Source organism: Phacochoerus africanus, chromosome 8, assembly GCF_016906955.1.
Source record: "Phacochoerus africanus isolate WHEZ1 chromosome 8, ROS_Pafr_v1, whole genome shotgun sequence".
Taxonomy (NCBI): domain Eukaryota; kingdom Metazoa; phylum Chordata; class Mammalia; order Artiodactyla; family Suidae; genus Phacochoerus; species Phacochoerus africanus.
In genome coordinates this window covers 14,448,865-14,687,100 of record NC_062551.1, presented here as the reverse complement: position 1 = coordinate 14,687,100, position 238,236 = coordinate 14,448,865, and the positions used below count along the sequence as shown (strand labels likewise).

General features: G+C 42.1%; 3 protein-coding genes and 2 non-coding genes across 7 annotated transcripts; 3 read left to right on the top strand and 2 right to left on the bottom strand.

Annotated features, from left to right (window-relative positions):
* Window positions 1-11,208: 11,208 nt before the first annotated feature.
* On the bottom strand, window positions 11,209-11,310 carry LOC125134719 (U6 spliceosomal RNA). Its single transcript, XR_007136731.1, has one exon. It is a non-coding gene; the product is annotated as a U6 spliceosomal RNA (small nuclear RNA).
* Window positions 11,311-25,430: 14,120 nt separating this feature from the next.
* Window positions 25,431-115,408, top strand: AP1G1 (adaptor related protein complex 1 subunit gamma 1). Of its 2 annotated transcripts, XM_047788945.1 has the most exons (24): window positions 25,431-25,846; window positions 52,303-52,506; window positions 66,445-66,569; window positions 72,916-73,057; window positions 75,331-75,427; window positions 76,599-76,675; window positions 77,501-77,509; window positions 79,819-79,914; window positions 80,609-80,689; window positions 80,880-80,978; window positions 84,795-84,850; window positions 86,143-86,256; window positions 89,246-89,386; window positions 90,116-90,170; window positions 94,643-94,765; window positions 94,927-95,016; window positions 95,866-95,993; window positions 97,086-97,190; window positions 98,651-98,792; window positions 98,983-99,109; window positions 105,495-105,602; window positions 105,723-105,883; window positions 109,646-109,744; window positions 111,256-115,408. In XM_047788945.1, exons 2-24 carry the CDS (start codon window positions 52,306-52,308, stop codon window positions 111,355-111,357), a joined length of 2,478 nt encoding a protein of 825 aa, XP_047644901.1. In that variant the 5' UTR covers window positions 25,431-25,846; window positions 52,303-52,305; the 3' UTR covers window positions 111,358-115,408. The 2 variants fall into 2 exon arrangements, with proteins under 2 accessions (XP_047644901.1, XP_047644902.1); XM_047788946.1 differs by lacking the exon at window positions 77,501-77,509 and having other exon boundaries at window positions 25,432-25,846.
* Window positions 86,531-86,616, top strand: LOC125134820 (small nucleolar RNA SNORD71). The gene has a single exon (XR_007136816.1). It is a non-coding gene; the product is annotated as a small nucleolar RNA SNORD71 (small nucleolar RNA).
* Window positions 115,409-119,463: 4,055 nt separating the features above from the next.
* Window positions 119,464-199,143, top strand: PHLPP2 (PH domain and leucine rich repeat protein phosphatase 2). Its single transcript, XM_047789785.1, has 19 exons — window positions 119,464-119,592; window positions 126,736-127,010; window positions 140,916-141,049; window positions 156,791-156,981; window positions 162,803-162,928; window positions 165,214-165,368; window positions 169,642-169,788; window positions 170,256-170,486; window positions 171,724-171,926; window positions 177,322-177,382; window positions 180,796-180,891; window positions 182,022-182,177; window positions 185,248-185,448; window positions 189,027-189,189; window positions 189,406-189,536; window positions 190,883-190,993; window positions 191,747-191,941; window positions 193,419-193,650; window positions 196,487-199,143. Exons 1-19 carry the CDS (start codon window positions 119,494-119,496, stop codon window positions 197,639-197,641), a joined length of 4,062 nt encoding a protein of 1,353 aa, XP_047645741.1. The 5' UTR covers window positions 119,464-119,493; the 3' UTR covers window positions 197,642-199,143.
* Window positions 199,144-204,136: 4,993 nt separating this feature from the next.
* On the bottom strand, window positions 204,137-218,482 carry MARVELD3 (MARVEL domain containing 3). 2 transcript variants are annotated; one of them, XM_047789787.1, is made up of 3 exons: window positions 217,998-218,482; window positions 215,454-215,581; window positions 204,137-205,685 (listed from the first exon to the last, which is right to left on the bottom strand). In XM_047789787.1, exons 1-3 carry the CDS (start codon window positions 218,402-218,404, stop codon window positions 205,048-205,050), a joined length of 1,173 nt encoding a protein of 390 aa, XP_047645743.1. In that variant the 5' UTR covers window positions 218,405-218,482; the 3' UTR covers window positions 204,137-205,047. The 2 variants fall into 2 exon arrangements, with proteins under 2 accessions (XP_047645743.1, XP_047645742.1); XM_047789786.1 differs by lacking the exon at window positions 204,137-205,685 and adding an exon at window positions 208,918-210,420 and having other exon boundaries at window positions 217,998-218,467.
* Window positions 218,483-238,236: the final 19,754 nt, after the last annotated feature.

The window sequence follows — 238,236 nt, the reverse complement described above, 5'->3', positions numbered from 1 at the left end:
ACAGCTCACGGCAATGCCAGGTTCCCGACCCACTGAGTGAAGCCAGGGATTGCACCGGAAACCTCATGGTTCTTAGCTGGATTCGTTTCTGCTACACCACGGCGGGAACTCCTCCACTTTTTCTAAATGAGGAGTTTGAACTGGATAGAGGGATTGGAGTAAAATGTAGATAGAAGAGCTTTCAAAACATTTTAAGTGAAAAAATAAGTGTGAGATATTGTATCTAATGATGTAAGACATAAGACATTATAGTTGCATATTTTTATGTATTTCTATGGAAAAGGAGTGAAAGGATATATAACACCTAGTTAATATTGGTTATCTCAGGAGAGGAAGCTGGAATTGGGTGGCGGCCAAAAGAAACAAAAAGGACTTATTGTTTGGATTTTTTATGAGAATGTTACCTTAGAAATATTAAAATGAGTAAGTTAAACTATAAAGTACGTGATCGCTAAGAATTTTTTTTTTTTTTTTTTTTAGGGCTGCACCTGTGGCATATGGTAGTTCCCAGGCCAGGGGTTGAATCAGAGCTGTAGCTGCTGGCCTACACCACAGCCACAACAATGTGGGATCTGAGCCACGTCTGCAACCTACACCACAGCTCGTGGCAATGCTGGATCCTTAACCCACTGAATGAGCCCAGGGATGGAACGCGAGTCCTCATAGATGCTAGTCGGGTTCGTTATCCGTAAGCCATTACAGGAACTCCTCTGAGATACTTTATAGAAGATCCTTAGACCTCAACTTTGATATTTTCTCACCTGGATGTACCAAAAGTTATCAAAATTATTGAACACCGGAGTTCCTGTTGTGGCAGCTGTAGCTCCAATTCGATCCCTAGCCCGGAAACTTCCATACGCCATGGGTGGTGCCCTAAAAAAAAAAAAAAAATATTGAACACTACACAGGCAAGCATGCAGGCGTGTGCCTTGCATGAGTGGGTAAAACACAGTGACACTCCTGATTTGTAGCCACCTAAATCAGCAAAGAGCTTTGCATTGTGAATATTAATGTTATTCATGACAGTTATTTTTTCTCTCAGTTTGGCCAAGAAGAAAGTCATATGATTGCTCAGTGATTCCATTTTACTGCTAACTGCCAGAATGATTTCTAGTTTGTTGCTTGGCTTGCTAAGCTGGCATTAAAACTGCCAAAATAGAAACCTTTGGACCATCCAGGTGTATTCAAGGATAACCAGTTTCTCCCAGATCAATATACGCACCCAGAAAGCTAGCTTTCAGGCAAAGTTGAAGGAGCAGACACTGGTAGATGCAAACAAAGAGTTTTTTGGCTACCAGATATTAACATGATGATGTGATGCAAGGGCCTATTTTTTTTTGATATTAAAAAGGATGTTTTGATTGGTGAAACACAGATGATTTCCTCGTTTTGTGCTGCATTCCCAGCAGGATGGGTCATATCTGCTGTATTCTCTTCTAGAACTTTTTCCTTCTTTTCCTTTTCTTTCTGTTCTTTTCTTTTCTTTTTTTTTTCTTTTCTTTTTTTGTCTTTTTAGAGTCACACCCACATTATATGGAAGTTCAAATCAGAGTTACAGCTCCTGACCCGCACCGTAGCCACAGCAACATGGGGAATAAGCCATGTCTGGGACCTACACCAAAGCTCACAGCAATGCTGGATCCTTAAACCATTGAGCAAGGCCAGGGATCGCACCCACGACAGGAACTCCCCTTCTTTTTCCTTTCATGACCGTACCTGTGGCACATGGAAGTTCTCAGGCCAGGGCCTGAATGGGAGATGCAGCTGTAGCCTATGCCACAGCCACAGTAACACCGGATCCAAGCCCCATCTTCAACCTACGCTGCAGCTTGTGGCAATGCCTAAGCCTTAACCTACTGAGCTAGGCCAGGGATGGAATCCACATGCTCACAGAGACAACGTTGGGTCCTTAACCCACAGAGCTACAACGGGAACTCCCTAGAACTCTTAATTCCAAGCAATCCTAGTTTCTTTGGTTGTGCATATTGATAGTAGAAAGTCCTATAGTGACAGTTTGACAGGAATATTAGTGATAAGTAAACTAATACTTTTTTAGATATAAGATACTGAAATAACCAAAAGTTCTTCATTTCTTTTTTTTTTTTTGTCTTTTTGCTATTTCTTTGGGCCGCTCCCGCGGCATATGGAGGTTCCCAGGCTAGGGGTTGAATCGGAGCTGTAGCCACCGGCCTCCGCCAGAGCCACAGCAACGCGGGATCCGAGCCGCCTCTGCAACCGACACCACAGCTCACGGCAACGCCAGATCCTTAACCCACTGAGCAAGGGCAGGGACCAAACCCACAACCTCATGGTTCCTAGTCGGATTCGTTAACCACTGCGCCACGACGGGAACTCCAAAAGTTACTTCATTTCTGTAAAAATCTGTATTATCCTCTGGAATCTAGATAATTCTCTTTTTCTGTAACTAGTTCAATAGTCATTGAATTTCACAAATTTACCCCCAAACGGGAGACTTTCCTTGTTAATTCTTTTGTTTCCCATCTCATCTCTTTTGCCTTTTTGTTAGATGTTTTCAATCTCATCTAAAAAGCCTTCATTTTTTTTCACTGAGTTTTTTTTTTTAAGTTTCCACATAGTTTTAAGAACTGATGGAAAGATTTTTTTTTTTTTTTTAATGGCTGCACCCACAGCATATGGAAGTTCCCAAACTAGGGGTCGAATCGGAACTGTAGCTGCAGCGCTCCACCACAGCCACAGCAATGCCAATCCCAGCTGCATCTGTGACCTACACCACAGCTTGTGGCACCGCTGGATCCTTAACGCACAGAGCGAGGCCAGGGATCGAACCTGCAACCTCATGATACTAGTCTGGTTCTAAACATGCTAAACCACAATGGGAACTGTGAAAAGAGATTTTTCTTTTAAAGGTATTGAGGGCTAAGTTAAACTTTAATGTCTTTTGTCCACTTCTGCCCTTTCCCTGGATTCACATTAAATTTCTTGGATGTGCGTAGACTAAATTTGTGGGATGAGAGAGCTTGAGTTACTCTGTTGGAAGAAAAACAATGACAAAAGCCCACCATATTGGTTTCTATCCCTAAAAGCAAGCAGGAGTTTCAGGACCCGCTCTCAACATTCGCTTAGTCCCTTGTTGGTGATTTTTTTTTCTAGGCCTGTAGTACAGGCAGGGTAAGTGCAAACAACTACCTCAACTCTTTTTGACGTTAAGGGAGCAAACCAGAGAGGAAAGTGCTGGTAATTTGGGAAACCATGTATGTCCTAACAGGAGTAGGTGGCTTTTTTCATATTGTCATTCTTCCTGCCATTATGCCTCAGCATGCCAGGATGTCATTTTAGGAAATGAAACTTTTCGCTTTGGATCCAATGGCAGAAACGACAACTAATCTCAGAGCTACATTGAAATGTTAGAAGTACATAGCAGATTTAGCTTTCCCTAGAAACGTGTTGGTTCCTGGTCTTGGATTGTTTTTCAAAAGTTTTCTAGGAGTTCCCATCATGGCTCAGCAGTAACGAAACCAACTAGGATCCATGAGGATGTAGGTTCGATCCCTGGTCTCGCTCAGTGGGTTAAGGATCCAGCATTGTCGTGCATTCTGGTGTAGGTCGAAGTCCTGGCTCAGATCTGGTGTTCCTGTGGCTGTGGCGTAGGCCGGGAGCTATAGCTCCAATTTGAACTCTTGCCTGAGAATTTCCATATGCCACAGGTGTGATCCTAGAAAGAAAAAAAAATTAATTAAAAAAATTTCTAGGAGTTCCCCTTGTGGCGCAGCGGAAACAAATCCGCCTAGGAACCAAGACGTTGTGGGTTCGATCCCTGGCCTCGCTCAGTGGGTTGGGGATCTGGCGTTGCCATGAGCTGAGCTGTGGTGTAGGTCACAGACGCGGCTCAGATCTGGTGTTGCTGTGGCTCTGGCGTAGGCCAGCGGCTACGGCCCTGATTATACCCCTAGCCTGGGAACCTCCATATACCGTGGGTGCAGCCGTCAAAAGACAAAAAAAAAAAGTTTTCTAGCTGTCCAAATGTAGGTATGCACAATTTTCAATCTTCTCATTCCCACATGCTTTTAATGTTATGCAACCTCTCCAGGTTCCACTGGCGATTTCCCTTTCAAATTCAAATATTAATACTTTATCTAGAAGGAGATCTTATAATTTCTCCGTAAGTGACTTCTATGTCCTTTGGGGAGGGGAATCTCCCTCTGTTGTCTACTTCCTCAGATACTTGCCAAAGACTTTCATTTTTGTCAGAAACTTCCTGCAGAACTCTCAAAAGTTGCAGTAAAAAAACAACGGACAATTGAAATAAACGGAAGATGATCTAACCCTTATTTGAATTGCAAGTTATATCTGGGGGGGGGTTCCCTTCATGGTTCAGTGGTTAACAAACCTGACTAGGATCCATGAGAATGTGGGTTCGATCCCTGGCCTCACTCAGTGGTTTAAGGATCTGGTGTTGCCGTGAGTTGGGGTGTAGGTCGAAGACACTGCTAGGATCTGGCGTTGCTGTGGTTGTGGTATAGGCCAGCAGCTGTAGCTCCAATTCAACTCCTAGCCTGGGAACTTCCATATGCCTGGGTGTGGCCCTAAAAAGTAGAAAAAAAAAAAGTTATATCGGGGATATGATCCACAGAGAGTCAAATGAATTCAGGCCAGTAGTGAGCAGCCAGGAATTCTTTATATGGGTTTGTTGAATGAATGAAGTGGATGTGGAAAAATTAGAAACTCTGATAACTCTCTCTTTAGCTGGGAAACTTGCTCAGCAATGGATTTGTGAGCTGCTGTGCCTTCAAACCTGATCCCCTTCGAGTCAACGTGCAACAGATGGTCAATCAGTTAAAATTCCTGGAAAAATGGAGTTTCCATTGTGGCTCAGCAGTATGAACCCGACTAGTATCCATAAGGACTTGGGTTCGATCCCTGGCCCACCTCAGTGGGTTAAGGCTCCAGCATTGCTGTGGCTGTGGGGTAGGCCGGCAGCTGTAGCTCCAATTCAACTGGGAACTTCCATGTGCTGTGGTTTAGGCCCAAAAACAAACAAACAAACAAAACAAAAACCTGGGGATAAAAAAAGAAAAAAAAGTGAGCTGCCTCTCAGATTCCTGTGCAATCGTCCACACTGCTACCTCCCACCCCATGACATATCTCTTGGGAACTTACTTAGCAACTCTGGAATTTAAAGGAATGTTTCCAACCTGTGGGAATGTGGGAATGATTATTACAGTGATCAAATCATTTAAAAGTTTCCAAACACTGCTCTGTATCTTGACTGTGTCAATACCAGTATCTTGGTTTTGCAAGATGTTACCATCAGGGAAAACTGGGTAAAGGGTCCCCTGGGTTGTTCTGTATTTCTTCTTACAAGCTGCATGTGAATCTACAATTAACTCAAAATAAAAAGTTTAAAAAGAAGTTCCCAATAGTTTAAAATGGAATATTATGTCCACGTTACTGGACTTCTCTCCACTAAAGCATACAGAACTTTATCTGGTCAAGCCTTCTCAGATGTACAGGAGCTATTAAGTTTGAGCTCCCAGGCAAATTTTTCTGGGAGGGCTTCCTGAGGTTTTTTCAAGCACACACACAAAATGCTATTTCTCTTATCAGGAGACAGCTCAAGTAGCAATACACCCATAAGTAGCCGATGGAGGCTGTGTTCTTTCTTTCTTTTCTTTTTTCTTTTTTCCTTTTCTAGGGCTGCTCCCGAGGCACATGGATGTTCCAAGGCTAGGGGTCCAATCGGAGCTGCAGCCACCGGCCTACGCCAGAGCCACAGCAACTCGGGATCCGAGCCGCATCTGCAACCTACACCACAGCTCTCAACAACGTCAGATCCTTAACCCACTTAGCAAGGCCAGGGATCGAACCCGAAACCTCATGGTTCCTAGTCGGATTCGTTAATCACTGAGCCACGAAGGGAACTCCCATTTCTTTTTTTTTTTTTAATTTTTAAATTTTTTATCTTTTTGCCTTTTCTTGGGCCGCTTCTGCAGCACATGGAGGTTCCCAGGCTAGGGGTCTAATCGGAGATGTTGCTGCCAGCCTGTGGGATCTGAGCCGCCTCTGCAACCTACACCACAGCTCATGCCAATGCCAGATCCTTAACCCACTGAGAAAGGCCAGGGACCAAACCCACAACCTCATGATTCCTAGTTGGATTTATTAACCACTGCGCCACGACGGAACTCCTGTCTTTCTTTAAGTCCAGCTTATTTTATGTTGCCTTTTGCTCTTTCCTTATTCCAGTGGGTCACATGTACCATTAGCCCCTCAGCAATGAGAACCTGTCAAATCTCTGATTATGAGGAGAGTTCAGGTGAAATAATTATCCCCTGTAAACCCAGCTTTCTGAGTGCTCCGTAAATTGCACTATTTGCTATTGAATTACTATAACCTCTCAGATGGTAGTTGTAGAAGCCAGATGTTACTCAAACTTCCAAATCGTTATTGAGACATTCATTAGCCAAATCTTTTTTTTTTTTTCCTGTCTTTTTAGGGCCTCACACTCAGCATTGGGAGGTTCCACAGCCACACCAGATCTGAGCCGCAACCAAGACCTACACGCCAGAACCTTACACCCGCTGAGTGAGGCCAGGGATCAAACCCTCTTCCTTATGGATACTAGTTGGGTTCTGAACCTGCCGAGCCACAGTGGGAGCTCCTCATTAGCCAAATCTTGCAGAGGGTATTTGGGCATTACTTAAATATCAGGACCTTAAGGGAAGTACCCAAAACAAAAGCAATTTAAGGTCCCCCTTCTTGTTACAAAGAGGATGACGTTGATGGTGTACACAGAACTTGTGAATTTTAAACTGTATGCCCATGTGTTCTTTTATTTGATTCTGATAAATTTATTATTCAGATAAATTTCTTTCTGGCTGCCCCCAAGGCATAAAAAAATTCCTAGGGAAGGATCTGAACCCATGTTGCAGCCCCGGCTGAGCCACAGCAGTGACAATGCCAGATTCTTAACCCCCTGCACCTGAAGAGAACTCCTTATTATGCAGATAAATTTAATTCTCTTCTTCTTCTTCTTTTTTTTTTGGCTTTTTGGCTTTTTGGCTTTTCTTGAGCTGCTCCCGAGGCATATGGGGAGGCTAGGGGTCTAATCGGAGCTGTAGCCACAGCAACGCAGGATCCGAGCCGAGTCTGCAACCTACGCCACAGCTCACGGCAATGCCGGATCCTTAACCCACTGAGCAAGGCCAGGGATCGAACCCACAACCTCATGGTTCGTAGTTGGATACGTTAAACACTGAGCCACGACAGAAATTCCCAAATTTATCCTCTTAAAAATGGAGTGATTGAGAAAAACCTGAGTGATTTGAGAAAAACAAAGGAAATGAGCCCTCTTACGGAAATATGTTCCTTTCTCAAGGGAGATAATAATGACCTTAGGTCACTCCGTATATCCTTTTTCACATCTTATGTTCTATTTGTAACACAGACTATAGCCTGGGCACCGAATAAATGTTTGCCAATGTTAGAATTGGTGCGACAGCACCTCAGCACTAATCTGAAACGGTCCACTTCTACTGAGACTTTTCTTCTCGGTGATGTCCAGGGCAAAGACCACTTTCCAACTTTGGACTTAGCTAAGCAAGTGTCTAAGCGCTGAACTTTGTATTTATTTCAGATTCAAACACAGTCTTATGTCAAGATGTTTTGCAGTGACAGAGTAACTGTCTATTGATGACTAGAAGATAAGCATCACTTTTAAGGTATGGCAGACAAAGTCTATGATTTGGAGGCTGGCTAAGATTTCCCTGATTTTCGAAAAGCCTGTTTCCCCAGGCTCAGTCATCAGTTGATAACCTAAGGTAGTCGTACTTTCCTTATCACAGTGGATTAGCCTGGGACAGGTTATATTTGCTGCATCTCCAACATGACCCTACTTGTTCATTATGTGGCATAGTATAGTGGAAAAGCATAGCAACTTGCAGTCTGAAGATCTGGCCTTGTGTTCCCATTTAATGAGTTACTCCTAGTCCTACGAATATGGGCAAGCCACTTAATCTCTCAGACTCTCCATTTTTTCAGATGTAAAATGCAAATAACGTACCAATCTTGCACAGGTGTTACTCAGATCAAATGAAACTTGACCAGAATATGTCAGTCTAAAAATCCATTTTAAAAAACAAATTGGGAGTTCCCGTCATGGCTCAGAGGTTAACGAACCCAATCCATTAGGACTTGGACTTGATCCCTGGCCTCACTCAGAGCTGTGGTGCAGGTCGAAGATGCGGCTGGGATCCCACATTGCTGTGGCTGTGGTGTAGGCCAGAGACTGCAGCTCCGATTTGACCCCTAGCCTGGGAACTTCCATATGCCCATGGGTACAGTCCTAAAAAACAAAAGAACACCACCACCTTACACCAGCCAGAATGGCCATCCTCAAAAAGTCTACAAACAATAAGTGCTGGAGAGGATGTGGAGAAAAAGGAACCCTATTACATCATTGGTGGGAATGTAAATTGGTGCAACCACTGTGGAAAACAGTACGGAGATTCCTCAGAAAACTAAAAATAGAACTACTATTTGATCCAGCAATCCCACTCCTGGGCATCTATCCAGAGAAAACCAAGACTTGAAAAAAACACATGCCAAGATATGGGAACAACCTAAATGTCCATCGACAGAGGAGTGGATCCAGAAGATGTGGTACATATACACAATGGAATATTACTCAGCCATGAAAAGGAAGGAAATAATGGCAATTGTAGCAATATGGATGGACCTAGAAATTACCGTGCTAAGTGAAGTCAGATAGATAATGAGACACCAACATCAAATGCTATCACTTACATGTGGAATCTAAAAAAAGGACATGATGAACTTCTTTGCAGAACAGATACTGAACTCACAGACTTTGAAAAACTTAATGGTTTCCAAATGAGACAGGTTGTGCGGTAGAGGGATGCACTGAGGGTTTGGGATGGAGATGCCTTAAAATTTGTTCATGGAGTTCCCGTTGTGGCTCAGTGGTTAACAAATCCGTCTAGGAACCATGAGGTTTTGGGTTCGATCTCTGGCTTTGCTCAGTGGGTTAAGGATCCAGTACTGCTGTGAGCTATGGTGTAGGTCGCAGACTCGGCTCAGATCCCGCATTGCTGTGGCTGTGGTGTAGGCCGGCAGCTACAACTCCGATTAGATCCCTAGCCTGGGAACTTCCATATGCTGCAGGTGCAGGCCTAGAAAAGACAAAAAAAAAAAAATTTTGTTTGTGATGATTGTTGTACACCTATAAATGTAATAAAAATTCATTAATTAAAAACAACAACAACAACAACAAAATTGTGTCTCTTCTCCCACCCCTGAACTATAAAGATATAGTATAGTATAAATGTCTAGTAGAAAATTTGTGAAATACAGGAATGCCCTTGTGGCCCATCTGGTTAAGGATCGGGCGTTGTCACTGCAGCAGCTCAGGATGCTGCTGCGGTTCAGGTTTGATCTCAGCCTGGGTACAGCCACATGCTGCAGGAGCATTCTCCCCCATTCGCCCAAGACATTGGGAAATACAGACAAAAAAAGAATCCATGATCACCAAAAATGGAGATAAGGATTTTGGTATCGGAGTTCCCGTCATGGCGCAGTGGTTAACGAATCCTACTGGGAACTATGAGGTTTCGGGTTCGATTCCTGGCCTTGCTCAGTGGGTTAAGGATCTGGTGTTGCCGTGAGCTGTGGTGTAGGTCACAGATGCAGCTTGGATCTGGTGTTGCTGTGGCTGTGGTGTGGGCTGGTAGCTATAGCTCCAATCTGACCCCCAGCCTGGGAACCTCCACATGCTGCAGGTGCAGCCCTAAAATGGAAAAAACATTAAAAAAATTTTTAAAGGACCATCGTAAAAAATAAATACATCTTACCCAAAGCCAAAGAAAACTTGAAATTGAGATTCTTTTCTGGGTGTAGAGGTGTTATCATTTTTAAGATGTTTAGAATTAGAGGTTTTAAGTTTCACATTTCTCAGACACTTCAAAGCATTGTTTTATTGTTCTTGTTGTTTTGAAGATAAAAGAACATGATTCCAATGCGGTGACATGAAAGCGATTTTTGCTCTTGTGGCGGTTCTTTGTCTAAAGCACGTTTGCCATTGATGAATTTCGCCTTTCTTTCTTTCTTGGTTATGGTTTGCTGCTGGTATCTATCTAGTCAGCTGTGTGAAAAGTGCAGCCAAGAATATGGTCAGCTGTTAAACCAATGAGATTGGAACTATCAGCTTTTGGGTAGTACCATTTCCAGAAACATTTTTCCAGGAAGTCCTGGAAAAGCAAATATGAGCAAAAGCAGAACATACAATTTTGTGCAGATGGAAAGACCTTTAGAAGTTAAGTTTTGCATTGGAGGCAGAACAACTTTGAATAAACGATTCTGTACTGGATAATTCAGATCTTTGTAAAAAAGTCAGCATCAAGAAAACTGAGTGGATTTTTGTTGTTGTTGTTGTTGTTAAGAAAGCATACGTTTTCCTAAGTGTAACTCTCTTAGTAATATGAAGGAGGCTCATCCAACCTAGAAGTTTCAATTTTTGAACATATTACATCATGGCCACATATATAATTCAAAGCTGATATTGAACTGGGACTTAGGGATGTGGCTGAAGTAGTTGTTTCAGGCTGGCAAACATTCTCATCTTTTAAGAGGTCCATTGCGATTGGATAGTGCCTTCTTGAATATGTTGACTACTACTTTGACATCATTGGAAATACTTATCAAAAAATCAGAATGCTTAATTCAAAATAGCTTTTCTTTTGTTTCTTTTTTCCCTCTTATTTTATTCTTTCACCCCAGGGAAAGGCTGTCTTATGGCACAAGCAGGGCCCTTCCTTTTTGCTAAATTATACATCTTCCTAAAAAATATTGGGAGTTCCCTCCATGGCTCAGCAGTTAACAAACCCGACTAGGATCCTGAGGATGCAGGTTCAATCCCTGGCCTTGCTCAGTGGGTTAAGGATCTGGCGTTGCCATGAACGGAGGTGTAGGTCGCAGACACAGCTTGGATCCTATGGCAGCTGTAGGCTGGCAGCTGTAGCTCCAATTCGACACCTAGCCTGGAAACTTCCATATGCTGTGGGTTCGGTCCTAGAAAGAAAAAAAAAAAAGTTACTGACCTATAATTGACTTACAATGTTGTGTTAATTTCCGCTGTTCAGCAAAATGATTCAGTTATATATATATATCTTCTTTTTCATAGTCTTTTCAATTATGGTTTATCAGAGGATATTGGAAAATTTGGAACGCTTCATGAATTTGCGTATCATCCTTGAGCAGGGGCCATGCTAATCTTCTTTGTACCAATTTCAGTATGTGTGCTGCTGAAGCAAGCACCATCTTTTAAAAAATTATATATCTTACATAACAGAGACTAGAAAAATGAACTATGATTCAAAAGTGAAATACCATTTAAACTCCTTTTGTTTCTTATTTCGTAGGTATGTGTGTGACCAGAGTTATGTTCATCATTCTGCGGCTAGCATGTAACTTGCCCACACTATGCCTCAGGTTCTAGTGGAACAGTACCTGATAGAAATGGCTAAGAACTATAATGCGCCAGAGGAATCCAAAGCAACCTCTCAAGAAGGGAGAATTGGAGTTCCCGTCATGACACAGTGGAAACAAATCCGACTAGGAACCGTGAGGTTTCAGGTTCAATCCCTGACCTCGCTCAGTGGGTTAAGGATCCGGCCTTGCCATGAGCTGTGGTGTAGGTTGCAGATGCGGCTCGGATCCCGAGTTGCCGTGGCTCTGATGTAGGCCAGCAGCTACAGCTCCGATTAGACCCGTAGCCTGGCAACCTCCATATGCTTCGGGTTTGGCCCTAAAAAAAAAAAAAAAGGGAGAATTGACCTAAAGGTGAGATTTTTACTATGCACCAGAAGATTTTTTTTCTAAACTTAGGAATGTTACTTCCAGAGCAGCTCTGGCGGGACAGGTAACATTTACACCTTTTCTCCGCCCACATACTTTCCCTTGCAGAGCCTGACTTCTGCTGTCAGGTGACCCTTGCAAACTGTTAGCGACAGTCAAAAGCAAAGAAAGTAACTCAAGTGTTACACACAGAAGTTTTTAGTTCTTAAGATCTCAGTTTTATCTGAGAGTTATTCTGCATTTTATTTTATTATTTTATTTTATCTCTTTAGGTCTGCACCTGTGGCATATGGAAGTTCCCAGGTTAGGTGTCAAATCGAAGCTGCAACTGCCAGCCTACAGTATAGCCACAGCAACGCCAGATCTCAGTTGCACCACAGTTCAACCTACACCACAGCTCGCAGCAATGCCAGATCCTCAACTCGCTGGTCAAGTCCAGGGATTGAACTCATGTCCTCATGGATAATAGTTGGGTTTGTTACTATTACTATTGTGGCTGGGCCACACTGGGAACTCCTATTTTGCATTTTAATAATGATCTCTTGGAAAAAGTCTACAAGATTCAAAGGCACAAGGCAAGATCATTTAGCCTTGGTGCAGAGTTTGAGTTCAGTAGTGAAACAACCCATATTTGGATCCTAGCTTCACCCTTTATTAAACTCGAGACTTCAGGCAAGAAACTTACCCACTCCAAGAGTCAGTTCTCTGTATTATAAGAAGCGGGATAATAATAGTTAAGCGTTATTAACAAATCTCATACCTTTGTTGAGATGATTAAATGAGCTCATACATATAAGGAACCTAAATGCAATGCCTGGCACATCGCAAAAATAATCAAGTTTTCCTTTTAATCCTCCTCCTCATAATCTCATAGGATGAATGAAGCGTCTAAAAGGTGGTCATGAACTCTTTCAGGGCAAGAGGAATCTCTCCCTAATGCCTCCAAATTGGAAGGATGTACCATTTCGGAGTGTGTTTAAGAGGCACATTTGTCCTCTCTGATGCTTTGCTTGTGATGGTTTCCTAAAAAGGACTCTTTTAGCCTTTTTTTCCTCTTCCATGACGGGAATCCAAGAGCCTACTCATTTTCCGGTTAACAGTAATTCTATGCTTGACTCTTCCCTTTATCCTAACCCCTAGCCCAACCCATCTTTAACAAATCCTGGTTCCTCTACCTTTGAGACTACTGCCACTTCTTGCCATCTTCACTGACAGCACCCTGATCTAACCCGCAAAAATATCTGGTCTGGATGATGGCAATACCTTCTTAGCTGATTTCCCTGCTTTTACACCTCTTCCCCATTAAATGATGTTCAGTGTAGCTGTCAGAGATCTGCTTAGTACCTAGGTCAGACCATGTAACTCCTTTGCTTTTAAAACCAAGGCTTTTTCTTTCACTTAGAATGACAGGCAATGGCTTTCCTAGGACTCGGGAGGCTACCCACACTCCCTCTCACTTCTTCTCACTGGCCTCCTTCCCTCTGCTCTCCCCTTGTTTACTCTGCCTCAGCCACACTGGCCTCCTTGGGCTTCTTCAAACACACACCTGCTCCCGCCTCAGGACCTTTGTCCTTCGGGACCCTGTGTTCTCTCGCTCTCTGCCTGGTCCCTCCCTCCCTTCTTCAGGTCTCTACTTGAATGTTCTTTTCTCTGCGAGGCCCTTCCCAGCAACCTTCTCTTCCCTTTCCTCTGCTTTATTCTATTTATTTATTTTTCTCTATTGCTCTTTTCTGTAACACACTGGTTCGTTCACCTAGAAATGTTTCCCTTTTTTTTTTGGCTGTGCCTGTGGCATGTGGAAGATGCCAGGCCAGCAATCGAACCCGAGCCACTGCAATGACAACACTGGATACTTAGCCCACTAAGCCAGTGGGAACTCCTTTGACCTCTAGCTCTTAATCACTGGTGTACCACAGAGTCTGACCTCATATGCACTTAAAACATAGCCATTGAAACAGAGAGAAAGAAGTATGTGGGCCAGAAAGCCTGAAGTTTGTTGCAACGACCACTGACTTAGACTGGACTCTAAGCTTCATGAGGGCAGAAACCACGTCTCCTTGCTTGCTTTTGCTTCCTCTGGGCTTCCAAGACTGCTTGGCATGCAGTAGGTATGCAGCAAACGGATGTGTAAGAACTTGAGAAGTCAGTGTGATCCTTGCCTCAGGTGGAAGCCCCAGCAGACCTGGTTCATGTGGGATTTCCTGAGGATGTCAAGAAAGGTGCTCTTGGCAGAGGAGGTGGACCTGTAACAGGAATTGGTGATCCACTTGGGGCGTTGCCAATATTAGCGCCAGGTCCCTCACCTGTACCATCTCCAGTCCCTGAAAGACAGGTCAGTATGGTTAAGAAAACTGAATCTGAAATATGACCGTAAATAGTGCTAGAATATGTTTCTAAATGGGCCTTTTGAATAATAAAGATCTTTGTGAAGCTTTTTTTTTTAAGACCAGGGGGCATATCTGCAATCATTTTAGCCAATATTTGATGTTTTTAATGACGAATTTATGAGAAAATAGGTCTGTGGTCTTTTGTTGTTGTTGTTGTTGTCTTTTAGGGCTGCATTCATGGCATATGGAGGTTCCCAGGCTAGGGTCCAATTGGAGCTGTAGCTGCCGGCCTACGCCACAAGCACCGCAATCCAGGATCCGAGCAGCGTTTGTGACCTACACCACAGCTCATGGCCAATGCCAGATCCTTAACCCACTGAGCGAGGCCAAGGATTGAACCCCCGTCCTCATGGATTCTAGTCAGGTTCATTAACCACTGAGCCACGACGGGAATTCCCATGGTGTTTTATCAATCGCTTGACAATACCGCGGTATGGTATAGACTGCAGAGAACTTTTTTTTTTTTAAACTTAAAGATTTTTTTTCTTTTTAGGGCAGCACTTACAGAATATGGACGTTCCCAGGCTAAGGGTCAAATTGGAGCTGCAGCTGCTGGCCTATACCAGAGCTACAGCCACAGCAATTTGGGATCCAAGCCACATCTGCGACCTACACCACAGCTTGCAGCAATGACGGATCCTTAACCCACTGATTGAGGCCAGGGATCAAACCAATATCCTTGTGGATACTAGTCAGGTTCTTAACCTGCGGAGCCACAACAGGAACTCAGCAAAGAACATTTTTAAGAGAGCTGGTCAAATTTTGAGTCTTTAACATAAACTGATTTAGATTAGATATATTTAATTTACACGTAATGAGGAGTTCCCGTCGTGGCGCAGGGGTTAACGAATCCGACTAGGAACCATGAAGTTGCGGGTTCGATCCCTGGCCTTGCTCAGGGGGTTGACGATCCGGCGTTGCCGTGAGCCGTGGTGTAGGTCGCAGACGCGGCTCGGATCCCGCGTTGCTGTGGCTCTGGCGTAGGCCGGTGGCTACAGCTCCGATTCGACCCCTAGCCTGGGAACCTCCATATGCTGTGGGAGCAGCCCAAGAATTAGCAAAAAGACAAAAAAAAAAATAATTTACACGTAATAACAATTTACTCTCATGTTGGAAATAGTATAAAAATCTCATAACTTTGTGTACATAAATCTGGAGAAGTCAAAAAAAACTAATGGAAACAGGCATTAATTTTTTTACCCTTTGTTCCTTCAACATGAAATAAAGAGAAATTGTTTTATTCTTTTCACCTTGCTAAGCATTCCTAACCCCATGAAACTCTTTTTTTTTTTTTTTTTCCTTTATGGCAGCACCTGTGGCATATGGGAATTTCCCGGCCAGGGCTTGAATCAGAGCCACAGTTGCTGGACTACACCACAGCCACCGCAACACTGGCTCTGAGCCACATCTGTGACCTATGTTGCAATTTGCAGCAATTCAGGATCCTTCACCCACTGTGCCAGGACAGAGATCGAACCCAAATCCTCACAGAGACAATGTTGGGTCCTTAACCTGCTGAGCCATGATGGGAAATCAATGAAACTCTTTTTAAAAAAGATTTTATATTTCAGACATAATTTAACTCTGATTTTCCTTATTGAAATTATTTGCCCGAACCACCCTTGTGTATTGCTCAGTTTTTATTCTTGGAATTTAAGTCCTTTGATTTAAAAATAAAACCAGGAAAACTTTGTTATGGAAAATTTAAACATGACAAAATCAGGGAGGATAATACAATGAACTTTTATGTAACCCTCCCTCAGTTTCATCAGTTACCAATATTCTGCTACTCTTATTTCATCTATCTCTTCCTAACACTCCTTTTTTTTTTGGCCATGCCAGCAGCACGTGGAAGTTCCTGGGCCAGGGATTAAACCCATTGCTCAGCAGTGACCTGAGCCATTGGAGTGACAATGTGAGATCCTTAACCCACTGCATCACAAGGGAACTCTAACACTTTTCTTTTTGAGAGAGAAGGAACTTAAAGTAAGTCTCAGGAGTTTCTGCTGTGGCCCAGCAGAAACGAACCCAACTAGTATCTGTGAGGATGTGGGTGAGATCTCTGGCCCTGCTCAGTGGGTGAAGGATCCGGCATTGCCGTGAGCTATGGTGTAGGTCACCAATGTGGCTCAGATCACAAGTTGCTGTGGCTGTGGTGTAGGCTGGCAGCTACAGCTCCAATTCGACCCCTGGCCTGGGAACTTCCATATGCCACAGGTCTGGCCATAAAAAAAAAAGTAAATCACAAACATTATAGGTATAACTTCATCTGTAAATACTTCAGTATATATCTCTAACACGTACCCTTTACTTTTATAATATAAAACAATGTCATTATGATGCCCAATATGATGAAAAATAATTCCTTAATGTCATGATACTCAATTCATATAACATTTCTCTGATTGTCTCAAAAATGCATTTTACAGTTATTTTGTTGAAATCAAGATCCAAAAAGATCCACATTATATTTGGTTGATATGTTTCTTTTTTTTTTGTCTTTTTTGTCTTTTTTGTTGTTGTTGTCGTTGCTATTTCTTGGGCCGCTCCCGCGGCATATGGAGGTTCCCAGGCTAGGGGTTGAATCGGAGCTGTAGCCACCGGCCTACGCCAGAGCCACAGCAACGCGGGATCCGAGCCGCGTCTGCGACCTACACCACGGCTCACGGCAACGCCGGATCGTCAACCCACTGAATAAGGGCAGGGACCGAACCCGCAACCTCATGGTTCCTAGTCGGATTCGTTAACCACTGCACCACGACAGGAACTCCTGGTTGATATGTTTCTTAAATCTTTTCATCTCCAATAGTTGCTTCTTCCCACCTCTTCTTTTGTTCTTGTCATTTATTTGTTGGAAAAAGAGTCCTCTGATTTTGTTAAACTAAATCATCTTTCACAAGTAGCACTTCCAGATTTAGCCTTTGAAGAAGGTTGCCACCCACATGTAACCACTCCCACCATTTCCATAATGGGGGAATGGCTCCATTTTCCAAGCATATTACATGCTACACTTTTGAAAGCAATTATGGTTTATTGTATTTGAGGCTGGATTTTTTTTTCTTTTTCTTTTTTTTGGTCTTTTTAGGGCCACACCCTTGGCATATAGAAGTTCCCAGGTTAGGGGCCGAATCAGAGCTGCAGCTGCTAGCCTACATCACAGCCATAGCAACACTAGATCTGAGCCACAGATGAGACCTACACCACAGCTCATAGCAACACCGGATCTTTAACCCACTGAGCGAGGTCAGGGGTTGAATCTGCCTTCTGATGAATACTAGTCAGATTCCTTTCCGATGAGCCACAAAAAGAGCTCCTGGAATTTCTTTCTGGGGGACTGCGTTGTAACTTTGTGTGTGTGTGTGTGTGTGTGTGTGTGTGTGTGTGTGCGCACACGTGCATGTGTGTGGCTGAGGCATGTAGCAGCTTAATGTGTAGGACTCAGCACCCAAACTTCTCCAAATCCAGAATCAAGAGCCAAGATTGGTTTACTGAGCCATAATGGGAACTCCCATAATCCCTTTCATCTCAAACTTTATGTTTCTCTTCTTCTCAGGATAAGGCGCCTCACGCTGGAACTGTTGGAGTCCCAGATCATCCTCTGGCACGTGAGTACCCTGACGGAGGAGTTTGGTGTTCCCCGAACTGAGGACCAGGAACCCACTGCCCCAGTGACTGTGGATGTCCCAACACCTCCTGGACTTCCCAGGTTAATTGTAAAGCAACTTGTAGTACTGACTGATATTAGAGGAACAAGGATGGGGCTACATACCCAAAGGGAAACAAACCATCTTGCCATGAATCCTTCTAGGCAAATGATGGTGCCCATATTCAGAAAATAAAATTGCTTGAGTAGGAAATGATGAGTCAGAAGCTCTGCTCTGATGGTGCCTCCTTCTCAGGTGGCCTCAGTTCTTTTTTTCCTTCTGGTTTCGCTGAGATATAGACAACAGATAGCACTGTGCAAGATGAAGGTATACAGCATAATGATGTGACTACACACATCGCAGAGTGTTGATCACAGTCCGTTTAGTGACTATCCATCATCTCATACAGGTACACAAAATTTTTTTCTTGTGATGAGAACGCTTAGGATTTATCCTCTTAGCAACTTTCATTACCATATTGTACGTAACATCCTTAGCATGTATTTATCTTAGAACTGGAAGTTTGTACCTTTTGACTGCCGGCGCCTCCCTCCTTTACTCTCCTGCCCCCCACCTCCCGCCCAGGGTTTATCTTCCCTAAACAGAAGAATGGCCCCATTTCCTCAAACTGGGGTTTGAGTTGGTTGCAGGCTCATAGTTGGTATGATTTTTCCCTCCAAAAGTGCCAATATAATACAGAATCATTTACAGACCAAGTATAACTACTCTAGAAAAAAGAAAATATTGTGACATGAAACACCTCAAGTGGCACTTTGGGTTGCCTCTTAAAAAAAAATTGCAAAGAGCTGAGAGGAAGCTTGGCTGAGCCTCCTATCCACTGTGCGTTGGTCTTTACTTTGAGGGAATGTATCATAGATTTGCTAATGCTCTTGGGAGGAAGTCAAAGAGGTATGGAATATTGGAGTTCCCGTCGTGGCGCAGTGGTTAACGAATCCGACTAGGAACCATGAGGTTGTGGGTTCGGTCCCTGCCCTTGCTCAGTGGGTTAACGATCCGGCGTTGCCATGAGCTGTGGTGTAGGTTGCAGATGCGGCTCGGATCCCGCGTTGCTGTGGCTCTGGTGTAGGCCGGTGGCTACAGCTCCAACTGGACCCCTAGCCTGGGAACCTCCATATGCCGTGGGAGCGGCCCAAGAAATAGCAACAACAACAACAACAAAGACAAAAGACCAAAAACAAAAAAAGAGGTATGGAATATTAATTTTTACATCATTGCTGGCTTTTGTCTTAACTGTAGGATTGATTCCTAAAACCTTTTCTCAGACCAGGATAAATTGTGATTGGGGACCATCCCTACCTGAAAAGAATTGTAAAAACGCTTTTCTTGAGAACATTACATAAAAAAGAGAGGGACTAATTTCACTCCGCCTTTCCAGCTTATTTATAGATTGGGGTGACTCAACCCACAACAAAACAGGCCAGTGGAGCTGCCTCTTTGATTCGAGTCAGTGTACTCCCCACAGGGTCTCGTCCCCTCCTCACTCGCCTTTCTAGCACGTGGAAAAGCAGGAAGAGTTCCTTGTGAAAAATGCTAACCACATTTCTGTTGAGAGAGCGTTCCCCCATCCGCTGCAAAGGTCATATGGCTTCAGCTGCTGATACTGAGTCATTTAAGAACCTTGCTGCATCTAAACCCAAGAGAACAGGTTCCCTTCTAGTAGCACTGATTCCAATGGACATACCATGTTTTCCAAAAGCCATCTTTCACTGCTCTGGTGCCCAGTGACCTCTGATTTTTCTTCTTCTTCTTTTTTTTGGAACCGGGACTTATCTGTTGATAAGTCATGGATATTATATATCACTGATGTTTTTCCTGGATTAAAAAAAAATCCAGTTTTCCTACTTGAGATTATAATTATCTGTAGGGTAAGGACTCTTTTGAAATGTCTGTTACAGATTCTGTGCATCCTGGAAAAACTCAGGCAGCACATTCATTGAATGATTACTTTATAGACTAAAGGATGCAGCCAAATTTGCAAGGTCTAAATTTTTTTTTTTGTCTTTTTGCCTTTTCTAGGGCCGCTCCCATGGCATATGGAGGTTCCCAGGCTAGGGGTTGAATTGGATTTGTAGCCACAGCAATGTGGGATCCCAGCCGCGTCTGCGACCTACACCACAGCTCACGGCAACGCCAGATCCTTAACCCACTGCACAAGGCCAGGGATCGAACCCGCAACCTCATGGTTCCTAGTCGGATTCGTTAACCACTGCGTCATGATGGGAACTCCGGCAAGGTCTGGATTTGAATCTGATCTCTGCTGTATGAAGATGTGACAAATCATGTAATTCCCCTGAGCTTCTTTTGTCTCATATCTAAAATAGGGATGTTAATATTTATCTTAATGAGAGCTAATATCTACTAAGTCCTTACTTTGTGCCAGCTGGTGTTTCTAAGTCCTTTAAATGTATCAGCTCATTTCATAATTAGATCAGCCTTAAGATGCTGATGCTACTATTAACTCCATTTTACAGACAGGTGCCCTGAGGTTCAGAAATGCTCAGAGGAGTGTCTGTCATGGCACAGCGGAAACGAATCTAACTAGGATCCATGAGGATGCAGGTTTGATCCCTTCCCTTTCCCCAAGAAAGAGAGGAAGAGTAAGTTTACATCTAAGAAGTCTAGCCCAGAACTACTATGCTGTAATGACCTGTATGGTTTATAAGCTCATGGTGGATCAGAAGTAAAAATGAATCAACATATATGGGAGTTCCTGTCGTGGCTCAGTGGTTAATGAATCTGACTAGGAACCATGGGGTTTCGGGTTCAATCCCTGGCCTCGCTCAGTGGGTTAAGGATCTGGCATTGCTGTGAGCTGTGGTGCAGGTCACAGATGCATCTCGGATCCTGCGTCGCTGTGGCTCTGGTGTAGGCCGGACGCTACAGCTCCAATTAGACCCCTTGCCTGGGACCTCCATGTGCCATGAGAGCGGCCCTAGAAAAGGCAAAAACACACACACACACACACAAAAATATATATATATACATATACATATATATGAAAATATCTTTGTAACTTGTAAGACACAACACTACTGCTACTTGTAGTAGGCAATCAATAAACCCTTTAGTTAAATTGTGAGGAAGCACAAAAGTATGTATTCTTACATTCTCATGATGCTGGATACCTTTCTAAGTCCTTTCACACATTTGATCCCTCTGAATAATCAGCCACTTAGAATCCATTTTGGAACAAAGCAAGTCATAAATAAATATTGGACAGCTGAGGAAACAGGTGCAGAGATATTAAACACCTTGCTCAGGGCAAAAGTTCAGTAAAACCTGGCCAGGACAAGCAAATGAGTAGTTTGCCTCTTGATGATGCCTCTTTAGTTTTGTTTTTGTTTTTACTGTTTGTTAAACTGAAGCATACAAGTTATCAATAATAAACAAAACTAGGAGTTTCTGTTGTGGCTCAGTGGGAAACCGATTAGTATCCATGAGGATGCAGGTTCCATCCCTGGCCTGGGTTAAGGATCCAGCGTTGCTGTGAGTTGAGGTGTAGGTCCTAGACACATCTCAGATCTGGCATTGCTGTGGCTGTGGCTGTGGCTGGTAGTTGTAGCTCCAATTCAACCCCCTTGTCTAGGAACTTCCATGTGCTGTCGGTGCAGCCCTAAAAAAAAAAAAAAAAAAAAAAAGCCAAGACTACAAAAATAATAATTTTTGGAGCTCCCATTGTGGAGCAGCAGAAATGAATCTGACTAGGAACCATGAAGGTGTGGGTTTGATCCCTGGCCTCACGCAGTGGGTTAAGGATCTAGTGTTGCTGTGAGCTGTGGCATGGGTTGCAGTTGCAGCTTGGATCTGGAGTTGCTATGGCTGTGGTGTAGGCCAGCAGCTGTAGCTCTGATTAGACACCTAGCCTGGGAAGCTCCATATGCCTCAGGTGTGGCCCTAAAAAAGCAAATAAATAAGTAAATAAAGTAAAAACAATATTTTTTTCTCTCAGCCATTTTCTATTCCTAGAAGTTTCTTGAACTTTTCCAATCTGTTGCTGTTTCAAAAACAAAAACCTCCTTTAGCATTTGGATCCATAAAACTTTTTACCCCAAATGTAAAAGTCTTTTTTTCCCAAATAAAATTATGCTTATTGCAAAAACAAAACATAATAACGGTTCTCTATAATCCCATCATCCAAAGATGATCATTTTTACATTTTAGTTTTATCCTTCAATTTTTTTTTTTTAATTAGGGCCACACCCTCAGCATATGGAATTCCCAGGCTAGGGGTTGAATTAGAGCTGCGGCTGCCAGCCTGCGCCACAGCCACAGTAACGAAGGATCTGAGCTGCATCTGCGCCCTACACCACAGCTCAAGGCAACTCAGGATCCTTAATCCACTGATCGAGGCCAGGGATAGAACCTGTGTCCTTAAAAATGCTAGTCAGATTCCTTTCCATTGAGCCATGACGGGAACTCCTTATCCTTCAATTTTATTTCTGTGTATATATACACTTTTTACAAGCTAATTTTATAATACTATTTTTAATATGTTTTAAAAAAATTTGCTGTTTCATACTAATTAAGATAGAAGTTGATATTTCTTTGGTGGTGTAATGGGCTAAGGATCCAGTGTTGTCACTGCAGTAGCTTGGGTCATTACTGTGGCACAGGTTTGATCCCTGGCCCAAGAACTTTCACATGCCCTGGGTGCAGCCAAAAAAAAAAAAAGATCGAGGTGTATTTTATTGACAGTATAGTATTCCACTTTACTGACATGCTGCAAAAAAAATTTTTTTTTTTGGCTTTTTAGGGCTGTACCGGTGGCGCATAGAAGTTCCCAGGCTACAGGTCCAATTGCAGCTGCAGCTTCTGGTCTACACCACAGCCAGAGCAACACGAAGTTCTACATGTCTTCCATCTACACCACAGTTCATGGTAACGCTGGATCCTTAACCCACTGAGTGAGGCCAGGGATCGAACCCATGTCCTCATGGATACCAGTTGGATTCCTTTCTGCTCAGCCATGACGGGAACTCCATGACATGCTGTAATTTATTTATCTGAAATTTGAGATTATGTTTGAGCAGACGGGGGATTAAGTCTTCCCAAGCTTTAATAGCTAGCCACAGAAACCAAAGATCCCAGGATAGTGATGATTGTGCTTTATATTGGGTCAATTGCTTTTAATTTTCAGTTGCATTAGTGGAGGAATTTGGTGATTATAAAGTAAAAAATATATGAAGGGGATTTACACTTTATGATGTTTGTCATCATTTTTTCTTTAATGTTCTGCCACTTGGCCTGGTAGAGTAGGAGTTCCTTCCCCTTTCTTAAGAGTATGGTTTAAATTTTGTGGTTTGCAATGGTAAACACAAATTCAACTTATAAGTAAATTGTGACTTGCAAACAGAACACTTTAGCTGACTGTTTTGCAACCGGCAAGTGCCCTACTTTTATAGGAACCTCATATTTTACTTTAGCATGCGTTCATGCTTAGCTATGCCTCAAAGAAAACTGTGTTGGCATTATCATGGTATTTTCGTTTTACACTTTTCTTTTTTCTTTTTGTCTTTTTGCCTTTTCTAGGGCCGCTCCCATGGCATATGGAGGTTCCCAGGCTAGGGGTCCAATCGGAGCTGTAGCCACCAGCCTATGCCAGAGCCACAGCAATGCAGGATCTGAGCCGAGTCTGCGACCTACATACACCACAGCTCACAGTAGCGCCGGATCGTTAACCCACTGAGCAAGGTCAGGGATCGAACCCGCAACCTCAGCGTTCCTAGTTGGATTCGTTAACCACTGGGCCATGATGGGAACTCCCATTTTACACTTTTCTTTAGTTGCCCTGTGATCCAGGGCTGCACTGTAGAGCAGTGCAGGAGGGGGTATGAGGTGACTGAATTCCTTAAGCATTCTCTCCAAATGATTTGCTCTCGGTTGATACCACCCTAAGTATGGGAGAGGGGTGGGTGGATGTATATTGTTTTCTAATTCATAAGGTAGCACCATGTAGAACCCCAATGGGTTAGGGAGTGGGAGAGTAGTTCAGCAAGTCACAGCTTTTCTGAGTCTGTCTCCTTATTTGTAAAACAAAGCTTTTTTTTTTTTAAAGCTGTACTGGTGGCATATGGAAGCTCCTAGGCTAGGGGTCAAATTAGAGCTGCAACTGCCGGTTTATACCTGGTCTGTGATCTACACCACAGCTTGGGCACTGCCTGATCCTTAACCCATTGAGTGGGGCCAGGGATTCAAGCTGCATCCCACGGATAGTAGGTTTGTAACCTGCTGAGCCACAATGGGAACTCCTAAAACTAAGCTAGTCCGACTCAGGAGGTGGTCATGTGGGTCAAATTAAATTATATATATGAAGAACTTATTATATACAATGCAATATCAATATTTAATAAAAATGATGTTACTATTATTACACTCTTGGTCTCCTTTCTTTCCAGCCTTGGCATGCCCCAATAGTTCAAGAGCAAAATTGTAAGGTGGCCCTACTCAATTTTTGTAGAATGCTTTGAAATCCCTGCCTGAAAATGGCTAAGGAAAAAAACCTCCTGTCTATGACAGGTCCTAAACTCAAGGTTTGTGGTTGATTCAGCTCTTTGTCATCTAGCTAGGTGCTGTGCTTTGTTCACTTTTGGGGATATTCTATTGCCATTCTACCTGAATGATTTTAGTTTAGATAGGTCACCTTTCCTTTAAACAGGCCAAGATATCATGGTAGTCTTTATGTGCACGTGGAAAATATTCGTGTAAGGTGTTAGTAATTATTTATCAAGCCAGGACCTGGCTGATGGCTCAGGTTGGCCTGTATGGTTGGCCTGTCTTTGGCGCAGGTCATCATGGCATGGAGTCAGTGAGAAGGCACACTCTAAAAGGTTTTAGCTATCAATAGTCCAAATCCTCTTTTTTTACATAAGAGAAAATTGAGTCCCAGAGACTTTAAATGTCTTGTTCAGTGCAGGAGGTTGAGAGATGATACTGGGGTTGGAATCTGTTCTTCTGTGTCTTCTGCTTTTTTTTTTGTTTTTTTGTTTTTTTGCTTTTTAGGGCCGCATGTGTGGCATATGGAAGTTCCAAGGCTAGGGGTCCAATCTGAGCTACTTGTCTAAGCCACAGCCACAGACAGCAAGGAAGGATCCCAGCCGCGTCTGCAGAGTACACCACAGTTCATGGCAACTCCGGATACTTAACCCACTGAGCGAGGCTCATATCCTCATGGACTCTAGTCAGGTTCACAACCCGCTGAGCCACAACGGGAACTCCTTCTAACTCTATTTTCACAAAATACGTTCCAAGGTACCATAAAACCTCAGAGTCCAAGATCACTTGGAGTATGTTTCTGAAATTAAACCTAAAGAGAATGCTAAGGTCTCAAAGAAGATAGGAAAAGAATCTAGGGTTCTCGTGGCATAGGACCCACTTAGCCTAGCTCAGAGTTCTCCGCCCCCACCTGCCTCGGCTCTCCCACTTCCTCCGCTACCTTGCAAGCCCCACCCTCTTCAGGTGGCCCCGCCACTTCCTGGTAGCCCGGCTTCCCCACCCCCTACCCCAAGCGGAACCAATGTCCCTGGGCCCCGGGGTCGACCGGATCTTTCTTGCTCCTACTCTTCGCAGCGGTGACTCGGCAGCAGCGTCTCGCGTCATCAGTGACAGCCCCGAACTTTGCTACGCTTTGCGTCGCTCTGCCAGAGCAGTCACCTCCTCCTTGGCAAATAGTCCTCGGCGGGGTCCGAGTTCCTGGATAATAAGAGGGGGGAGGCTCGAGAAGTTGCAGCCAGGGGACAAGGGATCAACAAGCAGAAGGAGCTAGGGACTGAAGATTCTGCGATAGAGTGCGAAGTTAGTTAAAAAAAACTCCCTCCCTCCTAAGAATCCTTCCGCCTGCAGTAGCGGTGGTGAGGCTGAGGGAGCCGCCATTTTGGATGTTCGGTTCCTGCTGCCACTGCTGCCGCCGCCCCCGAAGCTGCTGGTTTCATTCGAGGTTTCGGGCCGGTGAGTGTCACTCGTGGCGCTAAGAGCATACTGCTTTTTTTTGCCCAGTGCCTGTCAAGAGCGCTCGGCCGGAGACTTCCTGTCAATTCTAGGGGGTCCGGTCCCAGGCCGTGGGGGGTGAGAAGAGAGGACGGAGGCTGAGCCTGTAGGGGCCCGGAGCCCCAGGAGCTCCTCGACTTCTTGAGGGCCGACCCCGAGGCCTCGGACCGGGAGGCTCTGAGCGCGGCCGCCTTCCGTGCTGCGGCATTGCCCGGCTGGTGTGGGCCTTCTTGAACCCATTGACTTTCTCAGGCTGAGATCCTTCTTTGAGGGCTCATTCAGAAAGCCTAGGGTTAGCGGGGCGGGTCCCACCTCGGGCGGGTCCCACCCCCGCGTGTCTTCTCTGTGCCACGTATCAGCGTTCTTGTATCTTGTACCCTTGTCAGGTCTTTCGTAGAACTCTCATCGGCGTTTCCAAATGCTTCGTTAATCGCTGTCTGCACCTGCATTGCTGTTCTCTTAGAACCGGACATTGGCCTCGCCTCTCTCTAACCTTCCTACCAACTTCTTTCCCAGTTTTCCGGGCGTTTCTTCTTCATTTTCTTTTTTTCTTAAACTCACCTGCCAATACACTGCTTATCTTCTCTCAAACTCCTGATCCTGTAGGTGTCAACTACTAATAATTCTCCCGATCTTCTTAACTGTTGGGGAGAGTCAGGACGGTTGGTTGTGTTTCCCTGTTAGGGTTTGTTGTAGGAGACGGGTCGAACCACTCGCTCAGAGTGTAAATATTTGTAAAGCTAATGAAACGGCTTTGCGGAGAGGAGGTGGTAGGGAGAGGCTGTCAAATGTTTTCGCATTTGTGGGGTTCCCTTCCCATGCTGAACACTTAACTTTTGGGTACTTTTTGATATTTATGTATGGTGCATATCATTGCCTATGAAAATCTACCTGTGAAAAAGAATTTCAATCTGACATAGATAGAAAGGAAAGTAACTTTTTCGGCTGCTCTGGGCATTGCTTAACAGAAGAGAGGAGTGAATGAACATATCTTAGTGACCTTAACTTTCAGTTGGTTTGTACAGTAATGTTCTTTGTTGGCTGATTGTAAAAAAGTACTTGGATTAATTTCGTGTATTGTATTTTTCTGGGGATAGTTGGATTTTAAATATCCGCTTTCATTATTCCCCATAATACTTGTCAGACTGTATACACCTTAACTTTTTTGGTTTAAAAATATAGACTCCCCAGATACCCATAATCTTACTTTTATTTTACTCTTAACATGTTTATATTATAGCGTGCTTGAATAAAAGGCATTTCACAGTAATTCACTTGATTATTTCCTACATTTCAAGTTAGGTGAGTGTTATTGAGTCACTTGTATTTCATCTCAGCCTGGGTTTTTACATCTGCAAAAGAATAATAACTGACTTGAGATTGTAGCCTAGTGATTTAAACTTAGATTTATAACTTGAACTGGGTCAGATTTTTTAGTACTTCTAATCCATTTATAAGTGTATTATTCTTATCCTCAGGTTATTATCAGGTAGATAAATTCCGCTGCTAGTCATGTTTTCAGAAGAGTGAATGTTTTCATTGTAAATAGTGTTCTTGTTATTTGTTATAAGGAGACTTTACAAAAATACATTAGTTACTATTTGTGTACTTACTCTGAAGCTGTAGAGTTTCTCTTTTCCTTGAAAGAACTGTCAAACAGAACGTAGATGGAATCCTCACTCATTTACTAAGTATCCTCTTGTAGTTGCTACTGACATATTCCATTTTTGAGTTCCACTTTAAAAACAAGGTATTGGAAGAACTATCACATAGGTATTATTTACTCGGTTTATTTCATGGAATTGTGTACTGGTATTTAAATACCATTCATTCTTAGGTGGTTTGTGTTCAGTTGGAGAAAGTGTCCTTTTGCTTTGCAAATGATAAGCAAAACACCGTCGATTGATTAGCACAGACTTGAGTATCTACTTTGTCTAAAGAGGTTGAGATTGTACTTGAAATTAACATTTAGGAAACCTCAATTTATTTTCTTTTGGAAGCAATTGCTGTTCTTTAATCTGTTTCACTGACAGGAGTTCTAGATTTGGAGGTGTATTTTAGAGTGAAACTATAAAGTACAAAAATTGTCAGCAGTGCCTTTGTGATACTTAATTCCACTGTTTATTTTTAAAGTCTTGAAATCAATCATGTACAAACACTCACTTTTTTTGTGATTTGTAAGGACTATACAAATTGAAAAAGTTGAACGAATATTTTCCAAAATATTATTTTTTAATTAAAAAAATTGAATTGGAAAACTACATACCAGAACAGATTTCAGCGTGCTTAATCCCCGTATTTGCATTTGCTGAGGATTTAAAAATTTTATGTATATAGCAGGATTTAATTGATATCAAACTTTAAAACTCTTACTTGGATTTAGTTTCAGAAAATTTTAAACTAGTCTTATTTTTCTTTAAACTGCCCCAACTTGTTTAGCTGTTTTTGGCACTTGTCATTCAGTCTTTGCTTTATAAATTGTTTTCAGTTCTTGATTTTTGGCTTTCTTTCATCCCTTTGTTACTTTTATTCAGTTTCTTTCATGCAGGATATTTAAAGTAGCAAGCAATTTTAAAATTAAGAGAACATAAAGATTTATCTAAGTTCATGTTTCTTGGCTTAAGGTTTTTGAAAATCATCTTTGTCAACAAGTAAGTAATAGGATTTTTCTGTTTGTCTTTTTGTATAGAAAATTTTATTTCTGTAGAGGCACCATTTCTACCTTGAAAGTATATGTAAGATTTTTTTCTTCACTGGAGAAGTAACACAAAACACTTAATTTGCCTTGAGTTCTGTTATTAGAACAATCTCTTGTTAAAGTTCGAAGGGTCCCGAAGTGAGAGGGAAAAAAACCCCACACTTGCCAAACTTGTTGAGTCAGTATTAACTAACACTTTCAAATAAAAGGCAAGGGTTAGGATAATATGATTAGAACAAGAAATGCTTTTTTCATTACAGAGTTGAAAGTTTTGTCTTTTTTTGTTTGTTTGTTTGGTGCTTTGACCTACTAAGACCACTGGAGAGAGAAAATTAGTGAGTTCTAAACATCAGTGAAAAATAGACTTAGAAGAAAAAAAAATCATTGGTTATTTTAAAGATGGAGAAAACTTATGTGACCTTTGTACTTTATTAATAATTAAAGACATCCTAAAGGCAGGTGGTTTTTACCCCCCCTTTCTCTGTTATAGTGCAACAGTCACAGTGTAACCTGATCTGCAGGTTACTTTGCTCACTCCAGCTTGCATGTTGTAGCTGATTGTATTTGTGTTATGCTGAGCATCCTAGGCTTTCAGCTTGTCTGGCTTTGATATTAATACTTTGGATTCTTGGGAAGAGCAAATATAAGAAAGACATCAACTTAGGTCTTTGGAACTGTAAATCATTTTGCACTGCCTTCCTTATAGGACTTTGGGTTAAAATTAAGACTGTCATACCATAGATGATGTACACTATTTGGTTATAAGATTTAACTTCTGTAAATGATCACACAGCTGTACGACTCAAGTAAAGGAAGTTCCACTAGTGTTTTTACAGCTCATATTAGTGAAGCTCTTTATATTCGGCCTCACTGTTGGGAAATTGCTTAGTTTCAAGCTGAAGAAAAGGAAGGGAAGTTAATAAAACGTTCTTTTTTAGAGTCTTCACAAAAGATTCCTTTCTCACATTTTTGTTTGTATTTTGTTTTCCTTTATTTTTTTCAGGGCCACACATGCAACATATGGAAGTTCCCAGGCTAGGAGGTCAAATGGAGCTGCAGCTGCTGCCCTACACCACAGCCACAGTGACTCCAGATCAGAGCTGAGTCTGTGACACAGCTCACTGCAACGCCAGGATCCCTGACCCACTGAGTAAGGCCAGGGATAGAACCTGCATCCTCATGGATACTAGTCAGGTTGGTTACTGCTGAGCCATGATGGGAATGCCCACAGTTTGTTTTTTTTTGGGGGGGTGCTGTGCCCATGGCTTGTTGAAGTTCTCAGGCTAGGGGTTGAATCGGAGTTACAGCTGCTGGCCTATGCCACAACCACGGTAACACCAGATCCGAGCCACTTCTGCAACCTGCACCACAGCTCACAACAATGCAGGATCCTTAACCCACTGATGGAGACCAGAGATCGAACCTGTGACCTCATGGATACTAGTCAGATTCTTTTCCACAGGGCCACGATAGGAACTCCCGCCCCCCCCCCCCCTTTTTTTGTCTTTTTCTCCCTTTAGGACCAAACCCGTGGCATATGGAGGTTCCCAGGCTAGGGGTCGAATCAGAGCTGTAGCCACTGGCCTACGCCACAGCCACGCCAGATCCGAGCCTTGTCTGCGACCTACACCACAGCTCATGGCAACGCCGGATCCTCAATCCACTGAGCAAGGCCAGGGATCGAACCCAAACCTCATGGTTCCTAGTCGGATTCGTTTCTGCTACACCAGACCACTATGGGAACTCCATTTTTATAGTACTCATATATGTGATTTTTTTAAATGTATGTTTCTATCAGTGAAGGAACAGGCTCTGTATTTTCTTTAGAAAGTTTCTCAAGCTTAATAAATAGTATTGATTATTTAAGAAAGCAGAATGAGGAAGTAGCTTACAATTTGATTTTATTAGCATTTGGTTGTATTGTTTTTATTTACACAGATTGAACTTTTTGCTGTTCTTTGAATATTCCATGTGGTTTCATTCTTTTTTTTTTTTTTTGGTCCTTTTGCCATTTCTTGGGCCGCTCCCATGGCATATGGAGGGTCCCAGGCTAGGGGTCGAATAGGAGCCATAGACACCGGCCTACACCAGAGCCACAGCAACTCGGGATCAGAGCCGAGTTTGCAACCTACACCACAGCTCATAGCAACGCCGGATCCTTAACCCACTGAGCAAGGCCAGGGTTCAAACCTGTAACCTCATGGTTCCTAGTCAGATTCATTAACCACTGAGCCACAACAGGAACTCCCATGTTGTTTCATTCTTGTTGTACCTGTTCTGCTTATATCTGGAATGTTTTTCTTCTACCTAGTAAACTTTTTCCTTCCTCTCTACCCTAGGCAAAGGAGTGTAGTACCTTTTTTTTTTTTTTTTTAAAGTACTTGTTGAATTTTTTCTTGAGCATCAGAGGACAAGAACCATTTAATTTATGGCATCCCTAGTACATAGCACAGTGCTTGGCACTTAGTAGCTACTCTGCAAAACTGAATGAAAATAATAAGAAAAAATTGTTCATGCCCTCCCCTACCAAGCCAAAGCAGTCATGGTCCTGAGTGATTTATGGGAATCTACTGAAGATCATTTACTTGTGACTGATAGAGTTTAGTTTTTTCCTTTTCCTTTTTTACGGTCACACCTGCACCATAGGGAAGTTCCCAGGCGCAGGGTCAAAGCAGAGCTTCAGCTACCAGCCTACGCCACAGCCACAGTATGGCGGGATCTGAACTGTGTCTGTGGCCTGTACCGCAACTCATGGCAATGCCAGATCCCCTACCCACTAAGCAAGGCCAGGGAATGAATCTTCATCGTCATGAATACAAGTCAGGCCTGGTACTGCTGAGCCACAACAGGGACCTCCCCTATTATGTCTTATAGTATGGATGTACTCTACATAACTTATTCATTTTTTTCCTGTGGATATTTAGGCATTTTCTAGATTTTTTTCCCCTACAAACAGTGCTGTATATAGTAAAAGTCCCTGTGCATGTTACCTTCTTTGCTGATGCTTTTATTTTTCTACAGAGTAGAATCTCCAAGGTGGGATTTCTGAGTTAAAGGAATTATATTTTAAATGTTATTATTGCTGGATTACTCTCTAAGAAGGTTGTTGTAATTTCTACCTCCACTAGCAGTCGGATCTCCATAACATCACATCATTAGATGTAATTACTTAATTTAGTTTTTGCTGGTCTACTAGTTGATAAGTGGTTTCTCAGTTTTGTCTTAATTTTAATTTCCCTGAGTATTGCTGGAGCTAGCCTTTTTTGATATGTTTTTTGACCATTTGGATTTCCTTTCCTGAGAATTGTTCATGTTTTTGGTTCATTTTTCTTTTATGTTGTTTTTTTCCTTATTTTGTAGGAACATGTTATGGTATCTTACTTACACATGTGTTTTTTAATCTGGAATTTACTTTTATATGGGATGAAGTAGGGGTCTTAAATGGTTTTCCTTTGTGTAGAGAGCCAGCTATGTCCGGAGTAAATAAATGTCCTTTCCTCAATGAATTAAATGCTGCTTTATCATACGTTAAATTCATATATGTGTTCGCTCTATTTCTGGATGTTCTGTTTTACTCTCCCTGTATCATTATTTTACTGTTTTTTTTGAGTATAATAGCTTTATAGAAAGTTACACTCTGTTAAGAACAGATCCTGTCACTGTACTTTTCCATTTTTTTTGCCTTTTTTTTTTCTTTTTAGGTCCTCACCTGCGGCATATGGAGGTTACCAGGCTGTGGGTCAAATTGGAGCTGCAGCTGCTGGCCTATGCCTCAGTAACACCAGATTCACAACCCACTGAGTGAGGCCAGGGATGGAACCCTTATTCTCATGGATACCAGTTGGGTTCGTCACCACTGAGCCACAATGCGAACTCCTTGACTGTTCTTAAACATTCTTATATCTGTATTGTTTGAAAACAGTTCTGTTGACTTCAGAAAACCTCAAAGAAGCCCAATGTTTGGAATGGCACTATATTCATATGTTAATGTTGGCAGGCCTGACTTTCTTTCTTTCTTTTCTTTTTTTTTTTTTTTCGGTCTTTTTGCCATTTCTTGGGCCCCTCCCGCGGCATATGGAGGTTCCCAGGCTAGGGGTCCAATCGGAGCTGTAGCCTCCGGCCTATGCCAGAGCCACAGCAACACAGGATCCGAGCCGCGTCTGCAACCTACACCACAGCTCTTGGCCATGCCGGATCGTTAACCACAGAGCAAGGGCAGGGACCGAACCCGAAACCTCATGGTTCCTAGTTGGATTCGTTAAGCACTGTGCCACGGCGGGAACTCCCTGACTTTCTTAATGATGATAATTTTTTCCATATTATAATGAATTTCCATTTAGTGAGGTCTTGTTTTAGTTTTAGGTCCTTCGACATAGGTTTCGTAGATGTAGCATAGATGTAATAATTGTCTTCATCAAGTTCATACAATTGTCTTGCTAAATTTAGTAAGATAAATTTGTAAAATTCCTAGATGTTTTAGTTTTTGATCCTTGTCAGTGGGATTTCTCCCCTCCACCTTCCCACAATTCTAACTAATGTCAGTTAAAATGTAGGTTAAAAATGAGTCTTTAATTTCCTATGGACCAGTGTCCCTATCTCTGCCACCTTTTTGCTGTCCCAAATTAACACAGTTTGGATTCAAGAAGAATATGCTTGGGAAAATTTATCTTAGTATCGAATCACTGTTTCATAAATTTTTTGTTTGTTTGGCAGTGCCCCTGACATGCAGAATTTCCTGGGCAAAGGATCGAACCCAGGCCACAGAAGTGACAATGCCTGATCCTTAACTGCTAGGCTACCAGGGAACTCCTTTTCATAACTTTCTAATGTCATTCTGTGGAAAAATGCCATTAGGTTACTGTGACTCTGTCCTTTTAAGATAATGTCATTTTTTAATTTAAAAGTTTACAGTTCTGCTTTATTTATCCTTGTGGTTTTTGTTTATTTGGTTGAATCTTCAAGAATTATTTCTCAAATTATGCATGTTTGTTATATGAAAGATACCAGAAAATATACAGAAGTTAAAAAGACACCTATATTCACTAGGTATAGATAATCTCCCTTAACATTTATTATATCCTTTGGGGGCATATCTTTCTTAAAAAAGTAAGATTTTGTTTGGAGAATTTAATGACAATTTTTGATAATTGAGGGCCCTTTAGGCTAATTTTGCTAATATTAGGGTTTAGGAGAGTGAAAAAATTACTTTTTATTTTTATTTTATTGTTAAATTTGATGTTGATCATGTTCATCTGTCATTGTTTATTTGGCTTTTTTTTTTGCTTTTCATATGTTTTAATGCAGTTGAATTATTCAGGAGGCATATTGGCATTTACAGTCTATTTTTAAAATCTCAGTTTTGGTGAATTTTGGTTAGGGATAATTAAACATAAAAGAAGATTCCTGTAATGCCATGGCATTTTAGGAGAATTGAGCTTAAGCCCTCTTAAAGAGATGCCAGCTGGCTGCCTAGACAGGGTGTGGTAGTATCTTAATGTGGTCACACATTTCACAGCCTTAGAGCCTTGAAGATCCAGAAGTTCCATTTTAATATTTCACCTAGGAATAATTCATCCTGATCACACTCACTGATGTGTAATTTAGAATAACAGTGTTGTAATTGATAAGAGGCTATGCTTTTGTACTGAATTACCTGTATCTACTTTCCTGGGCTCTCTGTTGCTTTTACGGAGCTATTTGGGAGGCAAGGTACTTGAGAAAATGATTAATAATCACAAAGTTGGCATTGTGAGCATGAAACCAGAGCTTATAAAAAGTTGGATGGGGAGTTCTCGTCGTGGCGCAGTGGTTAACGAATCCGACTAGGAACCATGAGGTTGCGGGTTCGGTCCCTGCCCTTGCTCAGTGAGTTAACGACCCGGCGTTGCCGTGAGCTGCGGTGTAGGTTGCAGACGCGGTTCGGATCCCGCGTTGCTGTGGCTCTGGCGTAGGCCAGCGGCTACAGCTCCGATTCAACCCCTAGCCTGGGAACCTCCATATGCCGCGGGAGCGGCCCAAAGAAATAGCAAAAAAAAAAAAAAAAAAAGTTGGATGGGAGTTCGTTTCGTGGCTCAGTGGTTAACGAATCGGACTAGGAACCATGAGGCTGTGGTTTTGATCCCTGGCCTTGCTCAGCGAGTTAAGGATCATGCGTTGCCATGAGCTGTGGTGTAGGTCGCAGACATGGCTCAGATTCCGTGTTGCTGTGGCTGTGGCGTAGGCCAGTGGCTACAGCTCCAATTAGACAGACCCCTAGCCTGGGAACCCCCATATACCGTGGGTTCGGCCCTGGAAAAAGACACACACACTCACACACACACACACACACACACACACACACAAGTTGGATGGTCTTGAGTATTTCATCAATCTAGGCCTTGGTGAAACTTGATGAAAGAACTATTCCTGTCCCACAATGGTGTTTGCCTCTCCAGAGACCAAAATACTTATCCCCAGGTTTGATCTCTCTTATTCCAACAATGATGTACTAATGTTGGTCTCTCCTCTTTCTTCACTCTGTAGAACATTTCTCCTCTTTGAACGTATTTCTTCATACAGGAGAAATAGATGTGCACTGCCTCAGCCTCCCCCTCCCCACCCCTTTCCACCAAAATAAAGAAAACCACAAAAACACAATGGAAAAACTCAGATGTCAGATTAATCACAGGTGGTGCCTATAAGATATATTAGAGGAGTTCCCGTCGTGGCGCAGTGGTTAACGAATCCGACTAGGAACCATGAGGTTGTGGGTTTGATCCCTGCCCTTGCTCAGTGGGTTAAGGATACCGCGTTGCCGTGAGCTGTGGTGTAGGTCGCAGACGCGGCTCGGATCCTGCGTTGCTGTGGCACTGGCGTAAGCTGGCAGCTACAGCTCCGATTCAACCCCTAGCCTGGGAACCTCCATATGCCGCGAGGGAGTGGCCCAAGAAATGGCAAAAAGACAATAAAAAAAATGTTTAAAAAAATAAGATATATTAGAAAGTAATAGTTAGGAGTTCCCATTGTGGCTCATTGGGTTAAGGACCTGACGTTATCTTCTTGAGGATGTGGGTTTGATCCCTGGCCTTGCCCAGTGGCTTAAGGATCCAGTGTTGCCACAAGCTGAGGGATGGGTCGCAGATGCAGCTTGGATCTGCTGTTGCTGTGACTGTGGCATAGGCCTCAGCTGCAGCTCCAATTCGACCCCTAGCCGAGGAACTTCCATATGCTCTAGGTGGAGCCTGAAAAAGAAAAAGTCATTGAAGCATAATACTGTTAATCAATTTGGTTTAAGTTTCTTCCTATTAAGCTTTCTTATTATTTTGGTCATAGTATTTTTCAAGTGTTAAATGTACTAAGTTTCTGTAATGGGTTAAGAATCTGACTGCAGCAGCTGTGCAGTGGAGGCAGGAGTTCGCTTCCCAGCCTAGCTCAGTGGGTTAAAAGATATGGCATTGTCACAGTTGTGGATCAGATTCAGTCCCTGGCCTGGGAACTTCCAAATGCTTTGGATGTGGCCATAAACATTAAGAAGAAAAAAAAAAAAAAAAAGGAGTTCCTGTTGTGGCGCAGTGGTTAACAAATCCGACTAGGAACCATGAGGTTGCGGGTTCGGTCCCTGCCCTTGCTCAGTGGGTTAACGATCCGGCGTTGCCGTGAGCTGCGGTGTAGGTTGCAGATGCGGCTCGGATCCCGTGTTGCTGTGGCTCTGACGTAGGCCGATGGCTATGGCTCCGATTCGACCCCTAGCCTGGGAACCTCCATATGCTGCAGGGGTGGCCCAAGAAATAGCAAAAAGACAAAAAAAAAAAAAAAAAAGAAAGAATATAGGAGTGCCCTGGTGGCTCAGCAGGTTAAGGATTTGGTATTGTCACTACTGTGGCGCGGACTCAATCCCTGGCCCAGGAACTTCCGCTTGTCTCAGGTACGACAAAAAAAATAAATCAGTAAATTAATTTTGGTGTTCCCATTGTGGCTCAGCAGTTTAAGAACCTGACTAGCATCCATTATGATGTGGGTTTGATCCCTGGCCTCAAGCGGTGGATTAAGAATCCAGCATTGCCCAGAGCTGCTGGAGCGTGGGTCACAGATAAGGCTTGAATCTGGCGTTGATCTGGGTGTGGTGTAGGCTGGCAGCTGCAGTTCCAATTCAGCCCCCAGCCTGGGAGTTTGCATGTGCCGCAGGTGTGGTCCTAAAAGGAAAAAATAATTTAAAAAATGTACAAAGCAATTCAGATATACATGTGAGATAAAAATCTGAAATAGAGGTTCTATGTGGAGCATGATATGAAAGTATATGCCATATGGAGAATGTGAGAGAGAAAGTACAGTAACTTCTTTGGGAAGGTTTTGCCCACTGCTAACTTAGGTCGCTTGAGCAGTCTCAGCTATACCTAAAAAACTGTCATTAGATGTTACACAGTTATTAGTGGTAAAGTTAAATGAAATCTAATTTCTTATTGTTTAGCAAGAAAGACTTCAAGTAAGGTGTGTGGATAGAAAAGGAGATAATTTTAATATTGAAAATTGCTTTTAATGTAAGATTTATTTTTCAATGTAGAGCTCAAATACTTTTAAGTTTAGAAGAAGGACCGTATAGCAGCAGGAACCCCAACCTTTTGCTTCTGTGTTTTTTGTGGCTTGTCACCTCAGAGCTCACAAGTTAGTAAGAACGTGAACTGAGCCGAGTAGAATAGAGATCAGGTCTGAGTTCTGATACCTTTGCCGAAGCTGTTAGTGAGCAGCTGTGAACTTTATTTTGTATGCTTTGGAAAGGACAAGTATATTTTCTTTAGATAAGACTCTTCTAGCCTTTACAATTCAATAAGTACTGTATTTATTGAGTTCTTATTCTTTTCGGCAGGGGGAATACAAGGATGAATAAAACAAATAAGGATCAGGCTTTAGGGAGCTTATATTTGAGTGGGGAAAATAGGTATTTAAAAGAAAAAAAGATGATCGTGGCTTGGGGTGGTTTGATGTTGAGGAAAATCTTTGTCCCCCAAAGAGATTTGTAGAGATTTTTGGAAAATAACGATTTTCTCCACTTGGGGGAAAAATTTAGGAGAATTGGAACATACGCAGTCATTTTTTTTGTGTGTATGTCTCTTTTACTGTTTAAAATTTTTCTTTCCTGTAAGAAACATTTGTAATTTTGATTACTTTGGGTATGTAAAGTAATCTAACTTAGTTTAAGCTCCAAAACCTAATTTTGTTTAACCATGTTGGATAGAAATTTTTCTAAAATTAATTTCACACTTTTCCCCTCTGGATTTTCACTATTATTTCTCAAATAACAATTAATGAAATAGAATACATTTATCCACAGTCCCTGTACCTCAACAAGTCAGATTTTTAATTTTTCTGTGTTGCCTTTCCATTTTGTCCTAATAAGTGTCCTAAAAGATGCCAAAGAGGAACATTTTTGTTTTGATAAGCATGTACAAGAACATAAATAGAAAACACATGAACATGTAAGTGTTGAATAAAACCATTGAAATAGTAAATATAAGTGGTTAGATATAAAAGGAAAAATTGACAGAAACGAAATCATGATAATAGACTTACACATATCTGTCTGTCTTTAATAACTCAGGTAGTTAAATCAATAAGAATGGACAGTGTCTTAACTATATAATTTTTAGAAATTGGGGGAGTTCCCGTCGTGGCACAGTGGTTAACAAATCTGACTAGGAACCATGAGGTTGCGGGTTCAATCCCTGGCCTTGCTCAGTGGGTTAAGGATCTGGCGTTGCCGTGAGCCGTGGTGTAGGTCGCAGATGCAGCTCGGATCCCGCATTGCTGTGGCTGTGGTGTAGGCCGGCAGCTACAGCTCCAATTAGACCCCTATCCTGGGAACCTCCATATGCCGTGGAAGCGGCCCCCCAAAATGGCAAAAAGACAAAAAACAAAACAAAATAAAAAAAAAAATTGGGTGTTCCACAGGTACAGTTTTATTTTAATGGACTTTCTATCTTTATTTTTTAAGTAGCTTTATTGAGATATACCAAAAAATTGCACATATAGCACGTTTAATGTATATAATTTGAAGAGTTAGGATATAATTTTGTTTCGTTTTTTTCCTGCCTTCTGCCTTAAATGTAAAATGGTGATCTTTTTGAATCATTTCTTGATGAAGCAGGGTCTTATAAAAACTAAGTAAGGGGAGTTCCTGTCCTGGTGCAGCGGAAACGAATCCAACTAGGAACCATGAGGTGGTGGGTTCAATCCCTGGCCTTGCTCAGTGGGTCAAGGATCCAGCATTGCCGTGAGCTGTGGTGTAGGTCACAGATGTGGCTCGGATCTCCCTTGGCTGTGGCTGTCGTGTAGGCCGGCAGCTGTAGCTCCCATTAGTCCCTTAGTCTGGGAACCTCCATGTGCTGTGGATGCAGCCCTGAAAAAAAAAACAAACCAAACAACAAACTAATTTGGGTACTGTTTGTAATTTGTTAATATTCTTAGGACTTTGAGGGTATTGAATGCTTTTTGCTAGTACACTAAGTAGCCTCAGACTGCTATGCTCTGTGAGTGTGTAAGCTATATGTTTTAATTTTGGATTTTTTTTAAAGTTGTAAATTAAGGTAATTACTGTGGAAGTCTAAGGCAGATTTACTGGTGATTTGATCTTTTCCATTTTGAGTAATCATTTTAAAAGCTTTTTTTTTTTTTTTTTTTCGTCTTTTGTCTTTTTAGGGCCACACTTGTGGCATGTGGAGGTTCCCAGGCTAGGGGTCTAATCGGAGCTGTTGCTGCCAGCCTACATGGCAATGCTGGATCCTTGACCCCCAGATCCTCAACCTATTGAGCGAGGCCAGGGATCGAACCCGAAACCTCATGGTTCCTAGTTGGATTTGTTTCTGCTTCGCCATGATGGGAACTCCTTAAAAACTTTTAATAGTATAGAAATCTATAAAGTAAGAGCACAAACTTCATTTTTTATTTTTATTTTGATGATTTTTATTTTTTCCATTGTAGTCGGTTTACAGTGTTCTGTCAGTTTCTACTGTACAGCAGAGTGATCCAGTCACATACATATATACATTCTTTTCTGCACATTATCCTTCATCATGTTCCATCACAAGTGACTAGATGTAGTTTCCTGTGTGGTATAGCAGGATCTCATTGCTTATCTACTCCAAATGCAATAGTTTGCATCTATTAACCCCAGACTCCCATTCCATCCCACTCTCTCCCCCTCCTCCTTGGCAACCACAAGTCTGTTTTCCAAGTCCATGAGTTTCTTTTTTGTGGAAAGGTTCATTTGTGCCATATATTAGATTCCAGATATAAAAGATAGCATATGGTGTTTGTCTTTCTTTTTCTGGCTTATTTCACTTAGTATGAGAATCTCTAGTTCCATCCATGATGCTGCAGATGGCATTATTTTGTTCTTTTTTATGGCTGAGTAGTATTTCATTGTGTATGTATAACGCATCTTTTTAATCCATTCACCTGTTGATGGACAGTTAGGTTGTTTCCAAGTCTTGGCTATTGTGAATAGTGCTGCAGTGAGCATAGCAGTGCATGTATCTTTTTCAAGGAAAGTTTTGTCTGAATATATGCCCAAGAGTGGGATTGCGGGGTCATAAGGTAGTTCTTTATTTAGTTTTCTGAGATAATCCATACTGTTTTCCATAGTGATTGTACCAATTTACATTCCCACCAACACTGTAGGAGGGTTCCCTTTTTCCACACCCTCTCCAGCATATGTTATTTGTTGATTTGTTCATGATGGTCATTCTGACCAGTGTGAGGTGGTAGGTACCTCATAGAAATTTTGATTTGCATTTCTCTAATAATTAGTGATATTGAGCATTTTTTCATGTGCCTGTAGGTCATCTGTATATCTTCTTTGGAGAAAATGCCTATTCAGGTCTTCTGTCCATTTTTTAATTGGGCTGTTGGATTTTTTTGTTGTTGAGTTGTATAAGTTGTTTGTATATTTTAGAGATTAAGCCCTTGTCAGTTGCATTGTTTGAAACTATTTTCTCCCATTCCGTATTAGGTTGTCTTTTTTTTTTTTTAATGGTTTCAAGATCTGTTTTCTTGATAAATTTTCAGTTGCACTATAAAGTATTGTATAGAGACAGTGTTGTGATATCAGATCTCTAGAATTTATTAATCTTGCTACTGTTTTGAATGCTTGTTTTTGTTATGTACAGGTTTTATTTGTTTTACCACCATTTTTATTTCTTCCCTTGCCTTTAGGTGACATTTTAACTACCATCAGTATCCTTCCCTAAAACAGCTTCTCTATCCTAGCTTCTACCTTCTTCACTTTCCCCTTCAGTTTTTTAATTTGCTCTATTCTGGAACAAGCTGAATAAGAACGTACAAATAGAGTAAAGTAGATGTTCTGTGTAAGACGTGTGTTGATGTGAGATGCTTTCTTTTGGCTGCACAAGATTATAAAAATGTGTTTTGAACTCTCAGCTGTGTTCTGTATAACTGAGTCATTACTATACCTTATATTCTTACCAGTTTTTTTTTTAAGGGATAGAGTTTGTTATTGTTATTTATGTTAGGTGGTTATTTTAAGGAATCTTGTATTTTTTGGGTATTTTGAAAAGCATGTAAAAACTTTGAAAAAGTAGGGAAATCCTCAATATTGTAATACAAGCAAGTAGGTTTTGTAGTCTGACGTTCACTACATTGGTTAGATGTATTTGAATCTAATTTTTAGAAATATTTCAGATATAAAATATATGGAAAACAATAAGTATTTACTTACCTGCTACCTAGTCTAAGAAATAAAACATCAATATAGCTGACAGTTCCTGTGTCTCACTGTCCCCTGTCATATTCCACTCCCTCCCCAGTGTGTCGCTGTGTTGGATTTGACTGTTATCTTTCACATGCATGTTCTTATTCTCTTAGTACTTTTTTTTTTTGTCTTTTTGTCTTTTCAGGGCCACACTGCAGCATATGGAGTTTCCCAGAATAGGGGTCCAATCAGAGCCACAGCTGCCAGCCTACGCCAGAGCCTCAGCATCACCAGATCCGAGCCGCGTCTGTGACCTACACCACAGCTCATGGCAACGCCGGATCCTTAACCTACTGAGTGAGGCCAGGGATCAAACCTGCAACATCATGGTTCCTAGTCGGATTCGTTTCCGCTGCACCACGATGAGAGCTCTTCTTACTACATTTTTTAAATTGAAATATAGTGGATTTACAATATTTCAGGTGTACAGCAAAGTGATTCAGATACACATTTTTGTATCACATCTAAAGAATAGGTACTTTCAGGAGTTTCTGTTGTGGCTCAGCAGGTTAAGGACCTGGCCTTGTCTTTGTGAGGATAGGGTTTGGTCCCTGGCCTCACTCAGTGGGCTAAGGATCCGGTGTTGCCGCAAGCTGCAGCGTAGGTGGAGGATGCAGCTCAGATCCATTGTTGCAGTGGCTGTGGCATACGCCTCAGCTGCAGCTCCAATTCAACCCCTACGCCAGGAACTTCCATATGCTGCAGGTGTGGCTTTTTAAAAAAATAAGATACTTTCACATGTTTTAAATCTTTATAAATATTAATATTGTGTATCTTTCTGCAACTTGTTTTGGATCAGAATTAATTTATGCAAGGATAAGTTGTTCATATATTCAGCATTATGGCTAATGTTTGTTTAGTGCTTATGGTATGCCAGGCATTTTGCTAAGAATTTTACCTGTTCTTTTTTTTTTTTTTTTTGGTCTTTTGTCCTTTTAGGGCTGCACCCATGGCTTATGGAGGTTCCAGGACTAGGGGTCTAATCAGAGCTGTAGCTGCCAGCCTATGCCACAGCCACAGCAACACAGTATCCAAGCCGTGTCTGCAACCTACACCGCAGCTCATGGCAACACCGGATCCTTAACCCACTGAGCGGGGCCAGGGATTGAACCCGCAACCTCATGGTTCTTAGTTGGATTCATTTTTGCGGTGCCACAGTGAGAACTCCCATGTCTTCTAGTTCTAATTACCTTTCTAAAATTTAGTAATTGTGTATTGGTACTCTGCTACAATTCTTTTCCTGTATGGGATTTTGGAATTGTTGGGCTGATTCAGAAATCACTTAATTTCACAAAAGAAAAAACATAACTATATTGAGTTAGTTTGGCCATGACAAAATTTGGCTTACCATAAATATAATTTCCTGTTCTGTCATTGATTAGCAGTTTCTGCCTCATATTGTTATGTGGCTGGAATTAAAAAATCTGTTTTTCTTAATTGACTTTGGGTTCTCAAGGATAGAGACCATGTCCTTGCCAGTTCCCAGTACCTATTGCAATGTCTGGCATAGAGAATGCTCAGCAAATATTTGTCGAATGAATGATTAGTGCTTTCTGGTATAACGTGTTTCCTTGTAACAAGGAAACTTAGGTCATCAGTGGGGGTAGTGTGACTAATTGAACAAGGAGGAAAAAGAAGAGGTGCATGAAGCTAACTTCTCACTCCATATTTTTTAAATTCTCCCTTTCTGTTTTGAAATGGATTTAAACGATGCTTATGTTGATGCTTTTTGTAATTTGTATTTTCTGTTTTATAACTGTAGTCTGATGGGCTCTGAAGTGTTATAAAGTTTTTTTTCCCTCATTTTCTGATTAAAGACCTTGCTTCTGTTGCTTTCTGAATTCAGGATTCTCAAACTTAATGGCTGTATTTCAGTTAAGTACAGTGTATGATATGATATGTTTGCTCCTTATTGAAGGTTGGCATATTCATTTTTGTCCTTGAAAGTTGCTTTTGTTAGCTCAGTTGTAACCAACCCGACTGGTAGCCGTGAGGATGCTGGTTTGATCCCTGGCACCGCTCAGTGGGTTAAGGATCTGGCATTGCTGTGAGCTTCGGTATAGGTCGCACATGTGGCTCGGATCCAGCTGTTGCTGTGGCTGTGGTGTAGGCTGGCAGCTGGAGCTCCAATTCAACCCCTACCCTGGGAACGTCCATATGCCACAGGTGTGGCCCTAAAAAAGAAGAACGATAAAAATAAAAAAATTTTAAAAAATTATATCGTCCTTCTGTAGAACTACTTGACTGTACAAGCAGTCACGTGAAGGGACTACATATGATTTATAAAGAATGATACTTTTATTTATTTGTTGTTTCTTTTTTTTGCTGCCCCCGTGGCATATGGAGTTCCTGGGCGCAGGATCTGATCTGAGCCACAGTTTCTACCTAAGTGACAGCTGCGGCAACGCCGAATCCTGAACCTACCATCCCAGTGAAACTGCATCCAGCACTTCCAAGACACCACCAATCCCATTGCTCCACAGTGGGAACTCCAAAAGAATTATACTTTTATGGTAGGATGGTATGTAATGCGACCATCAAATATTTGTTCTCATAGATTTTTTTTTTTAAGCTGATTTTATACCCTCATTTTTCACTTAATGGAACAGAGACTTGGAGAAATCAGATGGCTTGTCCTCAGTTGCTTGGCTGACAGTAGTCATTGATTATTAGGATCTTTGATCATTTCAGCTCTAACGTTTCTCTTAAATATGTTCTGTTCTTTATAGAAACTGAGGAATATTTAGTATGTTTTTAAGAGTATATATTTGAAAGATTTAAGAACTTTGCCACTAAAATCTTTCAGAATGCAAAACCAGGAGTTCTCTTGTGGCTCAGTGGGTTAAGGCTCTGGCATGCTGTGGGCTTGGCCAAAAAAAAAAAAAAAAAAAGACTAGAAAGCCATGATCTCCAAGGTTTATTAATGTGAGAATACTTGGGGAGGAGGCAAGAGGAAACACTAGTTTACTCAACCCAATCCTGTACCCAAATAATTTTTCTTTCCACTTCTCTTTTATTTTAATTGCTACTACTCCCAAGGCATAGTTCCTGAGGTATGTCTCCTTCCTTTCAGTGCTTTGGGCAAAATATAGACACAGATTTTTTGTTTTTCTCTTTTTCATGATTTGAAATGACTGAAATTTTTTGAATACATTTTTCTTATATATGTAAGATAGAAATAAAGAGAAATACAAGTTCCCAAAGATTTGTTGTGTCCCCTCCACATATTTAAAGCATGCTTTCTTTCAGTCTCAGTTCCCCTGTTTAGAAGTCCAAAAGGGATGTAGCTTAACAGCAACCTTTCTGACCTGCCTGTGTTTGGAAGGCACTGTCTTTCAGCCTGCCACTCAGGAACTCCTTTCTGGACAGCATGATACCTTTATGGTTTAGCTCAATAGAGCCCTTTTTAGTTTCCTCTTCCCCAGAGGTCCCATCCCTACTTTATTAACAAAGAAAATGACTTCATCTCTCACGTGAGACCTTCTTTCAGCCATCCCTTAAATAAGGGTTCAGTGTTAACCTTTTTTGGATCTGAGGTGTATGGAAGTTCTCAGGCTAGAGGTCGAATCGGAGCTGTAGCTGCCAGCCTACACCATAGCCACAGCAACTTGGGATTTGAGCTGAGTCTTCGACCTACACCACAGCTAATGGCCACTCTGGATCCTCAACCCACTAAGGAAGGCCGGGGTTGAACCCGTGTCCTCATGGGTACTAATTGGGTTCGTTACTACTAAGCCATAACAGGAACCCCTTAATTGTTGTGTTTTGAGAGTTCTTTTTATGTTTGGGATACATGTCTTTTGTTGATATGTAATTTGCAAATAACCCAGTCTATAACTTGTCTTTTTAAATTTTACTGAAGTATAGTTGACTTACAATGTCATAATTATTTCTGCTATCCAACAATGTGATCCAGTTATACATATCCATTTTTTTCAGATTCTTTTCCCATATAGGTTATTACAGAATATTGAGTAGAATTTCCTGCGCTATTCAGCAGGTCCCCACTGACCATCCATTCCATGTACAATAGCATGATTGTGCCTGTCTTTTTGTTTTCTCCTTCCTTCCTTCCTCCCTTCCTTCCCCACACCTATGGCATGTGGAAATTCCTGGCTGGGGATTGAAATGGAGCTGTAGCTGCCAGCCTGTGCCACAGTCAGAGCAACACTGGATCTGAGCCGCATCTGCGACCTGCACTGCAGCTTGTGGCATTTCTGGATCCTTAAACCACTGTGCGAGGCCAGGTCACATCCTCACGGGCACTATATCAGTTCTTAATCTGCTGCGCCACAATGGAAACGTATTGTATTTTACATTTAGATCAATGGTCCATTTTTTGTTAATAAGATGTGAGATTTAGGTTGAATTTCAGTGTTTTTGTTTATTTTTGCTTGTGGATGTCCAATTGTGATGTGCATTGAGTTGTTTATAGTATTACCTAGTTATCCTTTTACTGTTTGTGGTGATATATCCCCTCTTTCATTCCTGGTATTGCTAATTTGTATTGTTTCTCTTTTATTGTCTGGCCAGAGGTATCAATTTCATTGATCTTTCTGAAGAACTAGTCTTGGGGGAGTTCCCGTCGTGGTGCAGTGGTTAACGAATCCGACTAGGAACCATGAGGTTGCGGGTTCAATCCCTGCCCTTGCTCAGTGGGTTAACGATCCGGCGTTGCTGTGAGCTGTGGTGTAGGTTGCAGACGCGGCTTGGATCCCGCGTTGCTGTGGCTCTGGTGTAGGCTGGTGGCTACAGCTCCGATTCAACCCCTAGCCTGGGAACCTCCATATGCCGCAGGAGCGGCCCAAGAAATAGCAAAAAAGACAAAAAAAAAAAAGAACTAGTCTTTGGTGTCATTGACTGGATCTGTTTTTTTGTTTTTAATTTCTTTCTTTTTTTAAAAACAATAATTGCTTGCTTTTTTCCTAGTTCTTTCGGGTTTATTTTGCTCTTTTTCTAGTGTTTTTCTTTTTTAACCCCTTTTTTGGCCTCCCCCGGGCCAGGAATCAGATCTGAGCCACAGTTGTGACTTAAGCTGCAGCTGCAGCAACAGTGGATCCTTAACCTGCTGTGCTGGGCTGGGGATTGAGCCTGCCTCCCAGTGCTTCTAAGACACTGCCGATCCTGTTGCCCACAGTGGGAACTCCTTTTTCTAGTTTCTTAAAGTAATAGCTTAGATTTTTAGATTGTTCAGATGTTCTTTTTGTTCTGGTACAAGCATTTAATGTTATACATTTCCTGCTACATGCTGCTTTAGTGTATACCTCTATTTTGTGTGTTTATATTTTTGTTCAGTATATTTACTGATTTCCCTTGATATTTCCTCTCTCACCCATGGAATCCATTGATTATTTGGCAGTCTGTTATTTAATTTCGAAGTACATGGAGAGTTTTCCAGTTAGTTTTCTGTTATTGATTTGTAGTTTAACTCCATTATGGACAGAGAGCATACTTTGTATGATTTCCATTCATTTAAGTTTATTAACTCTGTTTGTTTTGTTTTGGCTCAGGAAAATTTCTCTTGCTTGGGGTCTTCTGTAAACGTTGGTTAGATTCAGTTAGATGATGATGGCATTCAGATCTTTTATATTCTTGCTGATGCTCTCTATAGTTAAATCCTTTACTTAGAGAGCATGTTGAAGTCTCCAACTGTAATTGAGGGGTTTATTTTTCCTTTCGTATCTGTAATTTTTTTTTTTTTTTTTTTTTTTTTTGCTATTTCTTTGGGCCGCTCCCTCAGCATATGGAGGTTCCCAGGCTAGGGGTCGAATCAGAGCTGTAGCCCCTGGCCTATGCCAGAGCCACAGCAACGCAGGATCCGAGCCGCGTCTGCAACCTACACCACAGCTCACGGCAACGCCGGATCGTTAACCCACTGAGCAAGGGCAGGGACCGAACCCGCAACCTCATGGTTCCTAGTCGGATTCGTTAACCACTGCGCCATGACGGGAACTCCTGTAATTTTTTTTTTTTTTTTTTTTTGTCTTTTTAGAGCCTCACCCAGGGCATTCGGATGTTCCCAGGCCAGGGGTCGAATTGGAGCCATAGCTGTTGGCCTATAGTACAGCCACAACAATGCAGAATCAGAGCTGCAACTGGGACCTATACCACAGCTCACGGCAATGCCATATCTTCCAAGCACTGAGTGAGGTTCGAACTCTCATCCTCCTAGACACTAGTCTGGTTCGTTTCTCCTCAGCCACAACAGGAACTCCTGTATCTGTAATTTTTTCCTTATGTTTTTAGCGCTGTTGTCAGGTATGTTTGCAGTTAGGATTGTTGTATATTTGTGGTGAATTCACTCTTTTATCAAGCAGTGGGAGGGTAGAGAGTGTTTTACTCCATGCCTTTAGGATTACAGCTCCTCTGGTCAGAGAGGAGTTCGCCTTCCCCACTTTTTAAAAGTTTTTGTGTGTCTGTGTCTTTTTTTGGGGGGCCGCACCTGCGACATATGGAAGTTCCCAGGCTAGGGGTGGAATCGGAGCTGTAGCCGCCGGCCCACACCACAGCCATAGCAATGTGGGATCTGAGCCAGATGTGACCTACACCACAGCTCACAGCAACGCCGGATCCTCCACCCACCAAGAGAGGCCAGGGATCTAACCTGCGTGCCTTCTCCACTTTTTAGATGCCTGCCTTGCTCTTACTGCCATTGCTGCTGCCATTGCTCTTCTGCCACAGCCATCACCTTTGCAGTATTGCCTAGGGGCAGGGTAGAGGGAAGAAAAACAAAACAAAACAGAATTTCCTCCTTTGTCCTTTATCTTCCTCTTCCTTTTTTTGCTTTTTGAGCCAGAAATAGGTTTTTTCTTAAGAGTTTTTTCTCTGTACCCAGTGTGCACTTGTGGGTTTTGGGCTGCCCTTGGGTCCAGGCTGGGTAGTGCTGGAGGAAAGTGATAACTTCTTGCCAATTTGATGGAATTTCTAATTCTGCTTTCTTTCTCCAGTCTGCTCACTGTCACTGACTTTTCACAGCCCTCAGCTAGCTGGGGCATGTATTTTGTTCAGAATTTATAGTTGCAAATGGAGGGAGAGAGAGGCAGGAATCTCCATGGAGTGTTGTTTATTCCATCTTCACTGGAACCAGAACTTTTTGTTTAGTTTTGATCTTAGAATGTATTCTGAAATATACCAAAATTCTTTACTATGTAAATAAACTTTTATTTTTCATTCATGCCTATGTGGACAAAAAAAAAAAAAATGTTGCCTGCCTGTTTTCAGTAAACAAAGAGTGTTGCCCACCATCAACCATTAGCCACTGCAGGCACCAAATGGTGCTTCCTGAAGCGAGTTCTGGATGGAGAAAAATTGGATTCTGGCTTTAGACAGTTAAGATGTACCTCAGAGGAATTATTTCAATAAACTCAAAGTCTTGCATCTTTCCATACATAAAAAAGCACTAAAATCATTAACTTGACATGTCTGTTTGTGATTAGCAGCAGTAATCCTTGAGCAAGGCCCGCGATTAGACCCTCATCCTCATGGAAACTATGTCAGGTTCTTAACGCTTGGAGCCACAATGGGAACTCCTTTTCCCCCATTTTAAAATAAGAATGTTTTATTATTGAATTGTAAAATTATATTCTGAATACAAGTCCTTTGTAAGATAGGAATGGTATTTTTTCTCTTTCTGTGCCTTGCCTTATTTTCATAATGACTTTTTTTTTTGTCTTTTTGCTATTTCTTGGGCCGCTCTGGCAGCATATGGAAGTTCCCAGGCTAGGGGTCTAATCGGAGCTGTAGCCACTGACCTCTGCTAGAGCCACAGCAACGTGGAATCCGAGCCACGCAGCTCACAGCAACGCCGGATCCCTAACCCACTGAGCAAGGCCAGGGATTGAACCTGCAACCTCATGGTTCTTAGTCGGATTCATTAACCACTGAGCCACGACAGGAACTCCCATAATGACATCTTTTAAAGGGCAAAAGTTAAACATTTTTACAAAGTCCAATTTAGAAGTTCCTGTTGTGGCTCAGCAGTAATCTGTGAGGATGCTGGTTTGAAACCTGGCCTCACTCAGTGGGTTAAGGGTCTAGCGTTGCCATGAGCTGTGGTGTAGGTCACAGATGCAGCTTGGATCTGCTGCTCCTGTGGCTGTGGTGTAGACCAGCAGCTGCAGCTCCAGTTGAACCCCTAGCCTGGGAACTTCCATATGCTGTACGTGTGGCCCTGAAAAGCAAAAAAAAAAAAAAAAAAAAAAAATCTTATTTATCTTGTGCCTGTGTATAAAATCTCTATTTAACCCACATTCCCAAAGACTTCCTCTTGTGTCCATTTCTTTTTTTGCTGTGTAGGTCGTGCCCTCAGCATATGGAGGTTCATTTCTGCTGAGTCACGATGAGAACTCCCACTTGTATCCCATTTTGAGTTAATTTTTGTATACTGTGTGAGGTTAAGGTCCAGGGTTAATTTTCTTCTTTCATGTAGATATCCAGTTGTGCCAGTGTCATTTGTTGAAAGATTACCCTTTCTCCTATTGAATAACCTTGGCCCCTTCGTTGAAAATCAATTGAACATACATATGTATGTTCCTAAACTTTCTGTTTTGCTCGTTATTCTCTAAGTCTGTCCTTAAATTCAGTTCCACACAGTACTGATTAATGTAGCTTTGTAGTATTTCTTAAAATTAGGTAGAGCAAATTCTTCCATTTTTATTTTTTTTTCTTTACTTCTTCTTCTTTTTTTTTTTTTTTTTTTTTGCTTTTTAGGGTTTCACCCTTGGCATATAGAATTTCCCAGGGCAGAATCAGAGCTATAGCTACTGGCCTACGCCACAGCCACAGCCACAGCCACAACAACGCAGTATCTGAGCTGCATTTGTGACCTACATCACAGCTCATAGTAGCTCTGGATCCTTAACCTAGTGAGTGAGGTTAGGGATTGAATCCACATCCTCATGCACACTAGTCAGGCTCCTTACCACTGAGCCATGATGGGAACTCCTTTTTCATAATTGTTTTGTCTTTTATAGGCCCTCTTATTATTAATTATTATTATTATTATTTTGTTTTTTTGTCTTTTCTTGGGCCACACCTGTGGCATAATGAGGTTCCCAGGCTAAGGGTCTAATCAGAGCTATAGCAGCCGGCCTACGCCAGAGCCGCAGCAACAGGGATCTGAGCCGTGTCCGTGACCTACACCACAGCTCACGGCAACGCTGGATCCTTAACCCACTGAGCAAGGCCAGGGACCGAACCTGCAACCTCATGGTTCCTAGTCTGATTCGTTAACCATTGAGCCACGACAGGAACTCCTGGTACTATTAATTGTTAAAAAAAAAAATTTATGAGAATATGACACTAATAGCTCTGAACAAAAAATGTCACTTGCCATCTCAGTAAACAAAAGATGTTACTGCTATAAAGCCACCAGCCACTGCAGCAATTCACAATGGTATACCTTGAGGGGAATTCTGGGTGGAGAAAAACAGGATACTGGTCCTAGATAGTTAAGATGAATATCAAAGATATGATTTCAAGTAAGCCCAAACTCTTCCCATACATAGAAAAGCTCTAAGATTATTTACGTGAGTTGTCGGCTTTTGGGATTCGTAGTCATTTTTTTTTTCCCTTTTTCTTTCTTTGGCCACCCTGTGGCACTTGGAGTTCCTGGGCCAGGGATCAGATCCCAGCCATGGTTGTGACCTATAGGGCAGCTGTAGCAATGCTGGATCCTTTAACCCACCGTGCCAGGCCTGGGATCAAACCTGCATCCTGGTGCTGCAGAGATGCCCCTGTTACCCTTGTGCCACAGTGGAAGCTCCAGCAGTCATCTTTTCATATTTATCTCTGTGTGTGTGTGTGTGTGTGTGTGTGTGTGTGTGTGGTTTTTTTTTCCCAGTAAAATCTTTAGTATATCCTGACTCCTCCCTTACCTTTTGGGGACAGTCCCTCAGAGCTATCTGAAAGGCTGTCTCCTGGATTAAAGTCTTTGCAATGCCTTAAATACAACATAATTCTCAACTTTTAGGTTGTATACATATTTTCTTTTTTTAGTCAACAGACAGTTTTATCTTCTGCAATGGGTTTATTATTTTTTTTCCTCATCACATTTTTAAAGAGTACCTTGTGTCCTGAGATGATTATATTTCTTGGAAAGGTGTTAAATCTGATAATTGGTCTTTTCTCCTAATCTCTCATTTTGTTGAGTTGAGCTTTTGTTTTTGTTTTTTTTTTCTTTTTTGGCCGCATCCTCGGCATATGAAGTTCCTCTGGCCAGGGGAACCTATGCCACAGCTAAGGAGCTGCCCACTGTGCTTGTTGCAAGGGAGCTCTGAGTTGAGCTTTGATTGTGGTCATATTCAGTATTCATCTGATACTTTGTTGAGCTGTGTTGAGTTTAACTAGAGTTGAACAGAAAATATCTTATCTTCTTTAAGATTAGACATAGGCCTTTCCTTATTAATTTAAGATTGGCTAAAGATTTGAGTTGGGGAGTTTCCATTGTGGCTCAGTGGTAACAAATCCGACAGTATCCATGAGGATGCAGGTTTAATTTCTGGCTCCGCTCAGTGGGATAAGGATCCGGTGTTGCTGTGAGCTGGTAGTGTGGCTTAGGGGCACAGCTTAGATTTCGATTTGCTGGCTTGTTGTGTAGGCCAGCAGCTGCAGCTCCGATCTCACCCCTAGCCTGGGAACTTCCATATGCTGCATGTGTGGCTCTAAAGAGCAAAAAAAAAAAAAAAAGAAAATTTGAGTGGAGTTAGTTCCTAAGTTATTTTTATATTAGTGATGGGCTTTACATCATTGGTATATTCTATATATTATTTTGCTTTAGTTAATTTAAAAAATTTTTGTGTTCTTTCCAGAAATTTAAAGAATTGAGGGGTTTGTATGTAATAGCTTTGCTGAAGCTTAGTATTACTGGACTTAGCAAGTCTTAAATTCTTAAAATCAGAAATGTGTGTGGAAAGTTGTGTGAATGGTTTTGGTAGTAAAAAATGTGAACATTTTTATTTAATGTCTTTCCATATCCAGAGGATGCCAGCCCCCATCAGGTTGCGGGAGCTGATCCGGACCATCCGGACAGCCCGAACCCAAGCCGAAGAACGAGAAATGATCCAGAAAGAATGTGCTGCAATCCGGTCATCTTTTAGAGAAGAAGACAATACGTACCGGTGTCGGAACGTGGCAAAATTACTGTATATGCACATGCTGGGCTACCCTGCTCACTTTGGACAGGTAGGCTGGGCTGAGACTTCATCTAGCAGGGGTACTCTTGTTTGAATGTCAGTAGGTCAGGGACTGTAGTGTTTCCTGTCAAGGAGGACAGATGCTTTTGATGTCCTTGTAGTTTGATTATTGGGGAACTGAGGATAGAATTGAGAGAGAAAGCTGCAGACCTGGGAAGGCATGATATTGCCATCAGTTGTCCATTCCATAGGGAATTCCTTGTTCATGTGGATTAGAGTATGTCTTGATGGTGGCAGTGAATTTGAAGATTAACCAGGATTAATGAGTAGATTATGATTATTCTGTCATATGGCCTGGACTATAATGAGTGAATATTTAAGAAAAGTTTGCTAAATATATTTTTAATTATTTTCTCAGTGCATGATATTTATAAGAAGAAACACTCATGAGAGGTGTTTTTAAGTAAAAGAAATTAGGTGGTTGCCAGATAATGGCATTTCAGGATTTTGTCCTGATTACCTTATTCCATGATGATTACAACCACAGTGCAAGTCTGCCTGTTGAGTCTCTTGCACACACAAACACATACGATTTGATACAGCTAGTATGTGCATGGTATTCTTGATTAGTGCTTTCTTTTTTCCACTTTTATACATGGTAAGGGGGGTTGAGTCACAGAGAAGGGTATAATGGGTTTATAATTCTTATTAATGCTATTAGATTTTATTACTCTTAAGAATTGTATGCTAGGAGTTGATGTCGTGGCTCAGTGGTTAACGAATCTGACTAGGAACCATGAGGTTGCAGGTTTGATCCCTGACCTTGTTCAATGGGTTAAGGATCCGACGTTGGCGTGAGCTGTGGTGTAGGTTGCAGACAGACGTGGCTTGGATCCCGTGTTGCTGTGGCTCTGGTATAGGCTGGTGGCAACAGGTCCAATTAGACCCCTAGCCTGGGAACCTCCATATGCCACGGGAGCTGCCCAAGAAATGACAAAAAGACCAAAAAAAAAAAAAAAAAGGAATTGTATGCTAAATAGTCTTCTTTAGGAAAAGACTGCAAAATTAAAAGAATGTGCATCAGTTTATCTTCTCTTCAGCTCAGTAACTTCAGTGGAAGAGGATTTCCCCATTCCTGAGATAAAACAGAAAAGTAATGGGATTGAATCTTACCAGGCTGACTTGCTTACTTTTATGCTCATTTTGGAGCTGGGAATGAGATCAGCCTCTTGAAATAATGATTGCGAGTGGGAGAGCATTAATTCTCCAGAGGAAAAGTGAGCTGTTAATATCAGCAGAAAGGAAGACTAGATACTAGGCAGGCAAAAACAACAGCTGTCTCCTATAAATAAACATGTTATATGCTTTTACCATATCAGAAATTGATTTAGGTGGTTATTCTTATAGCACGTGACATAATTAGTATAAAGCAAATAGATGTTCATATGTTCTTGTTGGTTAATTTTTTTTTTTTTGAGGGGGTCTTTGTGCCTTTTCTGGGGCCGCTCTCTTGGCATATGGAGTTTCCCAGGTTAGGGGTCTAATCGGAGCTGTAGCCACCGGCCTATGCCAGAGCCACAGCAACACGAGATCCGAGCCACGTCTGCCTGCAACCTACACCACAGCTCACGGCAATGCCGGATCCTCAACCCACTGAGCAAGGTCAGGGATCGAACCCACAACCTCATGGTTCCTAGTCACATTCGTTAACCACTGAGCCGCAACGGGAACTCCTATCTTTTTGGTTAATTTTGAGAAGACACATTAGGTTAGTCAAGTGAGGGGAAGCCTCTTAAATTTTCCACTCAGAGATTACTCGTTAACATCATGGAAACAGTAGATTTAAAGATCCAAAGGGAGTTCTTTAAAGACAAACTCTTGAATTTAAAGTTGTTGGATAGGTTTAAGACTTTGGTGATATTTCATTTTGTAAAAGAGCTTTCTCTATGTGTGTTTCTAAGGTTCATTTCTATTAACATGTTTAAATAAAATATGCATTCTAGGTCTATCTAGGTGGCATTTTGGGGGAACATAATTAGATAAAACATTTAAGTGTTAGATGGAGAGTTAATATTCAAGGAAACTTAAAATTTTGATACAAAAAATAAAGATTTTTTGAAAAAAAAAAAAGGAGTTCCTGTCGTGGCGCAGCGGTTAACGAATCTGACTAGGAACCATGAGGTTGCAGGTTCGGTCCCTGCCCTTGCTCAGTGGGTTAATGATCCGGTGTTGCCGTGAACTGTGGTGTAGGTTGCAGCGGTGGCTCGGATCCCGCGTTGCTGTGGCTCTGGCGTAGGCCGGTGGCTACAGCTCCGATTCAGCCCCTAGCCTGGGAACCTCCATATGCCGTGGGAGCGGCCCAAGAAATAGCAACAACAACAACAACAACAATAACAACAACAACAACAACAAAGACAAAAAAAAAAGATTTTTTGAAAGTGGGAATAGGAATCATAATTTTAAGGCCTTTATTCTATTTCCTCTATTTAAATAAGTCACAACCTTATCCATATCAGTTTTTTGGTATCCTGCCCATTGGAATTGCCTTTATAATATACCCATAAAAAGGTTTGTGTTGAGGTTCTCTTGCCTGCGTCTGTGAATCATAGTGCCATTTTCATTTAATTATGTGTAAAAACAGCTAACCTTTAATTGCATTTTATTTGTTAGACTTGTGCTGTTCACTGTGATAGCCACTAGCTGTGTAGCCGTTGGTCTTTGGAAATGTGGCTAGTTCAAGTGAGGTCAATAATAAGGAAAATAAATTTGGGGGGGCCTTGATGCAGTTATTGAAAATCTTTTAAATATGTTTTAGACAACTTGGATATGTGGATATTTTATCAATTGTAAATTTTGTGAGATCTTAATATAGTTCAAATATTTGGTGGATATGTAGTGTACAAGTTGAGATGTGCTGTAAGTATAAAATGCATACTGTATTTAGAAGCTTCAGTACAAGCAAAAGATGTAAAATAGCTAATATAATTTTTATGTTGATTATATGTTGAAATAATATTTTAGATATATTGGGTTAAATAAAATATATTATTAAAACTAATTTCACCTGTTTCTTTTTTTTTACTGCATATCTTAGCATATGCTGTCTCATAGAAATAAAGTATGAGCCAGATATATAATTTAAACATTTCTAGAAACCATATTTAAAAAGTCTTATTTAAATTTTATGATACAACCTGTCAGGTAGGTAATAATATCCTTATAGTACAGATGAGGAAACTGAAATTCAGAGTTTAAGTGACTTTAAATTTACATACCTCATAAATATTAGGGAAAGGGTTAGAACTCAACTTAGTATAACCCTAAAACCTATTCATTCTTTGTGTGTAAATCTATAAATAGCTATTTGCATTAAGTTCATTAATTCATTATCCAAATTTTTAGCCCTTGGTGTGTGTAAAGGATTTGAGATAGTGTATATTACTTGCATATTTTAAAAGAGGAAAAATGGTAGAAAGTAAGAGCTAGGAGAAGGAAGAATTCAGAACACAAAGCCAGTGTAGTTGCTGTTGGTGAGGCAGGTCATGCAAGAAAAAAAATACAGTTATTACTAGAATTTAAGAGCACAACTACAGGAACCAGATGGCCTCGATGTGAATTCTGGCTTTGTTACTTTACTGTCTGTGTGTGTTTGAGTGAGATCCTTAACCTTTCTTGCCTCTTTTCCCTCATACATAAAATGGGGACAATCCTAATATTACTTCGTATGGTTATTCTGAAAGTTAAGTGAATTAATAAATGTTAAACATTTATGTTTTGTTCTTAAAAACCTGTCAGTCATTACTCATTTTACCATTTCCTCAGGGACAGCAAATAAAATTTTTGAAAAAGCACTGAATTCTAAAAGAGATGTTCTTACGTGGGTCTTTTATTTAGGAGTCTGTTAATAATGCAAGAGATAATATCCTCAACATTTTTACAACAAAAGTATGATAGATTTCCTATAGGTTTTGTAACCTTTCACATGTCTGGCTTAAACACAGCCCGGAAATAAAGTTGGAGCATCTGATGCAGTGGGTAGATGTAGGAGTAGAAACTGGTGGCTTGGGGCCCAAATTCTTTCACAAGTGTGTTTTGAATTTGCCTCCAATGTAGGAAAATCAAAGAACTTCTCATAGCAATCTGGATTTCTGGTCTATCTTAGAAAGTCAGAGGACCTGGCAACACTGGATCCATATTTTCTCAGGACAGTAGTAGCCTGGGGGCCTTCTTCAGGCTGGACATGCATGTGTTCTGTTTCTGTTTCTTCCCATTTCCTTTCCTGACCTGCCATTAACAGTCTTTCCTTTACTATTAATATAGTATAGTATAGCATACCACTTCCTTAGGTTCTCTAAAGTTTTACAGTATTCCCCATAAGATCTTAACACATCTTTGGGGAAATTTCTTCATGGGTTCTTTGGAGCTCTTGTTCCTATCATAAATAGTATGCTTTAAAAATTTTAATACTTATGTCATAGGTATATGGAAATATGACAGATTCTTGTCTGTTTATTTGCCTAGCAACATTACTGAACTTGGTTCTAAGAGTCCCTGTGGACTCTGTTGTTTCCATATAGTCAGTACTACTGTCTGCAAGTGGCAGTTCCCTTCCTTTTCCGTCTTTAAACATTTTCTTATTTCCTTACTATACTGTGTAGTTCAATATTGAAAAAAAGTTATAGCCATCCATGTCTTGGGCACCCTTAGCCTCAGATTGTGGTCTCCAGATACTATTTCAGTCTAAAATGGCCAGACCCATTACAAAGATGGCTGATCTCAAATCTTGGGCAGGAAATGTACAAAATAAGCTTTAACTGTTGTATTGTGCTAGAAATCAAGAAAGACTACAGGATGTCATATTGAAAGGATTTGTTAGCCAGTAGAGGAGGCTATCATGCCTCAAAATGAGAAAGTTTGAGCTTTGGTGAGAGAGTGATAATTATAATTAAGAATATCAAGTAAGTTTATGTCAATAAGTTCATAATAAAAAAAATTTTTTTAAAAACCTTGTTGGTTCTCTGGAGGATTCTAGGGAACAGACTTATTTTGAAAATTGGTAAATAAAGGGAAAGAAACATTTATCTTGCCTTTCCTTACTAGTAGTTATTTCTAAAGGAATTATCACTAAGTTCCTTCTGAAGGAACAGTTGGTAACCCAATGGTATATATAGAGAAGTTGCTCCTTAGAGGAATAATAGTCCAGGTAATAAATTAGGAAAGAATGGAAGAATTAGAATATTAACATTTTGCAACCCCTGATGATCACCAATGCTGCTGATGTTACAGAAGAGAGAGAAGCACCAGAAATAGTTATATGCCTCCTGATGAAAGTTTATACTGCCACCTAGGAATTATATTTGCTAAATCAAAACAAAAACTGATAAACTTGACTCTGATCAAGGTTCCCTGTCCATTTAAAAAGAGACATAACTGTTTATTGCAGCATTTATTCCTATTTAATGTAATAGGAAAACATTGGAAACAATCTGTATGTCCACAGAAAGAATAGGTAAGTTGCAGTATATTCATATGTATGATACTGTATAGCAGTGAATATGACTGAATTAGAGCTTCTTGTCTGGATGTGATAGTCAAAAGATGTTGAGTGAAAAGAGCAGGAATACAATATACTTTATATAAAGTTTAAAATATTCAAAAACATGTCGCTACATGTATAGCTAAGAACATATGACATGGCAATGATGAACAGCAGTTTTGAGTTTTGGTTACTCCTGGGATGGAGAGAGGGAAATGGGATTGAGCAGAATATTCAGAAGGATTCAGCTGAATTTGTAGTATTACATTTTTATTTAAAAATTTTTTTGAAGTTTTATTGAAATACAGTTGATTTACAAGGTTGTGATAATTTTTGCTGTACACATTTTTAAAGATTAAATAAGGTAAAATGTTGAATTGATAAAGCTCATTGGTGGGTCAAATTTTTGAATTAAATGTTTCATAATTTTCTCAAGAGAAAAAAGGATTGCAATAGGAATACTAATTTTTTTTCCCTTCTGCCAGAAAAATGGAAAAACAGGCTCTGGTCCATATGGATTTTATGTTGCTAGACTACATAGTGATAAAGCAGTTAAAGTCTTATTCTTCAAAAATGTGTGTGTGTGGGAGTTCCCATCGTGGTGCAGTGGAAACAAATCCGGCTAGGAACCATGAGCTTGCAGGTCTGATCCCTGGCCTCGCTCAGTGGGTTAAGGATCTGGCATTGCTGTGGCTCTGGCGTAGGCCAGCAGCTACAGCTCTGATTCGACTCCTAGCCTTGGAACCTCCATATGCCATGGGTGCGGCACTAAAAGGACAAAAAGATCAAAAAAAAAAAATGTGTGTGTGTGTATAAACTATAAAGCTATTTCTGAATATTAAAATGAAATAAAAGTAACTTTTTAAAAGACCTAACCAATCAGTTGCAGATCCATTAATGTTTACAATATTTTAATTGCACCTTTTCATCAAGATGATTGTTCATATCATAAAGCTTAAGTGTTATATTTAAAAGCAAATGTATATGTGCATTTGACCTTTTGGGAAATTGTTCTAAAAGCTAACAAAGTGAGCGCAGCTTTTTTCTAAAGGGCAACCAGATTAAATGTTGATTAAAGGCCTATTTGTACTTGCTTCAGAAAATTGTTAACAAGGCTAGTAACAGTTTACTGGCTTTACTGGTAAAGCTCTCTTTAAAAATTGCTTTGAAATTCAAAGAAAATTGGAACATTAAGAGACATTGAGAAAAATATGTAAAAATTAAGTTGTCTGGGAGTTTCCATCATGGCTCAGTGGAAACACATCTGACTAGCATCCATGAGGATGCAGGTTTGATCTCCGGCCTTGCTCAGTGGGTTAAGGATCCGGCGTTGCCGTGAGCTGTGGTGTAGTTTGCAGATGTGGCTCAGATCTGACATCGCTGTGGATCTGGTGTAGGCCAGCACCTACAGCTCTGAATTGACCCCTAGCTTGGGAACCTCCATAAGCCACAGGTGCAGCCCTAAAAAGACAAGAAAAAAAATATTAAGTTGTCAGGCTTTCCCTCAGATCTACTCCATCAGGATATCTTTGGGGTGACCTATATATTTCATAACTTTCCCAGGTGAGTTTAATTAGTCACGTTTGGAAATCACTCCTTTTTTTGTGTGTGTGTTTGCTTTTTAGGGCCGCACCTGCAGCATATGGAGGTTCCCAGGCTAAGGGTCTAATCAGAGCTACAGCTGCTGGCTTACGCCGCAGCCACAGAAACAACAGATCCGAGCCATGTCTTCGACCTACACCACAGCTCACATCAGTGCCGGATCCTTAACCTGCTGAGCAAGGCCAGGGATCGAACCTGCAACCTCATGGTTCCTAGTCAGATTCGTTTCCGCTGTGCCACGACAGGAACTCCGGAGATCACTTCTTAAGGCAACACTATGTTCTAAAGTGGGCTGATAACTTCAGTCCCATAGGCTTGTTGCTGATGGCTGTCTGGAATGCTTCTGCTGAGAAAAAAAAATTCTGTGAAGAATTCAAGGATCAGCTGGAGAGAATCAGTGACTATTTGCCTTGAAGACATGAAGTTTAGGATGACTATTAGGGCTCTGTCTTCCATGATGTGGCTCAGTTACCTTAGTGATGAGAAAACTAGGCCCAGATTGTTGAAATAACTTTCTTAGGTCCCTTAGGTAGAATCAGGATTAGAGAGGCATAGCTCCAAACTCTGGTTTCTTTCTGTTCCACTCTGCATTTTATAAAGAGATAGGAACCTTTCTTGGATGTTTTCTTACTCTTTCTAACCTGAATCGGGCATCTTCCTAACTTGTTTTCACGTAGCTTGTGCATGACTATCACAGTGTATTTATATCATACCTTATTATAAATATCCAAATGTCGGTTTTCTTTTATGTGCCGTTTTGTTTATCAGTGAGAATGATTAGCACATTGGCTTGTACACAGCAGGAGCTTGCTAAATTAGAGCAAAATCATAGTGTCTCAAAGCAGTTGAAAAGTAAACATAAAAAAAAAAAATCAGTGAGTAGCAAAGACTTTTCACAACCAGCCCTTTGGGATGGTAGGTGGGGGAAGGGGGAGAAGGTTGTTGTGGATAAGCCAGTATTTTAAGAGTGTTATTAACGGAGAAATTGATAGTAGGCGAAGAATACAAAGTAAGTGGCAGAAAAAAGCACTGCCATCCTGGGGAACAGAGATAAGGAGGAAGCATACTTCTTTACAAGCTCTTATAGCCTCACAGGTATGATAGGATAGAACAATAATTGTTCATTACGAATTTAGTTATCTTAAAAAGGCTGATTGTTTCTGTTTATTGAAAAAGTTATCTTTTTTTTTTTGGTCTTTTAGGGCCTCACCCACGGCATATGGAGGTTCCCAGGCTAGGGGTCGAATCAGAGCTGTAGCTTCCGGCCTATGCTACAGCCACAGCAATGTGGGATTGAGCCATGTCTATAATTTACACCACAGATCACAGCAATGCTGGATCCTTAACCCCCTGAGAGAGGCCAGGGATCGAACCTTCATCCTCATGGATGCTAGTCGGTTTCATTGACCACTGAGCCCTGACGAGAACTCCTAGCACTTTTTTTCCCCTGAAAAAGTTAACTTGAAAAGGCTGATTGGGAGTTCCTGTCTTGGCTCAGTGGTTAACGAATCCAGCTAGGAACCATGAGGTTGAGGGTTCAATCCCTGACCTTACTCAGTGGATTAAGGATCCGGCATTGCTGTGAGCTGTGGTGTAGGTTGCAGACTTGGCTTGGATCCCGAGTTGCTGTGGCTCTGGCGTAGGCCAGTGGCCACAACTCCGATTCGACCCCTAGCCTGGGAACCTCCATATGCTGTAGGAGCAGCCCAAGAAACGGCAAAAAGGCCAAAAAAAAAAAAAAGAAAAGAAAAAAGGCTGATTGTTTCTATTTACTGAGTTATATTTTCATAAGATTCTAGTCTTAACTTTTCAAAATCTTTTTCATGAAATGATCTTAAGATTCAAATGCTTTTTTTTGGTTATTTTTTGAAATATATGTTGTTCAACTTTGGAGGGGGAACAAATGATTTCAGTTGTTTTTTTCTTTTTAATTATAATGTTAACTGTGTTAACTTTTCTCACTACAAGTAAGACATAAGTTCCCTTTATCCTGCAGTTTTTTCCCCCTCCCAGCCCAGTCTCTGAAATAAGTAATGACAGTTCATTGATGCAAACACTAAAAGATAGAAAACTCTGCTTTCATCTGTCCCCTTCCAATCACATAATTTCCCCCCTTGAAGGCAACCTGTGACATACTGTTTCTTGGCTGTCCTTCCAGAGACATTTTATACATCTCTAGGAAATGGACATATATATATATTCTCACCCCTTCCAAAAATATATTGTAATATATTATCTGCACTGTCCACTTATTAATCTTTCTTGAAGATTAGCCCTACCAGTTTATAGAGCTGCGTTGATTATCACTTTTCCAGCTTTATTGATATACTTATGATAGTATATCCAGCCTAGTATTCCTTTATATGTATGAATCATAACTTATTAAACTAATGCCTTATTAATGGGCATTTATTTAAAATATTACTTTTAAAACTACAATGGAGTAATATCTTTTTTTTTCATGTACAAATGTAAATGCAGTGTAAGTTCCTAAAATCGGGTTTGTTGAGTCAAAGGGTGTATGTATTTGTAATTTAGATAGATCAAATCTTTCTTACTATATCTTGTGCCATTATATACTTCCATTACTAGTTTCCTTGCACTGTTACGGCAACTTTTTATCTTTGCTAAGAGGTTAAAAAGTAGTGTCTTAGTGCAGCTTTGATTTATATTTCTTTTCTTTCTTTCTTTTTTTTTGTCTTTTTGCCTTTTCTAGGGCCACTCCCACAGCATATGGAGATTCCCAGGCTAGGGGTCCGATCGGAGCTGTAGCCACCGGCCTACACCAGAGCCACAGCAACGCGGGATCTGAGCCGCATCTGTGACCTACACCACAGCTCATGGCAACGCCAGATCCTTAACCCAGTGAGCAAGGCCAGGGATCAAACCCACAGCCTCATGGTTCCTAGTCAGATTCGTTAACCACTGCGCCATGATGGGAACTCCTGATTTATATTTCTTTTTCTTGTCTACCAACTTAATTGAATATATTTTGCACATCATATAATTCACCCTTTTCAGGTATAGGTCATTAAATTTTTGTTTTAGTAAATTTAATTGCATTTGTTTTATAAGGAGATTGAACTTCATTTCATATGTTTGAATTATTTTTGTTTAGTTTGAACGGTCTGTTCATATTGTCTATTTTATATTGGTTGTCGGTCTTTTTAAAAATCAGTTTATAAGATTTTGTTATATGGGATTTCATGTCTGTGAAATGACTTGCAAATTTTTTGTTCAAGTTTGTCATTTGTTTTTTAACTGCTCACAGTTTGGGGTAAAAACAGAAGTTTTCTGTTATCTTAGTGGTGACTGTAGTGTATTTAAAACTAGATTTGTGTAGGGAGTTCCCATCATGGCTTCTCTGAAACAAATCTGACTAGCATTGATGAGGTTCGATCCCTGGCTTTGCTCAGTGGGTTAAGGGTACAGTGTTGCCGTGGGCTGTGGTGTGGGTTGTAGATGCGGCTCAGATCTGGCGTTGCTGTGGCTCTGGTGTAGGCCATCAGCTACAGCTCTGATTTGACCCCTAGCCTGGGAACTTCTATATGCCATGGGTGTGGCCCTAAAAAAGACCAAAAACAAAAAAAAACCCCCTAGATTTGTCGGTTAACAGTGTTTCAGGGGGGATTTTCACAGTAGCTTTAAGTGAGGTGGAGTACTGGGATGAATTTGAGGTTATCTAAGAAGTGGATACATTTAACTGGTTACTGTTTTTCTTCTGTAACTCATGTAAGTGTTGAGTAGTGTTTTAGTGATCGCTTCTCAAAAATGGATATCCTCTCTGCACGTTTACCCACACCCCACTGTATTCGCCTCCAATCATTTTCTTTTTTCAACATTTGAAAACTCTGATAACACTTAAAAATGACATGTGGTACATTTTGAGCACTCTTGTGGGCCACTGCCACATTTAAGTGTAAAGTGTGGTCAGAGATAATGTTTCACTGGAGGATGTATTTCAGATGCCATTTCCAGTATAGAATCTTAAATTTGTCGCATTCAAAAAAACACTCATTCTTGAAGCAAAGTCACTTTTGCTTTATATTTGTGCCTTTAATTTTAGTTTTTCTTTTTGCTCTGTAGTTTTTAGTTATGTTGTAACAACTGTCACAAAAAGCAACAAATTGTACTCAACAATCCCTGATGACTTCTAGTGTGACTGTCTTAAAACTTGGCCTTTAAAAATGTAGAGTAATATTAATGTCCTCTCAGTTCATCTTAAAAGTTTTTTTGGATAATTTATCTGCGTAGTGCCTGGTATTTGCTGGAAGCATGATCAACCTTTTAGTGATACCTGACTCTTAGAACATTTTCTTTAACTGCTAAAATATTTTTGTATAGCATGATTGATTAAATGAGAAATTTAAAAGCTTTCAGTTTGAAAAAGAGAAAGATTTTTCTAATAACATTTTAAATCCTGATTTTCTTATTTCCATCAGCAGTAATTTTTCTGCCAACATTGTAAGACATTGTAATCATCTATTTTTTGAAGTTTAAATTGAATGTGTAGAAGGAAGGGAAGGGTTGGTTGTTAGATAATCTTTGTCGATCTCAGAGGCATTTCAGGTTTTCTTGGGGTCCAGGTCACTCTCCCTTGGAGGCTTCTTTGACTTGCTTATGATGGTAGAGTCAACTTACAGCCTTTAGGTGCTTTTTAATGTAGGTACATCAAAAGAACAGTTTTTAAATAGCTTGAAACAGTTTTATTTGTAGTTCTTTCACTTTTCTCAATTTGACTTTCAAATTTATAGGCAAATTCATATGGACAGTAGTCTTATGTGATCTCACTTACAGTTTTGTGTACATTGGTCTGCATTTGAGCTTCTTTCCTTGGAACGCAGTGATTCTAAATGGGAGCATAGTTTGAAAAACTCCTGTTGAAGAGTCTAACCTGTGTACACCCTTTGAAAACCACTGCTCTAGAAGGAATGTTTGACCGCTTCCATGTTAGTCAAGGTGGAATGATAAAGTATATCAAAGTGATTGTGATATTCAAGAAAGCTAAGTAGGAAGTTCCCATTGTGGGACAGCAGTAACGAGCCTGACCAGTATCCATGAGGATGCAGGTTTGAACCTTGGCCTTGCTCATTGGGTTAAGGATCCGGCGTTGCCATGAGCTGTGGTGTAGGTTGCAGATGTGGCTTGGATCCTGCACTGCTGTGGCTGTGGCATAGGCCAGCAGCTACAGCTCTGATTTGGCACCTCCATATGCTGCAGGTGCAGCCCAGACCTAAAAAGCAAAAAAAGAGAAAGCTAGGTAGAGAGACAAACTGTTTAACCACAAGGACTTTTAAAGTTTTTATTGCAGTTTAGATGCAGAACTGTGTTAGTTTCAGGTGTACAGCAAAGTGATTTAGTTATGTGTGTATATATATATATATTTCAGGTTATTTCTCATTATGTTGTTATAAAATAATTTTAATATAGTTCCTGTGCTGTGCAATAAATTTTGTTGCTTATCTCTTTTATGTATAGTAATTTGTATCTATTAATCCCATACTCTAATTTAACATCCTCCCTTTCCTTTTCCTGTTGGGTAACCATAAATTTTCTTTGAGTCTGTTTCTGTTTTGTAAATAGATTAATTTGTATGTTTTTCAGATTCGATATGTAAGTGATATCATGTAGTATTTTCCTTTGACTTACTTCACTTAGTCTGATATTCTCTAAATCTATCCATGTTGCTGCAAATGGTAAATTTATTTTTATGACTAATACACACACACACACACCCACACACACCCACACACCTTCTTAAACCAATCATTTATTGATGGGCACTTGGGTTGTTTCCATGTCTTGGCTATTATAAACAACTGCAAGGACTCTTAAACCCTGAGGATTGTGTAAAGAAGAAATCATGAAAGATTTTAGGTTAATTCCATTACTGATTTTTCCTCTGACTTTTTTTTGTTTCCTTCTGTGTTTGATTCCTAAATATGACACTTACCCACATTGCATTAAAGTTATTGTCAGTCTCTTCTTCAATTGTACATTCCTGAGGTTAAGGACAGTGTTTGGCACTTTTGTGTGTTTTCAGGTATTGAGTTTTTTAATATTCAAAATAGGAACCAGACCTTAAGTATACATGTGAGGAGTTCCCGCTGTGGTGCAGTGGAAATGAATCTGACTAAGAACCATGAGGTTTCGAGTTCCATTCCCGGCCTTGCTTAGTGGGTTATGGATCCGCATTGCCATGAGCTGTGGTGTAGGTCGCAGACGTGGCTCGGATCCTGCGTTGCTGTGGCTGTGGTGTAGGCTGGCAGTTGTAGCTCAGATATGACCCCTAGCCTGGGAACCTCCATATGCCTTGGGTGTGGCCCTAAAAAGCAAATAAATAAATAAATAAAAATTTAAAAAATAGTCATGTGAGCTAGGTGCTTGTTTGATATAACCTGGAAATTAAATTAGGAATTAGGTTTATTAATACCTTGTTATTATACTTGTATGAAAGTGTGGATGTAACATAAACTTCACAGATTTGGATGGCAAATGTCATAGGACTTTGACAAGATGATCTGTTCCAGAACTTGATGATGATGATGGTGATGACGACTTTTTGGCCACACCTGTGGCATGCAGAAGTTCCCAGGCCAGGGATCAAACTTGTGCCACGGCAGCGACCTGGACTGTAGAAGTAACACCAGATCCATAACCCACTGAACCACCAGGGAACTCTGATTATTATGACCAAGATATTGAAAGATCTCAAATATTTGCCTTTTATTTAGGTGGTTTCATGATATGGGTTATATCTGTTTACTTTAGTAATCCATTGATTTTGGGTTTAAAACATCATGGTAATAACAATTTCTTAATTTCTTCTTTTTTTTTTTAAATTTATAGTTGGAGTGCCTCAAGCTTATTGCCTCTCAGAAATTCACAGACAAACGCATTGGCTATTTAGGGGCAATGCTTCTGTTAGATGAAAGACAAGATGTCCATCTTCTCATGACCAACTGTATCAAGAAGTAAGTCTTAGCTTTCTTTTGATAAATGTTTTGTACTTTTAGTTCTTATTTATAATATAACATCAAGAGATTCTATTTATTGATTTTATATTTACTGTCTGGAATATATTTGAGTTATTTCTGATTCTGTAGCTTATATGTAAAAGAGGCTAAGTAAAGGATTAAAACTTCTGTAGGGATTAATTTAGCTAAATGAAAGTATTGCTCTGCATCTTAGATCATAGCAGCTATTTAGCAATGAAATAAGCATTTGAGCCTTCCCAGAATAGAAAAAGCATTGATAGGAGTTCCTGTCGTGGCTCAGTGGTAACGAACCCAATTAGCATGCATGAGGACATGGGTTCGATCCCTGGCCTTGCTCAGTGGATTAAGGATCTGGCCTTGCTGTGAGCTGTGGTGTAGGTCTCAGACTCGACTTGGATTCCATGTTGCTGTGGCTATGGTGTAGGCCCTTAGCCTGGGAACTTCCATATGCCATGGATGCAGCTTTAAAAGTCAAAAAAACCAAACCAAAACAAAAAGCATTGATAAATATGAGCTTTCATATATATATATAATTTTTTTTTCTTCTTCTTCTTTTTTGGCTGCCCTGTGGCATATGGAATTCCTGGGCCAGGGGTCGGATCCAGACCATAGTTGCAGCCTATGCCACAGCTACAGCAACACCAGATCCTTTTACCCACTGTGCCGGACTGGAGATCAAACCTGTGTCCTGGTGCTATAGAGACACCACCGATCCTGTTGCACCACAGTGGGAACTCCTCGTATGTATTTTTGAATACCATGAATAATGAAGCATTGAATTTATTTAATAATTACCAGTGTGTATTCCAAATAAATACCATTTAAAGGTAAAAAGAGAGATCTTGCTTGTCAGTGGTCAATCCCAGATTTCATTTGTTTGTGAATTTTTGTATGTAAGTCCTTTTTTATCTAATGAGTGCTTTACTGATTTACTAGTCCAGTTAACATGTTTAACTTACAAACTAAAGAATGCTTGCTGTCCTGGAGAATTTAGAGGACCTATGAGTAGGGAATTAACTGTTCTTCTCAGGATCTCTCTTATAATAAATTTCTGTGAGAAAGTTATGGACGTTCTGATGGCTTTATTGGTTAAAGATACTATTATTATAGGGTACTGGGTTTGTCTGTCAGTTTAACCTCCTTTTTTGGGGGGGGAGGGGTGCACCCATGGCATATGGAGGTTCCCAGGCTAGGGGTCCAATTGGAGCTGTAGCCGCTGGCCTGTGTGACAGCCACAGCAACGCCAGATCCAAGCTGCATCTGTGACCTGCACCACAGCTCACAGCAACACTGGATCCTTAACTTGCTGAGCAAGGCCAGGGATCAAACTGGCAACCTCATGGTTCTTAGTCGGATTCATTAACCACTGAGCCACGAGAGGAACTCCCTTAACCTCCTTTTTTAAAATTTCTTTTTATTTTACAGTATTTCCATATTTGACAGAAAGTAGAAGCAGGGAGACATAGGTGATCAGTTTGTAGACTTTGAACTCTTTAATATTTTGCTGTGGTAAATAATACTCTAATTTAAAAGTTCCCGATGGATAACGAAAAATTCCAAAAAATGAGAATTATGATTTGGTTGTCAGTATAGAATGTATCATGTAAATAATATTGAGTCTGTGATTTAATTTAGGATAATCTTGGTTTTTGGGGGCTTGAAATAAATATTAATAATGAAATGCTAAGTTGATTCATTTATTTAACAAATATTTACGTATGCCAGGATGGTATACATAAATGAACATGGATCTGGGGATGGAGAGTGAAAAAAAACGGAGAAAACTCTTTGGTATCATGGAGGTTACATTCTAGATGTATATATTTACTCTGGACAAGCCTCTGTGAGGCTTTAATTTTTGTTCTTGCATGCTCTGTTGCCCTTGTTACTCAAGCCTTCAATCACATGCTGATCATTTGGCAGTTCTGCTTAGCAGCAAGTTCATATTAGAGAGTTAATACCAAACTCAAGTGTAAGTTTATAGCTTGATAAAAATTGAAAAATGAGGCAGATAGGCTAAGAAGAAATCTTTGTGTTTAATTTTTTCTTTTTTTTTTAATTAAAGTATGGTTGATTTACAGTGTACCAATCTTAATTTTGTCTTTTTTTTTTTTTAGGCCACACTGGTGGTATATGGCGATTCCCAGGCTAGGGGTCGAGTTGGAGCTGTGGCCTCCAGCCTACTCCACAGCCATAGCAATGCTGGATCTGAGCCACGTCTGGGAGCTCCACTACAGCTTACAGCAACGCCAGAGCCGTAACCCACTGAGCAAAGCCAGGTATCAAACCCATGTCTTTATGGACACCAGTTGTGTTGGTTAACCGCTGAGCCATGATGGGAACTCCTGTGCTTAGTTGTAATGAGACCTAGCCAAGCCCTAAGTGAATTTAGGAGAGAGCTACTAATAGTTGGGAATTGATCTGACACTTTAGTCTAAGCTCAGTTAAAGGGTTTTTGTTTGTTTGTTTGTTTGTTTGTTTTTAAATCTGTTAATGAATGAGTTTTTGTTTATTTATGAGTTATTTGTTTATTTGTTTATAATGAGTTTTTGTGTTTTTACCTTTGTAAGGCATCATAATATGCCATCAAGTAAATAACATTTACCTCGTTCATTGGCCCAGAAGAACTGTGACTGGGAATTAAATTTTTATTTTTTTAATTTTTTGGTCTTTTTTTTTTTTGGTCTTTTTTTAGGGCTGCACCCATGGCATATGGAGGTTCCCAGGCTAGGGGTCTAATCAGAGCTACAGCTGCCAGTCTACACCACAGCCACAGGAACTCAGGATCTGAGCCGAGTCTGCGACCTACACTGCAGCTCACAGCAACACCAGATCCTTAACCCACTGAGTGAGGCCAGGGATCGAACCCGAAACCTCATGGTTCCTAGTCAAGATTCATTCCCTCTGCTCCACGATGGGAACTCCTGGAATTAAATTTTTAAAAATTGAATATGATGTTTTAAGAGCTTGTATTTACCAGTATTCTTAATCATTGAAAAGTGAATGAAAAGCCAATTAAATATTCTTGGGAACTAGGACTCTAGGTGGTAAAACCATAGTTAAGTTGAGCTTTATTTTACCAGCAATTTTTATCTTAATATTCAAATTAGTAGAAAGTAGCAAATCTGATTTATACTTTACTTTCTCTTCCTTTCTTTGTTCTTCAGGGAAGACTAAAACATTTTTTAGTTCATTTAAAATTACCGATAATGAACGCTTTACATGTTAATAATTAATAGTTTATGAAAAAGTTAACTATTTTCCAGAACAAAAATAATTCAGTGGGGAGAATGGCATTATTTTACATTTTTGTAAATCTCTATATCTAGCCTTATGGAAAACAGCTGTATGCTCTCATATTTGCCTCTGCATTATTTCTTAAGTCTTTTTTTTATTTTTAAAAAATTATTGCAGTGTAATTGATTTATGGTATTGTTAATTTCTGCTGTATAGCACAGTGATTCAGTTATAATATACACATATCCATTCTTCTTCAGATTCTTTTTTGTCGTTGTTCTAAGTCAGTGTTTATTTCTCAAATGGTACTTTGCTGTTCAAAAATAAAATACCTGAGAGAATATCCCATAATATAGGAAAATAAGACAAAGCCCTAATATCAAAGGGTATTTAGGGGGGAAATAGGCCTTACATTTATTTACTATCATATGGAAAAGCACCTTTTTCCCAATTCTTTTCCCTATAGATCATCACAGAATACTGAGTAGAGCTCTCTGTGCTATTCAGCTAGATGCTCCTAATTTGCTTCTGTATTTTTTCTTATGTTTTGATTGAAGTATATGAAGAAGATTTAGCCTTTTATAGACACTGTAGTCAGAAAAAAGGAAGAGGACTTTAATAGCCTTTCAGATAACTGGATCATCTAATCATTTATGATACTATACCAAAACTTCACAAGCGATAGTTTCTTTTTTTTTTTTTCTTTTTTGGTTCTACCTGAGGCATGTAGAAATTCCCAGGCCAGGGATTAGACCCCTGCCACAGCAGTGACCTGAGCCATGACAGTGACAGCACCAGATCCTTAACCCACTAGGCTACCAGGGAACTCCAAGCGGTCATTTCTTAAGGGTTAGTTGCAGTGTGGAATCTGAAACCTTATCAGTGAAGTTTGGTACTTTGTTATATTAAAATTCATTGGTCTCTCAAACTTTGAATGAATCTTTTAGTCATGTATTTTTTTTTTTAACACTATGCCTAAGGCCTTTGGAGAAAATTGGTTTATTGAGTTTTAAAGTGTTAATAAATGATCAGGTTTATGGTGGCAATACAAATATTCTAAACTCTAGTTTTCACTTCAAAGCTTGAATTTTATCCTTGGCAACAAATACTGTCACTTGTTGCTCTTGAAGTGTTAGGCTTACTTGGTTCTTCTTCCAGAAAAGGTCCTCCAAATACCCACATCTTAATAGTTAGAGTTGTCTTGTCAGTTATTTTTCAAATAAAAATGATGTTCATTTAAAAGCAGCTAGTTCATAGTTTAGCTTGCAGATGAAACAGATACCCAAGTACTTTTCTCTGAGATTGGCACTTTACATCAGAAGTACTTTATGCACACTTTCCATTTCATTACACAAAATAGTAGAAAATGTGTGCTCAGTAGTCATTTTTACTGCTTTGTCATGGGCAATATTAAGTTGACCCTCCCCTTTCTTCTTTCACTGTAAGAGTATGGCAGTGAATGCAGTGTCTTCTAGTACAGTTTGGTGCCCCTGCACCGATTTGTGCTGATGTGTAGTTTTTCCCATCACTGCCTTTGCACTTGCAATGCAAATGTTAAATAAAGCTGACAAATACTGAGTTAGTATTGTGAAAATAGTTCGTATCTTTTGGACCCCCTGAGTAGTCTTGGGGACTTCCAGAGATTCATTAATCACAATTTTAGAACCACTGAACTGAAAGATTTAAAAATTTTGTGCTCTTAAAACTGGTAGAAGTAGCATAACTCAATGTAATAATTTAACTTCTGAATAGTAAAAGTTGAATGTAATAATATATAGTTAGGTTTACTGGTTCAGGCTTTTAATATTTCAACTTTTCTGAAAATATACTTCCTTGCCAGCTTAGAAATAATTTTGTACAGTAATCAAATGCCTGTTAGAAACAGAAATTTGGGAAGTTCCCATTGTGGCTCAGTGGCTTACGGACCTGACTAGTATTCATGAAGATGTAGGTTTGATCCCTGGCTTCGCTTCGTAGGTTAATGATGTGGTGTTGCCGTGAGCTGTGGTGTAGGTTGTAGACATAGCTCACATCCCACATTGCTGTGGCTGTGGCATAGGCTGGCAGCTACAGCTCCGATTCAACCCTTAGCCTGGGAATTTCCATATGCCACAAGTGTGGCCCTAAAAAGCAAAAAAAAAAAAAAAGAGAGAGAGAGAGAGAAATAGGATTTTTGTGTATCTGTATCAGTAGATACTGAGCTTCACTAAGAACATCTAGCTTAGTTTGTTAAAGATGGTTTAATTAGCTATCTTTTTAGTTAAACTGTTTTTTTCTTCTTTTGAATAAATAAAAGTGAAAAGCTTAGGGTAACATCAAGGTTAACACTATACGATAAAATCAAAGATTTTAGAATGTTTCTGTTGTGATGTTTAAGTATCTTAAATGCTCTAGCAGTAGAGATTGTGTTTTCTAATTTTTTAAGGTTTTGATTAACGTTTTTGTTGTAGTAGAATATATTAAAAATCTTTTAGGGGAATTCCCGTCGTGGCGCAGTGGTTAACGAATCCGACTAGGAACCATGAGGTTGTGGGTTCGGTCCCTGCCCTTGCTCAGTGGGTTAACGATCTGGCGTTGCCGTGAGCTGTGGTGTAGGTTGCAGACACGGCTCAGATCCTGCGTTGCTGTGGCTCTGGTGTAGGCTGGTGGCTACAGCTCCGATTGGACCCCTAGCCTGGGAATCTCCATATGCCGTGGGAGCGGCCCAAGAAATAGCAAAAAAAAAAAAAAATACAGTTGTGCTTCATAGTCTGTCTTTGCTAGTGTTTACTTTCAGTGGTTGGCTGAGTTTTCTAAAGAGAGTTGTCTTTTAACATCCAACAAATATCATGTTTTCCAGTTTCTTTTGTTTTGGTGTTTGCAAACATTGGGTTTGCAGGTATGTAGGATGGACTGTCAGTTGAGTGTACTGTCATTTGTAGTAAAAGTTAGAATAAATATTTTTTGCAAAAATAAACTTGGTAATCATTTTCCTTAGTAAAGAAATTTGTGACTTGTTCAGAACTACCTCGTTACATTATGAAGCTTCTTCATGGGGAACACCAGGCAGGGCATGTTCACTTCTCCCACCTTCTTTCTTTTGCAGTGATCTTAATCATAGCACGCAATATGTACAGGGGCTAGCACTTTGTACCCTCGGCTGCATGGGCTCCTCAGAGATGTGCAGAGATCTTGCAGGAGAGGTAGAGAAACTCCTGAAAACCTCCAACTCTTACTTAAGAAAAAAGGTAACTTTCAATGAAAATGAATGTCTATGTTTGGATTAGATGATGAGAAGGCAAATTATTCATTTTTGAAAGCTCTAATGATAATTTATCTTTCTCTGTGCAGTAGATGTATTTTAAATAATTATATATAATCAGGTATTTCTAAATCGAAATCTATTTTTTACGCTAATTTGGGAGGTGGTTTTTTATTGTTATTTAACTCTTCATTTGGTGATTGTGAATGCTTTAATTCTCTTAATTCCAAGTATTAGAGTGATAATGAATAGCTCTTTATAAATTTATTTTAGTGCCTATGTCTTTGTAGTAGTATCTTTCAGTCTTGGAAGTGCAGTTCCATTGGGGCCTAGATAATTATTAGGGAATTTAGATTTATTTATTTATTTATTTATTTTTTGTCTTTTTGCCATTTCTTGGGCCGCTCCTGCGGCATATGGAGGTTCCCAGGCTAGGGGTCGAATCGGAGCTGTAGCTGCCAGCCTACGCCAGAGCCACAGCAACGCAGGATCTGAGCCACGTCTGCGACCTACACCACAGCTCATGGCAACGCCGGAACCTTGACCCACTGAGCAAGGGCAGGGATCGAACCCGCAACCTCATGGTTCCTAGTCGGATTTGTTAACCACTGCGCCACGACGGGAACTCCGGGAATTTAGATTTAGAACATACTTTCTAAAATTGGTTTATCTAGGCGTTCCCGTCATGTCCCAGTGGTTAATGAATCCAACCAGGAACCATGAGGTTGCCGGTTCGATCCCTGGCCTCGCTCAGTGGGTTAAGGGTCCAGCATTGCCAGCTCGGATCCCATGTTGCTGTGGCTCTGGCTAGACCCTTGCCTGGGAACCTCCATATGCCGCAGGAGCGGCCTTAGAAAAGGCAAAAAGACAAAAAATATTTAAAAAAAAATTGGTTTATCTAAGAGAAGTAGTAATGGAAGACAACAATCTTACTCTCCTACCTGCTTTTATTTGTTGGTATAAACATTTTGTTGTGCTTAAATCCTAAAACATTTGTAAACAAAGGGTATAAAATTTAGGACTCTTAAGAAGTGAATACATAATATCATCTGGTTGGCATTTACTGTGTGCCTCTGTATTAATGGTGTGAGTCAGAGGTGTTGAAAGGGCCAAGCTATTTTCCAGAATCACACACTGTTAATGATGGCTATGGACCAAAGCCAGTCCTTTCTCTTAAAGAATGTTAGGGCTGTTTTTATTCAGAAAGTATACTATTTCATTAAATAAAGTGTTCTTGCAGATTAGGGGAAAAAATGTTTCCTCCAACTATAGCATGGAAAGAGTTAGCTGACATCTTTTCTCGTTAATGTATTTAAACTTTTGTGGCATGTATCTCCAACACATAGCAGTTATGGTTCCTTTGGGGCAGGGTAAGATAACCAACATCAGGCGCTTTGAATATCCCTTTGTTTCCTGTGAGCAAGCTAAAAGACCATCTTTTCAGTAGATTCTAGCTAAGTCTGAGACTTAACTAAGGTACTAGCTAAGTTCTTTCAAATGATTTTCTTGATGTTAGCAGAGAGTGAAATGAGAAAAGTATAGTATTACTTAAAGTAATAGTAGAGGAGTTCCTATTGTGGCTCGGTGGAAATGAATCTGACTGGCATCCATGAGGACGCAGGTTTGAACCCTGGCCTCGCTCAGTGGGTTAAGGTCTGGTGTTGCCATGAGCTGTGGTATAGGTCGAAGATGTGGCTTGGATCTGGCATTGCTGTGGCTGTGGTGTGTGCTGGCGACTACAGCTCCAGTTCAACCCTTAGCCTGGGAACCTCCATATGTTGCAGGTGCAGCCCTAAAAAGACAAAAAAAAGTAATAGTAGATTTAAAGCATCTGCTATATGTATATAATCTTGAACTACATAATGTTTTTATGAACCTTTGGTCATCTTACTTAGAAGAATGATTATCACAGAGAGAAGGCTTTATTTTTTATTTTGCAAAAACTCCGCATAAGTTATATTTAACATGTTTGATAAATTCATGTTGACCGTGGTCTGGTCTAGAAATTTTTTGTCCACTTACTTGGTAAATATGACTGAAGGGATTGGTGAGCTAGAAGTTTTCAGTAGTGTAGTAGTATAAATTGAAAAGCCCTAACCAATTTATAACTAATAAATCTGATAATAATAAATAATAGATCTGATATCTAACGCCTTTCTTTTTTCATGTAGGTGAAATGTTTTACTGTTGTTGCTTATAAGATTGATTGTCCTGACTTGATTGAAATAAATCTTCCTTTGTCCTTCTTGTTTTTTATAGGCAGCACTGTGTGCTGTTCACGTCATCAGGAAGGTTCCTGAACTTATGGAGATGTTTTTACCAGCAACAAAAAATTTATTGAATGAAAAGAACCATGGTAATGTGATTTGGATGCACTCGTGAAGTTCTGAGGGAGAAGGGGACAGAGAAAAGGCTTCAGGCAGTGTTGGCCATCTCTCTGCAGTAGACACGCCTTTCTACTGTGCTTGGACACTTTTCCAGGAAGGGCCAATGAGTTGCATCTCTCTTCTCCTCTCATATCCTAGTTTTATAGTTAAAGATTGATTCCTTTATAGTAAGCTCGTTTTTAATTTCTTGTCCTCTTTTGCTATGTTAAAAGTACTATCTTAAGTAATATTCTCTGTAATCGCAAGTGATGCTAGCCTTCATTTTCATGTGTGAACGCTGTGATTTCCTGGCTCTTTTATAATAGAAGAAAAAGTTATTTATTGCTTTGCCATAATGGTGTAAGATTTGTGAAACTCCTTTTAGGTGACTTGTAACAGCTTTTTGTAATGAGTGCTTAGATATATTTATATAAAACTTGAGAGGAATTAAGTGAAATGTGGCTGTTCTTTCCTGAACATTTTATTTTTATTTTGAAGTCAGTGAAACAAGGTCTGAGTGAAGAAAATTCATGTGTCCTAAATGCTAAGAGAAAAAAAAATGGTAATGTGTGTTTAATTTGATTAATGCAGTCCTTTGCCTACATGACTCAAAATATAGTTGTTGAATAAGTGAATGTTTAGGGCACTTATTTATTACTTGGTGAAAATTGTTATGAGATTGTTTTCACTCACTCTTCCTGCACAAGCAAATTTACTTTATTATTCACAGTAACCTTGGATTTTTGGTACATTTTATTTGGAAATTTAAAATCTTAGATTTTTGCTTCTTGAAATAGCTGTCAAAACTCAGCTAGGAGCTTATTAAGTATGGAGCAGATGATACCCCGTTTATATTGACTCTGAGTATGTCTTAATGAATATTCTCAAATGGAGAGACATGTATATTGATGGTCATTTTTTTAGCAGTTATTTTGGTCACATAGCTGTTTAGAATATTCTGATTTGACTGACTTCACCAATGTTAAATTAAGCAGGTATCTATTAATATCTTCTTTGTATTACCCCAACGCTTAGGTTCTTTTAGTAACAGCAAAAGTAGCAGCTGTCCTTTTGGAATTAACCTGCAGAACTCAAAGCTCTTTTCTATGAAGTTGGAGAACATAGCCTCACTTGTGGTTTTCACTGGCTCCTTTCTTTCAGGTGTCCTTCACACTTCTGTAGTCCTCCTCACAGAAATGTGTGAGCGAAGCCCAGACATGCTTGCCCATTTCAGAAAGGTAGGTACCATTTGGGGTATCTAAGCCTTTCTTAATTGAAAGTAGTTTTTCTAAAAAGTACACAGTTTTTTTACTTAATGAATTTTCTTTTGAAAGGAAGCTATGGAGCTGAATAAAGGACTTAACCAGCCCTGCTGTGTGATAGGGCTAGAAGCCAGGTTTAGGCATATAAGAACTGGCAATGGTACAGTTTTCCCTTTCGTAATAGACGTCTTCTCACGTTGTTGGTAGACAGGCCACTCCCTTACGTGCTTTATCTGCAGTTTTCACACTGAAGTTAGGAAATGTAATCTGAGGTCAAATTATAAACAAGAATTGTGTGTGTGTGTGTGTTTTTAAGGCAGGTAGTTTCTTCCTTTTTTTTTTTTTTTTAAGGTGAAAACTGCAAACTGAAATTTGACATTACTCTTACCTAACACAGGGTCCTCCACTGTTCGCTTTAGGCTGTGTTGACTCCGGTGATAGAAATTCTAGCCTTCTTAAGTTCCCTCCCTTTCTTATAGCATTCCAAAGTGGACATTTTTGTTTCTCCACTTACTTTTAGAAGGCGGTAATAAGGAGGACTCAGAAAAAGACTGTTCTTTGGGTAATTTCATGCGTTTACTTCCTTTTATAGGGTGCTGAACACTCCATAAATGGGGCTTACGCTATACATTAGATCTAATGAAGCTCTGATAGCAGCTCTTTTGGGGGACCTTTTTCCCTCCTTAGATGTTCATGTCTTGATTAAATTACTGTAAAATAGTATGAGGCCCGTATCTGTCCCTAATGCTTGCTTTGTATGTTTTGTTCCTGTTGTCTGTTTGGAATCCTGCTGTATGTTAGAATGAAAAGGTAAGAATTAACCCTCTTTTAGATGGTGCATGCTGGCATTAGGTTCTTAGTAGCTTTTGTGTATTCATCCACAAATGTGGCTTTAAAAAATATACTAATGCTGAAGCTGTGCTTAATACTATGAGTTATTTGTCCTAGCATTTTTGGCTAACTCCCTAGTCCAGTTTTTGTCTCGTCACTTAAACTCTTGACTCCAAAGTCAGCCTTGGATTTCAGTTGCAGCCTTTCCTGATTTGTAAGCCTCCTTCTCTACCTTTCCTTTATCTTCCCTTGAGAAGCTTTGAGCAGTTTCCCAGTGGTATTGGTGATGGCAGCTCCAGATCAGTTTGGAGCCTCGATACCAAACACTGCTTCTTTTCGAAGTAGATATTTTAGAGCCCTGTGTGCGTAACCTCATACTTTAAAAAGCTCCGTATGTACTTTTGAACTTTCAATTCAGACTTAGAGCTTTTATTTCCCCTTTACCTGCACTCAATCTTGCCTTGAAATTTTGGAATATTAAAAGTTTTTTGAGGTAGAGTGGGTGGGCATCAACTGATTTTCATGGCTGCAGCCTTTCCCTTTGTCATTTTATTTTGTTTGTCTTGTCATTAGTTTTAGTAACCTGCATTTTTGTCTGAAAAATAAAGCTGGGTTCTAAGAATTTGTATCCTGAACACTTAGACATTTGTGCTTTTTGTCCCAGGGTGCTCTTTCGTGGTGTGCTAGTCTTTTGGCAGTCAATAAAACAATTTCCGAGTTTAGTAGCTGAAGGAAAAAGCACTTCTCCAGGACAGAAATCAGATTAAAAAAAATAATTAAGGGTATATGTATGTAGTACAGAAGAATAGACCATTGCAAAGTATGTGAGGTGAGCTACTTTGTGCCCAGAGCTTGGTAACTAGTTAATCCCAGTTTTATTACATTTTTAAAGCAGTTTATACTGCAATATTATTCTGACCTCTAATATGAATCTGCCCACAGTTAGCAGATTTAATGAAGCGTCTGTTTAGAATTTACAGGTCATTATAGCTTAAATTTGTTTTAATCTTGGAGTTGTCCAAATTAGATTTTTCTTTAGGTGACTTATGAATCGCTTAATTCTGAGGTATTATGGCCAAACTTACTTAAATTCACAAAGATTAAATTGTCTTGTATTTAGCAGTAGACTTAGTGTTGTGAATGTTTTGAGTGTCTACCTTGGACACAGCTTGACTTTTGTTTCATTCTTGATCCCCTTTTAGAATTGCATAGTAGGGAGGAATCCAGATACAATGAGAAAAAAATCATTGAATTGCAGTGAAGTTGGGGCTGTTCCAGTTGCCTCCAAATTAGATATGATTACATTTGCTTTGGATACTTCTTTTCTTAATTTTAGTGGTTAGAGTTGTGTATATAGCTAAATTGAGCTTGAGGTTGGAGATTGGAAAAGTTCTTATTGTGACAAACATTGTGGAATTGGGTTTTAACATTAAATGATTGTCCAGAGTGAAATGAATGGTAATATTTAAAGCATCTTTAAAGTTTAGCTTGGCAATAAAATTGCCTCTGCTATGTGTTTTGACTCTAATGGTTGGAGTAAAGGAAAGAGAAGAGGGAATTCTGACCTAAGGAATGTATAGTTTCATTTATAAGATAGGAAACAAATTAGGTGCTAAAATTAAGTTTTACCAAAAATTTGTGCATTATGAGTTAAGAATAGGAAAAGGAAATTATTCATGGCCTTGCTGTTTTCTAAGTGTGAAAGATAGAATTTTTCATATATTTTTTCTACATGGTCAATGTTGGAGGCTCTGGTATTTCCTGCCATTTGTTGGAAAGGATATAACTACCCAGTACCTCAAAGAGAGAATTTTTTTCTCTATCTGAGCTAGTTTGTTGTAAAACCATAATAAAATCACAAGTATTTTGGTTATAATAGCATTTTGCATTAACATGTTTTGAATGGATAAAAACCTGAACATGTTTGTGCCACCTGGATATGTTAAGTCCTGCAGGAGAAATGCACTATGCCCCATAGGCATCTGCTTTCCTTGGTTCTCATAGGTTTTTTTAACCTACTGTTATTTGTAGTGTCCTTGCATATATAACTCTGGAGTAAAAATGTCTGGTTGTTTTTAATTCAGATAATGTACGTATTTCTTCTTGAGTTCTTGGCCAACACACTCCTAAGTTATATTTATCCAACATCAACAACATACTAGTATATTGTATCAATAGCTTTGCTTGGATTCAGGCCCTTGCACCCTTTTCCTAAGCCAAATCACTTGCCTGTTTATCAGAAATTCTTTAATGTTCACTGTTTTTTGATGCATCTCTCTTCCCTGCAGCTTGTGCCCCAATTAGTTCGTATTCTAAAGAACCTCATCATGTCCGGATATTCACCAGAACATGATGTTTCTGGTATCAGTGATCCCTTTTTACAGGTGAGGTGGAAAGAAAGTTTTGTGTTGAAATAGATTGTTTCTATCTTCTTGTATTGGGCAGAGATTTGGTAGTTAATTGATCAACTAATTATGTTAATAAATGAATAGTGACGTACTTCTCTGTTAGATTAATAAAATAAAATTATATTGGAGTTCCCATTGTGACTCAGCAATAACAAACTCAACTAGTATCCATGAGGACATGGGTTCAATCCCTGGTCTCCTCAGTGGGTTAAGGATCTGGCGTTGCTGTGAGCTGTAATGTAGGTCACAGATGCGGCTTGGATCTGGCGTTGCTGTGGCTGTGGTGTAGGCCGTCAGCTACAGCTCCAATTGGACCCCTAGCCTGGGACCCTCCATATGCTGCAGGTGCGGCCCTAAAAAGACAAAAAAATTATAGTCGTAATAGCCAGAAGTATGTACTACATAGAAACTTGATGTACCACTGTAATAAAGCTCTGCAGGTGGTGGTATTCTTAGGCTGTGGAGTGTTGAATGAGTTGTCTAGTGACTTTGCCGAGACACGGAACCATATGTAACTTCTCTAAAGATAATGTTTAAAATTTTTCTGTTTGAATTTTGACCATTTCTCTTGGAATCTAAGACTTCATTTAAGTTATTTGAATTTCATACCAAGCAAAGTTTCTTTGTGTCAGACAGAATTTGTTGACGTTTGTCGTATTTTGCACATTAGGTACGAATTTTGCGGTTATTAAGAATTTTAGGACGAAATGATGATGACTCAAGTGAGGCTATGAATGACATACTAGCACAGGTGAGTAGACCAAAACTTGCATTATAGTCAATATTCATTTCAGTTTAGTAGAGAGTAGAATGGTTGTGATTATATGGAGCAATTTTCATTTTTTCATTGGTGGCTGTCATCTTAAGTCACAAGATGTCCTTGTTACATCTGCATATTTTTTGGAAGCATTGTTTTATCACTAACACCCTGTCTTTTTCAGGTTGCCACTAACACGGAGACTAGTAAAAATGTAGGAAATGCTATTCTTTATGAAACGGTTTTGACTATCATGGATATTAAGTCGGAAAGTGGACTGCGAGTAAGTCTTAATCTTTTCTTCTCTTGGAAATGAATTCCATTTGGAAATCAGCTTTAGGAAAGAATGATGCAGAATGTGTAATGCTGTGTTTTTGGAGGCCGAAGTTTCATTTCCTCCACTGAAGGCTTAATACTGATTATAATAAAATTTGGAAGATTTTGGGTATAGGTAGGTATATAGATAATGTTGAGTGAAGGTAACATTTCTTTTCTTCTCTTTTTTAAATTTTTGCTTTTTAGGGCCGCACTTGCAATATATGGACGTTCCCAGGCTAAGGGTTGATTTGGAGCTGCATCTGTTGGCCTACACCACAGCTGACAGCAACACTGGATCCTCAGCCCACTGACCAAGACCAGGGATTGAACCCGCATCCTTATGAAAACCAGTTGGATTCGTAACCCACTGAGCCACAGTGGGAACCCCCCTGCATTTCTGAATAAGCTTTTATTAGATCCTCGATTTGAGTTGGTCTCAATCACTTCAAATAAGACCAGATATCATTGAGTTCATTTTTTTTTTTAATTCATTCTTTTTTTTTTTTTTTTTTTGGTCTTTTTAGAGCTGCACCTGAAGCACACAGAAGTTCCCAGGCTAGGGGTCAAATTGGAGCTGCATCTGCTGGCTTCTACCACAGCCATGACAATGCCTGATCCAAGCCTTGTCTGTGACCTATATTGCGACTTGCAGCAATGTTGGGTCCTTTAATACACTGACTGAGGCCAGGGATTGAACCCGCATCCTCAGGGATACTAGTCAGATTCTTAACTTGCTGAGGCACAGTGGGAACTCTTTTTTTTTTTTTAGATGACCGCACCTGCAGCATATGGAAGTCCCTGGGTCAAGGATTGAATCTGAACTGCAGCCGTGACCTACATCATAGATGTGGCAACAACATATCCTTTAACCCTCTGCGCTGGGCGGGGAATCAAACCCACACCTCCACAGCAACTGAAGCTGCTGCAGTCCCTGGCCCTGGAACTTCCAAATGCCATGGATGTGGCCAAAAAAACTAAACCAAAGTAAAACAAATAATAAATGTGTCTGTACGTGTGTATTTCTTGTCTTCCCCACTTTTTTTTTTGTCTTTTTGTTGTTGTTGCTATTTCTTGGGCCGGTCCCGCGGCATATGGAGGTTCCCAGGCTAGGGGACGAATCAGAGCTGTAGCCACCGGCCTACGCCAGAGCCACAGCAACGCAGGATCCGAGCCGCGTCTGCAACCCACACCACAGCTCACGGCAACGCCAGATCGTTAACCCACTGAGCAAGGGCAGGGACCGAACCCGCAACCTCATGGTTCCTAGTCACATTTGTTAACCCATGAGCCATGTCGGGAACTCCCTGTTTTTCTACTAATGTCTTTTTTCTGTTCCAGGACCAGTCTCTGATCCCACATTGTGTTTATTGTCCTGTCTCTTTAGTTTCCTCCCACCTGCGATAGTTCCTTCATCTTTCCTTGTCTTTCATGACTTTAACGCTTTTGAAGAGTATTGATCATTTACCTTGTAGAATGTCCCTCACTCTGGCTCTGATATTTTCTTGTAATTAGATTGAGGTTATACATTTTTGGCAGGACTACTATAGAAGTGGTATGCCTTTCTCAGTTGCATATCAGGAAGTACATGCTATCTGTTTGTCTCATTACTGGTGATATTAACCTTGATCTTTTGGTGAAAGTGGTGTATGCAGTGTCTCCCCACTGTATAATCGTTCTTTTTCCCTTTATAATTAAAAATATTGGAGTTCCCATCATGGCTCAGTGGTTAATGAGCCTGACTAGTATTCATGAGGACGTGGGTTCAATCCCTGACCTTGTTCATTGAGATAAGGATCTGATGTGGCTGTGAGCTGTAGTGTGAGTCGCAGACGTGGCTCAGATCCCGTGTTGCTGTGGCTGCAGTGTAGGCTGGCAGCTACAGCTCCTATTCGACCCCTAGCCTGGGAACCTCCAAATGCCGTGGGTGTGGCCGTTAAAAGACAAGAAAATCTATTTTGGAGGAAATTCTCTGAGACTATGCAGATATCCTGTTCTCCTCAGACTTTTGCCCATCAATTTTATTATCCATTAAGGATCTTGTCTGCAACAGTTATTAGGTTGGTGTTCTAATGATACCTTTCTCTTTCCCTCATCTTTTCCTCATTAAATAATTGAAATTCATTTGTAAGGAAAAACTCTCCCCCAAGAATTTATTCATTCTTTCAACCACATATTAAGAATTGCAAGCCCATAGCTTTGTAAGAAACAAATTTACTAACTACACTACAGTATTTATGTGCAATTCTTTTCGTCATCTAGCTTGTCTGCTACTGTATATTCACATTAGGTGAAACCATTATGCTGCAGCTAGTCCATATTCATGTGTAGAGACCACTCTCATTTAAAAAGATTGTGGCAGGAGTTCCCATCATGGCTCACTGATTAACGAATCCAGCTAAGAACGATGAGGTTGCAGGTTCAATCCCTGGCCTCGCTCAGTGGGTTAAGGATCCGACGTTGCGTGAGCTGTGATGTAGGTCGCAGACGTGGCTTGGATCCTGCGTTTGCTGTGACTGTGGCGTAGGCTGGTGGCCACAGCTCCTATTAGATCCCTAGCCTGGGAACCTCCATATGCTGTGGGCGCGACCCTAGAAAAGACAAAAAGACAAATAAAAATAAAAATGAAAATAAATTAAAAAAAAAAAGATTGTGGTAGAATACAGATGACATAAAATTTATCATTTTAGGGAGTTCCCGTCGTGGCGCAGTGGTTAACGAATCCGACTAGGAACCATGAGGTTGCGGGTTCGGTCCCTGCCCTTGCTTAGTGGGTTAACGATCCGGCGTTGCCGTGAGCTGTGGTGTAGGTTGCAGATGCGGCTCGGATCCCACGTTGCTGTGGCTCTGGCGTAGGCCGGTGGCTACAGCTCTGATTCGTCCCCTAGCCTGGGAACCTCCATATGCCGCGGGAGCGGCCCAAGAAATAGCAACAACAACAACAAAAAAGACAAAAGACAAAAAAAAAATTTATCATTTTAACCATATCTAAGTCTGTATAGTTTCGTGTCATTAAGTACATTGTCATGTTGTGCAACCAACACCGCCATTTATCTTCAGGACTTTTTGGTTTTCCCAAACTGAAGCTGTGTACCCATTCAGCAGAAACTTCCCATTATCCCCTGTGTCCATATCCTGGCAGTGACCATTCTACTTTCTGTCTCTATGGATTTGCCTATTCTGAACATTTCACATAAGTGGAATCATTTAATATGGGGTGTTTGTGTCTGGGTTATCCCACTTAATATAATGTCTTCAAGGTACTTCTGTGTTGTAGCATGTGTCAGAATTCATTCTTTTTAATGTTGCATATATTTCATTGTACAGCTATGCCATAGTACATTTGATAAATTTGCTATTGAACATTTAGATATGTCCTATTGTTTGTGATTATAGATAGTGTTGCTATAGATTTTTGTGCATATGTATAAGTATATTTGTCAGCTAGATTCCTAGAAGTGAAATTGTTGAAGCAGAGGATATATTTTCATTTTAAGTACTTAAAGTTATAGCCAGATTTCCTTCCAGTGAGGCTGTGCCATTATTATTCTTCTGCTAACAATATAAAAACTTTAAAACAGCCTTTCAGCATTTACTGTTGAAATAGAATATGGTTTTAAGAGTTCACTTTCAGGAATTTTTTTTTTTTTTTTTGGCTTGCAATCTATGGAAGTACCAATTAACCGTGTTTTTTTTTGCACCCATCAGAGACCAGGAAGTGATTCTTAATCAATATAGACATTTAATTTTCCTAAATTTTTAACTTAATGCTCTTTCTTTATAGGTCCTTGCCATAAATATCCTGGGTCGCTTCTTATTGAACAATGACAAGAATATTAGGTAAGTCAACTGGGAAATAGCTTGTACCTTGGTATTATAAGCTGAAGATCACACATACATTGAGCAACATACCTAGAACTCCACCTAAGGATTTTTATTTTTAGTCTGGTCTTAACTGTTTTGCTAAGAATTTGAGGATTTGCCTTATGACTTAAATTTTAGTCTCCTTATAGTTTAGGAATCAGCAAGCTTTTTCTTTTTTTTTTTCCTTTATTTTTTAGTGTTGCACCCTTGGCGTATGGAAGTTCCCAGGCTGGGGGTCAGATTGGAGCTACAGCTGCTGGCCTGTGCCAGAGCCACAGCAATGAGGGATCCTAGTCTCATCTAGGACCTACACCACAGCTCACGGCAACACCAGATCCTTAACACACTGAGCAAAGCCAGGGATCAAACCCGCATCCTCATGGATCCTCGTCGGGTTCGTTAACCCCTGAGCCACAAAGGGAACTCCCAGCAAGCTTTTTCTACAAAGGACCAGATGTTCCTTTTAGACTCCTTGGGACTTAGGGTCTCCTTGGCAATTACTCAGCTCCACTTCTTGGTGTGAAAGCAGCCATAGACTGTGTAAGTAATGAGTGTGCCTATATTCTGATAAAAATTAACGGATAAAACAAGACAGTAAAGGGCTGGGTTTTTGCGGGTAGACTATAGTTTGCTGACCCCTGCTCTAAATTAAGAAGAAAAACATAGCATTTCACTTGTAAACCTGCAACATGTTTGTGAACTCGAAGTACTTTTTAAAAGTTTATGAATTTATTAGTGTTATCTTTTATTCTTACCATGTTAAGATTGGAAAAAATGTGGACATAATCATTATGGTACCCTGAATTATCTTCTCCTTCCAGGAGAATTTTTAAGTACTTAAACTCAAATTTTTGCAGGGTAGTCTTGGTACTGATAGCAAACAAGAGCAGAGAAATTGTAAGTGGTAAAATTGGAATAGTTTCCTCTTGCGTTTTGGGGCTCAGACAGTCTGAGCAAAGGCATCCTATCTGCTTATTTTGTTGTACTATTTAAGAGTTCGAAAGAATTGAGTCAACCACTTTTTAAAAGTTTAAATGGACTTGATCATGAATGTAGACTTAAATCCAAGCCTCCTGGTTTCCACAACTTTAGATTACAGTTTTTTATGTCTTTATGATGTTTCCATTTCACTTTGCTCACTCTCTCTTGTCTTTTAAATATTTACAAGTGTATGCTTTCCCTTAGTCTCTGGTCATTTTGTCATTAGCAGATAATTATCCTGAATTTTACATTTTAATTCTGTTCTTCTATAACCTTGTTTTATCCAGATATGTAGCTTTGACATCTTTGTTGAAGACTGTGCAGACAGATCATAATGCAGTACAGAGGCACAGAAGCACAATTGTGGACTGTCTGAAAGATTTGGATGTCTCAATAAAACGGTAACAGATTCCTTAAAGTTGTTTCCCACCCCCTACCTGATAACTTTGTAAAGGTTTGAGACGGCAAAAGTTGACATTTAGTCTTTATTTTCATAGATGACTGCTCTGCAGAGTAAATCTTTTTTCGAAAGGATTGGCAGGGGGAAGTTTAGGTCAATGAAAGAGGCAAGTAAGGAATATTTAAGGGCACACTGAAATTGTTCTTGGTTATTTGATAAATAAAACAGGTACAGATAAGCTGGGCATACGTTCACTTAATGGTGATACTGTGTTCTGTGTGCTGGAGGATGAAAATACGGAGTGATCCATCGGCCGAGTGTTTTATCACAATGCTGAAACTCAACTTGCTGACAGCACACGTTTTCTCACAGTACTTATGCCCTAAGTCACTAGAGGTGACTCTGTTTCTTGGAACAGTGGATCTAGGAATGTTAGGCAGCATATAGCACTTTTAGAAATCATGTATGCTTTTTCCTTGATGGGGTAATTCTGCTGATTCTCTTCTTGGAATAACTGTAGGTGTTTGTACAACCTCGTTTTAGTTGGCCTCAATGAACTTTTTTGGTTTACCGTTCATATCCAGAAAAAATTAAATTTGAAATGATCTTTGACACCATTCACTTAACAAATATTTATTGGTAATTGAGTTCCTTTTATTCACAGAGAACAGCTGCTAAGTGCTTGGGCAAACTAAAGATAAGACCTAGATTCAGTAACAATTTTCACATTATGCTTTGCGAAGGATTTATAAACACCCTCTCAATTGGTTGTCAGAGCCAGTAAGAGAGGCTGAGCAATTACTTCTATCCCCCATTAACAGATTTGCTAAAATATAGTCCCAAATCAAATAACTTACTCTAAACCTTATCCCTTGTACATGGCAGACCTGGGAGTAGAAATCAGACTTTCTGACTTCTGTTGTATTGTTTCTTTATAGCTCCTGACTGGCTTTGCATATCAAAAATAAAGCCTGGGTCTCTTTTAAAGGTTATGTAACAGTAGGAGCTTAGACTCTGGAGCCAGAAGGCATCTCATTTCAAATCCTAGCACTCCCCTTAATAAACTTAGTCTAGTCACTTAGCCTTCTGTGCCTCAATTGTCCCCATATATAAAATGTGGTTACAAGGGTACCCACTTCAAAAGGTTATGTAGGATTAACTGGATTAATACATGTAAAGTAATTGCATTTATGTAAGGATCGAAGTGTCGTTTTTTCCCCCTGCACCCACGGCAAATGGTAGTTTCCAGGCCAGGGATCAAATCAGAGCTGTAGCTGCAACTTATGCCACAGCTGTGGCAACACTGGATCCTTAACCCACTGTGCTCTGACAGGAACTCCCAGGATTGAGTGTTTGTTGTTTGTAGATTAACTAAGATGAAAGTGTTTTCTACTTATTAAATTGGTATTTTTGAAAGTCAATTTATATGCCATATTTGACAATATTGACCAAAATATGAAAAGATGCATATAGTAACCTTATAACTTTTATATGTTAAACATAGTCCATATTGGCCTTGGTTGCCAATTTGATGGGCAGTTATAGAAACTTATTTGCTCTCATAGCACATGCCTTTTTTTTCTTTTTTCTTTTCATTCCCTTTTTCAGTTTTTCCCCCCAGGGTTTTTTGAGATATTGTGTAAGTTTAAGATGTACATCACATTGACTTGTTACACTTACTCTTGCAAAATGATTATCACCATAGCTTAGTTAACACCTACATCATATCACATAACGACCTTTTTTTTTGGTGGTGAGAATATTTAAGATCTATTCTCTTAGCAACTTTCCAATGTATAATACTTTTTCTTTCTTTTTTTTTTTTTTGCTTTTTAGGGCTACACCCTCAGCATATGGAAGTTCTTAGGCTAGGGGTCCAACCAGATTTGCAACTGCAGGCTATGCCACAGCTACAGCAACATGGGATCCGAGCCGTGCCTGCAACCTACACAGCTCATGGCAACACCAAATCCTTAACCCAGTGAGCAAGGCCAGGGATCAAACCTGCATCCTCATGGATACTAGTCAGGTTCATTAACCACTGAGCCACAATGGGAATTCCCTAATACATCATTATTAACTTTAGTTATCATGGTGTGTGCTAGATCTCGAAAACTTAATCATCTTAAATGTGGAGGTTTGGGCTCTTTGACCAACATCTGCCCACTTCTACCCCCAGACCGTGGTGTAACCACTTTCTAATCTCTGTTTCTGTACATTCAGATTTTTTAGCTTACTCTTATAAGTGATACCATACAGTATTTGTTTTTCTCTCTCTTACCTCACTTAGCTCTCAAGGTTTGTTTTTATTCAAATTTTTTATATACCATTTGATGTAAACTATGTTACATCGTCTTTGGACTGAAGTGAATAATTAAAGAAGAGTATGGTGACTACATATCATGTTTTTAAGGAATAATGCAGAGAGGTATTATAATTGGGTAGTGTTTCGTTGCCTCAATTTTTGAGCCTTTTAGGTATTCTAAATTTCAGGTTCATAGAATAAACTACTGAAGCCAAGCTGCATTTTTGGTCTTTAGTAGTGTATCCCTTGGGAATTTTTGAAGATAGGTATTGATGAAGATTCAAAAATAACTTTGATAACTTTTGGGAGCTTGGAGTTAATAGATGCAGACTATTGCCTTTGAATGGATTCGCAGTGAGATCCTGCTGTGTAGCACTAGGAACTATGTCTAGTCACTTTTGATGGAGCATGATAATGTGAGAAAAAAGAATGTATACATATATGTGTATGGGTCACCATGCTGTACAGTAGAAAAAAATAATAGTGAATTGGGAAATAAAATAATAACAAAAATAACTTTATAACTCTGGTTATCTCACTTGCAAAGATTGGAGTCACAAGATAATGCAAGGACATCCATACATCCACTGGTACTTGGTGTTCACAGACAGCATACCTGAGTCTTAGTTTCATCCCCACTGTAAATATCACAATTTTTTTCCCTCCCCCCCCCCCCCCCCGCAAGGCGTGCAATGGAATTGAGTTTTGCCCTGGTAAACGGGAATAATATCCGAGGCATGATGAAGGAATTACTTTATTTTCTGGATTCATGTGAGCCAGAATTTAAAGCAGACTGTGCATCTGGAATCTTCCTTGCTGCAGAAAAGTAAGATTTAATTTTTACATTCATCAGTAAAAAATGCTTGGAACTTTTTTGAAAGCATCTTTAAAATATGGGAAAATGTTAACATGTTTAAGCATGTAGCATTTATTTCAGGCTTTCATTAGAAATTAGCTTTGAGAAGGCCATGTAGCCAGTATTTATGTTAAGCATTACGCTAAGACCAAAAACCCCTACTTTTATAAAATCTCCTTCTATATCTATTCTTTAACTTCTCTTCTATGGTTATCTTTTAATGAAAAGAATAGCACATTACAGCATCTGAATTGTGATTCTGTGTAAAACTTTTAGGAAGAAGTACCTCAAGATTTTACTACTATGAGTATTTCTTCTCTTTTCACTATGAATTTAAGGGAACACGTTGCTAGTCCTGGTGTTGCCTGGTTCTGAGAACAGCCCCTTTTCTTCTTCTTTTCTGTCCTCTCCTATCCTGACTTTATGATTTGTTTTCCGAAAAACTGGAGACAGAGTCCCTAGTTCTCAGCTCGGCAACTTCTGTTGCAGTATTACATGGAACAGCTGAATTTGATTATGTATAGTTTCATCACCCTTTGAAATGGGAATTACTGCTCGTTTTGAAGGTAAAACATATCTAGATATAATCATTTAACCTGTGAACCTAAAAAAGACGGTAGAATAGGATTTTTGAAACTTACTAAACAGAGCTTAGTTTACAGGTTCCAATTTTTAAAGCTGATGCCATTATTTTCTCAGGTATGCACCTTCCAAACGGTGGCATATAGACACAATTATGCGTGTTCTGACAACGGTAAGTAGTTTTTTTTTTTTTTTTAAAGACATCATATACTAAGTTCTGGATGTGTTGATTAATGAGACTGACAAAGCCTTTGTTCTCATGAAGCTTATGTTCTAGTTGGGGACATAGGAAATTCATAGGGAAATATGTACAATTGTGTCAAGCAGGGGAAAAGCTATGAAAAATAGTAAAGCAGCATAAGGGGCTATAATAATGGCAGAGGTGGGGTATGGGGCTCTGAGCAAGGTTTCTTTAGGTAGTCAGGGCACCACTGACTCATCACTCAAAAGGAGGGAACACTTGAAATGAGAAGCCATGCAAGATTTGGGGGAAGAGTGTACAAATCAGAGGAAATAGTAAGTGTTGCAAAACCCTAGGGTAGCAACAAGCTTGACTTGTTTGGAGAGCATCAGGAAGGCCAGTGAACCCAGTAGAGTGAAAGCGGCAGAGAATGGTAGGATTGATACAGGGACTACTCACAGGAGTTAGGATTTTATTTTGTATATGATAGGGAATCATTGGAAAACTTTGAATGGCTAAATTTATTCTGGATTTCATGTTTTTTTCTTGACTGCACCTGCAGCATCCAGAAGTTCCTGGGCCCAGGATGGACTCTGAGCCATAGCAGTGATAATGCCCAATCCTTAACCACTAGGCCACTAGAAATCTCTTATTCTGGATTTTAAGTTACGATTTTAAATTATGGTTGTATAGGAAATTCTTTCTTTGGTAGTCTTCCAAAATTTTGTAGGTTTTCTGTTTATCATTCAGTTAATAATCAGGGATTAGAGATTTAACAGTAAAAATGAAAATGTAGTGGCATATAAAGAAAACAACTATATGGGAGTTCCCGTTGTGGTGCAGCGGAAACGAATCCGATTAGGAACCATAAGGTTGCCGGTTCAATCTCTGGCCTCTTGCTCAGTGGGTTGAGGATCTGGCGTTGCCATAAGCTGTGGTGTAGGTCACAGACATGGCTCAGATCTGGCGTTGCTGTGGCTGTGGTGTAGGCCGGCAGCTGTATCTCTGCTTAGACCCCTAGCTTGGGAACCTCCATATGCTGAGGGTGTAGCCATAAAAAAGCAAAAGGCAAAAAACAGTTGTGTTTTTTTTCTTTTTTTTAAAAAAGGCCAAATTTGACCACATGAAATTTTAAAACTTGTATAACAAAATTAAAAAAAAATCTACAAAGTTGTTCTCATTGTGGCTCATCTATAACCCGTTGACGGAGGACAGAGATCAAACCTGAATGCTTGTGGATACTATTCAGATTCTTAACCCACTGAGCCACAATAGGAACTGCTTTGTGGGTTTAAATGGTGTCATCTTTCCAGAATACGGTTTGATAGTGTGTAGCAAAAGTCTTTGTTTATACCTTTTAAATTTGTTAATTCTGTTTTTAGGACTTTGTCTTGGAAAAACAAAGGGACATGGTACAAAAATGTATATACAAAGGTGTTCATCCTAATATTATTTATACTAGGAGAAAATTGGAAACAGCTAGGAGTCTCCAGCTGGGCATGAGTTAAATAAATTATGAAACATCTGTAGGAGAGAATGTTATCGTTAACTGTTTAAAAATTTCAGTTAGGAGTTCCCATCATGGCGCAGTGGTTAACGAATCCGACTAGGAACCATGAGATTGCGGGTTCGATCCCTGCCCTTGCTCAGTGGGTTAAGGATCCGGTGTTGCAGTGAGCTGTGGTGTAGGTTGTAGATGTGGCTCGGATCCCATGTTGCTGTGGCTCTGGCGTAGGCTGGCGGCTACAGCTCCGATTTGACCCCTAGCCTGGGAACCTCCATGTGCTGCGGGAGCGGCCCAAGAAATGGCAAAAAGACAAATAATAATAATAATAATAAAATAATAAAATTTTCAGTTAAATATTTTCTCTACAATGAGTTAATTTTGTAAAAGGTAATAAATGTACTTAATAATAAGGAACTATTTTTAAAAAGATAGGATGAATCAATCAGGACATATTTTTTAAAGGTTTTTTGTTGTTGTTGTTGTTTGCTTATTTATTTATTTATTTTTGACTTTTTAGGGCCAAACTTGTGGCATGTGGAGGTTCGCAGGCTAGGGGTCTAATCGGAGCTATAGCTGCTGGCCTATATCACAGCCATAGCAACGCCAGATGCAAGCTGCATCTGTGACCTACACCACAGCTCACAGCAACATTGGATCCTTAACCCACTGGGTGAGGCCAGGGATAGAACCTGTAACCTCATGGTTCCTAGTCAGATTCATTTCCGCTGCGCCACAACAGGAACTCCTGAAGGTTTTATGAGGCTCAAAAGAAGGGAAAAATTAGAACTCCTGAAGAAGAATGATTATGAAAATTAAAACCTTTTAAAACTAAGGAATGTTTAATATTTGAGAATTCAGGGTCCTCATTTTTCTAAAACCTCTTTTTAATATTTTGTCATACTTTAAAACATTTTTTTTTAATTTTTAACTTTTTTTGACTGCACCTGTGGCATATGGAAGTTCTCTGGTCAAGCATCTCACCTGTGCCATAGCAGCAAACCAAGCCACTGCAGTGACAACACTGGATCCCTAACCTAATATGCCATCAGGAAACTCCCAAACCTCTTTTCTTTTTTTGTCTTTTTGCTATTTCTTGGGCCGCTCCCTCGGCATATGGAGGTTCCCAGGCTAGGGGTTGAATCGGAGCTGTAGCCACCGGCCTACGCCAGAGCCACAGCAACGCGGGATCTGAGCCGAGTCTGCAACCTACACCACAGCTCACGGCAATGCCGGATCGTTAACCCACTGAGCAAGGGCAGGGACCGAACCCGCAACCTCATGGTTCCTAGTCGGATTTGTTAACCACTGCGCCACGACGGGAACTCCCAAACCTCTTTTTTAAGAAAAATGCTCCAACTTTTTATTTGTCCAGTTAACTTAAGTTCTTTGATTATAATCATATGCTTTTTATTTTTTAGCCTGTTGATGTGCTAGGTTACAGTAATTGATTTTTTTAAAAAGTATTTATTAATTAAAGTACAGTTGACTTTAATTGAATTTCAAATACCGAAGCAGGTGTCCATACTTGGAATAAATCCTGCATGGTTGTACCATATAATTCTTTTTATACATTACTATATTTGATTTGCTAATGTTTTTAAATTTTTTATAATTTTTAAATCTTTTTTGATTGCTCTTTTTCTTGTTTTTAATTTCTTTTTTAACTTTAAAATACTATTTATTTTTTGTCTTCTTAGGGCCACACCCATGGCATATGGAGGTTCCCAGGCTAGGGGTCTAATCATAGCTGTGGCTGCCTATGCCACAGCCACAGCCATGCCAGATCTCAGCCTCGTCTGCAACCTCTACCACAGCTCACGGCAATGCCGGATCCTTAACCCACAGAGCAAGGCCAGGGATCGAATCTGCAACCTCATGGTTCCTAGTCGGATTTGTTTCCGTTGCGCCTAGATGGGAACTCCAAAATTTATTTTACTTATTTATTTATTTTAATTTTATTTAATTTTATTTTTTTGTCTTTTTTTTGCCATTTCTTGGGCCGCTCCCGTGGCATATGGAGGTTCCCAGGCTACGGGTCGAATCAGAGCTGTAGCCACTGGCCTACTACACCAGAGCCACAGTAATGCCGGATCCAAGCCGCGTCTGCGACCTACACCACAGCTTATGGCAACGCCGGATCTTTAACCCACTGAGCAAGGGCAGGGATCAAACCCGAAACCTCATGGTTCCTAGTCGGATTCGCTAACCACAGAGCCACGACGGGAACTCCTACTTACTTATTTATTGAAGGCTGCCCTGTGCCATATAGCAGTTACGCCACAGCCATGAAATGCCAGATCCAAGCCATGTCTGTGACCTACACCACAGCTCATGGCAACACCAAATCCTTAATCGACTGAGCGAGGCCAGGATTGAACCCACATCCTCATGGATACTAGTTGGGTTCATTACTGCTGAGCCACAATGGGAACGCCTCTTTTGTGTGTGTGTGTGTGTGTGTGTCTTTTTAGGGTTGCACCCAAGGCATATGGAAGTTCCCAGGTTAGGTGGTCCAGTTAGAGCTATAGCCGCTGGCCTATAGCAATGTGGGCTCCGAGCCGCATCTGCAACCTACACCACAGCTCATGGTAATGCCGGATCCCTAATCCACTGAGCAAGGCCAGGGTTTGAACCTGCATCCTCATGGTTGCTAGTCAAATTCATTTCCACTGAGCCAGGATGGGAACTCCAGGAACACCTCTTGATATTTTCAACCTTTATATTTATTTTTACTTTGGACAGAGATTTTATTTCATTTTTTGTAAAATCAAACTTAGAATATTCACTTATGTAAGACTTTGAAGTTTGAGGTACATAATTAATGAGAATGAGAATTGGAAATAACTTTACCTTTGAGGGTGTTTTGTGTAGTCTCCTTTGAACAACCGCAGTACTAGCTAACATTTCTTATCATTACTGTATGTTTCTAAGGGTAACTGTCTGCATTTCCTTTTAGGCAGGGAGCTATGTTCGTGATGACGCAGTTCCCAACTTGATCCAGTTAATAACCAATAGTGTGGAGATGCATGCCTATACCGTCCAGCGCTTGTACAAAGCAATTCTTGGTGATTATTCTCAAGTAAGTACTTTTACTTTAGAGAGGAAATTCCTCTTTATTTTCCTGATATGCTTTTCTTACTATCACTCTAGATGTGCCTCAGTTTTGACCTTTATGATTAGATGACCTGTGATTTGTATTACGCCTTTCAAGGACTGAAACCTTTGATTTTCTCTTGACAGCAACCTTTGGTGCAGGTGGCTGCATGGTGTATAGGTGAATATGGAGATCTTCTTGTATCTGGCCAATGTGAAGAGGAAGAGCCTATTCAGGTACCCTTTGTCACTCTTGGTTAAGGAAGTGGAAAAATAGTGGTTTTGGTCTTAAGAGGGTAGTGTTGGTTTTTTTGTGTCTTTTTAGGGCCGCACCAGGGGCAGATGGATGTTCCCAGGCTAGGGGTCGAATTGGAGCTGTAGCTGCTGGCCTGCACCACTGCCACAGCAATGCCAGATCCAAGCCAAGTCTTCAACCTACACATCAGCTCATGGCAGCACCGGATCCTTAACCCACTGAACGAGGTCAGGAATCAAACCCACATCCTCATGGATGCTAGTTGGGTTACTGCTGAGCCGTGATGGGCACTCCAAGAGGGTAGTATTTAATGAGTCGAGGTTGATCCCTTGAAAACCTTTAAAAGAAGCAATTCCAGAATGACATTGGAAACCCTGCCGGTTTTAGAGGTGGAACTTACTGGGCCATTGTGAGATTTTAGAACCACCTTTAGGACCTACTCCCCATCCCATCAGACTGACATTGTTTCTCTTACGCTCTGACTGATAAGAAGAAATGAGGTGGGCATCCATGTTTCTGTTTGTTCATTAAAGGACTGGATTTCAGACAAGCTGTGGCAACAACAGTCATAGTCTTATCTTTTTCTTTTCTTCCTCTACTTCTGCCTCTCCAAGTTATAAAATGCCTCTCAGCTCCACTCTTTTTTACCTCCTCCTACCTACTTCTGGTTGATGGATTAGCTTGGACAGGTACCCTGGCAAAGCAGAGATTGTATTAAAGGCTTTGGTAAGGACATCAGGATTGTTCTTCTGGTGGCATCCTGTGACTTGATATGAGATTTGCATATATACTGTTAAAATTCATCTTACACTGCCTTTTTTAATCCCCAGGTAACAGAGGATGAAGTGTTGGATATTTTAGAAAGTGTCCTAATCTCTAATATGTCCACCTCTGTGACACGAGGTTATGCCCTCACTGCCATTATGAAACTTTCTACTCGATTCACCTGTACTGTAAAGTGAGTATGGAGAAAAAGTAGGGTAAACGCATTGTTTTGTAATTTTTTAAAACTTTACCTTATGGGAAATTTTAAGCAAAGGTATAAGAATTGCACACACCTAATACTCCACAGTAACAATCACCAATTCATGGTTAATCCTTCTTTTAGCTGTACTTTGCTCCCTCTCATTGCCCCACCCACCACTGATTATTTTGGAAGTAAAAAACAATGTTTTTAAAATTTGGTTTCTGATTCCTTTTTTCTTTTTTTAAGTAAATTAATTGATTAAATTAATTAATTAGGCCACACCTGTGGCATGTGGAAGTTCCCAGACCAGGGATCCGACCGGCACCATGGCAGCGACCCAGCTGCTGCAGTGACAGTGCCGATGCTTAACCTTCTGTGCCGTAGAGAACGCCTGATGCTTGTTTTCTAAAGTAGCAAAGTTATTTTCCCATATACAAGTTCTGATTTATTGTAATATTTTGAGCTTTATGAATAGAAAATCATGAAGATTTTGGTGTTTAAATCTTTAAATTTTGCTTTTTTTTTTTTAAGTATTTTGAATAAAAGTCCATTCTTTTGTCAGTTCCCCAACTAATGTTTAAGACAAACTTAGTTTTCTTAGACCTTGTGATTTACTTTTTAATGTAAGGCCTCATGAAGGATGATATTTTTTACTATTTAAATTGTGAAGTAGAAGAATTTGGTGTCAGATAATGACCCTTTCTTGGTAAAACTCTGATGCCCTGACCCTTTTTTGCTAATGTTTATTTTAAAGTTGTTAAAGAAGAGAATTAATATTATAAATTTATTCTGTTATAGCAAATTAATAATTGGTACTTTCGTCTAGCGCATTCTAGGGTATGGGATGTTTAAGAGACAAAATCTGGCATTACAACTATGTATAATGTATACAAGTATGTATAATGGTAACTGTTGGTCTTGATCTATGTGTTGGATAAATGAAGATAAAGGAAAAGTGTTTTGTTTTGAAAAGATAGCATTTCAGAATTTTAACCAAAAAGCTCTGTTTTAAACATTATTCTCTCTGCTTGTTTATGAACTTTCTTTTGGGTATATGAATTTGTTTGTCATTTTATCCCAAAGCCGAATTAAGAAAGTGGTTTCCATTTATGGAAGCAGCATTGATGTGGAACTCCAGCAGAGGGCAGTAGAATATAATGCACTTTTTAAGAAATACGACCATATGAGGTAAGTAAAAGAAACTAAGCAAAGCATGTAGCATCCCAAATTGTCATGATAACCCGTAAAAGAGAGTCATTCCTCATACTTTATTAACTGGGCTTCCCAACTCCATTTTGTTCTCTTTGCTTGACTGCTTCTGTTTTGTCCCTCCTCTTCTTCTTCTTCTTCTTTTTTTTTTTTTTTTTAGGGCCGCAGGTGCAGCATATGGAGCTTCTCAGGCTGGAGGTCTAATCAGAGCTACAGCTGCCAGTCTGTATCACAGCTCATGGCAACGCTGGATCCTTAACCCACTGAGCAAGGCCAGGGATCGAACCTGCATCCTCATGGATACTAGTCGTGTTCATTTCCACTGAGCCACTTTGGGAACTCCAGTTTTGTCCATGTTCTATTTTGCCTAGCCTCTGAAGAAATAAGTGAATTACGTTTTTTCATTTCCCTTCTCCCCCTTCTTTTAATGTGGAAAGTTTGCCTCATTTTCCATTTTATTTATTTATTATTTTATTTTATTTTATTTTGTTGTTGTTGTTGTTGCTATTTCTTGGGCCGATCCCGCGGCATATGGAGGTTCCCAGGCTAGGGGTTGCATTGGAGCTGTAGCCACCGGCCTACGCCAGAGCCACAGCAACGCGGGATCCGAGCCGCGTCTGCAACCTACACCACAGTTCACAGCAACGCCGGATCGTTAACCCACTGAGCAAGGGCAGGGACCGAACCCGCAACCTCATGGTTCCTAGTCAGATTCGTTAACCACTGCACCACGACGGGAACTCCTCATTTTCCATTTTATTTGGTGAAGAAGTAGGAGTTGTTTTTTCTCAAGAGAATCTCATTCATATACCATTACTATTAATATTTTGATGTGTCACCTTTTTTTTTTTTTTTTTTAGGACCGCACCTGTGGCATAGGGAGGTTCCCACGCTAGGGGGTTGAATCAAAGCTGCAGCTGCCAGCCTACACCACAGCCACAGCAACTCTGCATCCCAGCCACGTCTGCGACCTAACACAGCTCACGGCAATGCCAGATCCCTAATGGCAGTGAACAAGGCTATGGATCAGACCCATGTCCTCATGGATCCTAGTCTAGTTTGTTACTGCTGAGCCACAGTGGGAACTCCTGGTGTGTGTTATCTTTTTCTCACCCTACTTTTATGTAGTATCTGACTTGAAGCTGCTAATACCTACTTACTTACATTTCTTTCATTCCAGTTTCTATCTCACTGAGAAATCCCAGTCTCTGGGGATTTAGGTGAACAGTTTGTTCAGTCAAGGTTTCTTGCCTGCCCTTAATCCAGCCAGGAATTTAGGTCATGTATTCTTATAATCCAGCTTCTATTTTAGTGTATGTGTTGGAAAGTGGGGAGGGGCTGTGTCTCTCCATGTTTGGCTCCAGTATAGTTACACTGATTATTTTGGGTGGGGGATCCAGTTTAACTGCCTAGAATTTAACCACTTCAGATTATTCCAGGTCTGCCCTGCTTGAGAGAATGCCTGTTATGGAAAAAGTGACCACAAATGGCCCTACTGAGATTGTGCAGACAAACGGAGAGACAGAACCAGCTCCTCTAGAGACCAAACCACCACCCTCTGGGCCACAGCCCACCAGCCAGGTAGCTTTTTGCTTGCTTATCTGGGGATCCTCATGATCATAGTTTCCTCAGAACCTGTCTCTTAGCTGATTCCCTTCAATGTTCCTGGATTGATTGATTGTTCTCTTCCTTATTTTTAAGCATTGAAAGGGCTTTGCATTAGATACAGATTAGATAGTAACTAATGGATGAGTCTTATTTCCTTGTTTAGGCCAATGATTTATTGGATTTGTTGGGAGGAAATGATATAACACCTGTTATTCCAACTGCACCTACAAGCAAACCAGCTTCTGCTGGTGGAGAACTTCTTGATTTGCTGGGAGACATCAACCTTACAGGTGAGACAAGATTAGAGCTAGAGCTTTTTCCTGCTTGGCGAGGTATATGGACCTCAGGGCAACACTGCACTGAGCATAGACTTTCTAGCACAGGAAACAATTGAAGATAGGAGAGGCTAAGTGAAAAGCAAGAATCTTCACAATATCTGGTATATTAGTTGCTACGCTAATGCTCTAGAGATAATTTGTAGGGTTTCCTTAAAGTCTGCTTTTTAATTTTTTGGAGAATATATTACTCATAGTATTTTAAGATAGAAAGGACTGTCTCAGGCTAGAAAAGAAATATGTCCCAAGAAATACATCACTTTTTTCTAGATTTCTGTCTACTCCTGGTTAGTTTTCAAGAGCTTTGGCTATTGGTGGAGAGTGGAGAGATAATTAACCCATTTTTCTCCCTCTCTCTCTTCCTCTCTGTCTCTCTGGTATTAAAGCAATGGAAGGAGAAAATCGTCCATGATTATAATATTCAAAATAACTTTTCATTGGAGAGTATCTTTTCTTTGTTTATATATAGTAGATATTTGTAATTAATGTGTTCAGAGACACTGTGAACATGATTCAGGAGAGACAAAAATCTCTAGCATATACTTTCTTTCTGGAGTGACTTCTTTAAAAGTATAGTGAGAGTAATAACACATTCCTGTTGTGGCTCAGCGGTAATGAACTCGGCTAGTATCCATGAAGATGCAAGTTCAATCCCTGGCCTTAAGTAGGAAACAGCTAAAGGATAAGAATGTTGAGCACTCATCTAGACTGGCTTTCACAGACTGAACAGTTTTTTCCTAACACAGCAGTCTCCCAGAGCTTATGGTTTATGTTTATGTCTTAACAGTATTCCAGAATGTTACTTGTCATATGCTTACAGTCATTCATTCACAAATAGTCAATTTCAAGTCCTCAGATGCCAGAGCTATCCTGGATATATGGAAAAGCAAAAAAATACCCCATGGTTAAAACATGATAGGCTTTACTTAGTAACATATTAGCATTTCCATGTTAGTACATAATCTTCACAATTATAATTTTATTTATATTTATTTATTTATTTATTGTTTTTTTGCCTTTTCTAGGGCCACTCCTGTGGCATATGGAGGTTCCCAGGCTAGGGGTCATATCTGAGCTACAACTGCCAGCCTACACCACAGCCACAGCAACGTGGGATCTGAGCTGCGTCTGCGACCTACACCACAGCTCACAGCAACGCTGGATGCTTAACCCACTGAACAAGGCCAGGGATCAAACCCTCAACCTCATGGTTCCTAGTCAGATTCGTTAACTACTGTGCCACAATGGAAACTCCCACAATTATAATTTTAAGTGGTTGTCTAATATTTCATTAAGAAGTTTGTACCCTTCTTTACCGAGTTCCTTGCTATTGGGCATTTTGTTTGTTTCTAGATTTCTCTTATAACTAATGACTCAATAGATACCATCATTAGGCTTAATCTTTCTGATTCTGATTAAAATAAGAATGATAAATACTGGAGTTCCCATCGTGGCTCAGTGGTTAACGAATCCAAATAAGAACCATGAGGTTGTGGGTTCAATCCCTGGCCTTGCTCAGTGGGTTAAGGATACGGTGTTGCCATCATCTGTGGTGTAGGTTGCAGACACGGCTCGGATCCTGCATTGCTGTGGTGTAGGCTGGCGGCTACAGCTCCGATTAGACCCCTAACCTGGGAACCTCTATATGCCGCGGGGGCAGCCCTGAAAAACAAGAAAAGAAAAAAGAAGAATGACAAATACTTATTATAGAGTATTTGTGAGGAACGATGACTTAGTGCATATGTGGCACATAGTAGGTACTTGGTAAATGTTATTTATTTTGTCCTTGGTGTATATGCCCACGATTTTCACTATATGGTTCTAAATATTATATATTGCTTTTTTTTTTTTTTTGCTTTTTAGGGCTACACCCACGGCCTATGGAAGTTCCCAAGCTAGAGGTCAAATTGGAGCTGCAGCTGCCAGCCACAGCCACATCCATGGCAATGCCAGATCTGAGCCGTGTCTGCGACCTACACTGCAGCTCACAGCAACACTGGATCTTTAACCCATAGAACAAGGTCAGGGGGTTGAACTCGCATCCTCATGGATACTAGTTGAGTTCATTACCACAGAGCCACAACAGGAACTCCTATATTACCACTTTTAAGATACCCTAATGGGTAACAGACTGGTCCTATCATTTTGTTCATTTTTATTTTTTCAGTCACAGGGAATGTCTTATATTTATCCATGTTTGCATTATGCATGGATTTCCCTTTTGCACACTCCTTTTGTATCCTTTAATTCATTTATCATGAGGTCTTTTTTAAAGAATTTTATTGTGGTTGATTTACACTGTTCTGTCAATTTCTGCTATACAGCAGTGTCACCCAGTCATATATCTCTCTACACACTGTCTTTCTCATATTATCTTTCATTATGTTCTATCACAAGTGATTGGACATAGTTTTCTCTGCTATCTCATGATAGCAGGACTATCCTGAGATCTTCTTTCTTTTTCTCTTTTTCGGGGTTGGGGGATGGTTCTCTATGGCATATGGAGTTCCTGGAGCAAGGGATCAGATCCAAGGTAAAGTTGTGACCTACGCCACAATTGCTATAACACTGGATCTTTTAACCCACTGTTCTGGGTGGGGATTGAAATTGTGTCTTTGGTGCTTCAAAGATGCCATTGATCTCTTTGCACCACAGCGGGAACTCCTTTTTTTTTTTTCTTACCTTCTTTTTTTTCTAGTGTTATATGACAAAGTAAAATGTTAAAAAGCCTAGATTTTTCTTCCATATTCATAATGTTTTAAACACGTTTTTCCATTTTCTTTCCTTTTTTTTTTTTTCTTTCTGCTTTTTAGGGCCATACCCATGGCATATAGAGGTTTCCAGGCCAGGGGTCATATTGGAGCTGCCCTTGCATTTTTATGAAGCTGATGCAATACCTACTGTGCCCTTATATTTTTAAGTAAAAATTTTGAGTTCTAAATTCTCTAAGCCATCATTATAGTTATATCCTAATGCATAGTAGAAATTAGGAAATAAATTTAGATGTGCTTTTAGAGAAATGGAGCAATGAGTTTTCCTGTCTGTGTCTTGGGTAGCCTGTGGTTTCCCATGGGAACACATTTCTAAATTGCTTTGAAAATGGAAAATGTGGGGAAATTACTACATTAGGTTTATAAAAACTAGTATAACTATTTGAATGTTTCTTTATATTCTTCATTGGTGATCTATTTGACTGCATATCCTGAGGTGTTTGTTCACATTTGTTTTAGCTCCTGTGCTTTGCTTAGCCATTTGTATTTCTACCTCTTGGTAATTTTTAGTATGTCATTTTTTCCCCCTAAGTTTACTTGGACATTTTTTGAAAGCTAATTCAGCCTTTCTCTGTTTCATTTTGTTAGTGCTTTTGAAAATGGTGTAATTCAGTTAATTTCATAAATAGTTTGAATCTCCTTAAGCATAAAATGCATTCTCCTTTGTTGAATTTTCTTTTGCCTCTTCTCAGAATCTTGTTTTCTGTCACTTTATGGTTATATTGTATTACTTGCCTTCCTTAACTTGTTCTTATTTGGGAAGATCAAGTAAAAATGGTAGTCTGGTGATTTCTTTTCCCCATTCCTTATGTACTTCCCCTCATCTCCTTCAAGCTTGATCCCAGAGGTAACTACTCACTATCCTAAAACAGTGTTGGCTTTGGTGTTTCTCCCATTCCTGTGTGTTTCTAGAATGAAACAGTGTGTAATATTGTTTTGCCATTTTTTTGCCTTTTTAGAATTCATATCCAACCAAATGTGTACTTTTGTACCTTTTTTGCTAAACATCGTATTTTTGAATAATCCATGTTATGTGTATTTCTAGTGCATTCATACTTTTACTGTTGTTTGTGTATGTATAGGATTTTGTCAATGCACCACGATATACTTACCTGTTATCTTTTTCTTTAACTTAAAACATTTTTTACTTTTTATTTTGTTAATTGAAATGTTGATTTACAATGTTGTGTTAGTTTCTGGTGTACAGCAAAATGATTCAGTTGTAAGCTTTTTCATATTCTTTTCTGTTATGGTTTATTATAGGATATTGAGTATAGTTCTCTGTGCTGTACAGTCCGACTTTGTTGTTTATTTTGTATATAGTAGTTTGTATCTGCTAATCCCAAACTCTTAATTTATCTTTCCCTCACCCCCTTCCGCTTTGGTAAGCACAAGCTTGTTGTCTGTGTCTGTAAGTCTGTTTCATAAATAAGTTCATTTGTGTCATATTTTAGATTCCACATGTAAGTGATGTTATTTGTCTTCCTCTTTCTGACATACTTCACCTAGCATAATAATCTATAGGTCTATCCATGTTGCTGCAGATGGCGTTATTTCACTCTTTTTTATGGCTGAGTAGTATTCTAATATATCACATCTTCTTTATCCATTCATCTGTTGATGGACATTTAGGTTGCTTCTATGTCTTGGCTATTGTAAATAGTTATCCCATGAATATTGGGGTGCATGTGTCTTTTTTTGAATTATACTTTTGTCTGGATATATGCCCAGGAGTGGGATTGCTGGATCATGTGGCAACTGTATTTTAGTTTTTTAGAGAACCTCTATCCTGCTTTCTATAGTGGCTGCACCAGTTTACATTCCCACCAACAGTATAGGAGGGCTTCCTTTTCTCCACACCCTCTCCAGCAGTTTTTTAGACTTTTTAATGGTGGCCATTCTGACTGTTGTGAGATGCTACCTCGTTGTAGTTTTGATTTGCATTTCTCTAATAACTAGCAATGTTGAGCATCTTTTCATGTGCCTTTTGGCCATCTGTATGTCTTCTTTGGAGAAATGTTTACTTAGGTCTTCTGCCCATTTTTTGAGTGGGTTGTTTTTTTCCTTATTGAATTGTTTGAGTTTCTTTGTACCTCTTGGAAATTAAGCCCTTGTCAATCACATTGTTTTGGAAATATTTTCTTCCAGTACAGAGTTTTGTTTTTGTTTTTTGTTTTGTTTTCTTTTTTCTCTTTGTTTTGTTTATGGTTTTTCTTTGCTATACAACCCATTATCTTGATGATGGACCTTTTGATTATTTCTAGCATTAATTGTTAGAAATGATCTTGCAGAGTTCCTGCTGTGATGGATGGGTTAATGATCCAGCATTGTCTCTGTTGTGGTGCGGGTTCCATCCCCGCCCTGGCGCAGTGGATTAAGGATCTGGCATTGCCCAGGAGCTTTCATATACCACAGGTGCAGCCGAAAAAAAAAAAAAAGAAATTATCTTGTTTGGCACACTTTTTGTACATGTCTCCCTGTGTATATATGCAAGGATAAAATCAAAAGCATTCCTAAGAAAGCAGTGGTTCTCAACTGAGATTTTTGCCCATGAGGGGCTGGCAGTGTATGAAGGTGTTTTTGCTTGTCAGAACTGGGAGCATGCCAGCACTGCTGTTAAGCATGCTATAGTGCACACGAAAGCCCCTACAGCAAAGACTTACCTAGTCTGAAATTTCATTAGTTTTAAGGTTGGGAACCTTTAGTTTAAAGGTTATACTCAGGTTCATCTCTCCTGATGCCAAATTGTTCCTTGCTTGTACCAGTTTGTGTCCCTATGGCAGAGGTTATAAGTCCCCATTGCTCCGTATTCTCTACCAGTGTCTAGTGTTACCAGACATTGAAAAGTTCACCGTTCTGGAGGATATGAAGTAGTATCTCATTGTGATTTTGATTTCATGTCCCTAATTACTCTTAAGATTGAGTATCTCGTTCATAAGATTGCCTTTTCATTCAGATTCCTTCTTCGAGTTGCTTGTTCATCTTTCTTACTCTTGAGTCCCTTTTGTGACTCAGCGATAACCAACCTGAGCCTGACTAGTACCCATGAAGATGAGGGTTCGATCCCTGGCCTTGCTCAGTGGGTTAAGAATCCGGCGTTGTCGTGAGCTGTGATGTAGGTTGCAGACACAGCTCGGATCTGGCTTTCCTGTGGTGTAGGCCAGCAGCTATAGCTCCGATCCAACCCCTGGCCTGGTAACTTCCATATGCCACAGATGCGCCCTAAAAAGCAGAAAGAAAAAAAAAGACGATCAATAAATACAACTGAGTTACCTTTTTTCTTTATTGATTTGTGGAAGATATTTATAGCTCTGTATACTCATCTGGTTTTTTTGTAGCAGGCATTTTCTTCTGCCTTTGGTCTAGTTGTTTGTCTTTTTAACGAATAGAAGTTACTCATTTTTAAGTTTTTGAATTTTTAGTTCTTTCCCTTTATATAGTTTAAGCTTTTTGCATCTTGCTTCAGGCTCCTTCCATTAATTTGAGATATAATAGATTTCTTCTGTGTTTTCTTGGTGAGATTTGTCATGCTGGTTAAGATTGACTTAACTTTGGGCTGTTTCGTGTAGGTGCTCCATCTGCTGCTCCTGCCCCTGCTTCAGTCCCACAGATATCCCAGCCCCCCTTCTTGTTGGATGGGCTTTCCTCACAGCCTCTCTTCAATGACATCGCTACAGGTATGATTACTGGTGTTTATCATCATTAGAGCAATGAGAGGTCGCTACTGAAGAAAGGAAGTCATAATTTTGTAAGCATTAGGCAGACTCAAGTAGACTCATCTCCCTGTGCTTTTCCAGGCATCCCTTCCATCACAGCGTACAGTAAGAATGGCTTGAAGATAGAATTCACCTTTGAACGATCAAACACCAACCCCAGTGTCACAGTGATAACGATACAGGCCTCCAACAGCACAGAGCTGGACATGACAGACTTTGTCTTTCAGGCTGCAGTACCAAAGGTACTCTAATTTGTCTTCTTGGCCTTTATCCTTGGATTAAAGATTGGCTGATTATTTGTTATGCATTTGATAAGGGGTATATTTTAATGTTTAGAGATTAAATTTGCAGGCTAACTCAAGCTAGCAATAATGTGACTATTATGATTCATTGAAGCATGTCATTTTTAAGGAATACTTCTTGCTTGGTCATAAATATTCCTACAATTAGTATCATAGGATAAAGGAAGGACATTCTAATAGTAGTGAGAGAGCGAATTCTACAAGGTAGGTCGTTAATGCTCAGGGCATTGAGGATGGATTGGAGTGCAGCGATACAGTGGTAAAGACCTAAAAAACACTGTTCTAACATGGAATTAAAGTTAAAACAAGATGAGAGACTTGAAGTTCCCACTGTGGTACAGTGGATTAAGAATCCAACCACAGCAGCTCAGTTAGCTGCAGAGAGGCATGGGTTCAATCCACGGCCTAGTGCAGTGGGTTAAAAGATCTGGTGTTGCCATGCAGCTTGGATTCAGTCCCTGGCCTAGGAACTTCCATATGCCATGAGTGCAGCCTTTTTAAAAAAAAAAAAAATTTGGTCTCTTAGTAATATAAGTGACACACTCCTCCTTCATTACCATCTAGTTTACTTTTGATACAGCAACTACTTGTTTTTGTAAATTGAAGTTTTGTTTATACCGAATTGTAGTTTAAGGAATGTTTATGTCCATCGTTGAATAAGTTTTGAAAAGAAAAATTTTGGATGAGGAATGGGCACAATTTTTCTGTAAGAGATGAGATGTGGTAAACATTCTAGGCCATATGCTGACATAGTGCAAAACTGCCACGGGCAGTATATAAATAAAGGGGTGTGGCTCTGTTCCAACAAAACACTTGCAGGAACAGTTTCGGGTCATTCCTTCTTGGCCCATGGACCGTATTTTGCCAACCTCTGGGGGAGATTAAGCTAATCTGCTCTTTGCAGTGACGTGTGAAGTGTGACATACAAACAACACAGTTTTGGCCTTTTCTGTTTGCGGCTTCTTCTAACTTTTCTGCTTTCTTTACTTGCATTTTTTACAAGCCAGAATAATGTAGATGTTTTAGAAGCAGTAGAATGGTTTCAATACTAGTTGTGTGATGTTAAGCAAGTTCCTTAACCTCTATGCCTCAGTTTCTTCCACTGCAAAAAGTGTGTGTGTGTTTGGGGCGGGCGGGGGCAGGGCGTATCATCATTCTACTTCATAGAGTTTCTTTGAGGAATACATGGGTTTTGTGTGCCAGATACTGTTGTAAGCACTTTTTGTTTTTTCAGAGCTCAGTAAGTGTTAGCTGCCACAACTTAGGGCTTTACACGTACTTCCTTAGGCTGCTTTGCTAGCAACATACTGTCTCTGCTTTAAAGCATGGCCTTATTCTTGCTGCTGTACTATATAATGCCTATTTGCATATAATGATGTATTTTAAACTTCAAAGTGGCATATTTCATAGGTTTTACCAATACTGTTCTTTTTATTATTTCTGAAATTGAGGTACATTTTTATTTATTTATTTATTTTTATTTATTTATTTTTTGTCTTTTCAGAGCCACACCCACGGCATATAGAAGTTACCAGGCTAGGGGTTGAATTGGAGCTACAGCTGCCAGCCCACACCACAGCCACAGCAATGCCAGATCCAAGCCGAATCTGTGTTCTATGCCACAGCTCATGCCAATGTCAGACCACTGACCCACTAAGCAGAGCCAAGGATCAAACCTGCATCCTCATGGATCCTAGTTGGATTCATTTCCGCTGCAGCATGACGGGAACTCCCAAGGTGCATTTTAAAATTGATACCCTTGTCATGGTTTAATTGGCAGCATATTTTCTCAGTGGTGTATGTAATAATGGTGTTAATTACAATTTACGGCATTTTACATTTAACAAAATAAATGTAAATAAATGAATAATATTTTAGCTTAGATAATTTATCTTGACAGTGGAATTATGAGTAAGTCCCAACGTAATAAGTCTCTGCTTTGAGGTTCAATCTTTATTTATATTTATAATTTTTGGCCTTAAAGTCTTGGTAAGCCAGTGGTCCTCCCTCCCTCCTTTCCTCCCTCTCTTTTTCTCTCTCCCCTTTGTCCTTCTCCATTTTTTTTCTCCCTATATGTCCGTCTTTATCTCTCCCCCTCTTCTACTTTTCTTTTCTTTTTTTTTTTTAGGGCTGTACCCATGGCATATGGAAGTTCCCAGGCTAGGGGTCGAATTGAAGCTAAGCTGCTGGCGTACACCACAGCCACAGCAGGATCTGAGCTGTGTCTGCAACCTACACCACAGCTCATGGTAACACCAGATCCTTAACACACTGAGCGAGGCCAGGGATTGAACCTGTGTCCTCATGGGTACTAGTCAGGTTTATTTCCACTGAGTCATAACAGAAACTCCAAGAGAATTTTTTTTAAAACAGCTACATACACACTATATTGTGCCAACTGTGACTTACCTATCTTGCTCATAGCACTTTCATCCCTCGTCCCTGTAAACAAACAAACAAAATCCACCAGCGCTCAACAAAATATGGTATTTGGCTTTTCCAGGTCTTTTGCTACACAGGAGGGCTCTGCATGTAATTTTTCTTTTAGGGCTTTGTGTTGTAGATGTAGAGATCCTGATGTGTTCCACATACATATATGGACAAGCTGGCTCTTCCCAGCCTTTCACCTCTGTCATGTAGGAGTAATCCTTGACGTGTTCCAAATCATATAGGCTTTAGAAAACAAAGGTTTAGGTCTCTGATCCCAACAACCATCTAAATACACAAAAGCATAAAGGCCTGTAGTTGGTGACTGCTGTCTGGTTTACTGGTTTATTTATTTAGCTTTTTAGAGCCGCTCCTGTGGCATGTGGAGGTTGCTCTGTTCGACTCAGGCTAGGGTCTGATTGAAGCTGTAGCCACTGGCCTACACCACAGCCACAGCAACGCCAGATCTGAGCTGCGTCTGTGACCTACACCACAGCTCATAGCAATGCCGGATCCTTAACCCACCAAGCGAGGCCAGGGGCGGAACCCGCATCTTCATGGTCACTAGTCGGATTCGTTTTTGCTGTGCCACAGCAGAACTCCCTGGTTTACTATTTTTAGAAAGCTTTTCAGTAAATAACCAACAAGGACCTACTGTAGAGCACAGGGAACTATACTCAACTAATTTTTTTTTTCTTAGCCACAGGCCCCTGTCTTTTGTTTTTTTGTTTGTTTTGTTTTTTTAGCCTGCATAGTTGATCAGTTACTATTAAGTGAGGTTGCCTGAAAAAGAATTGCTCACCTTTTGAACAGTGATGAAAGGAAAGAGTACCAGAAAGGAAAGAGCAGCTCATTGCTAGAAACAATGGGGTTTTATAAATACCATAAAGTGGAGTTCCCTTCGTTGCTCAGTGGTTAATAAACCCTACGAGGATCCATGAGGATGTGGGTTTGATCCCTGGCCTGACTCAGTAGGTTAAGAATCTGGCATTGCTGTGGCTGTGGTGTAGGCTGGCAGGTGTAGCTCCAATTCAGCCTGTAGCCTTGGAACTTCCATATGCCGAGGGTGCAGCCCTAAGAAGAGGCAAAAAATAAATAAATACCATAAAGTGATCATCAGTCCACATGCTGTGAATTGCTGATATCTGGAAAACAAAGAGAATCTAGTAGTAGGTAAATCTGTTAACTGAACCATCATCTGAGTGTCTTTTTTATTTCCTGACGCTTCTGGCAAGTGTGTTCCTTTTTCTGAAGAGTGCCCTTTGTTCCCCTCAGACATTCCAGCTGCAGCTTCTGTCTCCTAGCAGCAGCATTGTCCCAGCGTTTAACACGGGGACCATCACCCAAGTCATTAAAGTTCTGAACCCACAGAAGGTGAGTAGCACATTTGAAGATGTTATCTAAGCAAAATGTAAGGATTTTCTGTGAAATAAAAATTGCTTTGTTTCTCTAGGTTTTTCTGACTCATAACAGAAAAGAAATCTATTAAAATGTCTGGTCTAACCTCCTTGTTCTTTTGTAGATAATAAATGAAGCCCAGACACCCTAAATGGTTTATCACCATCTTATTAAAATGCAGCTTTAAAATTGCTCTTTTTATAAACTTAAAGGTCTAGTTTTTTTGCAGGGGGCAGAGGCTCTTATACCTTTTAATCTTTGGGCAAGTTGTAGTCTGGGGTTAAGAGCGTTTGTGGAACCAGAAATCTTCATTTACTGCTATAATTATTAAGTGTGCATAGCAAAAGTAGAGACATTTTTAGTGAAGCAAACAAATGAAAAATAGCTCTAGCAACTAAAATTAAGTACCATTTTTATATCTTCTCAAGGAAGTCAGTTGACTCCACTTAATAGTAATCAATTGACTAGTTTTCAACAGTTTTCAGAAATGGCTCAGAGAATTTCTTTACCATGAAAGATTTCTAGCAGTGTCTCATAAAAGTGTGATTTCCTCCTCTTGGAACACTTTGCCTCTCTTCTGCTATTCGCTGTACTTTGAGCATCTGTGTGTAACACAAATACAAATTCCTTTGATAATCTGATATATAGAGTAAAAATTTTCTTAGTGTGTTAGTATTTGATATCTGCCACATAAAGTAAAAGTACTCATAATTGAGTTGTCTTAAAACTGCTGCTGTTCCCGTCATGGCTCAGCAGTTAACGAACCCGACTAGCATCTATGAGGATGCAGGTTCGATCCTTGGCCTCACTCAGTGGGTTAAGGATCTGGCGTTGCTGTGATCTGTGGTGTAGGTTGCAGATGTGGCTCGGATCTGGTGTTGCTGTGGCTCTGGCTTAGGCTGGCGGCTGCAGCTCCGATTGGCCCCTAGCCTGGGAACCTCCATATACCACAGGCGCACCCCTAAAAAGCCAGAAAACAAACAAGCAAAAACTACTGCTGTTATCACAGAGTAACTCTTTTTAAAAATTTTTTTCTTTTACTCCTTGGGAAGAAAACAAATTAGTGTTCACATTTACTATAGGTTTTACAGATAAAACAGCTAGGCTCTCTGAATGTAAAGCATAAGCTGAGTTTTTTTACCTGGTTTTTCTAGAAAATTAGATACAAGGGTTGAATCTCTGTGAAAAGCACTCAGCAAATGTGACTATGAAAATGCTTCCGAGTGGTTCTGTCCCGTTAATGCGGTTCTAGGATTGACGCCAACATTGTCTTGGAGATGCATTTGCTCTGCTTGACTGTATAACATTGGCAAATGGAGTATTAGATGGTTTTTTGTTGCTGTTGTTTGCCTTTGTGTCATTTTTAAGAGACAGTTCTGCTTTAAAATAATTTGTTTTCTCTAAGATTAGAAGTCTGTTTGTGCACTGTACAGATTCTAGAGATTTTATTTCAGTGTATAATTTTTTATTCTCTTTCCTTCTCACAGCAACAGCTACGAATGCGGATCAAGCTCACATATAATCACAAGGGCTCAGCAATGCAAGATCTAGCAGAAGTGAACAACTTTCCCCCTCAGTCCTGGCAATGAGGGTCCAGCACCATTCTCATTCTTATCCCACTCAATCAAAGGAACTCTGGGAAGGAGGTTGTGATCGCTGGCAAGTCCCCCCCAACTGTACCATGGGCATGAGGAGCAGAAGAGAACTGTTGAGGAGGATTTTCCTAAAGTTATTGCTGACCTTGAAGCATTGTTAAAGACTCATCTCCTCTCCTCCGCTGTCGAGGCCGGCTGCTTCTGGAGGCTACTTTGCACTCTTCCTCCTCTTCTCCTTTCTCCGCACTTCTCCGCTCTCCCCCATTTACAGCCAGAATCAACATTCCCTGGGCCCCTGAGGAAATCAGCAGCTGGTCTGGAGGAGAGGACTGGAATCCATGACAAGAAAACACTCACTCTGTCTCTGCAGCAAAGAGTTGCCCCTTCTTTCTACTGTGTTTCTCTGTGGACTGGGCAAGGTGGGGTATTTACTCCTCACTAGCTGGGTTACCATCTTCAGGCGCTTTTTACATCTGGCATTCAGAAAATGGAAGTGTAACAGTGGACATTAGGGAGCCCTGCCTTTTTCTATTGGTTCCCCCTAATGTTTGAAAGAGGCATAAGGCTCCTGGTAGCCTTTTCTGTGCATTGCTGTATACACACAGACACACACATGTATGTATGTTTGTTACCAAGAACTGGTCATACCTTGAGAGGTTATTTGTAAACACTGGACAGATGCAGTTAAAAAGAGCTTTTGTTGAGATTTGGCATGAAGGATATGGTGCTCTATTTGTAATAGAAACTTCCAAGGCTCTTCCAGCTCCCCTTTCTCTCCATTCTTTAGCTGTAGTCATGAGTACTCTCCATGATTTTCAAAATTGATTCCCCTTAAAGTGCAAAGCAGATAACTTCTAAGAGATATATATTAATAGTTATTGATGCCCTTATTCCTACCACAAATTTTAAAGTTTTTCCTAAACCCATAACTTGCCTGATGAACTATGGTAAATGGGTGGAAATAGGAGTTTGCCACTTTTAAAGTACAGACTCCTTAACAAAAGCACCTTTCCCAAAAGAAGAGCGAGTATCAGACTCGCTCCGGAGCATTTTGGAGTCATCTTCTCCATCACTCCAAACCTCCCGTTTTATTTCCCGAGCCTGGCTTGGACCTTGGCATTCCGTTTGAACTCCTTCTTCTAACTGGAACATTTGTGTTGTATCTGTAACACTGGCACTGAAATAAAGACCACACGGTTAAAGAAATCTTTCCTATATCGTACTTTATGGTGTTGGAATGAAGCCTTGTAGCTTCCTTGCCCCCCTGTCAGAGGAAGTCTTACGGACACCATAGGGTAGGAGTATCCTTTCCTGAGTCTGAGAAATTGGTTTCTTCAGAGAGGCCAGTCTCATGAATATCTCCATCGAAGCCTTGAGGTCTGGAGCTTTTTATTTAAACTAGTGAGAATGCTGAGTGCTTTTTGAAAGGCCCCTCCTGCTATCAAATCTTAACACTGAGTTGCTGGAATGAGGTAAGCACGTGTAGTGGCACGTGTTGAATGGACTGTATCTGTTCAAGTGCACAGGCGCCACATACTAAAGACAAGGAAAAGTCAGGCCCACCTCTCTCTTCAAACGTTTGCCGTCGTTACTGTATCGAGTACAGTAAGAACTACTTTGGCTTTGGTCTTAAACCCGGGTACAAATATCCATTCCCCCCTCCCCCCATTTCACCAAGCCTTTACTTAAAATTTGCAGTGTCTTGTCACATCTAGCTCTGTATCAGATGCTAGGCGTTTCCTAACATTTGACAAGCTGGAGTTGAACTAAAGGCTCTAAAGGGGGAACTTTCTGGTCTGATTTTAGTATGTAAGATTTGCTAGAACTTATTCTACTGGGTAAATGGTTAACTGAGTCAAGAAAAGGATATTATTTTGTGCATAGTTTTCAGTAAAGTGTGAACTTGTGTATATTTCAGACAATTGCTGTGCCTGGGCAATGAAAAACAGCCTTTAAAGATGTCTTTGCAGACTGTTTTCATTGGATGGATACTTAATGCTGTGAAATGTGATAGGATTAACATAATATTGGTGGATTTCTTGAATAGAGTTTGTCTAACATTCCTCTTTGTGGTCGAGGCTTGATTTTCTCTCTCACGTTTATAGTTAAGCAGCTCAAGTTTCTTTAGTTGAACTGAGTCGATTCTCAGAAACCTGCTGAAGATCATGCTGTAAGACAGTTCGAGCTAATGGGGCTGGAAGGGTCTACGCTAGGAATAAAATGTCTCCCTGGGTGATAGTAGTTTCGAGGGGAAGTTATGGGACCACCCATAGCTTTGTCTAGACAGTGTAGAAACCACAGCCTTAACGCGAAGGGTGCCGTGTAGAATATTATTCCAGAGAGTGAACCTGAGCGCCAGCCATATCGAAGGTCTAGCAGCCAGATAACTGCCTAGGATATTGATGGTTGTGAAGACTGTTTCAAATGATGAGATCTTTGAAAGCTTCAGCGTGCCTTAGTTTCTAGGATCAGAATTTGTTCTCCTCTCACTTGGCCTTGCTGCTAAAGGAGAAATCTCTTAATTTCTACGAATACTGGCACATTTCAGTAATTTCTTTCCCGAGTATAACCATTCAAGGGGGAGCACATTTGGAAAGATTTACATCGTCAGAGCCATTGTGAGGGAAGGGTGATTTCTGTGGCTGTTTTAATAACTCCAGGGTGATAAGCCGTGAGCCTACACTTACTTGGACAATTTCACATGCACTTTTACCTCATTTTCCCCCTCTTCCAAAGTAGTTTGTATCCTCTGCTCCCTCTCCACCCCCACAGTAATCCTAAGGGAGAATTCGTCTAAGTAATCTCAAGGAACTGTAGGAAGGGTGCTCTCCCCGAGAGCGCTCCCGCAGTGCTCCGGTGCTGATACCTTGAGCTGATTTGGACAGTCGTGGAATGTTTCATGCTGTGTATAGTGATCATCTGTTCATTTTAAGGTCTTTCTCATTTAAGGAGACATTCCTCAGTGTGACATTGGGAGGGGATTCTTCCCTCTTGCTGGGTTAAAAGATGTGGTTTGTACCCCTTGTTTGTCCCATTTATATATAGGAAAACTGTCCAGCACTAACGGTTTGAGTATCTCCACCTAATACATGACATACTTTACGTTTTTATGTTCTTCTAGAAGAAGTTGGAAGTGAGGGGGATGCTGTTATTTAGGTGCAACTTCATCATCTTCTGCGTTGGACAACATTTGGGCCATGAGAACTAGGGGAAGGGAAGTTTGAATGTGTATATGTATGTTTTTCTAGTGAATGTATTTTATCCGCATTGTTTTAAACAGAGCGCTAAAAGTGGGTATTCATGACCTTCGTGGTTGGCGAAGAGGGGTACTCATGAGTGCCTGTGTACTCATGAGTTTGGGAATGAGGAGGATCACTGAAGAGAGAATTGCTCACAAAGTCCTGAAGTTAACACTTTGACCAGCTGTGGCTCAGGAGGGTGGGGCTGCTTGTAAAGCTGGAAGAGAATAACTCTTTTTCAAGCAATAGCAGTGAGTGGGGTTCCAGGACCTGGAACACTTAAACAGAAGAAAAAGCTGAAGCAGCTTGCACAGTTGCTTCACAAACGTCCATGAGGCTGATTCTGGCTTCAAGATGGAGCATTGGAGTTGTTTTTTGTTTTTGTTTTTGGAATCTGCTGTTGCGCTTTGTGTGTTTCGTTTTCGTTTTCTATTGGGGGGCCTCATGGGAAAGAGCTTCTGAATTCTTTCCTTTGTGAACCCCCAGTGTGTCCCTGTATAGGCCCTTTTCTTTCATAATGTTGTAAGTTACATTTTCATTAAGCCCCATCACATCTTCTTTACTGTAAAAATATTAAAAGGCTGTTTCCACCTGGGACGGCTAATGAAGTTCTAATTATTGCAGACATATTTTTGAGATGTAAAAAAAAATTACAATTAAATGATAAGTCTTAGAGGCGAGTGAGGAATAAAATGGATGTAAACATTTACATGGGATGCATTAGAATTCTGCTGTGTATTGTCTTTTGGTTGAAACAAATTATGAACAGTGACTAATAATAAAAAGTCAATACTCAATGATTTAAATTTTGCTTCCTCGCTTCTTACAAGTGCATTAGAGAAGCCTTGGATGAGTTCTTATTTCAGAGCTTTGAGCTAAACTTACCCATTAATCTTCCTTTTACACAGAAATCTCACTGAGTGGAATTTGAACAAATTAAAAAAACTTGTAGTTACAGACAGTGAACAAGAGCACTTGGAAAATTTAACTGGTGAGTGTTTCCATGCTGATCTTTTCCACATGGGTGAATTCTCAAAACACGGCAGAGAAATCATGTCAAGATGAAATGTATATTAGGGGTGCTCATGGGAATTTTAGTTATAAGCTTCCTTTTGTGACTCGCTAAGGTTTATCTGTCATGAGGAAGAGAAAGGCTTGATCAGCTCAAATGAACTCTGTTTCATGATCTAGTTTATATGAACTCCTCCATAGAAGTGAGAATGGTTGGAATTTGGAAGCTTTAGGTGTTCTATTACCCAGATGATCTCTGACAGTCCCTTCATCGAATAGGGGGAGATGTGATAGTCTCCTACCTGAAAAGAAGCAAGTAGGCCTTGGCAATTATCTAGTTTATGCAGAAGTGCCCTTGGGTGCTGTTTGATAAGGACATTTCTATAATCTTTCCTTATATGCGGCATAGTTAAAATTTATCTTTGTTTCTAATATTAAATTGATGTGACACCTTCATCTCCATGTAATGAGATGAAAATATAAAAGCTATGATAGAAAAGGTAGGCCAGTAATAGACTCTAGACATTTACTTAACAATACAATGAATACTGCTCAGATTTCAACTTCCATCCAAAAAAGTAATTTTTGATCACTTCTAAGAGTTTTTCATGCTATTTCCTTCCCTAGTTCAGTTGCCCCCACAATCAAAAAATATTAAAGTGTCCAAGGAAAAAAATTCCTTCAGACCTACAAGGCAGGCAGATACAAAGCTGTTTATTTGAAACTATAAGGGATATCTAAATCTGTTCAACCTGTGATAGAAATAACAAAGGATTGAGGCCTAAAGATGACCTGTGATCATCGACAGAGCGGGAACGAGCTATAAATATGTCAACATAGTAAATGCTCGGCATCTCTCCCAACTCTCCATCTCCAGGCCTTCTTTCCATTTTGTAGTGAGAATTAGGAAAAGCTGGGATAGGTGTGTGTGTGTGTGTGTGTGTGTGTCCCCGCTCCTCCCCAGCCCCTTCCAGGTGGAGAGAGAGCGCTATGCTCTCCTGCTTGTCAGAAGGTTACAGCAAGGAAGGAGTCTGAGGACTTCTCTGTCTCTTGGCTTGATCCAAACAGTGATTTTTGTAATGATGAACCTGCAGTGAGGGCAGATGGATTTTTGCACAAAAAAATCTCAGAGGATTTTATTTTTAGGGTTAGTCTCAGCTGTTTACCATTTCCAGAAATTGTAGTTACATAACCCTTGGCATACATAATGCACACTGCCTTGAACTGGGGGAGAACATGAATATATGACCTTTGCAACAGTATAAAATGTGAATGGCAGTATGTGATTTGAAAAGAAAACTCAGGATCAACTGGTTGTCACCCTTTTCTGAATTGGATCTTAAACCATGGAGACCTTTAAAGAGAGCTGTACCATAAATTACTCCCTGTAACACCTGGGCTTGTAGCTCTTCTTTTCCTCCTTTGGAAGGAGGCACTACCGTGGTTGTTGAAGAAGTAGTAAATACATAACTTTTTTTTAGTATAGGCTTATATTCTGAATTGATATGTTCGCTCACTATCCCATCTTCTTTTTTTTTTTTTGTCTTTTTGCCTTTTCTTGAGCCGATCCCGCGGCATATGGAGGTTCCCAGGCCAGGGGTCGAATCGGAGCTGTAGCCACCGGCCTACACCAGAGCCACAGCAACACGGGATCCGAGCCGCGTCTGCAACCTACACCACAGCTCACGGCAACGCCGGATGGTTAACCCACTGAGCAAGGGCAGGGACCGAACCCGCAACCTCATGGTTCCTAGTCGGATTCGTTAACCACTGCGCCACGACGGGAACGCCCCATTAATTTTAAAAACAACAACAGACCACTGCTATTCCCCAGTATGAACGGAAATGCTGATCCTGGGACAAGATCCTTCCCCTTCAGTGACAGTAAAGACCTTCTGCTCATGAGATCTGGAGAAGGTAACGGACGATACCTCAAGAAACAGGCTTTTAGAAACACTTAATTCTTTCCACTGCCTGTCTGCACTTGGTCAAGTCCACTTCGTCTCCGTATTGGTGCCTATTCCTTACAGACCAATGTTCTTGCTGGAAGAAGTTACTCAGCACTGAAATGAGATTCTAACTAATCTAAGTTTCTTGAAAGTAAGTTCAAGGTAGAAGGAAGTGCAGGAGGAAGATAGCCTAAGAGCTTTTTTCACCTTACACCAGATTCAGAGACAAATAATTTTTAATTCTTTAAAATGAGACCAAAAAATGAAGATTACTGGAACCTGGAATTTTGACACATACCAAGTAACGCATGCCAAGGGAGAAAGTAATGACCAAACTTTCACAGAAGAAATAATTTGAACAGAGTTGGAGCCTTTGTCTTATTCAAATTTTGCCTTAGAGTTTAAAATATTCACACGGAGTTCCCGTCGTGGCTCATCGGAAATTAATCTGACTAGCATCCATAAGGATGCAGGTTCAATCCCTGACCTTGCTCAGTGGGTTAAGGATCTGGTGTTGCCATGAGCTGTGATGTAGGTCCCAGGTGCAGCTTGGATCTGACATGGCTGTGGCTGTGGCGTAGACCAGTGGCTACAGCTTGGATTGGACCCCGAGCCTGGGAACTTCCATATGCCATGGGTGTGTCCCTAAAAATACAAAAAAAAAAAAAGAAAGAAAGAAAAAAATTTACAAATAGATAGATATCTCATATATGTAGACACAGAGGGGCACAGACTGCACTGTTAGGTCTCAAACTCTCTTGTACTAAACATACATTTATTTGGGTTAGACTAGGCAAGCTGAAGCAATGGATAATAGGCGATACCGTTTATACCAGTTATCCAAAGCGTAAGAAAAATTTTTTCTGCTGAATTCCTTACAAGTTGCTTGAAGATTCAACACGTCTGTAAGAGGGGAAGACCTAAAAATCCAGAGGTCTAGAAGATTTCCTAGGAAAATTTAGAGTTGGATTAACAAGGAGAGGACTCTGAGGAACTGAGTATATCTTAAATTTGGAAATTCATAATCATAATGGTTACTACGAATCACTACTATGTGTTAAGTAAGCACTTTGATGCATTTGCAAAGTCTTCATAATAACTACTAGACAGATACCAATTTCTATTTCACAGCTAAGAACCAAAGGCTTAGATCAAATAAGAGGTAGCACTGATATTTGGAATGAGGCTGGCTGACTCCAAATTTGGCCCATTGGCCTGGTCACAAAACTATCACGGAAGGAACTGAAAGAAAAAATAAATTAAAAATTTCTAAATTAGCCTTGCAAATAATAAAATGGCTCATAGACCGCATCGCTCCTTCAAACAGAGAACAGAATTCTGATAATTTTACTACGTGAGGAGAAAGGGAGGTGAGTTGACATTTTGTACACTGAGAATGTCATGAGCATCTCTGATAAGAGAAAGCACCTTGCTCAGGTGAGTGTTCTCAACAATCCGTTCAATGGCTTTGCAAGTGAGGGCGACAGGCCAGTTTTGGAGCACAGAGGAAACGTCTGGAAGAGCTAAGTTACAAGAACCACCCTCTGCGGAGAGCAGCGTCCTCCAGTCACTATTGACAGGTGCAGACCTTCCCCTGCCCCTAGCCCTGCGGGTGCTTCGGAAGCGGGGATAGCAAGAAATAACACGCCTGTGCCTCAGGCCGCCAAACCTAGGGCGGCAGACGGCAGAAGCCCAGCCCTGCGGTTTTGCCTGGCTTCGCCGGCGGGGTCCGCGGGCAGGCGGCCCGCAGCGCCCGGGGGACGCACCGCGCCCGCAGCTACGCAGGGCCGGCCGGGCTGCGGGAGGGGCGGGGCCCGGGGCGGGGCTGGCGGGCCGCGGGGGTGGGGCCGCTGGCTGCTCGCGCGCGCCGCCGAGGCTCCGCGCGGCGTCGCGCCGGCCGGGCGTCCCTGTGCAGCCTCAGCCAGCCGCCGATGGGGGAGGTGGAGCCGGGGCCCGCGGGCCCGCTCGAGCCCCCGGAGCCGCCCGAAGCGCCCGCGAGCCGCCGGCTGGGCGGGATCCGGGTCTTGAAGGTGAGACAGGCGGGCAGACGGGCTGGGGAGGGAGCAAGAACAGGGAGAGGCCGCCCCTGCCCCGCTCAGTGGCCGAAGCAGCCGGCGACCCCCGCCTCGCGTTGGTCCGTCCGCTTTGCTCTTTGGTTGCCCCGAGACCCGGCTGGAGGGGCCGCGGCACCGGCGGAGGCCTCTGCGCCTGGTCCCCGCCGAGGCCGCGGCCGCCTCCGTCCCCACCGCTGCCCATCCCTGGCCGCGCGCCACCCGCCTCGCAGGCCCATGCCTTGGGGCCGGCGTCCACCCGGTCGCCGCCGCCCACCCGGCTCCTTCGAGACCCGGGGGCCCGCTTCTGCCTCTCTCGGCCGCGCCGGGGGCCCCGGGGCCGGCGGCTCCTGGCCGGAGAGCGGAGCTGGAAGTACGCAGGGCTTTCTCCCCGGACACCTGAAGACATCACCCCAGCGGGAGGATGGCGGCGGTGATTGGCCGGGCGCTGCGGTGTGCTCGGAGCTGCGCCTGCTGGAGCGGGCCGACTCTGCCCTCGGAGCTTCACCACCAAAGTTAAGACCCGCTCCCCGCTCCGAAGCGCCGGCCTGGAAGCACGACCTGCCCGGCCTGGAGAGAGAATCCCCGGAGGAGCTTCATCTCGGGGAATCGCTGGGCGTGTTGCAGAAGGGAGGAGGGGTTGGACAAAAAGGGGCATTCCTGCTGGCGGGAGCGGGGCTGACAAGCCAGGGAGACGGTAATGGGGAGCAGTTATGCAACAGGCAACTAACGGGGCTTTTTGGCAGGAATTGGGGGGAGTAGGAGGAATTGAAGGCAGATGCGGGAGGTGGGGAGTGGAGTCTCGAAGATGATGACAAGAAGTTAAAATGCACACGGAATGTAGGGCGGGGACGGTACCGTGAAGGTGGTTAAAAGCAGGGGTTATGGGACACTCCCTGGATAGAGTTCTACTAGCCTTTGAAAGAGTTGGAGAGGAATTTTTCTGTAGGTCAAATATGTAAACTAGGTGTCCTTCTGGAGATGGAATGGAATTCCTTCTCGAGTTCTAGAAAAGGAATCAGAGGATTTAAAAGTTGCCAGAGAAAAAGGAAGAGAGCAAATAAAATTTAGATTGGACGTGTTTCAGAAATACTTTGCGGAACAACGAAAATAATGTTACAGTAGTTGCTCTTCAGTCTTGAGGGTGAGTGCTGTATACTTGTTATTAGATTATTCCTAGGACATCACAAAGATGGCAACACTGGAAAAAAAAAAAGATTTGGAGCATCTGATAAAAACATGAGACTACATGAAATAGAACTCTGTAAAATGTAAAACATTTTTTTTTTTTTGCTGCTACTACCTCCCACTCTTAATGCAGTGACTTAGAGAAATAACTTCATAGTTTAGAGAAATAACTTCATAGTTTATCTTCACTTCTGCATAGGCCTTGTACATACTTATTATAAAATACTTAATCATGTTTTAAATGTAATTACTCAAAGACTTTTTGATATTTACTTAAAACTATAAAGTCACAAAAATATATATTGTGAATGAACTTCAAAAAATGATCTTCTGTCCTGCTTATCAGGAAAGGGCAGGTCTGAGAGATAGGTAATGCCCTCTGGCCTAGAAGGTAAACAACCTTGGCTATTTTTACAACTTTTTTTTTGATGGAGAGGGAGTGAGTTGTGGGAGGGAAGGAATTGAGAAATAAGGATCTTTCCTGAAGGGTCCGACTTTCCAACCACTTCCAAGAAGTGGTCCTTCCCCTCGTTTAGTGGGGTTCCAGTCTGGGCAACATTAGAAAGATTGCAGGGGTTCCCTGGGGGCTGCCCCAGGTCAAAGATCTAGTTGGTCACTGCTGTGGATCGGGTTGGATTCCTAGCCTGGGAACTTATGCATGCCATGGGTGTGGCCAAAAAAAGAAAGATTCCAGAAATTAATCTTGATCATGGTGCTGAGCTGGTGGTATAGGAAACAGACAGTGTCTAAGACCCTTGCGTCCTTTACAAATAAATAAGATCGGCTGTGAAGAATAGGTGTTCTACAATTAGAAATTCTCTTCAATAGCAGAGCGGTTGAATTTTGTGCCAGGTGAAACTGGAAAGGAATGTATAAGTAGAAGTATTTCTGAATCGGGAAGAAAGTCATAGTGTCGCCTACACATTCTTCTCTGAAAACACTTTGAAAAAAGACTTATCATTGTTTTTCGTAACTCTTTTACACTTAATACCAAATTACGGACATCATATTGTCAAGAGTGTAGGCCTTCATGAAAAGGCTAAAATGACTAAGCCAGTGCAACTTAGCTAGGTTAGGTCTACATTCACTCTAAGGAGTATTGGAAAATTTGATTCAGCATTTACTTCTAGACTTATTTAGCACTATACTCCTTTATAATTGTAGTTAGAATGTGAGTATGATATTTGTAGTACTCTCTTATTGGGAGTGTCTGAAGCAGAAATTTCCAGATGTTTGCTACAATTTGGGGATTTTTTTTTTTTTTTAATTCAGTCTGTAGAAGAAACAAAGTTATAACTAGTCTAGTCAGTGAATGCCAAGAGATCTGTTTTTTCAATAATAGTTTCAGGTTTTTATCAAAATAATGTGTGTATATAGTTTTTACAGTCAATCCAAAAAGATCTTAGGGAACTGAAGGATTCTTCCCCATCTCATCCACCCCTTCCAAAATATTCCTTAACATGTGTATTCCTAGAGACGAGCCCATGTTGTTTTAAAGTTTTGAGTGTAGGAACATAGCTCTGACTTGAGGCTATTTCACAGTCTAGTAGAATTCACTGAGTATGGAGAGTTACTTTACTAGACCCTGTTCTACCATGCGTATCTTAGAGTTAATAGTATGTGGGTGTTTCATGGTTTGTCACCTTTGAACTGATTAAAGCCCTCAGTGTTGTCTTCGCTTATCAGAGAGCTAAGTGTAAGCCTGAAGTGGGTCTTAATTCATGGTTTACTGTGAAGATTTCTGCTTTCTAGAAATATCTTTGGGAGTTGCTGTCATGGCTCAGTGGTTAGCGAACCCGACTAGCATCCATGAGGATGTGGGTTCGATCCCTGGCCTCACTCAGTGGGTTAAGGATCTGGTGTTGCCGTGAGCTGTGGTGTAGGTCGAAGACGCGGCTCAGATTCCCTGTTGCTGTGGCTCTGGCGTAGGCTGGCGGCTTTGGCTCCAATTGGACCCCTAGCCTGGGAACCTCCATGTATTGCGGGTGTGGCCCTAAAACAACAAAAAGACAAAAAAAAAATTTTTTTCTGGAGTTCCCGTCGTGGCACAGCGGTTAGCGAATCTGACTAGGAACCATGAAGTTGCGGGTTCGATCCCTGGCCTTGCTTAGTGGGTCAAGGATCTGGCGTTGCCACGAGCTGTGGTGTTGGTCGCAGATGTGGCTTGGATCCCGAGTTGCTGTGGCTCTGGCAAAGGCGGGCAGCTACAGCTCCGATTGGACCCCTAGCCTGGGAACCTCCATATGCCGCGGGAACAGCTCAAGAAAAAGGCAAAAAAATAAAATAAAAAAGACAAAGTAGAAATATCTTTGAATCTTAAATGTGCCCTTTATACAGTTGTTTGATGTGAGGATGATTATAATTGTGTTTGCTTTTAGATAAATTTGTCAGTAATTCTTATATAAGAGTAAGGGAGGCAATAAAATGTTTTCAGTCTAGCAATTCCAGTGTAATAGTACTTTCAAAACTGCAAGCACCTCAGAGGCCAGTACTCTTCTTTCTCATATGTAGCTGGTGCTTTTAGGTGGTGGAGATCTATTAAAGCTATAACTCAGAAGTTTATTTTTTTAGAGTGGAATATGTCATATAAACAGGAGATACTACATTCCTTGACCAACAACACATGAGTTTCAACAGTGTAAAGTTCTTCAGGAATTTATAGTCTTAAGGGAAATAGATATACACATTTAAAAATGACTTTTAAAAATCCTCACAGAAGGAGTTCCTGTCGTGGCTCAGTGGTTAACGAATCTGACTAGCATCCATAAGGATGCAGGTTCGATCCCTGGCCTTGCTCAGTGGGTTAAGGATCTGGTGTTTCCGTGAGCTGTAGTGTACGCCCACAGCAGATTGGACTCCTAGCCTGGGAACCTCCATATGCTGAGGGTGCTGCCCTAAAAAAGAAGAAAAAAAAAAAATCCTCACAGAAAAGTCACGGATGGACTACTATAATACTTCTGGGGGTCTGTCTTAACTTTTCTAAGGTTGAGAAGGTTAGTAGGATATTATTTGACCTTAAAAAGTTTTAAATAAGCTTTTTGGTAGTTGTGTGGGGTAGTGTCTACTTGCCCTGTTTTTTCGTGTTTTTTTTTTGTTTTTGTTTGTTTTTTTAGGGCCCTACCTGCAGCATGTGGAGGTTCCAAGGCTAGGGGTACAATCAGAGCTGTAGCTGCTGGCCTGTACCACAGCCACAGCAATGCCAGATCCGAGCCGCATCTGCAACCTATACCATGGTTCATGGCAACACTGGGTCCTTAACCCACTGAGCGCGGCCAGGGATCGAACCCGAGTCCTCATGGATGCTAGTCAGATTCATTCCCAGTGAGCCACGACAGGAACTCCCTACTTGCCCTTTCTTAATAGCAGTGAGCAAAATTTCTCTCCACTAGTACAGAATACAGAGCTTCTTTGTATAAATGTTACTGTACCATGTAGAATTCTGTTTTCAGATAGATCAGTTGCTCTTTCCCAATGATTAAAAATAAAGAATGTTTAAAATCAGTGGGTAATTATGCAGTGGTTAAGATTATTTAGTGGTGCAAATCTGACAGTCCCTGTGTTTATGAAAGTTCTTGAAAGCCCTTTGTTAATTCTGAGATGTTCAGCTTTGAGAAAATGCTCTTGATGAGAAGAAAGGGGCCCAGCTTCCACTTGTAGCAGGAGTTTATCCTGTTTATTTAAAGGTAGAATCAGTAATAACACTCATGCTTTTGAATATCTGTACTCAAATCCCTAAGATCTGTAAAATGATCATAGATTTACCTGTGTTGTCCTCAATTTAAACAATCAAGTCATTCTCATTTCTTGTTTTTCTTTCTCTCCAAGTGGGGAATACCTTCCAACTTTACCTTCCCCTTTCTTTCTTTCTTTCTTTTTTTTTCTTTTGCCATTTCTTGGGCTGCTGCTGCAGTATATCAAGGTTTCCCAGGCTAGGGGTCCAATCGGAGCTGTAGCCTCTGGCCTATGCCAGAGCCACAGCAACTTGGGATCCCAGCCACGTTTGCGACCTACACCACAGCTCAAAGCAACATCAGATCCTTAACCCACTGAGCAAGGCCAGGGATCGAACCTGCAACCTCATGGTTCCTAGTAGGATTCGTTAACCACTGCACCATGATGGGAACTCCACCTTCCCCTTTCTTTACCGTTGTTAGAGACTGAATTTTGGGTGCAGCAGTTATCCTAAAATATTTGATCTCCGTGATTACAAAATTATTATTTCTGTTTTCCAATGAAGAATAGTAGCAAAAGTAGCAATATTTGCTTTGTGCTTGATACAAGGAAAAGATTATAGGGTTTCCTGTAAAAATGGAAAAAATTTTCCCCAAGTTTGTTCAACTCGTTGCCAGAGCTAACTGGCTAAAGTACAGAGGGGGAATAAATTTCTCTAACGTCAGCTGCATGTGTCTCTGTTCTTCAGGTGTTCGGGCACTATAATAGGTTCTCGGTGTTTAAGAGAGGAAGAAGTATCAAATAAATAATTAAAAATTCATTGTGATTTACAGAGTAATGGAAGTATGCTTAAGGTGAAGTTCTGAGGAGCAGAGTTATCCTTTCTAGGTAGGAAGAGAAAATGGACATGTTGGGAAGGACATTTCGGACAAGTCACAGAATTGTGGAATAGTTGGTGTATCTGGGGAGGAGGATATGCCTGAAACAGAGTGAATCCAGTGGGGAGTGGCCCTGGAGAGGTGTGGCTGTGTAATGGTGGAAATTAGTTTTTTACTAAAGGCAACAGAAATGGCCCATTATAAAAATAGAGCAGGTAAATATTGATCTCTAGACACTTGTTATATTGCTGCAGCTGTTGTTTTGTCTTGAGGTAATGTGACTTCACTGTGTATATCACATTGCAACAATAATTTTTTTTGAAACATGAGAATGAAAAGAGTATTTGTGCATATTGTGTTGGTTCTGTACTTTCTTATTTGGGGTGTGAGGCAGCAGATCAAGACCCTAGAGAAGTTTTAAATTTGCATAGGGAGACATGCAAACATGTTTATTGCAGCATTGTTTCCAACAGTGAAAAAATTAGAAACAAACTAAATGCCATCAGCAGGAAAATGGATATATTTTGGTGTATTCAAATAAGAAAGGAAGTATAATTATAATAATAATTATGAGTATTATTCAAGAGAATGAGCTGGGTGTATTGGCATAGACATATCTTAAACTAATGTTAAAAAAATTACAAGGTGAAACCTAAGTATATTAGGTTTTAGATAAAGTTTTAAATTATGTAAAACAATACTATATAGAGTTTATAGATATATACATATATGGCAAACAAAAAAATACCTGGGATGATAAATGCTAAATATAGTAGAGTGTTTATAAATGCTAAATATAGTAGGGAGTTTCTGTTGTGATAACGAACCCCACTAGTATGCATGAGGATGCAGGTTCGATCCCTGGCCTTGCTCAATGAGTTAGGGATCCAGCCTTGTGGTGAGCTGTGGTGTAGGTTGAAGACACCAGCTCAGATCCCACGTTGTTCTGGCTGTGGTATAGGCTGGCAGCTGCAGTTCTGATTTGACTCCTAGACTGGGAACTTCCATATGCTGCAGGTGAGGCCCTAAAAAGCAACAATAATAATAATAATAATAATAATAATAATTAAAGTCAATGTAGCAAATGTTTAAATTTGTGCAAGTTGGGTATTAGGTACACTACTCTTATTCCTGACACGTTGCCGAAAACATAAAGGACAAAAGGGTCAGAAGATGATGTGCAGAGACTCGGCTGTCTAGCCGTAAAGAGAATGCCGTTTGCCAGTGTGAGAGTGGGTGTGGCAGGTGCAGCGGGCCCTGTGAGAGGAGGCAGCTCTGCAGAGGCTTTTGGTGAAAACAGAGTGGAAAGGAGGGGTGAGGACTGAACACGTCTAATTCAGTCAGACATTGGAGCTAATGATTTCTTTTTCTTGACATTTTGTAGAGAAATATGAAACGCAATGGGAGCAGAAATTGTTTGAATAGGAGAAGTCGGTTTGGGTCTCGAGAGAGAGACTGGCTGAGAGAAGACGTGAAGAGAGGCTGTGTTTACCTATATGGAGCAGATACAACCACTGCCACGCCAACCAGCACCTCCGCCTCTGCCTCCTCGTCCGACTTACATCTTGTCCTTTGCACAGTAGAGACACCAGCATCAGAAATTTGTGCTGGAGAAGGAAAGGAAAGTCTTTATTTACAGCTCCATGGAGACCTGGTCAGGTGAGGTCTGAGTTGTACCACCCTAATTCTCCTGCGCTATTTCACACATGTTTCTGCTTGCAAGTGGGCTTTAGGACTTTATTCGTGCTAGAACTGATGATGGTTATGGAGTCACTAGGCTTGAAAAAAGGTTTTATCCTTTGGATGCTGATGTGAAGATTCTTGAACTTAAAGACTCTCAGTGAGGAGTTCCCATCGTGGCGCAGTGGTTAACGAATCCGACTAGGAACCATGAGGTTGCGGGTTCGGTCCCTGCCCTTGCTCAGTGGGTTAATGATCCGGCGTTGCTGTGAGCTGTGGTGTAGGTTGCAGACGCGGCTCGGATTCCGTGTTGCTGTGGCTCTGGCGTAGGCCGGTGGCTACAGCTCCGATTCAGCCCCTAGCCTGGGAACCTCCATATGCGCGGGAGCAGCCCAAGAAATAGCAACAACAACAACAAAAGACAAAAGACAAAAAAAAAAAAAAAGACTCTCAGTGAAAGAAAATTCGATAGTGTTACTTCATTTGAATTACCCATAGGTCAGATATCTAAATTAAATTTTTTTTTCAGAGTTCCTTTTGTGGCTCAGTGGATTAAGGACCCAACTAGTATCCATGAGGATGCAAGTTGGATCCCTGGCCTTGCTCTGTGGGTTAAAGATCCTGTGTTGCTGCAAGCTGCAGTCTAGGTCACAGATGCAGCTCGATCCGGTACGGCAGTGGTACAGGCTGGTAGCTGCAGCTCCTATTTGACCCCTAGCTGGGGAGCTTCACCTGCCGAAGGTGCGGCCCTAAAAAGAAACAGAAAACTTTAAAAAGCTAACTTTTTTTTTTTTGTCTTTTTAGGGCTGCACCCGAGGCATATGGAAGATCCCAGGCTAGGGGTTGAATCGGAGCTGTAGCTGCCAGCCTACACCACAGCCACAGCAGCTCGGGGTCTGAGCCAAGTTTTCGACCTACACCACAGCTTACAGCAACGCCAGATCCTTAACCCACTGGTCAAGCCAGGGATCAAACCTGAGTCCTCTTGGATGCTAGTGGGGTTTGTTACTGCTGAGCCACAACGGGAACTCCTGCAGTTGGATTCTTTTTTTTTTTTTTTTAATGATTTTAATTTTTTTGCATTATAGCTGATTTATAGTGTTTTGTCAATTTGCTACTGTACAGCAGGGTGACCCAGTCATACATACACATATACATTCCTTTTTCTCACATTATCATGCTCCATCATAAGTGACTAGATGTGGTTCCCAGTGCTATACAGCAGGTGCAGCTGGGTTCTTAACCCACTGTGCCACAGTGGGAACTTCACAACAAATATTTTAAAGTTTTTTTTGAAAAAGTAAAAACATGAAAATAGAATAAAATGGAAATGTATAAAAGGAAATAGAACGAGAGGTTCATGTGCTTATGCATGAGTATGTGTCTCTATTGGTATATAAATTTAAAACTAGGAATTCCCATCATGGCTTTGGGAACTTCCATATGCCACGGGTGCGGACCTAAAAAAAAAAAAACCTAGTACGTAAATAAATAAATAAAACTAATCCTGCTGCATGTAACATGTTGTCAACTTAATATCCCTTAGAGATCTTCCCATATTAATATTTATATAATTTTTATATTTATATAATGGCTGCATAGTATTCGCTCTTATGAGTGCACCATAATTTTAGCCGGTCTCCTATTAGCGGACATGTAGACTATAACCAACCTTCTACTCTAAGCACTGTTGCAATGAATATCCTTGACCTGTGATACGTCTCCTGTGAGTAAGTCATTTGCAGGATAAACTCCGAAAAGTGGAATTGCTGACTTATTTACAGTTTTGCTAAGTGTTGTCAAATTCCTCTTCTAGAGTTCCCATAATGGTTCAGTGGAAACGAATCCGTCTGACCATGAGGTTGCGGGTTTAATCCCTGGCCTCGCTCAGTGGGTTAAGGATCTGGCGTTGCCGTGAGCTGTGGTGTAGGCCGAAAATGTGGCTCAGATCTGGTGTTGCTATGGCTGCAGTGTAGGCCCACGGCTACAGCTCCGATTAGACCCTTAGCCTGGGAACTTTGATATGCTGAGGGCACGGCCCTGAAAGACACACAAAAAATTCCTCTTCATAGAAATTATACCCTGGTGATTGAAGTATACCTATCTTCCCCTTACTTTATCTAGAATGTGTTAGTGTTAAATTTTACATATATAGGAGTTCCCATCATGGTGCAGTGGTTAATGAGTCCGACTAGGAACCATGAGGTTTCAGGTTCGATCCCTCGCCTTGCTCAGTGGGTTAAGGATCCAGCGTTGCTGTGAGCTGTGGTGTAGGTCGCAGACTCGGCTCGGATGTGGTGTGGCTGTGGTGTAGGCCGGTGGCTATAGCTCCGATTCAACCCCTTGCCTGGGAACTTCCATATGCCGGGGGAGTGGTCCTAGAAATGGCAAAAAGACAAAAAAAAATTTACATACATAAACATGTCCTCATGCATGTGCACCTACTTTGATTATAGATGGAAATGATTGTCAGCAGGTTTTAGAGAATCCTAAATTCAGCATTCCAAGGACACATCTTTTTTCAAGCCTAATGACATAGCTTTTTTTCAAATCTTACAGAATTTTGTTATTTCATTTTAATTTTTATTTATGTTAATGAGTGAGGTTGAGCACATTTTCATAGGTTTAAAAGTCATTTGTGTTTTCTTTAAAATTTCTTATATAAACATGAAGAAAAAAGGTATTCTCATAGTAGTCTTTTATTTTTATTTTTATTGTTTTTATTTTTTTGGCTGTACCTACAGCATGTGAAAGTTCCCGGGGCCAGGGATTGACCCCTTGCCACAGCAGCAACAACACTAGATCGTTAACCTGGATTCACCTTTTCTAAAAAAAAACCCAAAAAACTACTATTAGTTCTTTGAGTTAGACCTCAAATAAGAGCTCCTTCATTGCTTGACTGTAGACTTTCTCTCCTCCCCTTCCCCTGTAATAACTATTTTGAAATAGAATTCAAGACTGTGGATTTAATACTGTTGAAAGTGAGAAAGGAGGCTCTCACTTACACACCTAAAAATGTGGTAGTAATAGTAACACCTTTAGCTGAGCTAAAAATTGATACCATTTTAAAAGTCTAAACTGAGGTTTACTATATGTGCCTTTTAAGATTTGGACTAATGCCTGAAAAAGTAGATTAGCACTTGAATGTTTTCCTTGTTCACCAGTTAACTATATTTCCTAAATCCATTTGTAAAATGAAAGGATCAGACAGGGTGATCCTTAGGCTTTTCTAAATCTTAACACTGATTCCGATCTAATTTTATCAGGTGGAAAGCCTTGACCTACATTATAGCTGGTAGTGATTGATGGAGTTCAAGTATTTAAACCTAAGACATACTCATTTGTGTATCAGTGTGTATGATAATTACAAAAGTGGAGAAAACCCTATTGAATTGGCTTGCTGCGACCAGTTGTGTAGTTAGTTAAGAATCCAAATGTAGTATAATTTACTTTTGTGAATCTAAACTGTGCTTAAAGAGTGGAGTTTGTCTCTTTTTAGCCCTGTGGCCTTGATAAATTTGTATTGAAATAGCTCTTTGAAGAGATAAATTGACGACAAAATAATGAAAATGCTATTGAAAATGACCTATCTACAAAACAGAAAAGATAAGGACAAATGGGATGGGGAGAGGGAAGGGGGGTGGACTGGGATTTGGGGGTTAGTAGATGAAAACTCTTTGCGTTTGGGGTGGATAAGCAATGAGATTCTGCTGTATAGCAGAGGGAATTATATATCCAATCACTTGTGATGGAGCATGGTGGAGTATAATGTGAGAAAATGAATGTATGTATATGTATGACTGGGTCACTTTGCTGTACAGCAGAAATTGACAACATTGTAAATCCATCATAACAAAAATTTTAAAAAACAAAAAAACCCAAAGTGTTTTTAAAAAACACTATTGGAAAAGCACTGTTGAACTGTGATTTGGAGATATGGGTATATTGTCTTTTTTTTCAAGATTAAAAAAATGTTAAACCATTTACAGTTATTACACAATATTGGCTCTTTCCCCTGTATCGTACAGGACACCCTTGTCGCCTCCCTCACACCCAGTAATTTGGACCTCCCACGCCTCCCCACCCCCGGCCCTGCCCCCACGGCTACTAGTTTGTTCTGTCTGTGAGTCTGCTACTTTTTTTTTACATTTACTAGTTTGTTGTGTTTTTTAGATTCCACATACAGGATGCCGAGGAGCATATGAGATATGAGATATGAATATTTTCATTGGGAGCTCAAGAAGTCTCAGCATCCAAAGAAGTGAGGATGGTGAGGACAGAGTTTAGCCAGCATTAATGCTTTCTTTGCTAGCCAGCAGGCTTATTGCTTTATGCACATTTTCTCATTCCATCCTCACAATAACTCTAGGAGAGGTAGGCTCATTCCTTTCCGATGAGGAAAACAGGCTTTCCTAGAGGTCCAGTTACCTGTTCAAGGCCAGCAGGTGCTGCCAAGCAGCTGGAATGCTGAAATCAACTGTGATGGATGGTGGACTTTCTTCTGAGTTAAAGGCCCTCCTGGAGGGAACTGGCACAGCATCCCTCACTCAGGGTCATTTTTTAATCATACCTGTTTAAAGATCTTTTTTCGATCTCTTACTCAGCTATTAATTGCTTGAGTTCAGTCTTACATTTATCTAATCAGAAGAATAGGTACTATCTTCATAATAGCCTTTCAAAAGATAGTTGGCAGGCTAAGGCAGTATCTTTTTTACTAACTTTGCTGTTGTTGTTGCTTACTGATGTGTAATTTATGTTCATAGTAGAAAGTTTTGAAAAATGAACAAGTATGAAGAAAAAGAGTAATTTTCAATGCTTATGCTTGGTGTCGTTTATCTCAGTTAATCCACCTAACAATCTCGAGAGGTAAATCCTTTCCCCATTTTATAGATGAGGAAAATGAGTCTTAAAAAGGTTAATCATCTCACCTAGAATCACTCAGCTGGGAAGTGTAAGCTGGAATTTGAACTCTGGCATTCTGACCCCAGATTCCATATATTGCCTCCCCCTCCCCCACTGCAGTCACTTTTTTTTCCCCCAGATCTTTTTTGAAATGAGTGTGTGTGTATAATTTTTTTTTTAATTACGCATTTGGACCCACACTGTGTATTCAATTTTATTTACTGCCAACTTCAGTTAATCTCCTTGTGTCATTAAAAATTCCTGATAGCAGTTTTAAGAGCTATAGGATATTCTGTTGTGTGCATATACTATAACTTGTTTAAAATTTGAGAAATACTATGCAGTGGTGGTTTAGAGCTTGGAATCTGCATGGAGAGTGTATGGGCTCAAATCCTGGCTCTGACCACTGCCATGCAAGGTACCCAACTCTTTGTCTTCAGTTTACTAGTCTATAAAATGAAGGATGATAATATTTACATTAGAGTTTAATCACGAGGACTAAATTCTGCATGTTAATGAAGAGTGAACGAATTAATACCTGTTAACACTGCTTAAACTCTGATGTCCACTTGGGAAGCTTGTTGCAGTACAGTTTCTCATTCACTAGGTCTGGGGTGGGGTCTGTGGGTCTGTTTCTATTGAGCTCCGATGTGATTTGCTACACTTAGAGGAGCAAGGGAGTAAAGTACTTAAAATGGTGCTTGGGCCTAGTAAGTGCTTAGTAAGTGGTGCTTATTTGGGTCGTTTGAAGTCATCCAACACTTAGGAGTGTGATGACTAAACCTTTGCCCATAAAGCTTTACATTGTTGATGTCCACGAGCTCTGTCCTGGAAATAGGCTTACTGGGGATTTCCTGCGATGGCTCAGTGGAGATGAATCCAGCTAGCATCCATGAGGACGCAGGTTCCACCCCTGGCCTCGCTCAGTGGGTTAAGTAAGGATCCGGCGTTGCCGTGAGCTATGGTGTAGGTTGCAGACACGGCTCGGATCCCACGTTGCTGTGGGTGTGGTGTACCCTAGCAGCTTCAGCTCAGATTTGACCCCTAGCCTGGGACCCTCTGCATGCCTCGGGTGTGGCCCTAAAAAGCAAAAAAAAAAAAAAAAAAAAAAAAAAAAAAAAAAAAGAAAGAAAGAAAAGACATAGGATTACTGATACTAAAATTACCCCATGTTTTTCCTAAATCATCCATGACTTCCTTCTTTCCTTATTCTTTTTAAATCATGGATTTCTCACTTGAGTATAACTGAGGGATTACTAATTTATAGAATTTTCGCACTTGAAGGAACCTGAGAGTGATACCTACTAGGAAGATGAACCGAATCTAATCCCCTACCCTACCCACCCCGCACTTTCCATCTGGAGGTGTGCATGGGGCCACGGCTTTTTGGTTATCACAACTACAGGAGAGAATTACCAGCATTTAGAGAACAAGGACCAGAGATCCTCATGTCCTCAATGTGTGAGACAGTCTTTTTTTTTTTTGTAGGGCCACACCCATGGCATATGGAGGGTCCCAGGCTAGGGGCTGAATTGGAGCTACGGCTTCTGGCCTACACCACAGCCACTGCAACGCTGGATCTGAACCATGTCTGTGATCTACACCACAGTTCACTGGATCCTTAACCCACTGAGTGAGGCCAGGGATCGAACCGACGCCTTATGGTTACTAGTCAGATTCGTTTCCACTGAGCCACAAGGAGAACTCCTGTGTGAGACAGTCTTATACAGCAAATAATTGTCTGGCCCAAAAGGCTGGTAACTCTCCCATGGAAATGACTGAAACCAGGTCCCTTCATTTTATAGCTGCAAGCCAGGCCTGGAGAGTTCAAGTCCAGAGCACATTCCCACATCTGCCTGATGCCAGAGCTGTAGTTGGAACACAAGAGGCCTGTCTCCCAGCCCAGTGCGCTTGATGTGATAATATTTGGTCTTTCTGGTTGATTGAACTGTTGAAGTAATAAATGACTCGCTGTGAAGCTTAGTGTCATCCTCGCCTTCAGTCTGAAGGGTTGTAACAAAACAGAGTGCCCTTTGGCTCATGGACATATATTTTAATTTCTATTTTTAGTCATCAAAATGGCTAAGATTTCTGTGCTTGATAGGCCATCTTTTAAGATAAGCTGCGAATAAGATGAATCTAACAGAAAATAATGCCCTTGAGATTTGGGGTCCTAAGTTCTAATTCTTTTGCTATCGCTGACTTGCTAGGTAACCCCTTCCAAGTCACCAGCATTTTGCGTACCATATTTTGATATCATAAAAGTAGAATGAAAAGTCCTGTTTCAGGATACGTACTGAGCAGATTACCACTGAGGAAGGAAAAGGCGATTATTGTTGTTTTGTGCTTCGTATTTTTGGACTATTTTAAAACTTTAGAAGAATGTGTTATACATTACCTAACTTGTTTGTATTAAAACTTTTTTGTTTTGTTTTTATACCTTAATACCTCTGAAATCAGCGTGGCTCTTACAGTTGTCAGTGGGTCAGAGTCTAATTGGCAGTGTTTTTCTTTCCTAATGGTTATTGCGATGCCATCTGGTTTACTGCGGCACAGTTCTGACACCACCCAGAGTCTGCACAAACTGCCTTCACACAGTAAGGGCATGATCTCCAGTAAGACTGCCCTGACCTCAGACTCTAGCTGCACTTCTGGCCAACTGGATAGAAATTCGGGGGTTCCCACGACCTGATCAGGTTCAGTAATTCCCTGGAATGTCTCATAGAACTCAAGAAAGCCGTCGTAAGATGACAATTTTAGTATGGTTCGTATGGTCATCCTCCAGGAAGCACCAGGAACTTCCTTACAGAGGTTTGGTTTGGGCCACACCCACAGCACGTGGGAGTTCCCAGGCCAGGGATCGAACCCACACCACAGCAGCAACCCAAGCCACAGCAGTGCCAACACTGGGTCCTTAACTAGCTTGCCCCACAAGGGAGCTCCCCACAGAGTTTTTACTGAGGTATTATTATTGGGTAGGCTTGGTGCATTGAATCATTGATTATAGGCTTGAACTCAAGGCCCTAGCCCTGTCCTCCCCAAGGTCGGACAGGCTGTAGGCCCCAGCCTTCTCTTCATGTGGCCGGTCTTTCTGGTGACAAGCCCCCATCCTGAGTCAGCGCATCTCTCAGCATACACGGAGGGTTGATCCAAGGGGCTCATGAATAACCGAGACACTGCCATTACTCAGGAAATTCCAGGGATTTAGAACCTCCCTCCCAGGAGCCAGGGACCACAAAGGCTGGTAAGAGTCTTATACAACAAAGATGTACATAAAAGTAGTATATCTTTCCAATGATGGTGTGCTAGACTAATGAAGTCCATAACTTTTTCTGTGCCTTGGTTATCTCAAACCAAGTAAGTTAACATATGCAGTGCTTTGAGCTCTCTTCTGCCTAAATTACTTTAACTTCGTTTTAAAATAAGGTGGTTTGCCTAAGGGAGGCTGTACTTTGTAAAGACACCTGACCCAGGTTCAGACCCTGATGACCTGTGTACTAATTGTGTGACTCTTGGAACCTCATTTTTCTTGTTTGCAAAATAGGCCCAGTTTTATAAAATGTAAGGCACTTCCAGCAACGTGTCAGGTATGGAGTCCTGTCCTTGTCATTGTTTGTATTGTCTGTATAGTTGGTCTTAAACATTTGCAGATCTTTTCTTTATAGGTGGCCAGAGATTGAGTTTTAATCTGACTTTGATGTAGAGAATTGCTGCTGTGCTTTGCTAGAGTCTTGGATACAATATGTTGGGCTTTAATAATGTATGTTTTTGCCTCCCACTATTAACTAGAATTCTTGTGAAATGATTGAAATTTACTCTTCTCTTACCTGTATCTCAACTTTGGGCATTGTTTAGGATAACTTGGTGAAGAGCTATAAATGCCATTGATATCATTACTGTGTTGGTTGGCTGGTTTGGAAAGAATTAACCATACACACGTATATTCAGATTTACAAGGACCATAGCAGCTCCTAGAAGCCTTAGAAATGAACAATAGTTCACAGTAGTCTTATTGTCTCTCCTTAGGCAGTAGTTTTTCAAATGCCTAATGGAACATTGCTTTGCCAGCGTCCTACACCTGTTTCGCAGCATATATATTTCCTTTGATTTGTGAGAATGTATTTAACAAAGAGCTAATTAGCAACCTGTTAAACTTTTGGAACTTTGAAACGCAAAATTGATCTGTAAGCATATTACAGTATTTCCCTCCCCCATACTCTCTCCTCTCTTAAGCAGATGAGTTTAATGAGTAAATGGCATTAGTCCCTCATTTTACTTGTTTTTGCAGTTCTTGAAATATTTCTTGTTTGTTCATTTATGCTAAATTAGTAAGAGCAGATGTTGAGATTTTCTTGACTTTTTCCTCCCCTCCCACCAGGGAAACTACTTTCTTTAGGTGGATGTGTGTAAGGAGGGTTTCCAAAATCTATGGAGCCTTTTCAGACCAGGAAATCAGATCACATAGAACATGTCAGAATTAGGATGTTTCCATTTCTCTTGATTTTCCAGAGAGAAATAGATAAATTGAGCTAGTGAGATTTAGCCTGAACTTACTGTTTCTTGGTCTTGAATATGTGGTCGTTAGGTGGAATTATATTTATTTATTTAGTTAGTTAGTTTGGGATTTTTTGTCTTCTTTTTTTCTTATTTTTATGTTTTTTTAATTTTGTTATTCTTTATGGAATTATATTTAAATATATTGAGCTCCATATCAAAAAATAATAGCAGTGTACAGGAAGAATTTGTATTCTATCAGGAAGGTGTCATAAATGCTTGAGTTCTAAATGACCCTAAAGATCATCTGGCCCAACTTGATTCTTGGAGGAGCCTCTCCTCAAATGTCTGTGACAGATGGCTCTCCAGCTCTTGTGAGCCTTTTTTTTTTTTTTGCTTTTTTAGGGCCACACATGTGGCATTTGGAAATTCCCAGGCTAGGGGTCTAAATGCCGGCTTCCGCCACAGCCACAGCAATGCCAGATCTGAGCCGAGACTGTGACCTACACCGCAGCTCCTGGCAACGCCAGATCCTTAACCCACTGAGCGGGGCCAGGGATCAAACCCGAGACCTCATGGATACCAGTCAGGTTCATTACTGATGAGCCACAATGGGAACTCCTCTATTTTGAGATACCATCTGTTTCATTATTGGGCATCTCTGATTATTAGGATTCTTGCTCATTTATAATCCAGGTCTACCTGTCAACTTCTCCTTGGTCCTAGTCCCATTCTTTGGAGCAATCAAGAGTAAATCTAGGAGTTCCCGTCGTGGTGCAGTGGTTAACGAATCCGACTAGGAACCATGAGGTCTCGGGTTCGATCCCTGGCCTTGCTCAGTGGGTTAAGGATCCGGCGTTGCCGTGAGCTGTGGTGTAGGTTGCAGACGCGGCTCGGATCTCGCGTTGCTGTGGCTCTGGCGTAGGCCAGTGGCTACAGCTCCGATTCGACCCCTAGCCTGGGAACCTCCATATGCCGCGGGAGCGGCCCAAAGAAATAGCAAAAAAAAAAAGTCAAAAAAAAAGAGTAAATCTAATCTTTTTTTTTTTTTTTTTTTTGCCAGACCCATAGCATGTGGAAGTTCCTGGGCCAGGGATGGAACTGTCGCCATAGCAGCGACAACGCCAAATCCTTAAATGCTGGATCACCAGGGAACTCCTTAATCCTTCTTGACATTGAAAGATAGACATAGTTCTTTTTGTCATTGGTTACCTTGTCTTCAAGTTAATCCTTCAGTCAGTCTTCCTATTACATGGCTGATTAACCCCTCCAGGATACAGTTTATTAGAAGTCTCTCTTAAAATGTGTCCTTCTTGGACGAATTCTGTCATTGTACTGGGAAGGTGCTAATATTGTCACAGCCCTTTGTGGATTTGACTGGAGATTACTTTTAACTGATGTTTTTATTCTGAAAAGTTTATTTTCTATTTCTCTTAAATTCAGTCTTTATAGGCTTTTAGTTCTTTGGTCATTCCCCATGCAGTAGTTCTGAGTTTATGGAAGCCCGAAGTTAGAACTGAGCAGCCAGCAGGGGCCAGGTAGTGGCCTCATTTTGGGATTTCGTGTGTATGTGCGCGCACGCGCACTCATCAATATGATTTTCATTCCTAAATTATTACTTTGATACAGTTTTGTAGGATTCCTATTCCTAGTTATTTTTAATTAAATTTTATTGCCAACAGAATTTTCTAGTTCCTTAACCACAGAACACATACCTTTTTGCCATGAGTATATCATGTTTCTTTTGATTAATACGTCTTAAGTTTTCTAAACAGAATCCTTTTTAAGACACAAAGAGTAATGTTCTTCATGATCTTTTGAACACATAGGCCTTCCTATACTTGTTTTTCAGTTGTTGTTTCAGATGGGGGAGATATTTTATTTTTATTCTAGTTAAAGTTTTATTTGAGTCCTAAGAATTTTTCAAATAATTGTCAGTATGTTATCAAACACTACGATACATGTGAAATAATTTGCTAAGCATACTATATGAGATCTTCTTGTAAGGAAGTCAATACTTTTTTTTTTTTTTGTCTTTTTGCCATTTTATGGGCCGCTCCCGTGGCATTTGGAGGTTCCCAGGCTAGGGGTCTAATCAGAGCTGTAGCCGCCGGCCTGCACCACAGCCATAGCAACGCCAAATCCGAGCCGCGTCTGCGACCTACCCCTCAGCTCTCGGCAACCCCGGATCCTTAACCCACTGAGCAAGGCCAGGGATCGAACCCGCAACCTCATGGTTCCTAGTCGGATTCGTTAACCACTGAGCCACGACGGGAACTCCCAGGAAGTAAATACTTTTAATAACAACTCTTAGCCGCTATTGTATTCCCACTATACTGATGGGGAGTTTAAAACAGTGAGGTCTTAAATAGCTTGTCCAAGAGTTCCCATCATGGTGCAGCAGAAACGAATCCATCTAGGAACCATGAGGTTGCCGGTTTGATCCCTGGCCTCTCTCAGTGGGTTAAGGAACCACATTGCCATGAGCTGTAGGGTAGGTAGCAGATGCAGCTTGGATCTGGCATTTCTGTGCCTTTGGTGTAGGCTAGCAGCTGTAGCTCCAATTCAACCCCTAGTCTGGGAACCTCCATATGCCCTAAAAAAGACAAACAAACAAACAAACAAACAAAAACCTTATCCGGGGGTACATATGCACTTGGTAAGTGGCAGCAGTGAGACTCCCAGCCCAGCATCTGACTTTTGGAGCTCATGCTCTTAGCAGCTGTGTTTATGACTGTTTGCTTTCTGATAAAAGAATTGTGAAACACCTGTCTTAAGTGTCTGTGATTTAAAATACGCAGTGTCACCAGAGGCCAGAAATGATTATTGACATTCTGGTTTTAGCAGAGTGATTTCTGGGGAATTACTGGGCAATCAAGTCCCAATTTGTATGGCAAAATAACCTACGAAGGCGGGAGTTCCCATTGTGGCTCAGCAGTATTGTACCCAACTAGTATCCATGAGGATGTGAGTTTGATCCCTGGCCCCTTCAGTGGGTTAAGGATCTAGTGTTTCTACAAGCTGTCATGTAGGCTGCAAATGTGGCTCAGATCTGGTGTCGCTGTGGCTGTGGTGTAGGCTGGCAGCTGCAACCCTGTTACAATCCCTAGCCTGGGAACTTCCGTATGCTGTGGGTGTGGCTCTGAAAAAAATAAAAAATAAAAATAACCTATGAAGCCAGAGGAAATATCTAGGACATGGTCAGCAAGCCAAAGTCTCCATTTATAATTGCATGTGTACCTTGTATGAAAGCAGTTATGGCCAAGTAGAATCTTTCCTATCTCATAATTTCAGTGCCTGTAAGTTTGGACCAGAGACTCTCAAAGGACCCTGTGGAGCCCTTGAGGCTCTTTAAAGAGGTGCATGAGGTCAGAAGTATTTCACAATGATAATGAAGTATTAATTTTTTTCACTCTGTCTCATGAATATACAGAGTTTTCTAGAGGTTACATGACAAGATATTACAGCAGACTGAATGTAAAAGTAGTTGTGAGAATCTAGCTGTCTTCCATTAAACCAGCTATTAAAGAGATTTGCAAAAATGTAAAACAGTGTCTTTTCACTAAATTTGTTTTATTTAAAAAAAATCTTTTCAGAAAATATTTATTAACATATAATGGGTTTATTGTTATTTACAGATGAATAAATATATAGAAATTCTTTTCTCTTTTTATGGCCATATCTATGGCATATGGAAGTTCCCAGGCTGGTTCTAGTCAGAGCTGCAGCTGCTGGCCTGTGCCATACACATGGGAACACCAGATCCAAGCCACATCTGCGACCCACACTGCAGCTTGTGGCAACACTGGATTCTTAACCCACTGAGCCACAGTGGCAACTCTCTAGAAATTCTTAATTTTAGTTTCTCATTCAGAAAATATCAATAGATAGACCCTTGAGAAACAAAAGCTCTTTGGGGGCCTCAAAGACTGTAGAGGGAACTTGAGACCAAAATCTTTGAGCACCACTGGCTTAGGTTAGTTGTATTATCTGATGTTAAAATCTAGATTAAGAAGTATATATTTGAGCATATGAAAAGATTTTTCAAAATTGGAGTCCCCATCGTAGCTCAGCAATAATGAACCTGACTAGTATCCATGAGGACATGGGTTTGATCCCTGGCTTCTCTCATTGGGTTAAGGGTCTGGTGTTGCTGTGAGCTGTGGTGTAGGCTGGCAGCTGCAGGTCCAATTCAACCCCTAGCCTGGGATCTTCCATATGCTGTGGGTTCAGCTCTAAAAAGCAAAAAAAAAAAAAAAAGTGGGGAATTCTGACTGTGGTATTAGGATCTGGTATTAAGTGGGTTAAGGATCTGGCTTTGCTGCAGCTGTGGCGTAAGTTGCAGCTGCAGCTTGGATATGATCCCTGGCCTGGGAATGTCCCTATGCCAAAGGTGTGACTGAAAACAAGAAAATAAATAAGTAAATAAAGATTAAATGAAGTGTGTTATTACTTATCATGTATTTTTCTTTTGAATTGTGTAAGCAGGAGGCTGGAACCCACTGAACGACCTCTTCAGATTGTTTATGATTACTTATCCAGGCTGGGGTTTGATGACCCCTTGCGCATACAGGAGGAGGCGGCAAATCCTGACCTCGGCTGTATGCTTCGATTCTACGGTGGTAAGAATTTATCAGTGGCCTTGTGAATATGTCGGCTATTTTTAGTTGATTATTTGTACCTCTGTCTTCAGCCCTTCAAAGGTATTTTATCAAAAGCCATTTTAAAGCCAGTTGACCGAGGTAGTTAAGAAACAACAGTGAATATAATCTTCCCTTTTTATTTTTGCTCTTTTTATTCCAGGGTTTTGCCAACTTAACAAACTCATTGTGTACTTCTGCCAGCATCTGGATGAAATCATAGCTTTAGTATCCGTTATACTTTCAAGTTCCTTGTAAAGTTTCATGAACTCCTAGATAGCTCCAGAATGTTGAGTAGGTGGTTTATTATCATATATGACTTAACTTTTGATAAATGCATCTGTCAAATGTGTATATTGTTGAATTTTGTAAGCTTTAAATCTGGGATTTTTTTACCTGCTCTGCTCTTTTGGTGCACTGTCCCCTCTTGACTATTTTTCACCTGATCACTTTGGCAATAAACTTAGACTCCATGAAATCAGATACTTTCCAAATACACATAGTCTACTCTTAGTCCTACCGAGTACTATTTTTTGAGTGCTTACGGTGTGCTTTTATGCCTGTGAATTCCCCAGTTTACTCATTTATAGCCACCTTATGCTCTGGGCACTCTTGTCTCATTTTACGAATGAGAAGTTACTGAGACAGAGGACTTAAAGAACTTGTTCAGGGTCATGCTGCTCGTAAATAACAGAGCCATTTACCACCTAGTCGGTTTGAATAAATGTGACCCACTTATCAAACAGTTAAGCTAACAACTAAGTTATTACTGTATGTAGGCGTAACCATTTACTAAGATTCCCTGTTCTCATTTTGATTTCATCTCTGTATAGTTTTTTTTCTTTTTTGGCTGCACCCGAGGCATGTGGAAGTTCCCGGGTCAGGGATCGAATCTAAGCCACATCTGTGACCTATGCCACCTTCGTGGCAATGCATGATCCTCAACCCACTATGCTAGGCCAGGGATCGAACCGGCAGTGCCAGAGATAAGTCGGATCATTAATCCATGGCACCACAGTGGGAACTCCTCTGTATACTTCTTGCTACAACTCTTGTGACAGTGTCATAAGCCAGTTTTAGTAAATGCGCTTCACAAAAGATTTTACTAATAATTTTTCATCACAGTATTTTGTGACATGTTGTTCCTTGTATGTTTTTTCCATTTTATTTTCATTAGTTTCTTTCCTTGGCTAGTTCATGAAGGAAGAATGATTGCTAGATTGATGTGAAACATGAGGAAAACCTAAAAGTACCAGTTTGTAGTACTTACTATATTTTGGGAGGTTTTTAGCAGAGAACATTTCCAAAAGTGAGCTCTGTTACATCAGAAAAGCTAGTATAATTTGAATGGGAAAATTATGTTTGGAAAAGAGGTTTTTAAAAGCTAGCTGTTTTTATTTATTTATTTATTTATTTATTGTCTTTTTCCTAGGGCCGCACCCATGGCATATGGAGGTTCCCAGGCTAGGGATCCAATTGGAGCTGTAGCGGCCAGCCTACACCAGAGCCACAGCAACGCGGGATCTGAGCCGGGTCTGTGACCTACACCACAGGTCACGGCAACGCTGGATCCTTAATCCACTGAGCAAAGCCAGGGATTGAACCTCATAGTTCCTAGTCAGATTCGTTAACCACTGAGCCACAACAGGAACTGCTGTGTTTTGTTTGTTTGTTTGTTTGTTTGTTTGTTTAAATAGGCGATGTATGTATGTGGCATCAGAAATAAAGGATTAAAAATATGTATGTGTGTGTGTGTTTAGATAGACAGATGGGTAGGTAGATAGATAAGAATATTATCTATTGGCTGTGTAATAGATTGCCTCAAAACTTAGTGACTTAACATGATAATAAATGTTTATTATCTTACACAGTTTCTATCTGTCAGAAACCGTGAGTAATTTAGCTGGCTGTTTGCGCTGGCCTTTCAGGAATAGTGCTCACTATACTGGGTGAGGCTCTAGTTACCTCAAGGCTTGAGTGGGGCTGGAAGATTTACGTCTAACATGGCTGTTGGGTAGAAGGCCCCAGTTTCTCACCAGCTTTTGGCAGGAGATCTCAATTTCTTGCTGTGTGGACCCCTCTCTAGGGCTGCCTCAGTGTTTTCATGGTGTGGCCGCTAGGAGCCCGCAGTGATGAGACACACAGACGTGCACATGACTGTGTGCTTGCAAACACACACACGCACATGTGCACCCATGCCTCTGTTTTTCATGACCTAGCCTCCTAAGTCACCATCATTTTCACTACCTTCTGTCGATTGTCACAGAGTCACCAAACACAGCCCACACTCTCGAGAAGGGACTTAGGCCTCACCTTTTGAAGAGAGGACTCTTTTTTTTTTCTTTTTTCTTTTTGTCTTTTGTCTTTTTTGCTGTTGTTGTTGTTGTTGTTGTTGCTATTTCTTGGGCCGCTCCCTCGGCATATGGAGGTTCCCAGGCTAGGGGTCGAATCGGAGCTGTAGCCACCGGCCTACGCCAGAGCCACAGCAACGCGGGATCCGAGCCGCGTCTGCAACCTACACCACAGCTCACGGCAGCGCCGGATCGTTAACCCACTGAGCAAGGGCAGGGACCGAACCCGCAACCTCATGGTTCCTAGTCGGATTCGTTAACCACTGCGCCACGACGGGAACTCCTGAAGAGAGGACTCTTAATGAATTTGAAGTATTCTTTTTGAAGCAAATAGTGAAGTAATCCGCTTTCAGTATTTCATGTGTGGAGTCTTTGGTGAGTTAGCTTAGTTAGACTATAGTGTTAATGAGGCCAGGGTCAGAAGGGCCCAAGTTCAAACAAGTGAATTTTGCTGTGTTTGCTGGGTATGAAAAAGTACCCAGTACTCCAGGTGGCCGTTATGCAAATGCTAGTCTATCTGTCTTGCCGGGGTGGGTGCTGGGGGAAAGTGTGTGGAGTGACTCAGTGCACATTCATGATATAAAGCCATGAAGGAGCATATGGGACTAGGAATGAGTGGGTAGCGTGATTGATCAGAGAGACCGCGAGCCCATTACTCAACGCCCTGTCGTGCCTGAGGAAGCAGAGTCCAGAAGGTGTGACTTGCTGGTGCGGTTGTAGTTCTGGGACTGAATAGCTCAGGTATCGGGGCACCCAGCCTGAGCATTTTTTTTTTTCCTGTATGCTCTGCACACTTTGTTTGAGACAGTTGGATCCAAGAAGCATAAACAAACAAAAGAAACCAGATACAGAAAGACTCACATGGTATATTTCCATTCATTGAAAGTTCAAAACCTGGCAAAACTCAGCCGTGCTGTGTGGAGATGTATGTCTGTCCCTCCACGTCTGCCCTTTCCTCCTTCCCTGTAAGACTGAGGGGGGCCACTTAGAAGTGGCACGGTGACAGGGTTCTTCCGTGCCATGGAGTGGAATTGTTGTGTACCTCTTTTAAACCTCCCATGTGTGCTGCTTCTTGCCCCTTGCCTCTTCTTTTTTTTTTTTTTTTTTGGCTTTTTGCTATTTCTTGGGCCACTCCTGCGGCATATGGAGGTTCCCAGGCTAGGGGTCGAATCGGAGCTGTAGCCACCGGCCTACGCCAGAGCCACAGCAACGCAGGATCCGAACCGTGTCTGCAACCTACACCACAGCTCACGGCAACGCCGGATTGTTAACCCACTGAGCAAGGGCAGGGACCGAACCCGCAACCTCATGGTTCCTAGTCGGATTCGTTAACCACTGCACCACGACGGGAACTCCCCCCTTGCCTCTTCTGTAGGCTGGGAAGGCAGTCAGCAGAGCAGTAGTTGTTGAAGTCATGTGTTGAAAATGGCAGAGCCACTATCCGCCCGAGTCTCTCAACCTAGTTGGCCCCTGGAAATCCACACTGCCCACCCTAGGAGAGAATTAAATTTCTGTTGTGCTTGGGCCAGCATACTCTTTTTGCTACAGTAGTTTAAACTGCTATAACTAATACAGTAGCAAAAAGAAAAAGAAAACAAGGAAGCGATTATTATAAAAGTCAAGAGAATGGCTGACCTCTCAGTAGAGGGAGGAAGTGATTCCTACAAGTAGAATTTGAGTCAGTACTGGTATGTATATACTCATAGTGGTTGTCTATTTAAGTGGTGATATATAATACGATTATTATGATATAACAGTCAATTTGGTATATGTTCAGAATTTTCTAACTCATTCCTGTATAATACATATTTACAGAAATCTATTTTGTTTCCATAAATGATATCACTTGGTATTGGTCTTAATGCTTTTTCCCCCAGCAGTGTTTTGGAGATTTTTTTCTTAACCATCTTCCCCTTAACTCTGTGCCTTTCTTTATGTTACGTAGTATTGAATATCATGTATATATTACAGTTTATGTAACAACTTCCCTAGCAATGGACTATTGCAAACATCGCTGTAATAAAATTGCATTTTGTGCATCTGTGTTTCTTCAGAGTAGATCTCTAAACATAAAATTATTAGGTCATAGGATATTTATTCACATTTGAAATATTATGTTAATGTATGTTCCCTCTATACCCACTTTGGTAAGAGTATTTTTATCATGAGTGATGCTGGACTTTATGTCAAATGCTTTCTCTGCATCTCTTGAGATGATCATGTGGTTTTTGACTTTTCTTTTGTTAATGTGGTGTATGATGTTGATTGATTTCGTATGTTGAACCTGGGATGAATCCCACCTGGTCGTGGTATACTATCTTTTTTATATGTTGTTGGGTTCGATTGGCTAAAATTTTGTTGAGAATTTTTGTGTCCATATTCATGAAAGATGTTGGCCTATAGTTTTCTTTTCTGGTGTTATCTTTGTCTGGTTTTGGAATTAGGGTGATGGTGGCATCATAGAATGTCTTTGGGAGCGTTCCTTCCTCTTCAACCTTTTGAGAAAGTTTAAGGAGGATGGGTATAAGTTCCTCTTTGTATGTTTGGTAGAATTCACCTGTGAAGCCATCTGTCCTGGACTTTTATTTGTAGGGAGTGTTTTTATGACATATTCAATTTCATTTCTAGTGATCAGTCTGTTCAGTTGCTCTATTTCTTCTTGATTCAGTTTTGGCAGGCTGTAAGTCTCTAGCAATAGTTACTTCCATGAAACAAATGTATAGTCATCAGAGTACCCCTTTGCTCACAATTTCACCTTTTAATATTATTAGCATTGAACATTTTTACTAATATGATGGATAAAATGATGGTCTGAATGTTTTAATTTTGTTTCCCTAATTATTTTTATTTTTTTATTTTTTTGCTTTGTAGGGCCACATGTATGGCATATGGAAGTTCCCAGGCTAGGGGTTGAGTCAGAGCTGTAGCTGCCAGCCTGCACCACAGCCACAGCAATGCAGGATCCCAGCCGTGACTGCAGCCTACACCACAGCTCACAGCAACACCAGATCTTTAACCCACTGAGCAAGGCCAGGGATCGAACCCGCATCCTCACGGATACTAGTTGGATTCGTTTCTGCTGCGCCACAACGGGAACTTGTTTCCGTAATTACTAGTATGGTTGAATACTGTTTCATATTTATATTGGATCTTTAGGTTTCTTCTCCTTTGAATTACTCATTGATATTTGTGTTGTCTTTTTCTCATATTGCTCTAAAGGACTTTTGTATGTATTTTGAATATACATCCTCTGGAATGTATTTGTGACACATTTTTTCCCCTGGTCTTTAACTTGTTTTTTCATTTTATTGTTCTTTATTGTGCAGGTTTTATTTAATCAGTCTTTTCCTTTAAAACATTTGCATTCCTTCCCTATCCTAGGTCATAAACATACTCTACATTTTCTTCCAGTAATTTTATATTTTTAAAATATGATACGAGGTAGGGAATCTAACTTTCCTTTTTTCTCAGTTGTCCCAGAAATATTTATGGAATAGTTCATCCTTTTCCTACTAATTTTAAGTATTACCTTTCTTATTATTAAGTTCATATACAGGCAGGGGTCTATTTTTAGATACTGTCTTCTTATATTGATCTCTTTGTCTTATGCTGATATCAGCAGAATTTTTTATGATGGATTTTGATAGTTGAAAGGGAGGCCCCTATCACTTTTTTTCTCTGGAAAATCAGGGAGATTTCTAGACTCAGGGAAGTCTTTCTGAAGAAGTAGTGTTTGAGTTGGTTCTTGAAAAATTGACAGAATTTTAATAATCAGAAAGGAAAAGGAGCAGTTCCTGTCGTGGCGCAGTGGTTAACGAATCTGACTAGGAACCATGAGGTCGAGGGTTTGATCCCTGGCCTTGCTCAGAGGGTTAAGGATCCAGCGTTGCCACGAGCTGTGGTGTAGGTCGAAAATGCGGCTCAGATCTGGTGTTGCTGTGGCTCTGGCGTAGGCCTGCAGCTGTAGCTCCGATTAGACCCCTAGCCTGGGAATCTCCATGTGCTGTGGGTATGGCCCCAAAAAGAAAAAAAAAAAACAAAGAAAAGAAAAGAAAAAAAAAAAGAAAAGAAGGACAGAGGTGGGAGATTCGGAATTTCATTGCATGTTCTGTGAATCACAGATTATCGGCATCCAGATTGTTCTGGGCCTTGAGTCCAGTATCAGGAGTTTAGTCTTCATTTGGCAGATGGCAGCAGGAAGTGATGGGATCCAAGTGGTCCAGAGAAAGATGAATCTGGCACCAGAGTGGGTAATAATTCAGGCATGAATTTGCAGGGATCTGAACTAGGGAATGGGAAGGAATCATTCATGTGAGAGACTTTTTGAGGGAATAATCAGTAAGTGTTGGTGGTTGATTGGAAAGGGGAGTTGAAGGAGTTCCTGCTGTGGTGCATTAGAATCTGCGGGATTGGTGGCATCTCTGTAGCACCAGGACACAGGTCCAATCCCCAGTCTGGCACAGTGGGTTAAGGACCCAGTGTTGCTGCAGCTGTGTAGGTTCTGATCCCTTGCCTGGGCACTCCATTTGCCGTGGGGCAGCCAAAAAAGAAAACAGAACAAAAAAAACAAAAAAAAAAGAGTTCGTGTTGTGGCTCAGTGGAAACGAATCTGACTAGCAACCATGAGGACACAGGTTCAGTCCCTGGCCTCACTCAGTGAGTTAAGGATCTGGCTTTGCCTTGAGCTATGGGGTAGGTCTCAGACGTGGCTTGGATCTGGTATTGCTGTGGCTGTGGTTTAGGCCAGCAGCTACAGCTCCGATTCAACGTGTAGCCTGGGAACCCCCATATGCCTCAGGTATGGCCCTAAAAAGACCAAAAAAAAAAAAAAAATTAAAAAGGAAGAAAAGGGGAGTTGAGGAAAAGAATCTAAGAGGCAAAGCTGACTCTGACTCAGCACATCCTAAGGTGTCGAGCCCTCTGCATATCTTTCCTCATTTACTCCTCCCAACTTTAGAGGTAGATACAGTTACTCCAGAGAGGTTTTAACTTGCCCCAATAAAATAGCCTAGCTAGGAAGCAGAAAAGTCTGCTTCTAAATCTCATCCCATTAACTTCTAAGCTGTTCCACCATATAGTTGATGGAGAAAGAGTTTAGAGGAATGAGAGGAATCCATAAAATGTGAGAAGTGGGAAGGACTAGAGATTTAGTCCAACTCCTTGGTCTTCAAGTTGGAAACTAAGCCCTAAAAATATAAGATTTGTTCCGGGTCACAAACCAGATGGTGGAATTGCTTAGCACCACTGCTTCTCAAGGTTTTGGACTGACATAGTGTGAATAGCAGATGTGTTTCTGTGTTGCATGGGGGACCTGTTGTCAGTCTGAAATTTGTTCTGAGGTTTCCTGTTTTAGTCTGGTCCTGGTTTATCTGGTTCTATCCCTTACTAATGTTCCAGGTTTGGGGCCTGCTGTTTGGGATCACATCCACACCTGCGGACCTCAGGGGTGAGCCCAGAAGTTCATGGACCACTTTAGGGGTCATTTTCCTGAGCTCCTTCCTGGTCTCAGTGTCCTGGGGCTTTATTTAACCAGCCCTGTTGGGCACTTGCCACAAGGGTGCCCACACTCCAGGGCACAGCAGTGGGAAGAGACAGCAAATGTGTCAGGTTTTACCCTACTCTCCTGGGACTGCAGACCTTCCAGTCAGAGAGGAAAGCTCAGCTCCTCAGGGTTCCGGACACCTGTGTCCCCCACCCTTGCAGCTGCCCTGGGGGACTGGAGCTGGAGCCTGAGAAAGTGAAGGGAAGGGGGGAGAAAAAAACAGGGAAAACAAGCACCTTCTCTCTCTGGTCCTGAGAGACCCTTTCTCTACCCCGCAAGACAGAACTTGAGGGCTTCTTCTAGAGTCTTGTCCACACGTGTGCCCACTTCTGAGTTTTGGGCTTTCTCAAGTCCCGGCTGGGGGGTATCAGAAAAGGAGAAAATGGTAAACTCACCACTCATTGGGTGGTATTTGGAATTGTTCTTTCCCAGTCTGCCTGCTGTTCCTTCCTTTTTGGCGTTCTCATAGCTGCTCCAGGCATTCTGTCCAGGTGTTGTAGGTGATTCAGTGGGAGAGACAGGGTGAAGTGTGCTTTCTCTGTCTTACTCAGAACCAGAACCTTTTTCTTTCTTTCTTTTTTTTTTTGTAATTTTTATTTTCTTAGGGCCACACCCACGGCACATGGAGGCTCCCAGGCTAGGGAACGAATTGGCTGCAGCTGCCAGCCTACACCACAGTCACAGCAACGTGGGAGCCCAGCCGAGTCTGCAACCTAAACCACAGCTCATGGCAACCCACTGAGCAAGGTCAGGGATCAAACCCGCATCCTCATGGATACTAGTCAGATTCGTTACGGCTGAGCCACAACAGGAACTCCCAAAACAAGAACCTTCATGGTATATTTTGATTAAAAGAATTACTTCATTTTAATATAGTCCAACTTAACCATCTTCCCCTTTATTACTTCTAGAAGCTATATTGCTTTGCCTTCCAGTTTATGTTCACAATCTCTGTGACTTCATTTCTTATTTCTCTTTGTTTTGAGTATCATCGTGATCTCACAAGCTTGAGTATGTATTTGTTTCAGTTCATTATGTCCATTTTTCTTGCTGATGCTCGGTTTGTCCCCTCTCAGCTTGTGGGGGCTCCTTCAGGTTGGCTTCTGTGTCCTTCCAGCGTGACCCCAGTAGTCTTTGATAGCATTCTGGATTTTCCATTAAGTTCTCGTACCATAAGATGTCCTGAGTTGATCTTTTCCTTTTCTGACTCAGACTGGGAATAGATTATTTTTCTAAGGACTCTTGGTTCATTTTAATGAAGAATGATATTTAGGGATTATACTGTGGGTAATAAAAATACTCATTGCTACAAGGTTGTTCTTGATTCTTTTTTTAGAAACTTTGTAGATTATAAAAGCAATCTGTTTTCTTTATAGAACATTTCAAAGTACAAACATATAAGGAAATTAAAATTATCCCTACTTTTCCAGTTAGAATCTTGGCTTTTGAGATTGTAAATCTATTTCTTTCTTTTTTCTTTTTTTTTCTTTTGCTTTTTAGGGCCGTACCTGAGGCATATGGCAGTTCCCAGGCCAGGGTTTGAATCTGAGCTGTAGCCACCAGCCTACACCAGAGCCATAGCAATGCAGGATCCAAGCCACGTCTGTGACCTACACCACAGCTCATGGCAACACCAGATCCTTAACCCACTGATCGAGACCAGGGATTGAACCCCCAACCTCATGGTCCCTAGTCGAATTCATTTCCGCTGAGCCACGATGGGAACTCCCCTAAATCTTTTTTTTTTTTTGGTCTTTTTATCTTTTTAGGGCCACACCTGCAGCGTATAGAGATTCCCAGGCTAGGGGTTGAATTGGAGCTGTACCCGCTGGCCTCTGCCAGAGCCACAGCAACACCAGATCCGAGCCACATCTGTGACCTATACCACAGCTCACGGCAACGCTGGATCCTTAACCCGCTGAGCGAGGCCAAGGATCAAACCTGAAACCTTATGGTTCCTAGTCTGATTCATTTCTGCTGTGCCGCAGCGGGAACTCCTGTAAATCTATTTTTCAATTAGAGCTGTTAGACATTCCAGATACTTCTCAGAATTTCCTCATTCTGTCTTTTTTTTCCCCCTCTCGATGCCTCTCTTTTTTTTTTTTTTTTACCACTTTCAGAAGATCAGAGACTTGAGGCACATTGAATATCTAGAAAACAGCATGTTATTTCATGTATAAATAACTTATCCTCCCCCTCACCCCAGTCAAACCGAATGTGCCTTTCTGTGAGTGGTGATGGATAGATTTAGGGGTTTTCTCTGTAATGAAATATAAAGAAATTAGGCCAAGAAAAAAGAGACTCGAAGAATTATATGTGGATTGATTTAACATCTGTTTCATGAAAACTTTAAAAGAGACTGTTAGACAAATTGGAACCATGATAAGCTGTAATGAAGTCCCACTTTTATTTAACTTAGCTAGTTTTGTCGTAGATGACGCAGTTAGCCAGAATGGTAAATATAAAAGCAATAGCAAGTTTGGGAAAATGATGAGATTTAAAAAGAAAGAATACAGCTTTATTGAGATATAATTTACATACCATAAAATTCAGCCTTTAAAAGTGTCCAATTCAGTGATTTTGGTATTTTGAGAGAGTTGTACAACTATCACCACTCTCCAATTTAATTTATTATTATTATTATTATTATTATTATTATTATTTTGGTCTTTTGTGTTTTAGGGCCACACCCGTATCACATGGAGGTAAGGTACCCAGGCTAGGGGTCTAATCAGAGCTGGGGTTGTTGGCCTAGGCTACAGCCACAGCCATGCCAGATCTGAGTCACATCTGCGACCTATACCGCAGTTCAAGCAACACTGGAATCCTTAACCCACTGAGCGAGGCCAGGGATGGAACCCACAACCTCATGGTTCCTAGTCGGATTTGTTTCCGATGCACCACGACGGGAACTCCACCACTCTCCAAATTTAGAACATTTTTATCACTGAAAAATGAGACCCCCTATCCATTAGCGGATCATTCCTCACTCCGACAGCACTTGATAACCATGAATCTACATTCTGTCTTTATAGATTTACCTGTTCTGAACAATTCATATAAATGGAATCACATGCTTGGCTTTCTGTGGCTGGCTTCTTACTCAGCATAATATTTTCAAGGTTCATCCATTTTGTAGGATGCATCAGCACTTCATTTCTTGATGACTGAATAAGAGTCCACTGTATGCATAGACTGCGTTTTGTTTATACACTTATTAATTGATGGACATTTGGGTTGTTCCCACTTTTTGCTATTATGAACGATTTATCTCTGAACCTCCATGTACAAGTTTTTGTGTGGACGTATGCCTTCAGTTCTCTCGGATATAGATGTGGGAATGACATTGCTGGGTCATATGGGGACTCTGTGTTTAAATTTTAAGGAACCATCAGACTGATTTCCAAAGAGGTTGCACCATTTCATAATCCCATCAGCCAAGAAGATTCTATTTTCTTTACGTTATTGCCAACACTTATTTTTTGTCTTTTTTGATCATAATCATCCTAGTGGGTACAATCTGGTATCTCATGGTTTTGATTTACATTTATCTAATAACTAATGAGGTTGAACATCTTTTCATGTGCTTGTTGGTCTTTTGTATATATTTGGGGAAATACTGATTCAAATACTTTGGCTTTTTTTTTTTTTGTCTTTTTAGGGCCACACTACAGCCTATGGAGGTTCCTAGGCTAGGGGTTGAATTGGAGCTATAGCTACTGGCCTATGCCACAGCTATAGCAATGCTGGATCCCAGCTGCATCTGTGACCTGCACCATAGGTCATGGTAATGCCGGATCCTTAACCCACTGAGCAAGGCCAGGGATCAAACCTGAGTCTGCATGGATGCTAGTCAGGTTCGTTTCCCCTGAGCCATGATGGGAACTCTGCCCATTTTTTTAAAATGGGTATTTTTGTCTTTTTATTGCTGATTTGTAACAGTTCTTTATTTATTCTGGATACAGGTCTCATATTAGATATATGATTTGCACATATTCTCTGCTGTGTCATGAGTCCTCTTTCACTTTCCTTTTTAAAAAAATTGTGGCTGTACCTGCAACATACAGAAGTTCCCAGGCCAGGGATCAATACCGAGCCACAGCTGTGACTTGAGCCACAGCAGTGACAACACTGGATCCTTAACCCATTGAGCAAACAGGGAACTCCTTTTTTTTTTACTTTCTTGATGGTGTCTGTTGAAGCATAACACTTTTTTATATTTTAAATCCAGTTTATCTGTATTTTCCTTTTGGTTGCTTGTGCTTTTTATGTCAATGTCTAAGAAACCTTTGCTTAATCTAAGTTACAAGATTTCTTCCTGTGTTACTCTGAAGAGTTTTAATTCTTACATTTAGGTCTGTGATTCATTTTGAATTAATTTTTGCATATGGTGTGCCGTTAGGAATTCAGTTTCATTCTTTAGCATGTGGATATCCAGAATTCCCAGCACCATTTGTTGACGTGAGTATTCTTTCTTCATTGAATTATCTTGGCACCCTTGTCAAAATCAGTTGTTTGTAAAGTAGGCATTTATTTGTGAACTCTCAATTCTATTCCATTTTTCTATGTCTGTCCTTGTGTTAGAACTGTACATTATATGCTAGCTCCTTACTTTGTAGTAAGTCTTGAAATTGGAAAATATGCATCCTCCAGTTTTGTTTTGCTTTTTCAAGATTGTTTTGGCTGTTCTGAGTCCATTCCATTCTATGTGAATTTTTGTATCGGTTTGTCAATTTCTGCCATGATGTTAGCTAGAATTTTGATAGGGATTGTGTTGAGTCTGTACATCGACTTGTGGAGTTTTGCCATCTATTAAATCTTTCAAACCATGAACACCAGATGTCTTTCCATTCATTTATGTCTTTAATTTCTTGTTTAACTCTGTTTTAGAGTTTTCAGTATGCAAGTTTTGCACTATTCTTTTTTATAGCTTTTTTTTTTATTTTATTTTTTTTTGTCTTTTTGCCATTTTCTTGGGCTGTTTCTGCGGCATATGGATGTTCCCAGGCTAGGGGTCAAATCTGAGCTGTAGCCGTCAGCCTACGCCAGAGCCACAGCAACATGGGATCCAAGCCGAGTCTGCGACCTGCACCACAGCTCACGGCAACGCCGGATCGTTAACCCACTGAGCAAGGGCAGGGACCGAACCCGCAAGCTCATGGTTCCTAGTCGGATTCATTAACCACTGTGCCACGACGGGAACTCCCTCTTTTTTATAGTTTTGTAAATGCAGTTGCTTTCCTAATTTCACTTTTGAATTGTTTATTCCTAGTCCATAGAAATAAAATCGATTTTTAAAAAAATCTTGTATCCTGTAACCTTGCTTAATTCATTTATTAGTTATAATAGTCTTTTTTAAAAATGTGGCTTACTTAGGGTTTTCTGTATACAAGATCATATGATTTTCAAAAAGTTAGTTTTTCTTTCCAGTCTGATACTGGTTTTGAATCTTTAAAAAATTTTTTTAATCTTTCAAATGTTTTGAAAATTTCATTTTTTAATTGAAGTATAGTTGATATACAATGTTTTGGTGTACAATGTTGATATACAATGTTTTGGTGTACAATGTTTTGGTGTACAATGTTATAGTTGATATACAATGTTTTGGTATAGTTGATATACAATGTTTTGGTGTACAAAAATTAAAATTTTTTTAATCTTTCAAATGTTTTGAAAATTTCATTTTTTAATTGAAGTATAGTTGATATACAATGTTTTGGTATACATGATTCAGTTATACATGTATACTGTATATATAACTTGTTTATTTTATATAGTGTTATTGTTTATTTTACATATAGTAGTTTTTATCTGTTCATCCCAAATTCCAAATTTATCCCTCCCTCCTTTCCCATTTGGTAACTTTATGTTTGTCTCCTATGTCTGTGAGTCTCTGCATCTATAAATTCGAGGTGCACAGGGACGTCTCTTGGACATGTCTAGCAGGCAGTTGAGTATATGAGCTCTGAACTAAGGTGAGATTAGGGTAGGAGATGGAAATCAGAAGGCCATTATCTACATATGAACAGTGTAGTTTGGGGGAGGTGGGAGCCAGATTGAAGTAAATTGAGTAATTAAAAGGTGAGGTAACCGAGATAGCTAATACAGAAGCACAGATGATAAAAGAGCCTCAAAGGAGTAAACTTATGAAGTTTCTCAAAACGTGGCTTGCGGGCCATCTGTGTTTAACTTACTTGGGATACTTGCGGGCGGGTCTTGGTAGTCTGCGTTTGAAAGTAATTCTCAGAGAATTCTTGGGCACCTAGCAACTGGGGAGTCCCTGAACTAAAGGAATTCTACAGCAGAGACGAGAGGGAATGGGAGAATACTTGAGTGCTGGTGTAGCCTTGAGAGAAACAGTAGGGAGGGTGGAGTTGAGGAGTGAGAAGAAAGAAGAACCAAAGAACCAACCTTCCCACGGAGGGTGGAATTTAGAGCATAGATGAACCGATTGGACTGCCATAAAAGGAGATATGGCCCTCCCATTCATGTGGCGTTAACATACAAAGTTTGAAAACATTGACGTAAGCTAGCCCATTTCCTCATTTTTTTTTTTTTTTTTTGGCCGCACCCACAGCCAATGAAAGTTCTTCAGTCAGGGATCAGATCCACGCTGCAGTGGTGATCTGCACCACAGCTGCAGCAACACCGACACTTATCCCACTGTGTCACACAGGAACTTCAGCTTTTTTTTTTTTTTTTTTTTAACCACCCTGTGGCACATGGAGTTCCTGGGCCAGGGATCAGATCCAAGCTACATTTACAAACTCATGCCGCAGCTGTGAAATCACTGGATCCTAACCCACTGTGCCATGCAGAGGGTTGAACTTGTGTCCTGGAGCTCCAGAGACAGCCCCAGTCCTGTTGCACCACAGTGGGAACTCCCATTTCCTCATTTTTTTATATTGGAGATGTGGTTAAAAGGCAAAGTGATGCCCAGGGTTCCATCATCTATTATGTAATAAATAATATTGAGTACATGCTAGTTTTCTCAGTTCCCAGTTTATTGCTCTTTGTACAAGCTCATGCTGTTGCTGCTCTTGGTCATTGCTGTGTAGAGTTACTGTCTGTTTTTAGTAGTGCCTTAATCAAGAACATATCTTCTGTCATAATCCTCTGGTTTGTTCACAGTATCTCTGTCATGTTAGGATTTTGAAAGGATAGCAAAAAACAGAAGCTTCTGCGTGCACATATCAGTTTCTGCATTCATGACTGGGATAGTTGATTGAAATGTCAGATGTAAGGATTTACTTACAAAGAGCAGAAGGATGGAGGGTTGTGTACAGAACTGGTTATGAATTTCTTCCTTGTAGAGTAGACTAAGCACACCAATTATTCCATACTTTTTTGGTATCTAAAACTATGATTAGTACTTTACATTCATTGTCTTAATTTTTTATAAGAACCCTCTGAAGATAGGTAGTATTATGATCCAGACTATAAATGAGGAAAGTCAAGGTCAGTGAGATTATGTAGTTCGAGGAAACAAAGTAAGTGGCAGAATCAAGAGTCAAAACTCAGGGTTGACTGTCTGACTCCCAAGTCCTGCCTTTCTCTGTCTACATGGCAAATATAGCTGTTGGGAGGGGTACCAATGGCATCCAAAATAACATGTTGCTCTCTAGACCCAAATTCACAATGTGCCTGTGATTAACTTCAGGAATGAATAACATTTTAGGACTGAGATCTTATTTTGCAATACTTCTATTGCCTGGTTACTTAAACCTACATTAGGGTCGTTGAATGTTGACATGTAATACTTTCTTTTTTCCCTTTCAGTATTCTGATACTACTTTAATGGCGGCTTCTGAAATACTGTTTTCTCTGCAGAAAAACCATGCCAGATGGATCATCTGGATCGAATCCTCCTGTCTGGCATCTATAACGTACGCAAAGGAAAGACCCAGCTGCATAAGTGGGCTGAGCGCCTGGTTGTTCTCTGTGGCACCTGCCTCATCGTTTCCTCCGTGAAGGACTGTCAGACTGGAAAGATGCACATTTTGCCTCTGGTTGGGGGCAAGGTAAGACTCACAGAGGTGAATTATTCTTCCTTTGATCATCTTAATTCAAAAAATATCACATGTGTTTTTCAGAGCTTTTTCACATCTTTTCACAGGAGCCAGCATGAGCATTATTAAAGATTATATCACAAAGTTTTTGCATTCTTAGGTTTAAATGAAAGAAACCCACTCAGGCTAATTTAAGCATAAACCAAGTTTATTTACATCACAGACTCCTCAGGAGGTCCAGTGTCCTACCGCTGAATGTAATTAACTGACACACTGAAGAATTTCGCAGATAAAATGTATAAAGGAGCCCCAGGGAGCCTCTGGTATACATACATCTAATGGCAGTTCCAGAGAGGAGAAGAGAGGAGAACGGATAAGCAATATCCGAAGAAATCACGATTGAGATTTTTCTAGAAATAAAGGCAGACATGAGTGTTCCGATTGAAAGAACACTGGATCCTGAGCAGGATTAATAAAAATAAATCTATATGTAGACACATTGCAGAAGACCAAGGAGAAAATCACAGAAGCTTCCAGAGAGAAAAGATTACCTACAAAGAATTGACACTATTAACAGCTTTCTTTACACCAACAATGCATGTTGAAGACTATTTGCAGAATTGTTGAAAGAAAATAAATGTCAACCTGTATTTTTGTCAGCCAAATTATTTCACAAGACTCATGGCAAAAGTAGGACCTTTTCAGACACATAAAGACTAATGAGCTGGCGTATCCTCACTGAAAGAACTCCTAAAGGATGTATGTCTGAAAAATGACACCCCTCCAAAAGAAGAGGAAGAAGAAGAAGACAGTGACAGCAAAGGAAAGTACATTCGCAGGAAAGGGATGAGATAAAGAATAGCCGATGAGTGTAGACACTGATAAAATATGGTTTAATGTTGATTGTAGAAAGGTTTAAAATGCTTTATATTTGAAATACAAATTTAAACTACTGAAGCTCAAACTCCTCTGAACGGTATTGGAGATGCGATAGTGTGTTCAATAAAGGAGGTGTGATGCGGTCCTGGGAGAAGAGGAAAGAAACACAGTGTTAGGGTTTGTTAGAAAAACTGTCAAGTGTGAATTTAAGTGTAACTATGTAGAGGGGAAGGGAGACTATTAAAAATATTCTGTGTTGCTAAGAGAAGGCAAGAAAAGGATTGAGAAAAAGGAGCAACATAAATTAGCATGGCAAGTTACCACAAATTTTAGTGACAGAAATAAATCCTGATATATCAGTAATCACAATAATTGTGATTTGTCACTTTATTATTTAAAATCCTACTGTTTACTGTTTATAGGAGACACACCTAAAGTTTACAAGGCTAAATGTGAAATGATAGAAAATTGACACTGGTCAAATAGCAACCAAAAGAAAATTGGTGTGATTATATTAACGTCATATAAAACGTAGAACAGTGTGTTTGCAACATAGGACTTTTACATCTCGGTGATAGACAAGTAACCTGTCAAAAGACTGATAAATAACAAGTTTTGCAAAGGTGGGGAGCAGCTGGAACAATCATTCTTCATTGGTGGGAAACAGTTTTATTGTTTCTTACAAAGATAAACATATGCTGATCAAATGACCCAGCAGTTCTCCTCGATATTGAGACGTGAACACAAATCTTTACAAAAAGTGTAAGTGAATGTTCCTAGTAGCTTTGTTTATATTTGCCCCAAACTGGAAGCAGCTCAGATCTTCCCTGATTGGTGACTCGCTAAGGAGATGTGCTGTATCCAAGCAGTGGGATGCTCCCAAGCAGTCAAGAGGAATGAGCTGCGGATACACCCAAGAGCAAGACTGGGTCTCAGAAGCCTTATTTTAAGTGAAAGAAAACATGTCTGCTTATTGCATGATTCCATTTATTTCAAATGCAGAAAAAGACAGGGGAGGGAGTGGGATGGACCGGGAGTTTGCGGTTAGTAGATGCAAACTGTTACATTTGGAGCGGATAAGCAGTGAGGTCCCTACCGTAGAGCATGGGCAATTGTATCTCATCACTTGTGGTGGAACATGCTGGAGGATACCATGAGAAAAAGAATGCATATATATGCGTAACTGGGTCACTTTGCTGTGTAGCAGAAATTGACAGAACATTGTAAATCAACTATAATAAAAAAATTTAAAAGAAAAAGACAAACAACTGCAGTGATAGAGTGTAGTGTACAGCTCTGTTCATTTATAAAAACCCACCAAATCATTCACTTAGAATTTGTGAATTAAAAAAAAATAATACGTGTGGAGTTCCCACTGTGGCACAATAGGACTGGTGGTGTCTATATTGCCAGGACATATGTTCAATTCCCGGACCAGCACAGCAGGTTAAAGCATCCCGCATTGCTGCAGCTATGGCATAGGTCGCACCTGCAGCTCGGATCTGATCCCTGGCCTGGGAACTCCATATGCCGTGGGGCAGTTGAAAAAAGGGAAAAAAAATTCACAAATTTTATGTAAATTGCACTATAATAAAACTTGCCTCCCCCTAAAAACTTTAATGTGCAAAAGTATTAATAGGGAGAGAGAGGCTTGCCACAAAATGATGAAGGGAACGTTTCATGGTGAATATTTAATAATTCTGAAATTGTACATTTATTACAATGTAGTCTCAACATACATAATACAAAACTTGTAATAATTACTCAGGAGTTGACAAATTAACTTCTAGTGGGAGATTTACAAACCTTTTTCAGTATTTGACAGTATTTGTTTTTTTTCTGTGTCAAACATCCCATAGTAAAATATTTAAAAGCAAGGATTGTTCTAAAGCAATTAATATCTATTCTTCAACAAGATCCTTTATTCTGTTTATTTATTTATTGTTTGTCTTCTTTAGGGTCACACCCGCAGCATATGGAGGTTCCCAGGCTAGGGGTCTAATCAGAGTTGTAGCCACTGGCCTACACCACAGCCACAGCAATACCAGATCCGAGCCGCATCTGCCACCTACACAACAGCTCATGGCCGCACCAGATCCTCAACCCACCAAGCGAGGCCAGGGATCGAACCTGCAACCTCATGGTTCCTAGTCAGATTCGTTTCCTCTGCGCCACGACGGGAACTCCAAGATCCTTTATTTTGACACATAGTCATTGAAATGCAGCGATTTATTACTAATGAAAAATGACCATGTTGTAAGGACCACCATTGAATGTTTTGAATATTATTTAATTTTATTGGATGTTTCTTTTTTTCTGTATTTTGTGTTTCTGCCATTTGGTTCAGTCTTTACTTGGCACCCGAAATCTAATGATTTATGAATGTAATAACTTGGAAGGTTCCAGCGGAGTCGCCAAGATTCAGTAGCTGTGATATAGCAGAGGGAGATGTCAGAGACCTAAGTGGTTCCATAACTAAAAAGGCTTCATCCTAATCAGAGCTCTTCAGCTTGGCTTCTTGAAGACAGTTGATGCGCTGTGATTCCCTACAATGGGAATGGGGAGATTTTTTGCCTCTTTACTCAGGCCTAGTGAAAGAGGTTTCAACAGGACTCCAGAGAGCCTTGAATAGGTCCCCTGCAGTAAGGGGGACATCGTGGACTGGTGTCCTGCCTTCTGACCAGGAAGTCTACAGGACAAGAGATAGGCCACCAGCTGGTTAGGTGACAGAGCAAAGAGTTTAACTCGTGTTGGGATCATGGTGAACTCCTTGGGCTTGTCACTGTGTAACCCAGATGGGTGGAGAGACAGCAGGAGGTGTTGGATGGATGGGTGGATTCTCTTAGAACAAGTCTGGCGGGGCCACGTGGAGGGGCAAACAGGCTGCGCTGGAGGACGGGCTGTCATTGGACCTCCAGATTTCTTCAGGTCTCAGGAGGGAGTGGTCAGCTGCTGGAGTAGCATGTGTTAGCCCCACTAGGGGAGAGGGCATCACTGGTTGGATTGGCACGTGGGGTATCCAAAGAACCCTGCAGAGGACCCAGAGAGGGTGAAGTCAAGTTCTGACCTTGCCGGTCTCCTGAGAACCTTTGGGCTGGCATCTCTGCTGTCCCACTCCAACGCTGCAGGGGGTCAGAAATGGCTTCTAGCTCAGCACCTAGTAAGTAAGGGAGGAGGTGAGTCCACAAAGCAGCCAGGGCACCCCTTGCAGGCAGGCAGCTACCTCTGGTGTAGCCCACTGGTGGAGGAAAGGAGGGAGCAGCCTTACCTTTGAAGTAGAAAGCTTGGCTTTTATCATGTGGGCCTGCAGACTCTCCTGTTCTGAAACAGGGACTTGTACTTGCTAAGCTGGGCATGCCCACATCTTGCTCCTGAAGCCCCATGGGGTCCCTACCCTCAGTGACTCTGTCCTTGACTGCCCTGTTCACACCTCAGACCACCCACCCCTGTACCCTTCCAAGCCCGTACCCTGCTTTATTTTTCTTCACATGACTCCTTCTGTATTTTATCATGTTGTGCTAGATCATGTCACCCGTTTTGTGTTAGTGTTGGTCCCTCTCAAAAGTACCCTCCATCGAAGGCAGAGCGTTTGTTGTTTTTGCCCCTGCTATATGTTCTCAGCACCCACAACAGTAAAACTTACTCATTCAACAGATATTTGATGACCACACCGAGGCTAATTTGTGACTTAAAGTGTAATAAATAAATATAGTTAAGATTATAGCCCATGAGTCCTACTCCTTCAGTATACCTGTTAAATAAGTATTGCTTTGGGTTTTTTTCTAAACAGCTTTATTGAGATTTAATTCATAGTTATAATTAACCCATTTAAATGTACAACTCATTGGCTTTTAGTATATTCAAAGTTGTGTAACAGTCACCACAGTCAGTTTTAGAATATTTTCATGATCCTGAAAAGAAATCCTGCACTGCTGAGCCATCATCTCCCCATTCCTTCTCCAGGCGCCCTGAATTTACTTTCTCATTCTATAGATTTGTTGATTCTGGACATGTCATATAAGTGGAATCATACAGTGTGTGGTTCTTTGTGATTGGCTTCTTTCACTTAGCACAGGGTTTTCACGGTTCATGTGTGTTGTGCATATCAGTATTTTATTCCTGTTTGTGGATGAGTAATATTCCATTGCAGGCGGGCACTACGTTGTATGAAAGTCTATATGTTTACCCATTGTTGAACATTTAGATTATTTCCACTCTCGGATGTTATGAATAACGCTGCTGTAATTCACATACAGGTTTTGTGTGGATGCCTGTTTTCTTGGGTATGTGGGTAGGAATGACATTGCTGGGCCACACGGTTACTGTATATTTAACCTTTGGAGAAACTGCCAGACTGTTTTCCAAAGTGGCTGTCCCATTTTACCTTCCCACCAGCAGTGTATAAGGGTTCCATTTTCTCTGCATCTTTGCTAATACTTTTTTTTTTGTCTTTTTGTCTTTTCTAGGGCCGCACCCGCGGCATATGGAGGTTCCCAGGCTAGGGGTCCAATCGGAGCTGTAGCCTCTGGCCTACGCCAGAGCCACAGCAATGGGGGATCTGTGCCGCGTCTGTGACCTACACCACAGCTCACGGCAACACCAGATCCTTAACCCACTGAGCGCGGCCAGGGATCGAACCCGCAACCTCATGGTTCCTAGTCAGATTCATTAACCACTGCTAATACTTTTTATGCAACACTTATCTGTGGTTTTGATTTTAGCTGTCCTAATGGATGTGACATGGTAGCTTGTGGTTTTTGACTTGCATTTATCTAATAACTAATGAGGTAAAACCTCATTTCATCTGATTACTGGCCGTTCCTCTGTCTTAGGAGGAATATCTATTCAGATCCTTTGCTGACTTTAAAAATTTGAGTTGTTTGTCTTGTTATTGTCCTTCCATTTTTGTTTGGGATTTTTAAAAATGGATGTTTTCTTCCCTCCCCTTCTCCAGGTAGAAGAAGTGAAGCGACGTCAGTTCTCCCTTGCATTCAGCTCAGCTGGAGCCCAAGCTCAGACCTATCACGTCAGCTTTGAGACGCTGGCTGAGTACCAGAGATGGCAGCGGCAGGCATCCAAGGTGAGAAGCTGTCAGACTTCCTGATAGGGAGATAAGAGCCGAGAAATCCAACAGAAATATATTTTAAAACTGAATTCACTCCCAAGAAATCAAATTATAATGCTTCTTCTTCTGGGGTTTTTTTTTTTTTTCTTTTTAGGGCTGCACCTGGGGCATATGAAAGTTCCCAGGCTAGGGGTCGAATTGAAGCTACAGCTGCTGGCCTGCACCACAGCCACAGCAATAAGGGATCCGAGCTGTATCTGTGACCTATACCCCAGCTCACAGCAATAATGGATTCTTTGTCATTGTTGTTGTTTTCTGTCTTTTTAGGGCTGCACCTGTGGCATATGGAGGTTCCCAGGCTAGGGGACGAATCAGAGCTGTAGCTGCGGCCTATGCCACAGCCACAGCAATGTGGAATCCGAGCCATGCCTGCAACCTGTGCCACAACTCATGGCAACGCTGGATCCTTAACCCACTGAGCAAGGTCAGGGATCGAACCCGCAACCTCATGGTTCCTAGTCGGATTCGTTAACCACTGAGCCACGACGGGAACTCCCTCCAGTGCTGGATTCCTAACCCACTGAGTGAGGCCAGGGATTGAACTCACATCCTCATGGATACTAGTTGGCTTTGTTTCTGCTGCGCCATGACAGAAACTCCCTGCATTATAATTCTTATGCACATCACGCTAGGTCTGAGCACACAGTGAATGAAATGGAGTTCTCCAGGTCCTTAACTTAGTATTTGTATTTGCATAGTACAGAATGCTTTCAGAAGTGTTTTGGGGTGCATTTACCTTTATACCATCTTGTGAGGAAAGTACAGCCTGAAAGATATGAGACACAATGAGATTCAGGAGTTTTTGCTGTGGCATAGTGGGTTATGGATCCAGCATTGCAGCAGCTGTGGTGTAGGTCTCAGTGGCACCTCGGATTCCATCCTTGGCCTGTGAATATGCCGTGGGTGTGGCCAAAAAAAAAGAGAGAAAGGGACAATGAGGTGCATATGACTGTCCCTCAACCACAGTGGTCAGTGATTCCCAGCCTAGTGCTAGTGTATATATTTTGCACAGCTTTGATGAACCACTTTAAGTTGGAATTTAGTGATGGGACCTGACCTGTGATCCTGTCACAAACTGTTATTCCTGTATGCTGAGGATAATAGGCTTTTCAGCATAATTTCTGCTTTCTTAGCCTTTAAAGATGAAGTGCTCTTAAATTATATTGCATTTTCCAAGTTCTCTTATTCTTGCCAACTTTGCAGAATTTAAACACATTTTTCTTTATCAAGCTAGGTAGTTGCATAAAGGATAGTTTCATTATAATGACATGCCTTCAAAACATGTATGCCTTTTGCAGTGATATTTTATTTGTTTTAGATGCATTGTCACAGCCCCTGTTTTATTGGCATACTATTACAGCAATATAAACCCTGTTTTGGTTTTATTGAATTTTCTGTACTTGCGGTAATAAAAGCTGCTCTGAATAAAATTAGTTTTGATTTTAAATAGCCAGTCCATTCTTTGCCCTTATAAAGAGAAATTAATATTTTTGCAGCACCTTTTGCACACTAAGCAGCATGCTGTGTGCATGATTATTTAATTTTATCCTCATGACAGATGAAGGAACTGTACAAGTAAGGAGCGGAACTTATGTGGCTGCAAAAGGTCAGTGTTTTTCAGTATCATACTCCCTCCTCGAGTTTTGTGCAGTTTTTTGGAATCATCTTTTTTTTTTTTTTTTTCTTTCTGTCTTTTTAGGGCTGCATCCGCGGCATATGGAGGTTCCCAGGCTAGGGGTCTAGTTGGAGCTGTAGCCACTGGCCTATGCCAGAGCCACAGCAATGCGGGATCCAAGCCACATCTGTGACCTACACCACAGCTCACGGCAACATCAGATCCTGAACCCACTGAGCAAGGCCAGGGATCGAACCTGCATCCTCATGGCTGCCAGTCAGGTTCATTAACCACTGAGCCACAATGGGAACTCCTGGAATCATCTTAACTTTACTTCCTGTGTGAAGTGTCCATCTTTATGATTGGGCTTTTTTTTTTTTTTTTTAACCTTTTACTTGTAGACACTTTGCAGCTTAGACCTCTCTGTTTTTCAAGCAGCTTATGGTGTTAGGAAAAAGTGAAAAATCATCTGATTCTTCTAAACGGGTGGTTGGGTTTCAGGACCTTTCTTTTCTTTCCCATCTTTTTGATTGGCGCCTTTTTGTTATAAACGCCGTTCTGTCCTCCGCTGGGTGACGGACGTTCGGGGCTGGCTCAGATGGCTCTTCTCTTTGACCTTGTCCAGGTGGTGTCCCAGCGCATCAGTACAGTCGACCTCTCGTGTCACAGCCTTGAGGAGGTTCCCGAGCATCTCTTCTACAGTCAAGATATCACCTACCTCAACTTGCGACACAACTTCATGCAATTAGAAAGACCAGGAGGCCTTGACACTTTCTACAAGTATGTGGGGCATAGGTGTCCAGACTGACTTGTTACTAAAACCGGTCGTACTCAATCCCTGTAAGCGAACGTGCTTACCATCATATATATGTTTGAAAAAAGGAAGTAAGATTTTTTTTCTTCACACAGTCTTCCTTCTTCCTTTGTCCCCTCCATACAAGAGACGTTAGATGCAAAGGTTCTGTTATGGAGGCAAGACTGAGCTGCCCTTGATCTGGATAATCTTTTTATATAAGTCCTTGACAGCGATGCTTGATCTGCAGCCAGAGTAAATTGAGAGATTCCATATATGGGAAGTTTTTGAATCAAAAGTTTCAAACTTAAATAACTTAAAGGAAATAGGGCTAATTTCAAGAATTCCCCTCCTAGGATAGGGCTTTTATCTTTCTTTTGCACCTGCTCCTGCCAACTCTCAAGCCTTTGTCAGCTGTGAAACCTCTCTTCTAATAAAGGAGCCATTTCAGTTCTAAGGGACAATGACCCATATATTTTTCCATCTCCTTTGTTAGAATATATTCCCCATTCCCGCCCTCCACCCATTTCACCTCCTTCCTCCCTTTGAAAATAGGTGGAAGTGAATAAATATATGGTGTAAGTGATTGGGTTTCTCTTGGGGAGGGGAGAAATTAGAAATAAAAGCGTTCAAATTGCATCGTGATTAAAAAGATAACTGCACATTAAAATGAAATATTTTACATACTTAATAACTAGTACTTCTAGAATAATTTTCAGAAAGCATGATTTTTTTCATTCTTTTTTAAAAATATTATTTTCCCTCATGGTCTCTTCCAGGAGATCGGGTACAGTTCCCTGTGCTGTATGGGGGACCTTGTTGCTTATCCATTCTAAATGTAATAGTTTGGATCTACTAACCCCTAAACTCCCCATCCATCCCACTCCCCGCCACCACCTCCCTTGGCAAACACAAAACTGTTCTGTATGTCTATGAATTTGTTTCTGTTTTGTAAGTAGGTTCATTTGTGCCGTATTTTAGATTCCGCATGTAAGTGATATGATGTGGTATTTGTCTTTCTCTTTTTGACTTCCTTCACTTAGTGTGATGATCTCTGGTTGCATCCATGTTGCAGTGAATGGCATTACCTCATTCTTTTTATAGCTGAGTAGTATTCCATTGTATATATGTACCACATCTTAATCCATTCATCTGTTGATGGACATTTAGGTTGTTTCCATGTCTTGGCTATTGTGGGGTAGTGCTGCTATGAATATAGGGATGCATTATCTTTTTGAATTATAGTTTTGTCCAGATGTATGCCCAGGAGTGGAGTTGCTGGATCATGTGGTAGTTCTCTATTTAACTTTCTGAGGAACCTCCATACTGTTTTCCATAGTGGTTGTACCAATTTACATTCCTACCAACAGTGTAGGAGGGTTTCCTTTTCTCTACACCCTCCCCAGCTCTTTGTAGACTTATTAATAATGGCCATTCTGACTGGTGCGAGGTGGGTACCTCATTGTAGTTTTGATTTGCATTTCTCTAATAATTAGCAATGTTGAACTTTTTTTTTTTTTTTTTTTAAGGGCTGCACCTGCAGCATGTGAAAGTTCCAGGGCTATAGATTGAATTGGAGCTGCAGCTACTGGCCTATACCACAACCACAGCAATGTGGGATCCAGGCCGCACCTGCGACCTACACCACAGCTCATGGCAATGCCAGATCCTTAACCCACTGAGCAGGGCCAGGGATCGAACCTACAATGTCATGGATACTAGTCAGGTTCATTACTGCTGAGCCACAATGGGAACTCCAGCATTGTTGAGCATCTTTTCATGTGCCTACTGACCATCTGTATGTCTTCTTTGGAGAAATGTCTGTCTACTTAAGTCTTCTGCCCATTTTTCATTTGGGTTGTGTTTTGTTGATATTTTTGTTGTTGAGTTGTATGAGTTGTTTGTATATTTTGGAGATTAAGCCCTGTCGATTGCATCATTTGCAATTATTTTCTCCCATTCTGTAGGTTGTCTTTTTGTTTTATTATTTCCTTTGCTGTGTAAAAGCTTGTAAGTTTGAGTAGGTCCCAATTGTTTATTTTTGTTTTTATTTCTGTTGCCTTGGTAGACTGACCTAAAAAAGACAGTTGTATGGTTTACGTTAGAGAATGTTTTATCTATGTTCTTTTCTAGGAGTTGTATGGTGCCATATCTTACATCTTTTTTTTTTTTTTTTTTTTCTTTTAGGACGTCACCCACAGCATATGGAAGTTCCTGGGCTGGAAGTCAAATCAGAGCTGCAGCTGCCAGCCTACGCCACAGCCACAGCAACTCTGGATCTGAGCAGCATCTGCAACCTACACTGCATCTTGCAGCAATGCCAGATCCTTAACTCACTGAGTGAGGCCAGGGATTGAACCCACATCGTCATGGGCATTATGTCATGTTCCTAACCCACTGGGCCACAGTGGGAACTCCTGTGGTGTCATGTCTTATGTTTTAGTCTTTAGGCCATTTTGAGTTTATTTTTGTGCGTGATGTGAGGGTGTGTTCTAATTTCATTGATTTACATGCAAAGAGAGCATATGATTTTTCTCTTACCTGTTTTGCAGAGTTTTTCAAATATAAGCCTATGTTTAGCAATGAGATTTTTTTTTTTGTCTTTTTTTTTGCCTTTTGTAGGGCCACTCCCTTGGCATATGGAGGTTCCCAGGCTAGTGGTCTAATCGGAGCTGTAGCTGCCGGCCTACACCAGAGCCATAGCAACGCCAGATCTGAGCCACATCTGCAACCTACACCACAGCTCATGGCAACGCTGGATCCTTAATCCACTGAGCAAGGCCAGGGATCGAACCCGCAACCTCATGGTTCCTAGTCGGATTCGTTAACCACTGAGCCACGACAGGAACTCCAAGATAATTATTTTAATAATATTGATATTTAAAAATAAAAACAAGCTATAATCTTAAGTAACCGGGTTTCTCAGGGTTTCTAACCCTGAGTTGCTATGAAAATAGGTTTAGTCTGGTTTGAGGGCTGGATTAGAAATTCTGAAGTCAAGGTGCCAAGCCAAAGGAACAATCAGTACACAAGGTCAGGATATTTGGAAATCAAACGTTGAAATTTTGGAAGAGGAACATTAGAGAAGGTACCAAGGATTCAAATCTAGAAGCATATGCTATAGGTCATCATCGTGGGGAACACCTTACGACCTTGAACTTAGTGTAATGAGAAGCACAATACTCCTGAGAAAACTACCAGAGTGACTTCTATGGATGCAATTTATGATGATAACTATTTCTGGGTGAGATATTATGGATACTTGAGCCTCTACAAAAAAAAAAATTGCTGTACAGTGGGAAAATAAAAAAAAAAAAATTGAAGCATTAAAAATGACCATTTCGTGGAGTTCCCCGGTGGCTCAGCAGGTTAAGGATCCAGCATTGTCACTGCTGTGGCTCAGGTCACTGATGTGCAGATTTGATCCCTGGCCTAGGAACTTCCTCATGCCATGGTCGAGGCATGGGGTGGGGTGGGGGAGACTGTTTCATGTTGCATATCATCACATTCCAGTAGAACTCCATGTCACCTACATCTCCTCAAGCTCTAATTGGCCCATTCATTTCAAGTGCCTTTTTTTTTTTTCTTTTTGCCTTTTCTAGGGCCGCTTCCGTGGCATATGGAGGTTCCCAGGCTAGGGGTCCAATCGGAGCTGTAGCCACCAGCCTACACCAGAGCCACAGCAACTGGGGATCTGAGCCGGGTCTGTGACCTACACCACAGCTCATGGCAATGCCAGATCCTTAACCCACTGAGCAAGGGCAGGGATAGAACCCGCAACCTCATGGTTCCTAGTCAGATTTGTTAACCACTGCGCCACGATGGGAACTCCTCAAGTGGCTTTTGAGCCAACATAATTTCATTACAAAATAAGACGCTGCTTATAATGGGATTTGACCGACAGTTTTGTTAGCTTTTCCTGTATCCATGAGTTGATTATGTTGTTAGGCTTTTGTATCTTGCGTGTAGAAATTCAGTAAGGGAAAAGATTCGAAGCATGTCAGTATGACTTGATACAAAGTAGTTGTACCACGGTGAGCTTTTTGAGATATTTTGCCTTTTTAAAGATGTGAGAGAAGAGCTCCCGGCCTGGTTTCCTTCATAGCTTGGACTGGCCGTCAGTCATCTTAGCGTCTGTGCCACACATGCTGTTAGGCACATACTGAGTGCTCAGTAGTTAATTTGCAGAGCAGACCTTTTGATGGACCTTTAAAATAGATCACTTTTCATTCAATAGTACATTGTGCCTTTGCTTTTTAGATTTTCTCAGTTGAAGGGCCTGAACTTGTCCCATAATAAGCTTGGGTTATTTCCCGTGTTGTTATGTGAGATTTCCACCCTGACCGAGCTCAACCTTTCCTGTAACGGATTCCACGACCTGCCGAGTCAGATTGGCAATCTGCTAAAGTAAGTGTATGACTTTTTTTTCCTAGATTCATCTTCTCCTTTATTTGCAGAGTAAGGAACTCATCTGGCATTTGGAATGAAGGTAGTTCTGTGAGCTCTTGAAGTGAAGTAAATCATGGAATGACGAGAATGCTAGTCAGCAGCAGTTAGCTTGCCTGCAGTGGTGACTGGTCCTTCAGTTTTAACAGCAGAGGCTCTTAACATCCCCCTTTGATGTCAGAGGGACCATCCATGTTGCTTATGTATAAGTCATCTTATTAAGTCTCTTTTTTTAAATTTAATTTTAATTGGAGTATGGTTGATTTGTATGCTTGTATTAGTTTATTAAGTCTCTTTAGATAGACTTGGGGCTTTTTTATCGTTATCGGATTCATGATAAATTCATGACAAGTCAAAATCCCTAATTCTAGTTCTAATCCATTCCAATTAAAACCTTTCATAAAGTCATTTTGGTTTTTTTCTCACAGTCTTCAAACCCTCTGTCTTGATGGCAACTTTCTGACTGCTTTACCTGAAGAACTGGGAAATCTGCAACAGCTTTCTTCCCTGGGAATTTCCTTCAACAACTTTAGTCAAATTCCCGAGGTGTATGAGAAACTTACCATGTTAGATAAAGTGGTGATGGCAGGAAATCGACTGGAAGTCCTAGACCTGGGGCTGCTGAACCGGATGAGCCATATCAAACATGTGGATTTCAGGTAAGGCGGTTCTCCAAGTACCTTCCTTTACCCAGGCCTCTGATGGGCTTTCACATTCTCTTTTTATGAAGACTTTTTAAAACAGTAGCGTTTTGAGACTGTATGTGTTTTCAAAGCTGTAGTAAAGCTTCATTTTTCACTCAGAGGCAGAGAAATTGCAAAGGAGGCAGATGTACAGGGTAGAGACTGTGGAATTGACCAAGGTTTTTCTGACTTAACCTGCCCAGCAACATCTTATGAGAACTCCCACTTTCTCACATCCTTACCAGTGGTGGATTTTAGCAGTCTTTTCTCTTATGGTCAGTGTAGTAGGTAAAAAACAGCATTTCATTGTTTTCAGCAACATTTATTATGAGCGAGGCTGAGTATCTTTTTGTATGTCTATTGGTAGTTTGTATTTTTCCATCAGCTTGACCATTTTGTCTGTGGAATCATTGGACTTCTTCTTGATATACCTTGTATCATGATTAAAATGGTAACAGTTTTACTACTAATAATTTTTAGCAGAGTTTTATTCTCTCTCTCTTATCGTTTCCTAAAGGAAGCTAGTAAAATGTTAAAAGGGAAGCTAGGATGTTCTGTCATTTACACTAAGCCATCGATGCCCCTTGTAAAGACACAGTGACAGAAAAATTTACTGAAATACAGGAAAAGGAGATGGGCCTGCGTGCATTAAATCCCATGCTTGTATAGAAGAGAACAAAGTCGTCATTTTAGGTCATTCTCCCTTGAACTATTCCGTATAGATACAGATTCTTTTCCTCCCCATTAATTACTGCCCTGGGGCTCCGCCCTGCAGAGAATAAGCAGAGCAGCGAGAGGAAGTATGGCTGCTTCCGTTTGCTCTTGACAGGGTACCTCAGGCCCGTTCGGCTCCTCACCAGCCCGAAAGGTTACGTCCATCTTCCTGTTCCTTTGTCTGCTCCCTCTTCCCTGTCCAACCTTCCTAGGTATTTGGATGCACGTTTTCAACTGTGAACACAGCCCCCTCTCCTGTCTCTTTATTTAATTTGTACATGTGTTTGCCAATCTGAATGGTCTCTAACTCCGTTTATAAACAAAGAACTCAAGGTACAATGCTGTGTGGTTATTTTACTTAGTCCCTTGCAAAATGGGGCAAATAGTGAAATTCCCAAGTTGTTAAGGAAAGAGAAAAAAAGTCTCATACTTTGATTTTTCTTTTGGTAGGCACATTCAGTGTTTATTTCTAATGATTTTCTTATTTCTGAATGTTAAGGATGAACCATCTGAAAACCATGGTTATTGAGAACCTAGAGGGAAATAAGTACATCACCCACATGGATTTGCGGGACAATCAGCTGACCGACTTAGATCTCAGCTCCTTGTGTAACTTGGAGCAGCTGCATTGTGAGCGGAACCAGCTGAGGGAGCTGACGCTCAGTGGCTTCTCCCTTCGAACGCTCTACGCCAGTTCCAACAGTGAGTTCTCAGCCCAACCCCCTGTTTTCCTTCTTGCAGCTCTTGTCTGAGCTTTCCGGGCACAGTGGCATCTGGGGTGTTCCTCAGCCACTCTGAGAAGTGGAGTTTGAGGTTCACTGAGACCCCGCTTTAGGTTTTGCTGTCAACACTTCAGTGGCTGAGTTATGCATAAATAGAGATTGCAGGAGACTTTGAGAGTCACTAAGTGAATGTAATAATAAGGGGTATTTTGCAAAATGACAGGAGGTTAGGCAGGCATGATCAAAAGAGAGTAATAGTCTGAAACAAGGGTTGGCCAGCTACAGCCCCGGGGCTAAATCTGGCTTACCATCTGTTTTTCTATGGCCCGTAAGGAATGGATTTTTTACATTTTACATTTAAAGGTTGCTGTGTTTGAAAAAAAAAAAAAATCGAAGGAAGAATAATTTTGACCTGGAAAAGTTATATGAAATTTAAATTTACGTGAATAAAGTTTGATGGGAACACACCCACATTCATTGTTTTACGTATTAACCTCTCTTATGTTACACTGGCAAAACTGTGTAGTTGTAAGAGAGACCCCATGGTCCATAAAGGCCAAAATATTTACTAAATATTTAAACCTTTACAGGAAAGCTTTGCCAGTCTGGTCTAAAACCTTGTGCTGACTCAGTTCTGGAATGAAAAGCCCCTCATTTCAATATTGATTTGCCCCAGAATTTTTTTTTTTTTTTTGGTCTTTTTGTCTTTTGGAGGCCACACCCGCGGCATATGGAGGTTACCAGGCTAGGGATCGAATTGGAGCTGTAGCCACCGGCCTACACCAGAGCCACAGCAACACCAGATCTGAGCCACATCTGTGACCTACACCACAGCTCATGGCAACGCTGGATCCTTAATCCACTGAGCAAGGCCAGGGATTGAACCCAAAACCTCATGGCTCCTAGTCAGATTTGTTTCCACTGCGCCACGACAGGAACTCTGTCATTTGCCCCAGAAATATTTTTCAGTGTAAAGGGCCTCATGTTTGTTGAGCTTGTTCTATTTATAGAGTTCTTTTTTTTTTTCTTGCTTTTTCCTTTTTGGCCTCCCTGCCGCACATAGAGCTCCTGGGCCAGAGATAAGATCTGAGCCGCAGTTATGACCTAAGCCGCAGCTGTGGCAATGCCAGGTACTTAACCCACTGTGCCAGGCCGGGGATCAAACCCACATCCTAGCCCTCCCAAGACCCGCCAATCCCGTTGCGCCATGGTAGGAGTCCTGTTTATAGAGAGCTCTTTACCAAAGAAGCTATACAGTTGACACTAGAACAACATGGGTTTAAATTGCACAGCTCCCCTTATCCACAGATATTTTTCAATAGTAAATACAGTTGATGCTTGAACAACATAGGGTTTCCACACAGTGGAAAATCTGAGTGTAACTTTACAGTCGTCAGCCTTCTGTATGGGCAATTCCATATCTGTAGATTCAGCCAACCACAAATTGCATTGTACTGAAGTAGTTACTTATTTGTATATAAGTTCTGCGCATGTGTTCAACTGCATGGAGGGTACCGATAACCCCGCATTGTTCAAAGTTCAACTGTAATTACTTTTTCTGTGTTTAAAGGAGGAAAAGAAAAGATGTTCAGTTTTACCAAGTGTCAGAAAAATCCATGTTTAGATATTACCATTTTATACTCCTCAGTAAAACTATTAATGGGAAGCGCTTATTGAAGAGGTAGAAAAGCAGCAGGTCTCACACACTGCGAGGGTGGTTGGTACAACACCATGGAGTACAGTATGATGGAGTTAGAGACGACCCAGATGCACAGAGCCCGTATTCGAGCAGCTCTGCTGCTGTGGTATTGGCCGGCAGCTGCAGCTCTGATTCAGCCCCTAACCTGGGAACTTCCATATGCCACAGGTACGGCCCTAAAAAAGCAAAAACAAAAGCCAAACAAAAAAAACAAAGAGAATATTGCACAGCAATGGACATGATTGTGTCTTAATATTGATAAATCTCAGGAATTTTTTGAGCAAAAAATAGAAAGTGCGTGTTTTGATTTCCTGCAGTTAAAGGAAAGGTCCTCTTGAAACAGGAGTTCCCATCATGGCACAGTGGAAATGACTCCAGCTAGGAACCATGATGTTGCAGGTTCGATCCCTGGCCTCACTCAGCTGGTTAAGGATCTGGCGTTGCCATGAGCTGTGGTGTAGGTTACAGACGTGGCTTGGATCTGGCGTTGCTGTGTCTGTGGTGTAGGCTGGGAGCTGTAGCTCCGATTAGACCCCTAGCCTGGGAGCCTCCATATGCTGCGGGTGCAGCCCTAAACAAAAGCAAAAAAAAGAAAGAAAGAAAGAAAAAAGAAACGAAAGGGGTCTATGAATTCTTCATTCTTAAAGCTTGTGGATTTAGGGTGAGATGCCAAGACCTATTACTCCTCCATGGCAGTGATTTGCTTTTTGCCAATTAGATTCAGACAATTCTTGGTTTTGTGACTTATTTTTTAAAATTGTATTCTCTTTTTTGATACTCTTGTGACATATTGGTCTGATTTTTAGAGAGAGTAATTATATTCAGGCTTTTGTTACTTGGGTTGGTGGTCAAGAATAAACATAAATGAGGCTTGCTTTCCTCATTTTTTAACCATCTGTGAGGCATTCAGGATTCGGTGGTTGAGTACACATGATAGTTATATCAAATTTTAAAACACACAAAAGTCTTGCTTTCTTAGCTGTAAGTATGCCATGGCCATGCGAAAGAATCTATGGGAATGATAAAAATCATATTCCAGATGATGTTTGCCTCTTGGTATGTGCAGTGTTTTAATTCTTAAAAAAAAAAAAAAAAGTCTGAAGCACTTCAGGCAGACTGTGAAGATTTGTTAAAAGCCAGATGATGGGTGCAGGAGTGTTCATTACTTTATTCACTTTACTTTTCTGTATGGCTAAAATATATTATTAGGATAAAAGATGGTTAAGGATTTCTCTCTGTTACCTTTTATCATGTTTTAGAAGCTTCAGATAGTAGCTTAGATTAATTGCTTAGGTCGGAAGAGTGTCACAGGTGTTTGTTGACTCGTGCCGGTTGTAGATCCTGTGAGATGGAGGTAGGTCTTTGGCACGGAAATGCTTATTCCCAGGCCTACTCTCCATTCTGAGTCTACCTAGATAATCCGAATGGCCCCCTCGGAAAAGGCCACTGACAGGCAGTCCTTCTGGGTAGTTTCTGTCACAGGACTGTAAATGGGGCTTGTCTGAAGTCAGCTCCTCAGTTCACAGAATCCGTAAATACCACAGCCTGGAAGAATTCACACCAACACTTGAAATTTTGAAACTCCAGAAGTAGAGAACTCAGCTTTGCCAAAGAATGTATCCAAATGGTCCGTTAACACAGGGAGAGGCGCTTGCTGGTCAGGAGGATGTGAACCTGCAGTGTGCCAACCCCACTGCACACCTACCAGAATGACTAGAATGAAGAAGGCCCAAAGTACCAGGGTCGGTTGTTGGGCATGTATGTAGGTGCAACCACTCTGGGAAACTGCACAGTAGTATCTGCTAAAGTCACACATATGCACCTTCTCGTCTCAGTGCTTCCTCTCCTAAGCTTGTATTCAACGTAAATGCTTAAGTTAGTCCTCAAAAGATATGGACAGAATATTCCTGGAGGCCCTCTTCATAGTATCCCCAAACTGGCCAAGACTGAAATGCCCACCCACTCTCCTGTGGGTAAATAAGACACGGTATTGCCACGGAAAAACTTTTGTGCGGCCATGAGAGTGAATGACCTGCTACCAAAACCAGTCATAGGAACACATATCTCACAAACACAGTGTTCAGTGAATGAAACCAGACCAAAAAAATTTACCTACTGAATGTGTATATTTATATAAACCGGCAAAAGTAATCTGTATGTGGGGTAGTGACCGAGGGAGGAGGCTGAGGGAAATTTGGGGGCAGCTGTACTGTTCTGTTTCTTGATCTGAGTACTCATTGTACCAGTATGTTCTTTTTGCAAAAATTTCATAGATCTATACATTTAAGATTGGTGCATTTTGGAGTTCCCGTCATGGCTCAGTGGTTAACGAATCCGACTAGGAACCATGAGGTTGCGGGTTCGAGCCCTGCCCTTGCTCAGTGGGTTAACGATCCGGCGTTGCCGTGAGCTGTGGTGCAGGTTGCAGATGCGGCTCGGATCCCGCGTTGCTGTGGCTCTGGTGTAGGCCGGTGGCTACAGCTCCGATTAGACCCCTAGCCTGGGAACCTCCATGTGCCAAGGGAGCAGCCCAAGAAATAGCAAAAAGACAAAAAAAAAAAAAAGAAAAAAAGATTGGTGCATTTTTCTGTATCTATGTTTTACTTTTTTTCTTTTTTCTTTTTATGCTGCACCTGCAGCATATGGAAGTTTCCCAGCTAGGGTTTGAATCAAAGCTGCACCGTGGGCCTACACCACAGCAACACTGGATCCAAGCTGCATCTGTGACCTGTGCAGCAGCTTGTGCCAATGCCGGATCTTTAAATCCACTGATTGAGGCCAGGGATTGAACCTGGATCCTCACAGAGACAACATCGGGTCTTTAACCTACTGAACCACAAGGAGAACTCCATGTTTTACTTTAACTGAAAATTAAAATGTTGTCAGTAAAAATCCAGTTATGAATTTTTTTTTTTTGTCTTTTTGCTATTTCTTTGGGCCGCTCCCACAGCATATGGAGGTTCCCAGGCTAAGGGTTGAATCGGAGCTGTAGCCGCCAGCCTACTCCAGAGCCACAGCAACGTGGGATCCGAGCCGCATCTGCAACCTACACCACAGCTCACGGCAACGCCGGATCATTAACCCACTGAGCAAGGGCAGGGACCGAACCCGCAACCTCATGGTTCCTAGTCGGATTTGTTAACCACTGCGCCACGACGGGAACTCCCAAAATCCAGTTATTAATTTTTTAAGTTAAAAAACCAATAGTTATTGTTAGTGTTTACCAGCTGCCTGATGGGCTGTGGATCTGGTGCAGCAGCAAGGTCCTTCATTTAGTTGCTGTATTTGATTTTCAAATTGGGGTCAAGTGGTTAAAGTTAGTGTGGTTACCCAGTGGTTTTTATCTTTAGTTCGTCTCAGTAGATGACATCAGTTGTCATCAGCCCCTGCCCCAGTGCCCCCCATTTACTTTTGGTTACATTCTTTTTTTTTTCTTTTTAGGGCTGAACCTGCAGCATACGGAAGTTCCTAGGGGTTGAACGGGAGCTGTAGCTGCCAGCCACAACCACAGCTCACAGCAACGCTTGGATCCTTAACCCACTGAGTGAGGCCAGGGATCAAACCCACGTCCTCATGGATACTAGTCGGATTTGTTTCCACTGAGCCACAATGGGAACTCCTTCGGTTACGTTCTTTTTCAGGGAATGTCACTAACCCCTATTTGTTTTCTGATCAGGGCTGACAGCAGTGAATGTCTATCCAGTGCCCAGTCTGCTCACTTCTCTAGAACTCTCCCGGTGAGTGTGTCTCATGAGGGTGGTGCCTATTTGATTCCTAATATTGATTATTCCTAATGTTCCTAATATTGAAAGTATGTGGGCATTTTGGCAGTGTTGAGGTACAAGAAATCTAAATATGCTGAAATGTTCGAATAACCTGGAAAAGGGCAAAAGGTTGAATAGAGGAATAAGTTTAATGGCCAGACTGTGTATTTAAATCAAAGGTCCTCTTAAATCAGAAAGGTGCCTCTAAATGTTAAAGTTGGTGGATTTAGATTGAGTTGCAAAGACCTATTATCCCTCCTTGGTAGTGAGTTCCTTTTTCTTATTCAAATCAGATAAGTTTTGGGTTTTAAGGACTTAAAAATCAGTTGTCTTAATTTTTTTTTTTTCTTTGCTTTTGTAGTGCCACTCCTGCAGCATATGGAGGTTCCCAGGCTAGGGGTCTAATCGGAGCTGTAGCCACTGGCCTACACCACAGCCACAGCAACACCAGATCCAAACCACATCTGCGACCTACACCACAGCTCCCGGCAACACCAGATCCTTAACCCATTGAGCGAGGCCAGGGATCGAACCCTCAACCTCGTGGTTCCTAGTCAGTTTGTTTCTGCTTTGCCAGGATAGGAATTCCAGTTGTCTTAATTTTTTTGATGTTCTTGTGATCTATGTCGATCTGATTTTCAGAGAGCTATTAATTATAATCAGGGTCTTGTTTCTTCTCTTGGTAGTCAGGAAGAAACAGGAATGAGGTTTGCTTTGTTTCCTTCATTTACTTTTTACCCTGTGTCAGGCATTCAGGAGTCAGTGGCTGAGTTTTACAGTCTAGTGGAGAATTGGACAATCAAACAAGCAGTAAGAGAGCAGCATCATAAGCACTGGGAGTATAAAGGGATGGGAGCAGGTGAAGGGGCAGTGGACAGAGTCCTGTATGGTCAGGGTTGTCACAAAAATTCAACGAGACAGTAGATGGAAAATACGGAGCATAGTGCCTGGCATAAAGTAGTCTCAAGAAATATTAGCTGTGATAGTGAGGTTTCTTTTCTTCCTGATGCTTTATCATCATTATTATTAAGCTATTGTCCTAGATTCCCTTCCATCCATTTCTTTGTGTCCTATCTTCCCAGCAAAACCCCAGCATAGATCAAGACTAAGATTTACCTTCCCCACTGAGCTTGATCATTACTGAAGAAAGTCACATGGACACCACTCCAGATTCACAGTTTCCAGCCTCGTCTCGAGTGTTTTCTCCATCAGCTCTTTTCAGGGTCCGGATTCTGATCCCGCTTGGCTTCTCTCAGCTCCAGCTCTTCTCTGTAGAGCTCAGCTTCCCCCGTGACTGAGACTTAGAGGCCACCGTGGGTGGTCTCCTTCCGGTTCCCACCCCCTTGCTTAAATTCATGTAGATTCACATCCGTTCTCAGCCTCTCTCCTGTGCTGCAGGCCTCTGCCCTTGATCCCTTCCCCTCTCACTGCCTGGACCTTGCACTAGTCCTCCTCCTCCCCTGTCACACGTGGTTGGGGTTTTTCTTTTTCTGTCCGCACGCTCATCTCCTCTGTCTTAACAAACAGAAAGCGTTCCCTTTATCTTCCACACCCTCTAGCTGCTATCTAGTCCCCCGTCCCCTTTTGGTCCAAATTTCTCAAGAGTTATTTACATTTGTTGGCTCAGTTTCCTGGTTCCATTTGTTCAGCCCACCGCAAGTGCCTTTAGCCCTCCTCCTGTGGACCTGTCCGCGTTGACATTGCTCATCTCGCTCTCTTTTCTTCAGACCTGCTGTTTCCTTGGCTGGCCCTTGCAGCGCGCCCCTTTGAGTAATTAGAGAATGCTCCGTGGAGCAGGCCTCTTTGAATTGCCTCTTTTCCATGCTCCTCTTCCTTCGCTAAGCCCTTAAAGGTCGGTTATGCCAGGGTCTGTTCTTGGCCCACTCCCTTCTCATCTGACACGATCCTATCACTCCGATGATTTCACTCCACATCAGTCGCCCAGGCCCCCTTCTTTCCACCTCAGACCTATGTGCCCAGTCCGCCCCTCTCCATGTACCTCAGACAGGGGCAAAATTAAAGGCATCATCCACCCTTCTGCTCCCACTTTACCTTGTTCATCTCGTGTCTGTTTCAGCTTTGGGCATTGTCAGAAGTCGGTCAGATCCAGATGGCCAGCGCTGAAATGCAGGATTCCCAACCTCATTTGGAGCTTATCAGTCCTCTTTCTGGAGAGAATTTTTCTCCCTGGTCATCTAGGCTGAAGCCTGAATGTGACTTGAGTCTTCCCTCTGCTCTGCTCCCATGTCTACTCCATCTCCAAGTCAGGCTTTTTGCTCCTGAATGTTTCTGGCCCCCCACCTTTCCAGGCGTCGCACCTCTCACGGACACCCTTGTCATTTCTGTCTGCAATTCTGTAGCAACCTCCTGATCACTCTTCCTTCTCCTGCTCTAACCACCTCAACCAGTTCTCTGCTTTTTAAGTGCATAATTGACATTGTCCCCCGCTGCTCACAGACCTTCCTTTGACCCCCCCCCCCCGCATTAGCAGGATAAGGTCACAACCTCCCAGACACGACTAGATCTTTCCAGCCTTGTTTCTTCCCACCCTCTGCCCCAGCGTCACCGGGTGGCTCAGTCTTCCCTTGCTTCTGGGCTCAGCTCCTGTCGTCCCTGCTTTCTCGCCTCAGGTCATTGTACAACATTCTCTGATTCTACCCCCACAGTCATATTTCTTCAGGAACTTGCCTCAGTCCATTTCAGGCCACGTGCTTCCTTCACGGAGCAGTCAGAGCATTTCTCTTACAGCATGTGTTTCATTTTGCCTCATCCTATTGATCTATTGATCCATAGATGCTTTGAGGCTTGGAGAAGCTAAGTAACATCTGAAAATAAAATTCCTTTGACTGAGTATCTGCCTGGCAGCTCTGCTAAATATTTGAATTTGAAGATTAAATGATCTGGAACCTCCTCCCCACTAGTTTTCTTTTGTCCCTGCTTCCTCACCTTTAATTATTTGGTTCATTTTCCTCAGAATTTGCTTCTCTTCTCCCCCGGTTATTACCTGGGGAACTCCCCCTTGTCTTTGGAGATGTGTTGAAAATGCCTCTTCTTCCGTTAAGTCCTTCCTCCCCTTGCCCTCGCCCCGTCCCACCACCTCGTGCCTTTCCACCGTGGAAAGCCCTTGTGTGTTCATCGGGCAGGGAGCACAGTTGACCCAGTGTCAGGCTTGTGTATGTGCTTGTCTCTCTCCACCTTTCCATCAGTGACATTCCTTGAGCACCTACTGTGTACCAGGCAGCGCACCAGGGGTGCCTTGGGGGCAGTGCTTCTGCCCTCAGGGAGCTCAGAGGCTCGTGAAATGAAATGAGATACATAACAGAATAGTGAAATGGAAAGAGTTGCACTCGTCATCTTAAATATTGCCTGTAATTTATTTTCTGCAGAAACCTGCTAGAGTGTGTCCCTGACTGGGCCTGTGAAGCGAAGAAGTTAGAAATATTAGATGTGAGCCATAACCTTCTGACCGAGGTTCCTGTGAGGTATGTGTGTGTTAATGTATGTTACCTGTGTACTTATTTTCCTAGATTGGGGTTGCCTTTCAATGGTCCTTTCCATCATGTGTTCAATAAATATTGAGTATCTCCTGAGAGCAGGGCGTCCTGAGCGCTGTAAGACGTACAGTAATGTCTCAGGCATGGTCTTGGCCCACAAGGAACGTAGAAAGCGCATAGTTGAGGTGGCTTGTGCAGGTCACTGTGATAAAATGTTACAAGAGTTGCTGACATAGGCCGGTGACAGGACAGTGGTAACAGACCATTTGTATTGGATGGTTTATTATGAGCTGGGCAATGTTCTAAGAACTTTACTTTTGTTATCTTATTTAATCCCGTATCAGTCTCATTTTATAGGTGCTGTTATTTTCATCTTACAAATAAGGAAACTAAGCCTTAGCATGGTTAGGTAACTTGCCCAAGGTGTCACTTAACTAGAATAGCAGCTGGTATTTGGATGTGGTCCTTCTTACTCCAAAGCCTCACTCTTAGTCACTGTGCTGTATAAATAAAAGGTTTTAGAAATGGAGAACTTTGAGTAATTAGAGAATGCTCCGTTGAGCAGGCCTCTTTGAATTGACCTGTATAAGACGGTGGCGTTTGTGTATGTGGAGAAAAAGATAAAGGTGTTGGGGGCTGGGGTGGTATATTACAAAGTACCGAGATTATTGCTCAGTGGAGCCTTTAAAAGTCAACCAGAGGCTTGGTAGCATAGGAGGTGTGAACACAACCTTGGAGTCAGACCTTAATTCACATCCCGACTGTACCACTTACCACATTGGATGTGAGATCTTTGGCAAATCAAAGTCACTTAACCTATCCGAACGTCAGAATTAAATGGCCTGGATGTTTTAAGCACTGAATAAGTAGCAGTTTTTGTCGTGGGATGTGTGTTTTCATTAACTCACCTTTCCCAGAGTGACCTGAATGGCTTCCTGGTGGGTGGCGGGTGAACATATGGTCCTGCTGCCTTCTTGGCGCAGGTGCCTGTCGTGGAGGATACTGTCTAGAAGACCACGTTCCTGCTAGTTTCCTGACTTCAGCTAATAACCAAGGGCAGACTCAGGAAAAGAGATGTAAGTCAGATTTTTGTTGTGTCTTTGTGCTCCTCCCCGTAGGATCCTTAGTAGCTTGAGTCTTAGGAAACTAATGTTGGGCCACAATCACGTGCAGAACCTCCCAGCACTGGTGGAGCACATCCCTCTCGAGGTGTTGGATATTCAGCATAACTTGTTCACCAGGCTGCCGGAGACCCTCTTCTCGAAGGCCTTAAAGTAAGTGCTGTCAATTTCATTCAGAAGAGCAGGGTCGTTGTCTAAGCAAACTGCCTGGACTTGGTGTTGGAGTGACCTTTGGAACTACCCTTGCAGAGTGTTCACCTCGTAGTCCAGCTGTGGGTGGAGACTTATTTGCAGTTCGTAAGGAATCAAATAGGACCCTGTCTTAGGACAACTCAGAAGTTGAACTAACCATCAAATACTTGGAAGTTATGGTATTGTAAGCAGGTTTAAACACGTTGCAAAGGTTTGGGCTTTCATCTCGGAAAAGGAACACAGGTTGTGATCTTCGAAGAGAAATTGCAGCGATTTGATACAGTCTTTGGGGGCAGTTTTCAGCGTCTCCATTAGCGAGAAAAGGACATACCACTGAAGTTAATTTAGTTTTCGCTTCTAGCTTTACCAAGCTTTCATTAAGTTACATTCCTTATTTGTGGGGCTCTTTTACTTCCTACTTTGAAAACTGTGCATTTCAGTGTAATGTTGCTCCAAAAGTATTATTTGCTTTCTCATCGTAAATTAACAAATAGATAGGATGTCTTCCTACTTTAATACCCATAATCAGGTTTATTTAACATGTATGTCACCATTAAATGAAAGCTAGTTTTTAATTATAGTTTTCTGCAGTATGAAGAAGGCAGTATTGTCTTCAATTTAGACACAGAGAAAGCACAGATAAGCAGTAGTAACTTAACATGAAGCTGCAGGAGGCATACAAAAAGCACTTAGCCCACAAGTGTCTGCCTTGTTCTTTTGTTTGGCAGCTTATTCATCTCTTAACATATAGTATGCTTGGTTGCATTTTCTTAAAAAATAAAATCTTTGGAAATGCTTTTTTTTTTTTAAATCTTTTTAGGGCTACACCCGCAGCATATGGAGGTTCCTAGGCTAGGGGTCAAATCGGAGCTATAGCTGCTGGACTACACCACAGCCACAGCAACGCGGAATCTGAGCGGCGTCTGCAATCTACACCACAGTTCACGGCAATGCTGGATCCTTAACCCACTGGGGGAGGCCAGGGATCAAACCTGCATTCTCATGGATCCTAGTCAGATTTGCTTCCACTGAGCCACAACGGGAAATCCTAAAATCTTTGGAAATTCTAAAAAATATTTGAGGAAAATTTTCTTTTGGGAAAGTTTATGTGGAGTCTTAGTGCAGTAACATTTATTAATTAACAAGTATTTGGGGAGCTCCCGTCGTGGTGCACCTTTTAAAAAGTGTTACATAAAGAATGCAACTGAGATCAAGATTTCATTCATTGGAGTTCCCATCGTGGTGCAGCGGAAATGAATCCGACTAGGAACCATGAGGTTGTAGGTTTGCTCCCTGGCCTCGATCGGTGGGTTAAAGATCTGGTGTTGCTGTGAGCTGTGGTGTAGGTCACAGACACAGCTCGGATCCCGTGTTGCTGTGGCTCTGGTGTCGGCCTGCAGCTGTAGCTCTGATTCAACTCCTAGCCTGGGAACCTCCATATGCTAAGGGTGTGACCCTAAAAAGCAAAAAAAAAAAAAAAAAGTTAATGATGCATTACAGTGTGTTTCATTCTGATGAGCGTCTGAATAAAATTAGTTTACAACCTTAGATTCGGTAGTTGTTAACCAGCAGTTGTAGCATCCTGTCAATAATATCTGATACAAACTCTGCACAGAGCACTGTGGGATATACAGAGACACAGACAGACACCATCAACCACTTAAAAGCTAATCAGCAAAGTGGATCACACAGTTTGAAGAATTAAGATCACACAAGTTTAATAATGTTAGCCGCCTTTTATTGAGCATGTTCTATTTGTACCAAACACCATGCTAGGCAAGTGTTGAAAAATCATCCTACGATGTACCTGTTAGATTGGTGAAAATGAAGAGGACTTCCGGTGCTCGGTGCTGACAAAGGTGTGAGCAGACACCTTCTTACGCCCTTCATATGGAGGTGTAGTTGGGTAGAGCCTTCCTGAGGCTGAATCAGTTTGCCACACATCTTAACGATGTGTCTAGCCTCAGACCCTTCATGGTCTGCTTCTGGGGATGTAGCCCAAACAAATAATTGGGTGAAGACTCAAAGGCGCTCATTCCAGTGTCTGTAGTAGCAAATGCTGGACATAGCCTGTAGGCCCCCACTTAGGGGGATTGGCTAAATAAATATGATCCTGTTAAAATGACAAAACTTTTCTTTTTCTTTTCTTTTTTTTTTTTTGTCTTTTTAGGACTGCATCCCGGCATATGAAGGTCCCAGGCTAGGGGCTGAATCAGCTGTAGCCACTGGCTTACACATACCACAGTCACAGCAAGGTGGGATCCGAGCTGCATCTGTGACCTACACAGCTCACAGCAACACCAGATCTTTAACTCACTGAGCAAGGCCAGGGATCAAACCTGTTTCCTCATGGATACTAGTCAGATTTGTTTCCGCTGAGCTACGACGGGAACACTGATGAAACTTTTTCTAAAGAGTGTCTTCATAGTTCGGATATTTGTGAACGTGATACTCAACAGCATCCTTTTGGTAGGCATCCAGACAGTGAGATGTGAAGCTGGGTTAGAATCGGGCCACATCCAAAGCCCAGGAACACAACTGAGCCTTTATTCTTTGTTCTTTGCTTGGCTTGCGTGAGTTGAGTAAAAGGAACTTTGGGAGTCCCATTGTGGCTCAGCAGTAATGAATGAACCTGACTAGTATCTCTGAGGATGCGAGTTCTGTCCCTGGCCTCTAGACCAATGGATTAAGGATCCCGTGTTGCTGTGGGCTGTGGTGGAGGTTCCAGATGCAGCTTGGATCCCACATTGCTGTGGCTGTGGCGTAGGCCAGTAGCTGCAGCTCCAATTTGACCCCTACCCTGGGAACTTGTGTGTGCCACGTGTGCGGCCATAAATGAATGAATAAATAAATGGAACTTTGGTTGGGTAGAATCAATCAGAGAAAACCACCCGAGGGAAATCACTTTTGTCGTGAGTTTGAGAGCGTGGAAAGGCAGTGTTACGGACCGAGATGGCATGATGGTTTCCCCAGAGGAAGGAAGGCAGCAAATAGCCGTAAAGAGGATGACGATTTGTGTGTGTTCTGTCAGCCTCAGATACTTGAACGCATCTGCAAATAGTCTGGAGTCCTTGCCACCGGCCTGCGCCGGGGAGGAGAGTCTGAGTGCACTGCAGCTGCTCTACCTGACCAACAACCTCCTGACAGACCAGTGTGTGCCCGTCCTGGTGGGGCACCCCCACCTGCGAATCTTGCATCTTGCAAACAACCAGCTACAGACCTTTCCCGCAAGGTAAACCAACACATTCTCTGGTCATTTCAGATATATACATGATTCTGCATCCCTCGGCCTCCAACACAGCTATCTTACCGGGTCTCTTGCTTTTGTTGACCGATTTACTGATGCTGTGATTCCGCTAGTTGAATGGGAAAACCGTTTGTACCCAGTTGTTTAATATCAGTAACCACAGAGATTGTGGTTTAAAGGGGTTTCATCCTTAGTTCTATTTACTTAATAATGGTCTGAGAATTTTCAACCTAGAAAGTACAGACTTATGAAATAAATTCTGAGGATAATTCTTTCTTTTCTCTTGTCAGCACTTTTACAAAAAACTGTCGAATCCATTTATTTGTTCGTTTTTATATATGTTGAATGTCTCCTGTGTGTCAGGTACAGTGTAAGTACTAGGGAAACTGGTGATTATGTTACATTCTCTGTCCTCAAGGAACTTACAGTCAGATTAGGGAAATAGACGAATATGAAGGCAGTTGCAGTGCAGTGGCATAAATGCAGGATGTTAAAGATATGCATCGGTAGCTGTACTGCAAGTGCTGGCCTGCCTGTGGGGAGAGATGAACAGTCTTTAGCCAGGCTCCATTAATAAGAGAGGAGTTCTCCCTGTGGCACAGTGGGTTAGGAATCCAGCCCCAGCGGCTCGGGTTGCTGCGGAGATACAGGGTCCATCCTGGCCCAGGGCGGCAGGTTAAAGGATCTGGTATTACTGCAGCTGTGGCTTGGATTCAGTCCCTGGCCCAGGAACTTCCGTATGCCATGGGTGCAGCCATAAAATTAAAAAAAGAGAAAGAGAGAGATGTTTAATGTCAAAGTTTTAAACAGTGTCAGTGGAAAAATACCTTCCAAAATAAATTTGACTTAAAAATTTTTTTTTAGAAAATTTGACACCAGAAAAAGTCATCTATACCATGAAGGTAGTCATCAAAAGTCATGCTTTCAAAAACAAAAAGCAAAGAGAAATGACATTTGCTATAATTTGAATGAAATTATACATGTCTTTCATTAAAATTATATCATGTTTGATACAGTTTGAAAACAAAAACTATTATAATTCTGTTTTACACATTTTCGTAGAAGTGTTAAACTCAGGAGAAGAGAGATTATAATTTTTGTGGTTATTATGAAATTAGATATTTGGAACATGTAGAAGACAAGTGGGATAAACTTGATTGCTTCCTTGAAAGCATTTGCACAGAATTTTAAAGGGAATGCAGAATCTTCTTTTCAAGATGTGATCGATCTCCTGAAATCGTATCAGATTAATTCAGCTGGCTTCATATAAAGTAAAAGAAAATGACTTAGAACTGACAAGTTTATTACTTTATCAAGCTGTTGGGAGAAACCAGATGTAATACTCTGAAGCTAATGAATTCCACCTAATTTAATGATACTGACTGTAGGAGTGGCCCAAAGCAGGTTGATAGAAAACTTAAAACACACCGACGAATAAGAAAGTAAGTAGTTAGGAGTAAAGGCAAGAATCGATAGGTGATTGTACAAAATTAGAGTAATCTCAACACAGATGAAAACACTAGAATTTAGGAACAGTATACTAAAGAAAATGTATGTCTTATACGGAATAATAAATCTGCTGTCATCTCCTGAACAGTGTCGTAACTGCCTGGGCACATTCAAGGCTTCTGTTTCTTTTGGACTATTTTCAGGGTGCTCAGTCAGAGGCTAACTGAGATACAGATGCTGTATTTCTATCCATAAGTCAGAGGGCTCTACATAGGGAATCATGTAAGAGAATAGCATGAAATTTGGACAGTATAAAAATATACTATTAGGAGTTTCCATTGAGGCGCAGCAGAAACGAATCAGACTAGTAACCCTGAGGTTGCGGGTTCGATCCCTGGCTTCGCTCAGTGGGTCAAAGATCTGGCATTGCGAAAAGCTGCAATGTATATTGTAGATGTGGCTCTGATCCACTGTGGTGATGGCCTGGCAGCTGCAGCTCCAGTTCTCCTAGCCTGGGAACTCCCATATGCCACAGGTGCAGCTGTGAAAACAAAACAACAAAAACAAACCCCAGTATATATAATAAGCATCGTTTTAATTTGAAAAATAGAGTTTCATACATTAAAAAGGACAAGAATACTCTCCACCAAAATGTCATCAGAATTACCTCTGGCAGTGGGATTGAGATTTTTTTTTTCTTGTTTGTCTCTATCTTTCTATTTTTTCCAGATTATTACTGTTGTATTAAGAAAATAATTTTAACTTGCTGAGCTTTTATTATTATAAAGTATCAAATTTCTAGCTGTGGAAATTTAGATATTTATGTGGAAAGGACAGGATATAAATTTCATGTAAAATAAGTATGCATGTGGAAAATTTGGCAGGGAATTCAGCAAAAGCAAAAGTAATTTTTTCAGGAGTTCCCGCTGTGGCGGAATGGGACTGGTGGTGTCTCTGCAGTGCCAGGACGCAGGTTCAGTCCCCAGCCTGGCACATTGGGTTAATGGATTCGGCATTGCTACAGCTGAACCATCAGTTGCAACTTTGGCTCAGTTCTCATCCTTAGCCCAGGAACTCCAGATACCGAGAGACAACCAAAAAAGAAAAAAAAAAGTCATTTTTTCAGATTGGTGGTATGATTGTTGATTTATTTTATTTTCCAAACTTGCTATGTCACTGCAGTTTATCATTTTTATACTTTTTAAAATCAGTTGAGAAAGAGAAATCAGAGAAGTTTGTAATAATCTAGATAAAGGAGTTAGGCCGTGTTAATGTATTTTACTCAGTGGGCAGAAAGCTTCGCTCACCCCACTGGAACAGTGCGCCTCGCCTGTGCTCTGGTCCCTCGCACAATGCTGCATGTATTACAGGCGCTCAGATGTTTAGTAAAGACAAATTGTGTTATGAATACATAACTGTAGACATTTAAAACTGAAAGGAATCTTAGCGATGATTTTGTATAAGTTCTTTATTTTACGGCTGAAGATATTGACGTCCACTGACACAAACTTAACCAGTATTTTATTTTATTTTTTTGTCTTTTTGCTATTTCTTTGGGCGGAGCTTCCCAGGCTAGGGGTCGAATCAGAGCTGTAGCCACCGGCCTACGCCAGAGCCACAGCAACACGGGATCCGAGCCGCGTCTGCGACCTACACCACAGCTCACAGCAACGCCGGATGGTTAACCCACTGAGCAAGGGCAGGGACCGAACCCGCAACCTCATGGTTCCTAGTCGGATTCGTTAACCACTGCACCACGACGGGAACTCCACAAACTTACCCAGTATTTTAAAGCAAGTGCCATAACGAGTTGACCAGCCCTAGGCTAGTGCTGATTCAGCTGCTTCCTGTAAGTCAGTCACAGGAAGATGTTCAGGCCTTGAAGATCCAGCAGCTGCAAGAGAGGCACGGCAAGCTGCAGCCCTCCATCACCCTGAGAGGCAGATGAGGCTGGGGCCCCACAGGAGCAGCCGTTCACCCTGGTGGCTGTTTTATCCTGCACGGGCAGCGGACTCTGGGCAGCGGGCCGGTCACCTCTTGCTCTGGCTGCCGTGGAACTTGCCTGGCACCTGGTCCTTTGGGTGCAATGTGGTGTTTTGATGTTTCTTTTTCAGCAAACTAAATAAATTGGAGCAGTTGGAGGAACTGAACCTAAGTGGCAACAAGCTTAAAACCATCCCCACGACCATCGCCAACTGCAGAAGGCTGCACACGCTGGTGGCGCATTCCAACAATATCAGCATCTTCCCGGAGATTCTGCAGTTGCCTCAGATCCAGGTGCTTCTGGGCGCAGCAGTGAGGTCCTCCTGGGGTAACCACAGTGAGCCCGAGGTGGTTCTCTTCTCGTAAGGAAGAGGGAAGGGGCAGTTTGGGATCACAGACAGTATAGTTAATTGACTCCTGGGAAGAAATTGAGTTTCCTTTGAGGATGTAGTAGGAGACTGAGCTTTGGGGAGATAAGAATTAATTTAATCTCCCCATTTTCCATCTCAGTTTGTAGACCTAAGTTGCAACGACTTGACTGAAATCCTGATTCCAGAGGCCCTGCCGGCTACGTTACAAGACCTGGACCTGACTGGAAATACAAACCTGGTTCTGGAACACAAGACGCTGGACACATTTAGGTAGCAAAGCCTTTGGAATGGAATCCGCACGTGCTTTTAGTCCCACCAGGCTTGTGTGGTTTTTCTTCAGGACGGTTGAGACCTCGATTCATGAAAGGAGTAGAAAGGCTTAGATCAGAAAGGCCATTGGTTCTCTTCCTTGGTTCTGTGTTTGATGGATGTTCTGCCCAGCAGTCAGCCCATGTCTGTTAGAGCTCAGCACCGTGGCTTCTGCTCAGCCACAGCCCGGTATTCAAGACAGGGCAGGTGCAGGGCCGCACCCCACAGCCTGAAAGCCCTGTCCTTGCCGAGCCTCAAGATGAAGAGAGAGCCCAGAGTCGGCGACAGAGACGTCACAGTTAATGGATAGGGAGAGCCCACGTGTCTGAGTCAAGGTCCTGAGGCGACACCCCAACACCCCACCACGTGTGGCGGATGGGGGACAGGACACAGTGCTAGTCGTTACTACTGGGGGAGAGGGAGGTTACCAAGGGTAACCGGTTGGCTCATCGGTTACCTGGGAAACCAGCAGAGGCACATGCCCCTTTGATAAACTAGCACAGATAGTTCTGATCTAAAGATTAGAACAATCACTAGCCAGGGTGGTTGAGGGAAGGTAAGTATGTAGGCATTTACTCTTAAGGCTCTGTGATTTTTTTTGTCTTTTTGTCGGGCCGCACCCTCAGCATATGGAGAAGTTCCCCGGCTAGGGGTCTAATCGGAGCTGTAGCTGCCAGCCTACAGCAACACCAGATCTGAGCCGCGTCTGCGACCTACACCACAGCTCACGGCAATGCTGGATCCTTAACCCACTGAGCGAGGCCAGGGATCGAACCTGCAACCTCATGGTTCCTAGTCGGATTCGTTAACTACTGAGCCACGACGGGAACTCTGAGGCTCTGTGATTAAGAAAGAACGTGAGGAGGGTGTGGGTGAGGCAGTCACTGGTCAAGCAGGAGATCTATAGAGAACAAGAGAACAACCATCTTGAGTGGCCCAATCACACAGCAGACATAGGCGGTTTAGGTGGCACACTGCATCTAAGAGACAGTCATTGTACCAAGACTTCACTTTATCAGTACCGTTAAAAGTAGACAGTTGATTGAAACTTAGAAATCTCTTGTTGTGCTTAGTTGTTCACTGAAATGAACAGTATCGATTATAATGGGCCCCCAAGGCTTCCTCCCACCCCTTTCCTTCGTCTCACTTCCTAGCTGGTGGTTCAGCACATAACTTCCTTTAGTCTCTCTGAAGGCGAATCTTGGTCTCCCCACAGATTATTTTATAAAAACACATATTGTCGGGATAGTCGTTGGAAAGTATAGACGTGTATATGGTTTAAACGTGCCTCTTTCCACTTCTCACAGCCACATCACAACCTTGAAAATTGATCAGAAACCTCTGCCCACCACTGATTCCACAGTTACATCCACCTTCTGGAGCCACGGACTGGCCGAGATGGCGGGGCAGAGAAATAAGTGAGTGTCGCGGCCGTGGAGACAGAAAAGCTCCCCTGCCGTCGGAGGATGGATCTGATACTGAAAGCCAGGCTGTGCTGTTACCCTCTTGAGCATAGAGAAATGACAGAAGGCCACGGTCACCTAAGACCCCTCTGAGCCCATGATCCACTCTCGTGACAGAGATGGGTGACTGCTGCTTCCTTTGTCCCCATGCTAATCTTCCTTCCCTGGAGATAAGATTGACTGAGATAGCCAACAGTAGCACACTCAGTCTAGTGTGGTTCTGACAGCACCCAATCTCGGATCTCTGCTTCGTTCGACCTTCCCCAGAATGACCCAGTCGAAGCCCAGATCCGGTACTAGGTTTGTTCCAGTACCCCCTTATATGCCCCAGAGTCCCACGACGTGCTTTCTCTTGTCGCAGAGTGTTCAGCCACAGGTGTGTGGTGCCCCGGGGAGGGGTGGGGGGCGTCTTTGAAGTGCTAGTCCTTAATCACTATTCAGAGAAAACGCCTGATCTTTCCTGCCTGGTACAGCATGGCAAAGCTAGTCTGTACTGCCCCCGAGTGTGGCAGGATTCCCCCTTTTCTTGTGACATCAGCTCTTTAAGGTGCTCCTTCTCGTCTGTAACACTTTTCTCATGTGTAGCTTATTAGGTTTTCCTGCCGTTCCAGTCCATCTTCAGTTAGTACTTTTTTAAAAGAAGGCTCCCTGGAGAAGAATGCTTTACCACTAACGTTGTCATTTGTCTTCCTCCTCTTTCTGCGGTAGGCTGTGTGTGTCTGCTCTGGCTGTGGACACCTTTGCAGAGGGGGTGGGAGCTGTGTATGGCATGTTCGACGGGGATCGAAACGAGGAGCTCCCGCGCCTCCTCCAGTGCACCATGGCGGATGTGCTTCTGGAAGAGGTGCAGCAGTCAACAAACGACACCGTCTTCATGGCGCACACCTTCTTGGTTTCTCACAGGTAAGCAGGTGGATTGAATAGTTCCTGTTTTTGGAAACACATCTCACTAAGCCAGAAGGTCAGGGTCTCAATTACAGGGACAGGAGCAAGGTGAGATCTTGCTCTTTGTTCCGAGGCCATTCTCTCCATCAGCGTGGGATGCGGAGACTTTGGCTCTTTAAAGAGTCTGTGCAGCCATCTGTTTTCTCTGTTGAAGCCAAAGGCTGCTGAGAACCTGGAAAGTCCAGAAATCACACACAGAAGGTTGTGGGGGGGTGTGTGCTTTTGGGCGAAGGAAGATAGTAAGCCTTTATAAGAGTCTCCAAAGCATCAGTGACCTACAAAAGGTTAAGCACTCATCAGATTCTCATGTTTAGAGTACTTATTACTGAGGACTTAACAGCTAATCTTCTCACTGAAGTCTAAGCCACTCAAGGGCCAAACCCTACAAACCAAACGCTCAGCTCATAGAGCATCATGCACATGAGGTGGGCTGCATGAAGGGTACCACGGAGAGGCTGCGCCTTTGTATAATCAAGGTTGAAATGGAACAATCTGGAGCCTGCGCTGTTTAATCTGTCACCAGAACACAGAGGTGCTGGGAAAGGAGTCCATTTTTCAGTAAGAGAATTGAGCCAGGGACTTGGCAAAATAAAGGGTTTGTGAAAGGAAACTCAGTTTCTGACATGCCTCCCAAGCACTGGGCACTATACTGAGCATTTTTATACTCTATCTTTCATTTCCATAACAAACCACAGAGGGTGGGTATTTTAATCAGAAAAATGTCTCAGAGCATGAACTTGCTGAGCATCCACAGCTAATGAATGGCAAAAGCTGGAACTTGAAACCAAATCTTTCTAAGAGCATCTGCTCTGTGCTTAGAAATGTGTCCCCGTTGCTGGGGGGGATGGACACCATGAATATGGGAGAAATACAAGGACAACTGCAGTCCTTCCTTCAGGGAACTTACAACCTGAGGAAGTGGTTCACAAAGTGTTGTTCCAGGATCAGCAGCCTCCGCATCACTGGAAACGCTGGGAATGAGCTCAGAGTTGTTACTTTTATTTTTAATTTTGGCCGGGCCCACTGCATGTGAAAGTTCCTGGGCCAGGGATCAAACCCACGTCACAGCAGCAACCCAGGCCTCTGCGCTGACAACAGTGCATCACAAGAGAACTCTCCAGAGTTGTTTTCAACCAGCCCTTCAGGAGATTCTGTTGTGCAAAAGCTGGAAGTCACTGAATCAGGTCTCTGTAGTCTGTAATCAGACAAGTAGAAGCAGCAGAGAAAGCTGCGCCTTCATGGTCTCCTGTACCCCTACCCTTTTGCTAAAATTTCTTAGCAAGACTCTCATAGCAAGAGATTGCCTTCCGATGAATATGGGTAGGGCTGGTTCACAGTCATGTAGCAGAAGAATGTGGAAGCCATGGACATGAAGGCCCACCGCTTTCTTCTAAGACTAGCTGCCATGGTTTCATTTTCTCTTCTTTCTAAACAGGAAGTTAGGCATGGCCGGCCAGAAGCTGGGCTCGTCTGCTCTCCTCTGTTACATCCGCCCTGACACTGCCGATCCAACAAGTAGCTTTAGCTTGACTGTGGCCAACGTTGGCACGTGCCAAGCAGTGCTGTGTCGAAGTGGGAAACCAGTGCCCCTCTCTAAAGTCTTCAGCCTGGAACAGGATCCGGAGGAGGCTCGGAGGGTGAAGGACCAAAAAGCCATCATAACAGAGGTGAATCTCTACCCGTTACTTCTGCTCCCCACATCTAACGACTGCTCTTCTGCATGGAACAGAGAAGGTCCATTTTCTTCCTTGCAAGCCTTGTAAACTGTATTCAATCCAGATAATAGTACTAGAAGAGAATCGAATGAGCTGCGAATGACCAGGAAAAAAGAAAAAGCAACTTAATTAGAAATGAAAAATCCTAATTTGTGGTCCCTTGGATTTGTAGCTAGCATGGAAAAATAAATGTAAATGTTCCCTTTGGTTAATTTTCATCTGGTTTGTTATTCCAAACAGAAGAAAAAGTTCTATAGTTTGATATCCCTGTTCTGAAATGCACAGTTTCCCAGTATTTTTCCAGTTGACATTGTATATCGCTGATTATCCTCTGGTCGTTTTTGTTTTTTGTTTTTTTTTTAATAAAGAAGCATCAATATCTCTGCTATTTTATAGGGTTTTTTTTTTTCCTTTTTCAGAAGTTAGCATAACATTTGCTTTCAAAGAGATTTTGGCAATTACATTGTTTGCTACAAAGCAGGATTTTGTTCAGATCTTTTGCTCATTTTTTATTGCATTGTTTATTTTCTTATTGTTGCATTCTTTGTGTGTTTTGAATACACACAAAGATATAGATATATTTTGCAAATACTTTTTCCATTCTGGTGGCTTATCTTTCCTTCTTTTAACAGTATCTTTTGTAGAGTAGAAGTTTTTAGTTTAATGAAGTCCCACTTACCAATTTACTTCTTTCATAGGTCTTGCTTTTGGTGTCTTAGCTAAAATCTCATTGCCAAATCCGAAGTCATTTTAGATTTCCCTCTGTGTTATCTTCTGGAACTTTCTGTCTGACTTTCTGTCTTTCTTTCTGTCTTTCTTTCTTCCTTCCTTCCTTTCTGTCTTCCTTCCTTTCTTTCTTTCTTCCTTTCTTTCTTTTTCTTCTCCTTCCTTCCTTCCTTCCCTTCCCTTCCCTTCCCTTCCCTTCCTTTCTTTCTTACTTTCTTGTCTTTTTATGCACCCACGGCTAGGGGTCGAATTGGAGCTCTAGCCGCTGGCCTATACTACAGCCATAGTAATACCAGATCCGACCTGTGTCTGCTACCTACACCGCAGCTCACAGCAACGCCGGATCTTTAACCCACTGAGCGAGGCAAGGGATCGAACCTAAGTCCTCATGGGAACTAGTCAGTTTCATTTCCACTGAGCTACGATGGGGCTTCCTGGAACTTTCACGTTCTACGTTTAGGTCTGTGATTTATTTTGAATTGGTTTTTGTGAACGGTATAAACGGCATGCAGTGTCTAGATTTTTTTCCCTTTTTGTATGTGAATGTCCAGTTGTCCCAGTAGCTTGTTTTGAACAGACTGTCCTGTCTCCACTGAATTGCCTTGGCTCTTTTGTCAAAGATCAGTGGACTCTATTTGTGTGGGTCCACTTCTGGGCTGAGTTCTGTATTAAGGACTGTCCATACTAGGTTCTTATCTAAGGAAGCACACGACCCAAAACAGCGTCATTACGATGTGATTATACTATCGAGATTCTAGGACTGTAGTCTTAGGAAAAGGTCCTTCATTCAAAACAAATGCAAGAAAAAAGATAACTTTTGTCGTATTTGTCTGTTACAGAATTTAGATCAATGTTGTTTAGAGTTTTCTTAGGGGATCCTAGATAAGTAGGAAACATTTTTATAAATGTTATCGTAACTGCGGACATTTATGGTTTACTTATTATTTGGCAAGCATTGTACTTTCATTGTTTAATTTTCGCAGTAACCCTCATGAACAAAGTACTTTTATTTTTATTTTATAGATGAGGAAAATAATATGTATAGAGTTTGTGACACATAATGTTAAATGAGAGAGGCAAGATTTTCACCCAAAGAATGACTGCAACTATGAAATTAATATATTGGGAGCTTTCGAGGTTTTGTTTGGTTTTATCTTGAGAAGAAATCAAGATAAAGTGTCCGACAGATGAACATTCTCAGCCTGCAACCAGGGTTGTTCCTTTTCCTCTGAGTTTAGAATTATATCATTCTTGGTGCAGCCCTTACTGAGTGGGTAAATTATGCCACAGATTTGAGACTTTCCTCTTCTATGCTAAATAGCTTTAGAGATTATTCAGTGCTTTAGCTATTTAATATCTTTTCAGTCCCAACTCTGCCTTTAAATGAGAAGTCATTTTTAGTGAACCGTCTGAATTTTGACCTCTCTGAGAATACCAGTGATGGAGAAAGAATTAATGATAGTTCTGCTTGTTTTCCTAACAGATGTTTCTCTATTCGGTGACATGCTGAGGTCCACACTTCCCGTTAAAACAAATATCTTTTTTTTTTTCCTCTAAGGCTACACCTGCGGCATATGGAGGTTCCCAGGCTAGGGGTCCTATTGGAGCTGTAGCCACTGGCCTACACCACAGCCACAGCAATGCCAGATCCGAGCTGCATCTGTGACCCACACCACAGCTCCCAGCAACGCCAGATCCTTAACCCACTGAGCGAGGCCAGGGACTGAACCTGCGTCCTCATGGATACTAGTCAGATTTGTTTCCCCTGAGCCATGATGGCAACTCCATAAAACAAATATCTTTTGAGGCAGAGATGCCTTTTATCCACTTAATTTTGATCGGATTTAACTCAGTCCTCTGAACTCTTTGTGGTATAATAACAATTTGATATTTTGTCCTTTTAGAATTCTCTACACTTTTTTGTTATAAGTCCACTGAACATTACACAGATCCTAGGAAACACATGTACCATGTCAATTCTATCTTACTGTGATCTAGAAAGATAGAAAATTGTGCGTGGTTGTTACCTGTTTCTCAGAGTTTGCACTCTGCTTGTCTCCAGGACAACAAAGTTAATGGAGTCACCTGCTGTACCCGGATGCTGGGCTGCACGTACCTCTACCCCTGGATCCTCCCCAAGCCTCACATAGCTTCCACTCCGCTTACCATCCAAGATGAGTTGCTGATTCTGGGAAACAAAGCCCTGTGGGAACACTTGTCCTATGCAGAAGCTGTCAACGCAGTACGCCACGTCCAGGACCCATTAGCCGCTGCCAAGAAGCTGTGCACCTTAGCCCAGAGCTATGGCTGTCAGGACAACGTGGGGGCGATGGTGGTCTATTTGAACATTGCTGAGGAAGGCTGCACTTGCGAAATGAATGGACTCACCCTCCCGGGGCCTGTGGGATTCCCTTCCACCGCCCTCATCAAGGACCCGCCCAAGCCAACCACGCCTTCCTCCAGTAGCGGAATCGCTTCCGAGTTCAGCAGCGAGATGTCCACCTCCGAGGTGAGCAGCGAGGTGGGGTCCACTGCTTCCGACGAGCATAACACTGCTGGCCTGGAGGCCGGCTTGCTCCCCAGGCCAGAGAGGCGCTGCAGCCTGCACCCCGCGCCCGCCGCGGGGGTTTTTCAGCGCCAGCCCTCTTGTGCCACCTTCTCGAGTAACCAGTCCGACAACGGCCTGGACAGTGACGACGACCAGCCCGTTGAAGGGGTCATCAGCAATGGCAGCAGAGTGGAAGTAGAAGTCGATGTCCACTGCTGCAGGGGGAGGGATCTCGAGAGCTCGCCCACTCTTCCCCAGCGGGCGCCCACCCCCTGTCCCGAGGAGCGTGCCAGGGGATCGGTTTTGGGGATCCGAAGACAGAACAGTGTGAATAGCGGCATCCTGCTGCCGGGGAGCAAGGACAAGGCAGAGTTACAGAAGTCCCCCTCCACGTCCTGTCTCTACGGAAAAAAACTCTCCAACGGCTCTGTCGTGCCCCTGGAAGACAGCCTGAACCTCATCGAAGTGGCCACAGAAGCCCCCAAGAAGAAGACCGGCTATTTTGCCGCCCCCACGCAGCTGGAGCCGGAGGACCAGTTTGTGGTCCCTCGCGACCTGGAAGAAGAAGTGAAGGAGCAAATGAAACACCACCAGGAGAGCAGGCCCAAGCCCGAGCCTAGCGATGAGGATCGGACCGAGCTCCCGGAGGAGTTTGACACGGCGCTGTAGGCCTCCGCGGGAGCCGAGGTGCGGGCCGGGCGGAGGCCTGGGCTGGGAGACCCCGCCAGCGGCCTTGGACCTCCGCATTGCCGGACCACAGATGGCTTGGGGGGTAGATCTTGGAGCCACAAATGGTGAGCGCTGCCAGGGTCTCGCTCTGGATAAGCTAGTAAACGCCGTCAGTGTTAAGCTTCGCATCAAACCTGCATCGGAATTCCCAGAGTTCCAGGGCGGCGATCGGACGTTGCTCTGCCGCCGTCCGACCACCTGCCACTAACCCTTTCTCTCCTAGGATCATTTCGAGAACTTGCCTGCCTGGGCAGGAAAGGGACACTTTCTGTGGAGGAAAGAACTGCAGGTAGATTCCCTTTACTGATTGCTGCTGCGGGATCTCTGTGACAGAGGAGCCACCTTCTGTCTCAGCCTGACTGACGGGATGTGATGTGACCAGTCACATGGCTTTTCCTTCTTCTCTACGAGAATACAGCCTATCGAAATGGTGTTTATTGGAAATGTAGAACCAATCACACAGATAATATATGTATGTAATGTAATGAGAGCACTTTTCATTGACTGTGAACTTTTTATTTTCAAATCTGCACTCGAGCCAATCTTCTTAGAGGCAGCCCAGCCCCTTTGTCCGCAGGCAGAAGGATCGTCGGATGTCGGAGCTGAGGAAGAAGGAAGTAGGAAGGGCCCTGGGAAACTGACTTCCCTGTGGGACGTCAGACGGAGAGAGTTCCTGAGACACCGAGGCGAGGAGGACCTTTTGGGGGAATGAAGACCGGGAAGGAGTGAGGACTGAGACGACCTCCCCGCAAATCACAGAGAGTCACTCGACACCTGCTAGGAAGCTCCCAGGGGGTCACAGGAGGGGCGTTTGGGGCTTGGCCTCTTTCCATGGCGTGTGATGGAGCCGGCAGTCTGCCTCCTGGTACGTAGGGCCAAGGCCGATGCTGCTCACATCCAAGAAACCTTGATCTATGGCAGATGATGCTGAACAGATGAGGCTGAGTGAGAATAGATGGACGGATGGAGCTTACAGGTTAGACAAGTTCCTTCTCTAGAGCAGAGGGATGGTTTTCTCAAAGGTCGGAAGGGAGTTGCAGGTTCACCTCTTAGTGTTTGACAGTCGTCTTCCGAAAACTGCTTATCCACCCCACGTGGTTTCTTCAGCGTACTGGGCTCAATTTCTGAAACACTTAACTGAGAAATTCCTAAGCTTACAGAAAACCTGGTTTACTGTGTTTTTTGCACATTCCATGTAACCCTAGCAAAATGCAGTTCTTTCTGTATTTTTGTTCTCTTGCCTTTTCTGTTAGAAGATTTACTTCCTTTTTATTCCTACAAAGTTTTGATATTGCTTAATTTGACCCAGTGGGGAATGTACTTTTTGAATTTTTAGAATACTTTGACAATTAAATAGAAAACAGAGTGGAACTGTTTTTAATTTGCTTCATGAGATACAAAATGTGTTTTTTGTTTATTTTTGTTCTCTCTCTTTTTTTTTTAAGGCCACAACCCCCCTGCATAATGGATTTTCCCAGGTCAGGGATTGAATCTGAGCTGCAGCTCTGGCAATGCTGGATCCTTTAACCCACTGCTCTGGGCTGGGGATTGAACCGGTGCCTCTGCAGTGTGGTGGGTATTTTTGGCCATGGCATTGCAGTGTAGCCTGATGTGGGGTCTCAGCTCCCAGACCAGGGACCGAACCCAGGCCACAATGGCGAAAGTGCTGAGTCCCAACCACTAGATCACCAGAGAACTCCCAAGAAAGTGTTAGAGTTGATCTATACAATATATGTTGGGTTTGTTTGTTTGTTTGTTTTTTAAGTGTTTGTTAAAGCAGTAAGAGAAAACCAGATAGCCTGTCCACGAATGGTTATGTATCTTCACCTTCTCAGAGGCCCTGTTACCCACCTGCTCGTGTCAGTGGGGTACCCTCTTGGGGGATTCCATACCAATGACTGTCTAATGCTCAACCCCTCAAGAATCTGAATTTGAGTCCCCAGATTGTCAGAAACACTTAACTTTTCTGTGTCAAACTACTGGTTAGCTACTGAAGAATTTTAGAACTCAGGTCTTAATTCGAAGTGGGGAACATAGTGATTCATGCGACGTTCAGGTGCTGTTAGAAAGATGGGAACAATAGTCTGTTGCCGCCTTATTTTTATATGGGAAAGGGGGGGGGGGATGAAGGAAAAATGAAAATGAAGGAAAAAACCAAGATGATAGTGCTGGAAATTATTTTGGGACTATACCACTTGAATAGTATAGTGTCTTAAAAATTGTCCTTCACCTGTGAACCCTTTTCTTCTCTTTGTTTCCCACCGTACTTTTTGGAACCACCACGAAATCCAGATATGAAATGACTTTACTGAAAGTTTAGAAGAACTCTGAAATACTTAATGTTCTACTATGTGGTGGATTTATGTCTAGGAAACATTCGGTTTTATTGAAAACCTTTAATATAGGCTATATCAAAACAATTCTTTTTAATAACTTCCTTTAACTCATTTCCCTCAATAATTGCTCTGTGTTAAAACAGAGGATTAAAAAGGCCATAGCCCATCACCAAAAATACACGGAACGCTTGACATATGAAGTCATTTACAGTTGTGTGTGATCCGATTAGGCCGTCAGGTGGTGGAAGCCAGGAATCTGTCTCCAGGTGAATGTAGTCTCCTTCCCAAGATCTTACCCAGAGGCAGTGTTGGTCCCTAGGCGGGCAGAGGCCTGCTGATCTCGCCCCCAGAGAGCCCAACCTCTGCACGATTCTCAGGTCCCTGTGTGTACCTCCCATGTATTAGAGAGAATTTCTGAAAGAACATCACTCCTGCTTATGGGAGCAGTCCAGGAGTCCCATGGAAGAAAGAACAATACAGGAGCCTTGGCAGCCATGGTATTTTTAGTTTCATCCAGGTGGATTGGAAATACATTTGAAACTTTGAAGGCTAGTATGTCATAAAGCTACCGTAGAGTCACTGAATTACCACCCTTCATACAAGCGAGGGCTTTCCTATACTACTGTAGAGTGTACGTGTGCAATCGGTTGATGAATTCATTTCCCTGGTGTATAGAAGAGCCAACACGAGCAGCTTGGCAATCATTGGGTGCTATTTTAATTGTTTGTAGCGAGTGCTATTTCCTAGATGGAGCCAGTTAGGTTCGGCTGATCTACTGAATATCAAATGATGCCCTTCTTCCCACGTAGACTTTCAGCAAAAGCAGGTACTTGGAAGCCACAGGCTCCCCTTCTGTATCTACTCAATAATTACTAATGAAGAGACCTCCATAAGGGAGCACTTGGCTGTTATCGACAATACATGTACCAATTGTTAAATAATTAGTCGCCAAGCCATTCAGTGATGTCTGCAGCATCACTCTAGAACTGTCTTGTTCTTGTCACTTTTTACTTCCCTCTGGGTGGGGCCATTCACCCAGTCCTGGAGGCAAGTTAATCTTTTTCTCCAGTTAGTGACTTTGCCCCATGGGCGGGTAAGCACTTCCTAGATTGAGAAAAGCAGCTACAGTAAATCCTGCTCTGTTTCCCTTATTTGGTGATCATCCAATCACACATAAGCTCCTTGTATTCTCAATTTCATGCACTTCTCCCAGATGCTCTAGAATTTTCTCTCACTGTTGCCAGTGGAGGTCACCCAGACAGTGAGTTCATATCTTATGGTTTTGTGCAATCATCGTATTGTAGTCCTAAGACTCATTATAGTGTATTTTTGATATTTTTGAAATGTGTTAAATTTTTTAATTCAATAATATGAGCCAGAGCATGTTGCAGCAAATCTATTGTTTGTAAAAAATAACAATAATAAATAAAATAAAATGGAGTATCTTTTTCATGGCTTTGTTTTAAAATGGAGAATACCTGTTATTTTGTAAGTACTTTATTTTAGCATGGAACTGTAATTTTCTCTAACTTGTATGTATGTAGAATTAGTTTCTTAATCAAAAGCAACTTTAGGATTTTACTGCTTTTTCTTGCTTTAGGGGAAGACTGCAAATAAAAACCACATTCCATGACACTATGAAGCTCTCAGTTAAGGCAAGAGTAAATATTTTTGATCACCTTCTAAGCTGAAATAGCAATAAAGATTTTTTACATTAAGAAATACTATATTCTGACTTGGTTTATATATTTAAAGAAACCCCAAAGAGAGGAAACATGGTCCTTCTTCATGTGCAGGTTATGAGCTGACAAGCGGGAACTCAACTTGTAAATAATCTGCAGCTCCTCTTAAACAAAGCACAGAGCTAACAACGGTGCAGAGGCACGCAGTGGGTCACCTGACCAGCATGTCTGTCCGAAAGGCCTTGGCGCTAAAGCTCAAGATAGAAGTGGGTTTTGGTTCATGGTTGTTTGTGTTTTGTTTTGTTTTTTTGTTTGCTTTTTGGTTTTTGTTTTTTTTTTTTTGCTTCTAGGGCTGCACTTGTGGCATATGGAGGTTCCCAGGCTAGGGGTTGAATCGGAGCTGTAGCTGCCGACCTACGCCACAGCCACAGCCACGCAGGACCCAAGCCACATTTGTGACCCACACTGTATCTCACAACAACGCCAGATCCTTAACCTACTGAGTGAGGCCAGGGATCAAACCCTTGTCCTCATGGATCCTAGTCGGATGTGTTTCCGCTGCGCCACCACGGGAACTCCCACCGATACTGTTCATCTGGGTAAGTCTCTGAATTGCCCCCCTCCCGCTTTGGTTGTCGCCTGCAACCTGGACTTCCTCAGCTACCTCTCTCTTGACAAAGGCCCCGCTGAAGTTGTTTTGCCGGTTTCCTCATTAGCAGAATGAAATTTTGAAAACTTGGTTCCCCCACTGTTCATTGAGCACCTCCAGGGTGCTGGGCGCCTTACCCCCGTCTGCTTAACACCTCAGCCCCGTGAGACGCACCTGCCGGTTGCGGGGTGGCAGAAGTGAGTTCTCACTGTGTCCTCTGCCTCGTGCGGTCATACCTCCCTGGTACCTCGAACTCCGCAAGAGCACATTAGTCACTCAGAACACAGCCCAGTGTGTGTCATCGGGTCTGAGCTTTGCCTCTGCTACTTAAAAAGATTCGACTTTAGGCAAATTAACCCCACCGAGGCTCAGTTGTCTTTTCTTGATTGTTAAAGGGGAGTAACCGTCTCTCAGCGATTGTGAGCTAGAGCAAGATGATGCCAACAAAGGCTCCCCTAGCTCGGTCCTGGACCTGGCACAGTGAGCAGTCCATGCGGTGTCCACCATGGGGTAAGCCACGTGGCCTTCTTGAAGCTTCTCTCCTTATCTGTAACATGTGAATAAGAAATCTTGACCTGCTGCCCTGACAAGTGGTAGTAATTACGACAAGTTTTGCTAGAACATTTGGAATGTTCCGGAGTGCTGCTAAAGTGATTGAGAGGCGCTGAATCTCGGGAGCAGTATCGTAGCTGGATCTGGGCATCAGAGAAGCCAAAGACTTCATTTTCCCAAGCCCAGGACCCAGACATGGAAAATGATCCACTCAGGACACATTTCAGGGAATAAATTCTAAGTGAGAATAGTGTTTGTGGGGGGGGGGGGAGTTTTGTGGGAGTTAGGGTGGGAAATGGGTTGATTTTTTGCTGCATCTTATCACTCAGAACTGTGGGGGACTCCGACCATGGCCTCAGGGCTAAGATAAGGGAGTGGAGGCACCATTCTGTGGCACGGACGTTTGTATTTTAACCTAGCTGTGTTGATTTCTAGTTATTTTCCTCCAAGCTTTACTTTTTGTAGAAGTATAGTTTAGATATCTTCCCATTGGTTTTTTTTTTTCTTTTTCTTTTTGGTCTTTTGACTTTTTAGGCCCACATCTGTGGCAGATGGAGATTCCCAGGCTAATCGGAGCTGTTGCTGCTGGCCTACACCATAGCCACAGCAACTCGGGATCCAAGCCGTGTCTGCGACCTACACCGAAACTCATGGCAACGCAGGACCCTTCACCCACTGAGTGAGGCCAGGGATGGAACCCACATCCTCAGGGATGCTAGTCAGATTCATTCCCACTGAGCCACGACTAGAACGCCTGTCTGCAGTTTAGTTTTGATCCCTTGCCTTGGATAGGTTCTATAAGAATTAGCAGTAGGAAGGGTTTAGGAGAGGGAAAAGGTCATAGATTCCAAGGAGAAGAGTCAGCAAACATGCAGGAGTAAAAATGGCCAATAAGCATCAGTGGAAAATGACGTCAGCTTAATTTCTGTTAATAGACACTTTGGTATACACTGAAACAGGCTTCCGTTTGCTGATTTCTTATTAACTATATAGATTCGAGAGTCCGAGATTTATGTCAAAATTGCTGTTTTTATAATGAACCAAAACTTGCCTTGAATTTATTAAGTTCAATCTAACTTATGAAAATAAAACATGGAAAAAGAGGATAAGGAAAAAAATACCCTTTATAAGAACATGTATATTTCTAGTTGCACCTGACATGCATTGAACATCTGAGTCTAGTTGTAAAGTATAAGAACAGCTTTCAAACTTTAGATTAAAATTATTGAAAGAAATTTATTTTTGAGATTCGGTGTTAGTGATCTGTTACCTTATGGAAACGATTCAGGGTCAGGAGAGATTACAATCAAAATGGAAAACCTACTCTGTAGGGCGCTGGAAGGGATGCAGAAATAAAGAAGCCTCCAAGGAAAATCAACGGCTTTATCTTTGCAGGCAGCTGAATAACACAGTTAAGAAGTTGGTGAATTTTATTTCTCACTATTTGAAAGCCTCATATTTCAGGAAAGTGAATTCCAGTCGAGTGACTTGACACAAAAAGAAACTGGCTTGGAAAAGTGGCAAAAATCATTTTCTCTGAGCCCTAACACAGGGATCCCGAGAAGGAACAAGCAGGCTGAAAGCACCTGCCCTCAGGCACCAGGGATCCAGCCTCCGGCCTCTGGCCTCTGATGGAGAAAGGCTTCCTGGGACCCATGAGGTTACTGTGTGGTCACCATACACTGTCCTACGGGCAGGAGAGTTTTCCTCCGGGAGAGAGTCAGAAGGTAATTTCTCAGTTGGAATCTCAACTGGGATTAAAATCATTGCTCTGGGATCAAGCAGAGCTCGCGGGGGGTTGGGGGGTGGAATGGCATGTTTTTCTTAGTGACTTTAGTTGGGACAATCAAGATATCTCTCCTGTAAACACTGAGCCAAATCATAACTGTACGATAGGCAAACTTAGATGTAGGCTTTGTAGCAAAGGTGGAGGTATTTTTTTCAAGCTCTCAGCCAACAAGACATTGATGGAAAAATGGGATGGTTGTCTAGCTTTGCACTGGTGCCAAAGGAAGCGCTCACAAAATCAAGAATGTCAAAACATTTGCCTCATGCTCGATTTTCATGGGCCCGTCTTTTTGAGAGAAGCAAGGGAGGTGGGTTGACTTTTAGGTTCCCAAAGAAGACTCAGAGTGTTCCAGACCACAGGTATTCCGGTGCGTCCACGTAGCCTCTGTGCGGTTCTCGGCTGGCTTGGCCGTGCTTCTGTTCCCGGTAGCCCCGCAGGGCCAGCACCACGCTGGCACCGTACATCATCACCAGCAGACAGGCAAAGGTGGCTGCTGCTCCATCCGTGCCTGCCAGCTGGCAGTTCATCCAGGTGAGACCCTTGCGGGCATAGACCCTCTCTCGTGTCCTGCAGGTGTCTGTGGCATTGATCTGCAAGGCCGCGTGTAGGTAAACACCGATGCCCGCGCAGTAGCCCACTGCTGCCAGGAGGCTGAAGGCGGCCTCCAGCAGGAGCCACCTCCTCGGCAGTTTGTTTAGACTCTTGGCTCCTCGGAGTAAAACACCCATGGTGAGGACACCCAGCCCCAGAGAAACAGCCACGCCGCCATATATCAGTGGTGCCCGGAGAATCGTGTACTGCTGGTCCAGCTGCCGAACCTGCTCCAGCTCAGTGCCCTCAAACGGTGAGTAATAATTGTTCCCAAAGCCGCCGCCGCTGGCAAAGCTGGCGCTGAATCCCGCAAGGACAAAGTAGGAGGCCACGATACACATGAGAACCATCCCATTCAGTATCACCTCCACTATCTGTATCACACCTAGGAGGAGAGAGATTGGGGATTTAACACTGACAGCACTCACCCAGGCAAACTCCACGGTCAGACAAGAGAAACAGTACCTGATGCTGGGGACACTGTCGGATTCAACCATAACATCCTTGGGTTTTGTTTTTTATACTCACGTTGGAAAAATCTAAATTAAGATTTTTTAGATTTGGCGTTCCCATCGTGGCTCAGTGGAAACGAATCTGACTAGTATCCATGAGGACACAGGTTCGATCTCTGGCCGCACTCAGTGGGTTAAGGATCCTGCATTGCCATGAGCTTCCATGTAGGTTGCAGACTCGGCTCGGATCCCGCGTTGCTGTGGCTGTGGTGTAGGTCAGCGGCTATAGCTCTGATTCGACCCCGACCTGGGAACCTCCACATGCTGCAGGTGTGGCCCTAAAAAGACAAAAAAAAAAAAGAAGAATTACGGAGCTGGAGAACAGATCCATGGTTTTCGGGGGATGGAGATGCGTGGGGGAGGGGGGTGACTTAGGGGAAAGCACTAGGGGTGTTGGATGAGGGGGGGCAGTTCTGTGGCTGGGCGTGACGGTCACATGAACCTATACATGTGATAAGGCCGCACAGACCTACACTCACACCAACCCGAGTGCATGGAGAACTGGCAAAATCCAAACGAGCTCTGGAGGTTGTCAGTTTCCTGGTTGTGATACTGCACTATCGCCACCAGCGGGGAAAACTGGGCTAGGGGAATGCAGGATCTCTCCTATAGTAGCCATGTTTTGTGCGTCTATAATTATTTCATATTTTAAATGTGTTAAAAAATCAAATAGACATAAAGTGGTATAAATTAAGGAAAGTCACCCATGTCCCTAACTACTCTGTTCTCTGCCCCCAGTCACTTTCGTTATTTTCGTTATTTTCCAGTATAACTTTCCAGCATTCCTTGATGCAAGTAAGAATACTGAGATCTGAATTTCATCCTCCTTTCCCTGGATGTGTCACACGGGAGCAGGCCGCATGCACCACTCTGCATCGTGCATTTCTCGTTTACTCTTCCTAGAAAGGTTTCCAGATCAGCGCCCACCATGTGCACATGCTGTTATGTGGCCTCCAGCCCCGTTGTGTGGATGGACCAGACTGTTTATCGGGGATCCTCCTGCTGGATACATGGCCTGTGCAATTAGAGGGGTTCTTGCAGGTTTAAGGAACCCACAAATGCCATGGGGCAGCAGAAGCCAACAGGTATATGGAGTCGAATGTCTTCTTGTCTGTCACTGACAGAGACCCCAGCCTCTTAGGCGAATTCCTGGGAGAAGACCTCCTGTCATTCCCTTGGAGGTCAGAGGTGAGGGAGAAGCATATGGACCGAGAGTGGGAATGCCAGGCTCACACGCCCGCTCTTTCCTGCCTCGTGCCCAAGGCACTGACTCTAAGCCTCAGACCCTTCATCTGACAAGTGAAGATAAGGCCTGTCTGTCTTATCCCACAGGGCTAGGGTGGGACCCAAATGAGAGTAAGTGCGTGACGGGTGCCTGGAGAGAGTCATAAAGTTTATACAACTGGATGGCGATGCTCCCCAGTAAAATTTATACAATGGAAGCGATTATTAGTAAGAGACATAAGAAGAAATGGGACAGGAGTTCCCACTGTGGCTCAGCAGTAACAAACCTGACTAGTATCCATGAAGACGCGGGTTCAATCCCTGGCCTCGCTCAGTGGGTGGGGGATCCGTTGTTGCCATGAGCTGTGGTGTAGGTTGCAGACTCGGCTCGGATCTGGCATTGCTGTGGCTGTGGCTGTGGTGTAGGCTAGCAGCTACAACTCTAATTCAATCCCTTAGCCTGGGAACCTCCATATGCCATGGGTGTGGCCCTAAAAGAGACAAAAAAAGAAAAAGAAGAAATGGGACAAATTTATGAAAAGCGTGGTTTCCCAGAAATCAGGAAACCCTCTAATACCCAAGGGGGCATCATGATGTTTATCACTGGCTGCTAAAGACCAGCGTCTAACACACTCGGGCAACAGCTATGGGCTTGCTGACCCCATCTTCTGCTGGGCCCACACACATTCCTAGGCGGTTCACGGGACACAGCAATTAAGAGCTCTGCTCTGACAGTTGAGAAGCTACATTCCTCTAAGTTAAATCTGAAAATAACATCAGACCAGAACTGCCCACTCTCCACCCAGGCACCATAAGCTACTGGCTACTCTCCCTACTGCAGGGCAAGCGAATTGACCCGGACACCCCTCTAATTCATGGCGAGTCGCTGTCCTCCCCCCCCACCCCCCGCAACACCTTTCTCTGCCTTGGTGTCCCCTCCGGGTGCAGGTTAACGTCTCACCCTGAAGGGGAGCAGAAATACTGTGACCACTGCAGAGTATGGACAACCTGGACATTCCTCCTGGGCCAGATTCTGCCAAACGGCAGCTCATGCCTGGTAGGCTGCGGTGTGATGTATCTGGATCTTGTCCACCCCCCTCCACTGACCACAACAGTCAGGAGTGAATGGCCCATTGCCGGGTCCAGCGATGAAGGAATATGACCACTGAATATTACCAGAGTATTGGACAGGCCTGACCTGGCTTCACTGAAAACCTCAGATGGGCTCAGGTACTTCCAGGTATGCTCACAGACATCTGGAGAAAAGCGTGGCTACCAGAGCTAGCAGTTTATCCCTACAGTGGGATGGAACAAGTCTCTGGAGAGACAGCAGAAGGCTCTGTAGAGGGAAGCGGAGACTGAAACAGACAGGAGACTTTTATCATAAAACAGCACCTTTTTGGGTGAGGCTGCCTTTGTGGCTGGTCGTTTAATATTCTGCTTAATTATACGCCTACTATCTGCCTTGTCACTGTAAATATGAAAAAAACGGAGGGGAGCAACTCAAACTTTTAAAACTTTTTTCTAAAATAAAACTAGGAGTTCCCTGGTGGCTCAGTGGGTTAAGGACCTCGTGTTGTCACTGCTGTGCATGGGTTTAATCCCTGGCCCCGGGGAACACCTACATGCTGCAAGCACAGCCAAAAGAAAAATTAAAATAAAACTAATATGTGTGCAGTCAGGTCCTACATAAAATGAAACAAAAATCTCCTCTCCAGAAGCAAATACTATTATTTCTTATATATTCTTTAAGAAGTTTTATAATAATTTTCAAGCAAGAAAATGTACTTCCTTTTCTAAATCCAAATGGAACTCACCTTTTAAACATAATAAGTACGGAAATTATACTGTAAATGTAAAGAGAACCATCACCTCCAAAAGTAAAATTTCTCTTTGGATTTTTATTGGAGTCAAACAAAGCAAAGAACAGATTCACTTGTACCAAGAATATGTGGTAATGGGCCACAGGTCATAATTAACCATGTAGTAAGAACCCATGAAATTGGCCACAAGTAGCATTCTTCTGCTGGGAAAGATTTTACATTCTTTAATTTGGGATGGATCCTGAATTCCAGATGTTGAGCCGAATTCCTCATACAATGGTATATTTACAAGAGGACAAAACACTTATTGAGCTTTCAAGCCCATTGTGAGGGGCTTATTAGAATAGCTTCTTTGCAACCCAGTGGACTTATCTGATTCCTCTTTCCTCAGCCCCCGCCTCCCTCCAACTTAAATCTTAGAGAAACAGTCTCCCCAGCATCCCCACTCCTGCCATCCAGAGCCTTCGGGAAGTGAAGGACCCTGAGAGTTCAGTAAGGAAAGCAATTCGAAGCTAATCAGCCTGAGGCAGTTGTATTTAGAGAACTTCGGGCTGAACTACTGTTTCCCATCCATGTGGCTTTTCATGAACTCTGAGGATACGGTTCTTCAAATTCACTTGATTATCTCCCTTTATTTACTGAAGTCTACTTTGCTGCTCCCAGGCCTTTTCCTTGTGAGTTTTGGGCTCCAGTTTTGGTTAGTGTTTGTTTGTTCCTTTGTTTGTTTGTTTAAGTAATTTTGGCGAGTCCCTCATCAACAGAGGGCTCCAGAACCAGGGCTTGTGACACCAGGCAATGCTGCCTCACGTCCCCAGGAGCCAGGCCCAGCAAACCAAACCGTCCTGTGGAGAAGTAACAGGATCGGGAAGCACCACCACAAAGTCTTCCGGGAAAACCAGTAGGTCAGCCTAACTTCCATCACTCATGCTGGGCAGCGCGTTTTAAAAAGCCTAAAATTCCAACACTTCCGCAGGCTTCTCTTTCAGCCTCCGGACCTTTCGGTAAGCCCGGAAGGCCAGCACAGCCCCCAGGGCAAAGATCCCAATGCCCAGGACAGCAAAGATTCCAGCTCCTATGTCTCCCCCATGGAAACTGCAGCCGAAGCCACTGTATCCTTTGCTCTGGTAGAGCGCCTCCCTCTCCTGACACACAGGAGAGGCGTAGGCAGCGGACAGGTTGTGGAAGTAGAAGTACAAGGCGGGGATGTAGGCGCAGGCGACGAGCATGCCCAACAAGCCTTCGACCACCAGCCACAGGGGACAGTGCCACGGGACCCGCAGGACGCCCACGGCGATGAGGAGGCAGCAGAAAGCCATGAGGGCGCCACTGCAGGCCATGGCTACGGTGACTGTGGGCAGCTTTAGCTGGTAGAACTGGACGTCCAGCTGCTGGGCTTTCTCCCCATCAGCACCGCTGAAGCCACTGTAAGCCCCTCCATACTGGTAGTAGTAAATGCCCCCCAGGCTGGTGATGCCCGTGTAGCCCCCCGTGGAATTGTAAGACACAGAGCTGCAGGCCAGGATCAGCAAGTTCAGGAGAACCTCCAGCATTTGGCAGCAGGCTGCAAAAGAAGGGCATGTTACCGTTTTTGAAGAGGCCGTGTTGCACGCGGGGACTTGCACCTGGAGGCCCGTCTTCCCTGCGGCCGCTCACACGGCGGCGGCCGGCTCTTTACTCTGCGCTCGGGGAGGCCTGGGCAGCCAAAGCTGCCTGATGAGCAGGAGATGGTGGCAGGGAACTGTGGTCTCCAGAAATGATGTCGGGAGTACGTTGGGCCGAGAAGGGCAACTCTCCAAAGAGCAAAGCAGCCCCATGTGGGCCGCGGGGCGATGTGGGGAGGATGTGTCCCGTGAGCGGAAAGAAAGGCGTCCTATCTAGACACCCTAGCGCTCCCCTGCCAAGAAGACTAAAAAACAGCTATGCCCTCTTTGGATGTGCTTTGGGGCCAGCTTCACTTTGAAAGAGGAAACGTCTCCAAGGGTGAAGGGAATTACAACATAGCGTTGAGAACATAAACGATGAAGTCGGAAAAAAGCGTGGAAGTTATCCATCAAAATGTTAACCTCGGTTTGTATGTATTAGAAGTGGGAAAGGGTAGGTTAATTAAACCTAGAAGGCTCACTGAATGAAGCAGCAGAATTGGTTGTACTGTTCTTAAACTTTAATTCAACAAGTATGTTTTAAAGTTTACTTTTATTTTCTTTCAGTTTCCCTAAAGAGCAGATCTGGGCTATGATACTTCCCAGGGCTGGATTTTTTTTTTTTCAGAACCCTCGGCAGCTTTGTCTTGGGCAGTGAAACAGCTTTAGCTCTTCCACCAAAGTGGGCTGCTTTGCTTAAAGTCAGCTTTATTGTGATCCAACTCATATACAACAAAAAGATCTGCATTAAGCATACAGCTTGATGAATTTTGACAAAGAGCTATGCTGTGCAGTCATCAAGATATAGACTGTTTTCATATCTAGAAAGTTCCCTGGTAACACGTTGCGGTGAACTTCCTCCTCAGGCCACATGCTCTCCACCATCAGGAATTAGGTTTGTTTTTTCCTAAGATTTCATGCAAATGGACTCATACAGTTATATACCGTCCTGTGTGTAGCTCCTTTTTCTCAGCGTGATATAAAGTTGGGTGCTTCTGAGCTGGGAGGTGTACGTGCTGGTACAGTTCTAAAGGGTCACCTGACTGTAGGGTGAGGCCGTCCTATCTCCCTGGCTCTTAAAGAACCGCATTTGTCTTAGTATGAAGCTGTGTTACACCTGTGCATTCCCTAATTGAAACCATGTCCTCTCACAAATCAGCTTTACACTTTGCAATTTCCTCCCCAAATGCAAACAAATTATTGATTTCTTCAATTATAAAAGTAATGCACCCTGATGGTCTTTTTGTCTTTTCTAGGGCCACTCCCACGGCATATGGAGGTTCCCAGGCTAGGGGTTGAATCAGAGCTGTAGCCGCCAGCCTACGCCAGAGCCACAGCAACGCAGGATCCGAGCCGCATCTGCGACCTACACCACAGCTCACGGCAATGCCGGATCGTTAACCCACTGAGCAAGGGCAGGGACCGAACCCGCAACCTCATGCTTCCTAGTCGGATTTGTTAACCACTGCTCCACAATGGGAACTCCAATGTTGGAAAATCTTGATAAAACAGAAATATACATTGTAAAAATTATCTAAAATCCAAACAATAAAAATAACCACTGTTACCACTACTTTCTCTTCTGGACTTTTTTTTTTTTTTTTTGGCTGCACCCATGGCATGTGAAAGTTCCCAGGCCAGGGATAGAGCTTGTGCCATGGCAGTGACCAGGGCCACAACAGTGACAACACTGGATCCTTAACCCACTGAGCCACCAGGGAACAAACACCTGTTCTGGACTTTTCTACCACATGTGCATACTTTTTGCTGTTGTTGATTTCCTTTTAGGTAAGAAGAGGGTTCTAGTCTCTCTATATAACCCATTTTTCCACTTAATATAGTGTGAACATTTTTTCTACCTCAGCAAATATGTTCCCTTAATATTTTCACTTTTTAATTTGTTATTTTATTTTATTTTGGCAGTGCTCATGCATATGAAAGTTCCTGGGCCACGGGTTGAACCTGCACCACAGCAGTGACCTGAGCCACAACAGTGACAATGCCAGATCCTTAACCCACTGTGCCACCAGGGAACTCCATTTTACTTCATATTTTTAAAGGCAGTGTAGAATGTTACAATGAATTTAAATAATTCCAACATAAATGACATTTAGGCTTTTCCTGATGTTTTGCCATTGGGAGAGATAGATGCTATGTATTTCTTAATAGAGTTTGAGGAGAACAGAGGCTCCACAAGCGCTATTTCTGCTATAACGTTAATAGAATCAGAAAGCATCAGGGCTAGAGGAGAGGTCTGGTGGCATGTGCTTTTAAAAAGAAAGGCCTAGAGCCTCTCTATGCCTTACTTGCCCCTTGAAAGGATCTGGTTCACTGAGTCAGCATCTCTCTTTACTAAGAAGCAGCAGTGCATTTTAGGTCATTCCTTCTTCTGATTCTGGCTGAATCCTTCAGATCTGTTAATGAGTTAACACTCTTAAAGTCAAGTCAATTGAAATCTTAATATAAGCTCAGTCAGTTAAGCAGTGGGTTAGGGTATTAAATAAACATATAGAGGGGGTGGAGCATGCAATTTGAGAGGCCGAAACCTCACAACTATCCCTCGGACCCTTTTCAGGGCGACCACAAGTCCGTGCCATTGACACTGAGAAGCCATCTCCAAAACCACAATGCCAGGCTCTGTGTGACAGACAGCACCCCTGACTGCAGAGATCACAGCCTTTGGGGAGAGAATGAAATTAAACCTTTAAGGCTGCTTTGCACCTAAGGCTACAAGCTGAATGCAGACCCCACCCTTTTATTTATTTATAATTATTATTATTTTAAATACTTTTCCTGTTACACTGGCCCAGCACTCCTTTTACAAGCTTCTCCATCACTGTTGGAGCACAAGGGCCTAAAGGGAGAGGAAGAGGACAGAAGGGAAAGGAGACGCTGTTCCAAATGCAAATTGGGAGGAGCCGGGAGGGGAGCAGACCAGTACCTTCTTCCCAGGGAACTGCTCACTCGTCACTGGTCCCTCCTGTTGTTTCATGTATTACTTCATAATAAATGAGCACAATCCATGCATGCCCAGGATTCCGTGATCTGATATGCGCACTCGACATTTGCTCTTGGTTTTTATCTGATCTTTATCCTCAGCCTTTAAAGATGTTAGTAGCCGAGGAGTCATGCCTGTAACCATGAGTTCGGGGTTTATCTCTTTTTGTCAGTGTCCCTTGGACTTCCTCACGGTGACTCAGCCCCAACTGCAGGGTCTCCCCAGGAAGTTAGAGCCACAGCTGCCTACTCTTTTTGCCAGTTTGTCGCAGGGGGATGTCATTTTACCAATGAGGAAAAGAAGTCACAAAAAATCCCCTCTAAGAGGAGGCTGAAAACCTTCAGGCGACCTCTACCCTGGCATGCAGTTCCTGCTTGCGACAAGTCCCCGGTGTTTAAGGGCTGTGTCTCTCCACACAACACAGCATTGTGTATTTATATGGGTCCCTGCATGTCCAGAGATCTTTTCTAAGCCTTCATTTGTTAGCTGCTGCTGTTGAATCATCCTTTCACTATCTCAACTCAGAAACCCAACCTCTAGGCCCAAAGCCAAATAGCCAGAAGCAATCAAAGCTAAATCAAGGTGTGTTTTGATGGGGTCCCCTGGCAAGCTCTGCCCTCTCTTGGTAAATCAATCACAGAAGAATACTTCTACAGAGAAACCTGTTAAGCAGCCTCGGGCTTCTTCCTACTATTTATATCATCCAGAGAAGAAGGTTAAAAAAGGAAGGGAGGTCGGAAAGGAAGAAAGACAGGCAGAAAGAAAGAAAGGGAGGGAGTAAAATAAAGGGGGGGGGGGAGGGAGGAGGAAGGAAGAAAAACAGAAGAGAAAGAGATCAAGCATGTAAACCATTTCAGGCCTTAGCGTCAGGGAAGCTCTTAAGTTTCAATTCCAGCTGCTCATTTAACAGTTGTGTGACTGCGTAACTTATTGCAACCTCTCCCTGCCTTAGGAGCTGTTGAGAGAACTAAAAGCAACAGGGTGTGCCCAAGTGTGTAAACGAGAGTGAGGATTCTTGTACCTGGATTGCCTGGAGCTCATCCGTGAAAGTCCTACATAATTCTGTAAGAGCGAATTTCATTGTAATCAGCCTAAGAGACATCTTCAGGTATTAAGTTCCCTGATTTTTCTCCCTTAGGCTGAGAACTTTTCCCCCTTTAGTCACAGGCAGCCTAGGAATATTTCTCACCAAATCCTGTGAGCCGTAAGGGCTCACGCTGACAAACCAGATTTTCTTCTTCGTAGGCAAGGGCAGCCTGGTGCCAGGGTGGGAACGCTGGGAAACCACATTTGGCGCTGACACATGGTATCGTGTACGTGTTCTTAAGGGTGTGTTTTCTTTTGTTTCTGTTTGTTTTCAATGAAACAGAATAGGATAGACATTGTCAGTGTACTTGGTATGTGATAGGGTCTTACTGTTTCAGGCTGTATGTGCGTGTGCGTGTGCGCATGCGCGCCCAACGCGCGCGCGCTCAGGGGCACACACGTGAACTCATTCTTAGTGTAAAAGGTATTTCTTACTGTGGGTCTCAGTCAACAGCACTTAACAGCCGTGAGGGCGTGTTTGGGCATCCATTCTCCTATCCCGGGGCACGAGCTCAGCCTGGCTCCCATCTCCAGGTGCTCTTCCTTCTCTAACGCTCCTGGCTCTGCCTGCGGCTCCACCTGCAGCCTGAAAACTGCAGCCATGGCTGCTTCGCCAGACCCCGGGCACGTCCATCTCCATTCGAGGAGAAACCCGGGAAAGCCAGCCGCCCCTCGCAGACAGGCCTACCTTTTCTAAGCAAAGGGGAACCTCATGCCTACCTTTTCAATCAAAGGGGAAGCAAAGTATGAAAATGAAAATGCTAGAAACCAAAAGGAAGTCTGCTTCAATTTTCATTTCACCAGCTCGGACCCCTTCGGAACCGCCAGCAACAGTAAGTAAATGGTTGAACCACCTTCCACATGGCTCACCTCTCCCGGTGCACAGGTATCTGCACTTGTGGCATTCCAGGAGTCCTTCAGCCTCTGACTGGTAATATTCCACTTCCTCTAGCCCAGGCCCAGGGTTCGAGAGCTGGTATCTCCCTGAAGTGCGTTCACTATAAACAAACACAAACATGGCCATTAGGGGGCTTCACATTCGGGAGCTTGCTTGGCAGTAGAACTCAGGACGCCTCATGCTGGGTCTAGACATTAAAGAATGTGCAGGACAGAAAATCTGCTGCAGTATTTCGTACTCCAGAAAAACTTTCTGGTTCGGTGCCTCCACAGGGCATCCAGATACTTGGCCCAATTCCGCTAAGGGCCTCACTTATCCGTGTAATTCTGAGCCCTGCCTTGGATGCTGGCAGCTGCCTAGGGGGGCTTTTCAGTTCAGCGAGGAGGAACAGACCCTTTTCAAAACTAGTTTGCATTCACAGGACTCTGATGCCCAGGCTGGTATTCTCTTCCTTCCCTTGTTATTTTGGCAAGAGTTGAATCAGAAATTTTTCTCAAGGTTATGGGTGGTACCATAACTTTGGACATTCTTCATAGCTCACTCTCTTCCTTTGCCAGCCCGACTCCTGCAGGAAACATTCCAGAGCCCAATCAGGGCCCTAGCTCTATTCTCTCTGAATCCGTCCCTCTGGAGTAGCTCACATGCTGCAATTGGCTGGTTTGCTTGTGGGTCACCTCGAGACTGTGGACACTGTGAGTCGATCTCTGCTATCTCTGGCTCTACCTCCCATCTATTAAATAAATGCTTGTTATGTGGAGGAGAGACAGAAATAAATCGCTCTTGGTTTCAAACCACCTAGTGTCTTTGAGCAAAAGAAGCAAACATTCCCTTCACTGGCTTTGGGGCTGGGACAGGGTGGGGGATGTCGAGCAGGGGGATCAGGACACCAGTTTAGAAGAAAACCTAAAACTGAAGCTCTGGGAAGTTCCTGTGTGGGGCAGTGGGTTAAGGATCTGGCATTGCCACAACTAGGGCACAGGTGGCAACTTGGGCACAGGTTTGATCCCTGGCCCGGGAACTTTGACCTTTTGTGGGTATGGCCAAAAAAATAAAAACAAAACAATAAACCTGAAGCTCTGGATTTTCCCAGGTCAGGCACAGGCAATGCAGTGTGGCTTTCGGCAGGGACACAAAAGCTAGTGCCTGTGTTTGGACACACCCTTTATCACCATTTGGCTAGTTAGTTCTAGATAAGGTAACATAAACTCAGGATAGTAGCTTTCCCGCTGTGTGGACACAACCCGGAAAGAGACTGGGCTTAAGCCTCCAAGTCCCATAGCAGAGAGGAACTTGGACTCCTCTTAGGAATAAGGGTAGGTGTCAAAAACCAGAAGCAGTCTTTACTCCAATACCTGGCTGTCCCCTTCTTGGCCTGGCACCTAATCTGAGCATTCAGTAATATGTGGGAGTTGGATGGAATGTGCAACGAAGAAAAGACCACCTCCTGAGTTCCCATTGTGGCTCAGTGCTAACGCACCCGACTGATGTCCGTGAGGATGCAGGTTCAATCCCTGGCCTCACTCAGTGTGTTAAGGATCCGGCATTGCCACAAGCTGAGATGTAAGTTACAGACGTGGCTTGGATCTGTTGTTGCTGCAGCTCTGATTCAATCCCTAGCCTGGGAACTTCCATATGCCACAGGTGCGGGCCCCAAAAGACAGACAGACAAACAAACAAACAAAAAACACCTCCTTAGAAGGGGGGTGGGTGTCATCCAGGACCACTGCCTCTCCTCAGTCTCTCCCAGATCACAAAGTCTTCCAGAATATCATGATGCTCTCACCTCCAGGCCTTCCAGGAACTTTGTTTTATCAGGTAGGGTTGACAAGATTCCTTCATTCAGGAGGGTAGATTCCGAAACAGTCGTGGGATCAGGCTGAGGCTGCCCAGAAAGACCTCCCTCACAAAGGGGCGGGGGAACCTCTGCCCTTTGGGGCTGAGTTTTCGGTACGTTCAGTTCTTCAGCTAAAAGTGTTGCTTCTTCCAGCTGTCTGGTTTTGAAATACATATATGTTCCTGAGAGGGGTTACACATTAAACTATGAATTCTTCATGGGTCTGACTTTATTAGGCCGGGGCTTCCAGGGAATGAGACTTTGGGTTTTGAATCACTGGACAAGGGTGTGAAGCTCCAGGGGGCGGTCCTGTGGTCACAGGACGACAGGGAGGAGCCTCAGGTTAACCCCACCCACCCAGCCTCCCGCCCACCCCTTCCCATTTCTAGTCCTGAAGTCCTTTCTTCCTCTTTACCTGGTCCCGAGCAGTGCAACGAGGCGGGGGGCGGGGGGGGGGGCGGTTAGGGGGGACGTTCTCTGCTTTGTTAATCGTTCAGGTCCAGAAGTGAGGACACTGTAAGCTTTTCCTTCCCTCCCAGATCCCCTCTAAGAGCTCAAAAGGGAGGAATCGCACTTCCTTTAAACCCACTTCCAAGGACAAGTCTCTGGGGCGTAGAGCAGCGCAGGCGGGCCTCAGACCGAGGCTTTCTCCCGGCCGAGGTCAAGCCCTCTCCCACCTCACCTTTCCGGTCCGCGGCGTTCAAGGCCCCCCTTCCGCGAGGATGGTGGCTTCGGGGTTTCCCAAGGCGTGGGCCAGGGTGGCGGGGCTGGGTCCCAAGTCGGCTGCCGGGGTCCGTCCCGCGTCCGACTTGGGCGAGATTTTTCTGAGACTCTTTGTTCACTTCCATGATGGTCCCCAGCCCTGTGTCTGTCCTGGTGGGAGTGTCGGTCCCTTTCCCTGTCGCGGTCCCTCCTTTCCCTGTCGCGGTCCCTGTCCCTTCGCTCTCCCCCGTTTCTCTCCCTTCGTGGGTCCCCAGCTCTGTCCCACTGTCGCTCGGGGTGGCGATCTCGGTCCGGGCTAGGGTGCCGGTCTGGATCCCGCTCTCTCGGCCGAGTCCGGGGCTCTCGAGTCCCCGACGTGCGTTCCATGGCCGAGTTCCGCGTCCCCGCCCCAGAGCGACCCGAGGGCAACAATCCACAAGTTTCCCCGGCAGGTGGCCAAGCCCGGAGGCGGGGCCAGGTGGGGCGGGCCGCTTACCTGCGCGCACGCGCCCTAACCCCGCTGAGGGCCAGTAGGCGTTCACCGGCAGGGTGCGCCCCTGAGCGCGGCCAGGGGTCTGGGCGCTAGCGTTCCGGGGTTTGGTGGGGTCCTGGAGCGTCGAGATGCTTTACACACCTGGGAGAGACCTACCGCCCGCCCTCCTGCCCGTCGGCTCTGATATCCACTCCGTTACGTCTGCAAGACGGGCGGCCTAGGGAACTGAGCTCGCAGCTAACAGCTTGGGTTTTCTTTGCAGCGTGGACCGATCCATTCTCTCACCCATCCATCCACCCGGCCACTATCCTTCTCTTCCTCCCTCTCCTGTTATCCTCCTAACAACTGTGTTGTAGGGGACTTGAGGCCAGTTTATTTATTACAATAATCCTGGACTTAAACTTTTTTTTTTTTTAATGATGAACCCCACAGAATTGGCAACCTTTTGGCAAGTAAGGATATTTTAAAACATACAAAATTAACGTCTATTAATGAGTTCTTTCAACAAATATGTTTGAGCACCTAACCTAGCTGTCGCTGGAGATAGAGTGGTGAACTCTGCTAGTAATGCACCCATTCTAGAGTGTGTGGAAAAGGGAGAACAAGCAATAAAAAAGGAAGAAGACAATCTGACATGTAAACTGTGAGGAGGAGGGCAGGTTTCTTTATATAGATCTGGAAAGGGGCCTTTGAATTGAGTCTGGATGGTGAAGCAGCAGATGCTGTAGGGTCTCCGTGGTGAAGAGTCTGCATTTTAATCCTAAGAGTGATGGGAAGGCGTTAAAGTGTTTTGAACCAGGAGAGTGAGTGACTTGCTCTGATCTATGTTTTTAAAATAAAGATTACACTGAAGAGAAATGCAAATCAAAACTACCATGAGATATCACCTCACACCAGTCAGAATGCCATCATTAATAAATCCACAAATAACAAGTGCTGGAGGGGCTGTGGAGAAAAGGGAACCCTCCTGCACTGTTGGTGGGAATGTAAACTGGTACAGCCACTATGGAGAACAGTTTGGAGATACCTTAGAAATCTATACATAGAACTTCCATATGACCCCGCAATCCCACTCTTGGGCATCTATCCGGACAAAACTCTACTTAAAAGAGACACGTGCACCCGCATGTTCATTGCAGCACTATTCACAAGAGCCAGGACATGGAGACAACCCAAATGTCCATCGACAGAGGATTGGATTCGGAAGATGTGGTATATATACACAATGGAATACTACTCAGCCATAAAAAAGAATGACATAATGCCATTTGCAGCAACATGAATGGAACTAGAGAATCTCATACTGAGTGAAATGAGCCAGAAAGACAAAGACAAATATCATATGATATCACTTATAACTGGAATCTAATATCCAGCACAAATGAACATCTCCTTAGAAAAGAAAATCATGGACTTGGAGAAGAGACTTGTGGCTGCCTGATGGGAGGAGGAGGGAGTGGGAGGGATCGGGAGCTTGGGCTTATCAGACACAACTTAGAATAGATTTACAAGGAGATCCTGTTGAATAGCATTGAGAACTTTGTCTAAATTCTCATGTTGCAACAGAAGAAAGGGTGGGGGAAAAAATGTAATTGTAATGTATACATGTAAGGATAACCTGACCCCCTTGCTGTACAGTGGGAAAATAAAAAAAAATTATAAAAAAAAAAAAAGATTACTCTGGCTTCTGTGAGGAAGATGGACTACAGAGGCCCAAGAGTAAATTCAGGAGATGAGTTAGGAAGCAACTGGAACAGTCTAGGTGAGAGCTGGTGGTAGCTGAGTTGATGAGAAGTGGACAGATCTAGGTTGTGGTTTGGAGGAAGACGTACAGGATGGGTGGATGGAGGTATCCTTTTTAAAAAATATTGAGGTAGGAGTTCCCGTCGTGGCGCAGTGGTTAATGAATCCGACTAGGAACCATGAGGTTTCGGGTTCAATCCCTGGCCTTGCTCAGTGGGTTAAGGATCCGGCGTTGCCGTGAGCTGTGCGGCTTGGATCCTGCAATGCTGTGGCCCTGGTATAGGCTGGTGGCTACAGCTCCGATTCGACCCCTAGCCTGGGAACCTCCATATACTATGGGAGCGGCCCTAGAAAAGGCAAAAAGTCCAAAAAAAAAAAATAATAATAATTGAGGTATAGTTGATTTACAATGTTGTGTTAATTTCTGCTGTATAGCAAGGTGATTCAGATACGTATATATGTATGTGAATAAATATGTAAAGAATATATACTATTTTAAATATATTCTTTTCCATTATGGTTTATCATAGGATATTGAACGTAGTTCCCTGTGCTCCATACAGCAGGACCTTGTTGTTTATTCCCTTCATGTAAAATCGCTTCCATCTGCAGACCCCAGCAGCCACAGGTCTGTTCTCTGTCTGTGAATCTGTTTTGTAGACAGGTTCATTTGTGTCATATTTTAGATTCCACATATTAGTGATATTATAAGGTACTTATCTTTCTCTTTATGACTTAGTTCACTTAGTATGAGAATCTCTAGTTGCATCCATGTTGCTAAGAATAGCATTATTTTGTTCGTTTTATGGCTGGTTGGTAGCCCACTCTGTGTATGTACCACGTCTTCTTAATCCATTCCATTCATCGGTCAGAGGACATTTAGGTGATTTCCATGTCTTGGCTGTTGTGAATAGTGCCGCTCTGAACATAGAGATCCAGGTATCTTTTTGAATTACAATTTTGCCTGTACATACGTCCAGGAGCTGGATTGCTGGATCATGTGATAGTTCTATTTTTAATTTTTTGAGAAACTTCCTTACTGTTTTCCATAGTGACTGCACCAGTGTACATTCCTACCAACAATGTAGGCGGGTTCCCTCTTCTGGATGGAGGTATCGTTTACTGAGATGGGAAGACTGCAGAGAACCTGGTTTGGAGCAAGTTGAAGAGTTCCACCGTGGATGTGTGAAATTTAAGATGGGTATGCTTCATCCAAATGTCCAGTGGCACTTGGATGTGAGTGCGTATGCAGTTGGGGGCAGGAGCGGGATTTTGGGGTGGGGCTGGATATGCACCAAAGGAGTAAAAGGACTCACCTAAGGAGGGAGGGAGTTAGAAAGGAAAAGAAGGCCTTGGCAGAGCCCCAGGAAAATCTAACCTTTATGGCTCAAAAGCAAGGAGACTGAGTAATGAGGCAGGAGGAAATCCAGGAGGGGGTGTCACCAGGCCTGTCTGCCCAGACACCAACCCCCTTCCCACAGAAGTGCTCTGTGAGCTCCACCAGACTCTCGTCCCAGAGTGGACAGGGGATCAAATCCTAGGAGCTCATATAAACATTTATTTAAACAAAGCCCTATTTTGAGCCTGAGACAACTGTGGCTATCATGGAGGCTGGTGAACAAGCAGACAGAGGCTGGTTTGTGAAGTGGCAAAGTCCTTTCTCTCTCAGAGCGTCCCCCTGGGCTTCTGGAACCTTCTTTTTTTTCTTCATCTTTTTGCCTTTTCTAGGGCTGCTCCCATGGCATATGGAGGTGCTCAGGCTACTGGTCGAATCAGAGCTACAGCTGCCGGCCTACACCACAGCCACAGAAATGCCAGATCCTTAACCCACTGAGCAAGGCCAGGGATCGAACCCGCAACCTCATGGTTCCTAGTCGGATTCGTTAACCACTGAACCTTCTTTTTGAATACCCAAACCCCCATGCCAGCTCACCTTTTTGTTTCATTTGTTTTTTGGGGTTTGTTTGTTTTGTATCTTTTATAAACTAATTGTTATCATTTTGCCACATTCGTTCCATCTTTATATAGCTATAACTTTTTTTTTTGTCTTTTTGTGTTTTTAGGACCGTACCTGCTGCATATGGAGGTTCCCAGGCTATGGGGTCTAATTGGAGCTACAGCTGCCAGCATATGCCAGAGCCACAGCAACAGCAACACCAGATCCAAGCCACGTCTGTGACCTACACCACAGCTGATGGCAACGCCGGATCCTTGACCCACTGAGCGAGGCCAGGGATTGAACCTGCAACCTCATGGTTCCTAGTCGGATTCACTTCAGCTGTGCTACCACAGGAACTCCTATAAACTTTTTTTTGATGAAACACTTGAGTGTAAGTTCTAGACACATGACACTCCATTAAATCTTAATTACACTCGCATTTGATCATTTCCTTATGGTTAATTTCTGATTCAACATTTTTGGCAGGAATATTAAAATAGGTGACGTTATATCCTTCTTGGTATGTTCTGTCAGGAGATACAAGATGCCAGTTTGTCTCATGAGTGATGTGTTGAATTTGATTGCTTGGATAAGGTGGTATCCATCAGATTCCCTGTTTTAAAGGAAGCCCCTCTCCAAGCGATTTGTATTTAATAACTTTGAGACTGTAAGTTCCTCGTTAACCTTTCTTATTTGAATGAATTATTATAGTGGTGGTTGCAAAATTGCAGTTTCTATTTTTTTAAAGTATAGTTGATGTACAGTGTCGTGCCAATTTCTGCTGTAAAGCAAAGTGACTCAGTCATACTTATATACATATATTCCCTTTCTTTTTTTTATTCCCCCCACCTTTGTTTGTTTGTTTGTTTTGTTTTTTAGGACCACACTAGCAGCATATGGAGGTTCCCAGGCTAGGGGTCAAATCAGAGGTATAGCTGCCGGCCTATGCCAGGGCCACAGCAATGCAAGATCCAAGCCGCATCTGTGACCTACACCACAGCTCAGAGTAATGCCAGATCTTTAACTCACTGAGCAAGGCCAGGGATCAAACCTGTGTCATGGATGCTAGTCAGATTTGTTTCCGCTGAGCCACGACGGGAACTCCACCCTCACTTTTTTTTTTTTTTTTTTGCCTGCATATGGAGTTCCCGGGGCGGGGATCAGATCTGACCCACTGTTGTAACGTAACGCTGCACCTGCAACCAATGCCAGACCTGCAGCAACACTTGACCCCTTTAACCCCCTGTGCTGGATGGGGATCAAACCTGCCCCCTGGAGCTTCAGAGACCCGGCTGATCCCATTATGCCACAGTGGGAACTCCACTTTCCCTTTCTTATATATCTTCCATCATGGTCTATCCCAAGAAACTGAATTTAGTTCCCTGTGCTGTTCAGTGGGACCTCATTGCTTATCCATTCTAAATGTAGCAGTTTGCAGTCTCCCAGTCCATCTCTCTTCCTCCCCTTCCCCTTTGGCAGAGTTTTCTAATTCTGTCCTTTTATATTTATTGATTTCTTCCCATTCTCCTCTAATGAAGAACTTTTCCTTTCATCTGTCTTTATCAGCTTGCAGAAGCCGTTCGGACTCCCCACCCCACATCTGGTTCTGATGTCAAAAATGCACCGGAAGCTTATGTTTGTTCCTCACTGAATGAGGCCCTCTGGGGAGAGCAGAATAGGTTTCTAAGCAGGCTTGAAAATGGCTTGAGAAAGCAGGGAGAGGTGACCAGCTTGCGGATTTTACTGGGATTATGGAATAGGACTGGGGTGCAGGTTCCTATGTATGGACTGGAATCTGCATGGTGTAAAATTGCTGCCAGTGTCAAAGGCGTCCCTTGAGCTTTCCTATTAGCTTGCTCAGATGAGGGACAGAAAAGGGAGGGGAGTGGTGGAGCTTGAGAGATGTCAGCAGTCAGATGTCAAAAATGTAGTCAGACTTGATTATATTAACTGGATAGATTCATTAATTTTCCTAATAATGTGTTATGACCTGTTAATTATTTGGATTCTTAAAATTGCCCAGATTTGGCCCATGGGTGTCCCTTCAAGCTACCTCCAGTGTGCTTTTGACATTAGGAGAAATATCCTGATATGCTCATCAGTCTCTCTTTTTTTAAAAAAAAAATTGAAGTATAGTTAATTGACAATGTTGTGCCAATTTCCGCTATACAGAAAAGTGACCCCCACACACATTCCTTTTCTTTCTTTCTTTTTTTTTTTTTGTCTTTTTGGAGATTTTAGGGCCACACTCGTGGTATATGGAGCTTCCCAGGCTAGGGGTCTAATCAGAGCTACAGCTGCTGGCCTATACCACAGCCACAGCAATGCCAGATCTGAGCCGCATCTGTGACTTACACCACAGCTCCGGGCAATGCCAGATCTTTAACCCCACCACAGCTCCGGGCAATGCGAGATCTTTTTTTTTTTTTTTGTCTTTTGTCTTTTTTGTTGTTGTTGTTGCTATTTCTTGGGCCGCTCCCGCGGCATATGGAAGTTCCCAGGCTAGGGGTTGAATCGGAGCTGTAGCCATCGGCCTACGCCAGAGCCACAGCAACTCGGGATCCGAGCTGCGTCTGCAACCTACACCACAGCTCACAGCAATGCCGGATCGTTAACCCACTGAGCAAGGGCAGGGACCAAACCCGCAACCTCATGGTTCCTAGTTGGATTCGTTAACCACTGCGCCATGACGGGAACTCCACAATGCAAGATCTTTAACCCACTGAGCAGGGCTAGAGATCGAACCTGCATCCTCAGGGATACTAGTTGGATTTTTTACCACTGAGCTACAGTGGGAACTCCTGCTTATCCATTCTAAATGTAACACTTTGCATCTACTAACCCCAAACTCCCAGTCTATCCCTCTCCTTCTCCCTTGACAACACACAAGCCTATTTTCTATGTCTGTGAGTCTGTTTCTGTTTTGCAAATAGGTTTGTTTGTGCCCTGTTTTAGATTCCACATATAAAGGGTGTCATAACAGTATTTGTCTTTCTCTTTCTGACTTTCCTTAGCATAAGAATCTCTAGTTTTATCCCTATTGCTGCAAATGGCATTATTTTGTTCCTTATGTCGCTCAGTACTATTTTATTGTGTAGATGTACCAAATATTCTTAATCCATTTATCCGTCAATGGACATTTAGGTTGTTTCCTTCTCTTGGCTGTTGTGAATAGTGCTGCTATCAACAAGGGTGCATGTATCTTTTGGAACTATAGTTTTGTCTGTATATATGCCCAAGAATGGGATTGCTGGATCATATGGTAGTTGTACATTTCATTTTCTGAGGCTCCTCCATACTGTTTTCCACAGTGTTTGTACCAATTTACATTCCTACCAACAGTGTAGGAGGGTTCCCTTTTCTCCACACCCTCTCCAGCATTTGTTGTTTGTAGACTTAATAATTATGATGGCCCTTCTGACTGGGGTGAGGTGGTACCTCATTGTAGTTTTGATTTGCATTTCTCTAATAATTAGTGATGTTGAGCATTTTTTTTAATGTGCCCACTGGCCTTCTCTTTGTCTTCTGTAGAGAAATGTGTATTAAGTTCTTCTACCCATTTTTCAGTATGTTTATTTGTTTGTTTTGCTTTTGAGTTGTTTGAGTCGTTTGTATATTTTGGAGATTAAGCCCTTGTCAGTTGCATCTTTTGCAAATATTTTCTCCCATTCCATAGGTAGTCTTTTTTTTTTTTTTAATGGTTTCATTTGAGTTTGATTAGGTCCCATTTATTTATTTTTGTTTTTATTTATATTGCCTTAGGAGGCTGACCTAAGAAAGCATTTGTACAGTTTATGTCAGAGAATAAACTATGTTTGCTTATCTTCTTTTCTAGAAGTTTTATGGTGTCTTATGTTTAAGTCTTTAAGACATTTTGACTGTATTTTTGTGCATAGTGTGAGGGTGTGTTCTAGTTTCATTAATTTACATGCAACTGTCCAGTTTTGCCAGCACCATTTGCTGAAGAGACTGTCTTTTCCCTATTTTATATTCTTAGCTCCTTTGTCGAAAGTTAATTGATCCTAGGTGTCTGGGTTTATTTCTGGACTCTCTATGCTGTTCCATTGGTCCATATGTCTGCTTTTGTACCAGTACCACACTGTCTTGATTACTGTATCTTTGTAATATTGTCTGAAGTCTAGGAAAGTTATGCCTCCTGCTTGGTTTTTTCCCTCTCAGGATTGCTTTGGCAATTCTGGGTCTTTTATGATTCCATATAAATTTTTGAGTTATTTATTATAGTTCTGTGGAAAATGTCATAGGCAATTTGATAGGGATTACATTAAATCTGTAGATTGCTTTGGGTAGTATGGCCATTTTTACAATATTAATTCTTCCATTCCAGAAACGTGGAATATCTTTCCATTTCTTTGAATCCTTTTTAATTTCCATTGTTAATGTTTTATAGTTCTCAAGATATAGGTCTTTCACCTCTTTGACCAGGATGATCTCTAGGTATTTTATTATTTTTTGGTGTGATTTTTATAAATTATTTTTTATATTCCTTTTCTAATATTTCATTGTTAGTATACAGAAATGCAACCAATTTCTGAATGTTAATCTTGCATCCTGCTACTTTGCTGAATTAATTTATCAGGTCAAGTAGTTTTTGTGTGGAGTCCTTAGGGTTTTCTATACATACTATCATGTCATCTGCATATAGTGACAATTTTACCTCTTCTCTTTCAATTTGGATACTTTTCTTTCTTTTTTTTTGGATTAGCAAATTTTTATCTTTATTTTTGATATTTTTATTAATTTTTAATCAAAGTATAGTCGATTTACAATGGTGTACCAATTTCTGCTGTATTGCAAAGTGACAATTCTTATAGTGAAATTCTTATGGTTTCCATCATAGTCTCTCAAGAGACTGGATATAGTTCTATGGGCTATACATTAGGATGTCATTGCTTATCCATTCTAAATGTAATAGTTTGCATCTACTACCCCCAAGCTCCCAGTCCATCCTGCTCCCTCCCTCCTCCCCCTTGGCAACCACAAGTCTGTCTTCTATGTCTGTGAGTCGTGTTCTGTTTGTAGATATGGATAACTTTTATTTATTTATTTATTTTAATTTTTTTTTTTTGTCTGATTGATGTAGCCAGGACTTCCAATACTATGTTGAATTGAAATGAGAGTGGGCATCCTTTTCTTGTTGCAGATTTTAGCAGGATGGCTTTCAGCTTTTCTTCATTGAGTATCATGTTGGCTATGGGTTTGTCATAAATGGCTTGTATTATGTTGAGATATGTTCCTCTATACCCACTTTGGTAAGAGTTTTTATCATGAATGGATGTTGGATTCTGTTAAATGCTTTTTCTGCCTCTATTGAAATGATCATGTGGGTTTTTTACTTTTCTTTTGTTCATATGGTGTGTGAATGTTTATTGATTTGTGTATGTTGAACCATACTTGTGAACTTGGGATGACTCCCAGTTGATACTGATGTATGATCTTTTTTATGTGTTACTAGATTTGGTTTGCTAAAATTTTGTTGAGAATTTTTGCATCTATGTTCATCAAAGATATTGGCCTATAATTTTCTTTTTTGTAGTATCTTTGTCTGGTTTTGGTATTAGGGTGATGTTGGTTTCATAGACTGTCTCTGGGAGTGTTCCTTCTTCTTCAGTCTTTTGGAAAATTTTAAGAAAAATTGGTGTAAATTCTTTGTATTCTGGGTAGAATTCACCTCCGAAGCCATCTGGTCTTGGAGTTTTGTTTGTAGGGAGGTTTTTAGAAATTATTTTTATTTATTTTTGTCTTTCTGTCTTTCTAGGGCCTCACACTTGGCATGTGGAAGTTCCCAGGCTAGGGGTCCAATCTGAGCTGTAGCCATCGGCCTATGCCAGAGCCCCAGCAACTCGGGATCTAAGCCACGTCTGTGACCTACACCACAGCTCATGGCAACGCCGGATCCTTAACTCACTGAGCAAGGCCAGGGATCAAACCTGTGTCCTCATGGATGCCAGTCAGCTTCCTTAACCACTGAGCCACGACGGGAACTCCATTTTTTAAAATTATTATTATTACATATTCAGTTTCATTTCTAGTGATCAGTCTGTTTAAATTATCTCTTTTTTTCCTTTTTTTTTTGGTCTTTTTGTCTTTTTAGGGTTGCATCCGTGGCATATGGAGGTTCCCAGGCTAGGGGTCCAGTTAGAGCTGTAGCCGCCAGCCTACAACAGAGCCACAGCAACACAGGATCTAAGTGGTGTCTGTGAACTTCACCACGGCTCATGGCAACGTTGGATCCTTAACCCACTGAGTGAGGCCGGGGATTGAACCTGTGTCCTCATGGATGCTAGTCAGGTTTGTTAACTGCTGAGCCACAATGGGAACTCCAACTTATCTCTTCTTGATTCAGTTTTGGTTGGTTGCGTGTTTCTGGAAACATGTCCATTTCTTCCAGGTTGTCAAAATTGTTGGTATATAATTGTTCATAGTATTCTCTCTCTCTCCCTCTCTCTTTTTTTTTTTTTTTGTATCTCTGTAGTATCCATTGAGAGTCTCCTTTTTTATTTCTTATTTTGTTTATTTGGGTTCTTTCTCTCTTCTTCTTGGTGAGTCTGGACAGAGAATGACTTTGTTTACCCTTTCCAAGAAGCTGTTCTTGGCTTTATTGAGTTTTCACATTGTTTTTTGAATTTCTATTTTATTGATTTCCTCTCTGATCTTTATGATTTCCTTCTTTCTGTTGACTTTAAGTTTTGTTTAGTCTCCTTTTTCTAATTCTTTTAGGTGGTAGGTTAGGTTGTTGATTTGAGTTTTTTCTTGTTTTTTTCTTGAGTAAGTCCTGTATTGCTATGAATGTCCCTCTAAGAACCACTTTTGCCGCATCCCATACATTTTGTATGGTTGTGTTTTCATTGTCATTTGTCTCAAAATACTGTTTAATTTCCTTTTTGATTTCCTCATTGACCCATTGGATTTTAGCAGCGTGTTGTTTAATCTCCATGTAGTCAGTTTGTCTCATTTCTTTTCCCGTGGTAGATTTCTACTTTTCTGCCATTGTGGTCAGAGAAGATGCTTGAAATAATTTCTATACTTTTAATTTGTTAAGGTGAGTTTTGTGCCCCACTCATTAGTCTTTGTGGTTTCATTCAGTGCCTCCTGGCCTCACCTTCCTGTTCCCTGAATATCTCACTACCCCTGTTGCTCTGTCATTTGGAGAATGCTTGCTCCTGAGCCCTACACAGCAGTGTTGTCTTAATTTTCATATTCAGAGTATCCCCTTCTCCTTTGAGACTTGGCAGGGTTAGGTTATGAGATGGTCTGGGTGGGCCAGAGACCCAACATAATAATATCCTAAATACAATAGAAAGTTATTTCTCTCTTGGAAAAGTCTGAGCCCAGTTGGTGGTTCTGCTCTGTGAAGTTTTGGGAAGTTCAGACTCCTTCTGCATTCTTGTTGGTCTCCCTTCAGATGCTGCCCTCATCTGCAAAGTGTAAAATGTCAACACTGTGGACATTCCAGCCCACAGGAAGGAAAGAAAATTGGGGACCAGGAAACGGCTCTTCTCATTCCTTTAAGAGTGAGACACATATTGCAGACATCACTGCTCATAGTCTGTTGGCCATAGACAGTCATATGACCATAGGTAACTGCAGAGGAAGCTGGGAAGTGTAGCTATGTACCCTACTGAAAATTTGAGGATTTATGCTGTGAGGTGAAGGGAGGAATAGAGAACATGTATTTCATATGTTGGTCTCAAAATTGGGAAGTATACATTTATTTATATTGTTTGTTCCTCTCCTACTTTCCCACTTCTCTTCTAACTCTGGTGAGGTTTCGTTCAGCACACCATCAAGGAGATGGTCCCTAAAGCGTGTGGATCAGGGGAAATCCCTGCACCTTCTCTTGGTGATCTTCTGGCTCCCTCTCCCGCATGGAATATCCTGTGCTTGTCAGACAAGGGGTAGAAGTTCTGAGCTGGTTGAGTCTGCAGCGAGAGCAGACCTGGCCAGCAGGGGGCAGTACAAGCTCAGGCAGAAGGGCCCACAGTGTGGCCCTGTCCCTCTCTTCTTCAGTCCGAGCATTTCCTCGCCCACTTGTTGACTATGCTTCTCTCATCACAGGTACTTGGAAAGGACACAGTTCAGTTTAGTTCAGTACTTCCTGCATTTCGCATTCTACATTAGCAACATTGGGAAGTTACTCAACCCCTCTGTGCCCAAGTGTCCCCATTTGCACAATAGGGATAACTGCACCCATCAAACAGGACTAAATAAAGCAAATATGTGTAAAACACTTGACGCTATAGCTGGCATATATTAGCACTATAAAAGTATTGGCTGGGACTTCCCCTGTGGCTTGTTGTCTCTGCAGTGGCTCTGGTTGGATCCCTGACCCAGGAACTTCCATGTGCCACGGTGTGGCCACATATTTAAAAAAAGAAAAGGAAAAAAAAAATATTGGCTGTGATAACTACCATTGTCATTGTTTATGAAGCACCGTACACCCCCCTAAGTGAACAAGATCATTTGTTAGCTCACACTTGAGAGAGGCAGAGAGATAAGCGTTGTATACAATTGCAAAGGAAAAGAAGTGTGTGGTGTAGGTGGGATATGAGGCAGAGGTAACCACAAAACACCTTCCCAGAGGAAGGAGGAGTTTTAGGAATAAATAAGACAGAGGGACTTGGAGCTTGGGGAGCCCAGACGAGGGACAGTCTTCCAGCCAAGGAGGGCAGCACATAGAAAGGAGGCTGGTGAGAGGAGCTTTCAGTTCAAATCCTTCCCTGTGGACCACAGCACTAAGAGCAAGAGAGGAAGCAAAGGGGAAAGAGACAGAAGAGATAGGCAGGGGCCAGGTCACAGGAAACCCTGAAAAGTCAGCCCTGTGTGCTTGGACGAACCCCTGGGGGTCTGTGGATTCTGAGCAAGTGCATGCAACCTCCACTGCAGTGGAGGGAAAGGGATGAGAACTATCTAATTTGTAAATGTTACCTCTTTGGGAATTTCTTTTTCTGTGTCTGACTTATGATGTAAGCAATATTTTATTACAGTGGTACACAGATAAAACTTATAAATAAATGCTTGTATATTGGTGCGCCTGCGGGCCACCAGGGATGGCTCTTTATCAGGGAAATACCTCAGTCAAAATGTTGTAGAAATTGGAGTTCCCGTCGTGGCACAGTGGTTAACAAATCCGACTAGAAACCATGAGGTTGCGGGTTCAATCCCTGGCCTTGCTCAGTGGGTTAAAGATCCGGCGTTGCTGGTTCAATCCCTGGCCTTGCTCAGTGGGTTAAAGATCCGGCGTTGCCGTGAACTGTGGTGTAGGTTGCAGATGCGGCTTGGATCCTGCATTGCTGTGGCTGTGGCGTAGGCTGGCGGCTACAGCTCCGATTAGACCCCCAGCCTGGGAACTCCATATGCCACAAGAGCGGCCCAATAAATGGCAAAAAGACAAAAAAAAAAGTGTTGTAGAAATAACCTTCCAGGATGTTTGAGAGAGAGAGAGAGCTGGCCCAAAGCAAGGCTTTGGCACTGGGGATGGAGAGGAAGTGGATTTAGGCAATTTATGGAAATAACAGTTCACAAACATGAAGAAGCAAATGATCTGTAATTAGCGCTAAGTGAGCAGCCAAGATTGTTGGTCACAGAGTGTGAAATACTCAATTAAAGACAGATACTCTGAGAACATCAGGTACTCAATGAACGTCAGATATTGGTAGCTCTAGGGATTCCTGTCATGGCGCAACAGAGGCGAATCCAACTGGGAACCACGAGGTTGCGGTTTGATCCCTGGCCTTGGTCAGTGGGTTGTGGATCCAGTGTTGCCATGGGCTGTGGTGTAGGTTGCAGATGCAGCTCGGATCCTGCATTGCTGTGGCTGTGGCTGTGGCCGGCAGCTGTGGCTCCGATTGGACCCCTAGCCTGGGAACCTCCATAGGCCACGAGTGTGGCCCTAAAAAGCAAAAAAAAAAAACCCACAAAAAACAAAAAACACGTTTTATACACACACACACACACACACACACACACATATGTAGCACAAAACACTTTTTGTTATGCAGAAGCCAGGTGAATTCAAGATTAGAAAGTACTCATTGTGTTTGGATGGTGTCAGTGAATTTGGCTAGATCACCAGATGGGTACTAGGAAGGAACCAGATTATACTCTTAGATGAGAAGAGTAGGAGACATGGCCGTGTCCCTGAGGACGGGAAGCTCTTTTTCTAGAAGGAGAGATGTAATCACACACATATAGGCTCAAGAGAGGGGATCAGTGAAGGGAAGAAAAATGGAAATGGTGTGTCTGGTATAGAACCTCGGGGCCTCTTCTCACAGAAGCACCTCCCCACTCCCCCAACAACTAGAGAATCTTGGCAAAGAACTTGTTTGAATCCATTAAAAACATAAGTTGACGTTCCCATTGTGGCTCAGTGGTTAACGAATCCGACTGGGAACCATGAGGTTTTGGTTTTGATCCTTGCCCTTGCTCACTGGGTTAAGGATCTGGCGTTGCCGCGAGCTGGGGTGTAGGTTGCAGACTTGGCTCGGATCCCGCGTTGCTGTGGCTCAGGGGTAAGCTGGCGGCTACAGCTCCGATTAGATCCCTAGCCTGGGAACCTCCATATGCTATAGGAGCAGCCCAAGAATGGCAAAAAGACAAAAAAAAAAAGCATCAGTTATACATATGCATATATGAAATGAGTCTTTAATTTTGTCAAAGATTGATTTGGCTCATTAATGATAGAATAGCAGAATGAGAAAACTAGTTCAGAGGCATACAGGAGAGATCAATGCAATTCTGGCCTATGAAAGACAATGTTGAAAGAAGATGGGTTCAAGTCAGTTCCACAACAGGCTTTAAAGTCTTGTGGGGAGACTGACTAAGTGTCCTTTTTGGCCCAGGGTAGTCCTGGTTTCAGCACTAGAAGTCCCCTAGCCTAGGAAACCTCTCAGTCACAGGTAAATGGCAACAATTATTCACCCAACCTACAAAGGAATAAACTATACATTTTGGGTTTTTTTGTTTTGTTTTTTTTTAGAGAAATAAAATGAACTTTTTTTCCCCATTTTTTTTTATTACTCAAATGAATTTATCACATCTGCAGTTGTATAATGATCATAACAATCTGATTTCACAGGATTTCCATCCCACAGCCCAAGCACATCCCCCCACCCCCCAAACTGTCTCCTCCAGAGACCATAAGTTTTTCAATGTCTGTGAGTCAGCATCTGTTCTGCAAAGAAGTTCCGTCTGTCCTTTTTTCAGATTCCACATGCCAGTGAAAGCATTTGATGTTGGTGTCTCATTGTATGGCTGACTTCACTTAGCATGATAGTTTCTAGGTCCATCCATGTTGCAAAAAATGCTGGTATTTCGTTCTTTTTAATGGCTGAGTAATATTCCATTGTGTATATGTACCACATCTTCTGGATCCACTCCTCTGTTCATGGACATTTAGGTTGTTTCCATGTCTTGGCTATTGTAAATAGTGCCGCAATGAACATTGGAGTACATGTGTCTTTGCGAGTCGTGGTTTTCTCTATATAGATGCCCAGGAGTGGGATTGCTGGATCAAATGGTAGTTCTATTTTTAGTTTTCTGAGGAATCTCCATACTGCTTTCCACAGTGGTTGCACCCATTGACAATCCCACCAACAGTGTACTAGTGTTCCTTTTTCTCCACACCCTCTCCAGCACGTGTTGTTTGTAGACTTTTGGATGACGGCCATTCTGGCTGGTGTAAGGTGGTACCTCATTGTGGTTTTGATGTGCATGTCTCTAATGATGAGTGATGTTGAACATCTTTCCATGTGTTTCTTGGCCATCTGTATGTCTTCTTTGGAGAATTGTCTGTTTAGTTCTTCTGCCCATTTTTTAAACTATACATTTTGAAGTTATTCTTTCTACTAGGTAAGAAAACATTTGCATCTCTACAGAAAGCATTTGTAATGAGCCAATCTAAAAGAGCATTCAACTGCACAGATCCTGAGGCCAACTCTAGAGCAAGAGATAAATCAAAGGCACACACCTTAGAGAATCAGTAGTTGTGGGCGGGCCTGTTAAACCCCGAGCCATGTGACATCGAAGACATACAGATATTTTTTGCCTTTCTTGCAAGTGTGGAATAATTTTTCTCAACACTCTACAAAAACAATTTCTACACTTCATCCTCAAGCAACCATTTCTGTAGAGGAAAGAGGAGTTCTCCATGGCAAGCCCAGTCCTCAGAGCCTGGGGGACTCCTCTTGGTGTAAACTGTCTACTTGCATAATTAAGATTTAGTCCTCTTACAGGATCCGTCATTTCCAAATGTTGCAAAGGCTTTAGAGCCCAGGCAGGTTAGAGTTTACGCCTGAAAGACTGGGCCCATTTAGCTAATCCAGGATGGTTTCCTTATTTTAAGATCCTTGGGGTTAGTAGGTGTAAACTATGACCTTTCAAATGGATAAACAACAAGGTCCTACTGTATAGCACAGGGAACTCTATCCAGTCTCTTGGGATAGACCTTGATGGAAGGTAATATAAGAAAGGGGTGTGTATATATGTAGGACTGGATCACTTTGCTGTATGACAGAAGTTGGTACAACATTGTAAATCAACTATACTTAAAAAAAAAAGAAGAAGAAGAAGAAGAAAAGATCTTTGGAGTTCCCGTCAGTAGCTCAGTGGTTAATGAAACTGACTAAGATCCATGAGGACGTGTGTTCAATCCCTGGCCTCACTCAGTAGGTTAAGGATCTGGCATTGCTGTGAGCTGTGGTCTAGGTCACAGTCTCGGCTTGGATCTGGTGTGGCTGTGGCTGTGGTATAGGCTGGCAGCGGTAGCTCCAATTCGACCCCAAGCCCGGGAATCTCCATATGCTGCAAGTGTGGCCCTAAAAAGACAAAAGACCCAAAAAAAAAAAAATCCTTAATCCTATCTGCAAAGTCACTTTTGTTATTCAGAGTGTCCAGGGAGTAGGATGTGGATATTCCAGGAGGCAGGGTGGTGGGGGGCATTATTCTATTTGCCACACTGTGGGTCAGAAATTCGGGAGTGGCTGAGCTGGATGGCTCATGGGTCTCCCATGAGGTTGCAGCCTAGAGTTTGGCTGGGGCCGTAATGAGCTAGGCTTTTATCCACTGGCTCCAAAAGGTCATTCATTCATTTGGGGGCAAGTTGCTGCTGCTGTTAGGCTTCAGTTCCTCTTCAAGTGGGGGGTCTCCACAGGGCTGCTTGGGTGTCACCATGATGTGACAGCTGGCTTTTCCCAAAGCAAGAGATCCAAGAGACAAAGGTAAAAGCCACAGTGTCTTTTTTTTTTTTTGTCTTTTTGTTATTTCTTGGGCTGCTCCCTCGGCATATGGAGGTTCCCAGGCTAGGGGTCTAATAGGAGCTATAGCTGCCAGCCTACACCACAGCCACAGCAATGTGGGATCCGAGCCGTGTCTGCAACCTACACCACAGCTCATGGCAACGCCAGATCCTTAACCCACTGAGCAAGGCCAGGGATCGAACCCGCAACCTCATGGTTCCTAGTCAGATTCGTTAACCACTGCACCGTGATGGGAACTCCCACAATGTCTTTTTTTACCTTTGCCCTGAAGTCACACATGATCACTTCCACAGTGATCTGTTGGTCATAAAAGTCAGCCCTTATTGAATGTGGAAGGACCACAGCAGGGCTTGGATATCAGAAGGCAGGCATCACTGGGCGATCTTGGAAAGTGGCTATCTTAGATGTTTTGTACCACCTGTCTCTTGATGTACGGTGTCTTTAAGAATTTTTCCAGATCGTGAAGACTTATTCACAGCAGTCTGCTTTTAGAAAAAGTTTACAAAAGCCTGGGTGTACATATTAATTATAAAAGTAATGTCACATCCCTGGTGGTCTAGTGATTAGGACTTGGCACTTTCATGGCTACAGCCCAGGTTCAATCTCTGGCCTGGGAACTGAGTTCCCACATCAAGCCACTGCACACCGTAGCCAAAAAAAAGAAAAAAGAAAAGAAAAAAGTCACACACAAAAAATAAGCCCTCTCCTGGCTGTAAACTACCTTCCTTTTGTATGCTCTATTAAGGCTTTATCAGCAAAAATATTTTTTTACATATTTTAGTATTGTAATAAAAACATACATAACATTTTTCATTAAGGTGACAAGGTTAAGTGTATGGTCTCTAGAGCCAGGCTGTCTGGGCTCATAGCCTGATTCTACCACTTAGTCCCTTGTGACCTTGAGAAAATAACATCGTTATACCTCAATTTCCTTACCCACAAAATGAGGATAATGATTCCTCAGAGGGGCGTTGTGACACACTGAAAGTGCTGAAGGAGAGTTTCCTGTTATTATTATTTCTTTAGCATTATGTCATAAAACTTTGTTACGAGTTGGATGGTGTCTCCCCTCAAAGAAAAAGATATGTTGAGGTCTTAACCCCTGGTCGCTTGGAATGGGACCGTACTTGAGGATAGGGTCTTTACGGAAGCAATCAATTTAAAATGGGATCATTAGAGAGGGCCCTGATCCAGGATGACTGATGTCCTCTTAAAAAGATGAAATCTTTGTGTTCCCACCTGGCGCAGTGGAAATGCATCCTACTAGGAACCATGAGGTTGCGGGTTCAATCCGGGGCCTCACTCAGTGGGTTAAGGATCCGGCGTTGCCATGAGCTGTGGTGGAGGTCGCAGACGTGGCTTGGATCTAGCAGTGGCTGTGGCTGTGGCCAGCAGCTGTTGCTCCAATTTGATTCCTAGCCTGGGAACCTCCATATGCTGTGGGTGCAGCCCTAAAAAAGACAAAAAAAAACCAAAACCAAAACAAAACAAACAAACAAAAAACCTTGGCACAGAAATAGACACATATAGAGAGAAGACACTGTGAAGAGACAAAGAGAATATGAATAGTGAGGTAGTCCTGGAATAGACCCTTCCCTCACAGACCTAAGAAGGAACCAATCCTGCCCCCACCTTGACCTTGGACTTCTAGCCTCAGAGACCATAAGACAATTCATTTCTGTGGTTTAAGCCATCCAGTATGTGGTACAGTTGGCCCTTGGTATCAGTAGGTTCCACAATCTTAGATTTAACTAACTGTACATCAAAAGTAATTTTTTTTTTTGGAGTTCCCATAATGGCTCAGTGGTTAACGAATCTGACTAGGAACCATGAGGTTGCGGGTTCGATCCCTGGCCTTGCTCAGTGGGTTAAGGATCCGGCATAGCTCTGAGCTGTGGTGTAGATCGCAGACGCGGCTCGGATCCTGAGTTGCTGTGGCTCTGGTGTAGGCTACAGCTCCGATTAGGCCCCTAGCCTGGGAACCTCCATGTGCCGTGGGAGTGGCCGTAGAAAAGGCAAAAAGACCAAAAAAAAAAGTAATTTTTTTTTTAATTCCAGAAATTTCCAAAAAGCAAAGCTTGAATTTGCCATGTGTTGGTATCATTTACCTGGCATTATTGTTGTGTCTACAACTATTTATATAGCACTTACATTGTATTAGGTATTATAAAATAGAGATGATTTAAAGTTTATAGGAGGATATGCATAGGTTACAGGTAAATACTGTACTGTTTTATGCAAGGGTCTTGAGCATCCTTGGATTTTGGTACCCATGGGGTCCTGGAGCCAATCCCCCTTAGATACCAAGGAACACCTGTACTTTGTTATGGCAGACATAGCAAACTTTCTAAACTAGACTTTTTATGTCAGTATACGTATCTTTAAAATTGTGATTGTAATAAGTACCTGCACCTGTGAATTGGTGTTATCACAGTTTATTTAGTTGTCCCCAAATTGTGGGCATTTAGAATGTTTTCAATGCTTTGATATTAGATCTAATACAGAAATAAATTACTTCTTTAGGATAAATTCTCAAGAGTGGAATTCCTGGGGTCCAAGATTGTTTTGTGTCTAGGTATGTCTCGCTGCCTTTTTTTTTTTTTTTTTCTCAAAAGCCCACTTTGATAACATGGCCATGGCAGCCAAAGCCCTGTGTAATTGTTCATCTCTATTCCAAGCCTCTGCATGGCTTCAGGCTCTTTGTGATGCCCTCTGAGCCCTGCTGCACATTATGGCACCCAGCAAAGACGGCCACCAGGCCCCAGGGGAA

Excerpts from the sequence above, each read along its gene's own strand:
- PHLPP2 (XM_047789785.1), top strand. The coding sequence starts at position 119,494 with ATGGGGGAGGTGGAGCCGGGGCCCGCGGGCCCGCTCGAGCCCCCGGAG. Across the intron at positions 141,050-156,790 it reads TATGCTTCGATTCTACGGTG|AAAAACCATGCCAGATGGAT; the intron begins GTAAGAATTTAT and ends TTTTCTCTGCAG. Across the intron at positions 189,190-189,405 it reads TGCAGTTGCCTCAGATCCAG|TTTGTAGACCTAAGTTGCAA; the intron begins GTGCTTCTGGGC and ends TTTCCATCTCAG.
- MARVELD3 (XM_047789787.1), bottom strand. The coding sequence starts at position 218,404 with ATGGAACGCACGTCGGGGACTCGAGAGCCCCGGACTCGGCCGAGAGAG. Across the intron at positions 215,582-217,997 it reads GAACGCCGCGGACCGGAAAG|TGAACGCACTTCAGGGAGAT; the intron begins GTGAGGTGGGAG and ends GTTTGTTTATAG. Across the intron at positions 205,686-215,453 it reads ATACCTGTGCACCGGGAGAG|GTGTGATACAGATAGTGGAG; the intron begins GTGAGCCATGTG and ends CTCTCCTCCTAG.
- AP1G1 (XM_047788945.1), top strand. The coding sequence starts at position 52,306 with ATGCCAGCCCCCATCAGGTTGCGGGAGCTGATCCGGACCATCCGGACA. Across the intron at positions 90,171-94,642 it reads TTATGCGTGTTCTGACAACG|GCAGGGAGCTATGTTCGTGA; the intron begins GTAAGTAGTTTT and ends ATTTCCTTTTAG. Across the intron at positions 97,191-98,650 it reads AAGAAATACGACCATATGAG|GTCTGCCCTGCTTGAGAGAA; the intron begins GTAAGTAAAAGA and ends AGATTATTCCAG.